At 51.1% G+C, this 286,765-nt stretch overlaps 3 protein-coding genes across 4 annotated transcripts in view; all 3 read left to right on the forward strand.

Annotated features, from left to right (window-relative positions):
* Positions 1–62,536: 62,536 nt before the first annotated feature.
* ITGA1 (integrin subunit alpha 1) lies at positions 62,537–233,796 on the forward strand. 2 transcript variants are annotated; one of them, XM_059695006.1, is made up of 29 exons: positions 107,115–107,249; positions 155,245–155,365; positions 164,726–164,838; positions 168,730–168,818; positions 169,175–169,286; positions 170,451–170,578; positions 182,055–182,203; positions 185,446–185,596; positions 188,306–188,471; positions 191,825–191,898; positions 192,581–192,725; positions 198,269–198,414; positions 199,759–199,902; positions 201,082–201,339; positions 202,792–202,922; positions 204,728–204,894; positions 206,490–206,626; positions 208,896–209,006; positions 210,785–210,994; positions 213,539–213,619; positions 216,091–216,167; positions 218,252–218,341; positions 219,832–219,934; positions 220,505–220,618; positions 221,862–221,966; positions 222,151–222,255; positions 223,571–223,663; positions 225,877–225,993; positions 227,761–233,796. In XM_059695006.1, the coding sequence occupies exons 1-29, from the start codon at positions 107,189–107,191 to the stop codon at positions 227,803–227,805; spliced, it is 3,543 nt and encodes a 1,180-aa protein (XP_059550989.1). In that variant the 5' UTR covers positions 107,115–107,188; the 3' UTR covers positions 227,806–233,796. The 2 variants fall into 2 exon arrangements, with proteins under 2 accessions (XP_059550990.1, XP_059550989.1); XM_059695007.1 differs by lacking the exons at positions 107,115–107,249; positions 155,245–155,365 and adding an exon at positions 62,537–62,613.
* PELO (pelota mRNA surveillance and ribosome rescue factor) lies at positions 117,430–122,125 on the forward strand. Its single transcript, XM_059695008.1, has 2 exons — positions 117,430–118,419; positions 119,174–122,125. Exons 1-2 carry the CDS (start codon positions 117,694–117,696, stop codon positions 119,600–119,602), a joined length of 1,155 nt encoding a protein of 384 aa, XP_059550991.1. The 5' UTR covers positions 117,430–117,693; the 3' UTR covers positions 119,603–122,125.
* A 17,824-nt stretch (positions 233,797–251,620) lies between the features above and the next one.
* ITGA2 (integrin subunit alpha 2) overlaps positions 251,621–286,765 on the forward strand; it is a 64,652-nt gene continuing 29,507 nt past the window's right edge. Inside the window, exons 1-11 of the mRNA XM_059695017.1 lie at positions 251,621–251,803; positions 268,271–268,391; positions 273,652–273,761; positions 276,165–276,256; positions 279,446–279,560; positions 279,703–279,830; positions 282,683–282,831; positions 283,163–283,313; positions 283,744–283,909; positions 284,607–284,683; positions 285,974–286,112. Of these exons, the coding sequence (XP_059551000.1) occupies positions 251,746–251,803; positions 268,271–268,391; positions 273,652–273,761; positions 276,165–276,256; positions 279,446–279,560; positions 279,703–279,830; positions 282,683–282,831; positions 283,163–283,313; positions 283,744–283,909; positions 284,607–284,683; positions 285,974–286,112 (1,306 nt within the window). The 5' untranslated portion in view covers positions 251,621–251,745. The remainder of the gene's footprint in view (positions 251,804–268,270; positions 268,392–273,651; positions 273,762–276,164; positions 276,257–279,445; positions 279,561–279,702; positions 279,831–282,682; positions 282,832–283,162; positions 283,314–283,743; positions 283,910–284,606; positions 284,684–285,973; positions 286,113–286,765) is intronic.

The raw sequence follows: 286,765 nt of genomic DNA on the forward strand, positions 1-286,765 counted from the left end.
AGAAAAATTCACTTGAGGTCATATGTGAAAATATCTACTAACCAAAACAATATGGGCACTGACCAATCAGAGCAAACGTTGGCAGTTTAAACCAGCAGGAACAGGCCAGCTATCGACATTGAATCACTCCGACTATCTGTTCCGAAATCTAGGAATTCTCGGGGATGCAAGAGGTGTCATTACAAGACGCCTGGCCCTGACCACCGAGAGCCAGCACTGCTATAGAGGATAAAGCTTTACATACAAACATGGTCACAAATAAAGGTGACACCACATGTGTGTATTAGTCAGAAAAACAGAATGAGTAGTATAGACACAGGGTGTCCCCCAAAAATGCATACACACTTTAACAGCTGACAGTTCAACTGATGTTTCTCTCTTTTCAGATGGAATGCATTGGAATTAATAACTATTGAAAGCATGTGCACATTTTGGGGACACCCTGTTTATAAGACATGTTTATAAGCAGCTGTTCATTTCAGGAACTGGCTCACCTGGTTACGGAGGCCAGGCAGTCCCACCGCCTGTGTCTGCAGGCTGGAGAGCCAGGCCGGCCAGCAGTGGGACCCAGTCTGAATCCAAAGGCCTGAAAATGGAGGGGCCCATAGTGGTGAGTCAGGTCTGAGTCCAGAAGCCAAGAGCTGAGAGCCCTCATGTCAAGGGCAGGAGAAGATGGTGCCCAGCTCAACTGAGAGGGCAGGTCCCCTGTCCCCACACCTCTGGGTTGCACTGGGGCCCCAGCCAATTGGATGACACCCGCCCACATAGGGGAGGGGGCCTTCCTGACTCAGTCCACTGGTTCAGGTGCTCATCTCTTCCAGAAACATCCCCCAGACTCACCCAGAAATCATATTTCACCAGCTGGCTGGGCACCCCTTCAACCAGGCAAGTTGGCACATGAGATTTGCTATCACAGTGAGAAGGTAAACTTCTCCTACTGTAGTCTTTCCTGCTGAGCCCCCAGTTATTGGTAGCGAAATAGAAACAACTTTGGCCAGGGTTTCAGCTTCACGGTGATCTGATGATTCAAATAGTTCCTTGGCTTGTACGCAGGGACCTGAAAGATCTCTGTCTGTGATGAGCAGACACGTAAAAAGCGTCGAGAGAAGGAAAGGGAGTCTTTACAGTGAAGGCAGGAAAGTTTGTAACAAGCCCAGCCCCTTGCTTCCCGGGCTCCCTCCTTCGTCAGAGAGGCGTGCTACCCACCACGAGGGGCTGGGTTCCGGGCGTGTATCTCCTACCCGATCCTCACATTCGAGGAGTCGGGCAGCACGGAGAAAAACGGGCCAATTTACACAGTGCGCAGCAAGATGCCATTCGCTCTCGTTTGTTATAATCGGGATTTAAAAGGATGCTCATGAGCCAGTTAGAACCTTTCAGTTAGTTGAGCAGAACGAGTGGTTTTGCATAAGATCTACCCTTCAATCATTTAGCGCCTGTGGCAGCATTAAAAGCAAATACACATACAGATGCACATGTATATGTTTACTTAGCTGCAAGAATTGTCACAATTAACTGCTCAGGAAAACAATCCTCCCGCCACTTCAAAGGCTCACAGGGGTCAGAGGACCACTTTGGTTCCAGGCCGCAGTCCCCGCGAGACACCTCCGGCATGCGCCCGGGCGAGGCGACGGGGAGATGGGACCTGCTCGCCGCCTCCTGCCTTCTTGCCACAGTCCCTGGTGGCAGTGTGCTCCCCGCGCTGGGCACGCTGTCTGGCAGGAGAGAGAAGCTGCCCACGACCACTTCTGAGCCAGGACCCTGAACACAGCATGAGCAACAGGGAAGGGGCAGCTTCGTGCAGGGAGCTGGTCTGCACGGCTGGGCACCTTCAGGCCAGCACCGGCCGGCTGCTCACAGGCACCGTCCCTTCCTGGGGGAAGCAACACTATAAAGGCACTCACGGCCCTGGCCAGTTTGGCTCAGTGGATAGAGCGTCGGCCTGCGGACTCAAAGGTCCCAGGTTCGATTCCGGTCAAGGGCATGTACCTTGTCTGCGGGCACATCCCCAGTAGGGGGTGTGCAGGAGGCAGCTGATCGATGTTTCTAACTCTCTATCCCTCTCCCTTCCTCTCTGTAAAATATCAATAAAATATATATTTTTTAAAAGCCACTCACGTCTCCCTCACAGGCCCCCAGGGGGCATCAGAACCACAGTCTGGGATCCCTTCGGGGCCCATGAAGCGATGACCTCCTGTGGACTACCTTGCCCCCCAAGCACAGTCAGCGGGCCTCTCCTGCGGGGCAGAGACCCTGCTGCTGGCGCTGCTCAGACCAGGAAGGACACTGCCCGCCCGGCTCCAGAACCCACGGGCTCACAGATGGACCGCGTGTGCAGAAGACATCGGTGGGGCATGAGAAGTCCCATGGGGCGACATCGCAGCTACCATAGCATCGCGTTTTATGATCACTAGTATAGCTTTTGTCGCAGTACATCAAAGCTGTCTTTAACTAACAGTTGCAGTCAGTGAGCCCTGACCAGTGTGGCTCAGTAAGTTGGGCATCGTCCCCATGCACTAAAATTGCCTGTTCAGTTCCCAGTCAGGGCAGATGCCTGGGTTGCGGGCTCGATTCCTAGTAGGGGGTGTGCCTGGGGCAGCCTGCGGATGTGTTGCTCTCACATAGCTTCTCACAATAATGTTTCCTTCCCTCCCTCACCCTTCCTCTCTTTCTAAAAACCAATAAAAAATTTTAATTAATAATTAGAATAAGTTAATCTTTATATATGTTTTGTCAACCGATCCATACAGTGATCTGAAGAAGTGGGCACCACGACTGTCCTGTTACAGGCGAGGACACTGAGCGGGGGTGAGGTTAGATCACCCCCCTGCCCCCCCCCCCCCCGGGATCACACAGCAGCTGCTCACCCAGGTCCAGCCCAGAGCCTCGCCCCGAATGATGTGCTAATAACATCTGCAGTGGCCCGGCTTCCCTGCAGGGCAGCAAACGCCCTGAGCACGTCGGCTACATGTCACTCACTCCACATCCCCAATGACTGACAGATAACAGCTGCTTAGAAGATGGTGAATACATGTCACATGAGTCGTCCCACATCTTGTCCAACCCACTCCACGGATCCTTCTGAGAAAACATGCTTTCTTAGGGTGATAGGCAAAGACTCGTTCACAGAGGAAACAGATTAAGAAGCCGGTACGTGGAGTCTGGTCACGTGCCTGGAACCCTCCTTGGACTGGTGGTAGTGCGCTGGTTACCTGCCCTCATCAAGCTCTTGGAGGCCAAGCTGACACACTCGTTTGGCAAACTCTCCTTGATTCCCAATTGTTCCATTAGGTAGAATATCAGAGTTATTAACCGGGCTGTAATTTATTTACTCTTACATTAAAACACATAGGCCTACATACTCATTGACCAACAAGATTGGCTGTTTATCACCCAAGTGGGAGATGAATGTTGGATGGAAATTCAAATACAGAAGCACACACAGGAGAGGGCAGACTTCCCCCCTCCCCACCCCACCCTGCCAACCCTCCCCGGACTACTTATTTATTTATTTATTTTCAGTTCCGAGGAGCAGAAATGCCCACTCCGACCAGCTTCACGCTGTACAAGGAAGGGATTGGCCCGTGTCCCTGCCAATCTGAAGGCTTTGCGGGACCAGGAGGTCCTGTTCTGGGTCAGGAGAAGCTGGGCCCAGCAGTCCCAGGGGGTCCCCCAAAACCCAGTTCTCTGCACTTTGCCTTCAATGGTCCTCACTTCCTCCTCGGACTCTCCAGAGAGCTGTGGGCTTGTCTCTGGGCACAGCGAGCGGCCAGGGCAGTCCTGACCGTGCGTCCTGGCACCGTATCAATCCTGAAGAGAGAAACCATCTGCATTCCATGGCTATCAGTCAGCACCTCCTGGCATCTCATGGGCGCCGGCCGGGCTGTGGCCCACCCGGGAACGGACTGGGAGACTGGGACTCACTGAGCGGGTTCAGCCACTCACGGGTCAAGGCTGTGTGTTGAGGGTGGAGGGGACACTTCTCAGAACACGTGGCTGTGACTAGAAGACATTCAGGACCCAGACCCAAACCCAACTGAGCCCTTCTCGCTTGAGAGGGGGGCTGTGTGCCCAGCAGTCACAGCGACCACAGTCCCACCAAAGCCGTGGCTCTGCTGCACAGAATGTGAGGGGAGGGAAGATGGGGGAGAGACGAAAGGTGATGACATCCTGGCAGTAACCAACACCCCAAGATTCGGAAGTGGGTGCAAGGTCCGTAAAACAGAACCAGTGCAAGAAAGAGTTGAGCCGGGCTCCCTCGCACATCAACAAACGCAGCCTCATGAAAGCACCCCAGCTCTCATCCCCCCAAAGGCAGCCTCATGAAAGCACCCCAACTCTCATCCCCCCAAACGCAGCCTCATGAAAGCACCCCAGCTCTCATCCCCCCAAAGGCAGCCTCATGAAAGCACCCCAGCTCTCATCCCCCCAAAGGCAGCCTCATGAAAGCACCCCAACTCTCATCCCCCCAAACGCAGCCTCATGAAAGCACCCCAGCTCTCATCCCCCCAAACGCAGCCTCATGAAAGCACCCCAGCTCTCATCCCCCCAAAGGCAGCCTCATGAAAGCACCCCAACTCTCATCCCCCCAAACGCATTCTCATGAAAGCACCCCAACTCTCATCCCCCCAAACGCATTCTCATGAAAGCACCCCAACTCTTATCCCCCCAAACGCATTCTCATGAAAGCACCCCAACTCTCATCCCCCCAAACGCAGCCTCATGAAAGCACCCCAACTCTTATCCCCCCAAACGCATTCTCATGAAAGCACCCCAACTCTTATCCCCCCCGCAGACACCTGTGAGAAACGCATCACGCCATTCTCCCCATCGTTACTGAAGTTCATCAATTTGGAAGGGCACTTATTAAAAGTTATAAAAATGGAAAGAAAAAACAGGATCCTCGGAAACCATCTCACGCACACAGGACTGGAACGGCCACGTTCTGAGCAGCGGCCGGCAGGAGGAGCGTGGCCGGCCTCTCCCGACAGCGCGGGCGGGACCGCTCCGGGCGGAGGGGGGCGCGGGCACGGCAGGCGGCGGCTCCGGTGTGCTCCCGGGCCTGCGGTCCTCGGTCACGTCAGCGCACACGGCATCTCTGCCCCGCACAGCCACTCGGAGCCGGGAAAGGCCCAGCCCGGAGGTGTGTGGACCCCGTGGCTGGCTGGCGGTGCAGGAGAAGAAAACATTTCAGATCAGAAAACCCAACAAAAGCCAGTGATTTCTGAAGCGGAGCGCGGTGCCCTCTGCGGGCAGCGGGAGGGAGGCTGGCATCACACCCATCACACCCGCTCCGGGGCCCCGGGGGCCCGCGCCACAGTGCCTGTCTGTCCGCGGCTGGGGTCCTCTGCTCGCCAGCCCCGGGCCTGCAGAGGCCGTGACCCCGGAGCGGAGGGCGCAGCCTGCCCCTCGGGGCGTATTGACACGGAAGTCATGGACTAACGCACAGGTGGCCCTGGCTGCAAAGACACCTCACCTCACGGTGGAGCAGGCAGTGACGGACGTGCCAGGCACCGCGGCAGGAACACAAGCCAGGTGACTCCCGTCCAGGTTTGTGACCCAGACGGCAGGTGCCGGCCAGGCCTGCGGGATCCCAGAGATTCCGGGAAAGTTTATGAATATGAGGAAAGCTGCCAAAACAGAGATGTTAGTGTCTCTATAGGGGATGTCACCCCAGAGTTCCTCCACTTGCATATCTTTGCTTGGATGAGAACCATTCCCTTTAATGCTGTCCAGGAATAAACTTCATGATAAAACCTGCGTTGTTCTCCCACCCAGATCGATTTATGCCAGCGGACACAGAGCTGAGCTCATTTTTCGTTGGCGCTGGCTTTCGCTAACCAGCACTGTCATGTCTGCAGGAAACATGTTTCACTGGCACACGTTTCCCCCAGAACCGAAGGGGCTCTTCCCATGCAGAGGCATCCACCACCCACATTGCAGCTACTTGGAGAAGGCAGTCACAAGCTCTGGCCGGTTTGGCTCGGTAGGTAGCGTGTCAGCCTGCGGACTGAAGGGTCCCGGGTTCGATTCCCGTCGAGGGCGCTTACCTTGGCTGTAGGCTCGTGTTTGAAGCATGAACCGATGTGTCTCTCTCACATTGATGTTTCTGTCTCTCCCCCTCCCTTTCACTCTCTCTAATAGAAAAATATCCTCGGTTGAGGAGTAACAAAATAAAAATAAATAATGCAGCGATGAATGTGTGAGTTCCAGCTCTTCTCCGCAGGAGCTCACACTCCATGTTCGTCGTCCTTGAACAACGATGTCCAACACGCACAGCCATGGGTTCGGGGCTCATCAGCCATGGGTTCGGGGCTCATCAGCCATGGGTTCGGGGCTCATCAGCCATGGGTTCAGGGCTCATGTGTAGATTTCCTTTCATCTTAAGCAGAGCTCCTCTCTCACGTGTCTTTAAACTAAGACTGTGTTTTATAGCTAGTTCTCTTTTATTTTACCCAAAAAAATGAAATTATTATTTAAAAACATAAACTGAAATCTTGGATTGTGTGATATATTATTCAAATTGTGCCCATTATTTCACCAGCCGAAGCGCATATTTTAAACCCTAATGTTTCTCCCTTTCATCCTCATAGAAGAGTGTGGAGCCTGAAGGAAAATCTGTTAGTTAGAGAACGTGCCCACAGAGAAAAGGGTCCAAACTGCTTCAGGATTTTTTCAGAAACAAAAAAAACAGACGATAAATTTGCCAGGATTTGTAACCTGTAGCAGCATTAAAAACTGGTGTCTGTTGACTCCTGTTTCAGGTTTAAAAAAATCACTTCTCCATTGTTCCACAAGGAAGTAGCTAAAGCAAAACACTCAATTCCTTCCACAGTGCAATTATAAAAGGAAAAAAAAAAAAAATGGGAAAATTTAAGTAGGACGTACAAAGGTAAATACTCCCACCTTGTGGCCGCTGCTGGAATGACATGCTTTAGAAATTGTAATCCCAGGCCTCATCACAAAGGCCACTCGCTGCTCTGGAGGGATCCGCCTCTGTGCCAGGCACCATGTTGGCCCTCGGTGTGAACTGCCTTCCTTAAAACTCAACGTGCCACCTACATTTTGAGGAAAATCGAAGTAATCCGGTGCTCCTGAAACCCCGCTTTTTAATTTCACTGATGAAAACAGCCGAGGTCCTCCTGGGACTCATTGTCTTCATTGGTGGTTTATTCTAACAGAGCTCGGACTTCTCGGTTTGGGGGCTTGTGCCCAAATATCCCATTTCCTCTTAAATTCTATTCATCTCAGTCAGATTGAACGGAAAATACCGAGTTCAATATTAAAACTACCATGCCGTATTTTTCCGTGTATAAGGCGCTCTTTTTTTCTAAAATCATTAGACTGAAAATTGAGGGGTGTCTTACACATGGAAGTCAGCCAAGGAGGGAGCGGTGTGGGTGCCTAGCTGCCCATACCTTGTCAAACAGGCTTCCTCCAATCACGAGCCTTATTGTTACTGATGTCAGCTGATGCTGTAATTGGAGGTGGAGGTGGAGAGTGTGCAGATGCAACAGGGACTGGAGCGTTCTGAGCCCATAAAGATGTCAAAAAATAAAAAGATAAATACCGGTAAGCGATTGTCCTACTCTGCAAAATTGAAACGGAATGTAACCAGCTGTGCAAAAGAGCATGGACATAGAGCTGCAGAGAGACCATTTAGACCTCCTCCCACGGAGCGTATGAGCAGACAGTGGAGAAAACAGGAAGAACAACTCCTTAAGATGCCAAAAAAGAAGAAGCCTGAAGAGGAAAACCAGCAAAATGGGCAAACTTGGAGCAGAGGCTTAAGGCTTGGATTGTGAAGCAGCGCCAGAGTGGCTTATGTGTGTCAACCAAGCTTATCCAATGTCAGGCAAGGATGTTTGCAAGCAAAATGAACATGGTTGATGTTACAGGAAAGGCAAAGTGGTGCTTCAATTTCATGAGGAGAGAAGGGTTGGCCATGAGAACACGAACAAAGTTAGCTCATGGTCTCCATATAGGATGGTCTCACATATATGGACAGTGACTCGGAAGACAGCAGTGACACAATTAGGAGTTGAAGAAATTGATATGCCGGGAACTAATAGTGATGAAGAAGAGAGCAGTGATGTGACAGAGGCTGGATAAAGTGATATGCTGCATAATATCATAGTACTGGTATGTAAACATTACCTGCAGTAATTACTAAATAAAAGTGTGTTCTGTTTTATGTTTAAACTAGAGGCCCGGTGCACAGATTTGTGCACCGGTGGGGTCCCTCAGCCTGGCCTGCAGGGATCAGTCTCGCCCAGTCCTGATTGGCCAGATCCCAGCAGCAAGCTAACCTACTGGTTGGAGCATCTGCCCTCTGGTGGTCAGTACATGTCATAGTGACTGGTCAAATGGTAGGACACTTAGCATATTAGGCTTTTATTATGTAGGATTTTTGATTTCTTAATTTGGGGTTGGAAAAGTGGGGGATGTCTTATACATGAGGCTGTCTTATACATGAAAAATCCGGTAATTCTCACGAACTTCAAGTTATTTTTTATCAAAGTGAAGAGTGTGGGTTTCTTTTCTTTGGCAATTGGATACAGAGTTACAATTGCTCTCCTGCAGAGGAAGGGCCGCTGGAGGGAAGGGTTTTACACTGAATGACCGAATGCCAGGTCAAGGAAAACACTATTTCTGATTGGCCAACGTCCACCAAATAAACTCCCAGAAAAAAAGAACAATTGGCCTTCAGACAAATGACAGAAGTTCAAAAGAAAAATGTCTTAAATTCCATAACTAGAAATATATGTTATCAACAAACCAATTTAGAAAGGAATTATCAACCTCCATGCCACCAGGACGCCCAATTTACCAGAAAAAACAGTGAGAGACAGACAGACAGAGAAAGACACAGAGAAAGACACTCGTTGCAGTCACATCTTTTAAAAAGGAAGTAACATTTTCTAGAACCTTCCTCAGTGAGTATTTGTTGGATTTACTCTAAAGGCTGCCCGGCAGTTGCGGGGACAGAGAGCAGCATTCCGAGGGAAGTTATCCTGACAGACACCCTACTCATTGGTCTCTACTTTGGAGGCCTCAGAGCACGGAGGCGAGTGCAGCGTAAGTAAGTATCGCCATCTTTGAAGCTCGCCTAAGCTTGGGAAAGATCAAATTGGCCAGATAAGGCCATCGATCCTAGTCCCTGTGGTGCGGTCCTTCCCACCTGCTGCATGGCGGTGTCTTGGGGGAGAGGTGGGTGGCAAACAGTTGCTCGCTCACCCCTGGCCCAACCCTCACGCGTTTAGCACAAATGGTCCATCCATGGAAGCGGAAGTGAACTTCCTTCCATGAGCGGAGCACTGGGGCGAAAGGATGGGGCTTGCGGATCTATGTCTATATTCTTATTGGGAACACAGACCTTTTCTTACTGTAATTCATTTGCATAAGGTAAACACTGACGTTCATTAGGAAGCTAATAAGAAAAAACTTATTCGTTCACGTATTATTACTAAAAAGAGAGCAAGGGTCCTACTAGTGTCACACACGAAGTCTTCTGCAACAAGATTTGTTGTTAAGTAAACTTAGTGTTCGAGAAGTGTAACTTGATAAAGGTTTTTTAACTATTTAGAAATCTTCTCTGCCGGGGTCCAACCCCAGCGGGTCCAGGGGTCCCCAAAGGCGTAGACGGAGTCGGCGAAGAAGGAATGACACGGAGACAGCGTTCAGTTGATCAGCAACCTAGCCAGGATCTCTAGCCTGGATCTCCAGAGAGGTTCTGCTTCGGATCTCCAGCGAGGGTCTGTAGCCATGTTCCCTTGCTAGGTTCTCCAGCCAGGTTCTGTCCAGGCTCTCCAGTCAGGTTCAGTGTCCAGGTTCCAGTCAGGTTCTCCTGCCAATCTCTGTAGTCAGGTTCAGTCCAGGATCCCTTGCCATGTTCTCCCACTAGGCTCTGTCTCTAGGCTCCGAGGCCAGTCCCTCTCCAGGATCCTCCGGCATGCTCTCTCCAGCGAAGTTCTTCTGTCTCTAGGCTCCGTGTAGGTTCTGTCTTCTTGATTCTGTTCTAAGTTCTGAGTGTTTCTGTCTTGTTACAACTGTATTTATACCAGTTGATTCAATCCTATCAATCTCTATTACAAAGGTTAGGGCGTTTCTTATCTCCATTCCAGGGAGAAAAGATTATGTAGTTTAAGCATGATTGTTCGTAGTTAAAGGGATTAATTACCCGCCTGGCACTTAGTTGATGGGTTTTATTCCCTCCCTAACTTCAGGGGAAAATCCCTACCTGGGGATTCAACCTTTCTCGGAGAGGTGACTTTGGTTAAAACACAGCGCCAAGAAGGTGAGCAAACATATTAAGAACCGTATGCCATATATGCCAGGTCCCTTGAAACAGCAAGGATGGACCGGCTCCCGGCACTTCTCAATACTGTTTGATATTTTCAGGCTAAAAACACTTTGACCATTGATTGGGGCAGGCTTTCCTGCTCAGCAATATGCGGTTTCGTTTTTCAACTGTAGGCACCCCTGAGCTTCATTCTTGCACATTTCAAATGTTGCTCACCTCAGGAGAGAGGCCGACCCCCGAAGTCCCCCAGCCCCCTGTCTCCGGGAGGAGGAGGAGGAGGAGAGGGGGGAGAGGGGGGAGCTCCCTGCAGGTACCCACAGGCCCTTCCTCTGAGGGAGCATTCTTCTTCCCAGCAGAGCATCAGCTGCACACCAGCCCCGCGATGCGAACGGTGCGGGGGCCGCTGCGGGCAGAGGCACATCGGGTCAGGATGGTCTGGGTGACAGGTGCGGCCACCGGGTGATGGGATGGGAGGAGCACCGGGTGTCCTCAGAGTGTATCCTTCCTCTTCGAAGGGACTGAAGTGCAGCCTCCTGGACTCACTGCATCCATTCCAAAGCCAGAGGGTCTGGCTTCCAGGGGTCCTTGTTAAAGGGCAAACATCCTCTACCGCGAACACCTAAGTGAGGGTTAGCTGGCCCTTTGCTGAAAGAAGTTGAAGAAGATGGTTGCTGGTTGCCTAGCAGCAGGGAGAGCGCAGGAAGCTGCAGGGATGTTACTAGAATGCACGTGGCCTATATGTCGTTTTTCCTGGGGCGGGTCCTCTGCTTCAGCTCTGCTTCTGGCGGCCCCTCCCAGAGTGAACAGCCAAGATCCGTGCCTCGCACATAAACACGGAGGCCGTGCGGAACTCTCACACCCTAACCCGCAGGCACAGGGTCGGTTGCGCATTGGAAAACTGGTATTCTGGTATCTGTCTCCGAGGGCTCGGCTAGGCTGGCTCTCAGAAGCACCCGAGAATGAGGTGTTTTATTTTCAAGGAGAGATGTGACTGACGGATCCAGACCTACTGCTTCTCACTGCACAGACCCACGCCTCCATCCTATTAACCATTACCTCTGGAACATTCCTATTCTCATTCCCTGGTAACCCATTGTCTTCTGGGACTCACCTGTCACAAGACGTAGCCTAACTGCTCCACTCTGGTTACCGCCCTCATGTCTTCTAGAAACAGGGCCGAGGTCCTTGGGAAAAATGGGAGGACATGCCAGGCTGAAGAGGGCACAGGAAAGGAGGAGCTAAGACACCCCTAGACTTCCTGTCCCAGGCGCACAGGCTCCAGGGTCACCCTCACTTCCCGTGACAGCCCAGCTCCACTGTCCTCAGCGCCTTACCCTCCAGGGACACACTGACACTCGCTGAGCTCGTTTCAGGAAACCTGCCCGCGTTGGTCGGGGCCTACAGATCTCTCTTTGGCCCCAAAGTAGGAACAGCTGTCGGTGAAGCCAACACTTGTTTTCCCAGGACACGGATGCCCTATGCCCTCTTCCACCTTCACCCCCCACTCCTCCCGAAACTAATGTGAAATAAAGCCAATACTTTTCTTAAATATACTTTTATTGATTTCAGAGAGGAAAGGAGAGAGAGATAGAAACATCAATGATGAGAGAATCATTGATCCTCTGCCTCCTGCAACACCCCTCACTGGGGATCGAGCCTGCAACCCCGGCATGTTTCCCAACCAGGAATCCAACTGTGACCTGCTGGCTCATAGTCAATGCTCAACCACTGAGCCACACCAGCCGGGCCAAGGAAGCCAATCATCTTACTATGAGGCAGAAAATCAGCTCTCATTTGATTGGATTTTAGCTCACCTTGCACCTTCCCAGCAGTCACTTTGCTATGTCACTGCTCCCGCTGGCTGGTGGGAGTCAGTGGACAAGTGTCTCTCTTCTCCTAAAACTCCTAAATTTGATTTTAACCATCAATGTCCTTCGTCTGATCCAAATAAGAAAAAAAAATAGATATCAAAACTCTTGAAATTTAGTTAACATTTCTTGCTTTTCCACTCCAGATTAAAATATGTCCACTCTATTTCGAGTCGACTGGCCCAGCGTTCTGCTGTCTATTTCAGTTGCAGATGAATCCTGGGTTGTAGTCTTTAGGTTCAAAACAAAGGCCATAACCCTCAGTGCACAATATGTTCAATTTCTGGAACTTTTTAATAGGAGGCCGTTCAGATTGAGGTGGGGGAAATGTTGGACACTTCAAAGTTTAGAGTGCTTTGTAGGTTCTTGTCTAAAGGTAAACCAGAAATAGGAAATGGATATTGAACAGTAGACTGAGCTGATAAATATTTCTTCAAAAAATGTATGTGTTTACTATATTCTTTCACCTTAGCCACGTGATGCAAAATTTGCATGCTGTTAACATAGAACCATTCAAACCTGTGAAGAGTTTTTGTGAGTTTACTTGAGCCAACTGTAGACAATTGCCCGGAAGCAGAATCTCAAACTATTGAGATACTGCTCTGGAGCAGTGGTCGGCAAACCGCGGCTCGCGAGCCACATGCGGCTCTTTGGCCCCTTCAGTGTGGCTCTTCCACACAATACCGACTTCTGTGCATGGGCCACGAAGTTTCGATCACACTGTACGTGCGCGCCCGCACGTGGTATTTTGTGGAAGAGCCACACTGAAGGGGCCAAAGAGCCGCATGTGGCTCACAAGCCGCGGTTTGCCGACCACGGCTCTGGAGAATAGCAGTTTTTTCCCTGGTTTTACATTTCAATCAGAGGAGGAGATATAAGTGGGTTATATGAACTCTGTTGGTGATAGATCAGGGAGGTGGGAGAAAGCAAAGGGAGGAAACCTCTGGGATTGGCTAAAAGGTAAAATGATAGACACATACTTCCTTTACTTAGTTAACAGTCAACAATTAGCTCAATGACAATGAGCAGTGCCTGTGCTTTGAGGGGTCCGGGGAAAAGGAAAATGACTTTGACATTCCAACGACTTGTTATCACAGAGGCAAAAAGACAATAGGCTCGTTAACGTAAAGATTGACCTTGTCAGGGAAGATACCAGCCGAGGGCGTGACTCCCCACCATAACTGCTTTTAGTTAGAGTTTTAATTTCAGACCGTCCTTTGTGGTTACTTTAGGTCTCTGAGTTTGCAAGGCTGCCACACGGGCCTTCCGCCAGCTAGCAGGTGGCCCCTTTCACCCACAATGCTAAGTGTGAACTTGTGGGTTCCCACTTGCAAGAGCAAACCCCCTTTGGTGCTCACTTTTGTTTATATTTGGCGAGCGGTGTCTTCCTGCTCTTAGGAAAGGAAGGCTTTGGGGGGCTTGTGATCCCCTACATATCAAATAGTGGCCACCCCCACCTTCCTTCTTAAATGCAAGCTAGATACATCCTATATAATAAAAGGATAATATGCAAATAGACCGAACGGCAGAATGACTGGAACGCCCTCGGCCCCTCGCCCTGGCTGCCCCAGCCCCTGATCAGCCACCAGCCCAACTGGCCCACCCCTGATGGCTCCCATCAGGCAGGGGAAGGGCTGGATGCCACCAGTGCACGAATTTGTGCACCAGGCCTCTAGTATTTGATAATTAGAACGTTGAACTGAAATGGTCAGAAAAAAATCCAGTAGACAATTCCAGTGAACTCTGACCCATGGGAAACCCTCTTGAAGCATGAACTTGAGACTCCTTCACCTTACACCACCGCAGCTATAAAAACTCGGCTTATCTCCAAAAGAGGGTGTGTAGTCAGCCAATCTCTGAAAAGCAGAGTGAGCAAGACCTGAACTTCACTCTCAAGGTTCTTGAGAACTAGAGCATGTGAGTGAGACTTCTAAAGCTCACCATCTATGCACATATGCATGACCCATGGGCACAGACAATCAGGTGGTGAAGGCCTGGGGCGGGGGTTGGGTGGGCTCGAAGGGGTCAGTGAGGGAAAAGTGGGACATCTGTAATACTGTCAACAATAAAGATTACAAAATAAACAAAAAAGCTCACAATGATTTTAGTTGCTAAAAATGTCTATAGATCCACATACATTTAAATCATAATTTTATACAAATGCAAGTATTCTGTGGGGGTAATTTCCTACAAAGGTTGCTAACAACCCTACGCTTCAGATAGGTTAAAGATGTGAATTAACCCTTTAATCTTCTGCTCTTTAGTTCAATTCGCTTTTTCAATATTTCAAAGCGGATAGATGGTTTCTGAAGAGATAACCGGGGCCCGTCACCTGCCTACTCGGGCCCACTGGGCTCTCCAAGGACCAGTGTCCTGTAAAAGGACCACAAGTAAAACCAGACACTGTCCCTGACCAGCCGCACCACTAGGTCCCCGGAGGCAGCTGCCCAGACCCTCCTCGCCATCACTCCCACCGGCACCGGGTGCTGCAAGCAGCAAACCAGGAAGGGCCACCTGTGGGAGCTACAATCCCATCAGCCCTGAGAGAGCAGCGGGAGTCAGAACCTCTGAATAAACGACAAAAGTCCCTCAAAGGCGAGTTCAGGAAGCTCTCCGCGTCCTGGGAGAGGAATTCTGGGACTGCGAGCAGCAAAACCTCCTCTCTCCATGCTCCGCAAGGATTCGTGATCCCTGCTCCACCGATTTAACGGCGTCCAAAACCTGCAGCCATTGGGACTCAGCCTTAAAAGGAAACACTAGCACGCCTCCCAGAAGGTGTTCCTTCCTTAACCTCCCAGCAGAACCTCAAACACAGCGATCCCGCTGGACCAGCTGCCAGCCTCCTGGACCCCTCGGGCCCTGGGAGGGTCTGCAGAGACACAGTGAGGATCAGACACGGAGCTGCATCCAAGGGGATCATCTTGCCCCTGAAACTAATACAAAATACTATGGAATGTGAACTGTCATTTAAAACAACGAGAGTCATGTCGCAGGAGAGAGGAAACCTCCTCCCTCCCCCCACCCCCCCATGCCTTATCCCTCGGCCACGGATCATCGCCACATCTCAGAGACGTTAGTTGAGTGGCTCACCTGAGCGCCACCTGTCCCAGGAACAGGAAGGTGGTCGGAGGCAGCCAAGGTCAGGGTTTTCAGGGAGGGTAAGGCTCATGGCAGTCACAGGATACTCCCTGGGAAACGCAGGGCTATGGACGGGGCTGCCGGAATGCTCACAGGCGGGGAGGATAGCGGGGGAGGAGGCGGTAAAGCCCAGGATCCCGACCACACCTGCCCCTCGTGAGGACAGCCTCAAGTAGTACATATGGGGGGGGGGTGAAGAGGATAAAGGAGGCCAAATATATGGGGGCAGGAGACTAGACTTTGGGTGGCAGCCACACAATGCAATGTACCTATGATGTATGATAGAATGGTACACCTGAAATTTATATCATGTTAACCAATGTCACTCCAATACATTTAATTTTTTTAAATCAAGCAATTTTGCCCAGCTGGCATGGCTCAGGGGTTAAGCATCGACCTAGGAACCAGGAGGTCACAGGTCAATTCTCGGTGAGGGCATACACCTGGCTTGCCGGCTCAGTCCCCAGTGTGGGGCGTGCAGGAGGCAGCCGATCAGTGACTCTCTCTCATCAGTGATGTTCCTCTCTCTCCCTCTCCCTTCCTCCCTGAAATCAATAAATATAAAAATAAAATCAAGTCATTTAGCCTTGATCAATGCTAATGAAAGAGAAGGTGCTAGACATTGTGAATAAATAGTTAATACCACCGTTGTGGGCATAAGTGTGAAACATACACAATCTGGCGGGAAATGATACAAGTATTTTCTCCGCCTGAGGATTTTTGAAAATTATTTGTGAGGATGGGAAAATCTCAACACCTTCAGGAGCAAAGCAGGGCCTCAGGAAATGCACGCTGCAAACGCTGTACCCACCTGAGTTTCATTTCTGTCTCTGAAAAGACTTGATTTCCTAACACAGCGGTTCTCAACCTTGGCTGCACATTAGAATCAGAGGGTGGGGCCCAGGAATCAGGATTTTAAAAAGATTCCCAGGTGATTCTAATGTGCAGCCAAGGTTGAGAACCACTGTCCTAACAGAACAAGAAGAGTCTGGGGCTGGAACCTACTTCACCAAGTCACACTTGGGAGTAAGGCACCAGAAGATCTCATTCTGCATTTATTAAAAACGTCCCAACATCATGATTCAGTTTTGAATACATTATTCCTCGGATATACACGGAGACAAATTCTCTCTAATGTTCAACCTGTAGTTAGGAAAGAATAGCAGACACTATCGTTATTCTAATAGATACTACAATCACTGCCTTCCTGCATCGCCCTCCCGCCCTTAGCCTAGAGCAGGAGAGGTGAGATTAGCTTTCTCTAAGCGTAAACCTTCTCTTCCCAACAGAAAGAAAGAAGACGAGTCGCTGAAAAGACTTCAGGCCCATCAGTCCTTACATCTTGTCCCAAAGCCATGCTTATATTTTCACAGAAAAGCTGATGAACCTCAAGTGATAGCTCCAGCTCAGACTGCTCTCCTGACACCCATGTTCCTGTGTTCAGCTACCTCGGGGTCAGCCTGGACGGTCTAGACACCCCCACAAGTTCAGAGAGTCAAACATGGAAGGAGGGGATGCGCCCACCCCTTTCCTGCCAACGCCTTCCCTCCTCAGCACGTTTTCCTCATTAACCCTCTCAGCACCCACCACCCGTCCACGGGGTCTTCTCGGCACCCTCTGCTCTGCCTTATGCAGGACTGGGTCTCTCTCGCCTGAAATACTGCAACAACCTTTTAAATTACCTCGCCGCCTCCAATATTGAATCCTTTCCTTTTCCCGCCAGAGATAACTCTCTAAAAACCAAATCTAATGAAGTTCCTCCCCCCCTCCCCCACACGTAAAAGTTTTCTATTGTTGACACTATGAGAGATGTCCCCATAGTCCTCCCCTTTGCCTCCCTCACCCAGCCCTGCCCTGCCCTGGGTGTTCAGCACATGTTGTCTGTGTCCGTGGGCTGCGCATCTACGTTGTTTAGCTAATCTCTTCTAGGCCCCTCCGCCCAGCTCCCCTCTGAGACCTGTCTGTTCCGTGTATCCAGGCTCTGGTCCTATATTATTCATCAGTTTATTGTGTTCATTAGATTCCACATAAGAGTGAGATACTTGTCTTTCTCTGACTGGCTTATTTCGCTTAGAATTATACTCTCCAGGTCCCTCCCTGCTGTCCCAAAGGATAAGCATTCCTTCTTTTTTACAGCTGCGGAGTATTCCATTGTGTAAATGTACCACCGTTTTTTTATCCACTCATCTACTGATGGGCCCTGGGGCTGCTTTCGGATGTTGGTTATTGTAATAGCGCTGCTATGAACATGAGGGGGCACACATTCTTTCTGATGGACAGACAACAGGTGCTGAGGAGGGAGTGGAGAAGAGGGAACCCCAGTGGCTGCTGGTGGGAATGCAGGTTGGTGCGGCCACTGTGGAGAACAGTAGGGAGTTTCCTACTTAAAGTCGTGAATGCTCCCCTCCCGGAAGCCGAGGTATGATGACAGCAAGGCCCTTCTTCCCTACGCTTGAGGCTCAGGCTTCATGTCCAACTGCTTCCCTCTCCGCTCCCCTGACTTCCCTCTGAGTTAGTAACCTGTGTGCCAGGCACCAGAAAGACATGCCGTTTTCCACTAAGTGCCATGCCATTTCACACCTGCAGTCCCTGCCGGAACGCACATGCCCCTGGGCACACAGCCATCTTCAGACCCTGAACCAACTCTTCGCTCGGGCAGTTTAACCACCAGATCACTCAACACTCTTTACGCGGCTCAATTTTCCTGAGTCGCCCACTCATGTTTGATCACGCTCTCCTTGGCGCCAGACTGTACGAAAGACATAAATCTAATAATGTAGCATAACACTTTATTTTTAAATGTTGTTTAGAATGTCTTCCCTATAGGGCTTTGAAATCCTTGTAACAGAAAAACATAACATTTCCCTCTTGTGCCCCCAAAGCCTTGGAGAGCTTGGTATGAAAGAAGCACTAAAAATTACACTTAAAAGTAGTTAAGGTCTGAATTGAAATGATGTAAGTTCCATGATTTGTAAGTTACCATTCCAGGTATTGTGGGTTATAAAGATAAATAAAACGATGTTCTCCATTTATGGAACTAGTGGCAGTCACGAGATCTGCATGTGAGTGAAAATTCAGCGAGATAGGAAGGGATAGCACTGTGGGAATTGGAGGAAGGTCTTTGTTTTTCTTATCAACAGGACTAGGAAGACTTCGTGCAGAAAGGAGAAATGGACATGGTAACTGAGAGAGTCCCGAAGCCAAAATCCAGACTAAAGTGCATGGGCTCTCCATGAAGTGAATCAGGAGGCCTCTAAATTTTGCAAACGTGAAAACCAGTGTTCAGAGCAAGGCTCATCAATAATCAATTGGGTGGCGGTAGGCAGGGGAAACTGAATACAGGGAGGCTGGGTGCAGCGTGGCCACTTAGAGAGCCATTACATTATTCCGACAAACCAACCTGTGGGACTCGATGTTTAAATCCCGGACATGGAGATGCAGGTGGAAAAGCCAAAACGTGGGAAGACACTTGGGACGTTTGCAAGACAGGACCAGTGAAGCTCAGCAAATAATGTCGAGCAGGAACAGACAAAATAGATACTCACCCAAGAAGAATCAGAAGTCCTAACCCTGAGGGATTGAAAGGGTGAGAACAGAGACAGGGAACACCCGGGAATGTGGGAAGCAGTTTGCCTCTGTTCTTGTCATGTACCTGGGCACAGTGGTACGCACAGCAGGGATGCGCACTAGGCAACTGGGAAGGTGTCTAGAAAATCAGAGAGAGTGTGTGCCTGAAAGTCAAGATTTGGCCATTCATCTAAAAGAGGTATCGAAGGACCCAGGAGTGAGTATTATTGCCAAGGGTTACAATACAGGGGAAGGCACGGTTTGAGAAAGAAACTTCGGAGCATCCTACATTGAGGAAACTAGCTCAGAAAACAAGAAAACTTTCCTCACATCATGCTCATTGAAACCAAAGAAGAGCAAAGTACAAACATGAAGAAGCTACTGACAAGATCTAATGGCATCAGGTACTGAAGTTGTGCTATAGCTGCATGTGTGGATCAAAATTTAATTTAAATTAATTAAATGAATATGTACCACCTCATTTGCATTAGTCATGTTTCCAGTGTTTGCCACCCCGTGTGGCAGGCAGGTCCATAAAAGAATATACAGAGGCAGGACCAACCCATCCCGGCAGAAGGTGATTTTGACGGTGTTGGACTGAGGAATATGAAGCCCAAAAGAAAAGCCAACATAGAAGGGGTTTTCAAGGCATTTAAGGGCCTTAGCTCCATCCCTCTGTCCACTTGCTCTAGGTGAGTCCTTCCACAAGCGACTAATCTCTTTATACCCAGTTGCTAGCGCTTACCCTAGAGTTCCTCTCTAAGTGCTTAAATGGTGATATGATAGCACCACGCAGGTTACTGTGGTAAAATACATGTAGATCACCATTTCGTCACTTAATAGGAGGGCAGCTTCAAGTCCCAGTTCTGGGAGAAGTTCTTTTAAAGTCAGTGCCCGAGCCCTGGCAGGTTTGGCTCAGTGGATAGAGCATCGGCCCTCAGACTAAAGGGTCTCGGGTTCAATTCCAGTCAAGGGCATGGACCTCGTTTGCAGGCTCCATCGCTGGTGCCGGGCGCATGCAGAAGGCAGCCAATGGCTGTCTCTCTCATACCCGATGTTTCTCTCTCTCTCTGTCTCTCCAACCCCCCTTCCACTCTCTCTAAAAATCAGTGGAAAAATATCCTCAGGTGAGGATTATCAACAACAACAAAAATAATAATGTTAGTGCCTAAAGGAGGCATGAGCCTAGGGGATGGCTTAGAGCAGTGGTTCTCAACCTTCCTAATGCCGTGACCCTTTAATACAGTGCCTCATGTTGTGGGGACCCCCAACCATAAAATTATTTTCGTTGCTACTTCATCACTGTAATGTTGCTACTGTTATGATCGTCATGTAAATATCTGATATGCAGGATGTATTTTCATTGTTACAAATTGAACATAATTAAGGCATAGTGAGGAATCAAAAAAACAATATGTAATTATAGATGTGTTTTCCGATGGTCTTAGGGGACCCCTGTGAAAGGGTCGTTCGACCCCCAAAGGGGTCGCGACCCACAGGTTGAGAACCGCTTTTAGAGAGCACAGGGGGAGGACGCAGAGAGGAGGAAGCTGGAAGGACATGTTAGAGTGATTTATATTGTCTCCTTGTTGAAGGGACAGTTGCATTGTCTGTCAAAGATGGTATCACACATCAGTGTGGGAGTGGCGGGGAACGTCTATGGGGAAGGCAAAGAGGAAATCTAAATTAGAGCCAGCTGCGTCTCCCGTGGCCCTGAAGTCACACTATTCCTAGGGCAGGGACTGGATTTATCTCTAGTGCCCAAGCCTGACTGTGTGGACAGTGGCTGCCTGACCAGGATTCTGAGGCTGCATTTGACCTTATTTGGAAAGAGGCATGAATAAACAGTGTAACAGCACAGAAAATCCGTTGTCTAAACATGACCCTTTCTCCTTTCTGCCCGTCCAAGCCCTTTCTTAATCATTAAACCCTTAGGACCTCAGATTCTGGTCAGCCTCAAACTGTGTCAAGAACATAGCCTCGGGTCTGTTGACCCCATAAGCAGGGGTGGGGGACGTCCGGCCGTCCGGCCCCATGAGGCCCGAGAACTCACTTGGTCTGGCCCTGCCGAGGCATTAGGGGTGAGCTCATTAAATGTTTGACCAACTGTGGCAGACTAATTCTTAAGCTGGTAATTTTGTATGGCCCGAGAATGATGTTATAAATACCCAAATGGCCGTTGGCAGAAAAATAGGGTTCCCACCGCGTCATAGACAGCTCAGTCAAGCTGAAGATGGTATCTTGACCTCAGTTGTGTTTCACCCCAGGCCCATGAAAGCAGAACAGCCTCACAGACCCACCCCCTCAGGAAACCAGACTCACATTAGGGCCTGATGTGACAATCACCCACTCCCTTCCCTGGCCCTCACCAATCAGGGAAGCCCAGGACCCCATCCTGTAGCCGCCATGACCAATGACTTTGCCCTATGTAACCACCCCCTGGAAGCCACCGGGGGCCGGGTCTAGCTGACCTGCGACTCCAGGCTTGGCCCCATTTCCTCCACCAGAAAAACCCTCACTTTCTCGGCAGCCAGCGCCTGTCCACGTTTGATTGGATTTGAGGTGCACAAGCAAACAGACGCCTTCAGCCCGGGAACAAGATAGAAATGTCGCCTGAAAGTCAACTCTGCACGTGACCCTGTTTGTTTGGTTTCAGGTGACTAAATGGTCAGAGAGAAGGAGCCATCCTTGTTTCTTCCCGGTGTCCTGCTCCTGTGGCCACGGAACAGAGGGGCTTAGATTTGGCCTCTGAAGTGCCAACAGGCCAGGTCCGTCCTTCACCCAAGGCCCAGGTTCGCATCCCACCCTTCCTAGGCGCCAAGCTTCCAGATGGCCTCAGCGCAAAGCCCATCCCGCTTCCTCCCCAAGACTCGCTGAGGCACCTCTGGCCCCCGCCCCGTGGATGGTCACGGTCTCTCCACATACCCACCTGCAGGCACTTGGATCTGAAGGGCAGGGTGTAACCTGAGCTCCTCAAGGACCCCTAGACGGTGAAAGGTAGAGGCTGGGATTGAAAACACACAAATGTTGCTTCACGGAGAATTTAACCAAGGTCCTTGTGGATTGAACTAATCTGAGGAAACGCATTCAGTAACCATGGTTACACAAACGGGAACCTCCGAAGGAAGTCATTTCAAGGTCTCTTATCACGGCCCCACACACTCTTCACTTTGGTATCAACTCTGAGTAGCTACCGATCATCAGCCAATAGATTGAGCAGTAGTGGTACAGAGAGATGTCATTCTGGACTTAAGGGCAATTAAGATCTAACATAGTCGGTGCACAACGATTTCTGGGCTTTTTAAGTGAATTAAGAAAGACAATGAGGGTTTTCTTTGACTATGTATCAGGGACATCGATTTCAGTTCCTACGTGTCCTTTTACATATAATGTGCCTAACACTCCCTAGAGCAATAGTGGTCAGTATCACCATTAAATGTGTCAAGAATAACTTAGTTGTGAGGTTTATTTGATTAAATGTATGAATTTCACAGAAGCCCTTCATAATTTTTAATCATAGTCCAGTATCCTTCATACTTGAAAAACAAAATGGAGGCTATTTTTCACGTCCCATTTCTCAGCAATTAAAATCCCAGCATGATTGTTTATGTCCTCCCCCTACTTACCCTCACCAACAAAAATACTCGATTTTGGAAGAGATGTAAATTCCTGGATTAGATCAAGTTTTGCCAAAAATATAGTGGCCAGACATTACCACATGTTTCGCTGTTCTGCTTTCATGTGATTTTTCTTCCTTAAATTAAATCCCTTGCGACAGGTTTATGGAGAACTTGGAGAAAAATGGAAGAATTGGTTTGAATGATCCTGTTCAGTAGGAGGGGAAAAACGTGGAATGAGTCCGTTTTCCCTTTTACCCAAAGTATGGTTAATCCTTAAGGTTTCATTCTCTGTGGTCAAAGGGATGAAAAAGTGGGGTTTGGGAAGTGAGACAGAAGTGTTTAGGCTAAAACAAGGACCTCTCACAAGTTCGTTGAGCGGTAGCAAAAAAAAAAAAAAACAGGCCACGTGGACTGGAGAGAAGTTGCTCTTTCAATCCCGGCGTGTTCACCGGGAGCTCTGGGGCTACGGGGCCCAATGGAGCCTTTCACCCTCCCCGGGCCCACGCTTCTCTGTGGACACAGGGCTCTGTAAGTCACCGTGCCTCCCAGCCAGCACCTCGGCCTCTCTGTTCATGTACATTAGGCATGTGCTCCCTGTGACCACTTCAAAAGAAATGTAACTTTCTTAAATATTATTTAAGTGCCGCTCGATGGCTGTGAAAGAGAGAACATGTCACTGCCTGTGAGTCCCTGACCGCACAGGTGGGGGAAGAAGGGCAAGTGGCTGCAATGCTACACTGACCAGGCTGGGAAACGGGCAATAACGTGTGATTAAATGCAGATGTGAACCTGAAAAATTCAGTTAATCACAGGTATTAAACATGCCTGGAAGCTATAAAAAACGCAGAGAGTCAACCAATGAATAACCAACCTTTCACTGAAGGAGTGTAGTGATCCCCAATTCACATCGGGGGGGGAAACAAGGGACCAAGTTTAAATTACTTCATCTTTTCCATCTTGTGTAAATGTTTATGTACAAATGAACAGACCATTAACTAGGCCAGGAACCAGGGAACATTGGCAAATGGAATAAATCAAACCGGAGCAGAGAGAGCCGTGAGTGACAGGTGTGTAAGTAGCACTTGGAAAGGAGCACGCTGAAGAATATTCCATCTGAGTCAGCATGAGCCACAGGAGGAACGCTATAAAAAGGTTTTGAAACCCAGAACGCCAGGCACACCCACAGACAGTGTGATGCTATGGCAAGCAGGTCATGATGTCCGCAAGTGGTGCTGGGAGATCAAAACTCATCCCTCCCCAGCGGATGCTCCCAGCCTCACCCGGGGCTGGCACAGAACTGACACTCATTCAATGCTGGTTCTGACATATTGTGAGTAGTGCTCCACGAAATAAGAAATTTTAAAAGTGCATCTATACTAAGAAGAAGGTTTCAAATAGAATTCAAACAGGTAAGCATAACGGCTACTGTATATCCTATCTAATAGTAGACAAACATGGTAATTGACCGTACCTTCACTACGCCTCCCATTGGCTAATCAGCACATATGCAAATTAACCGCCAACAAACATGGTGGCTAATTTGCATACTGCAGGCAGATCCCGCTGCGCCGCCCACCCCAGCGCGGGATCCGGGCCTGCTGTGTGTGGGGCGGGGTAGGCAGGGCAGACACCACAGGATTGGGCATGCCATCTGCCACCAGGGGAGCGGGCCTAAGCCAGCAGGTGGTTATCTCCCAAGGGGTCCCAGACTGTGAGAGGGCACAGGTTGGGCTGAGGGACCCCCCCCCCAGCCAGTGCACAAATTTTTGTGCACTGGGCTTCTAGTATATATATATTCATGCCCTTACCAGCAGTCACCACCCTTCCCCATCCCCAGCTGCCTACCTAACATTGTTGAAAAGCTCCTCTATTTCATCTGACTCCAGTGAGTCCCTCATTCATCATTTTCAGCTGCTGACTTATTGCTTTCAGCAGCTGGTTCTTCAAAGCCAAGTTGAAAATGCAGTCAGGAGTTTGGTAAAGGGATGGGATAGCCACAGGTTACAGAGTGGCCTTTCAGAAAACAAAGCTAAACTATTTCCTGGCATATTTGCTTTCCAGCGCAGCTCCCAAGATTTGTCCTTGTAAAATGTGCGGATGTCCCAGATCCACGCATCCAGAAAACGGAGCCCTGAGATCCACAATATCGATCAAATCACATGAGGAAGACTGGAGGAGAATTCCAACGTTTTTAATAGTGAACAAGCAGAAGGAAAGTTTGGTGTTGAAGAAACCCCTGAGACTACAGTCTTCATTGCTGGCGCCCTGGACGTCCATGTGTTTCTCCACCAGATTAAAGGGTTCCCGCGGTGTTGCTGCTCTTGAGGGAGTGTTTTTGTTGAAAGACAAAGGAAAAGGATGTTGACGGAATTGTTAACAAAAACAGAATAACCGAACAAGAAGTCCAGTGTGAAAAGAAAGGAAGCCGGTCCACGCAGAAGTTTGCAAACTGAAAAAAGTGAGAGAGCGGAGGGGAGAGTCTAGGGCCGGAACAGCCGTGGCCGTGCGTCAGAGGCGGCAGCTCAGACCCTTCCATGACACACGCTGAGCATGAACAAGGAGCCCACAGTCTTTCGGAGGCAGAAGGGAGAGGTGGAGGCAGGAAAGTTGGCAAGCCACCTCATCTCACACCTACAGTCCTTCACCGTAATCGCAGAGAGACATGCTAACGATGAGGCAGGAGGTGCCATCAAATGTCGTTTCTGCCCCCCCAAAATCCCGCTATTTTGTAAGAGAATATTTATTGGGTAAATCACAGAAGTGGAAGAAGTAATTCCTAGCAGGAACGGGCTTAGGAAACAAGTTTCAGAGGTGAAGGAAGGGCCCTGGGAGTGAGGAAGCTAAGGCATCAGGCGGTAGAGTGGGGGAGGGGAGGGAGAGGCAGGGGGTGCTCCCAGGAGGGAGGGCCTCTGGCTCCTCTGTCCTAAGGCTTTAAGGGTGGCGATCTCAGGGGAGGCCCCAGGGGAAGATCTCTACAGCAGAGTCAGTAGCTTCCCAGGTATGTCCTTTCAGGGCGCGGTCTCCACTGATTGGCTGGCCGGCACCAGGGCCGCGGGTCCTCCTCCGATGCACTTTGATGCGCCCATGTTTGCAAAGTTATTAATGTGTCTCCGCAGACCAGTTTTCCTCATCTTGGGAAAAATGCTCTACAAACAGAGGCTGGGGAAAAACACAAAACAAACCCCAGCTCATTTCCTGTGTCGAATTGGGAAAATAAGGCAAGTGTCCAATTAGAGAGAAACTATTTTGACATTTTTCTTCCTTTGTATTCCCCCATGCATACTCCTGAAGTAAAAATAGAATTAATCCTATCTCCCATGATCCAATTCAAGTTTAAAATAGGGTTGGGTATATCCAGGGATGAAATAATGAGTGTAGCAGTATTTGAGGCTAAGAATAGAGTCTATAACTTAAGAACCTTAAGAATTTAGTAAGTGGGTGGTGAACACATAATACAATATACAAATATTATAGGATTGTACAGCTGCAGCTTATATACTTTTATTAACCAATGTCACTCCAATAAATTTTTATAAAAGGAAAAAATAATAGCTTAATGAGAGTCCACAAAATAGCATCCAAACCTACAAAAAAAGTTTTATAAGAGTTTATTTGAGCCAAGTTTGTGAGAAAATGCTCCAGTGAACAGAAGATTTGCAGTTTCTTTTAGGCGTTTAGAATCAACAGAGAAAACGTAAGGAAGGCACGTGAAATCCACTGATGGTAAACTAAGGAGGTGGGAGAAAGCAAGGCGGGGAAACCCTAGGGTTGGATAAAAGGCCATGTGGAGAGATACATACTGCTTTCCCATTGGTGGGTGCTGGTTAAGTCATACTGAACATTTACAGCATGTGGGCAAGCAGGTAGCATGAGGGGTTCTGTGGTTGGAGCTCTGCTGGGCTTGCCCTCTGCAGCCTGCGGGTGTGGCTGGAAGGATCTAGAAAAAAATACTGACCTTTCCAAGGTATGTTATCCTAGATGCGCGAGAACAACGGACAGAGCGCACTGAGGAGGAAGGTGAGTCTTTGCTGAGCAACCTGTGGGCCTGGGCGTGCGGGCATGGCTACCCACCAGGACCGGCCCAGTTACGAACCTGAGATCCGACCACCCTTTGTGCTGACTGCCGGTCACTGCGCTGTCAGGCCTGCCATGGGTCGCCTTGACCTGGTCAGATGCATAGATGTCCCCATTTTTGCTCCCCATGAGTCTCATGTGAAGTGAAATAAGTCAGATGGAGAAAGACAGATACCATCTGTCTTATATGTGGAATCTTAATAACAAAAGCAACAAAAGGGAACAGAAACAAACTCAAAATCTCGAGAACAAGTGGATGGTCCCCAGAGTGGAGGTGGCTGAGAGGATGAACAGGAAGGGGGTCGAGAAGTACGTCGTCAGCTATAAAATGAGGAGGCGACGTCCAGCACGGGGAATAGCGCGAGAGCTAAGCCCGGCGACAGATGGTCACTGGGCTTATGGTGATGACTCTGCAGGACGTAAAAATGCTGAGTCACTACGTTGTACACCTGAAACTAATATGATACTGTAGGTCATCTATGATTAAAAATGAATTAAAGAGGCGTGGCCGGCGTGGCTCAGTGGTTGAGTGTCATCTATGAACCAGCAGGTCAGGGTTTGATTCCTGGTCAGGGCACAGGCCCGGGCTGCAGGCCTGATCCCCAGTGTGGGACATGCAGGCGGCGGCCAATCAATAATTCTCTCTCATCATTGATGTTTCCATCTCTCTCTCCCTTCCTCTCAGAAATCAATAAAAATATTTTTAAAAATAAATAAAACAATATATATTTTTTAAATGAATTAAAGAGGAAAAAGACGTTAGTGAGATTTCCTCTTGTCAGTGATGACTTATCCGAGCAGCTTCACCTGAAGACCCTCAGTCCCTTTAAGAAGGTGAGCGCTGCCAAACTGGTTTGGCTCAGTGGATAGAGCATTGGCCTGCGGACTGAAGGGTCCCAGGTTCGATTCCAGTCAAGGGCATCTACCTTGATTGCGGGCATATCCCCAGTAGGGGGTGTACAGGAGGCGGCTGATCGATGTTTCTCTCTCATCGATGTTTCTAACTCTCTATCCCTCTCCCTCCCTCTCTGTAAAAAATCAATAAAATATTTTTTTAAAAATTAAAGAAAAAAAAGAAAAGAAGGTGAGCGCTTTGTTTACCATGGGCCTTTGCAAAGGAAACACTTTTCCTGGTCCCTGGCTCCTGGGCTCCATCCCACAGTAGCTCGTGTGCTCCTCCATTTTCTGAAAACTTTGTGGGTTTTGATGTTTATTTTTAAGCTTGACAGCTCTCTGCCTGAAAACACGGATTCTGTCTAAAGCAATTGGAATCCACTTGGACATATCGCAACACAAAATAAGAAGATAGCGACGAAGCAGCCTGCACAGGTGAGTGAGCGGAAACACCGAGCCCAGGACAACAAGCTCCGGGAAAGCCCGGGAAATGCCCTGCCTGCAACTCCGGTGCCTACAGGGTAGTGGTTCATAGCACGTGTCTGGCCATAAAGATTTATTGACTGACGGAGTAAATGAATGAAAAATAGTTCAAGATTGACAGCAAATGTAGTTGAAGGACCCTAATGCATGTAGCATTTAATTTACTCACAACTGGGGAGCCGTGAAGGGGCTGCGTGATTATCTGTGGTCTTGTCCAAGATTACTACCTCAAGAGAAGACAAAGCGAACCCAGACTCTCAATTATGTTTACACTTCTACGTCTCTTTTTAACTTTTTATTTTGAAATAATTGTAGACTCACATGCAGGTGGAAGAAATAACAGATTCTGCCGGGGTCCAACCCCAGCGGGTCCAGGGGTCCCCAAAGGTGTGGACGGAGTCGGCGAAGAAGGAAGGACATGGAGACAGTGTTCAGTTGATCAGCAGCCTAGCCAGGATCTCTAGCCAAGTTCTGGTTTCGATCTCCAGAGAGGTTCTGCTTAGGCTCTCCAGAGAGGTTCTGTCCAGGTACTCCAGTCAGGTTCAGTCACCAGGTTCTAGTCAGGTTCTCTTGCCAATTTCTGTAGTCAGGTTCAGATGCTGGGGTCCATCTTCTGTCTCTAGGCTCCGTGTAGGTTCTGTCTTCTTGATTCTGTTCTAAGTTCTGAGTGTTTCTGTCTTGTTACAACTGTATTTATACCAGTTGATTCAATCCTATCAATCTCTATTACAAAGGTTAGGGCGTTTCTTATCTCCATTCCAGGGAGAAAAGATTATGTAGTTTAAGCATGATTGTTCGTAGTTAAAGGGATTAATTACCCGCCTGGCACTTAGTTGAGGGGTTTTATTCCCTCCCTAACTTCAGGGGAAAATCCCTACCTGGGGATTCAACCTTTCTCAGAGGTGACCTTGGTTAAAACACATAGTGCCAAGAAGATGAGCAAACATATTAAGAAAAGTATGCCATATATGCCAGGTCCCTTGAAACAGCAAGGTTGGACCGGCTCCCGGCAAGATTCTGTGAACACTTTCCTCTGTATTCTCCAACAATGACATCTCGTAGAACTAGAGTACAATATCCCAGTCAGGCGAGTTACACTGATACCATCCATAAGCCTTAAGATACACACACTTGTCATGAACACATTTATAAAAATATGCACTCATCTGTGTGTATGCGTATTCAGTTCTACACAATTTTATCACATGTGTAGATGCATGTGGTCCACTTAGATGTCTTTTATTTGTTTTAATTCCATTTTATTTCAAAGAGTTTCTGCCAGAGCGCAGGTGAAGTGGGCTGCAAGAGGAAGAACGGCTGGACTCAGGGGTTCTACTCCGGGATCTGGATACGGGAGCAACGTGAACGACACAGCCAGCCCGGATTGCCCACAGCACACACAGCGAGGGAGATACAAGCAGGAAGCATGAGGTGAGTCGTGCAAATAAATGAGGACCGAGTAAGGGGCACCTGAAGGAGCCAGGGAAATGGCAGAAGACACAAGGAGATACGCACTGAAGCCTGTTACTATGAAAAAGGCGGGAGCAATGGGAACAAAATACAATGTGGGATAAAATATCCTTATTTGTTTTCCAAGGTTATCTTCCTTGTCTCTAATAGCCCCTACTAATTTCACAGGACAGCCATTAGTAATGACTAGCCTAGCAAAACCATTGGGCATATTAAAGTAGGTAAGCCTAGTATTGCTTAACTATGCAAGATAGGAGGTTTTTTTAAAATTTTATTTTCTTTCACAGGCACACACATGCACACACACACTAGACACTGACATCTGCTCTTTCAGATAGAAAAACACATAAGCTCAATTTTTTAAAGTTATTGACAAGTCTTATGAATGTTTCTCCTTTATTTTCACACTAGAGGCCCAGTGCACGAAATGCTTGCACGGTACGGTCCCTAGTGACTACCGGCTGCCGGCCAGGGCCTCCCTTCCCCGGCTCCTGGCTGCCAGCTGCCGGCTGGGGCCTTCCTTCATTTGCACCACCCCCTGGTGGTCAGCGCACGTCAGAGTGAGCAATCAAACTCCTGAGGTGACACTTTGCATATTAGGCTTTTATATATACAGGTGCTTGGGAGGTTCCAAAGACAGCTGCTATCACCCATAAAGGGTACAAGAAACTAGAAAAGTGGTGTACTTCCAGAAAAACACTCTAAACTACACCTGTTCCCCAAACTCAACATGAAGCTAAATAGTAGTGATGCCTCTTGAAATCCTGGCAAAAACAACCACTGCCCTTTAGATCTACAGTTTTCTTCTTCACGAAACTGCGGATTTATCTCTAAGTTTTTGCTTACACTGTTGGTCACGTCAATTAGAACTCTGAAGCCGTGCCTTTCCCTGGAGTCTCTGCAATGTTTAGACATCTGACTTCCTTTTCAACCTTGCTTACTTGTGTGTGAGAACTTTCAAAATCCTTTCCCAGGAGATCTGTTGGTTTTTATGTCCATCCGTTATCTTCCATGGTAACCGAAATAAAGAATCTATTAAACATTTTATCAATGTCTTCATTTTTTCTTTAATAGTTTCCCTTTTTTATAGTAGCCATATCCCTTCCATACTTCTGATCCCCAATGATACTTATAATTATTCACATTCTGAAAGGATTAGGTCTACAAATTCTTTAGAAACTGGTAAACAGTGTTCTCTTTATATTCCTAATTGAGTTATTAATAAGAATTCTTATAAAAATAAGATTTGGCCTGGGCTTAGAAAAAACTAAGGTAGACAAGATGCCAGTCAAAGAGTAGGCCCCCTAGAAGAATAACCCACTATTGATAACTTTGGCTTTTATGATTCTACACACAAAGGAATTGTGCCCATGTATGTATAACCTTAAGCTTTCTATATATAAGAAAAAGAGATAAAAGTTGACACTAAAACAAGATGGCATTCAGATCATATTTGAAGTAAATGATAAAAATTTATTTGAACAATATATTGGGCTCCTGAAACAAGTAAGTGTCCTTGTGATTCAGGCAGCTGAGCCTAGAGGAGAGTGGCTGATAGCAGTTATCTCAGTACATTAAACACTAAAGCACGACTGAGCACGGAAAGAGGTGACGAGATTTTATATTATTTCCCAACTGCTGTTAAACCTGTGAAACAAAAATTGTAGAAAACTTTAAGTGCCACGCACTAACCTGGAGATGCAGTACAAACGCTTGTGGGAGCACAGGGCAGTGAAGAGGGGAAAGAGCTGAATAAAATAATAGCGGAACCCCAATCCTATTCTCTCTGTGCATTTAAAATCGAATTTCCTTTCCGGTCCAGAGTCAGAGAAACTCATGGAGACCTGAGTAAATTGCGGGTAAACTTACCTCCACCTTTAGAAATGTCCCCACAGCCTGGCACCAGAGCCGTGGAGTCTACGGTGCTGAAGAGGTAGCCGACCGCTCAGTGACTGTGTTCTAGACAAGCAGAGGCGAGAACCAGTAAGCTTAACCAGTGGAAATTTTTGCAGACAAAACACGAAAAAGTACATTTTACAAATCAGAAAGAAGCTTCAAGTAAGTTTAAAATGTTCTAAGAAATAACGGAATAGAAATAAAACATCTCCATCCTAATAGAAGATTGTGAACAATGTCTGCTTAGAAGATGACCATAATGGAATATGTAGGAGAGGGAAATATACGTTGTGTATCAGTGATTCGCTGGCAGGATTCACAGAGTTCAGAAAGGTGCGAAACTCCTGGTTACAGCAAGAGGCTGCAGATTAAAATCAGGAGGAAGAAGACACGTGCATGGATTCCAGGAGCGCCCAGGTTCACGCCTCCAGGTGTCCTCCACCAGTAGAGTTGCTCAAATGTAGGTAATTATACAAACAATGATGTGTAATGACACCTGTGAAGCGCTGTCCCCCCAGGGAAGTTCACCTGAGCCTCATGTCCAGGGTTTTTATTGGGGGTCAATCAAGTAGGCAGGCAGGACTCAGCCTCCTCAGATGCCAGCCACTGAGCAAAACAGGCTCACCATGCACCACACGTGTTGGCACAAACCATCTGGTCACGTTGGCACTGTGTGGCCCCAGAAGAAGGTTCCACAGTCTCAGAGCTCAACTTCCAGGGGTTTCCCTAGGGCAGTGATGGCAAACCTTTTGAGCTCGGCGTGTCAGCATTTTGAAAAACCCTAACTCAACTCTGGTGCCGTGTCACATGTAGAAATGTTTTGATATTTGCAACCATAGGAAAACAAAGACTTATATTTTTGATATTTATTTTATATATTTAAATGCCATTTAACAAAGAAAAATCAACCAAAAAAATGAGTTCCTATGTCACCTCTGACACGCGTGTCACAGGTTCGCCATCACTGCCCTAGGGCCAGGTCAGAAAACAGGCCCTCATTGGACAGGTAGAGGTTTGAGCAGCTCACCTCTGAAGAGTTAACTCGTTCCTGCAGCCATTTATAAAATTTTAAGAAATCAGTACATTCCACACAAGAATAAACACAAAGAAAACTTAAATAAATTTAAAGACATGATCCAAGGAAGTCTCCCAGAGTTCAATACAGATTGACCAAAAAGAGAGAGAGAGAGAGAGAGAGAGAGAGAGAGAGAGAGATAAAGGATGAGATGGGAAGGTGCAGTGTCCCGCTAGGAAGAGTTACTGAAAGAGAAGATAGAATTAACGAAAAGTTTCTGTTATTCCAAGGCGTGGATGCCTCACAGAACATGTAAAGTACATGCGTGGCCTTTTGCAGTTGGACATGCCTGCCCCGCTGTTGCAAAGAAGTCCAGCATTGCTGGCCCCAGGCACTAACGCAGCCGTGGGCAATCCGGCCCGTTTGAAATGAATAAAACTAAAAAAAAAAAAAAAAAAAAAAAAAAAGACCGTACCCTTTTATGTAATGATGTTTACTTTGAATTTATATTAGTTCACACAAACACTCCATCCATGCTTTTGTTCCGGCCCTCCAGTCCAGTTTAAGAACCCATTGTGGCCCTCGAGTCAAAAAGTTTGCCCACCCCTGCACTAACGCCAGGTGGTTGGCCGCCTCATGTGCTGGTCCAGGTTCCAAACACACGTGTCCAGGAGAGGACATGGCAGCTCTCAGTCCCCACACCCGGGCCAGGAACTGGCACTCGCATTGTTTGAGTCTGGAAAGCAGCCAGTACCCTGACTGTGTGAGAAATGGAATGTGAAATTCGTTTTACTTTTTTTTTTTTTTTTTTTGTAAAACAGCAGATTAATTTTTTAAAGCCAAACCCAGAGGAGGCATTTCCAGAGTCCCAGCCGGTAACTGTGGCCGCACAGCGCCTGGGATGGCCGCGGTGCCCGGCGGAGCGGGGAAGAGGTGGCAGGGGCAGCCGGGTGCCGTGCGGGTTGCGTTACACAGCTTCTCAGAGGCGCTCGGTCTCCAGGGTGTGCCGTACAGTAAGGGCGGCAGTGAGAAAGGGGGAGAAACGCTGAGCTGGTCAAATGTGATGTCCTCTTCCGAGGGGTCAGCCAACAGGGCTTGTAACAGCTCATATCCTAGACAGTGGGAATGCAAGCGAGGGATTTTTCCCTTCTCTCCCAGGAGAAAAAATAAATATCCAGGCAGGAGTTTTGAAATCCAGAAAATTCACAGCTGGAAACCCAAAATAACCTGGCCCGAATCCTCAGAGTCTGCCTTTGATCTATTATCTCCTTGAGAGGACGGCAAAGTAGGACATGAACTTCACTGGGGGGCACGTCCCGACTTCTACCAGGGGCCGTGAGGAGTAGAGGGAACTTGCTGCTTGGACTAAGGTTCATGGTACGCCTTGACATGTAATAGACTCATAACTACTTACCCTAAGAGATTCCTCCCACCTCACACTCTCTCAGCAGCTGACTTCCGTCCTGCTCTCCACCGGCTCCAAGAAGCCCGCGCGCAGTGACCTGGATGCCCCTGGAGCACAGACCTCCCTCCTCACACGTGCCCCACACATGCGCCAGTCCCCACTGCTCCTACTTGGAAAGGTTTCGCTCCAGCACTCGTCCTCTTGCCTAATGGGGGGCAGGGAGGGGGGATGAGACGTAGGATCCTTCAACATTATTTCGCAATCAGCCATCTTCTCTCCACAGCTGCATGGGCTGCCCGAGTTGTCTTATTCTTCTTTGGCAGCAAAAGAAAGCGAGGAGAACAAGGAACGGGAGGCCTGACATGCCCGGCCTTTTGCCTGGCTGCTGGCAGCGTAGCCACGACGCATCCCCCCCCCACATGGGTCGTGGCCAGCGAGGCCGGCCTCAGTGTGGATGAGGCAGGGAAAGGGCAAAGGGCAGGACCAAATCGTCTGCACTGCCCGGCTCACACCTGTCCTCAGACACCGGACAGCCCGCTCTGGCACGTTCCTGTGGATTCTTCCAGATGCATTAACTTCTTCAAAATCTGCTAAAGCGTTGCTAGAAGCCTATAGGCAGCGCTATAAACTCCTGTTAATAAAACGTTGTCCCCACAATGATAATACGCAATGACGTGGCACTTCCCCGTACCAGGCTCCGATCTAATGCTTCACAAACAGACCTATTTGTGCCTCGCCACGTCCCTAGGAGGCAGGCATGATCACACCCTCGCGTCATGGACTAGATGGGGAGACCGATACTCAGAGGCGAAAGCAGTCAACAGCCGGCCATGGGTTTGAACTCAGGACGTCTTGGTCCCAGACCCCTGACCTTAACTACCACGGCCTCCTGCCTATCTGGCCGCCAGCAGCAGCTGCGCCCGGGGATCGCGGTCATTGAGCTGCAATGCTTTGCCTAAGGATGCGAAGGCCTGGGGAATCCGGTAGTGTTTTCAGTGTCGGGGTTCTGCACCCAAAGAGGACACTGGCTGCAGGTGAGACCGCACAGGTACCCCGACTCAAAGACTCCCCGCTGCCCAGCTCTCGGAGGCTTGCCTGCGCTACACACAAGCATAACACATTCCTGGAAATAACACCCATTGAATGGCATTAGGGCTGACAAGGAGCATCGCTCTGCTGCTCATCAAGTTAATTTCCCAAACACTTCTCCAGCACCTGCTATTCATAAAACACTAGGCGAACTAGCAGGGGCACGCCTCGCTGTCAGACTCAACCGGCAGAGCACCAGGTCTTGGACTTGGCTACACCCTGTGGCCACCTGGGCGGTCCCGGTGAAGTAGCTCAGTGGGGAGAACGCCAATGACCCCAGTCGAGTACATGCAGACTCTCTGGGGTGGGACGAAGGCTGAGGGAGGTTGGAGGCTCCCAGCTACTCCCCTGTGCAGCCAGCGCTGAGAATGCGGAGCCGCGGATGAGGGTCCCGAGCGTCAGCCTGCTGCCCTCGGCAATAGCATCTTCCCTACCCCTGTGTTTCCCTTTTCCTTCCTGGCCAGGCGAGTGGAATTTTACTTGAGCAACTTCCAGTGCCTCCACCTGGAGCTCTTCTTAGCTTCTAACGCCAACTGGCCGAGGCGGAGCATTGTGGGTGGCAGCGGTCATGGTGTGAGGTTGCCCGCGGACCCGGGGGGATCCGAGGGCCGGTGATGCGGTGGCGAGGCCTGGGCCCCGCGGACCGACACGCATCGCTCGCATCTCAGCTCCCGGGTGAGTCACACTCTTTCCGTCTCGGTTTCCCTTTTTGTGGTCGTGATGCCCGTTTGTGAGAACTGCGCTTAGTGACTTACACAAAGGGCCTGGTCCAGGTAGATGGACAATGGACGGTATCTTCTACTTGACTGTTTTCTCCTGCTAATGAAAATGAATTCTGTTCCACCCTGGCCGCTGTGGCTCAGTTGACTGGGCGTCATCCCATCCACCGAGGGGTAGCTGGTTCGACTCCCAGCCAGGGCACAGGCCCAGGTTGCAGGCTCCATCCCTGAGTGGAGAAGCTCCCCAGCTGGGGGCTGTGCGGGAGGCAGCTGATCACTGATGTTTCACTGTCATGTCGATGTTTCTCTCACTCCCTCTCTCCTCCTCTCTCTCTCTCGAAAAAAAAAACCAATTAAAATATTTTAGAAATTAAAAATGAAATGAATCCTGTCCCCTTTGGAGGCCTTCCTTGCTGGGTCCCTTTAAGACTGCCTGCCGAGTGGGGGTCCTCTCTGACAAAAGCCTTGGAAGCTCCGTTCCTTTCACAGCGATTTCCCACACTGGACGCTGAAGTCACATCTTGGCTGGTCCTAACCGTTTCCAATTCCTCAGATTCTTTGGTCTCTTTCATTTTTTTCCCACATCCTCAGACTTCCACTCCAAAGTGATCTTTGCTCTCAAGGTCTTTCCATGCAGTTCCTTCCCGTCCGCTTTTCCTCTCCGCGGAACCCGCCCCGTCCTCCCACCGCCTTCAAATACACAAAACAGCTCACAGCGGCCCCCGTGCATCCCAGCTCTCTCCCGCAGCGGGTCCGGTGAGGAGTCAGGCTGTCGCCCCAACGGAGATGCATGTGGGCCACTGCTCAGCCTGCACCTGCTGAGGTTGCTGTGAGAACCAGCAAAAAACCTGTAAGAAAATAAACTCCATACGAGAACCAGACAGAACATATTAAGGGGCCCCAATCGGATGGCCTGAGAAGTCAAATGTTCTAGAAGGAGACTTGCAATCCCCTGTTGATCTCACCTGCCGTAGCCTCTCTGTGCAGTTGAGCATCATCCTTGCACGTAACCGCTCGGGCTTCCTTTTTTAAACCCATGAGCACTTGTTATTCCCTCTCTCAGTCCTTTGCTCGCACTGTTATCAGCTGTGGAATAGCCTCAAAGCAATGACTCAGGGTCCCCGTTATCTTATCTCTGCCTAGCACAGCCCTGGCTCCATTTGATGCATCAGAGCTGCTGCTTGTCATTTCTCAATTCCCACAGCGTTAGCCAAATGACAGACAGAAGATCCCCTAAGAGAGGACCTCCTTTCTGAGCGCAGAGCAGTCTTCTGTGGGAGCGTCACTCACCCCGGGGCCGTCTCTCTCCGCCAGCCCACCCGCTGACTCGGGAGAGGCCAGGCGTGGACCCGTGAGGTGTCCTGGGTGACAGAAAGCAGTGAGCTCATCTCCACGGTGTTCAGGGCGGCTCCATCATCCGGCTGCCTCTTGCTGGCTGGCTCATCAATCTTCTCATTTCTAACCGAGCCATCTGCTCCTGTTTTCCCAGCCTCTTAATGCGGTTCACAGCCTTCCTCTGATCACGTACACCTGTGCCTCTCCCCGCCGTGGTTTTTGCTGAATTTCTTTTCCCTCATAAGCTGTGAGGTGACGTCGTTGATTCCCGCTGTCATAAACAGAGTCCGTGGGGCTTTATCTTGCAGATTACTATTTTTAAAGACTCTTTCTGACTTAGCCGTATTATCGCTTAGGAATTCAAAATCTCCTGTTTTTTTCTCCAGGCTTTTTGGTCTTTTTCTCTTTTTTAAAGGGCTGGAGCATATATATATCTTATACTAATATAGTATATGTATATGTATATAATATAATATAATTAATATAATATAATATAATATAATATAATTAATATAATATAATATAATATAATATAATATAATATAATTAATATAATATATATCTCCTAAAAGCAGACTACCTTTAAGGGAATGACTATGGCCCAGCTGTTTTCAAGTAGTTACTAGCCTGTCAGTGTTCTTTAAGCGTTTGAAGATTATAAATCTTCACTATGTGAAATTTAAGTTAGTCTGGAAAAGGCTTGGATAAAAATATTGATAAAGTATAATCTTCAAGATCCAGAGATTAATTAATGTACCCAAGGCCACTTGTTCTCTCCAGAAGTTTTATAAAATTCACTGTTCCTACCGCACACCCACCACTAACCACATTCTTTGTATCAACGCGGCCCTCAGACCGAGAAGATCAGCACCAGGCCTCTTGGCCGCAAAGCCAATGTGCTCAGGAGGAACCCCCGTTGGGAAATCGTAGCCTCGACATGTTCTGTGACATTTGAAGTCATCAAGCTCAGTCACTGCAAACTTAAACAAACAAACCAGAGGTGCTCTTTCTCCTGGAAAGCATCTCAGGAGCTGAGCACAGAGTCCCCGACGGAAGATGGTGTGAAACCACAGAATCCCGCTCTCAGCCACCCCGTCCTCATCCCCGCTGAGACCGCTTGAAAACTTCTGATCTAGTTTGGCGTGATTACTGATAAGGGAGGACGCAGGTCTGAGCAGGCGGAATGCCTGACCCAAGGACCAGACCCTGTTAGTGACGCAGCAAATAAAAACGGAAGTCTCCCGATTTCTGGCCTGGGGGTCATGATGTCTCCCCTCGGAGAGGTCCATGATGAAAATCACACTCTGGCCAGGAAAGCGGTGGTGGAACGTCTTGAGATTCTGCTTGGACTGTGGAGTGTGCTTCTCAAGAAAAGAAAAGCAGACAAGGCTCGTCACTGCGTCTGCACGTGCCCTGTGCTTTCTGTGCTCTTGCACGGATATCTTTGACCTTGGCACTAACAAATGGGTTGAGAGCAGCTTCCAGCTGTGGTTTGCCATACATGGGAGCCTATGGCGACAGCTATGACAACAGGGATAGCATTCTGTAAACACGTGTCATGGGCCATTCAGCTGTGTTTAAGTTTAGGCAAGCTTGAATGAGTTTGAGTAAGCAACATTTTCAGGCGTGTTCTATACAGATCACTGTCCTATAGACCTGACTCAACTGGTGATATAAATCAGCTGACAAATAAACAAATTTCTGCAAACTGCATCTTTCTTGGAAGTGAGATGTTATCCCAAAGCCTCAGGAAGACATTAACAGGACAAACCGTGTTTATAGAAGACTGTGGAAACTTCTGTAGATCATTCATAATGATTAAGAGAATAAGCTGATAATCCGAGCCTCCGTGACCTTAGGACCTATGAAACTTATAATCAGTATACATTTTCTTACTCAGCTTGGGTCACCATAATATCATAGGCTGGGGGGTTTCAGCAACAGAAATTTAATTTCTCATAGTTCTAGAAGCTGAAAATCCAAGATCAGTATGGCAGCGTGGTTTGGTTTGCGTGAAAGCTCTCCTCCTAGTTTTGCTATGCTGCCTTTACTGCCTTTTCACTATGCCCTCAGGCATCACATGGCAGAGAGAGAGAGAGAGACTCTAGTTTCTCTTCTTAAAGGACACGAATGCTATTGGGTAAGGGCCCCATCCTTATGATCTGATTTAACCTTAATTTCTTCCATAAAGACCCTGTCTCCAAATATCATCGTGGTGAGCATCAGGACTTTGACTTCAACATATGAATTTGGGGGAGACACAATTCAGTTCATGGTATGCATGATCCTCATTTAATATAAAACTTGGAATGATGCTATAGTATAGGCCTTTGATATTTCTGGCACATATTATAAAATATTTTTATGTATTACACAATTTTTTTTCTTTTCTTTTTTTTAATTAAATCTTTATTGTTCAGATTATTACATTTGTTCCTCCTTTTCCCCCCCATAACTCCCCTCCTCCCAGTTCCCGCCCCACCCTCCGCCCTCACTCCCCACCCACTATCCTCATCCATAGGTGCACGATTTTTGTCCAGTCTCTTCCCACATCTCCCACACCCCTTTCCCCGCCAAGAATAGTCAGTCCATTCCCTTTCTATGTCCCTGATTCTATTATGATCACCAGATTATTTGTTCACTTGATTCTTAGATTCACTTGTTGATAGATGCATGTTTGTTGTTCATAATTTGTATCTTTACCTTTTTCTTCTTCTTCCTCTTCTTAAAGGATACCTTTCAGCATTTCATATAATACTGGTTTGGTGGTGATGAACTCCTTTAGCTTTTCCTTATCTGTGAAGCTCTTTATCTGACCTTCAGTTCTGAATGATAGCTTTGCTGGATAAAGTAATCTTGGTTGTAGGTTCTTGGTATTCATCACTTTGAATATTTCTTGCCATTCCCTTCTGGCCTGCAAAGTTTCTGTTGAGAAATCAGCTGACAGTCGTATGGGTATTCCCTTGTAGGTAACTGAGTTTCTTTCTCTTGCTGCTTTTAGGATTCTCTCTTTGTCTTTTGCTCTTGGCATTTTAATTATGATGTGTCTTGGTGTGGTCCTCTTTGGATTCCTTTCGTTTGGGGTTCCCTGCGCTTCCTGGACCTGTAAGTCTATTTCTTTCACCAGGTGGGGGAAGTTTTCTGTCATTATTTCTTCAAATAGGTTTTCAATATCTTGGTCTCTCTCATCTTCTGGCACCCCTATAATTCTGATGTTGGTATGCTTGAAGCTGTCCCAGAGGCTCCTTACACTATCTTCGTATTTTCGGATTCTTTTTTCATTTTGCTTTTCTGGTTGGGTGTTTTTTGCTTCTTCGCATTTCAAATCTTTGACTTGATTCTTGCGCTCCTCTGGTCTGCTGTTGGGAGTCTGTATAGTATTCTTTATTTCAGTCAGTGTATGCTTAATTTCTAGTTGGTTCTTTATCATAACATCGAGGGTCTCATTAGATTTCTTGTAGATCTCATTAAGTTTATCGGCAGCTTCTAGACAGTTCTTGAGAGACCTTAAAAGTATGGTTCTGAACTCTATATCTTCCATTGACAATTTTGTCCTGTTTCTTTGTCTCCGCATTTTTTTTATGCTTTCTTGGTGCACCCCCTAGTGGTCTTTGTGCGCAGTCTTGTTGTAGTTAAGCCTTGATTGTTGTAGTTAATACTGGGGGGATTTGACCTCCAGGCCAACTGGCTATGAGAGTCAGCTGTGTCTGCAGTGGGAAAACTTCTGTCCTCTGGGGAGGTGCTAATCTAGCCTTTGCCTGAGGCTATCTGGCAAATGGCTCTGTGCAGGGCTTGGGCGGGGCGGGTCGCACTGGATCAAACAGGGCAGGCGGGAGTGAGCAGTTATGGCTGCTCTCAGTTCCGTCCCTAGGTGCTCTGCCTCACAGAGTCCCAGCAACCGCTGCAAACCTCGGAGAGAAAGCTGCCTTTGAGTTCCGACCGAAGCCAGACAGTCCCGCTTCTCCCGTTTGAGTCTGGGTCCCTAGAGACTTGCCCGGATCTGGAGCTCAGAGTCTGAAACTCCCTCCCAATTGAAAACAACAACCACGCCCTCCGCTGCCAGCCCGCTCCGCGCGCACTCCGCACCTGAGTATTTCACTTCAGCACTGCGCCTCCTCTGAGTCTGGGTATGATATTCTTTTTCCTCCTAGTTGTAGAATTTCCACTCAGCCAGCCTTCCTGTGGTTCTGGATGATGTCCGTTCCGTCTTTTAGGTGTACCCTTGAATTGGTTGTTCGAGGCAGCAATCTCCGGCGTTAACCTATGCCGCCATCTTGGTTTCTATCGTATTACACAATTTTATTGAAATCTATATTATATCTATATTTAAAATATGTATAATACAGACAGCCACTTTTCAAGCATCATATGAGAATGAATTTTAGTACATGTAGATAAGTAAAAATTACCATTATAAACAATGCATCTTTGATATTACAACTATTTAACGGAGTTATTTGCAGCATTTTCACAAGTCTCCCTCTTTAAATATAGACATGCATATTTAAAAATAATTTGAAAGTATTTCCTTGACAATGCAAGGTCATCATTTGGAAGACCAAGTTTTATACGCTGACAGTGAAGGATACAGATGTGCAAAACTGTCTCCTTTAACTACGAGAGAGCCGGATTTACCATCTCCATGCTCAGAAATAAAACAGGTGCAGGAAAACACAATCCCAGACATGTCAGAGGCAGGCCTTCTAGTGTGCTATTTACACTGTTACTTATTGCATAATCTTCTATATTAAACTAGAGGCCCGATGCACGAAATTCATGCAAGGGGGCTTGGCCCCCCACCACCGTGGCTTCATCTGGAAGGTCGTCTGGAAGGACATCCAGAAGGACGTCCGGTCTAATTAGCATATTACGTTTTCATTTTTATAGACTAGAGGCCCAGCACGCAAAATCGCTCATGGTAGCTCGCCACCATCCGCCAGCCACCCCGCCGTGCTCACAGCCCCGCCCACCCACTACCCACCTTGCTGCGATCAGAGCCTGTGCGCCGCGGGGGAGGGACCAAGAGGTGCTCAATGCACCTCATGGTGACTGGTCGTTTGGTCGTCCTGGTCATCACGGACACTGGCTTTTTATAAATATAGATGGCAGCGTTTCCTTTCACCTTCCATTCTGAATCAGTAGAATGTGGGCTACGGGCCTAAAGTTTCACACCTGGGAAAAGTGTGCCAGCTCTGAAATGTTAAGTGTGTTATGAGATGTTTCTTATTTATTTGTGTATGTGTTTAGATATGTGTGTGTGTTTAGTTTGTCTTAAGAATTAAAGTTGCTAAAAGTCCAGTGATATATAAAGACATTATTTGAAAGTAACCAAACTGCATTTAATTGAAATATTCTACAATTTAGCTTTTCACTAAATGTGTTGTCTTTAGAAGCATAAATGGAAAGCATCATAGTGGCTCGATGATTATTAATGAAACATGCTCCTGTAAATATTTCTCAGTCCCACTGGGAGTAGCCTAAGTACTAAGTACTATTTTTTTATGTATGTACTTCCTTTCCTCAAAGGCTCTCCATCTTTAAGTAATTTAAACTAAATAAAAACAAATGTTTTGGTAGTCACAAGAATTTAACTCAGCTTTCTCATTACAATAATGCTGTTTTACATGTTTTTCAACTTTGTTTCATTTCTGCTGAAATGAACCATGATTCTCCCAACAATTTTGAAAGTTATCTTGATAGGTTTTTATTACTATTGGTGAAAACTAAGCCCTAAATTGTATTGTGCATATACAATATTCATTAATTTAAGTAACATTCAAGTATAAAACATAAAGCATGTCTATACGCATTTGGGAGTTTTAGAACATATTTGTTTTGTTTCAAAATTTAATACACACAGCTAACACCAGGGTACATAAAATAAACACTATTGGTTATTACTGTTAATGAAGAAATTAGTTCTAGATAAGAATTTATTTTTTATAAACGAGGTTTGGCAAATAGTCTATGTTTGAATCTGACTAAAACTCCTGATTTGTTTTCTCTTAAGATTATCCCAGTGCTTCACTAAAGTGTTATTCTTCTTGAACAGAATTTGACCTTTACTTTCCGTCTGCCCACCCCAGCCTGGGGGGCCGAGGCACTTACACGCCAAGCTCACAAAGTAAGCCGCCGCCCAAACTGCAGGGACAGCGGTTTAATAACAAGATGGTTCCTGTAGGACCCCTTTGTTGTCACAATCGCTGGCAGAAGCAATGTGGCTCAGTAGAAAGTTTTACATTTAGATTCAAAGTTTTGTTTCCAAGAAATTTGGGAATATGTATCAAGAAACCAAACTATTCATATCCATTGACTTCATACAGAGCATTTTTCTCTTGGGAACCTCGTATTAAATATTAAAACATTAATCAACAGAAAACTATGCACAAAGAGAGGCTCTGAGGCACTATTTGTTATAAACATGGAAAACATTTTAACTTATATGACAGAATATTACGATCTAAAAATGTGGACTGAGGTCTAAAATTAGGGCCCAATGTCATGTGCTGCCTGAGCACTGGTGACATCAGAACCCGGAATAGCCCAGCCGGAAGTTTCTCTCCCAATTCTGCTCGACACATAAGGTGTGAGCCCTGAAGGGCTCTTTCTGTTTTGTTTTCCTAATTCATCTTTTATTGTTGACAGTTTGACAGATGTCCCTCCTTTTTTCCTCATTGACCCCCTGCCCTGCTTCACCACACCATTGTCTGTGCTCTTGGGCTATGCATTCTTGCGTATAAGTTCTTGGGTCTGAACGGCCCTTTTCTAATGCTATCAGCAATAGTATTTCACTCATTACAATGCAAGTCCAACACATTACAATACAATACTGAGATTCAGGTGCTCACATTCTGCCATAATTATTACTTGACATTTGGAATGGGCTGCGGTTTGGGCTATTTTTTTTTTTTTTAAGCTACTGATCATCAAAAGACCACATCTCCGATAATTTTGAACATCTTAGGAGGCCTGTTTCCGTCTGACCATTTGATATGATGAGATTAGAGGCTAATGCTCTGTTTCAAAAAGCCTCAGCAGCTGTCGTTTGAAGCATCCCCAGATGTGTGTGATGCATCAGACAGAGCTTAGTTCTGGAAAAGCGAAATCACAATGATGGGAGGTGGAGTGATAAAAAGGTGCTGCATGAAACCGAGTGAGTCAGGGGAAGAAACAAACAAACAACTTCTGGGACCGATTCTGAAGTCAGCTACCACTGAATAGATTGTTCATTTCACTTGAAAATTAAAAAGAAATAAAATAAAAAGGAGTATCAGAACTGGGAGACACATACCATCAGCTATGATTCTTTCTGACTTTCTCTCCAGAATGGCATTTACTTTTGTCCAGAGCTTGCAAATTCTTTCCTTCCTGTCTGTCCGTCTGTCTGTCTGTCTGTTGGTCTTTATAGCTGTGGGTGGGAATAGAGTCCCTTTTCCACATGAACAACTCTAATTATAACGCACAAAGGCACAGAGTGCAGTGACTACTTTTAAGAATATTTTGGCTGATTTTCTTTTGTGAAATATTAGGGAATGTATCTAAAAATTTTGCAGAAGCCATTATACACACACACACACACACACACACACACACACACATGTTTTTATTGGTTTCAGAAAGGAAGGGAGGAGGAAAGAGAAAGAAACATCAATAATGAGAGAGAATCATTGATCGGCCGCCTCCTGCACTCCCCACACTGGGGATCAAGCCCACAATCCGGGCATGTGCCCTTGACCGGAATCAAACCTGGGACCCTTCAGTCTGCAAGCCGATGTTCTATCCACTGAGCAAACCAGCTAGGGCCACAGAAGCCATTCTGGAAGGCATGTGAACATGTAACTCTGACTTAGAGCGTCCTCTAGCTGCCCCATGTGATCTGAATAACAGGGACCAGGACACGTAATATTCGGGTTCAAAGCACCAAACCCAACACTTGGCTTTCCATGAAAGGCTTTCTAGAGCCATTTCCCTAATATTAATGACGTAAAGCTTTACCTGCTTAAGAGAAAGGTAAGGAAAAGGATTGGGGGCCTAGAAGTGAAAGATTTACTGTGTCATTTACTTTGCAAAGGCATCAGTATCTTTTATACAAGTGCAGGAATATACATTAAACCACACACACACACACACACACACGCACACGCACACATGCATACATGCAAACATCTTTGCCAATAATTAAACATATTTCCTTATCACTAAGACCATACCTATTGGATCACTTCACCCTCTAATTATAGACTCACTTTAGAATTCAGCTCTCAGCACAGTACTTATTAAATTAAGGCACAAAGACCTGTTACTCTTTCCTAGTCTCAGGAACTAGGACTAAGTTTAACACGTTTTCACAGGCAGAAATCAGGCAACATGGACTCATGAGATAAACAAATCAATAAAAAATCCGAACAACTGCTTTCTTGTTATTTTCTTTGACCCACAATAGCATTAAGACTTGATTTTGCTTCAGTGGGTATATGTAGGTACATCTAGTTGAGTATTTCTTGAGAAAAATACCAATAACACCCTTTTGCTACAATACCACTTGTTAAATATTCTCATAAAAATCGTCGGCACTGCCATATATTTTTTTAATTCTTTTTAAAATTTAAATTCTTTATTGTTGAAAGTATTACATATGACTGCCAGATATTTTTGAGATAAACAATCTCTAGGGAAACTTTAAACCTCTGTGTACATGAACTCACTAGTTTCAATTAAATTACTTAAATTTCCATGTATTTAGATGACCGCGCAACTAACCAAAGTCAAGAAGAGAAGCTCTCAGTGGGACCATGTGTAAAATTTGAGTATCAAAGACAAAGCCTGGAGTTTACACAAATCCCAAATCCTAACGCCTACTCACGCCCTGATTGAAATCCTGCATTTTCTCACACCTCTGCACGCCCAGTTATCTGGGAGCTGAGCATGGAAGTACTCAAATACCAAAGCCATGACTCTTATGTGTTTGTGGCCAGAGCCGCAGGAAGTAGCAGAAACCTCAGGAGGATTCCCTCCCTGGTGCTATTTCCAGCGCTGTGTTTCATGTGCGAGGTCTGCACAGTTCAAAGGCCTTTCTCAAAGGCAATGAACCTGAATCTTTTTCAAAAGCAAGTCCTACATAGCTGTATTCTTCGAGTTTTATGAGAGCAAGGAGAAACGTATCCCAGAAAGCTAGCTGTTTCCTGGCCTATACACTAGATTCAATAACAAGGAAGAGGCCCGAAGTATTTAAAAGGGTAAATCTAGCCCTAGCTGGTTTGGCTCAGTGGCTAGAATGTCAGCCTGCAGACTGAAGAGCCCCGGGTTCGATTCTGGTCAAGGGCACATGCCCGGGTTGCAGGCTCAATCCTCAGTAGGGGGCGTGCAGAAGGCAGTCAATCAATGATTCTCTCTCATCATTGATGTTTCTCTCTCTCTCTCTTTCTCTCTCTCTCTTTCTCCCCTCCTTCCTCTCTGAAATCAATAAAAATATATAAAATAAAATAAACGGTTTAAACTAAATCTTGCTCAAAATAGTTACACAACTCTTATGGTTATACATAAGCCCAAGGACCCAAGGACATAGCATACTCAATATACTTATCCCTGTTTCTATTTGGCTAATAGCAAGGTTCTTTGATTCTATTAAAAATGCCAAGTCATGAGGTTGTCAGTGAAAGAAGGTATGACGATCAACCAGGCTTCATCGTCAGACACCATAAAGGCTCAACAACAATAACTCAGCTGAAGGGTAACAGGTCTCTCTGCAAGGCCACAGCTGGTGCGGGCCACCCTCGTGGCGGGGAGGTCGTGGAAAGGGTGCCTCGACCAGGAGACATGTGTCCCAGAAGGAAGGCCCTTCCTGCAGAGAAGGCATTTGCACGATTGGGCACATGACCTAGGGGTGGAGCTCAGGCTCCACAATTCTGTCCCCACCTCCCCCACCCCCCCCACTCTCTGGCCCTTTGTACCCGAGTGCACAAGCCTACAGCAGGCTCCGCTCTCTGCACAGCTCTGGCCGCGGTCACGGTCCACACGCCCAGGCCCCCGCCAGCCAGCATGTGCTGGACCTGGCTGTTGCTCTCCTTCACGTCTGCTCTCCACGTGCGTGGGAGGCCAGGGACTCTCACGGTGTCTTCTCCGGGTGGGATCGCTGTATTCTCATTCTCACCGTGGGAAGCCACAGGAAGAAGAGACCAGGAAAGAAACAGGAAAGCATGTTTTATGGAGGGTTAGTGGGAACCACGTGAATTTTGTGGACCAAATACCACTTTTTCAGGCATGTGGACTTTCAGAAACTATTTGCAGACAGGGGCACCGGTCGGTGAAGAGAAAGCGTAAACCCAGATACGAGGGGGTTGCATGAAAGCAGCGAGCAGACTGTGACCTGGAGGGAAGGCGTGGAAGCGGGGGAGGAGATGCTGGGGGTGGGGGGCGAATAGGAGGTAAACGCACAGGAATTGAGAACTGACTGGGATCTAGGGGGTGAGGGCAGAACCCGGGAGGGAGGGAGGCCGTTTTCTGGCTTAGGCGAGTGAGTAGCTGGTGGCACAAGGATGGTGTCACTGTGGGCGTTTGAAGTCCTGGGGGATGCTCTCTCTCTCTCTCTCTCTCTCTCTCTCTCTCTCTCTCTCTCTCTCTCTCCCTCTCTCTCTCTCATTGGTTGGTAGGAAGTTGAACCTGTGCATCCCTCCCTCTAAGTGCAAATCACTGCGTCTGCGTCAGGATTGACTCCAACTGTTTGCATAAATGAGAAGCGGGAAAGGGAACAGGCCGCCTGGTGCCTGCACCCCATCCAATTCCCTCTTCTCTCACCCCGCCGGCCCGAGGGGGTGGGGGGGGGGCGCCTGGAACCCGGAGGCAGACTGGAGGGGCTGAGGGCACCAGCTCCAGAGCGACTTCTGCTAAAGCAGGAGCCTGGCGTCCTGTGGGGGAGACGGATGCCAACGGGCGCGCTCCCGACTGCCAGGTGCACATGCTGTCATCGCACACAGCGTGCACAGGGCATTCGCTTCCTCAGACGGCGGTGTCCGCTCACAGGACTCTCCCGAAGGCAGCTGCCTCCCGCTGTGAAGTCCGGAGCAGCCACAGGGGCACAGGGAGGGAGGGGTGCTGTGCCTGGCGGACAGAGGAGGGGCTCGTGCAGAATGTCCTGGCTCCTGCGGGAGCTCTGGGGCTTGGGAGATGCCGGTTTGCGTTGGGGTCTTGGCAAACCATCGATTTGTCCGTCTGACTAGATGTTGCCTGGACTCCCTTAGCCTCTGCCTCCCAGGCATCTCCTTGCTCCCGGTGGCATCTTATCTGCTGGTAACTCGGAGTCATCCTCCCCTGCTGAGCTCTCCACTGAACCTGAGGCCCAACGGCCTGGGAGCCACACTTCCCAGAACCCCTGCCTCCAATTCCCATTCTAGACTGGAGGCGCGGGTAACATTTAGAAGGAAAAGTGAAAAAGGACCGTGGAAAGAGGACCATGTTTGGGTCCTGGGGAGGCTGGAGCGGAGGCCGAGGGCGTCAGCAGGGGGTCCCAGCCGCCAGGGTATTTCCTGAAAGGCACCCTTTTTGGTTCTGGGAGCAGCTGGGGTCATTGTCAGCCACTTCCTGCCCTTCCCCGCCTTGGGCTTCCGGAGGCAGCAAACCTGAGGCCTGGAGGTGCCCTCTCTTCCTGCCCTTCAGACGTTGCAGGCACCTCGCTTCGGTCTTGAACTCTTTGATGGCTGACAGGCTCCTGCTTCCTGGACGGTTTCCCTCTCAAAGCCAGGGAGAGGCGTGTCCCTGCGAGGAATGGCCCCGGCTACTTTCTTTTCTCCTTTTAGACTTTTTCCATCAGAGACTTTATTTCAGTGCCTCAAGGAAAGCCATGCCTAATCTACCGTATTTCTGCCGTAGCCCTAGGGCTGGGAACACATCAGGCGTGGAAAAGGCAGTTAGGGCTGGGCAGGGGTGAATGAGAGCAGCTATTTATATGGGGGGCCAGGGGGATGTCACAGATTCATTTTATTAGCAGTGATGGTGAGGACATTCAGTCTTTCAAAGGCCGAACAAATATGACATTTCAGAAGTCGCTTTTTCTCAAAGCCTGGACACGTGTGACGCAGATGGAAGGGAACCCCGGCCATGTTCCGCTTAAAACGCCGAAGTCACCGGAGAACGGTGAGCTGGGTGGGCAGGCCTCCTGGGCGGCCAGCTTCTCCTCCACGTGTCAGGGTTGAGTTTCCACTTAGTTCCTGGGAAACGGAAATGCGGGGAGTGTCACCTGGCTTTCCAGTCTCAGGTTCCCACTTTAACAGGCAAAGCAGGGCGAGACCTGGTGTCCTGCTGCTCAACCCTTGTCAGCTTTTCCACAGAAAGAAAAGGAACGCTGCAAAGTACGAAGGCACAGGCTGCCGGAGAGAGGGGAGCGGAAGCGTTTAGTTGAGAAGCACGTGGTCTATTTTGTGGTTTGGGTTTTTGGTGTTAATTTCCGCCTGACATGCCATTTTCTACTAGTCGTCTTGCATGTTCTGTAAAGAATTTTAATTTTTTCTGAAGAGAACATGAATACTAAGAATGGAAAGCACCCAAGAAGGGAACTTTTATTTCTTGCAATTTGGTTATTTATTTTTATTCTAATTCAATGAAAGATAATCCAGCATATTAGATTTGCTTGATTATTTTACACCAAGAGTTACAGTTGTTGAATCTCATACTCATTTGGGCTAATGGATTTGATATTGATTTTGTGTGTCCATTGTTCTTAAAATAGTCAGGTACAAAAATTCCATTTATTCCTCTGGTAGCCGATACTTACTGCCTCCCTACAGGGTTCAGGTGGTTATATGTGGTTATATAAGTGGCTGTAGCTGTGGCACAAATATGAATAAGCTGTAATTCCTGCCTTTGAGGAGCTCAGTTTATAAATCCAGGCAATAGATCTTTCCTCCCCTGTTTTTTTTTTTTTTAATATATTGTATTGACTTTAGACAGGAAGGGAGAGGGAGATAGAAATGAGAGAGAATCATTGATTGGTTGCCTCCTGCATGCCCCAGCTTGGGATCAAGCCTGCAACCCAGGCATGTGCCCTTGGCCAGAATAGAACCTGGGACCCTTCAGTCCACAGGCCGACGCTCTATCCATTGAGCCAAGCCAGCTAGGGCTCCTCTCCTGGTTTTTATGCCTTTTCTTCAGCAGCCTGGAGTGAACATATACCTATGGACCAGACATAAGTTTTCTGGCCTAAAATCACATGTATGTAAAGAAAAGGTGGGGGAAAGCATTGGACTCTTTCTTTTATTTTTGTATATTTTTATTGATTTCAGAGAGGAAGGGAGAGGGAGAGAGATAGAAACATCAATGATGAGAGAGAAGCATGGATCAGCTGCCTCCTGCAGGCTCCCTACTGGGGATCGAGCCCTCAACCTGGGCACACGCCCTGACCGGGAATCAACCTGGTTTGTAGGTCAACGCTCAACCGGTCAGGCGACATTGGCCTCTTTAAAGCTCCAGAGACGTCCCACAGCGCACCCTGCTTGACCCAGCAGCAGCAGTGACTAATGGAGGGAGCCGGCAGGCCGCTGGACATCCCGTCAGCATTTCCTTTTTAGGAACGTTCACTGCAGACTGCACAGGAATGCAGCCTGTGTTCAAGATATGCTGGTGTTTCCCTGGGAGCCGCGAGAGGCCGAAAGAGCCGCTTTGTCCTGCCGCCCCAGCCAGGGCAGAGGGCTGTTCCCACCCTCCCTGCAGCCTAAAGGGTGCCACGGCGAGGCCCTTGGCCTTCAGTCCGATGAGCAGTTCCAGGACCAGGCACTGCACTTCCCCGTTGTACTTTCCACCTTCCATGCGATGTGTTACTTGCAGGCCCTGGTCAGCATGGACTGGGGATTAACGCAGCAACTTGCACTGCTCTGAGGGGCTTCTGCAAGATTCCCTGAGCATTCCCAGGCAGGGCTGGTGGGAAATTCAAGTTCACCTGATCAAAGAGCCGGTGACCTCAAACTCCCCCTGTCAATGGGACCTCCACGTCCCAATTTAAAGCTCTCCCCCAGCATTGCCTACCCCTCCTTCCTCCCGTACTCCATGTTTCCGAGGGCATTAATTGCTTTCTAACAGGCTATAGAAATGCCCTTCTTTTATTGGCTGTTTCTCTCCACTAGGGTGTAAGTGGGACGTGGACACTGTGTCTGTCCGTTCATGCTGCTTCCCCAACCGTGGACTAGTGCCTGGCCTATAGACGGCTCAGTCAGTACTTGTTAATGACTCCCATAAATAATCTTACTCTGAAAATCGCTACGGATGTGTGGCATACGGTCCATGAACCTCAGAAAGAGCAGATGACACTGGGTCCCTTTCCTGACCCAATCTGTCTGAGGCAGGGGTCCGGTCTAACTGCTAACCGCCTGGTGCAGGAACTGGGACTGTGTTCAGGTGGCAGTTACTCCTCTATCACTTCATGTGAATCTGTTTCTCTCTGAGAAGGAGGGCGCATCAGTGCCTCCTGTAGGGTTGTTGTGAAGGTTAAATACCATATCCGTTGCCTGTATGATGGTGTTGCTACTATTTCTGCTTATTTTAAAAGGGAGATTCAACACCAATATCACCCCCCTAATTTTAGAAAGGGCATATTTAAGCCCTGTAGGTGGCTTAAATTACTGAAGAAAATTACTGAAGGTCTCAGAGTCAACAGGTAATAGAGTCTGAACTCTGGTCTAAATCGTCGCATCCCAGCCTAAGCTTCCTATATTGCCACATGTAATTGCAGGAAAGCATTACTAAATAAAAGGAAAATATATACGCGTACGTACACTTATATACTAGACTAGAGGCCCGGTGACCGAAATTCATGCACGGGTAGGGTCCCTAGGCCTAGCCAACGATCAGGGCTGATCTGCAGGGCAACCAGCAGGGTGATCAGGGGGCGGGTCCCCCGCTGGCACCCGCCTTGGCTGGCCTGGGGCCTGTGGGCTGGGGCAGCTCCTGCATTGAGCGTCTGGGCCCTGGTGGTCAGTGCGTGTCATGGCGACCAGTCATTCTGCTGGTCGTTCTGCCGTTCGGTCAATTTGCATATTAGGCTTTTATTATATAGGATGTAAATGAATATGTAAATTTAGTACATGCATGTCTTACATGTCTTAAAACTTACATTGCTTTATTTTATATGAGTTTACCCAAAAGATCTTAGCCATTGCTAGTTGACCATGGACATAGCTAAAAACATGGCAACTGATACAGGGTCGGAAAGAAAGTCTCCCCGTCGATGCAGTGGAATAGCCCTCTTTGTGCTTTGCAACTGAGGGCTTGATCATTGTAAACTTCAAAGAAAAACCTGTGCTTAAAAAGATCAAAGGAGCTCAGACCAAAGGAGTCCCTCAAATAGCCAGCCTTGTTTACTTGTGCATAGGGTCCCCAGAGCTGGGAACTAAAGAACAGGTGTCTTGTGGTTTTAAGTCAAGGTAGCTGTCTTTCTGCTGGGAAGATGTGAACAGCAATCCTGTAGTATTTGCATCTTATTAATTTAACAAGTGCCGCTCAGCAAGAGGGTGAATTTTGTGTCTCTTCATTTTATTCTTATACTGGTTTGAGTTTTTAAGTCGTGTATTTCATTTTATTATAAATCTGATTTTTCTGCTACCCACTTTGAAAATCATAAGCACCAATAATAGTAGTTAATGGTAATGAGGTATTGTTGGGCTTCAAAATACTAAGTGACAATATCACTTAAGGAAAAAAATGGCTCAGAAATGACTCATAGAAATATACAAGATTTGATTTGGGAAGGGATGGATAGATACTGTACTGTGGCCCCTTCTTTCATAAATGAGACCGGTACCCAAAGAAATAATGTGACCCAACATCTTAGGTTACAATAAAAATTAACACCAACAATGAAATGGAAAACCAGGCTGAAGTCCAGAACTACAATAATTCTAACAATGGTAGCCTGTTCGATCTTTCAGGCTATACCTTAAGGGATAAAAATGATAATATTGACAGAAGCTGTGAGATATATATAACATGAAATACTACTCAGCCATAAAAAGATGAAATCTTGCCACAGCATGGATGGACCTTATGCTAAGTGAAATAAGTCAGATGGAAAAAAACCATATGATTTCACTCATTTGTGGAATATAAAATAAAAAGGAAACAAATGAACAAACACACACACACAAAAAAACAAACAAACAAACAAAAAATAACAATAGATACAGACAACAGATTGGTGGTAACAGAGAAAAAGGGGTTGGGCGAGGGCCAAATGGGTGAAGGGGTAAAATGTATAATGATGAATGGAAACTCAATATTTAGTAGTGACTGTGCTGTACTATAAACAGATATCTATACTAATAAAAAGGTAATATGCTAATTAGACCAAACAACTTCTGGATGACCTTCCGGACATCCTTTCAGACAAAGCCATGGTGGTGGGGCCAAGGCAGAGGCGGTTAGGGGCGATCAGGCCGGCAGGGGAGAGCAGTTAGGGGGATCAGGCTGGCAGGCAGGTGAGCAGTTAGGAGCCAGCAGTCCCAGATTGTGAGAGGGATGTCTGACTGCTGGTTTAGATCTGATCCTTGGAATCGGGCCTAAACCGGCAGTCAGACATCCCCCAAGGAGTCCCCGATTGGAGAGGGTGCAGGCTGGGCTGAGGGACTGCCCCCCCCCCCCCCGCATGAATTTTGTGCACCGGGCCACTAGTTGAATTATAATGTTGTACACCTGAAAATAAATAAATGAATAAATCATCGGTATTGATCTTATCTCAGTCCTTTATTATTTTAGTGAGATCTGAATGACCCAGGTCCTGAAAAAGGGCTTCGTTTTGAAAGGGATAATTACTGCAAACAGTAAATGTTTCATCCTTTTGATGTTGCCTCGCACATATGTGCTAAGTGTCTGAGCTGTGAGTAATCTGCGATCATATGGCGACTCCTACATTACCAGCAGTGGAAAGAATGCTCGCCATCGGTCATCCAAACCGAGGGTTTCCTTTTCCCAGATGTGGCAACTGCAGTGTCACCGCAGAAGTGACTGGGAGTCGCCGCAGGCGTGGCCCCGCTCACTGTCACTCCCAGAAATTCGTTTGGAGGATTTGTACTGCTTGACCCATCAATTGTGGCCTCTGCAGGAAGAGGCTCATCAAAATGAAAGCCCAAGCTCCGGTCACTCTGCCTCCAGGTTCCGAGACTCCGGGAAGCAGGAAGAGGAGCCACCTCCTGGGGCATGTGATCCCGATCTCCGATCTCCGATCTCCCATCTCCCATCTCCCATCTCCCATCTCCCATCTCCCATCTCCCATCTCCCATCTCCCATCTCCCATCTCCCATCTCCCATCTCCCATCTCTGGGGCGGCTGTTGCTCCAGGAGGGCAGGGAAGCATGTGCTTGTCACCAGCTGGTCCCGGCACTCCGCGCGCCCGTGAGCAATGCTGCTGATAAACAGACAGATGCGTCAGCAACGGCCTGCAAAGGGCATGGTGACCTGGGCTTACACCGTTCAGGGGACGAGGGTCTGGGTCACCCTACCAGTCAGACCACTTAGACAAGCAGAGACCCAGGTCAAAGGTGAGACAGATCCAGAGCGCTCAGGGCAGGAGGGAAGAGGGGAGGGCCGGGGGGGCGGGTCTGGAGGCCAGCTGCAGCAGCAGAAGCGTTAACCGGCACCCAAAGGAGTTCCCAGAGCTCATGGGGCCAGGAATCTGAGCAGCTGGGGGTAGACGGGCATGAACCGCACGGACAAGTCTTCAGGACTGAAGCGCTCCTTCCTCCAGCTTCTGGAACCGCAAGCTGAGGCCCTCTCCAGAGATGGACCTTACCGGAGGGCACCCACCTTGCCCAGCGTGATCCCCCTTCTCAAAGGCAGCACACACTCAATAAGGGCTCATGCAGGAGTGTAAAGGCCTGCGCCCGCTTTCCCAAGTCAGCGCTACTCTGCGGGGCCACCCCAGCTCTGGAGAGCCGCGTGGGGTTGACCGAGGCGCTGCTGCGACCTCATCGCAGTCAGTTTCTTCTGCCCCAGCCCCTCCCTTTATTCCCACCGACTGTGGCCCTGCTCCCCACGGAGCCTCCTTTCTGGGGACACTGACTTCCAACGCCCATCTGGTGAGTATGGAAAAGTACTAAACATTCAGGCAAGTCAGCACAAGGCCCTTTCCACTGTATCTCTCAAACTGAATCTGGAATGTTGTGCTCATGCGTACAGTGGACGGTTCCTCATCAGATAATTTTATCAGAGGCCTGAGTGGCCTGAATATCTCAGTGGATGTATGTTGAACACACCGCTGACCACTCCTGATGGGAGAGCAGGGGAGGGTCCTACGCCGAGGAGATGAGGTGCTGTTAGGGAGAAGCAGCGAGGAGATAAGAGCATCGCCAGGAGCACGCAGCCCTAACCAGGCCTAAACAATCCCCTTTTCCATGAGAGAAATCTGATTAAAATGGAAAGTTCAAGGACCAGCTTTTGAATAATTATCTAAAAACCTCAAAGTGCTCAATTGTCTAATGAACGTGTGTACTCCTCTGTCCAGTTAAAGAACACGCACCCCAACATGTCTTGAGCGTACATTGGTCATATTTTTTTCACTTATTCTGAACAACAACAAACAAAACGTACCTAAACCTTTACATATGCATATATAATGTATTAAATGTGTGAGGTTTTCATGTATATCCTATTGGCTCTGTTTCTCTGGAGAACCCTGACTGAGGAAACAGGATGAGAGATGAAGAGATGATTCAGGATAAAGGGTGTGAAATACAAGGGGGAGGGGACCTGCTGGAATAGAGGCCAGTCCCCAGCGTCAGATCACAGGCACCTCAGCGAACTGAGAGCAGGTGCACCAGAGCTCATAAGAGTATAACCCTGCCCCAACCAAAACCCACGGGAGAGAGATGATGTCTTCAACTAATGGGAATTCCGATCTCTATTTGCACCTCTTAAAACATCTACGGAAGTTCTAGTGAGCCGTCCACTCACAGCAGTTTCTACTCAATATCTGGTCCCCAGCTTTCTTGAGTCCCCACTGGCCCACACCCTGCCTTCCCAGACAACTGCTTTACTACCTGATTACCCAACACCGTCAACAGCATCTCCCCCATAAAATGTCCCCCAATTTGCTCAATAGTAGGAGTTATTTTTCTTAAGAGAATCTACGTATACTTGTCCTCTTGTCCTTTCTCTCCTCAAGGCCAGTTGCATAGGGGGTCGTGGGGGATTGTGACTCTCCTGATCATTAATACTGTTGTCTCCTCATATCAGATTGAGCAAGGCTATAGTCGGGGCTCTAAGAAGATAGGACCTTGTTCCTTTTGAGAGATTCTCATTGAGAAGGGTCAGTTAAACCCATTAGGGCCTAAGACTTCCATTGTATGTGATGAATGAACTCATCTCCTGTGCATCTGGAATTAAGCCAACTACTTCCATCTTTGCTTCCAAGTTAAGAATAGTCACTCACATTGTTGTCTGTACACTTAATTCTCTTATGTAACTGGTAGAGAAAGGCTGATTTAGAGAGAAGATTGAGGTTCAAAGCAATAGATTCTCTACTAAATCCGTATCATCAGGAATTATGACTATCAAGTTTTCAGTCCTGAGTCCTGTTATGCAATATTGAGTGCACAGCATCTAATAAACATTTGTTGAATGAATGAATTTGATGAATGCATGGCATAGCCCCGGTGGTTCTATCCAGAGAGGTCTAAGCCCTAACAGTCCCAAAGTGAGGGGGACAGCAGAGAGCACCTGTCGATGCTCTATTTGTGCTTTGACTTGTGCCTGGAAGTGTGTTAGTGACGCCTTTCTCGCATTAAGCAGCAACCGCATGGAATTCCGTCCTTCTCTCTCTGCAGAAAGGGTTAGCTGTGCGCCTGGAGGGCATGACTGAAACACGGCGCACCGTATCGGACCAGGCACACGCTGCAAAGACTATAGCACAGACCAGACCCAAACCAGGGCTTTGCTTTTAAAACACACCTGTCTTATTTTTCCCCTGGAACCTACCGCACAGTGGTGGAGGCAAGGTCAACGCTTCTCCCTCGCGCCTGCCCCCCTCCCACCCACCCACCCCCTGCCCCGCCAGCTATTAACAGCTTCCAGCAAAACTTCCTGTGGTGTCTTTTGTCAGATGCAGTTTGATAAGAGCAAGGTGGGGAGTCAGGGCAGGCCATGTTCTGCTTCTCATCCTTGATAGAGAAGGACCCATCGTCCCACAGGAGGCCATAGTCAGTACAACCAATCAGGAGGGCCCTAGCTGGTTTGGCTCAGTGGATAGAGCGCCGGCCTGCGAAGCAAAGGGTCCCGGGTTTGATTCCGGTCAAGGGAACGTACCTTGGTTGCAGGCTCCTCCCCAACCTGGGCCCTGGTCGGGGCTCGTGCAGGAGGCAACCAATCCATGTGTTTCTCTCACATCGATGTTTCTCTCTGTCTTTCCCTTTCTCTCCCACTCTCCCTAAAAATCAGTGGGAAAATATCCTCGGGTGAGGATTAACAAAAAAACAAAAACAAAAAATCATGACGAAACCGGCAAGGGCCTGCTGCCATGTTTCATCTTCTGTGTTTTGCAAAGTTCTCTCCCCCTATTTCGCAGTCAAGGCCATAAACATCCCCTCCTCCTTCCTCTACTGCTCTGTTCCAACTACCCTGTGGGCTCTCGAACCTTCGAGAGGACAGGGACCTGCAGGAAGGGGCACAACTGGGTTCTTGATCCAATTTAACAACATCTGGAAGGACAGACCCAGAACGTTCAATGAAAGGGGAGGTGTGAGCAGCGGGTCCCGGGAGGCAGCCAGTCCCTCAGCCTTGAATAGGTGCTCACCACAGCACCACTGTCACAGCTGGACCCAGCAGTGTTCCCACACAGCTGCTACCCTGGAAGTTTAAGGAGGGGGATGTATTTAGACTTTCCAGAAAGTTCCACTTCCCCGTGGAAAAAACAATCATTCTTTTCAAAAAGTGAAATAGACTACAGCTTCACACATGAGTCCCAGCTGTTTAAAATTAAAGTGCTAAAGGAAATTCCCCATAAGAATGTTCCCTAGAACTATTTTCATTTAATTAAGACCTAGACGATGCAATCTCCAAATTGAAGGCTCAGGTAGTTAAATAAGTGTTGATAAGGATGATGGTTGTGGCAATGCTGCCTCCGTGACTCCAATGGCCTACACCAGTGGTCGCCGACCTCTCGGACCTCATGGGCCACCATGGTCCTCGGACCACCGGTTGGCGACTGCTGGCCTCCATTGCTTTTGAAACACAAAAGGGCCTACGTGAGAGAAAACACGCATATCCATCTTCTTCAACAATGGAGCTGACTTGTCTTCTACTTTTACATCCGTGCATGCACGTTGACATCCTCAGAGATCCCTACACGCCAACCTTCTGCTGCTGCTCCTCCCTCGCTGGTACCTTCCCGCTGCACCACCCAGAGTCTCAGAAGGACACCCTGATCCCGGGAAAAGGGCGGATATTTCCGCCTCAATATTTGCCACCTCTGCCAGATCCCTCATCATTATTTTGTGGAAAATGCTACCCAGGTTTTGCCTGGCATGGTCAGCAATATCAATGACCGCTATTTACTAAAACGTATGGTTTACTTCTGCTTTCACTTTGTGGAAAAGGAGCTAGGCAAAGATTTCAAACATTTCTCTGGTTGAAACAATAAAAAGGAAAGTGATATAGCTCTTGCACGCGCGCGCACATACACACACACACACACACACACACTAATTCTTAAACTTAGAGAAGATCCCGAAGTAGCAATGGTTTCTGGAGAAAATGGAGTAGGAAGGTAATTTGGCCCGCCCTGTGTCGACCTTCTGTCATAAAGTATCAGGTTGCTCTCAAAAACCCTCTGTTCGCAGGCAGATGCTGGAGAAGGTCTGTCTTCCCCATCACTTGCCTCTCCCATGTCAGTAAAGCCTGGGCCACAGACTGCACGGCCCGCTCTGAGTCCGGAAGACGCCTCTGGCGCACTGGGTGTGAGAGGAGAGAGGAGGCCCGAGAACAGAGCCACAGTCCCGCTGAGTCACAGAGCGAAGAAAGGGCTGTGGGAAAAGGAGCCGGCCCCCAGGGCCTGGGCTCTGACCAGCTCTTCCCAGCCTGGCCTTTCTCCCACAGGAAGGAGGGGCGAGCCCTGCTGCCACCAGAGGAGATCAGTCAGGACCCCTTTGGGCAGGATGGCCAGCTCGCCAAAGACCAAGGATGCATTTCAAAGGGACTGATATGGCGAGGCACCAACCCACCCACCCACATGCTGTTTTCACAGGGAAAATAGCTTGATGTCATCACATTAAAAAACTACCACATGCTTATTATACAACATCGTAAAAGCACAAGGAAGAAAGAACGAGAAAATCACCTGAAATAGGCGGGGAATTTCTTGCTAATCTATCACGTGTAATCACGGCTAGCAGGAATGAAGACACAGATGCTCTCGGGGAGTTTATAATCTGGTGGAAATGGCGCAGAGGAGGCCGCCTCAGTGAGATGGCGAAGATCTCTGGCCGGACCCCTATAAGCCACATGGTGTTTGTCAAAGCAAAGGACGCTTGGCTGAGTGTCTATGAAACAAGAGCCCTCAGGGACCTTGCTCCTCTCAAAGAGAACAAGACTCACAGAGGCCATGCTGGGGGGGGGGGGGGGGGCAGGGCACCTGGCCCTCTCCTCCACCTAGTGTGCTGTTGTTTGATTGGTTGATTGTTTGTTTGTTTTAGAGAGAGAGAAGAAGGGGGGGGGCGGGGACATTGATTTGTCATTCCACTTACTTATGCTTCGTGCATGTGCCCTGGCCGGGGATTGTTTTCAATGACATTGAGAAACATTGAGGAGTCCTGACTCTGAGTTCAAAGAGTGGCTCTAGACAAACCTGTTGTCTTTAGACAAACTCGTTAAGTCATCTAAGCCTTGAGTATTTAAAACAAGCCAAATGATCTCCATGTCACGGAGCTGGGGCGACATGTATGAAACAATTCAATCCTCACAACAGCTCTGAGAGGTAGCTAGTTGATGCTGCCATTCTGTGTGAGGAACCCACAGCACAGGCTAAGAACCAGCAACCTGCCCTGGCTGGTTTGGCTCACTGGCTAGAGCGTCGGCCTGGGGACTGAAGAGTCCTGGGTTCGATTCTGGTCAGGGGCATGTACCTTGGTTACGGGCACATCCCCAGTAGGGGGTGTGCAGAAGGCAGCTGATCGATGCTTCTCTCTCATCGATGTTTCTGACTCTCTGTCCCTCTCCCTTCCTCTCTGTAAAAAATCAGTAAAATATATTTTTAAAAAAGAACCAGCTATTCCATTCTGCTCCTTTGATAGGTGGGGGATCCAGAGCACAGACACTGGTGATTGGTGGGCAACTTGGCATCAGCTCCCAGGCAGCAAGGGCCACCGCCAGTCACTGCCACACACTGTAGGCAAGAGGATCCGCAATTAGTCTTTTCTTTTCTGTACCGAGTCTCCTTCTTATAGAACCTGCGTACCATGCTGACTCCCCACATCCAGGCCAAGCGTTGAGAGGTTGGTCTCACAGACCCCAATCCTAATTTCAGCATCACAGCATTTGTTCCATCATGGGAAGTGTTAGGGTCGCTGAAGGAGGAACGCAGGAGGCCAAAAGGGGTAAAGGATTATGAATTTATTAGGTCATTGGAAAACCAGGTGGGCTGAGCCTCAAAATGGCACCAGCCCCCTGGGACAGGGAGTCTGCGATCTTAAAGGACGCTAGGCGGCTTTTTCTGGCGGAGAATCCTTTGGGCGGGTCCTGAGGGGAGAGAGAATGGTCTTAGCAGTCGGAATGAGGTCTAAGGGAAGGGACTGTTGGTTGTGAAGTGGCTTCAAGGTCAGTTCCTAGGGGAGAGGGTATCCATTTAATTATTTGGTCAGGCCTAGCAGGAAGCAAACCTGAACCTACTTCTAGAAAACGGACTTAGCAGCACACCGAGTACCTCTCCAAGACCGCGATGTCTGAACTCGGTGTTAGCACCGTCGAGGAAGCACCCAGACTTCAGGGTTCTCAGAGGGAATGAGCTAAACTGGAGGGGAAAGAGGACAGAAGGAAAGCAGATCTACTTGTAAACTACACATGTGAGACAAACAGTGGGAGAAACTTGAAACTATTGAGTACAATGAAGTTTCAGAATTCCTTATTAATTGTAATTATTTGTCAATAATGACCCCTTTCGTCACAGACAGGGTAGGTGTCTATACCCATGAAGGGTGAATGCAAGTGTTCTGCTCAGAATGTCACACTGTATTTCCCCAAGGAAATGCCTCGCATAGTGAGTGGAGTTCCGATTGTAAAATTATTAACTACTTTTATGGGCCTGTGCTACCAAGTGTTTAGAAAACCGGTGGCCCAGAATTCCTCCTAACCCCCACTCCCTCTTCTCTGATCTCCTTCAGTCATGGAAAATTCCAGGGAAATTCGATAAAATTATTTTCTTAAAAGGAAAAGTCGAAGATGAGATTGTTTTCCGTCCTGGGAAGAGCCGCAGGCACCATGAAGTTCTGTTCTGAATCCTGTGCGAGACGAGAGAAAGTGCGAGAAAACCCAGCGTCTGCAGAATCAGAAGCCAGAGCCACAGGCCACCTGGGGCAGGGATGCCCCTCATTATCTCACCTCCCTGCATGAAAGGGGGCAGGACAGTGCCAGGGCCCCGCGGTCAGAGCCAGGACACGCTGGGAAGGAGAAGAGGCAGTTTCCTGGAGGAAGATTAGAGCTGGTCCTGCCCTGAGGAAAAGCTTCCTACGCTTATGGTTTACGGTGGTTTTCGTTTTGTTTGTTTGTTTGTTTGAAGTCTCCAAACTACCAAAAAAAGCTTGGAGGAAGCGGAGAGGGTAAGACAGACCCCGGCAAAAAATTAAGCATACTTATTCCTCGGCCGGTAGTGACATTACAGAGGCTCTGAATGGAAGGGAAGCACAGAAATAAAACCATGAGAACGCCGCGCACCAGGAAGTCTCTCCCCCAGTCAAGTGGGAAAACCCACGAGGAGGAATCTCCTAAGCCAAGGACTCAAACAAGGAAACAGCAAAGCAATGTCCTCCTGAAACTGCAACGCCAGCAGCGCACCAGGCCGAGGCTGGGGACGCCGGCTGCGTGGTTCCGCTCAGATAAGATAAGAAGCCGAGGGAGCTCCATCTTCCCCCGGATCCTGATGGTCAAGGCAACAGGCCACGCCTTTGAACTTGTGGGAACAGTGAGCAAAAGCCCACAAATCCGATCCCTGACATATGGAGGCCGTGGCCACTGGGCAGCGGGGAGGGGCTCTGGTTCCGGGATCTCCCCAGGGATGCGATGTCAGTATCTGAGAATGAGGCCCAGGCCCCCCCTTTTTAAAATACATATCTTTTCATGGATGTCAGAGAGGAAGGGAGAGGGCGAGAGAGAGAAACATCAATGAGGAGAGAGAATCAGGGATCGGCTGCCTCCTGCACGCCCCACACTGGGGATCAAGCCCACGACCCAGGCATGTGCCCTGACCAGGAATGGAGCTCTGACCTCCTGTTTCCTCGGTCGGCGCTCACCCGCTGAGCCCGCCAGCCGGGCCCACAGACCTTTCTTGGATCCCTCGATCTTTGAGCCGTCGCTCTCGCTCATAAGGGCCCTTCCGTGACTCAAAAACAATGGGATCCCATTTACCCCCCGTGTCACCCGACTGTTTTCCCTCCGACAGTTGTTCTCTGCCTCTGCGTGACCTTCAACCTGGACGTGAAGAATTCGCTGACCTTCAGCGGCCATGGAGGACCTGTTCGGTTACCCTGGGCAGCAGTACGAAAACGAGGAAGGCAAATGGTAAGCCAGGCGCGGTGTGTTGTAGTCGTGGATGGAGCCCACAACCCGGGCATGTGCCCTGACTGGGAATCAAACCATGACCTGCTGGTTCATAGGTCAAGGCTCAACCACTGAGCCACGCCAGCTGGAAGCAGGGGCCCCCACATGTCACCCAGCATCTAGGGCAGGGGTGGGCAAACTTTTTGACTCGAGGACCACAGTGGGTTCTTAAACTGGACCGGAGGGCCGGAACAAAAGCATAGATGGAGTGTTTGTGTGAACTAATATAAATTCAAAGTAAACATCATTACATAAAAGGGTACGGTCTTTTTTTTCAATAGTTTTATTCATTTCAAACGGGCCGGATCCAGCCCGCGGGCCGTAGTTTGCCCTCGGCTGGTCTAGGGTGATTGAGACCAGCGGGCCCTTGCACCTCACCTGGAGAAGCACCGCATTCGAAATTGCTGTCAAACCCCTGCTCGCATACCGTTCTGTGACGGTTGTGTGGGTGAACTCGAGATCTTGTCTCCCTCAAGGTAAGGGGGACGCTGGTCTAGGTCCGACCTGTGGGTCAGAGATAAAATTCATGGTGTTTTCTGGCAATCGGTGCACCTAGCAGCTGGACTTCTTGCTGGTAAACCCAGAAATATTGCAAAATTCACAGACGCGAAGGAAAGCTCGGCTTTGACAGCCACGCTCAGGCTCCGTGAGATTCTGTAAGATCAGCCTCATGCGCAGACTGTAGTGCAGGGGCTCTCAAACAACGGCCCGCGGGCCACATGCAAATACAAATACTGTATTTGTTCCCGTTTTGTTTTTTTACTTCAAAATAAGATATGTGCAGTGTGCATAGGAATTTGTTCATAGTTTTTTTTTAAACTATAGTCCGGCCCTCCAACGGTCTGAGGGACAGTGAAATGGCCCCCTGTTTAAAAAGTTTGAGGACCCCTGCTTTAGTGCCTGTGTCAGAGGGAAGGCGTGTGCCGCTTGTTTGAGTCACCAGATGGGTGACGGCCAAATCACTGACTTGATTTGAATGGGGGTTTTTATCAATAGAATTTTTAAAAGTTATTCCCAAATAGTCAAGATCACAAAGAAAACAATGGGCAGCCCTGTACCTTGTTTCTGATAACATCCTTCTTTCTAAACTGTCCTCCTGCCCCGCCACCCCAGTCAGAGACTCCCCTGGGCACCGGCTGTTCACATGGATCCCATGTGTCTGTGTCTGTGAGAATCTGAGCACGTTACCGACGGTAGTTCAACCCCCAGAAACCATCCGGCATCACCGCCTGGAAAGGCGTTTGGGAAGGGCCCCTTTTTAAAGGGCCCACGAGTTACCTCGCTTCGCCAGCAGAGTTCAGGGGTATTATTTTGCCTCAGATTAATCTCCCTTTATAGCAGCGGTTCTCAAGCTGTGGGTCGCGACCCCTTTGGCGGTCGAACGACCCTTTCACAGGGATCGCCTAAGACCATCCTGCATATCAGATATTTACATGACGATTCATAACAGTAGCAGCATTACAGTGATGAAGTAGCAACGACAATAACTTTATGGTTGGGGCACAACATGAGGAACTGTATTTAAAGGGCCAGAAGGTTGAGAACCACTGCTTTATAAGGATCAAAAGTGACTTTCTCAGCCTTCTGTGTTTTTTCCATTGTGGAACCTTACATGATCCATCGAGCACTCGGTGACTGGTATCCTATCTAATAAAAGAGAAACATGGTAATTAGTGTACGACCGCTACCCTTCCCATTGGCTAATCAGGGAGATATGCAAATTAACCGCCAGCCAAGATGGTGGCCGGCAGCCAGGCAGCTGATGCGAACAGGGAGGCTTGCTTGCTTCAGTGATGGAGGAAGCCAAGCTTCCCCGCCTGCCTTGCCAGCCTCTCAGCTGCACTCTAAGCAACATTGTAACAAATATAGAAGCTAAACAAAACCCCCCGGCTTCAGCCAGCAGGACCGCAACATTGTTTCAAATACAGAAGGGTAAACAAAGGCCAGAAACCTGCTTTCAGCAGTGGAGGTCTCATAGCTGGAGCTGAGCCTCAGAGCTAAAGCTGGCCCAGAATTTAAAAAAAAGGAAAAAAGGACAGGTTGGGAGCTTCAGTCACCCGCCAGCCTGAAAATGGCCCTCAGCCCCTCACCCAGGCTGGCCAGGCACCCCAGTGGGGACCCCCACCCTAAAGGGTGTGTGACCAGCTGCAAACAGCCATCATCACCTCACCCAGGCTGGCCAGGCACCCCAGTGGGGACCCCCACCCTGAAGGGTGTGTGACCAGCTGCAAACAGTCATCATCCCCTCACCCAGGCTGGCCAGGCACCCAAGTGGGACCCCCACCCTGATCCAGGAAACCCTTCAGGGCAAACCAGCCAGCCCCACCCATGCACCAGGCCTCTATTCTATATAGTAAAAGGGTAATATGCCTCCCAGCACCGGGATCAGCGGAGCCGTGAGGCCTCTCAGCACTGGGATCAGCGTGACAGGGGGCAGCAACCAAACCCCCTGATCGCCCTGCGGCTCTGTGTGTGACAGGGGGCGTGGCCACAACCTCCCTATCCGCCCTGCTCTGTTCCTAACTGGGGGGAGCTCCCCAACCCCCTGATTGCCCTGCGGCTCTGTGTGTGACAAGGTGCAGCACCCCAACCGCCCCTCCCCCACGGGCCTTGCTGTGTGTGTGATGGGGTAGAGCCATAACCTCCCCATTGGCCCTGCCCTGAGTGTGACAGTGGCGACGCCCCAACCCCCTGATCGGCCCTGCTCTGTGCGTGACAGGTGGTGGCGTCGCAACCTCCCCATCGACCCTGCCTTGAGTGTGACAGGGGGCGGTGCCCCAACCCCCCAATCGGCCCTACCCTGAGCGTGACTGAGGGTGGTATCGCAACCTCCCAATCTGCCCTGCTCTATGCATGACCGGGGGGGGGGGGCGCCCCAACTCCCCAATCGGCCCTGCTCTGAGCCCGACCAGGGGCTGCACCTAGGGATTGGGCCTGCCCTCTGCCACCCGGGAGCAGGCCTAAGCCAGCAGGTCGTTATCTCCTGAGGGGTCCCAGACTGCAAGAGGGCACAGAATGGCTGAGGGACCCCCTCTCCCCCTGAGTGCACAAATTTTTGTGCACCGGGCCTCTAGTTTTCTATAAAATGATGTACGCAGGATCACTAGGCTGATAGTCTTCTCTTTGGGGGAGGGGAGTGATGTCCTATCCAAGCACCTCATCTTTGTTTAATGTAAGATGTGTTACCTTTCTGTGTTCTTGTTGGCGCCATGAATCATATCAGCCTCCTTTGTGGGAGACGGAGGCTTACGTTTGTGTGATCATCCTTTTATGCTGCGTAAAGTCACGCTTCTCCTCCTTGTTTCCAGTCTAGGCAACCTGCAGCAATCGTTTGGGAAGGGTATTCAGAGAGAGACCTGATATTAAAATCCGTTTCTCCCATTGTCAGACTCTATCACATAATGCCAACCCACCCATGACAAATTTTTCTTTGGAAATATAATTACAAAGTTAATACATGCCTTACCAATGGCTGGCTTCATTTGAGCCCCTTGGCAGGCTCTACCCACCCCTCTCCCCTTCTTAGGATCTGTTCAATGGGAATTCGTTGAGGGTGACATTGACCTAACCCTCAAGGCCACTTGCTCTATAAATTACATCATCTGTTTCCTGCTTCTGCAAAAATAGAGATTTCCTGCTGAGCAGACCCACCTTGGTGTTAGCGCTCTCTTATCTGTTGGGCGAGTGGCTGCTGCTGCTGCTGCTGCTGCTGCTGTTCTCCTGGTGACTTTGCTAACTGTGACCTGGTCTTGACCTCTGGTTTTCACCTATTCTCTGTTCCTCTTGCTCAGCGGCAGCCTCCTGTTTTTGAACACCAGTTCTATCCGCCCCCATCGCTCTGGCTCTGCTGGTCCAAGCTTTTGGGTTTAAATCCTGCAGCATCCCCCATCGCTCTGGCTCTGCTGGTCCAAGCTTTTGGGTTTAAATCCTGCAGCATCCTCCTCTGGACCGCAGCTTCACTCCCTCCGCCTGCTTTCAAATTCCCCATTATGGCTCCCTCCAGACTTTCTCCTGCCGTCTCTTCCCAGCCCACAACACCCGCTCCCTTCCCTAAGCTCCTGGCCTAAACTTTGGTTTTCTCTTCCCTGCCCCTTCCCCAACATTTCCCTGGTAAATTTCTGGCTATTGCAGCTCCTAGGAGCAAAAGCAGAGATCCACTAAGACGTGACTTCCAGGAGAAATGGATGTAAACTTGGGAGGAGTGTTTGCAATGGGACAGAAACGCCACTTCTGTAACTGACCCTTCCCCCGTCTGCCCGTCCACTGTCCACTCCCTTTCTTAATCATCAGACTCTGGTCAGCAGCAAACTGTTTTAGGAACAAAGCCTCAGGTCTGCTGACCTCAGAAACAGAGCTAACATCTTGACCTTGGTGTGTTTTGGCCCAAAGCCCATGAACGCTGAAGGACCTCAAAGAACCACACCCTCAGGGAACCCAACAGAACAAGACCACGGCTGACGTCAGGGCCTGATATAATGACCACCGACCCCCTCCCCTGGCCCCAGCCACCAGGAGAGCCCAAGACCCCAACTCCCTTAGTCACATGATTAATGACCTTCCCCTACGGAACCCGTCCCCTGGGAGCCATCGAGCACGCGCTCACCTCTGTCTCCTGTCTTGGTGTCATTTCCTCAGCTAGTGAACTCTTCCTTTCCTGGCTGCACACTCCTGTGTGTGCCTGACTGGGCTATGATCCACACGGGCAACTGGACCCCTTTGGTCCGGCAACATGTTGACAATGAAGAAATTGGAACTCAGTTTCCAAAAAGGGAGGCTATTCACGAATATAAATTGAGAGGTGTTCTCTTCACACACAAACCAGTTTAATGGCTTGATTTGTTTTTAGTGGAAAAAAAAATATCAAATTGGTAAAAAGACAGTAAAGTTAATTATTCAACTGACTTAAGAAGCTTTTTGAACTAAATTTCTGGAGGCAATTTTGATCAGAAGTCAAACTTGTGTGTACATGTGGTTCATTCTCAAGTATATATCTATCTGGCAACCAAGAGCCTGTATAAGGACGGCTTCAAACCATTAAACGTTAGACGGAAGTGCCAGCCAGCAGTCAGAGCCCGGGCACTTCACAGCCTTTCTAATTATGAAGACGTTCCTCTGTGCACGTCCTGCTCATTGTTACCGTTTCCTTCCCTCACAACTTCTAGCCTGACCTGTGCAGCCCGGCCCACCGATGCCAATCCCACGGCCACGTCACTCCGCCGTGGCTTCCGCTAGCCGTCGGCCAGAGCTCAGGGCTGCGTGAGCGAAGATGCACTTCCGACGGAGAAGACCTCGTGTAACACGGAGGGAGCGAAGTGCACTCGGAGTAAGTGAGGGGAAGAAACCCGTCGCCTGGCCCCACCGCGCCGGCTCCATTGGAAACGTGTTCGGGGCCGGACCTTGCCTAGGAGGCTGGGGATACTGAGCAGGGAGCCGCTGATATGCGGGTGGCAGCTGAAGTCCTGGGGTTCGATACTATCTCTAGGAGACACCCATTACATGGCATTGGAGAAAAATCCATGTCAGATTAGGAGGAGATAACTTTGGAACAAGCAGCACTTTCTATGGTCTCCTTAAGATCAGCCAGCTCTTCAAGTCCAAGAGTCTGTCTCTAGCACACACACACACACACACACGCACACACACAACTATACAACTGTGCTCTGAACTGCACATAGATATCTAATAGCCTCAACCCTTAGTAAAACGACAATATGGCTAAAACGTGTCCCTGGCAGTTCCGAAATATAAAGTTAAAACTACTTGGAAGTCACTTCATCTAAAATATTAACTTAGAGATGAGGACACTGCAAATAAAAAATGACACAATATCTGAAATCTCACACAGACTATGTCCTCCTCACTCCCCCCGACAATTCGTTATCCTGACGGGAAGCAGCTGTCGTAGGGATTTTCCTCAGATGAAGGTCCCATCTGCATGTGATTTGCGTATGTGCCTCTGGCCTGGAGCCCTGGCTCATGTGAAAGCCCGGACTCGGTCTCATCATGCCAGGGTACCGCAGGCTTACCTCCCCTCCTGGCTGCAGCGGCCCTCACTGAGCCGTCCATGCGCCGGGCATCGTGTGGGCACCTGACTCAAATCATCTCACTTCATCCTGGCAGCGGCCTTGTGTATGGGATGTCGCTTCCTCATTTCACACGTGAGGACAAGGAAGCTGAGAAAATAGATGTTATTCCCCACATAGTGAGTAGATAATAAAGCCAACTTTTAAGCCCAGGTCCATCTGATTACCAACCTGACTTCCATGCTTCTTCCATCGCTGAATTCTATTACCAGGCCCCAGTGAGGAGAGAGTAGGGGATAGAGGGCCAAGGGAAGTCAGCTACCCCAACGAGGTGGGGGGGGTAGGGGGCGAAGGGAAGTCAGAGCTACCCCCACGTGCTCGAGGAGGAAACTTCAAGAGAGCCAACCTGGCGCTCAGCTGGCTTACAGTTAGACCGATGGGCAATGCTGTTCCTGCTCTAGCAGCCCCGGGCCTGATGGGAAAGAGGGAAAGTTCTACGTCAAAGACGCTCCTCAGAGAGCCACCAGGTCGGTGTTGCTGGGCAGACTTCTGGGGCCTCCTCCATCCACTGGGTGGGCAGACCCCAATGCCCTGCCACCAAGTCCTGGTGATCCTGGAAGAGCAGCGATGTGAATGTGGGATCTTGCCTTCTTGAAACTATATTTTCCAATTTGGGTATTACATCTAGTCCAGCATGGATTTTTGTAAACAAATGCTCAAACCACAGAAGATTAGGAAATGATCCATAAGTCGTCGGGGAGACAGTTGGAGAGAAATAATGTCTGGGGCTTGAGCAACTCCTTCGACTTGCCCTGACTTCCGGCAGCCTTGAGACATGGATTCCACCTTAATAAATACCAGGTGTCCGTGTTACACAGAATCTGGGCAGTCATTAAGAAGAGGCACGATGCGATCCAAGACGTTATTTTGGTTTGTGTGGGAGTTATGACGTTCAGTTTGCCAAATATTCAAAAATATACCCTGGAATATGGCCAAGGAAAGGAATCCCGTTTGCCCTCAGCCTTTCCACTGAAGCTCAAGAATTCAAATCCTCCAGGGAGCATTGGTCCGGCTGACATGCCAGGCTCTGTCACTCGCTGGTAAAACTCCTCAATGGGCACTGAAATCCGTACTCTTCCAAGTACATTTTTATGGCTCTTCCTTCTTGCCTCATCTTCTTTATTTTTAGCCACCCCACTCACCCTACTGTGCAGTCACAGTCAAATTTTTTCCAAATTCTGTCACTTCTCCAAGCCTTGGTTCGTGCTCTTCCCTCTTTCTGGAACATTCCCTGCTGCAATGTTACCCTCCCCCGCCCCCAGTCCCACACAGCCACCTCTGCAGTTCTCCGCACATCACTTCCTCCAGGACCGCCTCTTTGACTCCCCACGTCTGGCTTCGGTGCCTCCCCGGAAAGCCCCCATGTCTCTCTGTACTCATGAGAGTTCATTAGAATTGCTTGTTATGTGGTTTCTTCCGCCAGCTGTAAGTTCTATAAAATGGCAAAGGCATGTTGCCAATTAGCAAATATTTGTTGTGTGTCCATGCTATGCTAGACATTTTGGGATACTGTGTTATTAAACTAGACATATAAGATCCTATGTCTGCCTTGCCCAACATGGCATCCTAATTTGAAATATATGCTTTTGTTCTCGGATAAAATGTATTTATGACAGAAGATGCCTATAGGGACATCATGGATGTTTTCAGTCCTTGCAACTCCATGAGGCAGGGCAACTTCTAGTAGGTGAAAGCTGCTCTCCTGGAAGGTGGAATCGGAGTGGCCCGGAGGGCAGCCACTAGAGGCTGCCTCCGGCCTGGGCTGGATCAGGTGGAGTCAGCGGTGTACTCTGGTGGCTCTTTGGAATGAAACATGCCAAGCCCTGTGCTAGGAACAGAAAGGTATGGTCCTGGTCCCCTTGGAGGCAAGATGTCTCAAAATAGCCTTAGCATGAATCCTGCTGTCTTGCTGGGCACTTCTTCTCTCATGGATAATTAAACGATTAGCTAGCACTAGCCCATTATAAGATTACTTTTCTGTGTGACAGCTGACTCACTTAACAGAGTTCACAGCAGGTGATAGACATGCCAAGTGACCAATGAGATTAGAAATGAAGCCATCTGGGAATACCAACTACCGAAGGCTGTCATTCCTACTCAATACGTTTGCATTTGGCTGAAGATTCCCAATTTAGTTAGACTCCGTCTCTCTGATCTTGTAACACCTGGACTAGAGTAGGCATCTCATTCAATTATTCAGATACTAGAGGCCCAGTGCACGAAATTCATGCATGGGTAGGGTCCCTAGGCCTGGCCAGGGGCCAATCGGGGCCTTCCAGCTGCTTGACGGGGCCTTCCTTCCGGCTGCCAGCCACCAGCTGGGGCCTTCCTTCATTCCACGCCACCCCCCAGTGGTCAGCGGACGTCATAGCAAGCAATGGGTCTCCTGGTCGAACTCCCTCGGGGACAATTTGCATATTAGGCTTTTGTATATGTAGATGTTGATATGTAAGTTCAGGACCTCGGGAAGAAGGAAGTGAGATGATAAATTAACCCCTCCGCACCCTGAACTTTGAAAGCCCTTCCTCTCCCTCGTATAAATAGTGCAGCTCCATCAATTCACAGAAGGTTTCATTGGCCATACATGTCCTGGCGTCAGGGGAGTTATTACTACCTGGATGATTGAGTCTCTAATTTTCTGCTATAGTCACTGCAACTCATATATGTGAGCATCTTTATCCATGAAGCTGATTGTAGCATTTACATCTTTCCCTCCATTTAAGGGCCACTGGTAACGTGGAAGGTTGGGAGGCAGGAAGGTGAAGAAAGAAAATAGAATATTATGTCAGATGCTTGAGATGAGAAGGAATGAGCCTGCCTCTGGGGTGGTTTGGGGAGAAAGAGAGGCCTGTTAGTCTTGAGTCCACACAGATAAATATATGATTCATTAAGAGAAGAATTTTGGACTTCTGAACATTCATGTTAATATCCTTTTCTCCTCAAATCTCTTCTAACGTCAGGGAAGCAGCATTGGTGCTACTACGTAGATGCAGAGGTGACGGACTGAACAGAGCAGAGGAAGTGACTAAGTACCTGCCGGGAGAAGCCCCCAGGAGAGTGAGTCATTTCACTTCGCAGAACACTCTGCAAGGCACCTGGGATTAGGGCCACCAGCCCTCGGGGCAGGCTAGGGCCTCAGCAAGGCTCACGCTGAAAATGAAGGTCATTCGAAGTGGATACACGAGGCAATTATTAATCATAGGAAAAACCAACAGTTATCTGAGAAAGGAACTTAGAGCAGCAATGGTTATTATTTACATAACCATAACCATATTAGCATGCCTGTTTAACCGAAATGTGTGGGAGAACTCCAGTGGGAGGTTGGCGACAAGGAACTGGGATGTAGTGACTGCAAGGGAGGAGGAAATTTTCAACAACTGCAAGAGGAAGTCCATAAATAAAACTTGAAATTGATACTTCAAGAAATATCAGTTAGGAGTAGTATTTCTAAATATGGAGAAAACAGCAGGGAGTGAAGCTATAAGAGTTGAAAGTTGTTGCCTCTGACTTGTATGTATGCATATAAAGCTAGACAATGGACACAGACAACAGGGGGTGAGGGCATGAGTGGAGGGGGTTGGGGAGCAATGGGGAGATAAGGACACATATGTAATGCCTTAATAAATAAAATAATAAAATAAAATGAAATATAAAAAAAAGAAAGTTGTTGCCTCTGGAACATGGGGTAGAGTAGGCTAGGAAAAGGAACAGCTTTTCAACAACACACTTTTACTAGTAGCTTTATATGATTACTTAAATTATGTGCATTTGTTACTTGGATTAAAAACTAAAACAAAAAAAATTTAACAAAAAAGAGAAGTGGCCTTTACGTTTCTGTAGTATTGGGGCTATTGGACTGGGAGAGATCTTGATTCCATAATCCCATGTACCCAGGATGTCAGCTGTGCACTAGGAGATGCCTAATCATGCCTGGATGGGTGTGTCATTAAAGCCACGCTTCTGTCTTGTTCACTGCTGTGTTCCAGGGCCCAGCACAGGGCCTGGCTAACATGGGCGCCTCAGAAGTGGTTGTTGAGAAGAACATGGATGGAGATTACAGAAATGGCAGCTAATGAACTATTGCTGATTTAAACGGAGGGGCGGGAGGAAGGAAGTAAAGAAGCTCGAAGGAAGACTCAACTTGCAAACGACCAAACATAACTGGGAGCCATGCCAATCTTTACCCTTATAAGGAATCGAAATCAGGGTGAAGTCATGGTCAAACAACTAGTAAAGGGAAATGAGAATAACACAGTCAGGGTGGTATATCTGTGGATTTAATTTGCACTTTCTATACGGACAGGGTGGAGCTTATGAAACAAGAGGGCAATCTTATCCCTTATGTGTTGAACTGGTTGATATTTTAAAATATAGAAAAATAAGAAAGGATTCAGCACCCACTTTGGATGGTCAAGAAAATGTACAAAAGTCTATATCATCTATGACACAGTCAATCCAATTCAAGGACAATTTTGAAAAACAATCTTCCATCTAAGTAGGAATGCCATTTTGGCTCTTTATATGAGTCCTAGCCGGTTTGGCTCAGTGGCTAGAGCGTCGACCTGTGGACCAAAGTGTCCCAGGCTTGATTCCAGTCAAGGGCACCTGAGTTGCAGGCTCCTCCCTAGCCCCGGGCAAATGCAGGAGGCAACCAATCGATGTGTTTCTCTCACATCGATATTTTCAATATTTCTCTCTGTCTTTCCCTCTCCCTTCCACTCTTTCTAAAAAAAAAAAGAAAAAATATCCTTGGGTGAGAATTAAAGAAACAAGTCAATAAACATATCTTTAAAAAAACAAAAGGAATACCAATTTTATGTTCAAGAGCATGTAGGGCTGCCATGACAATGGATCACAAGATGCATTAAACGACAGAGACGCACTATCTCAGTGTTTGGAGGCTGAAAGTCTGGGATAAAGATGTCCTCAGGGCTAGTTCCTTCTGCGCTCAGCAAGGAAGACCGCTCCAGGCTGCTCCCCCAGCATCCGGGGACCGCTGGCATCACTGGCATTCCTTGCCTTACAGATGCATCACCCCAGTCCCTGCCGTCGTGGTCACATGACACTCTCCCTACATGAGTGTCCATGTCCAAATGTCCCCTTTTTGTAAGGACGCCGGTTATATCGGGTTAGGGGACCCGTTCTCCCCCAGAATGACTCACCTTAATGCATTACATCTGTGAGAGCCTATTTCCAAATAAGATCACATTCTGAGGTAATGGGGGACATAGGAATTTGGGGGACACGAGTCAATCTCTAGTCTATGGTTTCTAGAACCATATTCCTCCCTTTCTGTCCCTAGTAGTAGATTCTATGGCTTTTGTACATTTTATTATAAATTCCCCAATTTTCCTTGGAAATAAGCAGGCAATACAGTAGGGTGGGCGATTGGGTAAATGAATCTGTCTGGTTGTGATTGTCAGGCTGGGGTCAGCCCTGACTGTGGTGTCAGAACTGGGGACCAAAACTAGTAGCGTGGGTGTCTGTAAACTGGACGGAAGCGCTCCCAGCTGGGAAAATGCAAAATTCTGCACCAGGTCCATTTGGAAAGGAAGAGAGTCCAGCAGCACAGAATCCAGCTCACACAGCGGAGAGCACAACATCAGAGGGGGCTCAGAGCGGATGCCCGGAACCAAACGGAAAAGCGAAGGCACTTGCAGCACCATGGATGGACCCAGAGGATACTGTGCTCAGTGAAGTGAGTCAGACAGAGACAGACAAGGACCATAGGGCTCCACTTATATGTGAAACCTGAAGAACAACATAAATGAACAAACAAAACAGAAACGGGCTCAAAGATACAGAGAACAGACGGATGGCTGCCAGAGGGAAGGGAGTTGGAGAACTGGGTGAAAAGGTGAAGGGATTGAGACATACAAATTAGCGGTTACAGATGGTCCCGGGGACGCAAAGTACAGCGTAGGGAATAGAGTCACTAATAGTGCAATAGCTGTGTATGCTGCCAGGTGGGTACAGGAAATACCAGGGGGGACAATTGGTAAAAGTATATGATTGTCTAACCACTACACCCTACAAAATCTCACCCGTAATCAGAAAGAAGAAAAATAAAGAAGCCCAAGGCACTGAAGAGTCCGTGAGAAGATAACAGAACTCAACAGGTTGAGCAGGCAAGTCCGGAGCCTGTGAGGAAGTGCGGGGTCTTGCTATGACCTGCCGCTGTCCTCTGTGGGCGCTCTGTGGGATGAGGTGTGAACAGATGAGGTAGATTTCCAAGGCCAGAATAATAAAAAGAATTATCAGAGAGAACTTAGCCCATTTCCTGTGTCACTTTCAGGGAGCAGATCATGGGTCCTACATCCTCCTTGCCCCCCCCCCCGAAAAAAACCTGAAGATTTTCACTCATTCCCAAGTCTGGGGTCAATTGTTATTTTGAGTCCTTCCAGTTTTCTTTCTGCCTCTCCACTGCCAGTGACCTTTAATATCATTAAGATATAAACATACCAATGCTAGGAAGAGAGTCTGCCTACAGGAAAGCTTGTTCAATGAAGCAACAAAAGGTTTCCCTAAGAAAAAAGAAGAGACTATCTACTCTCTAGGAACTTGGAAGGAAAATATACCACTAAAACTAAACATTAATTAACATTTCAGTAAATTGTCACTACACCAATTTCCAACTTCCATAAAGTACCTTTATTACATTATAATTGCATCTCCCTTCTTTTTCAATCTTTAATTTCTTTATTGATTAAGGCATTACATATGTGACCTCACCCCCCCCCCCCATAAATCCCCCTCCCCACTCATGCTCTCATCCCCCTGGTGTCTGTGTCCATTGGTTGGGCTTATATGCATACATACAAGTCCTTTGGTTGATCTCTCCTCCTTACCCCCATCCTCCCCTGCCTTCCCTCTGAGGTTGACAGTCTGATCGATGCTTCTCTGTCTCTGAATCTGCATCTCCCTTCTTTTAATTGTGTAACAATGACCTTCAAAAGACACCAGCACCACGAGAACATTCTTAGGACTCTACTTCGGTCCTGGATGCGACAAGTTTATCAATTATTTGAGAAATGGTGGGGGTCATCATTGACTTTCATTCTCAAGAATGATTTTGTAAAAAAAAAAAAAAAAAAAAAAAAGTGGTTATTGTTCAAAATCAGGGTACTTTCAAGTGCTTGACTTTGTCGTGTGTTATTGGTTCATGAACTACTTCAGTCCTATTCACCATAAGTGGAATTTCTTTTCCTATCTCTTGGTTTTTACCTGAAATTATTTTTTCTTTTCTTTCTTTTTTTTTTTTTTAACATTTCTCCGATCAACCCCGCAATGCCTGCACTGCTTCCACCTCTACTTCTAGACCCCAAGACTCATAACCACACCCAACCCCAGGACAACAGCGGCAGGCTTTAAAGTTGGCCATCTGGACTGTGGTAATGAAGGATTAAGAGAGAGAAACCACAAAACATTGTTGAAAGTAATTAAAGAAATCTAAAAATATGGAAAGACATTCTGTGTTGATGAATTGGAAGGCTTTCTATTGTTCAAATGGCAATATTTTTCAAATTGACCTACAAATGCAATAATTTATACCTAAATTACAACTGCTTTTTTTTGCATAAATGAGCAGGCTGATCCTAAAATTAATGTGAAAAGACAAGCGATTCTGGGTAGCCAAACTAATCTTGCAAAAGAACACAAGTGGAGGACTTGTGAGAAATTTCCTGATTTTTGAACTTACTATAAAACTACAGTAATCAAGGTGGAATAAGACAGACATATAGACCAATGAAACGGAATCGAAAGTTCAAAAACAACAAACAGACAACCCATACATCTACGGACAGTTGATTTTCAACCAAAGTGCAAGTTGAATGGGGAAAGAATAGTCTGTTCAACGAACAGTGCTGGGAGAATTGGGTTTCCATATTTGAAAGAATGAACTTGAGCGCCGACTCACACCAGATACACAAATTCACTCAAAATAGATCAGACATTCAATGTAAGAGTTAACACAATAAAACTCTTAGAATAAAGCATAGTTGTAAATTTACATGACCTTGGTTAGCATTTTCTTAAAAATGCCAACAACCAAAGGAAAATAAAATTAAAAAACTGCTCATCAAAACTGCAAACGTTTGTGCTTCAAAGGACATTATCAAGAAATTGAAAAGACAACTCATCAAATGGGAAAAAATAATATATATCCTATCCAGAATTCCTACAACTCAACAATAATAAGATTTTTTTAAAAAATTTAAAGATGAGCAAAGGATTTAAAGAGACATTTCTCTAAACTAGGTATACCAGTGGCCATTGAGCACGCAATACGATATTCACCATCTTTCATCATCAGGAAACTCCAAATCAGAACCACAGTGAGATGCGACTTTACACCCACCCAGATGGCTATAATCCAGAGAGAATAACAACAATTAACCTCAGTTGGGAGCTTATTGAGCCCGTAAGCTGTCCAGGTACAAGCAGATACTAAGAGGGTGGGAGATCTGTCTCACCCTTAGTTTTATGGACCATTCTTGGGACAGCCCTGGGCCAGGCCTTTGTGCCCAGCGTGTCAGCATGAAGCATGCACCCCGTCAGGCTGCCTGCTCTCGGCTCTGGGTGTGCAGCCCGGGAAGCAGCTGCCTGGGGAAGCACTTGGCACAAGAACACCAGGGAAGGGAGCAGGAAGCAAGGCCCAAAGTGCAACTTCTCTCTCTGACCTAGTTTTAGAAGAGGAAGAGGGTGGGGTGAGGAGCATGAAAATAGCCCTGGGTCCTTTCGGGCTCTGCTCAATGGGCTTCATTTTATGGAAAGAAATGGACTCGTTTCTATGCAGAGTCCCTTCTCTGATCATTTCTGTCAAAATATATTTTTAATCTTTTTTTCTATCACAATATTTTTAAATATACAAGATCAGAAAATCATAGGAACGTATTTCCCATTGCCCTATCATTTCCTGTTTATTCCAGAAATGTTTGATATACTAGTAAAGGTTATTTTTGCTCTCCTCGTTACAATATTTATTTCATCAAACACATGTTCCATGTTCATTGCTTTCCAGCCTCTGAAAGGCACCAGTGTAGTTTGAGCTCTCATACGCTGACCTTTGAAATAATTCATAATTGAACTAGTGAATGCTGCTCCCTCATTTTCCAACCTCAGAGCTAGCAAGTAACTGCTGGAATAGTCTGTGACATATAAGAAAGAATTCTAAGAAGCTTATAATCATTAGAGAATAGTACTGTTTGGGCAAAGACCTAGACACTGAACATCTTGTTCTAGAGGAAGTAAATAATAGGAATAAAATAATTTCTCTATAAGTTTCCCTTTGATCCACAACTGAAATGAAACTTTAACTCAAACCGAAAATAGTCCTTTTTGTTATTGACTAAAGTTTCACATAAGTCTCCTTTTTCCCCAATTGACCCTCCCCCGCCAGCCATTCCCAGCCCGGGCAAGCCCCCACCGCCCCAGTGTCTGTGTCCATTGGTTATGCTGATATGCATGCATACAAGTCCTTTGGTTGCTCTCTAACCCTCCCCTCCCCTACCATTTGTCTCTAGATCAATCTATTCTTGTTCATCAGTTTATGTTGATCATTATATCCCATGTATGAGTGAGATCATGTGATATTTATCTTTCTCCGACTGGCTTATTTCATTTCGCATAATGTTCTCCAGTTCCATCCATGTGGTAGCAAATGGTAAACGTTCCTTCTTTTTTATAGCGGCGTAGTATTCCATTGTGTAGATGTACCACAGTTTTTTAATGCACTCATCTGCTGATGGGCACTTAGGTTGTTTCCAAATCTTAGCTGTTGTAAATTGTGCTGCTATGAACATAGGGGTGCATATATCCTTTCTGATTGGTGTTTCTGGCTTCTTGGGATATATTCCTAGAGGTGGGATCACTGTGTCAAATGGGAGTTCCATTTTTAACTTTCTGAGGAAACTCCATACTGTTCTCCACAGCGACTGCACCAGTCTGCATTCCCACCAGCAGTGAAGGAGGGTTCCTTTTTCTCCACATCCTCTCCAGCACTTGTCATTTGTTGATTTTCATTATTTTTTATATTTAAAATATTCCCACTATCTGCCAGATAATCTGCTCAACACTGAGATTCAGAAAGCACCTCACAGCTTCATGATGGAGATCTGTAATAATAAAAGCATAATATGCTAATTAGACCAGACAGCTGAAAGTCCTTCCGGATGACCTTCCAGACAAAGCCGGGGCTTTGAGGGCTGAGGCAAGCTGCTGCCGCTATGAGGGCCAAGCCCATTGCACAAATTTCATGCACCGGGCCTCTAGGAGACATATAAACATAGAAATTTATATTCATTCCGATCATTGTAATAACAGAACCACGTACAACACTAAAGAAGAAAATATTTAATTCTATGAAAATGTCAAGGAAATCTCCTCCCCAAGGTTAATGTCCTAACTGCAGGCTCACACAGCACTGCGACCATGTCTTCAATAGAAGTTACATCACAGATGCACGTTCCTATTTATCCAGTGGTCATTTGTTTAATATCTGTCTCCTCCATGAACATGTAAGTTCCATTCGGGGTGCAGAGCATGTCTGTTTTGCCCATTAAATTCTCAATCATCAGGATAGTAGTTCTCCATGAGCATCTTCTACGGACAGTTGAATGTAGGGATGAAAAGTCCCTAGAGGAGCACGTCAGGAGAGTGGACGCGACTGCTGGGAGCCGGCTAGGCGTTTGCAGGAGGACTGGGTGAGAACGGGAGGCCGTTGCAGGCCACACATGGATCGGCAGGTGCTGAGGCAGGCCCACGTGCTGGGTGCAGGGGAGAACCTGAGCCAAAGTTTGCGGGAGCGGGTGGTGGAGGAGGGAGGAGCGGGCAGGCAGGAGAGATGGCCTCCTGAGCAGCTACCGCTTTTATCTCAGCGGGTCTGAGGGAGCGAGGCACCCGAGCGTCCAGGCAGTGCGACCCCCGCCTGCACTTCCCTTAAACCTCAGGAACCTGTTCTTTAGTTTCGTGTCCGCAAGGGTTCTTAGGTCGCAAGGAACAGAGTCCACTTGGGTTAGAAAAGAGAATTTATTGCAAGAATAAGCGTGAAGGTAAGGGAATGCTCTGTCAACAAACATGGAGAAATGCAATGCGATCTACAGATGACGGACGGATCGTAGAATTGCACACTCCAAATCTAGGTTATTTTATTATCCAATGCCACCCCCAATAAATTTAATTAAAAAGAAAAGAAAGAAATGCTGGACGTCTTCCAGGTTTACTGGGCATCGTAACTTCAGCCAGAGCAAGTTTATTGAGGTCCTGGGAGCCACGCTTGATTGCGGGTGGATGGTTTAAGTCTGAGGAAGACACTGAGAACGGGCACTTTTATAAGAAGCTTGAAGAGAAGGAGGCTTCCAGGCCAACAGGCTGCTGAGAATTTATGCTTCAAAAGCCTTTCTAACACATAGCAGTGAGGGTAAGGTGTTCCACACACAAACACACACACACACAAACACATACACACAGACACACAGACACACACACACACACACACACACACACGACTCAAAGACACTAGAAATACCTCTGTGGCTGACAGAGCAGTGAGTGGAGGCTGGAGCCTGGGTGTCTGGGCTTTGCGGTTGTGGCAAATCACCGAGCAGTGCCAGGCCAGAGGTCACCGAGAGCAGGCCTCTCAGAACGGGCTGGGGCCTGAGCTGCCACCACTGCTCTGAGCTGTGCATTTGGTGAGCGCCCCCCCCTCCCCCGCTCACTTGCAGAAAGAAGCAGGGGCTGTGAGAGCTCCCAGCTCGCTGAGCAGAGCCGAGGGTGTGGAGGAATGGTGGGCCGAGGAGGCACTGGGAAAGGGGGAACCAGGTTTGTTCTCTAAAGCTCAGCCATGCTGCCTCCCAGCTTCAGCTGGACATGTCCTGCTCCCAACTGGCCCACGAGGCAGGAGCTTCAAACTGATTATAAACTGTAGCCCGTCCTGGAGATTCAAAGTGTGCAGAGGCCACTGCAACCCAGGACAAGAGGGTGAGCAGTGGAGAGTGGGGGAGGCCTACTGTATGTCTATGATGTGTGTGTGTGTGTGTGTGTGTGTGTGTGTGTGTGTGTGTGTGTGTGAGAGAGAGAGAGAGAGAGAGAGAGAGAGAGAAACAGAGAGAAAGAGAGAGGTCTTCTTATCAAGATTAACCAGCCTACAAAAATTACAAACATATGAAAAAATCTAATGCTAAGAAAAGATCAACAAAAGAAACAATCAGCTAGTGGGGCTCCTTCATATGATATTTATCTTATAGACACTCTAACAAGGACAAGTTTTTAAATGTTGAGAATGTCAAAGAGATAACTGAAGATGGGATTTCTATTTAAATAGAATAGAAATATTATTGTGCAAAAACAAACATAGTAAGATCAGAGATAGATAGATAGATAGATAGATAGATAGATAGATAGATAGATGATAGATAGATAGAAATAGGCGTTTCAATTATAAATCTTGGAAGTGAAAAATACAGTAATGAATTTGAAAATGCATTAGCAAATTTCAGACAAAACAACCCAAAATTGAATGAGCAAACCAGAGAACTAAAGAATTCTAGTATGATGAGACAAAGATGGATCAGAAAACACGGCAAAGAAGCTAGACTGAGAGATTCCAAATTTACAAAACAGGAGTTCTTAAAGAAGAAGAAAAAGAGAGTGGTGGAAATGCAATATTTAAAGAACTAATTATTGAGACATTTCCAGAATCACAGGAGGATTAGGTTTAAGGGACTCTAAGAAGCAAGGGGATTAAATGAAAATAAGTGTATACTTGAAAACATTATAATAATCGAGGCAGATGATCTTTAAAGCTAGCAGAGGGAAAGGTGTGCTTACCTAGAGATAAGACAGTAAATCTCACAGTAGACTGTTTATCAGCATAACAGAGGCCGAAGGAAGGAGGTAAACCCCCCAGCAGGCCAGGAGCTGGCTAGCCTCGGTGGAGCCAGGCCGCACCATGTCCTGCCTGTGCTTTGGCCGAGGGTCACACCGAGCGAAGCATAGTCACATCCCTGCTCCAGCGCAGGGACCCCTCCCTAATGCACTGCCGGCCCCAGCTGGGCCCAGGCCCTCTAGGGACCTAGAACATGCACTGTCGCATGGGAGCTGCTCCCAGGACAGGGCCCTGCTCTCCTGGGGCCAAGGGCGGTGCTCTGCGATGGGCACAATGCTACACGTTATGTGAATGATCTGATCCAAGCTCCCCGTTCAGTGGGGCTGAGTTCCCAGGCCTCAGGTCGGCGGGGGCAGTAGGAGATTGCTCCTCCTGGAGCCCCAGAAGATACGAGCTGATGGTCAAGACTGAGTGTTGGCCCTAGAGAAAGGATCTTCCTCCATCACACCCATTGCCCTGACTTTGCACTGTCACAGGATGTTGATGATTGCAGCGCTCATGTCCAAGACTCCCAGGAATATAAAATAATTCTTATCACGTCAATTCTTATCACGTCAATATCAGCAGCTACTTAGCTGCTTTGCCTTCAAGAAGTTTACAGGAAGATGTAATTAAGTGAGAAGGCTTGACAAGGCAATACATTTCTGAGAAGTTTTAGCATTCTGCAATGGCGACAAGAGGTCAAAGGCCAATGGTTTTATCCTCAAATGAACTGCAATAACTTCCCTGAAATGCACGCCCTGGAATTTGCAATTCTTATGAAAGAGAATTTATAATTAAAGGAAAAAACTAGCACAGCGTGTGGGCTCGCATGCAAATCGGAAAGCCCCCACTCATTTTTAATACCAATAAGCAAAAGGGAAAGAGGAGAGAACCGGCGCTGTCGGGAAGTCTGTTGACACCTTACAGGAGATCGGCCAGTGAGTGAGACAGTTTTAGTTTTTTGGTTGAAGTTGGATGCACAATGGCACCGTGAGGAACGTTCATCAGCAACCAGGAGGTTCCCGTTTTTATGCAAGAGCAGTGCTCCCCAGTGAGAGGATTTACCAAAAAGGGATGGAGATGAAAACAGCAAATACTTTCACCAGCCTACTGCCGGGCTCATGGAAAACGTAGCTAAGACACAGCTGCCTGCTAACAGGCAGGTCCCGGGTGGCTAAGACACAGCTGCCTGCTAGCGTGCCCACCACACAGCCATCCTCTGGGTTTTCCCAGGATGGTGACTCAGGTAGACCTCGTCTCTGTTCTGTGTCTCATTCTCTATAATCCAAGTAACATTTACTATAGTTTTCAATTCACACTCAAGGGAAAAGTAGGCAACAGTATAATCTATTAAGAAGAGATCTGGCATAGGAGTCAATTGCACCTGATCCTACATCTAGGTATTATTTCTGATAAACTGAACATCCATTTACTCACCTAAAAAAATGGGTCTATTTATATGTTTCATGAAAAGTTTTGTAATTTAGGCATAATTTCGTTAATGTTTTTGCATTGTACCTGGTCTAAGACAAGATTGCAATGTATAGGATCACTTTTTTTTTCTTTTTTAAATTCTTTATTGTTTAAAGTATTACATATGAATCCTTTTCCCCCATTGACCTCTCCCCACTCGTTCCCCACCCACCACCCCCCGCACACACACACACATGCCCTCACCCCCCTACTGACTGTGTCCAAGGGTTATGCTTATATGCATACATACAAGTCCTTTGGTTGATCTCTCCCTCTCACTCTTCCCCTGAAGTTGATGGTCTGTTCGATGCTTCTATGTCTCTGAATCTATTTTAGTTCATCAGTTTATGTTGTTCATTGTATACACTGAGTGACCAGATTATTATGACCACCTGACGTTTGTAGGCAAATTAGCTATAATTTCGAGCTGAAGTTGTTAGAGGGCCAGACCATTATAAATAGGGAAGCAGGTTGTTTACCACGACAGTAGAAGTGATTTTTTTCTGAAGATATGGGTAAACAACACGATTTAACAGCCTTTGAACGTGGGATATATTTGAATGTGAGTGGCCAGATTATTATGACCACCCCATCAGTACTTTGTTGGGCCACCTTTTGCCTTCAATACTGTGGTCATTCTTCTTGGCATTGACTCCACAAGATGTTGAAAGGTGATGAGAGGAATCTGACACCATGTCTGATGAATAGCACTGTCCAGTTCTGTGAGATTTGATGTTTGTGGAACCAGCTGCCTGATGGCTCTTTTAACTTCGTCCCACAAATGCTCCATTGGATTGAGATCTGGTGATGGTGGGGACCACCTAAGCGATGTAAAGTTTCCCTCATGTTCTTGAAACCATTCTTGCACAATACGAGCACCGTGGCATGGCGCATTGTCTTGTTGGAAGAAGCCATCTCCATTGGGATATGCCATCAACATGATAGGATGAACTTGATCAGCAATGATACTTAGGTATGTTGTGCTATTCAGATGTTGTTCCACATGAATTAAAGGGCCCAAATCATGCCAAGAAAACATGCCCCAAACCATAACACTGACCCCACCAACTTGAAGGGTTGTACTCATGCATGTGGGGTGCATGCTTTCATGCTGTTTCCGCCAAATTCTCACTCTGCCATCTGCATGATGCAACTGGAAACGTGATTCATCGGACCACATGACTTTTTTCCAATGCTCGACTGTCCAATCCTTGTGTTCCTGTGCGAACTGGAGATGTTTCATCTTGGTAACTGCAGACAGCAAAGGTGTTCGAACAGGCCTTCAGCTTCCATATCCCATATGATGCAGTGTACGGCTAATGAGCCTACAAACGTCAGGTGGCCATAATAATCTGGCCACTCCGTGTGTTTTTATTGCTATTATTTGAATCAGGTATTGGCCAAGTATCATCTAGCACAAGGTTGAGAGCTCCATACCTGGATATCTCAGATTATTGGCCAAGTTTTAAGCAAGTGGAGGCCTTCAATGGTGGTCAGAGTAGGAAGGTCATGGGAAATGATGCACTAGCAGTGACTATGTAGTTGTGCCGCTTTACAAAGTTCTGGAAGGTTTCAGACGGTGCCCTGAAGTGGGCTGGCATCAGCCTGTAGTCTCACCAGCTCACCGCAGCACCTCCCAAGGACAACCGGTGGCCCACTTGCCCAGCTTCAGCGATTCCCTGGCAGACACTCGGCTTGCATAATAACTCACAGTTAAATGCTTTTACTGTAAATCACCCAACACTTTTCTTTCTCTTTGAAAAGAACTCATTAATGGACGAGGTCCATGAATGAAACATCCCTTGCCAAGTCTGACACCCACGCTCGCTTGACGACTGTGAGCTTTGAAGGCAACCTAAAACATTTGGGATTTTGTGACCATTTGCTTATGACCTAAACCCAACTTCCCATGGCAGACGGGAAAATTCATATTAACCCTCATTTGAAAAGCCCCAAAGAGTTTTCAGATACCACAGTCCTCTTCAAACCAAAAGCTGGAAGAACAAGCATAAATAAACCAAAAAATGTGTTTCCTTTAAAATGTGCATTTGTTTTTTTAAGTTCAGGCAAAGGTCATTTGAAAACTTCTGAGTTGTGCCAGCCAAACACATGTATCTCCCATGCGATTGTGCCGAGGGGATCTTGATCCCCAGGGTGCACATGTACACACCATGTCACAGTTGTGCGCATTGCCTTTGACCAACGTATTAAGGAACAAAGGTAATATGGCAGCCCTTGAAGACCTAGAGTTGGCTATTAGTATAAGAATCCCAAATATTCCCAAGCCCGTTAGGAGAGACAACTCACCTACATAATAATTCAGTTAAATGCCTTTACTGTAAATCACCCAACACTTTATAATTATTATGAAACCAAGGTCAACTGGTGCTTCTCACTACTTCTCTCTCCTGAAACCAGGAATGAGACAGAGGCACTCCCTCCAGCGGTACTCCCCAAGGGAACGTCTGCAAAGATGTAAAATGTCCCCCATTCTCCGGTGCCCAGCACAGTAGCCACTAGCCACATGCAGCTGGGGAGTAATAAAAAGCGCCTGGCATTGAAGAACTGAATTTCTATTTAAATTAATTTTACTTTCATTTCAATTTAGATAGTTTCGTGTGGCCAGTAGCTATTGTAATGAACAGTAAGCTCTACAGAGCAGGAATAGACTTCTCCTTAAATAAGTATCTATAATAATAGTAACTAGCAATAATTACAGTAAACACCTACCATTAGTGAAGTGTCTGGGGCTTTACCTGTTTATTTCTCAAGAGCCAATTTCCAACATCCCCCATGCCCTGGGTGCTGGTAGAATTACTCTTGATGAGATCGTATCCTAATGCAATGAGGAGTGACTACGGAAAGTGACAAGCACTAGACCCAGGAGAACAGAGCACAGGAGTTGGTGGGACTGTGGATGAGCTCAGGGGACCAGATGGGATTCCCCTGCAAGGGTAACTCAAAGCAGAGAGGATTTTATGGACCAAGAGTCAGTGGTCCGCCTTGCAAGACAACCGGTTGTGGGCGATCTGGATGCGGGTACAGGCCTAGCTCTAACAATGGTGGAGTCCCCCGAAAGGGAGGGAAGACAATACACAATTGACAATAAGCCCCAAGGAGTGTGCTATAATCATGGGGTTTAACAAGCTGTTGGGGCTGGGATAGGGAGTATTTGCAAGTGAGGAAGAGCTTGCCTGTGGTGACTTTGTGGTCACACTTGACTCCTCTCTTTCTCTCACACTGCTCATTCGACCTCTTCAGGACATGCTATTGGCCCTAGCCGGTTTGGCTCAGTGGATAGAGCATCAGCCTGCGGACTGAAGGGTCCTGGTTGCAGGCTCCTCCCCAGCCTGGGCCTTTGGGCAGGGCTCATGCAGGAGGCAACCAATCGATGTGTTTCTCTCACATTGATGTTTCTCTCTGTCTTTCACTCTCTCTTCCACTCTCCCTAAAAATCAATGAAAAAATATCCTCGGGTGAGGACTAACAAATAATAACAATAATAATAATAATAAATAATAATAATAATAATAATAATATAAAGTAAAATAAAATCTATCCGGAGTCTAACCACCTCTCATCACCTCCCTTGGTCTGAGCACTGCTTCCTCACACCTGGATTATTGCAGTTGTCATCTCTTTACTCATGTCCCCACTACAATTTTATCTCCAGAGAGCGCACAGAGTGATTCTCTACAAAGATAAGTCAGATGACGCCACTCTTTGCTCAAAATCCGTCACTGGCTTCCATCTCTGGATAAAAGCCAAGTCCTCTGACTGGTCGATATAATCTGACCTCGCCTTCCTCCACTCCCACCCTAGTCACTCCCCCCTGAGCCTCCCAGACTGCCCTGCCTCAGAGCCTCTACAGTCTACACCAACGCCCTTACCCTGGACTCCAGCGCAGACCTGCCTCCTGGCTTCGCTCTCAAGTCAGCCCTCCCTCAAATTCACAACCCAAACTCCTACCACCCACTTCTTCCTCCTCTTCAGCTTTATTTTTCCCATAAAACTTACATAATCTAAAATATTATTTTACATATTTTTTAGATTTCCTATACCTCTCCATTAATATCAGCTTCAGTAATATGCTTCTTCTAACTTGTTCATTGTTGTATTTGAAATGCGTGGAGAATTTCCCAGCAGGCAGTAGCCACTGACATAAATTAATACAATGAACTATTGAAACTTTTGAGATAGAGATGTGATTAAAGAGAAGTTGATAAACCTCTAAAGTTTTATTGTTGGGACAAAGTTTGCAGGCATTTAAGCTAATTTACTTGTCTTCAAATGTGATTTCCCAATTTTGATTCCTAAGTTGGCCCACAGCTAAATATTGTTTTAAGAGCATTTCTCCCAACTAAGAGGCATGGATCTGGCTTGGCCACACTTGAGAAATGTAGATGCAAGGAATGCTACAGCTGGAAGGGGCTCGGGGACCCCACGCCAGGGGTCTAAACTATGTTCCCACAATAGTGAGACCAAGTTTTCCCACCAAAAAATTGAAAAATGCAATATTTTTTCCAATTTGCAGAAACAGAAAGTTAATAAAAAGAATTTTCTCAAATTTTTTTCTCTAACAAATTTCTCTTAAGATCTTGGTACTGTGGTCATTTGCCAACTAATGAATACTAACAGACATCAAAAATCAATAAGTCAGAAGCAAACAGATGAAAGTAGAACAACCCAGAAAAGTTTTTTGCAACAGCTTGGTTTACCATGGTGCATACAGATGGTGCTGATTATATTCTGCCTCTACGTAACCGTATTTTCTACTAGTGCCATTTCCCCTCGTCTGTCAGTTAAACTGAAGATTGTATTTCCATGGTTCCCCTAGAAATGTGTGGCATCTGGAAACCAGAATTTGAACTATAGGGGCTCCCTGTCCTACAAGTTTGACAACTTCTAGTCTAGTCCCTTCATTCCACAGATTCGGCAATTTTCACCCAAAAGACTCGCCCAGGCTCACATAGTTAGTGACAAAGCTAGATAACTTGATAAATATATTCTGCTTACCTCTTTCTTCCTTATTTCATGTCTCAAGGATCAGTCCACCTTGGTAAAGCTCCCAGTATTTATTTTGTGATGTGGGAATGAGCTACTCAAGCATCTGTCGGCTGAGTAGGGTGGAAGTTCCCTGGCACCCAGCTCCCTCTCTATCCCCCAAACAAGCTCATTTTTCTAATCACTGTGTAAGTCACAATGTCTTAAAAAGAAAGTTACAAAACTACTCAGAAATACTCAGAGAAAGGGAAGGTTTTACCTCCTTGTCTTTCAGACGTGGTCACACGTCAGAGACCGGTGTGTTGTTTCCAACCTCCACGCGGGTTTTCCTTCAGGAATTTGGGAGGGGGGAGGGGAAGGTCAACATATAAAAATTCGATGATTTCCAGTTTTAAAATATTGCAAGTTTCTGACTTCCTTTAAAACACAGGAAGATGCTGCTGCACTAGGCCCACCCCTTGAGTGACAGCCCATCGGGATCAGGTAGTGACTGTTCCCTGTGCACAAGACCTGGAGTCTCCTGTTCACCCTGTTCTCTCCACCCTTTTCACCAGCAACGGCCGTGTCCACCTACTGTCCGGTTTTACACGCGTTTTTATTTTATTGGAGTAAAATCTTTCTCTGTCCCCCCGTCACCATCAAATTGAGAAAATAAATAAACTGAGATGGTGAGGAACTGTTTTCAATGAGAAGAGTCACATTCATTTCGTGGAAAGGAAGCATGCTCCCATATGTGTTTTAACGTGCACATGGCGTGTGTGGAAACAACTCAAGATGGCTTTCTGTCAGACTCCAGCCCACGGCTATATTTCAGTTTTGTTGTCTGTTGTATAGTCATGGTTACCAGCTCACTGCAGAGAGAGTCGCTGAAAGCCACCGCTTCCTGTTTGCGTTTGCTCCTGAAGAATATTTAGTGCTCAGGCTGCGAACCAGTAGTGGGCCTTATGCATCATGCCTCGTGTCTCGGAAACCCCCTTGCTCACACGTCCCCACCTCGCAGGCACACAGATCCGTGTACACTTCATGCTCACGGAAAGAGCCTCAAACCCTTCTTGGCAGAGGAGTCGGCCTTTGCGACATTCCGGGCACTTGTCCACAGGCCCTGCGACCCGAGACCCCGGGCCCTGAGGCGGCCTGGCTTCTCACTAAGACAACCAGACTTCGGATTTGGGTTGTAGAAGATGCTCATTTCTCTATTTGTAACATTTCTATTTTTGATGTTATGAGAGTGGCCAGGTAATAACGAGAATGGAAGTCAGCCAGAGAGGAGCAGGGAAGACAAATGAGAGCGTGTGGGCCATGAGAAAAGGGACTGTTCCCTTTCAGAAGATCTGTATCAGCCTAAGTAAATTACGTTATAATCCAAAGAGATCTATTGACTGTTTTTCACATTTCAGGGCACTGCCTTCTGCTCAGCAGCTCCCTCACCCCACATGTCCTCCCCTGATTGTTCATGAAACCAGTCCCCATGGGTGGCTGCACGCGTCTCTCATTGATAATATTGGTAAAGGATAGGCCAATGAATGAGGAAAAAATGCCCAAGAACCCAAACACGGTTTAATCAATCTTTTAAATATAAGATATTGATCAGTGGTGAACAAATAATGAGACTGCAGTGCTGGCATTTAAAGAAAAGTCACAGAACATTTTCCAGGGCTCATCCCAAATCGGAATCCAGGTCACCACCATCAATGGTGGCTTCAGGTGTATTTGGTAGTTTCTGCTGGTATCTGCCCAGTTTCCTCACAGCCTCATATTTCATTGATTTCAGACCCTGAGGCAAGTCCAGAATTCCCAGGGGCGGGGCCGCTGTGGAGAGATGCTCCCTCCCGCCTCACCCGTTCCTGGGAGACAGGCACGCGGGTGGCCCGGCCTGAGATGACCCAGGAGGATCGGGGGCTGATCTCCCACAGGCTGCTGCCGGGACCTTAGGGTGTTCCGTGTTTTCTGGACCTTGAGCACTTCCTGTAAACCTGGACCTGCATGTATACCAACAGGCCGACGAGTATGGACGATCCAGGGTGTCCCCGGCCTCGGAGCAGGTGGGACACAGGAACTGAGTCTCCATTCGCTCAGCTCCCAAGCTCCATCCGAATCAGAATATCTCGCTTCCTCAGAGACAGCGGAGCTCGCCTTGTCTAGTTGGTTTTTCCTTATGATTGGCTACGAGCCACGATCCAAGGGTCTAACCAATTGGTTCCACAGCTTCTCCTTAACCCAACGTTGTTACATCAGCACGTAGTTCAATCTCTTCAACATGCGCTCACCTCTTCTCCAGCTGACAGGAGAGAAATGAGCAGATTGTTCGTGTCCTGCTTGGAATTCCTACCGGCGCTGGCGAGGTGTGGTCATGCAGGTACAACCATTTCTGCTGTCAGTCACTCCCTTTGTCCCGTCATGGGCTGAACCCGCCTGGCAAGCTCCTGGCAAGCCTTGTCTGAAAACTTGGATACGGGGCGCTCACATTTTGGGGGAACATGTGAATGCACCGTTGAAATCTTGTTTGGTCTCATTTTCATGCTCCATCTCAAGGAAGTAAAATCAATGTTCCAAAGTTTGATCGAACCTCTTAGCTTTTTGCTGGCAAATACTTACTTCATGATCTTATTCTTAAAACATTGCTAAAACTTTCAGACAGTCTGCACTGGGAGGCAGGCGGCCACAGCTGATCTAACTGCGAATATTTCTTTACAGCCCGGCCAGGGTGGCTCAGTGGTTGAGCATCAACATATGAACCAGGAGGTCACGGTTTGAGTCTTGATCAGGGCACATGCCTGGGTTGTGGGCTTGATTCCCAGTAGGGGCTGTGCAGGGGGAAGCTGATCAATGATTCTCTCTCATCATTGATGTTTCTATCTCTCTCTCCTTCTCCCTCTCTGAAATCAATAAAAAATAAATAAATAAATTAAGAATATTTCTTTACAACCTCTGCTCCTCTTGTTTCCCCCAAGCGTGTGGACCAGTTTCTTGCAGGCTGTGTCCTTGTTCACCCAAAATAGAAGCAACAGACAAGAGTGCTGCCTCATACGCCAATCGTTTCCTATTGCCTACTCAAAGCCCGCTCATAAATCCGAGGGACCCTAACATACTAGTAGACAAATATTACTGCGACGTTGCCCACAATCCCTATTTGATTCATGACGGAAGTGACACTTGGCAGAAACACTGTTTTTAAACCAGCTCAGCTGGTATGTTGCTCTGTGTGATCTAGGAATTCTAATCTCTCTTTTAGTATTTTCTCTGGCTCATGACGTGGGCCCTATCCACAGCCGTGTCACCGTGGAGACATTCCCCTTCCAAACTGGATTCTGTCTCGCTCTTTACGTTTCTTCCTGCCATGAGCTTAAATCACAATGTTTAATTCTCATCTCATGAACTTCCTTACTCTTTTGTCTCGTGGTGTTTACTATTCCGTGGTTCTCCTGACTCCTCGGCCCAGCTCCCGGGGCCTGATCTAAAACTCCTGTCACCCACGGTCACGTCTTGAGAATCTATGGAGAAGATGACGCTGGAAATGGACTTGGGGAGGGTTAAGACTCCAGTGAGCAAAGAGGGGCAAATGTGCATTGACTTTTCTGTTTTCAAGATTCACCCAAATACGCAGGGCCCCGGGGCTGGCAGGAAGCGGCCGCGCTTCTCACTTGCCACGCTCGCCTGTGCGCCAGGAACCGAGAGCCGCCCCCTTTCCTGAAAGGGCTTTGTGGGCACTGACGGCACATTGGAGGGGCAGCCCTTCCCCACGAACGAGGAGCTGGGCCTGCCTGGCCAAGAGGAACTCTTGTCATAGACGCAGCCCAGCAAATGCCAGCAACCTGGCTGAATAGTCAGGTGGCTCAGTCATCTCCTGGAAAAAGGAGGACAATGTTGATTGTACCGACAAATCCCTACACTGTTATTCGTTTGGCAGAGACTGGAGAAAAGGAAGACAAGAGTAAAACCATTGTTTTCTGAATCCTGAGGATCAGCGAGAAGAAGAAAGCATTTCAAGAATGTTCTGTTAAATTAATGATTAAAGAAAGATTAAGAATAAAGGGCAAGGGCGTTCAACTTAGGTCTTATCTCTCGCCATCATGTGCAGCTGGGTTTCGCAGGTCTCAGCTTGTAGGTGTCAGCTTAGAGGTTTCAGCTTCTGACAAGCCTTCCCTGACCTCCTGACTCATCCATGTGTCCGTAGCATGTGCTTCTATTGCCTGGCTTACCCTCAGCTGGGTCTTAAAAACATTGTTTATAATAACAAAGATTGGAAGTGACTTCAGGGACCAATGGAAGAGGGTAGGGTAAGTCTATGCAATGAAATGTAGTCATTAAAAGTCATGGATATGCCATTTTCAACAGCATAAGAATATGTTCATAACAAAACACAGATTTCAGCCCTGGCCAGTTTGGCTCAGTGTATAGAAAAATTGGCCTGAGAACTGAAGGGTCGCAGGTTCGATTCCGGTCAAGGGCATGTACCTTGGTTGCGGGCACATCCCCAGTGGGAGGTGTGCAGGAGGCAGGTGATCGATGTTTCTCTCTCATCAATGTTTCTGACTCTATCCCTCTCCTTTCCTCTCTGTAAAAAATCAATAAAATATATTTAAAAACAAACAAAAAAACAACACAGATTTCATAGTGAAATTACATAATGAAAAAATAGATTATGAGAACATAGTATGCATAGCATAATCACAATGTGATCAATACCCATGTGGACATACATACATCATACGTTTTAAAGGCTGTAAATGCTATGAACAGGTTATCCCTTGGTGGCGAGGCTGTGTATTACTTATTTTTATTTAACGTCTAATTTGTATACTTTGTTTACTTATTCTATAATTTGAATACTACTTATTTATTGTCTGATTTGTATTTTTATAGATTTCTTTTGTCACGAGGGGAACAAGAAGGGTTATTGCAATGAACATTTCCTGAGCAAAGAGGTGGTAATTTAAACAAAAAAAAAAGTGATTCATTCCATCCAAGCACACGAAGGTCCTTTACTATCCATCACGCCAGGTGGAGCGCAGTTTTAAATCAAGTACAAGTCCTGCTTCCTTCCTGTTCAAGATAATAACATGCCTTTCCCTTCCCCCTCCTCTCTGGGGAAGGCTAGACCAGAGGGAACCCGGGAACAGACCTGACAACTGAGCCCGCGGGGTCTCAACATCTGAATGAACTCAACACTCCGTCCCCAAAGGCCAGACCTGCGTCTTCTGGCCGCTTCCCACGAGTGTTCTGGTCCCGTCGGGCACGGAGCCGAACTCTGAGCACAACCCAGCTCCACTGCCTGGTCCTCTCGTCAATGCAGTTTATGGGGCACAAAGGAAACGTCGGGAACCAGCCGGCTCACAGCTTTTCTTACGTGAGTCTTGGGTGTTCCGTTTAGTAACCAGCTTCGTTCGCGTGATTCTGTTTTCTCCAATCATAAGGAGCCACCAGACGCAGCTCTGGGGTGCAAATGCGTCGTAGCAAGCCGAGGGCTCTGCAGTGAGACTTCTGCAAAGATAGGGAAGCCGCGCTTTGACAGAAAAGCTGGTGTTTTCGTCCAAGTACACTGTTCCTTAAAACGGTCTGTTGTGAAGGGGGATTCAGAAGGTATATGGCTAAACTGCTGTCGATTCTTGTGGTTTGAAGAATGCTTACCTCTCGGATACACGTACCTAATTGGATATTTTAAAGTTGCTTTTTGTAGTGCAGGAGATAGTGTGAGACTTGGAACAAAATGACGCTTCTACCAGTGAATGAAAGCGACTGGCGTCTCTTAGCGCCTCCTCCCCTACAGTCAGCCTCCGATCACCGGTCACCGACTGTATGTCTAGGCCCGCTGGGTGGAGAGATGAGAAGTAGCAGGGGGGCTGATTTTCTCATCGTTCCCCTGTTCTCCTTCGTCTACAGCGTCCGGGTGTTCAGCCCATGGCTCGTTTCTGTTTTATATTCACCTGTGCAAATAGCTCGCCTCCAACACAACTGTCTCCTGGGTTTCTATGTCCGTCTCCCTGGGTCCCACGCGTCACCCGTCTTCTTGGCTAACGGTGTCCGCACTCCCGTAAAGTTTCCTGGGCCTTTTCATACAAATGTGTGTCGCCTCTGTGACCTTCACAGGCTGGCTCTTATCAGTCAAAAAATGCACTCAGTGTCCTTTCCTCAGAGAGATCTTTTCTGGCTCTCCAGATGAAAGCAGCCGCCAGCCACAAGCCCCTGTATTATAATGATCTGTGTCATATGTATTCCTACGTGACATGTTTGCTCGTTTATTTGTTCATTGTTTATTATTTAATCTCTTTCCAGCAAATAATCATCTACGTGAGGGCAGGGATTGGGTCTGCCTTATTTGCTACCTGAGTGTGGCTTGGGATAATAAAGCTGAATCATCTTAACACATTGTTTGCGGGTAGTTTTTATCGCGCGCTAACAGGTGGCGTGGGCCATTTTTGCAGTTGAATAGATTGATTACCGTTATACCTGGAAGTACATACATAATTCACCATTGTATGTGTTAGAGACCCAAATTTTATCCTTTGGAATTCGTATATCTGCATGTTAGCATCCCTTTAGAGCAATAAAAAAGTATAAAAATAAACGTATTTATACCTTACCCACATTCTACCACTAGTCTATAAAAAACGTATTAATACGTGTCCCACGCTCTACTACCAGTCAACGTAAAACGTATAAATACGTTTCCCGCATACAATGTGTTAAGTCTGTACCTACTCCTGCCTTACAATTGGGCACTCAGGCAAGGCTAGCAGAATGGAAGAATTAATCGCTTTTATTAACTTACTAGAGGCGCAGTGCATGAAATTTATGCACAGGTGCAATCCCTAGGCCTGGCTGGTGAGCGAAACGTGAGCGTCTGGCACGGAAAGGCAGGTCCCAGCTGACCTCTGGGCCCCGGGCAGCACCTGGGCCCACTGACCCCCACGTGCCCCCTCAGCCTGAGTCATAGAGCCCCTGCCCTGCTCCCTCAGCACCTGGCAGCTGGGAGGCAGCTCTGCCCCTGCCACCACCACTGGTCATCATCTAAGGGGCAATCAGCGGGGCTATTGGGCCCCACTCCCACCGGCTTGGTCTGGCGCTGCCTGCTCACCTGCTCCACCATCCCACCATGGTCCTGCCCTCGTCGGGGCCCATTGGGGCCGGCAGCACCTCCATTGCCACCCGCTGCCAGCACTGCATCGCTGATGCCCTCCAAGGTCCGTGCCGCCCCCTGGTGGTCAGCGCAAGCAGTCGAACTCCCAGTCAGACTCCCAATTGAGGGGACAATTTGCATATTAGGCTTTCATTATATAGGATGACTCAAAGGGCCAAACCCTATTTTAACAGAGACTAAGGCAGATATATTCATGAACAGCATGTAGCACTGTAGTTCCAGAGAAACATTCAATAAAGTAACACCACAGTGTGACTCAGGGAGGCTATTGGTTAACATGTAGCACTGCACCCCATTAGGTAACCAACAGCCCAAGCAGCTCTGCTGGTAAGAGGCAGCTCCTTCTCCCAGAAATGACATTAGGAGGCCACGAACGAGGCAGCAGGCCCACAGCCTGGACTCTGGTTCAGAGAAAGCAGTTAACCGTGCACCTACCCTATGAATACGATTTTTTTTCAATAAAGCTGTTCCTGGCACGTATGAAATATTCACCTCTATGCCTGGATATGTTCCTAACGAAACCGAAAATGTTCTCCTTTGACATCAACAGGTCCTATCTACGACCGGTCACTGGATTTCCTGTCAATGGAGCGCCATGGCGCGACCGCACCTCCAGCCGCAGTCAGTGACTGCCAGTCCCTCATTGTCACTCCGCGTTTCAACAAAAGCCGTGGCATCCTGTGTGACAGGAAAGTGGGTGGAGGGCCTTGGATAGCGGACTTCCAGGACCTTGTTTACGGCCGCCTCCTGCCTTGTTGGGTGGCCGCCCCACGCTGCTTTCCCAGGTCACGGCCTCTTTCTGGGGGCGTTATCTTTACGGAGCACATTGATCATGCTTTCCTTTTATGTAACAAAATACCTAACACGCACACATGCACCCTCCTCAGCCCCTTCACTGGATTCTATTCAAACTCCAGGCTGCTGGTAACTTCTATCATATTCTGGATCGTGGCTGACAAATCAGGAGACAAATGCATGCATACTTGCAAACATACATACACACATATGTTTCTGCATGTGACTCGAGAGGTCTCATTCCTAGTGAGGGAACTTTGGCTTCTACAGAAAAAGTGAACTACAGCCTGCAGACACTTTCCCTTGAAGGAAGTGAGGAGAGAAGGGAGGGGAGGAAACGAGATAGAGTCAGTGTGTTTTTTGCCTGAGTACAACTGTTTACTCATGCTTGATGTTATACAATAGATTCTAGATCCGAGAAAATAAAGTTAGGCATGCTTTCTTCACCAAAGGAATTCTAACTCTCAAATCCTCCATTTTGATTTTTTAAGATTTAAACAAAGATTTCTTAATCTATCAAATTAAGAACAAAGGGCAAACTTCAGTAAAATTTTTCTAGTCAAAAGTTAGTAACCTGACCACAATATACAGTCACTGAAAAGCTCTGCACCTGGGTAGGTAGAGAGTGTGCTGTGGTCTTCAAGCACAGGTGTTGCCCGAAATGCAGAACCCTGTGTCCTGCACCCACGCCACCATCAGCTCTGAGAGCATCATGGCATGAACCACTACTGCTGGGTGAGGCCTTAAGAACTGCTAGTATTTAAGTCACTGCGTTCTTTGTTGAAACTCTTATTTATTTCCATTGGAAATCGTATCATTTCCAGGTTGACTTCCTCCCTGACTATATTCCAAGGCTTGCTTTATTTTGCGAGAGCTTTTGAGATTAATAATCAGTTCCCCCATCACCAGTGACGCTGGCAAGCATCCTCGCTGCTGCTATTGTCATTTCTTGAGGTTTTCAAATGCCAATTTCATTCCCAAAGCTGCTAACCTGACGTGCACAATGAACAGGAAACAGATGTGTCCTAGAGATTTTTTTCTAATATTTTGTGTATATTTACTACAAACAGACAAAAATTAAAATACAAGCCGAACATAACATAACTTCTCTTGAAAATGTTCCCAGATTGAGGGTACACAGAACTTTAAAACAGACGCCACACCCTCCAGAGTTCGGTTCCGGTTCCAGTCTTTGCAGCGTTTAGTGGTGGCTCCGAATTCCTGCAAACCAAGGAAATTAGAGGTACCTGCCCAGCCTCCCTGATGGAGAAAATGTGAAATTAAATATAATGATAATGAAACAATCCTCAATGACTATAAAATGTCATACAAATAATACTTACTACAGTGTTCTTCTGTGAATAGTTACGAAGTGACATGAATGTTTAACTCCTCTTAAATTTGGAAAAGCATTAAATCTTTGCAAACAATGGAGAAAGATAAGGTCACTGTGAAGCTGTAATGTAAGGGCGATAGAGGAAGCGAAAGGGTGGAATGCTGCAAAGGGCCACCTACACAGCTACCTGGGTGAGCAGTCCTCGCCCTGGCCATGTCTCTGTGTAGACCAGTGTCATAGTGTGAATGATGTTCTAGGATCTGTATGTACGTGTGTATGCGTGCATGCATGCGTGTGTGCCCAACCAGACTCAATTTTCTGACTTTATTAGTTTTTGACTGAAGAACAGTCAAGTCTTCTATTTTTTTTTAAGCTATTGTAATAAAGTCGTAAGACTGCACTGGAATGCAGAGTCATTTCAAGTCTCTGTTTTGTCAACTTTGAATTCTATTTCAAACCAGGTGAGTGGTGGGGTGGAATAAAGGTTTTTAAAACAAAACAAAACAAAAAAACCACGTCTCTGAGACTCTGTGTGCTTTTGCTGTTTGCTACTGTTCTGTTCCTCAGACTGGACAACCTCTTCAAGTTCACGGACTCTTTCTTCTGCCAGTTCAAATCTGCTATTGAGCCCCTTGCGGTGAATTTTTATTTCAACTGTTGTATTTTCAGCATTATAATTTCTGTTTTTACTGAAAAATATCCTATATTGACATTCTGTACTTGGGTAGGCACCCTCATCATACTTTTTTCTTTTTTTTTAGTTCTTTGGACATAATTTTAGTTCTTTGAATATATTTATTATTGATTTAAAGTTTTCTCTAGTAAGCCCACCATTTCAGATTCCCAAGGGATTGTTTTCATTGCTGCTGTTTTCTTGTATTTAGGCTATACTTTCCTATTTCTCTGCGTGTCTTTTTCACGTTGACACTGGATGTTTGAAATATTACAAGATGACAATTCTGCAAATCAGATTACACACTCCCTGGGGTTTGTAGGCACCGCTGTCTGTTTTCTGTTGCTTCTGCTGCTGCTGGTTTAGTAAGTGACTTCCCTGGCCTAACGCTGTGAAGTCTTTGTTTTGTTTGTTATGGCTGCTGAAGTCTCTGAATGATTAGCTTAATGGCCACTTAATGATTAAACAGAGAGTTTTTTTAATGCCTGGAAACATCGAGTCTCCCAGCCTTTGCTGTGGGCTCTCTCTGCCTGGGAGGGCACCTCTGCAGGCCAGCAGGCAGCTTAAACTCTGCCTTCGCCTTGGCTTCCCGATCTCGCTTCAAGGTCAGCCAGAGGTGAGAGATGGGGGTCTCCTCGGGCTTTTCAGAGAATGCACACAGCCCTGCACACGCACGCGTCCTGCTAGATTCTCTTGAATGTGTGGAACCTTTTCAAGTCCCCTACCACATCTGACTGTCCAGTTTGTTCCTGTGGCGCTGTTCTGGTCAGCCTCTGGTTAGCCTCACTGGCATTGCTGCCTCAGGCTGTTGTGGTGCTAAACAGTGATTTTTCGTTTCTTTACAAATGTTCTCGAAGTAGGGCTGCTTGCACAGGCTACTAGCTCTGACTCAGCCCAAATAAAGAAAAACCTCAAGAAGGAGCATTTTAGGGAGCTGCCGGTCAGGGCAAGTAGCGATGAGCCCCAGGGTGAGGACCTGGGGGTCTGAGGCTGTTGTGCCGCCCACAGTGCCGCCCACAGTTGGTCACGGCCCTCCAGTGTGAGGCACGTGGTTTCCAGGTAGCACAGAGTTAAGGGGAAGGGGTGGAAATAGAGCAAATTTAAAGGCCAGTTTGTTGAGATTCAACTGTGGTTTTGTGTTGTTTTGTTTTTTTAACTTAAAAAAAATGTTTACAACTCCTTGTTTCATCCCAGCGTTGGGAAAGAGTTGATTTTGGCAAACATTTGCCAATGTTCTCGTGGCTTTTTCGGAGGAGCAGAGTCTTCAGGTACTTCCTTTGTAATTCCAGGAATACTTTGCCCTGCTCATGTATGTTAATAACACACAAACACGCCTATTGCTGTCATCCACGCAAAATGAGTCTTTCTTTCTTTTTTTTTTTTTTTTAATCCTCACCCTAGAATGTTTTTCCGTTGATTTTTAGGGAGAGTGGGAGAGAGAGGGAGAGACAGAGAGAAGCATCCATGTGAGCGAAACACATCGATTGGTTGCCTCCTGCAAGAGCCCTGACCAGGGCCCAGGACGGGGAGGAGCCTGCAACCAAGGTACAGGCCCTTGACCAGAATCTAACCCGGGACCCTTTGGTCCACAGGCCGTCGCTCTATCCACTGAGCCAAACCAGCTAAGGCCAAAATGAGTCTTTCATTAACACATTTCATAAAATAAAAAAATGCCACATTTACTCAGAAGAGTTAACTTTGATCACCACAAAGTAGAAAATTCTAATTCACTTCCCCGACTCTTTATAATATAAAATATGAAACAATCTCAACACTAAGTATTGTGGAGATAATAAAACCTAAATATTTGTACTCTAGCTAGATTGAATTTATGTCAAAAAACTTAAATCCTGTGTTTTGGCAGGATGGTCATTATAAAAATGAGTTATAAGATTTTATAAGATAGGATCATAAATATCCAGTTATGATATAGCCAGGTGACAGATATATAGAGTTTGTAACTTCCCAGGCCTGTTTCTGAGCAGTTTTTTATTGGGTTTATTAGGGTGACACATTGGCTAATAAAATTATATGGGTTTCAGGTGTCCAGTTCTACACGACATCATCTGTGTATTGTATTGTGTGTTCACCACCCCCAGCCAAGTCTCCCTCCACCACCATGCATTCCCTCTGCCCTCTTTCCTCCTCCACACACCCCTTCCTGTTGAGTGTGTTTCCTTCCACGACTCGCGTGGAGTAGGGTTCGGTATCTGAAAGAGGAGCCGCACAACAAATGAGAGAAAAAGACACGAGATAATTTTGCAATATTGGGGGACCAGGCGGCAAGTCCCGAAGGACTTCCTCCCTGTGCTCAGGCCTCACCAAGCTTTTATTGATCTGGGATGCACCCATAGCATAGCCCTAGGCAGGTGACCCCCTGCAACAGGCAGACTAGCCCATCAGCAAGGATTTACATAATAATAAATGGGGGAGTAGTTTCAGCTACCACTGTCTGGACAAACAGAGGTGGCGCCTAGCTCAGACCTTTGGGAGGGCTTCAAAGGCACCCAGCCTTGGGGGCGGGGGGGGGGGGGGTTCTCTGTCTATGCTTATCAGATAGTGAAGGCAATAAACAGTTTCCCACACCTTCCCTCTGGCAATCACCTCGATTTTTTTTTTTCTGCTTAATCCCTTCATCACCTTCTAAGCACTTTAATGTCTCACTTTGCTAAGCACTGATAATGATTCCTAGACTAACTTCATATAATGTAGTTTTTATAAATATATAAGGGATGCATTTTTTATGTCCCAACTCAAATAAAAATGTAACCTCGTTCCAGTCCGCCCCCCATAAGGCCAGGTGTGGTGGATGGGGAGGCTGTTTTCCTCCCGACGTGACCACCTCACCTCCAGGCCCGCAGCGCCCACCTCAGGATGGTGTAAGGGCCTCGATTCTTGGCAGTTATGTTGTCTTCATGGGCGGAGTGACTCGGGCCACACCCAGGACAGCACAGCAGCTGGCCAGGCTGATGGGGGACTTGATGTCACTGCGTCCTGCCACGGTGAGACGCTCTGCTTACTCGAAGCATCTGGTCGGCCTGTGAATGAGGCAGGCGCCGAACAGGCTCTGGCCCAACTGTGGGTGCCCCCCCCCCCCATGCTGGTGTCTGGATGCTCCCCACCTCCGTCCTGCAGTCTCTCTGGGTCCAGACCACCCCAGCTTAGGATCCCCAATGTCTCTCCATTTTTATCACTTTTATGATTCTTTTTCATCCAAGGAGTTTGACAACTTTCTGTAGCTCTTTGAAAAGGAACACTCATTCTCTTGGTCATATTTTCTTCCCGGCATGACTTAAGTTAGGGGGTGAGGGGGAGACAAAAATAAAGTCAAGCTCAGAAAAGGGAAAAGGAAAGGGGACACTAAATGAACCCTCAGTACAGTATCCCGGCGGCTCAAGAGAGCAATGCGTTCTCAGAAAAATGGCCTCCTTTCTCATACTCCTCATCTTTGTGGCTGTGAAATTTTTCCGCGCAATATAAACATGATTATTTAATATTTCCATTTTATTAGCCTTACTAATACACTTAATATTATAATTACTTGTCCTATTACTTTTTACAGCTGGGATAAATTTAGCCAGGACGCCATAGAGGGTCCATAAAATTCTCCTCTCATTCCTTCGCAGCACACCTGGGCCGCCTGAAACAAAACCCCAGTCAGAGCCTGGGATTTAGAGCCGTCGTTTTGAATTTCCCCGGCTTCGAGCTCACATCTTGCTCCACCATGCCTCCACCGCCATTGCCCGCTCACACGTGGCTTCGCCTTCTGGCTTTACCTGGCACCTAGGGTGGCTTTCATCTCACCATCTCTGGCTCTCCTCTCAGCTGCCGCACATCCCTGTCCAGGAGAGGGAGCAACCACCATGGCTTGTTTCACGAAAAGTCCAAGCTCCCCTCTGTCACAGCGGACTTGAGGGACTGTGAGCTCGTGGCTTCCTTCGCACTAGGAATCAATTTTGGGGTCAAAATGCTTACAGTGTCCAATATTGATCATGTATCTTTACTAATTTTTAATATGTTTTTACTGATTTGGAAGAGAGAGGAAGGGAGAGGGAGAAAGAGAGAAACACTGGTGAGAAAGAGAAGCATCAATGGCCGACCCCCTACACACCCCTTACTGGGGATTGAGCCCGGGCATGTGCCCTGACTGGGAATCAAACCAGAGACCTCTCGGTGCATGGGGCGATGCTCAACCAACTGAGCCACCATGGCCAGGCCTTTACTAGTTTTTAAATACCTATTGTATGGTGTCCAGCTGGAGTATCTAAACTTTCTGTAGGCATCACAGTAAGGGCCTTTATTTTCATCTTCTGTAAATTTAAAAGAACCACCAAAGATGATTCTTCCAGACCAGTGGTTCTCAACTGTGGCTGCACATTAGAACCACCTGGGAATCTTTTTAAAATCCTGATTTCCAGGCCTCATCCTCTGGAAATTCTGTTTATTTGTTACTAATGTTGTGGCCTCACCCCATAACAAAGAAACAGAATTTCCGGAGGCTGAGGCCCAGAAATCAGGATTTTAAAAAGATTCCCCGGTGATTCTAATGTGCAGTCAAGGTTGAGAACCACTGCTCTAGACTATTTACCCTCTTTCGTCAGAGACAATGTCCAATCTTCCACCTTCATTCTGGTAGTGCATGTATTGTAATTATTGATAATAAATAATAGTAATAAGCTTCCTTACAGAAGGCATTCCTGGAAATTCAGGGGATGGAGGTTTACTGTGTGCTTCACAGATTTCATGAATTTTATGTCCTCAACTACAAAAACTAGACGAAATCAAGCCACTTCAGGAAACAAGGGAGAGGGGAAAAATAAACAAAGGGTGAAAACTGTTTTGAATATATCACTCAGAACTATGACTGTATTCTATGCTTGTGAGGTGTCCACATTCCTTGGCCTCCTTCTAGGAGCCTTTCAAATCTGGCCCCACTCCACTTGCCTGCCCTCCCTTCCATCCCATCCTACTCATCCACACCCTCTGCTCGGCCTACAGTGCCCACACCCTGTCCTCTGCCAGTGCAGTCCGTGCCCACTTCCTGCGAAGCTGAATTCCAGCGCCACCCTCTCTATGGACCGTGTTGCTTTCCTCCTGTTGACCTTGTCTTCTTGTCTAGGGATCGTCAGTCCGATTAGAAAGGCCATTCTTGCACGTCTCTGGGGAGCCCGCCATGTCCTTGTGGACAGGGTCCAGCACGTTAACATCTGTGGATCCCTAGGATATAGACGACTTCCTCTGGACAGAAGAAACTCCACAGCCTATGAGTGAGTGAATGACCTGCGGCAGAGGCTGTGGCATAAAAAGGAGGACCTGACTATCTTGGTATCTATTAGGTTAGGGTCTGGTAGAGCAGATGAAACGTAGACACATCATTATAAAATGAGCTATTGCGTGTAACTGCCTTAGAGCCCAATTATACACATGCTTTCTCTCTATGTATTTGCTTTGTATTAAATACTAAGGAGTATTTCCCACATACCTATGTCGTCTTATTATTACAAGAAATGCCAGTCTTTTTCGTTCGATTACTGATTTATTTGTTGCACTCCTGTGATTTTAGAGCCCGCCTCCTTGATTTCATGTTTTAGAAACAGGTTAAAGGAAAAGGACTAAACCAGCCTGCTCAGCAGTCCCAGAGCTGCCTCACGGCGACCGTAGAATTAATTCTCCTTTGAAACGAGCGCTGGCTCCTGTGCGTCAGACGGTGCCACGCATGGGGCGGCCTTGCCAGGGGCCGCCTCCTCACGGAGCCCGAGTGTGTCACCCACGCTGGAGGCTACCCAGGAGCTTTGGGGAAGTTTCCCACACCAGTAACAACTGCGCCTCGCCAGGATTCGAAAGTTCATATTTTTCATCAGTACCCGTTGCCCAAATGTCTTTGGACCGGGTTTCTGGCACAGACTTGTTCAGGAAATAGGACGGGAGGAACTCCTATTTTACATTTTAAGTGAAAAAACACTCACAAGAACATTACGCAATAATAATTTTTAAACAGTTGGTTGGTGGTGAAGTTCAGGCTCCACATCTCATGACAATATTTTGGTTATGGGAGCTGCCATCTCAGGTCCCTGCAGTGCAACCAGCACGTAATTTCCCTAATTAACCTGCTGAATCTAACAGGTTAGACTGTAACGTCACTGTTAGAAGTGAGCACAAGGCCACTTGTCTTCTGTTCCTAATTACAAGTGGAAGAAATTAATGACAGCAGATTTCCAGGAGAAAATCAACTGTCCTACTCATTTGGGCCCTGAAGTCCTGTACCTGTGCCTTGATTTGACATGAAGATCAATAAGTGTTGCCGTAAGATTCATACCCATCTGAAAATTAACTTTAGCAGGGGTCGTGGTGATCAGCATTAGTTTGTAAGTTGCAGAGGAGATAAAATATTTATTACCTCCCCCAAAAAAGAAAGGGAAAGTTCCCCGTAATTAAAGCCTTGATCATAGTGTAAGTGTGTTTTAACCCTCCTTTATTTCAGTAAGATATAACTTTATCATTTCTATTATTTTTTCCTTCAATATATTGCAATTTTCTAGAAGCCCATGTAGGTATATCCATAAGTAATAAAAAAACAATAGTTTAGAATCAAGTATTTATTATAGTTTTAAATGTCTAAGCATTAATCAATTAATCAACATTTTTTAAAAATATCTTTATTGTTGAAAGTATTACATATGTTCCCTTTTTCCCCCCATTGACCCCTTCTAGCCTGCCCCCACCCCACTACCTCTACCCCTACCCAGGCCTTCACCACGCTATTGTCCATGTCCATGGGTTATGCATATAGAAGTTCTTTGGTTGATCTCTTCCCACCCACCCTCCCACCCCCGCCTTCCCTCTGAGATTCCTTAGTCTGTTCCGTGCTTCTGTGTCTCTGGATCTATTTGGCTTATCAGTTTATTTTGTGCATTAGATTCCACATATGAGTGAGACCATGTGACACTTGTCTTTCTCTGACTAGCTTATTTCACTTAGCATCATACTCTCCAGGCACCTCCATACTGTCTCAAAGGGTGAGCAGTTATTAACAACTAGAGGCCCAGTGCACGGGTTTGTGCACCGGTGGGTCCCTCAGCCTGGCCTGTGCCCTCTCGCAATCCGGGACCCCCTGGGGGGGGTGGGATGTAGTAGTGCGCGAAGTGGCAGGTGGCCAGGGAGGAGCCCGAGGCCGGGCCTGGCACTGCTCCCGCTCATCTCGGCCCCGCTGCGCCTGCTGCTGCCACCGGTCGAGCCTGTGGGCTGGGGGCAGCTCCTGTGTTGAGCGTCTGCCCCCTGGTGGTCAGTGTGCATCATAGCAACCGGTCATTCTGCAGGTCGGTCATTTTGCATATTAGGCTTTTGCTATGTCGGGTGTGCAGAGCCCCGAGGGTCTCACTGAGAGACATGAAACATGTGAGACTGCAGATGAGGAGATGGGATGTGCCCAAGAAAGGCCTTCCCAACGGGAACAGCAGGAGGCAGGTGGGTGACATCGAGGTAGAGAGGATGCGAGACTGGAAAGCCACGCTGGGGTCGGAGCGTGAATGCAGACAAAGACGCCCAGGGAATGAGCTGAACAGGAGAAGCTGATGGAAGGAACTGTGAGCCACACGTGGGGTTTTCCAGGAGGCTTCTCTGCCGCTCTGAAGGCGGTGCCAAGAAAGGAGAAAGACATGACAGCTGGGAACAAGGAAAGGGGCTCCCAATGTACTTGGGGGGGGGGTCGCTTCCACAGGGAAATGGGAAGAGGGCTTCCTTGGCTGACGGGTGTTACTGTGAGGTGATGGCCTGCAACCTCTCACCTCAGTACCCCGCCCACCCCGCCCCCCACTTCTGGTTGTCATGAACCCCCCCACCCACTTCTGGCAGTGTATTCCGTCTTCCCTGTGGGCCTCCCCTCCCTGCCCTCGCCTTACCTGCACCTCCTCCTTCGGGTGGCGCCCTCGCCCTGCCCAGCCCTTCCTGCTGGAGAGACCCGGTTACTTGGGGGATTGAATGGAACGGAGCTGAATCCAGCCTTTACCTCCACCACCTGTGCGCACCCACCTCTCACCCACTCCTCTCCTTTCGTTGAAATTCTCCAAAACACGGACAGGTGACGCCCGCACCTGCGTGTGGCTCTTGGCTCCGGGAGGTTGTACCACCCACCAGACCAGGTGCCCGGTCTCCCGCCCTCGTCGTCCCGAGAGCAGCGGGAGCGGGAGGGAGGCGCAGGAGGGTGGGTGGCTGCGTGCACCCTCACTCGGCGCAGGCGGCAGCAAGGACGACCAACCACCAGCAGCAGCAGCAGCCCGGCGCCCATGTCCAGCGCGCACCGCCCGATCGGCTCAGACACGGAGCCCACGCACATTCCATCTCCGCGGAGCTGTGCCCACCCGCCTCCCTCCGCACGCCTCTCCTCCCCGCCCCCCCCCCACCGGCCCCGTCTCCTTTCTCCCCCAGCCCCCCTGCTGGCCACACAGTCTCCCCCGAGGAAAGCGAGCCCCCTTTACCCCGAACCTCCAGGAGCGCAGCAAACCCTGCAGAAGTGGACGCGGAGCCCCGGGTGGGCGTGTCGGGGGGGGGGTTGCGCCCCCGCCCCGCCCAGCCCCGCCCCGCCCCGTGCGCGGCCGCGGCCAAATTCAAGTGCGCGCAGGACGCGGCGGGTCCGAACCCGCTCTGCTCGCTCCGCACACGGTCCGCCGCCTTCCCCGCGCCGGACCCAGGAACGCAGCCCCCCCCCGAGGGCCCCGGCGCCCCCCCGCCCCGCCCCGAGGAGCCGGTGTGAAGGCGGAGCCACAGGGCGGCCACGTCCCCCCCAGGTCCCGCCCTCGCCGTCTCCCGGCACCTGGGAGCCGCTCCCGAGGCAGATGTCCCTTTAAGGTCCGCGGCCGGACCGGGCGGACTTGGCCCCACGCGCCGCGCGGCTGTATTTGTCCATGTCCCCGCGCTGGGCGGCCGCCAGGCTCCGCGAGCGGCAGCGCGAAGGGGCGGGCGGCGCGGCGTCTGCGATGTGACCCGCGTGGAGCGGACTGAGAAGCCTTCGTGGGAAGCACCAGGGAGCACTCGGCGGCTCCCGGGCGCCCCGGCGGCGCGACAGGCAGCGACCCCGACCCGCAGCGGAGGGCGGCGGCGGAGGGGCCCCGCGCGCGGCTCCCGCCCCCGGTCCGGCGGCTCCACCCGGCGACCCGCGGCCGCTCCGGCCATGGCCCCCCGGCGCCCCGCCCGCCCCGGGCTCGCCGTCACCGGCTGCTGGCTCCTCACCGGTGAGCATCTCCTGCGCGGGCCGGGCTCGGGGAGGGGCGCACGGCGCGGGGGACTCGCGGGCGCTCGGGCGTCTGGGCGGGTGGGAGGCCGGAGCCGAGCCCTGGCGTCCGGCCTCGGGTGGGAATCGGGATGGCAGTCGGGTCGCCGCCCTCCGCCCCGGCGGCGGGAGGGAGGGAGGCAGCGCGGAGACCGGGGCGGCGGAGCCGACTCTCGGCTCCAGTGTTTTGCCGAGGCGCGCGGAGTGGCCGGGCTCTCCGCCGGCGCCCCCCTCCCGGGAGCGAGGTAACTAGAGGGCGCCGGGCGCCGGCCCTCGGGCTGCTCCGGGCGGGCACGGCCGCCTCTTCCCGCCGCCAAGTTTGCGAAGTTTTCTGCTGCGCAAGGACGCGGGCAGGAGGGACGCGGGCAGAACGGCCGCTGGGCCGGACGTGCGCCTGCCCGGGCCCCGGAGCGGACGGGGCACCGAGGGGGAGGAGGGCAGCGAGCGCTCGCCCTGCAAAGGCGACGGGGCGACGCGCACGGAACGCAGCGCGCAGTGAGCGCTGTCAGTTGTGCAGAAGTAGGTGCTTTTGAGGAGGGACCTAAACACAGGGTGACGATGCAAAGTGCCATCAATTTAGAGAACGGTGACTCCTAGGATTTTCCAAGATTGTTCCCAATGATTAACCCGTGATCACAACCTTTTTTTTTTTTTTTTTTTTTTTTTTACTGGTTACTAATTGGGGAGGAAAGGTTGAATGGCCCAAGAGAGAAGGCAGATGGGTGCAGTTTTGTGTTTTTTAAAAATGACCAGGTGAAGGGTTTAAGGAATGGCTGGCTTTGGCGAATATCCTCAGAATTGGGTTGTTCAGTGTCCTCACAGCGGGGTGCTAATTGGTGCTGTTAATCTAGTGTTTTACCACCAAAAACGGGGAGCCAGCCGGTGTAGCCCGGCTCAGAGGGCCCAGGGTTAACTTCCAAGCAGATCACTTGGAAAGGGGTGATTCGCAGCAGAGGTCCTCTTTTCCGCACAGCCGGCTGGTGTAGGGAGCTCATGATGGGCCCCTGGCAGTTCATCCCAACAGTTCCCACTCCTCGGGAAATGTCCAGCCACCCACACTTCGGGGAGCTTCGGAGCCAGTGAATGGTTTAATTTCTCAGCTTCTGTCAGGACCCTTTACACCAGCGGTTCTCCACCTGGGGGTCGAACAACCCTTTCACAGGGGTCGCCTAAGACCATGGGAAAACACATATATAATTACATACTGTTTTTGTGATTCATCACTATGCTTTAATTATGTTCAATTTGTAACAATGAAAATACATCCTGCATATCAGATATTTGCATGATGATTCATAACAGTAGCAACATGACAGTTATGAAATAGCCACGAAAATAATTTTATGGTTGGGGGTCCCCACAACATGAGGAACTGTATTAAAGGGTCGCAGCATTAGGAAGGTTGGGAACCATTGCTTTACACGTTTCACCTCTGATGCTTTTCCTGGCTCAAATTGTTTGGAGGTGACTGGCCTGTTTTTGTTGTGCAAAATCTGAATCGCTTACTAACTATTCAAGTGGTGCCTTTTCACTTTGCCAAATAAGCAGTCACTAAGGCAGAAATGGTCAAATGATCCTCGCATGGCCTCCAAAAAGACAAGAACAAGGCTTGAGAAAATGTTGTTTCAGAAGTTACAGTCTCACCTGTGTATGATTTTTCATTTATATATGACTTTATCACTGACACATATAATTATTTCTATATCTGCCTGTACATAGAGAAGCATTTTTCGGTTCCGCTGCTTCTCTTTCTCCAGGCCTAAAACCGTCGCAGGTTGCGTACTGTGGGTTTTCTGCAATTGTTGGGATAAGGCGCCTTGCTAATTCCAGGAAGGGACTTAAAGGGAAATGGTGCATAGATGTTTCAAAATCACATTTACTTCCCTTTTGTGTGTGTCTATGGGTATACATCTATATGTTACTCAATCGTATTGAAGTGTAGAACGTAAAAAGTTACTGTGTCCGAGTTAACAGCTTCCTCACGTGCTATATTTACCAGTTTCACAATGCAAGGATCTGAAATTGGACTTTTCTTCCTTTTCTTTGCTGGTTTCCTGTCAGTCGTCGCGTTGTCAGGTTGCTTGGAAACTTCTCATAGAGGCATCGAGTCCACACCCAACCTGGGTCCCAGCCCCAGCCCCTCCCCCCCACCCCCTAACCCCCAGCGCATACTCCTGCAGGGCGCACTTCCTGTCTTGTCTGAACCCAAACTCTACCCTAGGCTGCTCACAAGTAATTCTCATTATATCTGAGTGTTTAGCCAGAACACTCTGGTGGTTCCTGGTCATCTTCAGATAAAATAAAACATTCTCGACTGGCCATGCAGGTGTGGCCTGTCCAACTCCCGGTACCTCCTTCCAGCCTCCTGTCAGGCTCCTGCTGCTGTGGGAACAGATTGCCACGGACTTGATGGTTTAAAAGAAGACATGTGTCCTACCTTCCAGTTCCCGGGTCGGAAGTCTCCGGGCCGGGACCAGGGGGCCCCACAGTGGTCTGTGGTCAGCAGGCTCCAGGGGCCGCCTGCAGCCCGGGCTTGGGGCTCCCCCGCCACCTCCCACGCCAGCAGAGTGGCCCGTCAGATCTTTCCTCGCCTCTGACTCTCTGGCCTGCTTCCTACAGGCCCCTTCTCATCCCCTTGGCCCCCTGAACTGCCCAGGGTCCTCTCCCATCTCAAGGTCCTCAATGTAGTCACATCTTCTGAGTCCCTTTTGCCATATAAGGTAACGTATTCACAGGCTCCAAGGATGGGGACATGGACCTCTGTGGGGGCGTTATTTTGCGCATTAAAATCTCTCAACGTGGCCCTCCAGGTGGGGCTCAGCTGGTGGGGCGCCGTCCTGTAGGCACAGGTGGCAGGTTCTTCTCCCGGTCAGGGCACATACACGGGTTGGGAGTGCAGTGCCCTGGTTGATCCCCAATAGGGCACATGCGGGAGGAAACCAATGATACTTCGCTCTGGCACTGGCTCTCTCCCTCCCTCCTTTTCACGCTCTAAAAGTCAATTCTTTAAAAAACAAACAAACCCTGAACATAACTTCCCATGGCAGCTGTCACCTTTCCTTCCTTTGCCCATGATCCACTTGCTCACTTTGCTCCCGTGGCCATGACCTCGTTGCTTTCTGCATCTAGAAGAGAACCCCACCCTTCCTTCCCACCACCACAGCCCTCTAGACTAGGGGTGGGCAAACTTTTTGACTCGAGGGCCACAATGGGTTCTTAAACTGGACCGGAGGGCCGGAACAAAAGCATGGATGGAGTGTTTGTGTGAACTAATATAAATTCAAAGTAAACATCATTACATAAAAGGGTACGGTCTTTTATTTCAATAGTTTTATTCATTTCAAACGGGCCGGGTCCGGCCTGCGGGCCGTAGTTTGCCCACGGCTGCTCTAGACACACATTCCCCAGCCTTCCAACCTGTTTCCCTCACAGCGAACCGCCACCATCGCAGTGCGTCTCCATTAGGGTTAGAACTGTCTTGGATTGGCAGTTTCCAATATTTAAAAACTAGAGGCCTGTTGCATGAAAAGATTCGTGCAATAGGCCTTCCCTTCCCCTGGCTGCCGGCACTGGTTTTCCTCCGGCACCCGGGAACCAGGCCTTTGCTCCGGCCAGAGCCGCCTTCAAAGCCTTCGCTGCGTCTTCGCTCCGCCTTCAAAGCCTTCGCTGTGTCTTCGCTCAGCCTCTCGCCTACGTATGCAAATTAACCGCCATCTTTGTTGGCGGCTAATTTGCATATCTTGCGGATTAGCCCATGGGAGGCGTAGCGAAGGTATGGTCAATGACCATGTTTGTCTATTATTAGATAGGATGATTCATTTGGAAAGATGTCCTCCCTTATGTCCAAATAAAGTCTTCATGGTTATGTTATGTCTGTCAGAGTCCTAGTCACAAACTAGTGGCACATATAAAAGGTTTAGCGGAAGGGAGTTTAATGAAGGGACTGTTTACAGAGGAACTGAGGAGATGGGGGAGCCCCTAACAGTGGGAAGACAACAGTGGGAAGAAAAGCCAGTACCTTCCTGGCCTGAGGAGGGCGCCCCGTCCGCTGCACCTAGAACTCTGGCTCTGGGAGGGGGTCCCCTGGACAGGAGCTGTGGCCCCGGGAGGAGGAACACAGCTGGTGCCAGAGCTGAAGCCCACTCCCTCACTTTGTGCCCACCCCTCCCACCGGCCATGTCCAGATAGATGGCAACCTCCCAGAGGTCAGAGGTCAAACATACAACGGAGAATAACATGACCTCATGATGCGAGACACATATTGACAGCATGTTATGCGTGAGCCCCTGCACCCAGAACTCTACATGTATTATTTCATTTCCATCTTACTAAAAGGGGAAATGTGGAACTGTTACCCATATTTCAGAGATGAAGGAACCAAAAGAGGTTAAAGTCATTTATCCAAGTCCCACAAGGAGTAAATGGCAGCTCCTGCACTCAGCTCCGGCTTCTGCCTCACGTCTTCTGCTCTGAAACCTGCCACCCGCGCGCCTTCTGAATGTCAGTCCGCTTCCTTCTTGCTCAACCTCCAAAGTGTATCCAGGAGTCGCCTGAAGGGCTCTGATAGGATCTGAGTGATGACGTCAGTGAGTCTGTTCTTTGCACGACTTTCAGGTTTAGAGTGCAATCAGATGATGTCTTTGTCTTACCCGACAGGAAGTGTAACCTAATGACAGCGCCCTCCCTGGTTGTTAAGAATACAACTATAGGGTGGCCCTCGTGAAGGTACAGGTCCCTCCTTCCTACAAACAGTTCCGTTGGCCTAGAACTGTGGTTGGCAAACTGCGGCTCGCGAGCCACATGCGGCTCTTTGGCCCCTTCAGTGTGGCTCTTCCACACAATACCGACTTCTGCGCATGGGCCACGAAGTTTCAATCGCACTGTCCGTGTGCGCCCGCACGTGGTATTTTGTGGAAGAGCCACACTCAAGGGGCCAAAGAGCCGCACGTGGCTCGCGAGCCACAGTTTGCCGACCACTGGCCTAGAAGGAAGGGTCTTCTCTTGTGACTTTCTTCCCTGGGTGAGATCTCCTCTTCACCATGAGGTCCAGTGGGGCGATGGCTGTCATGGGAGGAAGTCAGCCACTCGGGAATCACAAGATGGAGAGACGTTCCGGTCATTATAGTATCTGTAAAGACAGCGGTAAACTCACAGGATTTGTGTTGCTAGTTTCCATAGGGACAACTGTAAACCTGCTTTTGCCCCACCCTGTATATTCAGAAAATTAAGGATCAAAATGCCTTTTTTTTTTTTTTTTACCTACACTGTTCTTCTGTTGTATGAAACACAAAATAGGGTATTTGAATTCATGTTAAAAACTTGAGAAGGAAAGCGAGTTGGCATTGTTGCCACAATGCTACTGTCAGAATGCACTGCCCATTCAGAGCGTCTGTGACTGGAGAATTGTATTCGTTCTCAAAGCAAGTGCAGTATCGAGACATGGAAATGAGCCGAATAGCCCGCCCAGCGGCTCAGTGTTTGAGCATCGACCTGTGAACCAGGAGGTCACGGTTTGATTCCTGGTCAGGGCACATGCCCGGGTTGCGGGCTCCATCCCCATTAGAGGGGGGCCATGCAAGAGGCAGCAGATCAGTGATTCTCTCTCTCCCACTTCCCTCTTCTCTGAAATCAATAAAAAGAAATGAGCCGAATATATTCCTGTCCGCGAGATACTGAGCTTCTTTCAGCTCCTGGGTTGTGCCAGCTCCTCCGAAGCCACTGGGCCTTTGCATAGAGTTACTCACACTGCAGTGACCCTCAGGTCCCCGTGGGAATGTCATTTCCAAGAAACCCACTGGACTAAATTGCACCCCCTCCCCCAGAGACCCAAGGACCTTTGCTTCTGTGACATATCACATGATATTATAATTAAACATCTGGTTGTCTTCCCAGCTCATGGTATTCTGTGAGGGTAGGATCTTTGTTAATTATCCTTCGCATCTAAGAATAACTTATTGAGTGATTCATGAAAGAATATAGACAAACTCATAAAATACTTAAGGGATCACACTGTCTCCTTTAGTTATATCCCCACCATATTTATACCTAATTGAATGGAAACTGTCATCAATTGAATAATGCACCATAACTTAACCACCACTAAGCAAGGAAAGTGCCGCCAATCCGATTATAACTGCACGACTATCAGCTGTCTCCCAGTTCCAGGGGCGAAGTAAGTGCCTCTGATCATCACAGTCAATAACATGCAGTAGACTCCGTGGCCGTTTTCTGCCACATCTCTTTGTATTTGCAGAAAGGGCATCGCTAAAGCTGGACCACACTCTGTCTGTGATACAAACGGCATTGCTTCTGGATACGAAGATGTGAACACTGTCCCTCTCAGTTCTCCTCCCGCGTCAGGCTCGTATCTGACTCAGGGCTAATTGCTCTTCTGGCACCAGCAGCCTCACCAGATCCTAAAACAAAGCTTCCTCTCAACCCCTTTAAAAGGAAGCCTCGGGGGAAAGGTGGTGATAAAATAACCAAACCCTAACTTTCTGTCCTCGCGGTGGGTCAGAGGGCGGTGTGAAGGGATCTAATTCTCATCTAACGTCTTCTGTCATTACAAGGACGACTGGAAGTCAGCTAAGTCTTAGAAGGAGGTAAAAGTGTATGCTGGTTGGTGTTAAGAATTCACTTTAGCCCAGCTGGCATGGCTCAGTGGTTGAGCATCAGCCTATGAACCAGGAAATCACAGTTCGATTCTGGTCAAGGGCACATGCCCGGGTTGCTGGCTCCATTCCCAGTAGGGGGCGTGCAGGAGGCAGCCAATCCATGATTTTCTCTCATCATTGATGTTTCTATCTTTCTCTCCTCTCCTTCCTCTCTGAAATCAAGAAAATAATTTATTTTAAAAAATTCACTTTAGTGCTAAAACATTAATATTGCTTTACCTAAAGAGTAGATCTCCATTAACTGAACAAGTGAGAAATATGAACTGAAAAATCACTGTAATGCAGCTATTCAAGGGAATGGAGCTACATGCTTTTTTTGTTTGATTTTATTTATTTGGTAGGAGGCTTCGTATTGTTTAGGAACAACTGCAAGTACGTATTTTTAATCGCAGGAAATTTAGGTAGTGAGTACACGTTCCTTAGACAAAAGAAACTTTCCCTTTTCCTTTTCTCCTTTGACTGGATTTGCCAAATAATGCTTCCATCGTCCCTTAGCCTGGCTTGTGGGGGCCACACGGGCATCTTTTTACAGTCTGAGGTTAAACAATTGCATTTACTGCTGGATTTTCATACCCGGAGCTCTGGCTGCGTATTCTGTAAACATCATTTTCCAAATCGTGTACAATAAAAGCAACTGTTGTTATACATTATTTTAAGAGGTTTTAAGGTCTTTCCTTCAATAAGATGTTTAAAATAATCCTTTTACTTATCTGACCATGGATAGCTCAAAAATTGAAATAGGTTGATAGAAGCTTACCTGGAGAGTAATCTTCTTCAAAATGTTAGTAACATTGCAGAGCAGCATGTGACTTCCTACTTGTAAGATGCCTGTGACAGACAGGTTAACAGCTCTGAACCAGAGGAGAGCTCACACCCACTCATTCCTTCATGTGATAACTGTGGCGAGGCCGCTGCTGCGCTGGGTTCCAGGAACACAAAGACAAAGAGAAGGCGCTCTCTGCCCTTAAAAGGCCCCCAGCCTGAGAGAAGCCACGGAGGAGCAAAGAAGCTCTGGGGGGAAGAGCCCCCAAGGCGCTCTGAGGAGGGAACAGATGCGTGTAGTTGTAGCAGCGTAAGCGGCGCAATGAAAGACGAGGGAGAGCCCAGAAAACGTGTACGGCCCCTCGTGTGCTCAGCCCAAGGGGTTCAGACAGGAGTTCCACCTTTCGGGAGCCCATCATGCCTGCTGCTGCCATGCCAACCATTTGGAACCTGTTGTAATAGGAAGGAGGAATGTCGCCCGCTGCACCCATGAGAGGCACGAACTGCTTTATGCAGCAGGACTGGCCTAAGGCTTCCCTGGAGAAGAGGTGCTAGAATGAATGACCGCGCCCAGCAGACTGTCCACCCGCCAGCTTTGCTGAGCCACGTGTTTTTCCAAGGCTGCGTTTGCCCCTTGCTGTGTCTGATCCAGGTATCCAGCTTCAAGCCGGGCACTCGGCCTAGCACCTTCCGTGTTTACAGAGCACGGCCGTTCACCAAGGAGCATACTCTCATCAGGACCCCATAAAGACGTCAAGTGAGGAAGGCAGGACCAATAACCTTATTTACAATTCCGAATGAGAAACTTCGGTTGGTAGAGGTTAGGAGAATTTATCTCAAGCTGCTAGAATCTAACTCGAAAAGACCAGAACTCAGGTCTGCTGACTCTTGGTGTGCGAGTATTAAACTCAGCACCAATGTTTTACAGCTAACGTGAGCCATAGCAGGAATCCAACTAAAAAGGTCATATGCAGAACTGAAAGTAAATCTGTCAGGGTGAGATCATGGGTATTGTTTTAATTTTTCAAATACTGTTGCAGCTACTGGTTACAATTAAAACAGTTGTTAGGTATTGAATTCAGTTCCCTCAACTTTTAAGGAAAAGAAACAGTTTCAAAGAGACTGAGTACTGCCCTAGAGTTACAGGGAAACAACTGACAGGGTAAGAATTTCAACCCAGGAAGCTTCACTTCTAGCTCAAGACTTTTTTTTTTTTTTTTTTTTTGGAGACACTAGAAGTATGTCAACAGCAACAAATTGAAAACTGTTGGCGGTAATAACACCACTAACTTTTTTTCTTCTGGAGAGATTAACAGAAATAAAATATTATAGAAAAAAATAGATGTAAAGTTACTGATGTAAAGGTTTCTATTTTCAAAGAACCAATAAATTACCAAAAATTAGAATTTAAAGCAACAGAGCTAAATCATGGTCTTTCCCTCGTGTCCTCACGATGTTGCTGACTTCAGTAAAGAATGAAAGTACCATAGACTGCTGCAGGATCACAGCAGTTTTAAAGTAAGAGGAATTACCTTTTAGACTAAATTGTGAAATTAAATGAACTATAGCTGAGAAAATACCAGGGCCTGATCGCATTACCCGTGATAATGTTCATAGAGCTGCCTCTGGTGAATCTGATCCCCTCAGCTTGCCATTCTGGCATCCAGATACGAGTGCCTACTGTGTGCGAGGGACTCTTGCAGGGTCACTGAGTAAGAACGAAAAGCTCTGAGGAAGGTCACTGAGACTCCTGTATTAAGACTTGTGCCCAAGGCAATCCCTCCTTTTCATCCCCGTCTCCCAGGCTCAGGGGGCAAGCTTCCCCTCAATGCCACTCGCAGTAGCCAGGAAAGGAGATGGTGTCTGTTCGCCGGGTTTGAAGAGGCAACCCCACTCAAGCCGCCCCAGCCCCGCGAAGGTTGAGTGCCTTAGGGTTTACTTTATCATCAGTCCTGCGGCTGTCAGACCCGGGTCCTAGTCACTGGGTCCCGGTGGGTCCGTCTCCCCACTTCCCACACCTGGGCTCACCGGTGACAGAGACGTCCCGCCTGAGTCCCAGTGACCCAACCCCCACCCTAGAGCCCTCACCGCGCAGAGCAGCCGGGCTGAGGCCGCCCACCCGGGTCTCTGGGACCCTGGGTGGTGGGGCCCTGAGTGCTGGGTGCTGGGACCCTGGGTGCTGGGCTCTGGGATCCTGGGTCCTGGGGTCCCGCCCTCCCAGGACCTGCACTGACCTCGGGCCCCGGCGGCGTGCAGTGCAGCGTCCAAGGCATGGCCAGGCGAGAGCAAAGCCTACTTTGCAGCTTCGGGGCCAGGTCAGCACTTTTGAGAATTCCTTTTCGTTTTAGGTGAGTTTTGAAACTGGATTTACGCGAAGGGAGAAGGTGGAGCGTGGCGGCTGCACGCAGCTTTAGAAAGTGCACACGTTCCCTCTCCTGCCCCATCTCCCTCGCCCCCAGGAAGGGAAGGGAAAGGAAGGGGAGGCGTGGAAAGTGCAATTTGAGCATTAAAATCCGAGGCTCGCTGGGAAGATCGCAGTCCGCCTTCCCCAGAGGCTCAGCGCGTCCGGAGCCGCTCCCCGCGCACTGCGCCTGCGCGCCCGCAAGCTGGGGCCCCGCCCCCCGCCGGACGTCAAACGTGCGCGGGGCGGGGCGGCGGCGGGGGACGCGGCTGCGCATGCGCCCTCATTGCATCAGCCCCTGGGTCGGCACGGGCGGCCGGAACGCGGACAGGACGGGGTTCCGTAAAGGGTTCCTCGTGCCGGTGGGTCGCGGCGCCCGAGACTGAGAATGGCGGGACTGGAGTGAGTGTCCCTGCTCCCCGTCCGGCCGGAGCCGGTCCTTCCTTCCGCCACCGGCGCTGGTGGGAACCTGTAGGCGGACCCCGCCCCCTTCCCGGCGGGACGGCCGGTCCCCTCTACCCCCGGGGACCCCGCGGCCCCTCCATCGGCGCCGCGCCCCCGCCCGCGCCATGAAGCTCCTGAGGAAGGACATCGAGAAGGACAACGCGGGCCAGGTGACCCTGGTGCCCGAGGAGCCCGAGGACATGTGGCACACGTACAACCTGGTGCAGGTGGGCGACAGCCTGCGCGCCTCCACCATCCGCAAGGTGCAGACCGAGTCGTCCACGGGCAGCGTGGGCAGCAGCCGCGTGCGCACCACGCTCACCCTGTGCGTGGAGGCCATCGACTTCGACTCGCAGGCCTGCCAGCTGCGGGTGCGGGGCACCAACCTCCAGGAGAACGAGTACGTGAAGATGGGCGCCTACCACACCATCGAGCTGGAGCCCAACCGCCAGTTCACGCTGGCCAAGAAGCAGTGGGACAGCGTGGTGCTGGCGCGCATCGAGCAGGCCTGCGACCCCGCCTGGAGCGCCGACGTGGCGGCCGTGGTCATGCAGGAGGGCCTGGCACACGTCTGCCTGGTCACGCCCAGCATGACCCTGACCCGCGCCAAGGTGGAGGTGAGCATCCCCCGCAAGCGCCGCGGCAACTGCAGCCAGCACGACCGCGCGCTGGAGCGCTTCTACGAGCAGGTGGTGCAGGCCGTGCAGCGCCACATCCACTTCGACGTGGTCAAGTGCGTCCTGGTGGCCAGCCCGGGCTTCGTGCGGGAGCAGTTCTGCGACTACATGTTCCAGCAGGCGGTGAAGACGGACAACAAGGTGCTGCTGGAGAACCGGTCCAAGTTCCTGCAGGTGAGCCCTGGGTCCTGGGGGGCTGAGCATGCACAGCCTGGGGGGGAGGGCGGGGGAGGAGAAACTATCCCTGCTCCGGCCGGTGTTGCTCAGTGGGTAGAGCGTCGGCCTATGGACTGAAGGGTCCCAGGTTCTATTCCCGTCAAGGGCAGGTACCTGGAGAGGCAACCAATCGATGTCTCTCTCACATCGGTGTTTCTCTCTGTCTCTCCCTCTCCCTCCCACTCTCAAAAAAAAAAAAATGGAAAAAATACCTTCTGGTGAGGATTAAAATAAATAATAACAACAAAGAAATGATTCCTGAAGCTTTAGACCTGGGAACAGTGTCAGGGAAGAAAGTCTTTTTTTAAAAAAATATATTTTTATTGACTTCAAAGAGGAAGGGAGAGGGGGAGAGAGATGGAAACATCAATGATGAGAGAATCATTGATCGGCTGCCTCCTGCACGCCCCCTACTGGGGATTGAGCTCACAACCTGGGCATGTGCTCTTGAGCGGCATCAAACCCTGGACCTTTCAGTCCACATGCCGGCACGCTATCCACTGAGCCATATTGGCTAGGGCAGGGAAGAAAGTCTTCATTTGACGGGGATTGTAAGTGCGATGTGAAAAGAGCCGGGAACTAGCTGGCCAGTGTGTGCAGTAAACCGCGGCCCGAGTCCTGAGCATATGAAGCCTGCACTGCTTTTGGTCGTTGCGGGCTGGGTAACGGAGCGCTAAGAGATCCCGTGTCTGACCTGCCCCTGCCACCCCAGGTCCACGCCTCCTCCGGACACAAGTACTCCCTGAAGGAGGTGCTGTGTGACCCCACGGTGGCCAGCCGCCTGTCGGACACGAAAGCTGCGGGGGAGGTGAAGGCCCTGGACGACTTCTACAAGATGCTGCAGCACGAGCCGGACCGCGCCTGCTACGGACTCAAGCATGTGGAGAAGGCCAACGAGGCCACGGCCATCGACACGCTGCTCATCAGCGACGAGCTCTTCCGGCACCAGGAGGTGGCCGCCCGGAGCCGGTACGTGCGGCTGGTGGACAGCGTGAGGGAGAACGCGGGCACCGTGCGGATCTTCTCCAGCCTGCACGTGTCCGGGGAGCAGCTCGGCCAGCTGACGGGGGTCGCCGCCATCCTCCGCTTCCCCGTCCCCGAGCTCTCCGACCAGGAGGATTCCAGCTCGGAAGAAGATTGAGGAGGGGACTTGCCCTCGGACAGGACAGCCGGGTGCCCCCTGCCCACCGCCGCCTCTTCTCAGCAGCCTCGTGACGGAAGCTGCCGGAGCAGCGGGTGTGATGCTCGCTCGGGTCACACCAGGGGTTTTGTGGCTGGCGGGACATGTATTTAAAACTGAACAATAAATTAAAAGGGAATGCTCTCCATGCACTACCACTTTCATTAATGAGGGTCATTTTACCTCGGAATCATGAGTTGTGGGCTGTACTCAGAAACACTGTGTGTATTTAATAAGAATCCCTGTGTATTCTTCGGGAGAGATCAAGTCGGTATTCACGCTTTGAAACAGTTTTCCTTAGGAAAAGCTCTTCACATTTCATTTTCCTCATTGGCGTTGTTCGTTTGGTTTCTGCCTGGTGGTCTTGCTCTGTGTGCTTAGTGATCCGTTTCTCCCCATTTGCCCTACAGGCCTTTTTTTTAAAAAAAGTCACTTGCTATTTTCAGTGATAGCCAAATAGGAGACTTTTTTGAAGGCAAATTTAACATGTTTTTTCCCTTAAGAGACTTGTTAAGCCAATCATGTTGAAACAACTCTGGGATTTTCTTTAATTAGAATTAATCATAGTTGCTTGGAGGACCGCTTAGCTAGTTCTTTTTGGATCATAGAGCTTTGGTCTGCTAGGGACTCAAGGTCATCTCTTTGAGGTGCCCTTCTTTTTCAGATGAGACTGTGGGTCGGATTTGCTGTTAGATGGCTAATCAGTGGCAAAGTAGGAAGGTAACCCCCAAGTCCGGACCCATTTGTTTGCACTGCCGCACTATGTATGTATTTTTTGGCTGGTCTTAGTTACACTTAATGCTATTTCTGTGTGTTTTCACATTATTACCGGACTTTCTCTACATCCTATTACTTTTTTTGATGTGCATTTCTAATCATTAAGGAGGGAGCCTTGTTGGAATTGCAGCTTGACCCTTTACAATCCTCAGCTTATCAATAATTAGGAACAGCCTTATGAAGAAAGAGTGACAATTCACTTGTAACCCAGGATCAATGTTCCTGCCTCAAGTAGGGATGGGTACTAAGTAAACTTTTTGATCCTCCTTTCTGGTCTGGGTCTTTCTGCTGGTGTGAGTACCAGGCTTGGGAATTATTTTTTATAAACTTCCCAGCTCATCTGAGCTTTTTATTTGTAAAGAGGAACAGATACCTCCATAGGCATTAAATTCACTTTTTTACACATCTACATCCTCATCTAAAAATAAGTCAGATTGTCGTTTCATTAAAACACCATGAATATTTAACTTTAAAATATATTAGAAGTATGTTATTAAATCATGTAGTAGAGGTATGTAAATGAAGGCACCAAGATTATGAACTTTAGAACCCGATTGACAATGAATTGTTCTCTCAGGATGTGGAGATTTGGGGCACCTGTTACTCTCATAATCTATGCAGTACTGGCCATTCTGGGCTGTTCTCCCCAGTAACAGAAACCAGGGGAAAGAAAGCCTGATAATCTAACCGATCCGTCTGAGGCCACAGCCTCTCGAATGTGGCTGCTTGGGAGTTCTGGAAACTCAGTACCAGACCGGACCTTTCACCAGGGGAAATGCTGTTTGTTTTTTTAAAGCTTTCCAGGTGATTCCAATAGACCTCAACACTGAGAGCCACTGACTCAGGCCTTGCCATTCAAGTGTGTCCATGGGCCAGTGGCATCTCCTGAGAAAGTTCCAGAAATGAGAATCCAGGTCTCTGCCCAACACCTACCTCTACTGAGTTGCAATCCACTTTAAGGATATCTCCAGTTGATTGCCGTGCATAACTATAAAACTTCTTTAACAGGAAGCAGGTTTTTATGTCTATAAAGTTCTTAAAATATCCATAAGAATTCCTATTTTTTTAAAGTTACATTTTATACCATTATCAAGAATATGAATTTTCCTAGAGGCATAGGTAGAAATGTCAAAATAGTGATCGGAGCATATAAAATAAAAAGTCTAATCATTTTTAAATCGTATTCTCTGAAGAGCAGAATGAACCAAATTCTCTGGGAACTGCTCAGTAGTCTAATTCCCACTGCTGTTCCTGAGTGAGGGAAGACCGCGTGGTGACGATGGAAGCACTGCAGTGACGCCTCCAGCACAGTGCGTGTTCCGTCGATTCCCACTCACCACCCGGTACTTGTAAACAAGGATTGGGTGCCCCCACTCGGCACAGCGAATGAGACGCTTGCAAATTTGTTTCGTCGTCCTCTGGATCTGATACACATCGAGGGACATTTTGCTGTTCCTGGTCGGCTATGTATATGTTACACGTTTTTCTAATTTCATGTCTGGGTTCTAGACTGGGTTTCCCTTGCGTTGCTCCTTTAGAGACCCGGCGACCTCCCGCCCCTCCAGTGTCGTTTCCTTTCCTAAGCCTTTGGCCCAGTTCTGTCAACCTCAGGTTCTCTTTACCAGAAGTGAGTCGTCATTTCTGCCATTCAGGCATTCTGGAACTGAAATTCTCTTTGTTGCTGACAATAAAAGTCCACAGATGAAATGGTGTGTACAGTCATGGGGATGAAGAGTGTGGGTCTGACCATCGGGAAACCAGGGGGAAACGGGTGCAGGAGAAGGCACGGTAAACTTTGCATGTCACAGTCTCACTGCCTGGCAGCATCGGGGTGGGCTGGGGGCAGTAAGTCTGGATCCTAGAAGGCCTGCTAGAGAAATCCAGGGGGATGTGGTGAAGCCCTAAACAAAGGCAGCGACTACCGTCCTCAGGGTAGGAACGAATAGGGCATTGGGGGGGTAGGGTCAGAGGGGCCTGGCCTGCAGATAGTCACCAGTTACTGAAAAAGTCGAGTCTACTTATTTATTTATTTGAATGCTGGGATAGACGACGGCACAGTTCAGAGACAGGAAACAGGAGGAAAGGCTGGCTTGCCAGGAAAACTGCGTTCATGTAGCATCTTCGGTTGGAGGTACCTTCCAGCAGACTTCCGTGTCCTCACTGCCTCCTTCCCTCCAGGCTGGTGCTCACCTGTCTTCTCCTTGCCGTCTCCCCAAACCAGCTTTAAAAATGTCCCTTCTCCAAGGTGCCTTTCCCACCGCCTCATTTTAATCTGTAATCTTAGTAGCTCTGCTTTGCGTCTCTCTGTAACATAAGCTCTGTGAGGGTGGAGACTGTGGCCTGTTAGGTTGGTTGCTACATCTCCAACACTAAGAATTAATTCCTGGCACAGAATAGATGCTCAAAAAATGTTTGACAGGATGAATAAACCTACTGTATATAAGAAGATCCCTTAGGCACTTGAGCTTGCAGATCTGAAGTTCAGAAACAACGTTGGGGATAATGATACAAGAGATGTCAGTCCCGGAGGGAAAAAATGATCTAATAAGAATTAGAACTAGAAAAGAAGGGCCAAGCACAGCAGAGGGAAAGAGTATGTGATCCCTGTAAATACAGCGTGACTCCATTATCTTATTGCCGGGGTCCTGCCCCAGCGGGTCCAGGGGTCCCCAAAGGTGAGGACGGAGTCGGCGAAGAAGGAATGATACAGGGGCAGTGTTCAGTTGATCATCATAGCTGGGTTCTCTTGTCAGGGTCTGGTCAGGATCTCTAGCCCGGATCTCCAGAGAGGCTCTGCTTCGGATCTCCAGCGAGGTTCTGTAGCCATGTTCCCTCGCTAGGTTCTCCAGCCAGGTTCCGTCCAGGCTCTCCAGTCAGGTTCAGTGTCCAGGTTCCAGTCAGGTTCTCCTGCCAATCTCTGTAGTCAGGTTCAGTCCAGGATCCCTTGCCATGTTCTCCCGCTAGGCTCTGTCTCTAGGCTCCGAGGCCAGTCCCTCTCCAGGATCCTCCGGCATGTTCTCTCCAGCAAAGTTCTTCTGTCTCTAGAGAACGTTCTGTGTAGGTTCTGTGTTCTGAATTCTGTCTCCTGAGTTCTGTCTTCCAAGCCCTGTGTTCTCAGTTCTGTCTTCTGAGTTCTGTGTCATGAGTTCTGAGTTCTGTCTGTTTCTGTCTTGTTACAACTGTATTTATACCAGTTGATTCAATCCTATCAATCTCTATTACAAAGGTTAGGGTGTTTCTTATCTCCATTCCAGGGAGAAAAGATTATGTAGTTTAAGCATGATTGTTCGTAGTTAAAGGGATTAATTACCCGCCTGGCACTTAGTTGAGGGGTTTTATTCCCTCCCTAACTTCAGGGGAAAATCCCTACCTGGGGATTCAACCTTTCTCGGAGAGGTGACCTTGGTTAAAACACAGCGCCAAAAAGGTGAGCAAACATATTAAGAACAGTATGCCATATATGCCAGGTCCCTTGAAACAGCAAGCATGGACCGGCTCCCGGCATCTTATAATCATTCAATGCAGAAGTGTTTCTATAGCTCAACAATTAACACAGCTGGATACTTATTTATTCTACAGATCTCTACAGTGTGCCAGAGGTATACACGTAAAATAGCGAAAGTAGCCATTGCATAGAAGTTGAGTTTTTAAAAGTGGTTAGGATAAACAAACTTCTAACTTTTGGAGCAAAAGCCAAATTACTTTTGTATGTGGTTTTTAATGTGGGTCTTAATATACGTGTACATTTACCAATTTAGTGTGTGAAGAGTTCCAGTTTTAAAAAAAATAGGCACATTTGGGGTGATGGCTGAATTTATTAGGCAACGTCCTCAGGGTTCCCATAGCTCAGGAATCTCACTCAGGCCCCAGGGTTCCTGGCTCTGGACCCTCAGCCTCCTGCTCCCTGCTCCCTGCTCCCTGCTCCCAGGCCTCCCACATGGCCCTCACCACTTCCTCTTTCACTCCTTGCAGGACCACAAGTCTCAGAATCCTGGCATAAGTTCTGCAAAGCTTTATTTATATTCGTGTGAAAAATGGATTTTGATGAGCCTGTAGTTTTGTTGATGCACATTCTTCAGTAAATGAGTTCCCAAGTAGGGAAGGGCAGCTAAAATAAAAGGCATCGCGACTGCAGATCGAGTGTTTCAAACCCTAGATAAAGTGCTTTTCTCCACGTTGATGCGAGTCTCCTTCAGCTCTGCGCTGGGATTCAGCTTGTGTGTCCCAGGAGACTTCGTGTTTGGGAAAGTGCTGATCTGGATGTTCTTAGTGCACGGTGTGGATTGCTGACAGATTGACCGTTTAGAAGTCTGAACGTGTTACTGAACAGCCCACATGACTTCTGCAGGAGTTGAGATCAAGTCCACTGTTTTGTGTATGAAGGATGCCTCACTTAGGAAAGACTCAGAAGTCAGCAATGCGGCTAATGAAGAGTTTGGCAGATAAGATCTATACAATGGTCCTGGAATTTATCAAGGAAAACAGTCTGAGGAGTTACCTAACATAGTCAGCAAGTAGCTGGCAAACTCAGCTAGACCTTAAAAAGGCATTGTCCAAGTTCACTAAGGAGATCTTTAGATTAGAGAGACCATGAAAACACATTGGCCAAAGGTATTTGTTAAGCTGACGTGGAGGTGATAACATCGCAGTCAGCATTCTTCTTTACCTAGCGAGCCGTCTCCCTCGTCAGGGCATGTTTGTAGTCTCTCCTCATCCTCATCCATATTCTAGAGTGTTCTTTATAGACTTCCAAGTATAATGACTTGTAAGACAGCCCATTGATTGAGCAGCATTTATTTATTTTTAATATGTTTTTATTTACTTCAGAGAGGAAAGGAGAGAGAGAGAAACATCAATGATGAGAGAGGACCACTGATTGGCTGCCTCCTGCACGCCCCCCACTGGGGATGGAGCCCGCAACCCGGGCATGTGCCCCGACCGGGAATCGAACCCTGGCCTCCTGGGCTATTGTGCAGTATTTAATGTCCCCACATTAAGAAACATGTTAGTAGCTTCTGTTGAGATCACACCGAGAAAGAAACTGGGGGATTGTGAATTTGTACATTTAAATCGAGGAGAAACTAATGTGTTTCTTCAAGTGGGACCCACTTTTGTGTGGGATACTTCGGCATACAGATTTGAGGCTCTCATTTTTTTTTTTTTTTTTTGACAGCGAATGTTTTAGTTCTGTAATCATTGGCGTTGACGTGGGAAGGTCTTATATTTCCAGCTGCCACTTCCTGAGGATCGTGAGGTTTCTGAGGGACTGAGGCCCTGGATCCCCGTCTCCTTTAAGTCCCCTCTCCTTCCTCCCCTAGCACGGCCCACCTTGGAGCCCAGGCTTCAGGACGCTGGGGTAATGGAAATGCCCGGCGCCTATAATGCAGGGACAGAGGGACTTAGACCTTCTTTCCATGGAGGCCACCACAGTGGGTTCCAGGGGGCCCAGCCCTGAGGCCGGGCGGCATCTGCCAGGAAGCAAGTACCAGAGAGAAAGGTCGGTGCAGCCACACGGCCTGGCCATGCACGGGGTGGGCACCAGGGTGGGCACCGGGGCCCCAACTCCAGGAACAGACATGTGTTACAGGAACAGTAGCTGCATGTCTGTTAAGGTCAGGCCTAGGTGAGTGCTTTGAAAAGGAATTATTTCATTCTTGGAGGAGCCCTGTCGTTACTGTTTTCGGATAGGAAAGCTGAAATTAAAAGAGGGTAAATAATTCCCCCAGGATCCTTAGGAGGTGGGTGTGGTGATGTGCCCCATCAGGCCACTCCCTGAAAAATAGAAGGATGCCAGTCCCTCCCTCCATTTCCAGTCGAGTAGCCCCACCGCGCCTAGAAATAGAAATATAACGCGATGAGTTTCCTGTAACGGGCCAGCGTTCGTGGAGTCCTTCCGTGTGGTGTTACTCACCTGCCTCTGTCCGTTTCCACCTCCCGTGAAAGCTCAGGACTCCTCCGATGGCTCAGCCCTGTCTGGGAGGGAGGTGAGGGCTAGACCCCTGTATTCACCAGCCCTCCTGCCCTCCCAGCGTCTGTGTCACCATTTCACACCTGGCTGTAGAGGACTTGTCTGCCATGGTAACTCATGCACGATTTCCACAAACGTGTTTGCTGAGCCCGGTAAGGGCAGGGACTGTGCTCCCTTGGGTGCGCGGTGACGCATTAAGAACATTTTCCATCACAGAGAAACGGCCACAGCTGACAGGGGTGACCAGGATCCTGAACGCCATCGGAGGAGAAGTCAGGGCCTGGAGCACTTCCTTGGGGCCTAGGACTGTGCTATAGTAAACAGGGATTGGTGTCTTCTGTTGAAGTCAGGGAAGTATGATGTCTTTCAGGATGATTTCCTCCAAAATTATTAAAAAACAGTGCTGCTAAGCCCGGCCGGCATGGCTCAGTGGCTGAGCACCGACCTATGAACCAGGAGGTCACAGTTTGATTCCCCGTCAGGGCACAGGCCCGGGTTGTGGGCTCGATCCCCAGTGTGGGGCGTGCAAGAGGCAGCCGATCCATGATTCTCTCTCCTCGTTGATGTTTCTAGCTCTCTCTCCCTCTCCCTTACTCTCTGAAATCAATAAACAATATACTTAAAAACAAAACAAAACAAAAACAGGGCTGCTCAGTAAATCTTTAGCTGTCATGCCTAGAAGGACCGGCCCAGACAGCCCAGTTTCCTGTGCCGTAGCGCCCCCAATGAGAGAACTCCAATCACCGCTGAAATAGGAATTCTTGTTAAGGAAAAAAATTCCGTTGTAAAATTTTTTTCAGAGGTGGGAGGTCCTCTGAGTTCAAGTCTGAGTTCCAGAAGCTTCGTGTCTGGAATTTTTCGTCAAGTCCTCGTGTAAACATCCACTAGAACTTTTTGTCTGACATCGTTGTGATAAATTGCTCTGCGGATATAAAACATCTTAATCTTGGGTTTCGGCTCATTGATCTTGTGACCATAACTGGTACTTTTTCTTCCTCTCCAAGTGCGCTGCTGGCCGTGGAGAAATCCCTGTTGTGTGGATGAGGGAGAGGAAGTTTGAAAACTCATGGCCCCACGCGGCTCGGGGTCATCGAGAATCAGAACGGGGCGAAGCTGGGGGCCTTACAGAGTGTGTGACCATCGCTTGGGGGGGGGATGTTCACAGGGGCCCAGAGGGGAGGGCCACTCCCTCTAAGTCACACGCGTGGGGGGGTTTCAGACCCACATTCCTACTTGACCCACCCCTTCGGGTTTCTTACCCGTTTTCTTACCCAAGTGCACACGCGGAGGGGCTGGGAGAGGGAATCAGGATCAGGACGGAATCTGAAAGGCCGTCACCCTCTTGGACCCGCCACTGCTGCTTCCTCTGGCGCAGACCGGGTCTCCGCAGATCCTGACACCCGAGCCCAGGTTACAGGCCGCCCGTTCCTCGGAGGAGAATTCTCCTCCGCCCCGAAAGCCTCCGCCTCCAGCCTTCATTCTCCCCACAGCCACCCACTGAGGACAGCCACCCACTAAGGAAGGACAGCCACCCACTGAGGACAGCCACCCACTAAGGAAGGACAGCCACCCACTGAGGACAGCCACCCACTGAGGACAGCCACCCACTAAGGAAGGACAGCCACCCACTGAGGACAGCCACTCACTGAGGACAGCCACCCACTGAGGACAGCCACCCACTAAGGACAGCCACCCACTGAGGAAGGACAGCCACCCACTAAGGACAGCCACCCACTAAGGAAGGACAGCCACCCACTGAGGAAGGACAGCCACCCACTGAGGACAGCCACCCACTAAGGAAGGACAGCCACCCACTGAGGACAGCCACTCACTGAGGACAGCCACCCACTGAGGACAGCCACCCACTAAGGACAGCCACCCACTAAGGAAGGACAGCCACCCACTGAGGAAGGACAGCCACCCACTAAGGACAGCCACCCACTAAGGAAGGACAGCCACCCACTGAGGAAGGACAGCCACCCACTGAGGACAGCCACCCACTAAGGAAGGACAGCCACCCACTGAGGAAGGACAGCCACTCACTGAGGAAGGACAGCCACCCACTGAGGACAGCCACCCACTAAGGACAGCCACCCACTGAGGACAGCCACCCACTAAGGACAGCCACCCACTAAGGAAGGACAGCCACCCACTAAGGAAGGACAGCCACTCACTGAGGAAGGACAGCCACCCACTGAGGAAGGACAGCCACCCACTAAGGACAGCCACCCACTAAGGAAGGACAGCCACCCACTGAGGAAGGACAGCCACTCACTGAGGAAGGACAGCCACCCACTGAGGACAGCCACCCACTAAGGACAGCCACCCACTGAGGACAGCCACCCACTAAGGACAGCCACCCACTGAGGACAGCCACCCACTAAGGACAGCCACCCACTGAGGACAGCCACCCACTAAGGACAGCCACCCACTGAGGACAGCCACTCACTGAGGACAGCCACCCACTAAGGAAGGACAGCCACCCACTAAGGACAGCCACCCACTAAGGAAGGACAGCCACCCACTAAGGAAGGACAGCCACCCACTGAGGACAGCCACCCACTGAGGACAGCCACCCACTAAGGAAGGACAGCCACCCACTGAGGACAGCCACCCACTAAGGGCAGCCACCCACTGAGGACAGCCACCCACTAAGGAAGGACAGCCACCCACTGAGGACAGCCACCCACTAAGGACAGCCACCCACTGAGGAAGGACAGCCACCCACTGAGGACAGCCACCCACTAAGGAAGGACAGCCACCCACTGAGGACAGCCACTCACTGAGGACAGCCACCCACTGAGGACAGCCACCCACTAAGGACAGCCACCCACTAAGGAAGGACAGCCACCCACTGAGGAAGGACAGCCACCCACTAAGGACAGCCACCCACTAAGGAAGGACAGCCACCCACTGAGGAAGGACAGCCACCCACTGAGGACAGCCACCCACTAAGGAAGGACAGCCACCCACTGAGGAAGGACAGCCACTCACTGAGGAAGGACAGCCACCCACTGAGGACAGCCACCCACTAAGGACAGCCACCCACTGAGGACAGCCACCCACTAAGGACAGCCACCCACTAAGGAAGGACAGCCACCCACTAAGGAAGGACAGCCACTCACTGAGGAAGGACAGCCACCCACTGAGGAAGGACAGCCACCCACTAAGGACAGCCACCCACTAAGGAAGGACAGCCACCCACTGAGGAAGGACAGCCACTCACTGAGGAAGGACAGCCACCCACTGAGGACAGCCACCCACTAAGGACAGCCACCCACTGAGGACAGCCACCCACTAAGGACAGCCACCCACTGAGGACAGCCACCCACTAAGGACAGCCACCCACTGAGGACAGCCACCCACTAAGGACAGCCACCCACTGAGGACAGCCACTCACTGAGGACAGCCACCCACTAAGGAAGGACAGCCACCCACTAAGGACAGCCACCCACTAAGGAAGGACAGCCACCCACTAAGGAAGGACAGCCACCCACTGAGGACAGCCACCCACTGAGGACAGCCACCCACTAAGGAAGGACAGCCACCCACTGAGGACAGCCACCCACTAAGGGCAGCCACCCACTGAGGACAGCCACCCACTAAGGAAGGACAGCCACCCACTGAGGACAGCCACCCACTAAGGACAGCCACCCACTGAGGACAGCCACTCACTGAGGAAGGACAGCCACCCACTAAGGACAGCCACCCACTGAGGACAGCCACCCACTGAGGACAGCCACTCACTAAGGAAGGACAGCCACCCACTGAGGACAGCCACCCACTAAGGGCCTGCGATGTGCCGGGCACTGCCAGCCCCCATGGGGCCAGGTGACTAGAGAAGGTCACAGACGCCCCTCCAGGCCACCAGCCCAGAGTGGGCAGCAGAGGGCCACTGGGACCCGCTCAGCCACAGATGCTGCGGGAAGAGGCCGTGCGGGGAGGTGGGAGCAGAGGCGCTTGCTGACCAGGCCAGGCTTCCGGGGGCCGGGGCGGGGGGGGGGGGGGGGGGGGGCGGGAGCTGAAGGCAGTGGGAGAGTCCTGCCGCGCCCCATCTCTCAGCCTCTCCAGAGCAGGGGCCCAGGGGGCTGAGCAGTCCCTTTACAGCCCCCACAGCGACCTGGTAGCCACTTCCTTCTGCGCCAGGGTCCCTGCAACCCCTAAGCTACATGCTCCTGTTTACCGTGAAGAGTCCGCACCCCGAGAAGAACCGGCCTCGGGGAGAAGGGAGATCACGTCGCCTCCCACCCTCTGACGTGATGAAAAGCTTAAGCGGAATCAGAAATGTGGACCAGGGACCAGGACTGACATGGCTGGAAGGTTCTGGAACCTTCCTGTTTTTCACATTTTTGGTATCTCGGGTTTCTCTCTCATGACAAACAGCAAAACAGTTAAATGAGAAACGAGAGCAAGGAAGCCACAGTGAGAGTGAGGGTTAGGGACGTGGTGCCCTCCTCCGTAGCACCCTGGAAGCGAGGATGCCAGGGTAGAGGGGGTGGGAGCACCTCAGGGTGAGGGAGCACCCACTGGGCCAGCCACTGAGTAGAAGGAGGTGAGAGCAGCCTGACCTGGGCCTGCTGAGTTGGGAGGGGAAGTGCCCACTGGGGAGGGGGAGGGCCTACTGGGAGGGGGAGCGCCCACTGGGAGGGGGAGCACCCACTGGGGAGGATGAGCGCCCCCTGAGGAGGGGAGCGCCCACTGGGCCCGCCAGGGAGTAGAAGGAGGTGAGAGCAGCCTGAGCTGGGCCTGCTGGGCTCCCTGCGGGTCTCCTGTCTCCCCGGCCACCCTCCCTCCTGGGTGAGGGACAGGCTCACCAGGCATGACCGCTCCCTTGGGTGCTGCAGGGCCGCCAGTGTGGGGCTGGGCAGGAAGGCCCTTTCCCGCAGAGGGGAGAAGGCAATGTCTTTTCTGGGAGGACGACCTGGGAATAGGCTGGGACTCTGTGTGGGCGCATCCTGTCTCCGCAGCCTGAGTGACAGGAGGGGGGGCATGTGGAATGTGGGGCCCGGGAGGAGCCGGGGCCACATCTGTTGTCATTCAATGAGTTAGATGTTCCTTTGGCTTTTCACAGTGAGTCTGTGAGCACCTGGTCCCTTCCCCACTGGGAGCCTCACAGGCTCCGGGTTAGGTCCTGTCTCACCTTCCCTCTGCTCCTGCCTCTCCCTCCTGGCAGCCAATAGTGGGAGAGGGAGCCGGGAGATGGGAAACGCAGACCACAGTGGTCTGTGTGGATGGAAAGCTCGATCACTTATGTTCTTCTAGACCAGCGGTTCTCAACCTTCCTAACGCCGCGACCCTTTAATACAGTTCCTCATGTTGTGGGGACCCCCAACCATAAAATTATTTCCGTTACTACTGCATAACTGTATGTTGCTACTGTTATGAATCGTCATGTAAATATCTGATATGCAGGATGTATTTTCATTGTTACAAATTGAACATAATTAAAGCATAGTGATTAATCACAAAAACAGTATGTAATGATAGATGTGTTTTCCCATGGTCTTAGGCGACCCCTGTGAAAGGGTCGTTCGATCCCCAAAGGGTCGCGACCCACAGGTTGAGAACCGCTGTGCTAGACGCATCAGCAGCTTTCATTGTGGGATCAGGAGGATAAGGCACGGAGTTTGTGTCTGAGACTGTGGCACGGGCGGTGCACACCCACAGTTAAATGTGCTGTCCTGCCATTCGCTGCCGTCACTGAAGGCCGTGTACGTGTAAGCGCGGCAGGAACATGCATGTGAGTGACGAGTGGGCATCAGGGAGGAACCGTCCAGGCCACTCGGAGGCCGCTGTGGCCGAGGCAGGCAGACTGAGGCCTGGGTGTCAGGAGAGCAGGGGTGCCCGCCCCCCCCCCTCGAGGCTGGGGAGCCGTGTCAGCCTCGAGCCTTCCTTCCTTCCTGGGGAGACTGCGGACGGACGGGCGCGTGGCCTCGACCCCACAGTCACCCTGCAGCTCCCCTCCTCCGTGGGTAGCAACAATGGCCTGTTATTTTTGAAAGCCGTGTCTTTCCTGCAGCATAAATCACCAGTGACGCTGGGCTCTAAGGAATCTGTTTTGCACCGTCTTCCACGGCTGCCAGGCCTGGGGTTTGGCTGAGCTGCTGCAGGGCGGCCTGGGGGGAGGCCGCATTCCAGGCCGCGGGTCATTGTTTGGAATGCGGGGCCAAGTCCTGCCCTGTGTGCAAAGCTGTTGGCGACCTTCAAACCTGGGTATTAGGGAGAGGCGTCCTTAAAACGGCTCCGGCCTGGGAGCCCACACTCCGAGGCCCGCACATACCCGTGAAGGCTGCCACCTCCCAGCGACATGCCAAGGCCGTGGGCCTGCCACCTCCCTCCCTGCTGTCTCCTCCCCTAGCCACCTTGCTTGCATCCCAAAGAACCAGCAAGGGGAAGCACAGGCCTTTATTTTTCTAGAATGTTCTTTCAGCTTAGGCAGTGGTTCTCAACCCAGGCAACGCATTAAGGTCAACCCCGGAGTTTTTTCTAGCAGCTCACCGATGCCCGGGCCCCTCCAAGCCGGTGAGCGCCCTGGGGGAGGGGCCAGGCACCCAGGTGAGACCAGGGGGCAGCGTCACCACCCAGGAGGCCGGGGCCTCAGGACCAGCCAGCTGTCTGGCGAGGAGAAGGAAATGGGCTGAGGGTGACTACAGGCAGTGGGTCCACTTTCCCTGTTTTAACACCATCTTGGCCGGACGGACGGTAGGAGTGGATGATGGGACGAGGCAGAAGGCATCTCTTGGCACCAGGCCTCTGCAGGGGATCCGGTGCCCGGTGGTCCCTCCGGTAAGAAGGTGCATTAGGAGAAAAGGGATAAAACTGCGTTTAACACAATTCTTAGCGGTTCCCAGGGATTCAGCAAAAATCTTATCCTGTAGCCCTTGCACCTCTATGAGAAACGTCTCATCATTTCAGACTGAAGCTCAGACATCTAAAGGTCACATGATTTGCCCAAAGTCAGGGTGCTCCTGTGTGGTGGAGCGAGGACTCTTCTAGTTCAGATCCGTGTTCTTCCCACGCTGCCCCTGAGTGGGAAATGCCCACACAGGAGGTGCCCATGCGCCAGGGCCGTCTTCACGGTGGCTCAGCCCGCGGACGGCTTCCCATCGCAGCAGCCTCAGCGCTCCCTCTGCACCGCACGCCAGGCTGCTCTCCCTCCGCCCTCACTCCTGCGCCCCTGGCCGGAAGCCCCATCCCTCCTGGGAGCAGCCACTGCTGGGCCCAGCCAGGCCCATCACCAGTGCCTTCCCTCCACGGGGACCGGTTTAACTCACATTCTCCTGGGAGCCGGGATGCCAGTCCGTCAGGAAAACCTACCCCGCTTCCTTTCCAGGCTTCATGTCGGCTGTGGAAGCCAGGGCCTCATCCTATCAGTTACATAATTGACACAAATGTTTTCTCCTTGTACTTGACTTTGTTTTTCTCTGAATACTTAACCTCAAACATGAACTCCGCTTGCTCGTGGGTCCCTGATATTGGGATGGGTGTCGGATTCGCCACCCAGACCTTCAGGGCAGCCCCGCTGTTAGGTGGTCAATGGCGGCTCATTGAAATGCTCCGAAGGTCAGCCTGGGACGCTCCTGGAGCAGCCCGGGGTCACCGGAACTGGAGGAAGGGCGGGGGACTCGGTCTTCCTGAGGTCACCTGGCCCCGGCGCCTCTTATCTCAGCCTGTCCCCAGCTGACATTCGCCTCTGGAAGGAAGGAGAAGCCGGGAGAGAGGAAGGTGATATGCACCTCCCCATTCCCAGGACACACCTGGCCTTGGCGTAAACATTGTTGCGGGGTTTTTAAAAAAAATATATGTTTATTGATTTCAGAGAGAAAGAGAGAGAGAGAGAGAAACATCAATGATGAGAGAAAATCATGGATCAGCTGCTTCCTGCACGCCCCCTATTGGGGATGAGCCTGCAACCTAGGCATGTGCCCTTGACCAGAATGGAATCCGGGGCCCTTCAATCCACAGGCTGATGCTCTATCCAATGAGCCACACCAGCCAGGGCTCAACCTTGTTCTTCAATGCAGCCATCAGCTTGCAGCCCGGAAGAGGAGAGCTGGGGACACATGCAGATTTCCCGTTGGGCAGGCTGAGCAAGGAGGCCATGGGCACTTAGAAGGACAAGCCCACTGGGGTTGAAATCTAAATTTCAACATAAGCCGCGGCTCACACTCTAGAACATAGAGCACGCTTCTCTCCCCACTTCCTCAGGCTGCCTTTCTAAGCTTTAGCGCGGGGTGGGCAGTGAATGGGACTTACTTCTTCTGAAGAAATGTTTTATTGTCTATCAGATTCACGTTTAATTGGCTTCTAGCAACCCCACACCCTCACGTCCATCTCTTGCGGCCGTGGCCGTGATTGGCTTCAGGAGAGACCTCTGCTCGGTGGGGGTTGGGAGCATCGCCGGTGAATGGGTTCCCACCTTCCCCCCCCCGCCCCCCCCCCCCCCGGGACTGGCCTTGCCCCTGGCTTTGGCCTTTTCCAGCTGTAGCCTCCTGAGGTTGCTAGGGGTCTCCGGGGTGCAGGAGCCGTGCAAGGAGCTGTAGGTGGGGGGCGGGGGACTCTCAGGGGTGCCCTGAGGCCCTCCTGCGGCTGAGACAAGCCCCAGGGCTAGACTGAGTCTGAAGGATCAAAGTGGAAGCGCCAATTTCTGTGAAGCATTTAGCACTTTGAAGGATCATGCATTTTTAAAAACAGTGTAAGGTACAGAGATATTAATGAAGAACATGAATGTGTTTGAGACCAGTTCTAATTATTCTTGATGAATGAAATATTGGAGAAGATCATCATTTTCAAAGTTAGTGAGAAAGTCTATACTGTTCATATTACTGTCAAGTTCAGTGCTGGATTGACGATATTTCATCACAACATTTGAATGCATGTGTTCCTGGTGAGTGCCACTGAAGGCTCTCTGATTCTTTCGGCTTTTGGGTGCCTTAGGGAAACGGAGGCCCCTGCCTCCTGAGATCTCTCCTCCTTGTAGGTTTGATCCATGATCCTGCTGTAGGCAGAACCCACGACCAGTTAGATGTTTATTCATTTGGTCAATGTTTAGCCTGCGGTTGGGCATTTACATGTCCCGGTGGAGACAGGACGGCAAGGAGTGGTGAAACACAGGCAAAGGACAAGAGGTCTTTGGCAACGAGGAGCAAACAAAGAAAAAGGAAGGGGAAAGGGATGAGTGGCGCTTTTAACCTTTCTTTTTAATGTTTCTCACACATTTGGGAAGTAGAGTAAGTTTTTATATGCCTGACGTAGCCTTTCAAAGGAACGAAACATATCATCAGCACTTGCCGGTTTGTTTCACATGTAAAAAAATATCGTTAGCATGCTCTACACCCCCGGAGAGACGGTAGGTCAGATATTTGAAGAGCTACAGCTTGAAGGACATGTCCCCTCACTTACTAGTAAGAGTGCTGTGTTTGTTTTATGGTCTCATAGTTAATGGTCTGTGACTTAATTTCTTTCAGCCCTGACCATGCCTTGTTCTACAGGTTAAAATAAATAAATGTGTATATATATATATATATATATATAGCCTTCAGCATCATTCACTAGAAACACATACATTTATTTATTTTAATATATTTTATTGATTTTTTACAGAGAGGAAGAGAGAGGGATAGAGAGTTAGAAACATCGATGAGAGAGAACCATCGATCAGCTGCCTCCTGCACAACTCCCACTGGGGATGTACCCACAACCAAGGTACATGCCCTTGACTGGAATTGAACCTGGGAACTTTCAGTCCGCAGGCCGATGCTCTATTCATTGAGCCAAACCGGTTAGGACGAAACACATACATTTAAATGTTGTGATTAAATATCTGTAATCAAGCACTGAACTTGATAGTAATATGAATATTATAGACTTTATCACTAATTTTGAATATTATTATTTTCTCCAGCATTTAATTCATGAAAAATTATTAGAACTGGTCTCAAACATATTTATGTTCTTTATTTATTTTTTCATTTTTAAATATATATTTATTGATTTCAGAGAGGAAGGGAGAGGGAGAGAGAGATAGAAACATCAATGATGAGAGAGAACCATTGATTGGCTGCCTCCTGCATACTGGGATCAAGCCCACAACCTGGGCATATGCCCTTGACTGGAATCAAACCCGGGACCCTTCAGTCCACAGGCTGATGCTCTAACCACTGAGAAAACCAGCTAGGGCTATATTCTTTAGTAATTCATATATATCACTTATCAAAATTAATTTGAGTATGTACATGAATCATCCAAATTTCAGTGTCTATCCTTATGTGTGTTTCCTTTTGTCTCCCATCTATAATAATAAAAGTGTAATATGCTAATTAGACCAGACAGCTGAACGACCTTCTGGACAAAGTTGCCATGGTGAGGTCCGAGGTAGAGGTGGTTAGGGGCAATCAGGCAGGCAGGCAGAGTTGTTAGGGGCAATCAGGCAGGCAGGTGAGCAGTTAGGGGCAATCAGGCAGGCAGAGAGGTTAGGGGCAATCAGTCAGGCAGAGGGATTAGGGGCAATCAGGCAGGCAGGCAGGCAGGCAGGCGAGCAGTTAGGAGCCAGTGGTCCCGGATTGTGAGAGGGATGTCCGACTGCCGGTTTAGGCCCAATCCGATGGGCCTAAACCGGCAGTCAGACATCCCCCAAGGGGTCCTGGATTGCCAGAGGGTGCAGGCTGAGCTGTGGGCCTCCCCTCCCCATGCATGAATTTTGTGCACTGGGCCTCTAGTTAAAGATAAAATACCTGGGAAGGTTGCTCTCTCAATGGGCTGATAAGTAACCGAGTAAAACATACTGTCCTGTTACCAGTGTTAGTGGCAGGAAGCCCCGTGTGCGAGATGCCCAGTTACACAGTCCTGTACTAGCCACCAGGAGAAGGTGTTTTTACATTTTTTATTTTACTGTTTTAAGTAGGAAAAATAAGGACTATATGTTTCTACAAGTGCCTCAGAATAAAAAGTTTAATTTTTTAAAAGCATATTGTTGAATGATTAGAGTGAGTAATTAATGCTTTGTATTTTTCATTGTGGCAAAATATACATTAACATTTTACCATTTGTCTGGCCAGTGTGGCTCAGTGGTTGAGCATTGACCTATGAACCAGGAGATCATGCTTCAAATCCTAGTCAGGGCACATAACCGTGTTGTGGGCTCAATCCTCCGTGGGGGACATACAGGAGGCAGCTGATCGATGACTCTCTCCCATCATTGATGTTTCTGTCTCTCCCTCTCCCTTCCTCTTTGAAATATATTTAAACATATTTTTTTTTTAACCAGTTAACCATTTTAAAGATGCAGTTCAGTGTCACTAAGTACATTTGCAGTGTTGTGCAACCATCTAGTTTGGAATTAATTTTTCACCACCCGAAATAGAAACCCCACATCCATGAAGCAATCACTTCCACTCCTCTTACCCACAGGCCCTGGAAACCACAAGTCTGCTTTCCATTTCTATAAATACGCAATTTTTCCTGTACAGGAGAAGTTCCTAATTCGTTTCTTAAAAAAAGACTTCACTAATTACAATATAGTTCATGTCAGTGGAATCCTGCAATAGGTCACTTTTGTGTCACTTAGCACAATACTTCGAGGTTCACTCATGGTGTAGCAGGTAGCAGTACTTCATTCCTTTTTATCACTGCATAATATTCCACTGTTTGGATAGGTCCCTTTTTTTTAAATCCATTCATCAATTGATGGATATTTGGGTTGTTTCCCCTTCGGGGCTAAGGTGGACAGTGCTATGAACAATCAAGTATACATTTTTATGTGAACTTATGTTTTTAAATCGTTGGGGTATTATATATGTAAGTGGAATTACTGGGTCATGCATTAGCTCTGTGTTTAACTTGTTGTTGTTGTTGTTGTTGTTAATCTTCATCTGAGGATATTTTTTCCATTGAACTTGAGAGTGGCAGGGAGGGAGGGAGGAGGGCAGACAGAGAGAGAAACACGGAGATGAGAGAGACACATCGATTGGTTGCCTCCACCCTTGCCCCAGCCGGGACCAGTGTTCATCCTGCAACCCAGGTATATGCCCTTGACCAGTAATTAAACTCAAGACCCTTTGGTTCGCAGCTCAATGCTCTAACCACTGAGCACATGGGCTAGAGCTGGGTCTAACTTTTGAGGAACCGCCAACCTGTTTCCCACGGTGGTTATGCCATTTGACGTGCCCATCAGCCAGGTGTGAGGGTTCCAGTTACCACAAATCCTTGCCAAAGTTTAGTTTCTTTTTCTTTTCTTCTTATATCCATCCCACTGGGTGTGAAGTGGTATCTCATTGTGGTTTGGATTTACTTTTTCCTAATAATTATTGATGCTGAGCATCTTTTTATGTGTTTACTAGAGGCCCGGTGCACGAAATTCATGCAAGAGTAGGCCTTCGCAGCTGTGACCTCAATCCCTCCCTCACAGCCACGGCGGCTGCAGCCCAGGCTTTACCCCGGAAGGACGTCCAGTCTAATTAGCATATCACACTTTTATTATTATAGATTGGCCACTAGTGTAACTTATTTGGAGAAATGTCTATTGAAATCCTTTGCCCACTTTTTATTTGGGTTGTTGGCCTCTTTGTTGTTGAGTTTCTTCTTATTTTAAAAGGAGATGTGCCCAAGGGAGCCTCCGTTTGCTGGAAATGTTCTTTTTCTAGATGTGGATGGGTGGTCATGACGGTGGTGCGTTCACTTGGGGCCCCCGTGCGCCTTTGTCAGAAAGGAGGCTGGGTGCCTCTTCTGAACATGTTAGCTCCCTGGGGCTGCTGTGTTAAATTACCACAAACGTGGTGGCTTACAACAGCAGGAAGGTTGGCTAGCGTCTATAGGCAAGAGATAAGGAGTGCTGGCGAGAATGTGGAGAAAAGGGAACCCTCATTCACTGCTCGGGGGGAGGGTAAATTGGTGCAGCCACTGTGGGAAACAGTGAGGAGATTCCTCAAGAAATTAAACATAGAACAATCATCCAGCAATTCCACCTCTGGCAATACTATTATATCCGAAGAAAATGAAAACATGATGTCGAAAAGGTGTCTGCAATGCCCTGTTCACTGCAGCATTAGTCACAATTCCCAAGACATGGCAACAACCTAAGTGCCCATCAGCAGGTGAATGTTACTCGGCCATAAAAAATAAAAAAGAGGAAATCTTGCCATTTGTGACCACATGGATGGATCTAGAGGGTATTGTGCTCAGTGAAATAAGCCAGACAGAGAAAGACAAACCCTGTATGATCTCACTTATATGTAGAATCTTTAAAAAACAAACAAAAAACCCTAACTCATAGAAGAAGAGATCAGATTTGTGATTACCGGAGGTGAGGGTGGGCGGAGGGGGGATTGGAGAGGGGTGATCAAAAGGTACAAACTTCCAGTTATATGATAAATAAGAACTAGGGATGTAGTGTACAGCATGATGACTATAGCTAGCACTGCTGTGTGATGTAGGAATGTTGTTGAGACTAAATCCTAACAGTTCTCATTACAGGGAAAATTTTTTTCCTTTTTTTTGCATATATATATATATATATATATATATATATATATATATATATATATATAATGTTAACTAAACTTATTGACGTATTCATTTCATGATATATATGTCAAATCATTATGCTGTATACATTAAACATGTACCGCGTGGAATATCAATTAATCTCAATGAAACTGGAAAATATAAAATAAAAGCATACATTTACTCTTTCCTGGCCTGAAAGCCAGAAGCCCAGATTCCAGATGCTGACAGCTGGACTCCCTCTGAAGGCCGGGGGGAGAATGTGTGCTTTCCCCGTTTCTGGAGGCTCCTGGGATTCCTGGCAGGCCAGGGCGTGTGGCCACCTCTCCACCTCTGCCTCTCCCGTGCCAGGGCCTTCTCCTTCGTGTGTCTGGCTCCAGCTGTCTTGCCCCCTCTCCTTTATCGCATAAGGAGAGCAGTCTTTGAATTGTTGGCCTTCACTATCTACAGGACAATCTCACCTTGAGATCCGATTTTCAAATGAGGTCACCCTCACCGACTATGGACAACTTTTTAGGAGACACAGTTCAGCCCACTACACTGAACACGGTGTCTGGGCTGCTCTGTTTCTTAAATAAAAGTTTTAGAAGAAATGTGGTGATCTGAGTTTGTGAGTCTAAGGATCTGTAGGTGATGAGCAAATTTTTTCCTGTACAGGAGAAGTTCCTAATTCGTTTTTTTAAAAAAGACTTCACTAATTACAATAATGAAAGGAACGTTTCATATAAGATTTTCAAAGCACACTGATGTGTCTTTCTCTCTCTTGAGAGGGAGTTAATGGGAACCATGTCTGCGTAGAGAGAGAACACCTTTTAAGATAGTAAAGTGTTTGGTGGTGTTTTTTTTTTTCATTGTTTGTTTGTTTGTTTTTATTGCCCAAAAGAGGACTCTATTAAAATGTCCAGAAAGCACTTTTTTTTTCCTCACACAATTCCCCATGGTGAACTCTTGTTTCTGCGATTCCCATCGTTTGACCTTTGTGACCCTCAGTTTGGCCCTGGTTTAGCCTTGGCTCAGAATTCAGGTCCTAAAAGGACGGTTATACCTGACACTGAGCCCCGCACCGCTGGGCGTTAGTGTGACGCGGAGCTCACAACCCATTTTGCTGGGATGTCATTTCATGCATCAGTTGGATAAACGTGCCAATGAAGTGACCCTTTCTTCTCTAGAGTGACATTTAATTCAACATATTAAAAGTTCTCTGAGAGCCTAAACATAAAAAGGCAGCAGGGTGTAGCTGTTCTGTGAAAAGCCGTCTCCGTATGAGAACATACAAACTTAGTCCCCACAGTGGCCTCATTCAGACCGAAAGCTTGGAAGCCAGTTTCCTAGACACTAGCGCTATTCTGGAACCTTCTTTCTGCTCCTTCTTGGACAGCGCTGTTAAGAAACAGATGACAAGGCTTTGATTCACCACCTCCTCAGTCTGTCCCCACGGCCGGCCACACACGTCCTTAAAGATCACGTCTGGAAGCTTTCCCATGCAAGATGGTACGAAGGTTTAAAATAAGTCCCGATTATTCACCAGGGAGCACATCTTTAAGAATTTTGTTTTTCCGTATTTGACGCATGAGGATGCGGAGGAGCCAGGCCCGGGGCAGGCTGTGGAGTCAGGGGCAGGGTGTCGTAAGTGTTTCCCTCCACGTCCTGCGTGGTTCAGGGTTCGGGTCTGGAGGAGGAGCCGCATAACAAATGAAAAAGAAAAGACAGGAGATAATTTGGGAATATTGGGGGACCAGGCGGCAAGTCCAACTCAAGAGGGAGGACTTCCACCGTGCTCAGGCCTCACCAAGCTTTCTATAGTGAGAGGTAAACAGGGTAGTGGTTACCACAGTTACACTTTTCTTGTGAGTTTCACTTGTTTTTGTTCTTGTGAGTTTTACTTGTTTACACCATGGTTATACTTCCTGCACTTCCTCAGCCCATTAGATTCCCAGATAAGATCTAGGGAGTGTTATAAGGTCAAGCCTAATTATGCTAAGAAGACTGTGCCCTCTAAGCTGGACTTGTTTGTGACTTTGCCAGCAGGTCAGTCCGAGGCTTAACCCTATATCAGTTTCCCACAGCAGGGGTCACGGTGGCCCGTGGGCCGCCAGCCGGGGGTCAGCCCCGCTGTCCTCACAGGCCAGCCGGACACAGAGTTGCCCTGTTCCCTGCTGACCTCACCACCTGCCCTCGGCTTGGCAGGACATGGCCGAGTGTCACCTTGTGCCACGGGAGAGGTCAGCGTCTGACCCGCGAGGACAGTGGCTGTCATTCCTGTGCCTGCTCCTCCTCGCCCCCTGGCCGGCTTCCAAGGGACATCGATTGGGAAAAAGGTTCCCAATTTGCAACGCAGAGTCCTCTCAGGAGGGTTTTAAACAGGATTTACTCACCGCCGTCAGCGAAAAGCAGTGCCACCCTTTTCCTGGTGCGTAAAGGTCGCCCCCGTCAAGTCCCAAGGCCGCTCTCCCACTTTCCTGTCAGCACAGCGTTCAGGGGTACACAGGAAAGGGGGGGGCGTCTAGGACTGTGTGCATTCGTGAGGTGGGCGTCCGATGACAACAATCACAAGTGCAGGCATCGGTCATGTCCTTGAGCGTTCTGTTTGTTTGTTAACCTCGCAGAGTAGTTCTGTGACTGCGCTTGCGTCTCACATGTGACCGAGCTCTTTGAGGGCGGGCTGTGCTGATTCCACCTGTCAGTCCGCATGGCTCTTCCGACGGCGGACTTCTGGGAGTCTGTGCTGCGCCAGCACCACGCAGTCACAATGTTGTCACCTGTGGACACTCATGTACGAACTGGGAATCTACACACACAGCAGGCCCGGCCCATTTTTCTTTCTTACTTACTGTCTTTCTCCACGTTGTGGGGGGACATTGAGCCAAGTCAGCACAGCCATCTGTTTGCTCAGCTCGCCCGCCTCGGTGGCAGGGTCACTAAAATCACGGGCACCTTCTGAGAAGTAAGTGAGGCAGGTGCCGAGAGGGAGTGGCTGGCCCGACTACACCCCCGGTGAGCGGTCCTAGACCTTCCAGCTCCGAGATCCCATGATTTATTCTTAAACCAGTGAAATACTGGGAAGTCATAATTAATTAAATGCGGGCTCTTTCAATATATGTTTATTGATTTCAGAGAGGAAGGAAGAGAGAGAGAGAAACAGCAATGATGAGAAAGAATCATTGATCAACTGCCTACTGGGGACTGAGCCCACAACCCAGGCATGTGCCCTGATTGGGAATCGAACCGTGACCTCCTGGTTCATAGGTCGACGCTCAACCACTGAGCCACCCAGCCGGGCTCCCTCTTTCTTAATGTACCTCTGCATTCCATGCTGTGGTTGTCTGCTCTTCTTCAGAGAGGTGCTGATCCACCCATGTACACAGCACAGCCTGAGATAGGAAATACGAAGTTAGAATGTGATTTGGCTTGGTTTTGGCAGAGGAAATTATGGGGAGGAACTAGTGGAAATTCTAGCAGGCAGTACATTTTCAGGCCAGTGTATTTGTTTAAGCAAATTGTGAACCTTGGCTAATCGTGGTGTTCATCTTATTTCCAAAATCTTTGACATTCTTGCCCTTTAAGTTCACCCTTGGTGACGCTTACCAGAGTGCAAGCCTGAGACTGCAGCCCCCGTAGCAAATCGCCCTCGGCCAGGTCTCCCCCAGGCTGTTCACCTGCCCTGCCCCTGGAATCCTCAGACCGCCCCCTTGTCCAAGTCCTGCTTCCTTCTATCCCCTGCTGACCCCACCCCTTGCTCTCAGTGTCAGTGGAAGTCAGGGGACTGTCGTAAATAGGAAATGGGCAAGGATCATCCCAGGTCTTCGTGCACGTTCTTTTATTCTGTGCCTCCCAGCACGGTGCGTGCTCGAGTGTGTCAGTGGAAGATTATGAAAACAGTGCAAGCAATTTAATGAAATTAAAAGGAATTCTGGAAGTTATAGCATGTCCATACATTTCCAAACATACAGTAATAATTAAATAAGAACCCAGATAAGCTTTTTCATCATGAAAAACTTCAGGCTAACAAGAAAAGAAAGGAATTACAGAGCAAACACGAATGTGCCCAAGACTCAGTCTTCTGAAGTCTAAACATTTCCCCATAATTGTTTCCTTTTCATAAGAAATAAAACACCATGAGGGTTCTTGAGAAAGCCAAATAAGGGAGCAAATCCCCCTGTCTCTTGTGGTCAGAACCAACTGGGAAATGACAGCAATCACCATGGGGCACAGGTGACCGAGGACACCCCACTGTTGACCCGGGATGGGGCTGACGTGCCCTCCAGCACCTGCTCAGAGCCCACCAGGAGGAAGCGCATGAGAGAGAAGATGGGCCTCCTCCACAGCCTCTCCGTCCAGCCCGGCCAATCGGGCCAGTGTGAAGTCTGGGCAGAGAGAGGAAAGGGCAAGGTGTTGCAGCATGACGCTCCCGCCCCCTGCCCCGGAGCAGCAGGACCGGGAAGTAGCTTCGCCCTCCAAAAGCATATAAAGTTAAAGCCACATTTTTTAAATCTCCTTCTGGAACCTGTCACCTTCCTTCCCTCGCCCACGGTCCCCAGGTAACCTTGGCCTGAATCTTCAGATCCTTGTCCATGACAAGCACTTTGTCACTAGGGCACTCGTTCAGGACAAGAATGCGTCCATTTAAGAAGAAGATCGGCTGCCGGTTTGGGGGGATATTAACTGTAACATCTGCATTTACTTCAGTTTCAAGATACCCTCGTGGACGAAGGGAAAGAATGCAAAAGATGCTGCTACCGGAGAGCAAGGGCATGTGCGGCCGAGGACGCCACTGCCCAGCGTCTGTCCTAAGAACGAGGAGGTCAGCATGGTCTTCGCAGCAGCTGTAGCTAAGGAACCAAGGTTCAGAGCTCCATCCAGACAGAAAAGAGCATCAGAAATTCTCTCCTTACCCGGAAAGGAAGACGAGCCTTCCATGACCCCTGCCTCTGAGATCGTTCAGCATTCCAGGCCGCTGAGACTTTTCTTCCTCTCTTATAAACAAACCCCGATGTCCTTTAAAATACTTTCTGATTTATTTCCCAATGTTGTTCCTTGTGAATAACAAATCATATTCATTTAGCGGACACTGCTCCCTCTTGGTAAACTGGACAAGTTTTAAATTGGGCAGAGGCACCAAAGGGCTTTTGAATGAGGAGAATGCTTGGTAGTGAATGATAGAATGGAAAATTCCTTTCATCAGTAGCTAGGAAAGGAGAAGTAGTTATAAAAAGTCATTCTCAAGTGGTGGTGTATTATTAGGGGCAGTACTAAGCCATCCAGAAAAATTAGCCTGACGAATGGTATAGGGCAGTGGTCGGCAAACTCATTCGTCAACAGAGCCAAATATCAACAGGACAACGATTGAAATTTCTTTTGAGAGCCAGATTTTTTAAACTTAAACTATATAGGTAGGTACATTGTTATTAACTTAATTAGGGGACTCCTAAGGCTTAGGAAGAGCCACACTCGAGGGGCCAAAGAGCCGCATGTGGCTTGCGAGCCGCAGTTTGCCGACCACGGGTCTAGGGGAATCAATAATGGCATCTCTTAGTGTCTGGAATTTGAAATGGCCAGTTAAAGCCAGGGGGTAGCTCTAGGGTGAGCAGATTTGTTATAGGTTTTGTTTGTGGTTGGGGTTTGCACAGTATTTAACTTTGTAAGCTTTGTGAAGCCCTTAGGGTTCTAATGTTAATGATGGACCACTTGTATGTTAAACCGGAAAGTGTTTAGATAGCCGTATCCCATCAGAAAGGAATGTTATACGTCTGTATACTTTGCCTCCAGCTTCTGAGCAATCTGGCAAATGAAAATAAAAAAAGGGAGAGGCCAAGGCCCAGTGACTCAAATATCTCTTTAGGGCCCACGGCAAAATAAAATGTAGGTGGCCTTCATCTTACGGGTTGACTAGAGGCCTGGTGCACTCAGGGTGGCGGGGGTCCCTCAGCCCGGCCTGTGCCCTCTCGCAGTCCGGGAACCCTCGGCGGATGTCCGAATGACGGCATAGGCCCGCTCCCCATACAGGCCTAAGCCATCAGTCGGACATTCCGTAGTGCTGCCGTGAAGGCAGGGGAGGCTCCCGCCACTGCTGCTGCGCTCGCCAGCCATGAGTCCAGCTTCTGGCTGAGCGGTGTTCCCCCTGTGGGAACGCACTGAGCACCAGGGGCCAGCTCCTGTGTTGAGCGTCTGCCCCCTGGTGGTCAGTGTGCAACATAGCAACTGGTCGTTCTGCCGTTCTGTCGATATGCATATTAGCCTTTTATTATATAGGATTGTCTTTCTAAGCCCTTGCCTACAGATCATAACATTAACAAATGCCTAGGCATATCCCTCTTTGAAAAAAATACTGTAGCTAACTCAAAATGACAGAAACCATTTCAATCTGAGTAATCACAACCTAATTTAACAGATATTTTTTTCACTTTTTGGAATTCCACTAAGTGAGGAATGTCTAATATATTTTACTAGAGGCATGGTGCATGAAATTCATGCACTCAGGGGGGTCCCTCAGCCCGGCCTGTGCCCTCTTGTAGTCCGGGAGGGGGCCTAAGCCATCATTTGGACATCCTTAGCACTGCCGCAGAGGCAGGAGAGGCTCCCACCAAGGCCGCTGCGTTTGCCAGCCGTGAGCCCAGCTTCTGACTGAGCAGCGCTCCCCCTGTGAGAGTGCACTAACCACCAGGAGGCAGCTCCTGCATTGAGCATCTGCCCCCTGGTGGTCAGTGCACGTCATAGTGACCGGTCATTCCACCATTCAGTTTATTAGGATATTAGCCTTCTACAGTGGGGCCTTGACTTACGAGTGTCCCGACTAACGAGGTTTTTGAGATACCAGCTGTCTCTCGGCCGATTTTTTGCATTGAATTGATAGAGTTATTTGAGTTAACGAGCTCCTTAATGAGCTCAGTCTCGGAACGAATTAAACTCGTAAGTCAAGGCCCCACTGTATTATATAGGATAGGTGATATAGTGCAGTACACAGGACCACATTTTTAAAAGGCTTTAAACTTTTACTCCTCAAATTTCAATAATTAAATGGTCCTATGTAATAAAAGCCTAATGTTCTAAGTGTCTGGTCATCCAGTTGTCCGTTCAACCAATCAAAGCGTAATATGCTAATGATATGCTAAGGCCGCTCAACCGCTCGCTACGACGTGCACTGACCACCAAGGGGGCAGACTTTCCAACTGGTAGGTTAGCTTGCTGCTGGGGTCTGGTCAATCAGAACTGAGCGAGATGGGCCAGACATGCCCTGGAGCCCTCCTGCAGTCCCTCCCCAGCTGGCCAACCTCCCACATCCCTCCCCAGCCCTGATCATACACCAGTGGGGTCCCTGGCCTGGCCTGCACCCTCTTGCAATCCAGGCTGAGAGACCCCCCTCCGAATGCACAAATTTCATGCACTGGGCCTCTAGTTTCAAATAAAATACATATTTGGAATTTTCATGATTTTTTTAAATTTCCATTTTATTTTTTGTTACACCTAAGTGTGATTTCACGTAAACAATTTTAACTCTAACTTTTACAATGAGAATGGCTAAGGACTCCTTTTGTACTATTTGCACAGTAGGTACTAGACCAGCGGTTCTCAACCTGTGGGTCGTGACCCCTTTGGCGGTCGAATGACCTTTTCACAGGGGTCGTCTAAGACCATCCTGCATATCAGATATTTACATGACGATTCATCACAGTAGCAACATGACAGTTATGAAGTAGCAACGAAAATAATGTTATGGTTGGGTCACCACAGGAGGAACTGTATTGAAAGGGCCAGAAGGTTGAGAACCACTGGACCGTCCCTTTCCTCCTGTTCTTGAGATGTCAGTGGTTCCATCTCAGAGGGAAATCCCAGCCAGCTGCCACGTGCACTCTGTCTGTTGATGTCTTACCGTAAAGGACCTGAATAAAAAGTTGTACCTTTAGTAACAGTCTTGTCAGTTAACTTGCACATTTACATATAATTTCTTCTCAGTGACATAATAGGAGTCAGTAGCAGGTGCCCATCCTGAGGTTATTTCTTCCGTGAGCACAGCAGGTCATTCCGTGAGCACAGCAGGTCATTTCTCGGAGAGCAAAGGCACACACAGCGATAGGAAAGCTCTCCAACTCCCTCACCCTCATCGGATGCACTCAACATGGACGCCAACCAACAAACCGAAAGGAGGCAGGGAAAGTGACCGTCCCCACAGGGCCATGGGAGCGTCAGGTAGCAGCTGTGCCTCCTGCACGTGGACACGTGTGTGGCCTTCACACGCTGACGCTCCAGCCACACAGGAACATTGTATACTGAATGGTGTGAGAGAGTCAATAGTGGGATCTCCTAGTGCGCGGAATGGGAACTTACCAGTGAACCCAATGGGTAGATTGGAATCACCTATTGCCAATGCCTGCCGGCTCTCTCTTTGATCTCCTGGCCTCCGAGGTCCCTGCGTGCGTGCTAACAGAATAACCCTAACACGGTCGGTGTCTTCTTGTCTCGCTGAGCAGAAATTACATGTAAATTAATAAACCTCCTGGAAAAATTTTTATTAACAACAATACAGCTTTTGCCCGGCCAGCATGGCTCAGTGGTTGAGCGTCGAGCTATGAACCAGCAGGTCGTGGTTCGATTCCTGGTCAGGGCACATGTCTGGGTTGTGGGCTCCATCCCCAGTAGGGGGCGTGCTGGAGGCAGCTGGTCAATGATTCTCTCATCATCGATGTTTCCATCTCTCCCTCCCTCTGCCTTCCTCTCTGAAATCAATAAAAATATTTTTTTAAAGAAATAAAATTAAAACAAACAAAACAACAATACAGCTTTCATGAGATCCGTACCCACCACAGACCATGCGTCCGTGTGTCCGGGAAACCCTGGGGTCGGCTGCAAGCCAGCTCCGGGGGAGGTGCCGCTCGCCTTCAGACGCCGCCCCACCAGCGGCCTGGGATGCCAGCGGCTGGGAGCCGCTCTGCGCTCCTGTTGCTGCACAAACACACAGGCATGTGTCCTGCGGTGGGATCCCGGGGCCCCCGCGGTTCTCAGCTGTCTCATCCTGTAAAACACGGAGCGGGGGGCGGGGGGGCCGAGGGGGAGCAGCACTGGGCTCTGAGACCAGGGACCTCAGGAGAAGGGGTCTGAGAGAGCAGCAGGGCCTGCAGAGACCCCTGGGGGCGGGGGGCGATGTGGGAAAGAGCGGTGTCTGTAGACACCACAAAGGAAGAGAAACGCCGGCAGGACCCGCTGATGCAGAAGCGCTCACGGGGTGTTCAGGAAGGATGTTTGGGGAACGCTCCTTCGGCGTTCGTATCCTGGGCAGCTCCAGCCGCGGGGGCCGTTCTTACAGCCAGAGTGGCCTTCAGCCTGGAGACCTTCATTCCCCTGCTCACTCCATCCGGCCCATGAGCAGCCTTGTATTCAACACCTACTGTGTGCCAAGAATGAGGCTCCTCGCCCCTCCCGGCAGCCGGCGCCAGGCACACACATGGGCACACTCGCTGGGAACTTCAGTCGCCCCTTGTGAGAGCTGCGCCCCGGGACCTTCGCACCAACAGTCAGAATGGGGCTCCCTGGCTCCTCTGGCTGGGGTGGCGGCTCCGGGCCGCGGGCCGGGGCTGGGACGCTGGCACCCCGGGGTGTTTATTTGGGTTGGCCGCTCCGGACCTGCTGGTGGAGGCAGATAGCTTGCTGACACATGACGTCATCCCAGATGAAAGGGCTCCGCATGGCGAGGTGGATGGAGCCAGACTTTTCCTGACGTAACCGTGCCTGGAAGCGCCAATTGTTTCAGGGAGACACTGCCCTGGACGGGGTGCTTTTCCCAGAAAATGTCAATTCCTGCATTGGAGATGATGATGTCATTTCCCAACACGGGTGCTGCCCTGCGCTCTCTGCTCCAGGCCCTCGACGGCCTCCCCTTCCTTCTGTGTTTATTTCCTGGGTCTCCCCCTCGCAGTTCTTGGGCTCCTCCGTCTCCAGCTCGCACTTCTGGAAAAATAATCATCCCAGAACTCGAGTCAACAGGAATGCTGCCGTGCTGCAGTGTTTCTGGACAAATTCCGTTACACTTTTGATCAGATTTTATCTTTCAAGGCAAACATTGAGATCCGACTCAGCTAATTAAGATTTCAGGTGCACAGCACTGCCACTCTGAAGAGGTTTCCTTGCTATTACAAGGTGAGAGGAAGAGCTTCCAGCGTGCACCAACTTTCATCCTCAAAATGCGTTTCTTCCAACTCCCCCGAGTGCCTCCGAGTTAAATATATTTCATCTAAATTCTGGGGGAAAACATATAATAAATTTGGAGTTACTGTTGGCTTTCCTGGACTTGCTGGTGGAGGCAGGAACATTGAATGGTGAGAGGGGCGGAGCCAGGCTTTTTCTTACATGAAGTCTGGAGTAGCTGATGCATCCCAACAGCATGATAGTGCACACGTGTGACGTTAGGCGTTCATCTCCCTCCGAGCTGCAGGGGGTGGACTCCCCCCAGGTCTGGGGACACGGGCCCCTGCTGCTCCCCACCTCGGGCTCACTGCCCAGGTGCGCTCTCTGATTCTCAGGGGGCTGAGGACGGTGGCCCAGTTAGTGTGGCCTGGATATAGAAGAGTCTAGAAGAGCCACTAAAGGAGGGCATCCTGTCCTCGGACCAGACGTTAGATCTTTAGATTCTCCCTGGAGGGGGAGAAGCCTGACTCGCTGTGACCCGAGGACTGAGGTCAGAGGTGGGCAACCTTTTTGTGAGTGCGTGCCAAAACCAGCAAAATCTCTGACTCAAAATCCTTCTGTGTGCCAATCCTAATTTTTTGAGAACATGTTACGCCTACTTGGTATCTCTTAAAGTGTATGTATGTGAAGAACCTTGAAGAAATAATAAAATTCATTCGAGCGACAACAACACAGTCTATGATGATGAAAAATACATTTATATTTTAATGTATACATGTACACTGATAGTCTGACAGAAAACTTTATGACTCCGTTTGATATTATCAGTGGGACTTTTGCTGCTGCATCACTGATGACAGAGATTTTACATCAGGTTTCTATTTCGTGACCTTCAGAGGTATGCACGAGCTACTACTTTCATCCGTCAGGCTACTCCTATTATGAGACTTAAGAAAATTCATCACTGAGAACAAAGACTCACAAGTGTATGTGGATGAAACCAAAACACTGGTCGGATCTAGGAAGGCAGGGAGAGTTAAGGCAGAGGCATAGAAATTGCTCTTCCCCTCTCTCGTCAATCCATGGCTATGGTCTTTAAGATAACTTGTTATGTAAAATTGCTTATTTATCTAAGATGCACCTACACTGAATTTATCTGAAAAATAAAAAAGTCGATATTAAGAAAAAGATTGTAAATGGAAGGTTATAAGAGAGGGTTTCACGTGCCAGCAAAAGTTACTGGCGTGCCCTGTTTGGCACGCGTGCCAGGGGTTGCCCACCCCTGACTGAGATGGTATCGTACACACGCATCACTCTCGAGGCATGAGGTGGGGCTCCAGGGCATGTGGCTGAAGACCTGGCCCCCACCTCACGCCTTCTTCATGCACCTGGACCTTCGTCACGTCGCCGCGGCTGCTGCAGGAGCAGGGCGTGTGCTGTGGAAATGAGTCACAAACCTGCGGGGTCACACTTCTGTGTCACTTGTTGAGATCCGAATGGTCTTCAGGTGGAGGAATCCTCTTCCACAATAAAGCTCACGGCCGCCTCGTACGTGGGCTCCTTGGATTTGCCTCTGGAACCTGTTAGCGCGTGTGCTGGGCATGCTCTGTGGGCGATGCAGCATTTGTGCTGCTCACGGCAGCCAGGACCCAGAAGGCATCTGTAAGCTCGTGGCAAATAGGATGAGCAGAGGCTCCCGGCGGCTCAGTCATTTGCGGGGTTTCCCGGGGGAGGCTGCAGGAGCTCCGCAAACAGGAGTATCGCCTGTTGTAACGTTTCATCTGTAGGGTCTGGCAGGTCTTCAGCCCACGGTACAGGCCTGATGAAAGAAGCAGTTGAGTAAATATAACTGAATAAATAAACGCGAGGGCGAGGTTTAAGCGCAGGTTCACGTACCTCTAAAGATCACCCTCTTTCTACACTACCAAGGAGTTTGCTCTAAAACCATTAATTAACAATAACACAATTACTACTTCTAATCTTAGTATCGTAGCATCACTTCACTCTATACAAAATAATAAATATGTTAATTTCATGACTTACCTTTTTATTTCTGGACTAGAGGCGCAGTGCACAAAGTTCGTGCACTGGCAGGGTCCCTAGTGGCTGCCAGTTTGACCTTTCTGCCCCAGGTCAAACTCCTGGACGAACTCCCGGTGGAGGGAACAATTTGCATACTACCCTTTTTTATATAGGATAGGATAAACATGTGCAGGAAGTTGTTGAAATAAAGCAATCCCATTTTAATGTGTATCCCTCATCATCATTTAATTGACACCCTCTTGCCTCGGGCTTTGGGTTTCACCTCTTCGAGATTCATTGGCTATTCGGCGCGCCAATCTGGATGTCACTAGGTCAGAATTGGGGACCACCCTGGGAGAGACGGGCTTCGTCACCGAGAACGGAGCCATCAGACAGGCGCAGTGACTTTTCTGGCGACTCGGAGGATGGGGCGGAGGGAGGCGCTCCTTGCACCAGCGAGTCGCTGCCCCCTGGCGATGCCCAGGCTTTGCCCCCTCATTCAGCTCTTCCTGCTGGTCCCAGCCTCCCGCACTGCAAGGCCACAGATGACTCCAGCCTCCTGGCTCCGTGGAGGCTTCCGTTGACCTGGGTTGTGTTATGTTGATTAATCTGAGCAACTCCACAGCACTGAGTCGCAGGAAGTCTGTGATGGGGCTCAGATGCCCACTGCTGACGTCCTGTCTGCCACCAGCACAGCTGGGCCTGGACACACCCCGCCCTCCGTGTCCAGTTTGCTACAGAGAGTATGACCGCCGTCCGGCCCCACCCACACTGAGTGGCCAGCTCAGTGCCGTTATTTACATGAAGTTCGCAGGCAGAAAACCCCGCACGGCTGCTGGCCATCCCGTGGGAAAGGGGCAGGAAATGTACATACCTGGGCCTGTCTCCCGCCCACCCGTCTGCACCCACCCCCCTCCCCCCCAGCCAGCGCCCCGAGGCCTCGCTACCACACTTGTCTTGTGCTCCGTCTTCTTACTTGCAGAGACCCTCCCAGACCCTGGGGACCTGCTTTCTCTTCGCTGCCAAGTCCCATCTCCCCTCAAAGACCCAACTTGAGAGTGTCCGTCTCCGTCACACCTTCCGAAGCAAGATGAGGCGGCTCCCAGGTCCCCCGCGGTTCCCTGGCCCCGTCCCCCTTCGGGGCACCAGCGTTCACGCCCCGAGGGTGTCCCCGTGCCTCTGTGTGCCAGGAGCTGGGCTATTGTGAGAGGGAAGCAGAAAGATGAGTCAGCGAACCCCTGCCTGTAAGACTTTTCCCGTCGTAGCTGCAGAGAACACATGGATGGTCACCAGATGGGAGGGTGGGTGGGAGCGGGTGAGAACAGTTACTGGATTAGAAAGTGCAGACTGTCAGTTCTAAGAATAGCCACGGGGTGTGTAGACGGGCAGCCGGAGCACAGTCACTAATGGGGTGGTAATTAGGTGTGGTGCCAGGTGGGTACTGGATGTGTGGGGTGACCACTTCGTAAGTTAGAGCGATGTCTAATCCTATGGCGTCCACCTGAAGCGGATATAGTAGTGTACGTCAAAAAATAAATGTAAAAATTTAAAATAAATTAAAGACTTTTCCAATCTAGGAAACAAAATGTAAATAGTGTTTGATAATTATCTCTGTGAGAGGCTTTTTAAAATCAAAGAGGAGGGGTTAGTCGTTGAAAGATGATTTTCGGGTGGGGAGACCAGGGAAGACTATAAGCCGGGAAACATTCTTATTTATCGTCTCACAAATAGATACACATCATTTTCTTCCTTAAAGAACAAAATCCTACGCACCAAAGAAACCCCTGGTATCTTTACCAGGATTTAAAGATGATGAATTAGATCATAGAATGAACTAGGGCAGTGATGGCGAACCTGTGACTCGCGTGTCAGAGGTGACACGCGAACTCATTTTTTTTTGGTTGATGTTTCTTTGTTAAATGGCATTTAAATATATAAAATAAATATCAAAAATAGAAGTCTTTGTTTTGCTATGGTTGCAAAGATCAAAAATTTCTACATGTGACACGGCACCAGAGTGAAGTTAGGGTTTTTCAGAATGCTGACACGCCGAGCTCAGAAGGTTCCCATCACTGGGCTAGAGCCTGGACTTGGACTTCCTTTGTGGAGGGTTTGCAGTGGGTGGGGGCGGGGGGGAGCATTGTTCAGGACGCCTGTAGCTATTTTGTGCTTTTAGCAGAGGCGTGTGGGTGTAGCGGCCTCTGACTACCATGTGCTGCTCTGATTCTGTGTGGAGGGTCTCGGAGAAGAATTCCGAGCTACACCCAGAGGAATCCTCGGCCATTTCACAGGCACTGTGAAGGCAGCACCACGCAGACCCTTGTGGAGAGAATCTCACGCATAAAGGGTTTCCATGACCTGAACTACAACGGCCTGGGCGAGGCTCCCCCTCGGTGAACGCCGAGTGCGCTCAGGCGTCGCCTAAACTCTAGATGTGCCCCCCGATGTCTCCACAGCGGCCGTGGGGCACCCAGCCCCACTGTGAGGAGCCCCGTGCACCAGCTGCACGTCCACCCACGGCGTCCCCTGGAGAAGGGAGCAGCGAGCCGCAGGCCTGCGCAGGAGGCCGCCTCCGGGTGGACCTTCTGGCCTTCCCTGGGAGAACGCTTCCTCTCCTGACGGTTTAGCTGGATGCGAGCCTCCTGTGTGGTCAGACAAGCGTGGAGCTGTGCGCATCTCCCTGGCGCCCTGGGCTGCTGGGGGCTCGCTCTGTGGAAACCCCGTGTCCCCGCAGTAGCCCACTGTGAGCCGTGTTTCTGCTCGTTGTGAAATCCCAGCCTCTGGGAGTGATCAGATGCTAAATTACTGTGGGGTTTTGCTTGAATGTCAGTGTGCGTACTCTTCAAAGCCATTGTGTTGATTTCTGGTCAGTAGTACAGTTCATATCAGAGACCTTTGATATATGTATATTTGCCCTTGAAAATATGTATATATTTTTTTAATTAATTTCAGAGAGGAAGGGAGAGGGAGAGAGAGAAACATCAATGAGGAGAGGGAATCATGGATCGGCTGCCTCCTGCACGCCCCCCACTGGGGACCAAGCCCACAACCCAGGCCTGTGCCCTGACCGGGAATGGAACCCTGACCTCCTGGCTCCTCGGTCGGCGCTCATCCGCTGAGCCCCCCGGCCGGGCCCACAGACCTTCTGGGATCCCTCGATCTCTGAGCCGTCGCTCTCGCTCGTAGAGCCCTGTGTCACCGACTGTTTTCCCTCCCACAGTTGTGCTCCCCCTCTGCGTGGCCTTCAACGTGGACGTGAAGAATTCGCTGACCTTCAGCGGCCCCGTGGAGGACCTGTTCGGCTACACCGTGCAGCAGTACGAAAACGAGGAGGGCAAATGGTAAGCCAGGCGCGGTGGGGTGGAGGCGTGGAGTTTCCCACAAGGTCATGAAAGCTCTCACCGGGCTCCGGCTGGGTGGCGGAGATTCCGCAGGATGACCCGCTGACCGCCGAGATGCCGTCGGTCACCTGGTGATGGACACTGACAGAGTGAAACCGGAAAACGGTCTTGGCGACATGAAAGGAAGTGAGGTGATCGTTTTTGTTCCTCTTAGAAAGAGAGAGGGAGAGAAAGAGGTCCACAAGCACCTCCCTCCGCTGGGCTGACGTCCGGGAAGGTCCTTGTCCAAACAGTCTTCGTCCTGTAGCGATGTGGTCACGGCGAGAGCCCTTTCATTGTCCCTGGAGAGGCGCTGGCACGCAGGGGAGAGGCTGGGGGGCAGGTGAGGTGCTGCCCTTGAAGCGTGAACGTTGCTGCCACGGTGGAATATCGATTGGGCTTACGTTTGGGCGCTTTCCGGAAGCGCTGAGTTTGGTCTACGGGTTGAATTCCCATCACAGGCTTTAAACACGGGAATATGGTGGCGCTCACCTCAGGTAGGATTTGAGGCCCTTCCGGGTGTGCAGCGTCATCATGCGGCGTCTGTAAACACCACCGCATGGTCGCCTCCCCCGGCCGGGGTGCTCAGGGCGTTGGGCGTTGGCCCTGAACCCTGAGGTGGCCGGTTCGATTCCCAGTCGGGGCCCAGGCCCAGGGTGCGGGCTGGATCCCCAGTCGGGGAGCCTGCTGGAGGCAGCCAATCGATGTTACACTCTCCCAACGACGTTTCTCTCTCTCCCTCTCTCTCTAAAAAGAAAAAAATGATCACCTGCAAAAGTCTAGTTACCGTCCATGGCCATGCAGCTGACCCCACACCCCTTTGCCCACCCCAATCCTCTTCCCCTCTGGTAACCACAGGTATGTTCTCCTTGTTCTGCTCTTATCACATAATAATAATGAAGAATCCTATATAATAAAAGCCTAATATGCTAAGTGTCCGGTAGCCTGGTCAGCCATCCAACCAATCAAAGCATAATATGCTAATGATATGCTAAGGCCACTCAGCCACTCACTATAATGTGCACTGACCACCAGGGGGGAGACAGTTGACCAGTTGACCAGTTGCTTTGATGGGCACTGACTACCAGGGGGCAGATGCTCCGATCGGTAGGTTAGCTTGCTGCTGGGGTCTGTCCCATCAGGACTGAGTGAGACGGGCCGGACATACACTGGAGCCCTCCCACGAGCCCTCCCTGGCTGGCCAACCTCCCATGTCCCTCCCTAGCCCCAGTCATGCACCTTCTTGCAAGCTGGGCTGAGGGACTCCCCCACCCAAGTACACAAATTTCATGCACTAGGCCTCTAATAATAATAATAATAATAATAATAATAATAATAACAACTAAAAAGGGCAGGAGGAAACCGTTAGAGGTGATGGACATGTTTATGGCATAGACTGTGATGGCTTTATCTCCAAACTCAGCCAGTTGTATACATTAAAATTATACAGCTTTGTATATTTATTATTATTTCAGTAAAGTGTTTCAAAATAAAATAAAATAAAATAAAATAAATAAAATAAAATAAAATAAAATAAAATAAAATAAAATAAAATAAAATAAAATAAAATAAAATAAAATAAAATAAAATGTTGCTCCCCCAGGGAAATGTAATCACTTAGGGCCAGAGCTGAAAATACAACTCCAGTCTCTCCACACCAGCCTGGTTGCTTTTTCTCCAGTAAAACTACATTGAAAAGTGACTGTTGACAGTACTGTCTTTGCAGCACCACACACTCCTTATTAATGTGTGTGAGGCTTTGTGAGCACTTGACTGTATATGGGTGTCAGATACTTTTTTAAAAAATATATATATTTTATTGATTTTTTACAGAGAGGAAGGGAGAGAGATAGAGAGTTAGAAACATCGATGAGAGAGAAACATCGATCAGCTGCCTCCTGCACACTCCCTACTGGAGATGTGCCCACAACTAAGGTACATGCCCTTGACCAGAATCGAACCCGGGACCCTTCAGTCTGCAGGCCGACGCTCTATCCACTGAGCCAAACCGGTTACGGCAGGTGTCAGATACTTTAATTCCACTTAGACATTCCATGTTTATAATGATTTTATGGGGAAAAGGTGTGAAAAGTCAGGGCAACAAAAACAATGTGGGCAACTGAGCTTAAAAGTGAGCAAACGACACACTTCTCAGTGCCCAGGCCTCCATGGTGCCGTGGTGGCCCCATATTGTTCCGAAGAGACCCGGGCACGGGTGGTAACACAAAATCCATGTCAGAAACATGTTTGCGTGTTCTGTGTCTATAGAACCTAGGGGACGTACTTGAAGAAACGGGCTGTAGGACAACGGACAGATTTGGGAGAACACAGATTCTGTTATTTTTCTCCAGAGGTGGGCGCCTTCGTAAATCATATTTACTGCTCCTGTTCTGGGCGTTCATCAAGCTCGGATTTTTTTTAAATCACCCTGCCCCATCTTCCATCTTGGCCGAATTGTCCTAGAGAAGGAGCCCTCGCTGCCCAGGACTTGTCTGTGTGTGAGCGAGGCTTTGCTTTACTTATTTAGAAAGAACTGGAAGTGAACAGAACAGGCTGGTGCCATTCCCGGTAGGAGTTTATGGGGAGTGTGACTGCCCTCCCCCTTTGGCCCGGGACCCGCGCTTCTCGGCACAGAACGCGCTGGCGCTGCGTCTCTGAGTCTCTGATGGAGGCCAGCTGCGCTCCTTAGGGGGGCGAGAGCCGAACCCGCGAGGAATCGCACTGCGGTGCGGAGGAAAGTCCCAAAGCGCAGGCTTGGTGAACAGCTGTGCTTTGACCAGAAAAAACTGACATGAGCTGAGCAGTGGAAGCCTCCAGATTCTGGAAGAATCACAGGTCCGCCCGCTGGGCAGCCACGGGTGCTGGTGTGGGCCCTCCCTCCTCTGACTTCCAGCCCCCAGCAGGTGCACCCCCCTTCTCATTGCCGCTCCCACCGCCTCCCTGAGGGCGCCAGTGACCTCACGGCCCGGATTCTCGCAGTAGGTTTTTATGACGCGAATGCAATCCTCGGCCCCACGTCCATCTCAGACCCCGCTGACCTCGTGCCTTCTGCACAGGACGCTGCTGTCGGCCAGGTAAGGGCACCAGAGGGCTCAGGTGACTGAGTCCTGTGTCCCAGGCACCGATGTTTTAAATAAAGCCCAATCCAGCTTGGGGTACACAGACTTTTATTTTTATTTTTTTCTAATCCTCACCTAAGGATATGTTTTATTGACTTTTAGAGAGAGAGGAAGGGAGAGGGGGGAGAAAGAAACATAAATGTGAGAGAGAAACAGCAATTGGCTGCCTCCCGTACGCACCCCGACCGGGGATTGAACCCGCAACCTGGGCCTTGCCCTGGCTGGGAATCGAACCTGAGACCTTTCAGTGCACAGGGCGACATGCAGCTTGGACACTCCGGCCCCAGCTAAAAAGACTCTTCAGAGGTTCTAGCAAATGCGCTCCTCCATGTGTGAGCACATGCTTCTTTCACGTGGCTTACAGCACCTTCTGAAGGTGACGTTTTCTCTTTGCCAAGCTTGTCACTTGTTCGGCTCACCTCCTCCCCACTCCACCTGTCCTGACCGCCAGCACAGCAGCTAACGGGCACTGCCCGGCTCCCCCTGGAGGACCAAACACTTCATTTACTCGCTAACACCTGGCAGGCAGCGTGCTGGGCATCGGGCAGTGACTTGGCTTGGACATCGGAGAGGGTTAGGGGAAAAGAGTGTTCACGAAATGATGTGAACACGAGATAACGATCTCCAGGATCTATTTTTTACAGAGAAAATGACCATAAACATGACATGCGGGAGTCAGAGACCAGCTACTCTGCAAATAAACAGAACGGTCACTATGACAATTATGATCAGCCAGCATGTCTCAGTTTACCACCTTTTATTGGAGCTCCTTGGGTGTTTCTCTAGAGATTAGATCTAGAACGTTCTGTAATCTTAATCTGCTGACAAACCATTGTAATAAATCAGAGTTGATCATGTCGAATCCCTCTTTGAGAGCGTCAGCGGTAACCACCCCGCCTCCGTGAGGAAACCTCAAGCTCTTAGACTACAGAGCACTCAGCATCAGAGCACTCAGCACTGAACACCCAGCATCTGAACACTCAGCACTGAACACTCAGCATCTGAACACCCAGCACCTGAACACTCAGCACTGAACACTCAGCACTGAACACCCAGCACCTGAACACTCAGCACTGAACACCCAGCACCTGAACACTCAGCACTGAACACTCAGCATCTGAACACTCAGCACCTGAACACTCAGCACTGAACACTCAGCATCTGAACACTCAGCACTGAACACTCAGCACTGAACACCCAGCACCTGAACACTCAGCACTGAACACTCAGCATCTGAACACTCAGCACTGAACACCCAGCACCTGAACACTCAGCATCTGAACACTCAGCACTGAACACCCAGCATCTGAACACTCAGCACTGAACACTCAGCATCAGAACACCCAGCATCTGAACACTCAGCATCAGAGCACCCAGTATCTGAAAACCCAGCATCTGAACACTCAGCACTGAACACCCAGCATCTGAACACCCAGCATCTGAACACTCAGCACTGAACACTCAGCATCTGAACACTCAGCATCTGAACACTCAGCACTGAGCACCCAGCATCTGAACACTCAGCATCACAACACTCAGCACTGAACACTCAGCACTGAACACTCAGCACTGAACACTCAGCATCACAACACTCAGCACTGAACACTCAGCATCTGAACACTCAGCATCTGAACTCGCTCGCCTTTCCAAACCAGCGTCGGCTGCAGCTACAGGAGCTCCTTGAACTTGTCAAAAGAGCCGTGTTCTTTCTCACTTCTGAGACTTCGCTGAAGGTCAGGCCTAGTCAGGGTTGTGCAGTACCTGTATAGTTCTGCTTCCCCTCTAAGTTTAAACAACCTGAAAATTGAGTTTTATCCAAGATGCCGAGCCTGTCAAATGTTCTTCATAAACATTAATCATCTCTGTAGCCTCAACTTAGAGACTTTTTAACTGTAAAAGTAATGTAATCAATCACATTATAATGGGCTTTGAAAGTATTGAGGGGATAAAACCTAACCATAACCTTCTTGATATCATTTATGTTTTTAGTGAGCTCCCTTTTAATCTATGTTTTACATAGACATAGCTGTTCCATCATCTGAAAAAAAGATTATAATAATAATAAAAACTAACATGTAGATAGCACATCCTATGGGCAAAATACCTTTCTAGGCATTTTACATACATTAGCATTTTATTTTCATGGTGAGCCTGTGAGGTAGCTACTCTTATTGTTCCCATTTTACAGATGAAGAAAACAAGGCACCAAAGGTAATTGACTTGTCCTAAACCGTACAGCTGAGTAAATGGTATAGCCATTGTTGGAACTCATGAAGTCCGACATCGAAGCTCCTGCTATATTTCATATATATATATATGTGTGTGTGTGTGTGTGTGTATATATATATATATATATATATATATATATATATATACATACTAGGGGCCCAGTGCACGAAATTCGTGCACTGGGTGTGTGTGTTGGGGAGTGTCCCTCAGCCCAGCCTGCCCCCTCTCACATACTGGGAGCCCTCAGGCGTTGACCCCCATCACCCTATAATCGCAGGATTGGCCCCTTGCCCAGGCCTGATGCCTCTGACAGAGGTGTCAGGCCTGGGCAGGGGACCCTCATTTCCCCCCATCACTGGTTCTGCCCCCAGCCCAGGCCTGATGCCTCGGCCAGAGGCATAGACCCCCATCACCCTCGGATCGCCTGATCAGCCCCTTGCCCAGGCCTGACGCCTCCCCCAGAGGTGTCAAGCTTGGACAGGGGACCCCCATCTCCCCCCGATCACTGGCTCTGGCCCCCGCCCAGGCCTGAGGCCTCTGGCTCAGGAATCATGCCTGGGCAGGGGACCCCCATCTCCCTCTGATCGCTTGCTCCACCCCCCGCCCAAGCCTGACGCCTCTGACCCAGGCTTCAGGCCTGGGCAAGGGGACCGTCATATCCCCCAATCCCCGACTCAGCCCCCCGCCCAGGCCTGATGCCTCGGCCAGAGGAGTTGACCCTCATCACCCTCCAATCACCAATTACCGGATCGGCCCCTTGACCGGGCCTGAGGCCTCCGGCAGAGGTGTCAGGCCTGGGCAGGGGACCCCCAGCTCCCCGTGGTTGCAGGCTCCGCCCCTGCCCAGGCCTGACGCCTCTGGCTGAGGCGTCCGGCCCGGGCAGCGGGGACCTGCAGCTGCAGCGGCCCCGCGATCGTGGGCTCCACTTTAGGCCCAGGCAAGGGACCTCAGCTCCCGGGACTGCCAGCTTCAATCATGTCCAGCTCCCATCGCTGGCTCCACCCCTACTTCCTGCTATCACTGGCCCTGAGGCCGCCTTTGCCCTGCCCCCCAGCTCTTAGCTCCCCCCTGGGTTTCCGATCACTGTCAGTGGCAGGGGGCTTCTTCCTGCTTTCCCTTTCGCCTCCCTGCATTGTTCCTACATATGCAAATTAGCCGCCATCTTGTTGGCAGTTAACTGCCAATCTTAGTTGGCAGTTAATTTGCATATAGCCCTGATTAGCCAATGAAAAGGGTATCGTCGTACGCCAATTACCATTTTTCTCTTTTATTAGATAGGATACACACACACACACAGACACAGACACACACATATATATATTATCTTTATATACAAAAGGCTAATATGCAAAGTGTCCCCTCAGGAGTTCAACCGGGAGACCAGGAGTTTGATCGCTCACTCTGACGTGCGCTGACCACCAGGGGGCAGTGCAGAGCGAAGGAAGGCCCCGGCTGGCAACTGGAAGGCCCCGATCAGCCCTGATCACCAGCCAGGCCTAGGGACCCTCCCCGTGCACAAATTTTGTGCACCGGGCCTCTAGTATGCTATATATAATGTAATATGTTACATTACATACTACATGGAAAGTACTTAAACCAGTGTCTGGACCGTGGCATGAAGTCATTAAATGCTAGCGATGATCAACATGGCTATTATAAGGACTGCATTGAATGTAATTTGTTACACTTCACTTTAAGTCTTATGTTATCACTAAATGAGGTAGGTTTACCTTACATTAGGTCAAAAGTAATTTTTGAGCCCATCAAGCTATCTTATTACCCATTATTATTATTTTTTTAAATCCTCACCTGAGGATATTTTTCCATTGATTTTCAGAGAGAATGGAAGAGAGAAAGATAGAGAGAAATATCGATGTGAGAGAAACACATCGATTGGTTGCCTCCTGCATGCACCCAGTCCAGGACTTAGGCCAGGGGAGAGCCTGCAACCAGATATATGCCCTTGACCAGAATCGAGCATGGGACCCTTTGGCCCTGCAGGCCAACACTCTATCCACTGAGCAACACCAGCTAGGGCTTATTACCCATTATTTTTTATGACTGCACAATATCCTATAGAATGACCCTACAATAATTAATTCATTGTGGCTGTTGGTTATTTTAGTCTTTTTTATTATTATTATAGGTAACACTTTGAGCATTATCTTTATGCATTACACTTTCCCCCTTAATTTAGGTCATTCTTTTAAAGGACAAATCCCGAGAAGTAAGAATTATGTACTAAAGGGCTTGAGCATTATTATGCTTATTTATTCTTATCAGAAATGCCTTTGCAAAGGCCTTGTATCATAACTATGTTTTAGGGAGTCTGTTCAACAGTTCAATATTTACAGTGTGAACTTCTTTCCATTAATACTAGCTTCTCCCAAAGGGCCTGTGCAGAATAAATCCCATCCCTTTTCAATATGACAGACTTTCAAATTGAATTTTTAAAAATGTTTGCCTTATCCACCCACACCCCGTTGTGCCCTCTCAGCTCCCCTTCAGACAGATTATACCCTGATCACCCCCCCCACTCCTGCAAGCCTCTCTGGTCTGACCCAGTCCCCAGCCTGCAGCCTGAGTCACAGTCTCCCAGGACATTCCATGGTCCTCGTCCCTGTGAACTTGGAGATTCCCGACAGGGCCAGGCAGCAGAGCAGGCGGGTTATCACTTCCTCCACCCACCCCGACCGGGGCATCTATTTCCAGCGACACAGCCTCGGGTCACATTCACATTTTTGGCACGAAAAGCCGCTGCTGGCTCGTGGGTTCTTTCTGACACTGAAACCCCCTCTGGTGTTCCCACGAGGACTGTTCAGTCAGGTTTCCCACATCCTGTGTGGATGGCGCTGAGTGACGTTACTGACATAGGTTCTCACATAAACTTTAACTAGTTTGTTTAAGTTTCCTTTCCCAGGATGTTGCGATACTCCCAAATCGATGTACTCGACGGGGGCCTTTATGCTCTCTGAGTCTTCGTTCAGACAGGAACAAAGATACAGGCTGAGACCCCCGAGCGCAGCCGTTGGCACTGGACAGGAGTCCCCTGGCTACCAGCGGTCAGCGTCTGTGGACAGTGCTTCACCAGCAAAGAATCTGCAGCTGCGCAGTCCCCCCAGTGCTGTAACAATCAGCCACATTCACCCGCCCCGCTTCTGAAGACATCTCGGAGACCCGTGTAACGGCTCGCTGGGACTCAAATACATCATGATTATATTGTGTCCATTAATTTTTATCTGAGTGATTTTTTAATCATCTAAAAAGACATAAATGATTTTTACCCGGGTCTCATAGCTGTCCTTGTTTTCTAAGTACTCACAGACCAGCACAGACTACTGTTAAATCTATGCTGGGCAAATGTCTGCGGTTCCTAACGTCTCTATTAGATTCTCAGTCCTGGTGAGAAAAGCTCATCTGTGCGTCCATGTGTTTTTTTATAAACTGACACAGCAGCAGGCTGAACCAATACTTATCATTTCAGCCGCCAAATAACAAATATGATAAGTCATCTATATAATAAAAGCCTAAGCAACCATTACAGCAGAGTGATGAGAATGACCGGTCGCTATGATGCGCACTGACCACCAGGGGGCAGACGCTCAATGCAGGAGCAGGCCTAAGCCAGCAGGCAGACATCCCCCAAGGGGTCCTGGGCTGCAAAAGGGTGCAGGCTGGGCTGAGGGACACCCCTCCAGTGCACAAATTCGTGCACCGTGCCTCTAGGATCAAATAAAATGAGATATTCTGAGCCCTCTCGCCTGGGAACTTTCTGGGTCCTGTGATTCAGATCCGCCTGCAGGGTGGAGAAGACGCTCTGCTCCCGTCGGATGACATGGAATTGACCCTGGAGGAGGGCTCTCTGGTGGTGTCGATGGGAACTGCTCTCAGTTGTCTTAGAAGAGTCACAGGACAACTAACGGAAAGTGTTTCTTGTTGTTCAGAAGGGTTCATCGAGTTGCTTGCCTTCCAGGGTGCTCATCGGCTCCCCGCTGGTTGGCCAGCCCAAGAACAGGACGGGCGACGTCTACAAGTGTCCCGTGGGGAGGGGAGAGGCACTGCCCTGCATAAAGTTGGATCTTCCAGGTACGTAAAGTCCGAGCGGTCAAGTCCGGTCCTAAAGGCTGCCCCGTGTTCTAACTGCAAATAAATGTCAACCAACCCAAGAAAATATTCAAAGTGCCCTATACACTTCCTTCCGTTCTTATCAGGCAACGTCGGGTAAGATGGCATCTTGAGCCCCTCGGCCCTCCATTTGCTGTAGAAATTCACTAGAGGCTAACCGCAGATCTAGACGGTCTTACTAGTGCTGTTGCATGTAACTGCCTCCATTGTTCGGCATCCTTTGTGAACCAGTGGTGACATGAACAACTGTCCAGATAAACCCACCCATCCCCTTTCCTCCAAAAAACCCAACTTAGCGTTTGTGTTTTACAAGAAACTAGCACAAGAGGAATTGCAATAGGTGAGTCAAACTTGTAAAAGAGAAGAGCACGAGGTATGTTTCCATCGAAGTAGAGGTTTTTGGTAGAAACATCACTGTCGCTAGAACGTGACTAGAAAGGTCCTGGGAGAACTCTCCAGGAATTGGAAACATCGGTGTGCTATGCAACATGAGGTGCCATGGGAGTGACTCATAACCCGCAGGGTCACTTCAGATACTGTCCTTCCAGCTCTCCCTTTAAACATGTCCTAGTCGTTTGCTTATTGCAGACATGTTTTCCTGTACAGTCATGAGCGTAGTTGTAATCGCTGCTTTCATACCCGTTTCTGGCCGTTCCAACGTCTGGAATATCTCAACTTTTTCCCCATTGATTCTCTCTCTCTTGAGGCCAGGTCACCCTTTTCTGTTTCTTCCTGTGCTTGGGCTTGTGTCCTGGGCTGTCCTTGGAGTTGCAGGTGTGGGGATCGGGGTGTTACATGCCCTTGAATAGTCCCAGCAGGCGGTTTCCTTGGCTGGACTCAGTTTCCAGGCCGGGCTGCACGCACACAGCTCAAGTCATTGAGCTACTTGGACGGAATGCATGTGTCCATGTCAGCACGCTCCTCATGGCTCTGCTCTCCAAGAGATCCCCTCGCTTCACAGGTGCGGTCATTGCCGCAATGTCTGTCCTTTTTCAAGACGGAAAGACGGAAAGACGAGTTCTCTTTGAGGTTTAGCCACTGACTAGGCCTTCCCTGAGGGGAAAACAAACCAACACAAAGGCAGGAAACTCCACTGCTCGGTCTTCTGACACGGATGGGTCCCTCCGGGTCTGCCCGCTCTCCGTCTCTCCTCTCCCCACAGACACGGTCTCCGCACCGTGTCCCCTTGTCCTAGAGGCTCCCGGTCTCTCCTCTCCCCACAGAGCCGGTCTCCGCACCGTGTCCTTGTCCTAGAGGCTCCCGGTCTCTCCTCTCCCCACAGAGGACGGTCTCCGCACCGTGTCCTTGTCCTAGAGGCTCCCGGTCTCTCCTCTCCCCACAGAGCCGGTCTCCGCACCGTGTCCTTGTCCTAGAGGCTCCCGGTCTCTCCTCCCCCCACAGAGGACGGTCTCCGCACCGTGTCCCCTGTCCTAGAGGCTCCCGGTCTCTCCTCTCCCCACAGAGCCGGTCTCCGCACCGTGTCCCCCTGTCCTAGAGGCTCCCGGTCTCTCCTCTCCCCACAGAGCCGGTCTCCGCACCGTGTCCCCCTGTCCTAGAGGCTCCCGGTCTCTCCTCCCCCCACAGAGGACGGTCTCCGCACCGTGTCCCCTGTCCTAGAGGCTCCCGGTCTCTCCTCTCCCCACAGAGCCGGTCTCCGCACCGTGTCCCCCTGTCCTAGAGGCTCCCGGTCTCTCCTCTCCCCACAGAGGACGGTCTCCGCACCGTGTCCCCTGTCCTAGAGGCTCCCGGTCTCTCCTCTCCCCACAGAGCCGGTCTCCGCACCGTGTCCCCTGTCCTAGAGGCTCCCGGTCTCTCCTCTCCCCACAGAGGACGGTCTCCGCACCGTGTCCCCTTGTCCTAGAGGCTCCCGGTCTCTCCTCTCCCCACAGAGCCGGTCTCCGCACCGTGTCCCCTGTCCTAGAGGCTCCCGGTCTCTCCTCTCCCCACAGAGCCGGTCTCCGCACCGTGTCCCCTGTCCTAGAGGCGGCAGCTGTGATGTGTGGACGTTACTCCGACAGGAGCGGCTCCTCCATCACCGCCCCCGGGAGCGGAGTTTCAGTGTTGCCTGGAGACTCCAGCTGCGTCCAGTGGGGAGGGGTGGGACTGGGTGAAAGGAGCTGAAGGGATTAGTCAAAGAACATATATGTGTGGTCCATGGACACGGACGACAGTGTGGTGAAGGCGGGGGGGGGTGGATAAAGGGGGGAGGTGGGGGGCATGTGTAATAGTGTCACCGATTGCAAGAAAATGCTTACAATAAACATTTTTAAAAGAGAACAGTAGGGCCCTGACCAGTTTGGCTCAGTGGATAGAGCATCGGCCTGTGGACTGAAGGGTCCCAGGTTCGATTCCAGCCAAGGGCATGTACCTTGGTTGCGGGCACGTCCCCAGTAGGAGGTGTGCAGGAGGCAGCTGATCAATGTTTCTCTCTCATCGATGTTTCTAACTCTCTATCCCTCTCCCTTTCTCTCTGTAAAAAATCAATAAAAATATATATTTTAAAAAAAAAAGAGAGAACAGTAGGAGCGCTTCTGCTGTAGCCCCATCCCAGGGAGGCTCGCCCTGGGCCCACCCCAGCGTCACACCTCGAACCCAGATCGTTCGAGTCCAAGGGAGATTACGCCCACTTCCAGGTGCTTCCAGAGCCAGTCAGACTGAGCTCTGCCACGGAGGCCTTGTCCGATGCCGACAGGGCGTGGCCACTCAGGCATCCGCTCCCCTGGCCTCCCTCAGTCCATTATAGCCGGGCCTGCGGGAGGGAAGATTCCAGCGGGAGCGGGAGCAACCCTGCAAGGACGTCCGTGCACTTGGGGCAGGGGGGACCCGTTGGCGTTTCCTGTCCGATCTTTTTGGTTTTTCAAGGTGAAGAAGTAGAAATGCTTGCCAATTTTTTTAATTTTATTATTTTTTAATTTTTTTTTAAATTTTGTTTTATTGCTTAAAGTATTACAAAGAGTATTACACATGTCTCCTTTTTTCCCCTTCTTGACAATCCCCTGGCCTCCCCTACCCCCCAGTGTCTTATGTCCATTGGTTATGCTTATACACATGCATACAAGTCCTTCGGTTGATCTCTTACCCCCTCCCCCCCCCCGCCCGCCCCAACCCTCCCCGGCCTTCCCGCTGCAGTCTGACAGTCTGTTCCATGCTGCTCTGCCTCTGTATCTATTTTTGTTCATCGGTTTATAATGGTCTTTATTATCCATAAATGAGTGAGATCATGTGGTGTTTTTCTTTCATTGTCTTGCCAATTTTTCTGCCAGTCGGCATGTTTTAGGACCCAACCTTCCTACGTGCAATGCCAAAAGCAGTTCCTTCGTTGTGTCCTTTTTTTAAATCCAAACTTCCCGACCCCGGCTCTGATCCTGCTAGTTTCCTCGGAAACCTCAGGATGTCCCCGGAGGCTGAGACGAATGGTCAGAAAGTTTGTGTTTGAGTTTTCTTTCCTGGCCTGCTCGCCTGTGTCCTTCTTCTTGCCAGAAACGCCATGTCCCATCACTAGTCACGTGTCACATGCGGACATAACATGTCAGAAAACGGTGAGAGTTCACATCGTGTCCGCAGTGTCAGGAGGCCGACATTTTCCTGTCTGAATTGGCCACACTCTGTGAGAGGCAGTCCCACGGCTGTGGCCCTCGGTGCTCTGCATCCCTTCACAGTTCTGCAGAACTATTCGGGACGATGGTCCAGTACAGCTTCTGGGACAGGAGCCGTGTCCGGAGCCTTCGCGCGCTCCCTGGGTTCCTGATCGCGCTGTGGAGACTGGTCAGCTGGACGAGGAGCAGCGTGTGCTGCGATGAGCGCACGGCACAGAGAATGTTTTAACGAGACAAACGTCTGTTCTGTTTCCAGTCAACACATCGATTCCCAACGTCACGGAGGTGAAGGAGAACATGACCTTCGGAGCCACGTTAGTCACCAACCCGAAGGGGGGCTTCCTGGTAAGAGAGCCCGGCGTGATGCTCGCCCAGCGGTGGCGAACCTATGACACGCGTGTCAGAGGTGACACGCGAACTCATTTTTTTGGTTGATTTTCCTTTGTTAAATGGCATTTAAATATATAAAATAAGTATCAAAAATAGAAGTCTTTGTTTTACTATGGTTGCAAAGATCAAAAAATTTCTACATGTGGCACGGCACCAGAGTTCAGTTAGGGTTTTTCAAAATGCTGACACGCCGAGCTCAGAAGGTTCGCCAGCACTGTAGCCAGTCCCTGGCCTGGGAAGGCTGCCGCGGTCCAGTCACGTCGATGCGGCCGTGTGTGACCTTATGCTTTCTCACTGTTTAACGTTCCCAGGCATGCGGGCCCCTCTACGCCTACCGATGTGGCCACCTGCACTACACGACCGGCATCTGCTCTGACGTCAGCCCCGCGTTCCAGGTGGTGAACTCCATCGCCCCCGTGCAAGGTACAGGCGTCCCCGCCTGCTCTCTCGTGTCTGACAGCACGGGCTGAACGAGACCGTGTGCGCGCAGGAGCGGGCCTCAGAGCCTGAGCTGTCTGCTCTGCTACCAGCATGACCAAGTTAGGGAAAGGCTGGCTCTGCCCATAGACAGCCAAACCTCACGGCTATTTTGGGAACTGATATTAGGGTAAACAACCCTCCGCAGAATGGTGTTTAAACACCCCGGCGGGAGCTGTCAGGTTGGTTTATGTAAAAGGGCGAGCCTGTTGGAGGCTGGTGGCCTCGTGTGAAACATGCCCAGAATGAGAGCTGTCCTGAAGGGTGTCCCAAAATTCACGCAAGGTTTGAATTTTGCATGAGCATTAACAACAACAACAAAAAATAAAAGCCTAATTTTATTTGGTTTATTGAGTCAGATTCTAATATCTGTTGCCCTTTGATTTCAATCCTTTCAATTTGATAAGCATGACCAAGTACCAGTTATGGCCCAGGAGCAGGGACAATGAAGACTACGGCTTTGCGTCTGTGCCAGCAAAGCCGTGGAGGCCATTTACCCAATGTGCTATTCCATACATAACCCTAGACTGTATACTTTATGAATCAATAAAAAATGTACAATTTTTGCCAAAACCAGTTTGGCTCAGCGGATAGAGTGTCGGCCTGTGGACTGAAGGGTCCCAGGTTCGGTTCCAGTCAAGGGCATGTGCCTGGGTTGCGGGCACATCCCCGGTGGGAGATGTGCATGAGGCAGCTGATCGATGTTTCTCGCTCATGGATGTTTCTAACTCTCTATCTCTCTCCCTTCCTCTCTGTAAAAAAATCAATAAAATATATTTTTTAAAAAAACGTACAATTTTTAATTATAAACCTGTGTTTTCTATCAGAATTACTTCTTGCGTGAATTTTGGGACGCCCTTTATAAAGCTCACACTGGGGCAGGCTCAGCCCTGCCCGCGCGGTGTAAGAAGGTTAGGGGGAGAGGAGCTTTGCCTGGTCAGACCTCCGACCCCGTGGTTAAGGAATGCAATGGACGCCACTTCTGCTTTTTCTAACTGTTGTTTCTGGTCTGAGAGCCACGCGTGCGCCCTGTAAAACGTCAGTGAGGCCTGGGCGCCCCCGGGGCCAGGAGCCCTCCTGCCCGAGGCGCATGCGCTGCCTGTCTTGCAGAGTGCGGCACGCAGCTGGACATCGTCATCGTGCTGGACGGCTCCAACAGCATCTACCCCTGGGACAGCGTCACCGCCTTCCTCAACAACCTGCTGGAGCGCATGGACATCGGCCCCAAGCAGACGCAGGTGCGGCGGGGCGTGCGCACCCACACACGTGTCAGCACACATGAAACACAGATGTCCCCAGAGAGACGAGGCGGAAGGTGGCGAGCTAGCCTCAGCCCTCCCGGGGGACGCCACATGGCTGTCCCCAGCGAGCAGGCGCCTGGGGCTGGGGAGGGAGAGCCTGTGTGTGCCCTTCAGGAGAACGGAGAACTCCAATCGGTGAAATCACTCAAAGAAAATGGCATTTTGGTTGGTGGGCGTGGCTCATGGGTTGAGTGTTGACCTAGGAACCAGGAGGTCAGGGTTTGATTCCCGGTCAGGGCACAGGCCCGGGTTGCGGGCTCCGTCCCCAGTGTGGGGTGTGCAGGAGGCAGCCGATCCATGATTCCCTCTCATCATGGATGTTTCTCTCTCTCTCTCTCTCTCTTTCTCTCTCTCTCTCCCTCTCCCTTCCTTTCTGACATCAACTTTTTTAAAAAAAGAAGAAAATGGCATTTTCACATCAAAAAGTGTTCCTTCTCCTAGACCAGTGGTTCCCAACCTTGGCTGCACATTAGAATCACCTGAGAATCTTTTAAAAATCCTGATTTCTGGGCCTCATCCTCCGGAAATTCTGTTTCTCTGTGACTAATGTTGTGGCCTCACCCCATCACAAAAAAACAGAATTTCCGGAGGAGGAGGCCCAGAAATCAGGATTTTTAAAAGATTCCCAGGCGATTCGAATGTGCAGCCAAGGTTGAGAACCACTGCACTAGATGCAGGTGTCTGCTCTGCGTTGAGCTTCCCCGTCAGCCGCCCGGGGTTGGCGAGGCTGGTGAGCCTCTCCGTGGGGGTGGCAGGCTGCTCTGAGCCCCTTCGGATCTGCGACCCGCTCCTCCCCCTGGTCCGCACAGGCCTTATTTTGGCTTCCGAGGACTCAATTCCCTGGGCCTCTCCCTGCTGGGTCAGTGGCTATCCCGGAGCCGTGACCGTAGAGAAGAAACGTTAGCGCTTGTGTAGCCAGGACTCTCGGGTCATGGAGGGGCTGCGAGAGCCTGCTGCCTGGTGCGGGTTCAGCTTGCTGACCGCGGACCATCAGCCCTGACGGCAGCCCAGCACTCTCCTTCCCGAGGCCCCGCTTCTGCCGAGCGCACAGCACCCCGCCGCCTGGAACCCTGGACCGCGGGTCTCCCGTCCATCCCTTCCGGGGTCCTCACCCTCCCTGAGCCAGTGGCTGCCCCCTCCGGGAGACCCGGAGCTCCCTCCCTGTAAGGTGGTCCTGAGATCAGCGGCTGGACCCCGCTCTTCCCTCTCTCCCCTCCCCACACCCCTCTCCTCCCTCCCCTGCTTCACCCACCCGTTTACCTTCCTAGCCAGTCCTTTCTTCCCAAATCTGATCATAGCCTTGAGACATTTGTAGATTTCTAGTATTGTTGGTCATTGGAACATTTGATTTTACGTTTAAGTCCCTTTATCTGTTTTGCCGTAAAACATGAATTGTGGGCAGCTCTGTGCAGAAGCCAGTGCAGCCGAGCCCCCTTTGTGGGAGGGACACATCACCCATCACCCCCTGCCTCCGTGCTCGGCCCTGCGCGGTCTCCTGTTCCTAGCGGTCAGGGCCGCAGGGAGGGCTGCATGTCTGCAGGAGACGCACAGAGCAGCCATTCTCCCCCCCACGGAGGAATCCCAGCCGCCGGGGTGGGCTCCGGGGTCCGCCTTTCCTGGCAGGAACAAAGCCTTCATTCAGAGGGATCCGGAGCCCGGGGCCAGGGCCACCCGCGAGGCCAGGGCTGGGCTGACCCCCAGGCAGACAGTCAATCCCAGTCCCGGGCTCCCGACCCCTGTCCACAGTGAGGGAGACCCCGGGTGCCACTCGCACCCCCAGTTCGCCCAGGGCACCTTCTTCCTAAAGAGCAGGGCGCTGGGTGGATCGCTGGGTCTGTGCCTCCTGGGAGCTCAGCTGCTCGTGGGGCATTCATTCCGTTTTCCCCTCCCCGAGGGCTTCCCCTGCAGCCGCGCTGGGGGCCTCAGATGATCATGGAGAATGGGATGCGCCTGTGGGATGCCGTGTTTATCCCGCCATGGCTCCTGGCACTCCTTCCTCAGAACCCCGGGGTGCTGGGGCTGTCCCCGACCTCCAGCACTGGGAGCTCGGAGGGTGGGCGTGGGGCCTGCATTTTAAGTAAAGAATCCACATAGTTCTCACACAGGCCAACGTGGGAGAAACACTGGGCTAGTGCAGTATTATTACACTAGAGGCCCGGTACATGAAATCCGTGCAAGAGTAGGCCTTCCTTCACCAGGCTGCCGGCACCGGCTTCCCTCTGGCACCCAGGACCCAGGCTTCCCTCGCAGCCCCAGCTTCATCCGGAAGGTCATCTGGAAGGATGTCTGGTCTAATTAGCATATTACTCTTTTATTATTATAGATTGTGTTTTCGGGCAGGTGTGTGTGTGTGTGTGTGTGTGTGTGTGTGTGTGGTTTTCAATTGAAGGGCCCAATCCTGCCCTGAGATGGGCAGTAGCTTCTGGAATTTCTCCTCCACTCTACCCTCCCTCCTCCATGTCCGACGGGAGCAGGCACAGAGCTGTGCGGGGCCCAGAGGGGAGGGGAGAGCTGGGTGAGGCCTCCTGGATTCTCGCTCATGTCAGGGGTGGGAAGGCCTTGCTCATGTCAGGGGTGGGAAGGCTTGGAAGGGAGTGACAGGCTTTGGGAAGAGGGTTTCCCTGCAGAAGGAGCCTGTGGGAGGTTCGCTGGGAGGTTCGCTGGGAGGTGCCGTGAGCTTGGATGTGTGTCGGGAGTTGGGGCGAATGGGACTGCGGCTGCCTCCTGCGTCGGAGCAGAGGAGCCACACTGGGGCCGGGTCATCGGTGTGAGGAATGCATGTTGCCGGGGTCAGCATGGAGTTCTGCCAGCCCCTGTCCACAGGCCCCCGCAGGGAGGACAGCTGCTGGTGGGAAACGGGCACCGGGAAAGGATGCAGGCGAGGGCAGAGCCCACAGACCTCACAGGACGGGGAAAGGCCTGTTCGCTCCGTCCGTCCTAGGAGGGGCCAGCAGTGGGGAGGCCTCTAGCCTTTCTGTACCTCCCACCTCTGTGCCCCCCCTCCCCCCGCTGCGCCCCACTGGCCAGGAGCTGTAGCAGTGCAGGGAGAGGAGCGGACAGGACACAGCCAGCGGGCCCCTCCCCCCGTGGGCTCCCCTCCTGCATGGCAGGCAGTTAAGGAGCAGTGCCAAGGGTCCGGTTAGTTTTAATTCAGGTTGGACCAGATGACGGTGCTGCTATCTGGTCATTTGACCTGAAACACAGCAGTTTCATGTGGTAAAACCTACGTTAAAATACAGGACTTTTAAAGGGCCAGGTGTTTCAACACGGAGGATAAGGAAAGCCATGAGCCGTGTACCTACACACCCAGGCATTGCAGAACAACTTTGTGCTAAACTAGTTGTAAAGGGACAACGGGCCAAAGAATTGTGTTCTGATTAGAATCGTACCCCTTATCCATGGGGTACGTTCCAAGACCACCCCCCCAGTGGATGCCTGAGGCCACATAGTACCGAGCCCCGTTATATACTGCTTTCCCTGTACGTACATATCCGTGATAAAGCTCAGTTTACAAATGAGGCATAATAAGAAATTGACAACAACAACGTGTCTGAGTCCCAGCATCTCTACTCTGGCTCTTTGGGGCCGCATTATTCTGCAGGATAAGGGGACTGGGCACCAGCACTGCGATGCCTGGAGTGCCACCTGGTACCCCAGACGGACACGGAGTGACTGACGGGCGGGGAGCGTGTGCGGTGTGGAGGCTCCGGACTCAGGCACGCCCCCCGTCCTGGGTGGGGTGGAGCAGGGTGTGTGTGTGTGTGGGGGGGGGTGAGGCAGGGATTTCATCACGCCGCTCAGCACAGCATGCAGTTTAAAGCTATGGATTGTTTATTTCTGGAATTTCCCTTCTAATATCTCAGACCCCAGTTGACCACAGGTAACTGGGACACTGACAGCGAAACCAGGGGTGAGGGGGCTGCATCTTCCCGGGTTCCTGCTTGTCACGTTGACTACGTTTACAGTACATACCGGGTACAGTGCGGGGGGGCCCTGGGAGGGGGGGCCCTGGGAGAGGGGGCTCTGCGGCCTCTGCTCTGCCATCAGGATGTCCTTAGTGACTGCAGTACCGACAGGCGTCTCCCAGGTGTGGAGCACCCCTGGAAGTGACTGCCCCTCCAGGAGGAGCAGGAAGGAGGGAAGGGAGGAGGGAGGGAGGGAGGGAGGCGGCAGCAAGGGAGTACACAGGCTTCCGCAGGCCAGTCTGCACATCGCGGGGTGCAGCGTTGGGACAGGAACAGCCATGCTGAATGCAGTACACCCCCCCCATCTGCATTTTCGCTTTCTGTGGTTTCAGTAACCGTGGTCAGCCGCGGTCTGAAAATATTCAATGGAAAATCGCAGAAATAAACGGTCCGTAAACTGTAAAGGGCGAGCTGCTCTGGGGGGAGTGATAAAACCTGCCCGTCCGCTCTGCCCCCGGGACGTGAGTCACCCCTTTGTCCAGCGTCTCGCACGAAGGGATTGAGAGAGAGGCCGCGTTCATGCAGCTCTTCGGACGGTCAGTTGTTCTAATCGTTCTGTTGTGTTAGTGATTGCTAATCCCCTGCCGTGCCTGATGCATTAAACTTTCCCAGCGGCGTGTGTGTAAAGGAGCAGCAGGGTGCACACAGGGTTCAGGACCCTCCGGGCACCCGCTGGTCAGCGTCCACGGGGGTCTGGACGCACCCCCATGGAGAAGGAGGCAGCTGCAGTGACTCAGCGTTTCTTCCCTGTCTGTGTGGTCCCAGGAAAACTTTACAAACGAGTCCCGGGATTTTGTGAACCAGTTTTACCCCAAGACAGAGCGAAGGCGATCAAACGCCTTTCGCAAAACCTCTTCCAAACGCGAACCCTGGGCGCCGAGAGACATGGTGGTGGCGGCGTGGAGGTCGCACTGATCCCTGACACCTACACACGACGTGGCTTTCCGTAATAACGAGAGTGCCACGCGTGTGCCACGCCGGGCGCACCTACACACGACGTGGCTTTCCGTAATAACGAGAGTGCCACGCGTGTGCCCCGCCGGGCGCACCTACACATGACGTGGCTTTCCGTAATAACGAGAGTGGCACGCATGTGCAACGCCGGGTGCACCTACACACGACGTGGCTTTCCGTAATAACGAGAGTGACATGCGTGTGCCACGCCGGGCGTGTTGCCCTAAACAATTGGCAGTGACTCCGGAGGCCGATGCAAGAGGGAAACTACCGATGGGACAGTGTGTGGCCGCTCTCCCCACGAGGTGGCATGGAACCAGGTGAAGTGGGGAGAGAGGTTCATTCCGCTTTAGGGCTGTCACTCATCTGTCTTTCACTGCGCACTTTATGGCCGCTTCCCAGAAGCCTCCAGTACGAGGCCTGGGTCATTGTTGGAGTCGGAGAGGCCTGGCCCTGCCCTGGGCCACATCCCTGTCCATCACGGTCCTCCCCAAAAGGGATGCCGGCAGGTGCGTCATCTCCCTCCCGGCTTACCGGCCTCCATTCTCCCCACCCCATGGCCACTCCCCTGAGTTACCTGTCCAGGGTAAAGTCCGCATCCCGGCCTTGCCCTGGATAAAGACCCACTGTGGCTGCCTGCTGAATAGTGTCCGCTCTCCCCAGGGGGCCCGAAGGCACTTGTCACCGCCATCCCGCTGCCTCCCTGTGCCCACCTGCCTTCCCGCGGCTTCCTGCCCGTTCTCCGAGCGCACAGCTCGGTGCCCACTGGGCTCTGCCTCAGCCCTTCTCCCGCCCAGGCCCGGGTGCCGGGGGACTCCTTAGATGCAGTTCAGGTGCCATTCCTGCCACAAGGCAGTCTGAGCACCATCTTCCTTACACCCCCTGTCACTCTGTGTGCCTGCCCATCCCTGGAGAGGAAGACAGGAGGGCATTCCCCGCTGACTTCCCATGGGCCCGCCTCCCCCAGTCCCTGCTGTCACTGCCCTCCTCCTGCATCTCTGCCCCCAAAATGGGCCACTGAGGTCCCTCATTCACGTTAATTCAGCAGATGCTCCTGAAGCCTTTTATGATGTACTAGTAGCCTAGTGCACAAAATTGGTGCACTCGGAAGGGTCCCCCAGCCTGACCTGTGCCCTGTCACAGTGCGGGAGCCCCATGATCCATCACCCCAAAGAGGTAGGCCTCCACAAGCCTCATGTCCCTGGGCCCAGCGCCAGGGGTGTGGACACGAGCCTCACACAAGTCCCCGCCCACCCATGCCTGCTGCACATGCAGCCTCCTGCTGATTGGTCATTAGGTGTGAGGGTGTCATGACCGTTTGCATATTAGCTCTTTATTATTTAGATTATGCTACGTGTCCGGACAGCATTAAAGCAAACACTGAAACTGTGTTCCCGATGCCCCGGACCTTGCAGCTCAGAAACGAGGTGCAATCTTCCCCTTGGGTCCCGCAGGGCATGGCCGTGGGTGAGAAGGACAACGAATGACTCTTTCTGAGGGGGACTCTCACTGTGGCCAGGCAGCGTTCGGCAAACTCTGTTGTTCGAGGTGCTATGTCCCTCACCAGAGAAGAGCCCCTTAAGTGAGAGTAGCAGGTGTTTTCCAATTCGTTTTCAGTGAAGGCGGAGAACCCAGCCGGAAGATGTGTTTGTGATCGGAGTAGAGCAGCTGGGACAAGCACGAGGGAGAGGCGTCTCTTTTGCGCCGTTTCAAATGAGTGGGATTTCTGTGCTTCATGTAGATATCGGGGAGAGAGAGGCAGACGAGACAGGGCAGGCCGGCTCCTGCGTAGACACGTGCTGACCTCCCTCCCGCCTTTCCCACGGCTACTTGGCGATGGAGCCCTTTTTGTAGACCGTTCCTGGTAGCGTCAGAAGGCTGCTTGCGCTGCCTGGGAGGGCGGGGTGTCAGCTGGGGGCTTAGCTGAAGGAGGGCTGTGACTCTCGTGTTTCCGTGGAAGGTTCCGTAGGGAGACAGACCCCTTGTTCATACAGCAGCCCCACAGCCAGGGGTGCGCCGGGGTCACACTGCAGCCCGAACCCTCCGGTCTCTTTGGCCTGAAGTTGGAATTGCACACCTGACCATTTCCTCCCTGAAAAGTCACTGTTCCTCCTCGAGACGCCCACCCCGTAGGAGTCTATTGGCACTATAGTCCCCCACTTCTCACTGATGCCAGAAGCTCTCCCCTTCCCACTCTCCCTTTTAGGAAAGTCCACATCTGCCCTAGCGGGTTTGGCTCTGTGGACAGAGCGTAGGCCTCGGCCTGCGGACTGAAGGGTCCTGGGTTCGATTCCAGTCAAGGGCACATGCCCTGGTTGTGGACTCCATCCCCAATAGGGGGCGTGCAGGAGGCAGCCTATCAATGATTCTCTCTCATCATTGATGTTTCTCTCTCTACCTCTCCCTTCCTCTCTAAAATTAATAACAATAGATTTTTTTAAATAATACAAATAAATAAATAGTCCACCTCTAATGCAGGCCCTTCCTTCAGCGGCCGCCTTTGCTCACTTCTGTCCCTTCAGCAGAAGCGCCCAGACTCCTCCCAGCTCCGTCCTCCTCCCACGCTCCTGGCCCGCCCTCTGCTTCCAGTCGCTTCCTGTGGATGGTGGTTGTGGGCTGTTTCTCAGTGTCCAGAGCAGCTTAAAGCCCTGTCCTCCTGATGCATTGTTTAGGCCCCAGGTTCCAGGCAGTGATGTGGGCCTGGCAGAAGGAGAAATACAGAAACCGGTGACAGCTGCCCCAGATCTGGTTCCCGGGAGCCAACCCTGAGCGAGGCAGTCACATGGGGGATCTAACAAGGAAGCGCTTCCACAGGAAAGGGCGAGGGATTTGGGGAGCAAAACAGGGCGGCCACAGCGGACAAAGCAGGTTCCTTTATGATGAAGTCTGGGCCTGGCCCCATGTGGAAGGGGTGCCCCGGGCCCGCCCAGGGAGCAGGGCGGGGGGAGGGGCGGCAGGGAGGACTGCCAGGCACTCAGTCTCTTCCATCCTCTGGGGAAAGTGGCCCTGGCAGTGCAGGGCCTTCACCTGAAAACGGTGGCAGTGGGTCCTTAGAAGCAACGTCTATAGCAACGGTGAGGACCTAGGCCTTGTGAGTTCTCTTACATCTTAATATTTACAAAGAAGCTTGTAGAGGTGAGATAGCTGTTAAGGTAGACAGATGATAGATGATAGATAAATAGATAGGATGGATGGATAGAGAGATAGATAGATAGATAGATAGATAGATAGATAGATAGATAGATAGATAGGATGGATGGAGATGGATGGATAGGATGGATAGATAGATAGATAGATAGATAGATGGGTAGATGGATGGGTGGATGGATGTGGATGGATAGATAGATAGATAGATAGAAAAACAGATGTGATGTGAAGCTCTGGCCTCTGACTTCCCAAGTATTAAACGTTTTTGCTCTTCCTGGTGTGAAGAGAACTTGCCCAGATAAACCCCTAGTTCACAGCAGGTTCTGTGAGACATAGAAGAGTGTCCTGACTATAAAATATGAGGGCATATGCAGCCCTGTTTAGTTGGCATGACGTCCACCTCTTCTCACAGGAACTCCTCACTGTGAGTCTCTCCTTCCAGAGGAGTTCACAGCTCACGGCTAGAGTCTGACTGAACTCAATCCATGCGAGTGAGGTGCGCTCACTGGTAAGAAGTAGCGGGCTGTTGGGCGGGGCCAGGCTCAAGGTGCTGGTCCTGACTTTGAAGAGAGACCGGTCCACAGGTGACGGATTCTTGTTGGGCAGCATTGAGGGTCACAGGAGCAAACCCAGCGAAGGAGATGTATAGTTGGAAGTTAGCCAGGTGAGTTAATGGGGGGAAAAAAGGCTAAAGGAGTTCAATGTTTGTGAGTAAATGATTATGCTGCCAGACCACGGAATCTGGGGTAGGTGGAGAAAGAAAAATAAAGGTAGGATCTGTGAATTGGAAGTCAAGGAGTGAATCAGACACACTAAGTAAATAAGCGGAAGTTAGGGGTCAGGGAGAAGAACTGGAAACTGAGGCACAGCAGTGTTTCCTGATGACAAGGTCATTGATACGACCTTGGGAGTAGATAATGCAGGTGAGCAAGAGGAAAAGATTGCTGAGCTGAGGACATCGAAGAAATGAGAGACTTGGGCATTAGATCCATCCAGGGAGTAACACATCCAACAATAAAGAGAAGAGTTGACAGTTTTCAAGTTTCTTTAACCTCCTGCCCAAATGAAAACAAAGGGAAATAAAAACAAGGCCGGCTCTGCGAGATGTGCCGAATGGGTGAGCAATTAACTTCCCTGCAGCGTTTATTTCCCTGGGTGCCCAGGACCAGGCATAGTGATTGTCTAAATAACAAAATCATCGCACGTTTATTTATACTGAATATTGACAAGGACAATGTCAAGCCTACAAGGCTTCCCTTAATAATAACTCCGTGGCTCCCTGGATCACCCATGGATAGCTGTGTCACTGGGAAGAGAATTTAATTCTCTGTAGAGGATAGTGGGTGGCATTTCATTCTAAGTCAAGAAGAGAGCCTGCACGGAGGCATGGGTGTGTCCTCATCACTTCATTGGTGTGTGTCATTGGCCGGCGGTACAGAGGGACGTCCGGTCATCTTTATCCCGCCCGTCCTGCCCTCTCACAGCGGGAGTGAGCGTTTTAAACCCAGTTTCCTTATGTAGACAATGCGGAGGTAATTCCGTCGCCCTGATTTAAATAAATTAGGACGGAGCGTTCTTTAAGAAACAGTAACAGTACAGGAGAGGACTTTTCTGTGGGCGTGGCAACACAGTCGCCCGAGACGCCCAGCACGCTCCACGAAGCAGCCCAAGGACAATGAGGTTCTTTCAAATTGGAGAGTCTCTCACTTGCTCCTGCAAATGCCAGCGTCCGCTTTTGGTTTCCAGAAAGACGCAGCTATGGAATTATAACTGTAAATCAGACTAACGATGGAGGCGCCTACAGGTTTCTGAGGACCGTGGTGTCAGCAGGGGGCGCCGGAGAGGCGATGCTCACCCTCTGGGCCGCTTGGAGGTAGGACTGGCTCTCAGGCAAGCGCCACGGGCGACACTACCAGTGGGCACACCGGGCGCTGCCTCGCAAAGAAGGCAGCCCGGCCTCCGCGCCATCCCCGGCCCGGCCTCCGCGCCCATCCCCTGCCCGGCCTTCGCGCCATCCCCTGCCCGGCCTCCGCATCCATCCCCGGCCCGGGAGATTCAGTGCCAGGATTCCTGCATGAAAAAGACATCCGTTTGGGGAGAGAATTTTCCGAGTCCCTGATTTGGGGTAGAAAGTTAAAGAAGAGGTATCTTCAGGCACAGTTCTTGTTGTGGATTAGCTTATTGGTTCACATCCACCTTGAAAGGAGGGTGTGAAAATGGAACAGGGGAAATGGGCATCTCTGGGTGGGGAGAGGATCACGGATTGTCAGGGACACTGACTCCGGGGCATGTCACCTTTCTTGTCTTCTCACGTGGCTCTGCCTGCAGCACCCAATCTGTGATTAAGAGGGAAAGGAAGGGGGAAGTGCCCAGCCGGTGTGGATCAGTGGTTGAGCATTGACCTATGAACTAGGAGGTCAGGGTTTGATTCTGGTCAAGGGCACATGCCCAGGTTGCGGGCTCGATCTCCAATTGGAGGCGTGCAGGAGGCAGCTGATCAATGATTCCCTCTCATCAATGATGCTTCTATCTCTCTCTCCCTCTTCCTTCCTCTCTGAAATCAATAAAAATATATTTCTTTAAATTATTTAAAACATAATGAAGGAGGAAGGCAGGGAGAGTGGGAAGACAGGAGCAAAAGGGGGTGGGAGAAGGGCTGAGCCAGGTGCACCCCTCACACAGTGACCCCTGCTTGCGCGTCAAGCCTTCTCCAGCTCCCCTCTGCCCGCAGTCCTGGTCCAGGGTCACCGACTGTCTTCCTGCTCTTGGGACAGTACCTCCCTCTTCCCCATCTCAGCTCCTCGCGTCCACAGTTCCCTCCTTGGACTCCATCCTCCCTCCCAGCCTCCACCCCGGACAGGCCTCTGTCCTCATAGCACCCAGTAAGGTCTCTTCCCTGAGCCCCCATTTTAAATCAGGGCCCGAGGTTGAACTTGCTAATGACAGCTTTTCCGTTACAGACCTTGTCATGGTTTGCAGTTGGGCGTGTGTTTGAGCGATCGTGTGTTGGGTCTCTGTCTTGTAGCCTATAAGCTCCGTGGGAGCGAAGGCAAACCCTGGCGGGGAGGGGTCCCAGTGTAGCCCCCGTGGCCCACTCGCGTCTGCAGTGAAAACTGCCAGAGGGACAGACCGACCATTTGAGGAGTTGACTAACAGCGCCTTCATTGTTCTCTGGGCTCTGGCTGCCCGTAGAGTAACGTTACTGCTGTCGAAGTAGGAGGAGGTGTGTCCTCGAGATTCTCACACTCGCTGAGACGCAGATGGGTCACCCCTCACATACATGTTGAACCTGCACGAAGTTGGGCCTCAGCCACTGCTGGACCACTGACTCACGTCTGGTCTTTCAGGTCGGGATCGTGCAGTACGGAGAGAACGTGACCCACGAGTTCAACCTCAACACCTACTCCTCCACGGAGGACGTGCTCCTCGCTGCCAACAAAATCGTCCAGAGAGGCGGCCGCCAGACTATGACCGCCCTCGGGATCGACACAGCCAGGTACGCGGCCACCAAACCCGCCACAGCCAGTGTCTCCGGCCTGGCCGTTCGCAGCGCGCAGCGAACACTCACCGTGGCGATGCTTAGAGCCATCTTGTTTAAAGCCGGATTTGGCCAGTGAGCTTGCAGTTCCAGAATCAGGTTTTTCTATTATACAGTCTCTCTTCTTCTCTTTCCGTTTATTCCAAGGGTTAAATCGATGGAAAATCCATCAAAAACCCAGTAGTGTACAGCTTTGTGCTCTTGGGCAATACAACATAACAGGAGGGACTGTCTTTCCCTCTCGTCTTTATTCCCAGCTTCTAGGATTTTCTATTTAAAAAACATGGTCTGTGCACTTTTACTTGGTACATATTTACATTCTCGTATGCCTGTCATTTTCCAGCACCGACTGGGTGTATGGGAGCTCTCAAACAGGAGTTTAAGAGGCCACGTCCAGTATTGCCTTACTTGAAACCATGCTCACTGCACACATTGCAAGAAGTGGATGTGATGCTGGCTCTTTCTTCTTTCTTACTTTCTACAAATCCCTCCGATTTCCACCCCTGCCTCCCTCCTGCTGACTCTGTGGCTGGACCTCCTTCTACAAGAGCCCACCGGCCCGCCCTCCGCAGCGCAGACCTGCTCTTTCTGGATTTCCCACCTCCTCCAGCTCTATCTCCCCCTGCTCCTCCGCGTGTCACCGTGAGAACGCGTAAGCTTCTGCGCAAACACGGAGCAAACACTGGACAGTTCCCAAATCTGACAGGTGTTTGTCTGGTGTTAAGAGCCTTCGGCCGCGGCTTCCGCCCCGGGGCCCCCTGACCCTGAAGAGCCGCTGCCCGTGCCCCTCGCCTGCCTGCCGATCAGGGCTTCACAAACTCCAAAGAAGGGGCTGGATAGTCAGAAATGTTAGTTCCATGTGCAGCTTCAGCCTCGTCGGCGTTAGAAAAGCTTGTGGTTCCAGTTACATGGGCTCAAGAGAAGCTAACCCCGCTCAGCGGGGGCCACTGTGCAGGTCCCTGCCCACGGGCCGCCAGCACGGAGCGCGGCTGGGCACACTGAGGCCTCCCCGGGTCTCGGCCCAGTGTGGCCGCCCACGGTCAGCCACAGCGGCCAGCCACAGCGCCCAGCCACAGCGCTCCCCCACCGCTCCGAGCCCCGGGGCCTCGCTGTGCGCCCCAAGGCGACCGCTGCATCATGAATACGCGGCTTTGAACACTCCCTGGAGGGCGGTTCCGGCCCCCTCGCCCGGCACAGTCCCACTCGGATACCACGCCCTGCGTGGCGGCCGCCCGTGCGGTGGGCGCACAGAGGTCACTGAGTTCTGTGTATAAATGAGCCCCTGTGACAGGGCTCAGCAGTCCTCTTGTCCACCGTTTTTCGCGGTTGAGGATATTTTTAATCGCTGCTTACTGCTTTCGGGCAGCGCCAGTCTCAAACACTACTTTTGGTTTCTTAAGAATCCTTGACTTCCACGTCCCGTGTCCCCCAGTTCAAAATGCGCGTGCGTCCCCCTATCCCTGCCCCAAGTTTCCTTTCTTTGCAGTAGGTTCACACGTTTAATCGTAAGGCCCGGACCCTCCTATCCCAAGAAGAGGCTCCCCTGGGATGTTTCCATGTTTACAGGCCTGCAGGGGGGCGGGGTTTACGTTACAGACAGAACTTGGGGGCCCAGGGCGATTTGCTGAAGGCACTTGAGAGAAGGGTGCGCTCAGGCGTCAGCCAGTGGCCACTCCTCCGTCACCTGGAGCCAGCGCTGGTCTCAGGGCTGCCACATGTGCCTCACGGAAGGTCTGCCCACCACCCTCAGCTGATGTCTGTCTTCTGGACAGTTGGGGAGTGCAGGGGACCCTCCCAGGCACAGGACTGGAAGGACTGACTCCATGAGACGTACATGAGCTTCGCTTACATACCCGCCTCTCGCGTCTGTTTTCACCTCTGCTTGTGCGTGGAGAGAAGTCAGGGAACCTACTGCCTGGTGTAGACGGCAGACACACAGGTCCCCGATGGCCAGTATTTTTTAATTGGTTTTCTATTGAAAATTTTAAGAAATATTTAAATGTAAAAATTTCAGTGCAGCAAAACGCTCTGTGTGCACTGAGCAGGATGAAGGTGGAAGGTGGCAGCTTGTCGAGCTTGCTTCAAGCCCTTTTCCCGGAAAAACAGTCACACATCAGACCCCTCTGTGCACATCCCCGAGGTCCGCTCTCCCTGCCCTGAGAGCACCCCTCCCGCGCGGCTACTGCACGCCTGGCCTGCGGGAAATGGAGGCAGCTGGTGCCAACGGCTTGGGAGGCGGTTTCAGGGATGTTGGCATAACCCAAGCTGCAGCTGGTCCTCCCAGGACCAGAGTAAAATGTTTAAGAGGACCACTCAGTGCAACGATTGCTGCATTTTATACCAAAACATGAAAAATAGTACATACAGCCCTTTTATTATTTCGGGCCTAAGTAGAATGTACTCTTCTCTACCAAGACCCCCGCAAGGAACGTGAGTTGAGTGAAAGGAAAAAATAGAGGGGAAGTGTGTGTACAAAACACACAAGACAGACAGACCGTCCATGTCTCCTCTCTCCAGCTCACTCCAGAGATGCTGCTGGAGTTAAACCCCAGTCCCTGTCTTGGCCACTTGGTTACAGCCTTTTCCCTTCCCTCGTGCCCCCTTTTCCCACCCCACCCCCAGCAGCCTGTGTCCTAAACCTGGTTCCCAACTCTTTCATGGCTGCCCCAGGCCTCCTGGGCCCGTCACCCTGTCGTCCCTACTCCGACCAAAGCTCATTCCATCCTCCCAGCCCCCAAGGCCCCTCAGGCACTCACAGCCCACAAATGGTCTCTTGCCCATCGCCCCTCCCACTCAGCGCACCTGCAGGCTGCTCTGCAGGTCAGGGTGCAGGGAGAGAGGTGTGGGGGGAGGCGGCAGCTAAAGCAAGAGCTGTGCCAGGGCAGAAGGAAGAGGCTGCGGGGCAGAGAAGGGAGCCTGTGGAGCAGGGCGTGGCGGGAGGGCGTTCAGATCTGGCCTCAGTGCGGTGACCGCTCCGTCACACCTGCCCCTCTGAGTGTCCCCGGAAGGAAAGGCTGCGGCCTCTGTGCCGGGATGTGTGTCAGCAGGACGGTGCTCCGCATCCAGATGAACCTAAGCCCGTGCGAGTCCTGGCCTCGCGGTGACCTGACCGGGAGGGAGAGCAGCTCCCTGGGGCCCTGTCCGGGGCTCCCCCGCCCCGGGTGGCGGTTCACCAGCTTCTCTCCTCTGGACCCTTTCAGGAAGGAGGCTTTCATGGAGGCCCGGGGCGCCCGCAGGGGCGTCAAGAAAGTCATGGTGATCGTGACGGACGGGGAGTCCCACGACAACCACCGGCTGCCCCAGGTCATCCAGGACTGCGAGGGGGACGGCATCCAGCGGTTCTCCATCGCGGTGGGTACCGGGCGCTGCGGTGACGGGCCTCTCTCGGGCCCATAGCATTGGGGGGGCGGGGGCCGGGGGAGTAGGGGGGGCTTCTCCGCACGCCACCCCTCGGCGTGATGGAGGGTGGGGAGGCGGGAGATGCGTGTCGCGGCCTGTGCCCTGGGTGCAGAGCCCGGGCCACTCACACCCCCGCTGCGCGAGCCAAGTGGCGCCACAGCAGCTACGAAAATGTTCCCCGTAAACGCATGCCAGCCGGACAGGAGGCGAAGGGACCGGAGCAGGAGACATTCCCTCGGTTCCGAGGGCACCAGGCGGCTGTGATGATGGGTGCTGCCCGGAAAGCCCGCAGCCTGTGACACACCTGTGCCCAGGCAGAGACACCGCGGCTCACACCCAGCACTGCCTCCCACGTGCAGCACTGACCCCTCCTTTAGCGCCTTGTTCTAACCCCTCGGGCAGCGCCGTGCAATCAGCCGGCTTCTCATGGCGCCGCCCCTGGGGAGGGACATCAGAACACAGGCTTCGCAAACACGGACAGTCATTTAAGGGACCCTTACCCGCACGCTGTCGCGTACAGTGGCGTTTTCTGTCTGCGTCCACCTGCCTTCCCTGTCCTCAGGCTCCCCAAGGGGAGGGTAGCTTTCCTTTCCCCGGCTGTGAATCGGGGAGCCCAGGGCAGCAGGCCCATGGCTGTGGGCGGCCTGGCCCGGTCTCCGAGTCTCCAGAATCTGCGGCCCCCTCACCCCTGACTCATCCTATGACCCTCTGTCCCTGGCTTCCTTCCCAGGCCCCAGTTTCCCACCCGTCTCCACTCACGTCGCAGCTTCCCAAAGGGCACCGCAGTCCCCCCCCCCCCCACCCCACACCTTGTACAGAGGCACAGAGACCCCGGCCTAGAAACTCGAAGCTGCACCAGCCGCGTCACAATCTGAACAGCAGGGACTCCGGGCACTTCCCCGAAGCGATGAGTAGGAGGGTGGGGTGGGGAAGGGCAGAGGACACTGTATTTGAGTCAGAAAGGCCTGTGTTCAAATTCCGCCTATGACAGTGGTCAGTGACTTAACCCAAAGCGCTTCAGCTTCTTTTAAAAACTATATGTTTATATGGATTTTAGAGAGGGAGGGAGAGGGAGAGATGGAAACATCAATGATGGGAGAGAATCATGGATCGGCTGCCTCCCGCACGCCCCACACTGGGGATCGAGCCTGCAGCCCGGGCCTGGGCCCTGACCAGGAATCGAACCCTGACCTCCTGGGTCATAGGGCTGAGCCACACCGGCCAGGCTCGCGGTCTCTTGTGACACTGAACACGGACTTGCTGTGGGACCAGCGCTGTCGCTTTCAGGTCTGCACTCGGGAGCGAGGAAAACGTCCACGCAGAGACCCCGGCAGGGCTGCTTCTAGCAGCTTCCCTCTTAATCACCCGAAACTGGAAGCAGCCCAGACGTCCCCCACAAATGCATCGGGTGCCCCTACGTGGTGGGAGGGATCCCAGCGAGAGGGACTGGGCTTCCCACACGGCGGCGGCGGCAGCGGCAGGGGCATGGCTGTCAGAGCACCAGGCACAGTGACAGAAGCCAGGCGCACGGCCGCATGCCGCTGATGCCTTGCGTCTGACGTCCTGGAAAAGCAGGCTGTCAGGGCAGAGCACAGACCGGGTCCCTGAGGGGCTGGGGAGGGAGGGGCTACAAGGGAGCCAGAGGGAGCCTGGGGCAACGGGAACATTCCTGTCTCTGCGCGGTGGTGACACAGGGCACAGCTTTCTCAAAACCCAATTGTCTCCCTAAAAAGAGTGGCTTTCACTGCAGAGAAACGATATCCCCATAAACCTTTCTCTGAAAAGTAAACCAAATGTTCAAGAGAACCTTCTAGAACATGTAAATAATTATAGCTCACACAAACAGACAGCCCCGCCTCCTTCTCTGTGAAAAGGAATGTCCCTGCTGGGCCTTTGGTTTCAAACAGGAAGTCTTAATTGTTTATTTCCCAGACTTCCAAGCGAGCTCGCTCCTAGTCCAATCGCTGTTTAAAATGTACATGCAGCCCGGCCGCTTTGGCTCAGTGGGTAGAGCATGGGCCCACGGACTGAAGGGTCCCGGGTTCGATTCCAGTCAAGGGCATGTACCTTGGTTGCGGGCACATCCCCAGTAGAGGGTGTGCAGGAGGCAGCTGATGGATGTTTTTCTCTCAATGGATGTTTCTAACTCTCTATCCTTCTCTTTTCCTCTCTGTAAAAAATCAATAAAATATATTTAATAAAGAAATGAATGAATAAAATGTAGGTAGGTTAGCCTGCCCCTTGGTAGGGTTTTCAGGAAGAACCAAGAATTCAAGGTCAAGCAACCCTCTGGCTTCTCGCTTCGCCAGCAGACGGCAGTCTCACCGGCCAGCATCACATCAGGGACCGTCAGAAAGTGTAGCGTTACTTTTGAGCCATCGTATCTTTAAGAGACGGTGGTTAATAAACAGGTCCACGGAATGCAGCACAGGAGCCGTCCACGAACATGCAGGACTGCCCTTCACATCCCCCGCCCCCATGGCGGCGTGGAACAGTTACTGTCAGGGAGCCTCCACCTTCTGGTAATCACTCCCGAGAAGGTGTGAGCACGTGAAACCACGTGAGGCCAGGACCCTGCACACTCTCCTTCACCCACAAGGTGCCTGAGCCCCTGTCGTGCACAGGGTGTAAGGCACCTTCCCGCCATTTCTGTTGCCTCAGATCCTCGGCAGCTACAACCGCGGGAACCTGAGCACCGAGAAGTTCGTGGAGGAGATCAGGTCCATTGCCAGCGCGCCCACCGAGAAGCACTTCTTCAACGTGTCGGACGAGCTGGCCCTGGTCACCATCGTGGAGGCGCTGGGAGAGAGGATCTTCGCCCTGGAAGGTGGGCGTGGCTGGGGGGTGGGGTGGGCGTCACTGTACAGTGGCCGGCGTGGGACAGTGACCCTTCCTGTGCGTCTGACCTTGGGTCTGACCTTGCCTGGGTGGCAGTGTCACATGGCCCAGGGGCTGGGCGCTGGCTGGGTGAGGACACGTGGGCGGGCGTGAGAGCCATGGGGACGGGGGCCCGTGGGGACGTTCAGGAGCAAATACGTGCCCGCGCGGCCTGTTTCTTTCCTGTGGGCCGGGTTCAGGGAGGGCGACGCGGGCCGGGTGTCGTTTTTCGGGTTTGTTTCCTGTTGGGGGCGAGGGGCCTGTCCTCAGGCGGCGGCTTCCAGGTTCATTCCCTCCCTCCTGTCCTGCCCGCCCGCGGTGAGGTCTCCATGGCGCCCCGGTCCCAGGGCAGCGAGGCGGCGGTTCACGCGCGTGTCGAAGTCACGTCACTTCTTCCCAGATTCTTTCTTTGCTTTTTCACGGTGACCGGCGACCGGGGACACTGAGCCTCGCCTTAGGTAGAAGAGGTGGAAGAACAGCTTACGTAGCAGCTAGGTCTTCCCTGACGAAAGGACGCCTTCGGGTGGTGGGCAGGCACCCCTTTTCCTCCTCGCTCTCGGGGATCGCAGGGCAGAGGGCAGCCCTTCTCACTGAGGACGAGAAACCCAGCGCCCCTCCCTCGGGCTCCCGCTGTATCTGTGCTGCGGGGACACATGGAGGACTGTTGTCTTTGTACCTTAAACGTGAACGTGGACGTGTGAAAGCACAGTCCTGCTCGGGGCTGGTGATGGGAGCGTCAGATACACTGGGAAGGGGCCTGGCTGTGAAAGGGGCCACTTTGAGCGTCAGGTGACAAGGAAAATGCAGGGGAGGGGCGACAGGGGATGTGAGAATGAATAGGAAGGCGGGAGAGTGAGGTGGAGTAAAGGCTCTCGAGCGCTTCTTGACAGTGACCCCGACGATAAGCCCAGCTTGCTCTGTGACCGGGGCACGCACATCTACGCACCTAAAATAAAACCAGTCTCACCAAGTGGCCCTTACCGCAGGCACCGCGCTCTGGCATGTGCCCATCTCTGCCGCCCACTCTCTCCTCTTTCAGTTAAAAATAAACAAATGCAGGTGACGACTCACCTGTTGATTTCACGCCTGCACACAGCCAGTCAGTGGCAGGTTCGCTGTGGAGACGGTGGCGCTCCACAGACCGGCCATCGGGACTGGACTTCTCTGTCCCCTGTCACCCCGCTCCTTGTGCCTTGAGGAAATCGAACACTGGAACTGCTTTTCAGCCGCAGTCACAGCGGCTTCCGCAGCACGTGGCGGCCCCCCGTCCTGTGGACAGATCACCTCTCAGGGCTCTGCGCTTGCGGCAGCCACCCCTGTCCCCGGCGCCCGGGCCAGGCCATGCGCTGGCGCTCCTCATGGAAACGATGAGGTTTTCCAAGTCCTGTGCGATTTTAATGGTTCACTGACATGCGTCAAGATGTGATAGAAGCAAACCGCAAAGGCCATTTAGAAGACACGTGGCTGAGCTATGTGAGACCGCTAAGCACCATGCAGTCCCATGTGTCCCCTGAAGTCAGGAACCGTCACCGAAGACGCAGAGAAATGGAGCCTGTGTCAGGGACCAGGTGGAGGAGGGCCCACTTTCCTGATGTGACATTTCAGGTCGTTTCTGACCTGGGGACACCATGCCCCCAGGGTGCTCAGACACCCCAAGAGGCCTCTATAGTAAGAGAGGAATTACTTGACGAGGGACTCCTCAGGTCAAAAATGCCTTCCCGTGTAGGCCAGCCAACGAGGTTTGGGGCAGCCTGTCCCTGATTCTCTTTCATCGTGAGACCAGCTTGCTCACGTGGGGAGTCTGCATTCTCTATAAACATCCACCTTCTGCTAGTAAACAGCCATTCTGAGGTCCCTGCCGGCCCCGGGCAGCGCCACCTGTGGGGGGCGGGTGCCAGCAACTCGCCCAATAACATCAGAACGTGGTCTCAGGTCTCCCTTTCCCATCAGACCTTGGGAGAAACGCGGACTTCCCCAACCAGAGGCTGCACAGTGGTTAGAGAGGCTACCTGGGCACCTGGCAGCCAGGGAGGCGCTGACAGCACGAAGTTCGGGGAGGTACCGCGGCCGCTCCCACGATGCCCATCCGGCCGCAGCATGCCCGAGCTTCCTGCTGTCTGTCCTCAGATCCAAGCAGAGCAGCAGCCGGGAAGGGGCTGGGAGCAGGCAGGCCTTTACGGCTGTCCCTGTCACTGACCTGGCAGATACAGAGAAAGCACCTCCATGTCCCGGGGGCCTGAGTGAAGGCGGCGATCCATTAAGTCACAGTGCATCTCGGTCATGGAGGTGAGAGGGTATGTGTGAGATTAAAATGATCGATTTGAGTTCTTGGTTGATTTTCCCACCGAATCCAGTCCTATAAAAAGGCAATTGCGGGTGTACTTGTTAACAAATTTATGCCAGGAAGTAACGAGGAAATGAGTTTGATTCCACAAATGTGATTATTCTCATGGCTCAATGAAAGGGCAGACTGACATTCTTAAAATATGCTCTATTTTTAACGTCTCCGCAAGGCCGAATAAATCAGTAACTCCCACGGAGAGCCAGTAAGTCAACACTCCCTCAGTCCCCTCGCGGCTGTGGCTGAGGGCTGGTGGGTGTTTTGCGGGTAGCACATTCCCGTGGGGTGCTTGGGACCACCTCTGCGCTGTAGTGAAGAGCTTCAACGTGGGCACAGGATCGTGTGTGTGTGTGTGTGTGTGTGTGTGTGAGAGAGAGAGAGAGAGAGAGAGAGAGAGAGAGAGAGAGAGATTGAATGGCACGTGGCCCAGAGCCCTGTCAAAAAGTCCCCTCCTGGTCTGTGAGTGATACTCACAGCCGGAAATTAGAACAAAGACAAACCTAGAATCCCTACCACTTTATCAAACAATGGAATTCTGAGGGGATCTCCAGCCGGACATATGGGTGAGGATGTGAGTGCCATTTCCTCAGCCCTGTAAGGCAGCCGGTGAGTTTGGTCCGATATCTCAGCAGAAATCCCCGGACGAGAGGCCTGGACAGAGCTTCCCGCTGCAGGGCTCTGGGCTTTAGCCTGTGGACAGAAAGCACCATGAGGCCTGTCCGCAGCTGGTGTGTGAGGACACGGCAGGAGTGGAGATGCCGCCACACCCCGCAAGGGTGCGGAGACCACGTGCAATGGTGGGAGGCACGCCCTCTGCCGATGTGCCCTGCCCCGGCCCTGCCTGGGGATTCTAGATGGAGAAATGGGGCTGGAGGTGCCTTGAAGGTTGAAGTTCGGTTGGGAAAGACCGAGACGGGGCTCCCTGCAGCTCCGCGGTGCTAAGGGCGTCTCTCTCCCTCCAGCCACCGCCGACCAGGCCGCGGCCTCCTTTGAGATGGAAATGTCGCAGACCGGCTTCAGCGCGCACTACTCCCAGGTACGTCTCCCCTGTTCATAGCTCTCTTCTTCCAAGAAAATAAAAGCTAGTTCAAGGATATATTTCAAGAATGTGAATTTTTTTTGAGGTTTCCTCCCCAAACCAACACCCAGGCATCAGCACGACAAGCACAGCGTGTGGTTGGTGGCTGAGCGGTTCGCCATGTCCTGGTGACATTTCTGACCAACAGGAGACTGGCATTCCTAGCTCCTCCTGGAAAAACGTGTTCTCTCGCACAGCTCACTGCGCGGCGCTAACCGCCGTGAATCCGTTACGCCAGGTCCCCGTTACGTAGTCATGCATCCGGCTGTGTGAAATGCTTGATGTACAACATTTGCTGATGCTATGGGGTGGATCTTTTTCTCAAGGGTTCTGCTAGAATTCCACGTTCAAGACCTAGGGTTCTTGGCACCTAGAACAAAGTTTTAGAAATTACGTCATTTGTGGTTGATGGAGGAAAAGGCAGCGCGGTCCCTGGAAAGGCCGGCTGACACTCAATGTGCAGTTGTGCCATCGAACCAGCCGGGCCCGTCACTGACCCCGAGGATGGAGAAGGCGCTCCCGGCGGCCGGCCGCACGGCCATTGTGAGGGTGACAGGGCTGATGTGTGGGAAGGCGCCCATCGCACTGTTGACCTGCGTGTCTGCTCTTATTAACTGTCGTTTTCTCTTCTGGATGTCAGGACTGGGTCATGCTCGGAGCCGTCGGCGCCTACGACTGGAACGGGACGGTCGTCATGCAGAAGGGGAATCAGATCATCATCCCCCAAAACACCACCTTCAATGTGAAGTCTTCCAAAAAGAATGAGCCCCTGGCCTCCTACTTAGGTAAGTTGGGGTGTCATGAGTAGAATGTGATGGCTTGTAGTCGTGTTTGTGTGTTTCATCTTTAGCATCGTTTGCTGGTGTTTCTGTTGGCTCACTGACAACTATGCAGAGGTCACTTCCAAGGGTCACTGTGTTACGGGACCTGTGGGAGTTCCCGGCCCCGAGCGCCTTCGCCAGAACGCAGACGCGGAAGGCGTGCCTCCTCGGAGGCTGGCGGTGCAGGGGCTGGTTTAGGCGGATGCGCATCTTCCGAGGTCTCCGGTCTGGTACTCTCTTTAACCTCAGGAGGGGCCTTGGGACCTGGTGGAGCGGAAGCGAGGCAAGAAAAAGAAACCTTGACCCCGCTGACATCCCAGAGATCAGGTCCTGGTTTATTTCATTGTGAGAAGACCACTTACTGTTTACTCTTTTAGCCAATTTTTTTTAAATGTTCTTAAAGCTTTTTAAATAGAAAGAGGAAGAGAGAGAGAGAGGGAGAGGGAGAGGGAGAGGGAGAGAGAGAGAGAGAGAGAGAGAGAGAGAGAGAGAGAGAGAGGAGAGAGAAACATTGATGAGAGAGAATCATCGATCAGCTGCCTCCTGCACGACCCCTACTGGGGACTCAGCCCGCAACCTGGCACGTGCCCTCTTTGGAGATCAAACCAGTGGCCTCTTGGTTCATGGGTCGATACTCAACCACTGAGCCACACGGACTGGGCTAGCCAATTTTTAAGTGTTTATTGTTGTTGACTGTTCATAGTCTCTTAAATATCCTCTATCATTAGGTTTTTTTTATGGGTCCTAATTTTGGAAAAGAAACGTTTAGTTTGTCTTGTCAGACAGCGTCTTCTTTAACAGCTCTGTTCCCTAAGAGGAATATGGAACTTAAACCCAGCGATGCAGCATCTGCTCGTTTTCCAAAGGCTTGTCTGGAGTGAGGAGGAGTGTGTCTGGTATGACCTTACTCTGATCGGTACCAGGCAGGGCTGTCCAGGGGGCACCTGGGAACTCTTCTATCATCTAACTGATCTCAGTCAATGGCTGGGAGGGCCTAGGATGAGAAAGGCCTCCAAGGCATGGTTTCCCAGCTCCTATGCACTCAACAAATATTTTGGAAGTCATCTCTCGCCCGAGGTGTGGTTCCGAGGGCTGGGCTGCTGGGTGAAGAACACAGATGCCTCACACGGCTCATGGGTTAGCACGTTAGCATTCCTCTCCGGTCCTTCTGTCCTGGAGGCCGGTCTGTCCCTGTCCTAGTTTCCTCCTGTTTGCAGAAGAGGGTAGCAAGGTATTCACTGGTAGGTCCAAGCATCTCCTTTCAGGCACGTAGGAAAGCTGTAGAGGCAAGGAAACTTAAAAAGAAAAAAGGCTTGAGGCTGTTAGATAAATAAAAATATATAATGGTAATGTTCACGTAAGAAACAGTCAAGCCTGTAAAGAATTTTTGTGAGTTTATTTGAGCCAAACTGTCGACAATTGCCGGGAAGCAGAATCTCAACATATTGAGATACTGCTCTGGAGAATGGTGATTTTTCACCTATTTTTATACATTACCATCCAAGGAGTAGACGGAGGTGGGTTACATGAAACCGCTGGTGATAGATTAGGGCGGTGGGAGAAAGCAAAGGGGTTGGGAGGGACCTCTGAGATTGGATAAAAAGTAAGATGATAGACACACACTTCCTTTGCTTGGGTGGGTACAGGATAGCTCACAGTCAACAATGAACAGGATCACAATAACAATGAGGGAGTTTGTGGTCTCTGCCCTGTGCCCTGACACATTGGTTGTACCCTGGGGGGTCCGGGAAAAAGGGAAGTTACCCTGACATTCCAAAGGCATGTTATCATAGATGCAGAAAGACAATAGGCTCAGTTAAGATCCAAGTTGATCTTTGTCAGGGAAGATACTGGCCTAGGACATGACTACCCACCACAGGCTGCTTTTTAATTTAAAAAGTTTAATTTCAAACCCTCCCCTGTGGTCACTTGAGGTCTCTGAGTTTGCAAGGCCGCCACGCAGGCCTCCCCTGAGTTAGTCAGGCTAGCAGGTGGCCCCTGTTGGTCCACCGTAAGCAGCAGGTAAAATGTGAGTGTTCAAACCCCTTGAGACCGTTGACATGCACGAATAAAGGTCTAGTCTATTTCTGCTCTCTCAAAAGAAGGAGAAAAACAGTCATGCATTGCTCTAAGCCTCACGCATTAGAAAAGAAAATGCCAAACTAAGAGGTGTCGCTAGGAGATGATCCAGAGGATCCAGATCTGGAAACAACCCCCTTCTACCTGCCCTCCCCCCAAGATCGTGAAGAAAGGACGGTTAGGAAAGAAAGTCCTCTCTGGAGGACTGGGGTGTAAGAGGAGGGAGTTGGGCTTAAAACGCCTGCTGAGCTTTAGCATTAAAGGCGGTCTCAGAGTGCTGACTTTCCAAATTAGGAAACTGAGGAATAGGAGAATCAGGTCACAGCTGCCTGTGGCCGCCGGGAGCTAGGACGGAGGTCTCTGGATTCCTGCTCTGGTGCTCACCTGCCCCTCCCACTGTGCCTGACTGCTGACTGGGTTGGTCCAGGGGTATGAACAAGCAGCGAGTGCCCGAGAGGTGCCAAACCCTGACTCACACACCGGAAACCGGGTAAATAAGGTGGATCCATCCCTCGGGGAGGAAGCTCCGTGTCTGGATGAGATGACAGATACCGAGGCGGGCGGTCATGGCTGGTATGAGACGTCCTGTGCCGTAGGACGGCCGGGGTTGATTAGGTGGCCTCTGCAGGTTCCCCATCTCTCAGGTCCTATGGGACTCGGGACTCCTTTATAACCAATTCATCCATATACGATTTCCTTCAAACTAGAGAAGCACCCAGAACGGGAGCAGAGGGGAAAATAGCTTTTTTTTTTTCCTCTGAAATGTTATTCTAAATCTGAAAGGTGGCTTTCAAAACGTTTCCTTGCCTGGGTTACAAATTAGGACGAGTTTGAGCTCATGGCTAGACTCCGTGTGGATGGCGAGCCGTTAGACCATGGAAACCCTTTCTCAGGAAGCAAGAGGTAAAGACTCTGTAAACATCCATCCTGCGCAGCAGCGAGGAGAACGCGGGGCCCTGGAGCTGCTAAATGTCGCTCAGGGTGTGGCCAGGGCCCGACCGGCTGTGGCCCAGGAACTCACCGCCTTAGGCCAGTAGAGTTTAGCAGGTGGGTCTGACGGTGAGAATATCGTCGTCAAGAGCCTCGCCCCTCTCCCGCCTCCTCCGGCTCCTCCGCCCAGCTTGTTGGTTGCTGATCATGGCAGACAGAGTCCCAGCAAAGGGAGGATGGGAGGCAAATGCATGAGATCCAGACAGATCCCGCCGGCTGCCATTCCCCCACCTGGTTCCCGAGGGGTTAGAGGAGCTGAGGGCGGGACTTGGTCTTTATAAACCACACACAGGGCCTGGCCGTCCACGTCCCTTCCTCTTCAAGCCTGTGCTCTTCTTCTTAAAGCAATGCCAGGCGTCCGTGTTTATCATCACCTTCCTTTCATGAAGTCGGGCCTCCCTTGGCCCCCGTCCCCTCCCTCTGCCTTGTCATTGGCACCCCAGGAGCACCCACAGTCACTGCCCGCTGGTCTCGGTGCCATGGGGGGCCCAGCTGGTGGTTCCGGTTGCCAAGTGCGCATCTCAGAGCCGATGAACTGAGTAATCGCTCGCTCTGAGCCTCATTGTTGCCAGCCCACTTTTTAAAGTTTCTTTTATTAGTCTGCATTTCGCACTCTGAAAATTACAAAAAAAAAAATCAGTGTATCCTCGAGGCCCTCCTGGCCCCCTCCCTGGCGTCTCCTAGCAGAGCAGCGCGGCACAAAACAGCCTGTTCCCACATCCTTCTTTGCGGTTTATTTATGCATGAACGTGACCCCTAAGTTTTGTTTTTAAGCAATCCCCTGGTTAGCAACACAGAAATATGACACATGACATGTTTGCAAAAGAATTGTCTGCTGTGTGTCATAATTTTTAAGAGCTCAAAGGCAGATGAAGAAATGAGAATGTGAGAAAAATGTCCATGAGGAAAACAGGCCTGAGAAATGGTGTTTCTGTAGGGCTTGTAAGAATAAAACATGGTTTAGTACAATGATGGCGAACCTTTTGAGCTCAGCGTGTCAGCATTTTGAAAAACCCTAACTTAACTCTGGTGCCGTGTCACATATAGAAATTTTTTGATCTTTGCAACCATAGTAAAACAAAGACTTATATTTTTGATATTTATTTTATATATTTAAATGCCATTTAACAAAGAAAAATCAACCAAAAAAATGAGTTCGCGTGTCACCTCTGACACGCGTGTCATAGGTTCGCCATCACTGGTTTAGTACAAGAATCTCCGCCTCTTTAGAGAGTGGAACGATCGCCCTGTAGTTAAATACTCGGTAAGTACGTTGTCAGTGTAATTCTCTCATGAAGTGCTGTTCTGTGGTGTTTTCACAGGTCACCCGCTGTCCGGCCCAGTGCGGGGCAGCTCTGGTCATCAGAACATTTCTTCCTTCCATAGAGTTGAAGTCTGACTGGTCATTTTTCCCGATTGGTTTAACTCTGTTTTCTAGAGACACAAAGAACAAATCTCATTCTTTGCTCGAAAATTAATAATAATCTGCCTTAAACATCCAATTTAAAATTCTAAAGGACATACAAGTCCAATTATAAAGAGGAAAATAATTAAACATGAAAAACTGTCCACATTCACTTTTAATCAAACAAATGCAAATTACAATCCCAGCAAGTTACTATGATTAGATTATGTTTAGCATCTATTCATTCGCCCACAATTGAAGTAATACCAGTGACACATAGTGTTTGGGAGAGTTTGATGAAACTTCTCTCCTTTGATTGTTCATGGAGTTAATTAGTACAGATTTTCTGGAAATAATTTGCCAAACACTGTAAGAACCATTAAAAATTTGATCCAGGAATCTATTCCTTGAAATTTATCATTAAAAATGTTAATGAAGAAAGAAATTAAGGTTTAAAAGACGTCTTTCCAGGTTTAAGTATAATACCAAAAAATTAAACCCACCTAACACCCACTATTCCATCGGGGAAGAAACCTGTGTAATAATGCAAGTCTTTTATGCTTTAACTCAGAGAAACCGGCTTCAAGCATTTAAAGTTACAATTTAAAACATAGGCCACAGCACAGAAAAGTCTTGCATTTGCTATGATTCCAACTCCGTGAAACTATTACTTTCTCCAGCTCAGAGACGCATGTCCAGATGAACTAGCATTGACGCATTACAAAGTGGCACATTGCAATTTTGAGGCTCTTTTGTGAATGTTTTTCTCTTTTCCTGTCACCGTTGTTATGTTATTTGTGCCTTTAAACGGTGGGAAATGGAGGTGGGGGGGGCACCCTTGGAGGACAAAGGTGCTTCAAGCATCAGAGAGCCCTCCAAGCTTCTACCCACAAGGCGTGTCTGCGTGTCCGTGCACATACTGACCGTCAAGTCCGTGTGAAAATGTGAGATGATGCTGCCCCCACTGAGACGGGTCTCGGTGCACTGGGTGCAGACCCGGGGGGCGAGCATGCATCTGGCCTCTCTCTGCCAGGCTATGCGGTGAACTCGGCCACCGTCCCTGGGGGAGACGTGCTGTACATCGCGGGCCAGCCCCGCTACAACCACACCGGGCAGGTCATCGTCTACAGGATGGAGGGCGGGGACGTCAGGATCCTGCAGGCGCTCCGGGGAGAGCAGGTGAGCGGGAAGTTATGGCTGTAAGTCCCCGTCCACACTCTGGGCAGACTCCACTTAGCTGCCTGCTGTCCGCAGCTTCAGGAACACGGGAGCCTCATTCCACCTCAGCTGAGACCGGCCTGGGCTGGGCTCTCGGAGGCATGGAAAGAGGCTGTGAGTTTGGCCTCGGGGCTATGTCCCTGGGATGGAGGCGGAGCGGGGTGAGCAGGTGATAGATGCGGATGTACAAATACCCGTACAGAGAGAGAGCAGGCAGCTTAGGGTGAAGGCGGCAGGGCACAGACAGGACGTGCGGGAGGTGGAAGGATGGCTCTGAGCGCGGACTGGTGCGGAAGGTCTCCGTGAGAGACAGCGCCTGGGCAGGTGAGGATGTAGATGGTGGCAGGCGCCCTGGGAGGCCAGGCAGGGAGAGCAGCCCCGTGGTGGGAGGTGCTGAGTGACAAGCACCCCCCTCAAAGTCCTGGGGGGCCGCTCAGCGCCTCTCCCCCAGGGGCCTCCCCGCGGCCAGCGCACAGTGCGGCTCAGGTGTCGCCAGCAGACCCGCCAGCGAGGAGCCAGCGTCCGCCACAGGCCAGGGCCATGGCTGGCGGGTCCCTGCTGGGGCGCAGGCTCCACTGCCGCCAGCCCAGGCGCACGCAGGAGGCACCAATCCATGTGTTTCTCTCACATCCATGTTTCTCTCTGTCTCTCCCTCTCTCTTCCACTCTCTCTAAAAAAGAAAAAACAATAAATAAATAAATAAATAAATAAATAAATAAATAAATAAGAGAGAGAACATACTGCTGCAAGGGGCGGGGGGGTGGGGGGGGGTGGTCCCCGCACCCTGTCCCCCGCAGCGGCTGGGACTAGACCACGCCCTGAGCTGGGGGACAGTGCCTGAGACTCACCTGTGAAATCGCTGCCCCGGATCCCGCCCCGTCCAGCCCCTCGTGCGGACTCGGGGCGTGTGTGCACACCGCGGCCTCTCAGCATGCGCTGGGCCTGTCCGAACGCCTTCCGTTGTTTACCTCATGGCGTTTGTTTTTTAAAAAAGAATCTTTGCAGTGTCACTGGTCTTGTCCGACCTGGAGAAGCACGAGGTTGGGGAGAAAGCCAAAGGAAGCCCTTTCTTGGAAGCTACGGAATCTGTAGCAGCCGCCCCCTCCCCCTCCCTCTCCCCTCCGGGGGGCCTGCTAGGCAGTGGCCTGGGCCGAGAGGAGCCCCCAGTCGCCCCGTTCCTGCGGCTCATCCCCTGCGCCCTCCGACCTCACGCACGGTCAGATGGTGTGAGCCGGAAAGGCAGGCTCTCGCTTCCCCAGTGCCCGGTGCGTCTCACAGCGGCTGCTCTGTGCTGTGTGTGCCCAGATCGGCTCCTACTTCGGCAGCGTGTTGACCACCGTGGACGTCGACAAAGATTCCCACACGGACCTGCTCCTGGTCGGGGCGCCCATGTTCATGGGGGCCGAGAAGGAGGAGCAGGGGAAGGTGTACGTGTACGCCCTGAACCAGGTACCGGGAACGGGGTCTGGGGAGACCGGGACAACCTCTGCCTTTCTTTCCATTTCAAACAGATCATGTGGCGCTACTTTTGCACTCACGTCGGAAAAAGGAGCAAAAACAGTGTCAGGGCCCACTACTCCCTCTTCTCTAAAGGAAGGTTTACAGTCCTAATGAAGGTGTTCAAACCGCTAGGCATTTTCTGCTTCGAAAATGTGAACTATTCTTTTCAAACAGAATATATAGGATGGAGATAAATATATGGCTCACAGGCAGCCATTCATGAGCTCTGGCCTGGAGGTGTGGGGGGCCTGGGGGTGTGGGTCGCTTGGGGGTGTGGGTGGCCTGGAGGTGTGAGTGGTCTGGGGGTGTGGGTCGCTTGTGGGGCAGGGGGAGGGGGGGGAAGTGTCAGGAATTTCAGGCAATGACATCAAATCTTTGTAGCGAACAAACTGAATTTGTGGTCTTAGGAAAATCTCGCTGGGCTGGAGTGAGATTCTGACTTTAGACACTATTTGTAGGTGAAATAACTATTGATTGATTTATTAGAAGAGTTATTTTTGTTGTTGTTTTGTTTGTTTTGCTGCTTACAGCAAGTCAGTATTTATTTATTTGGTTTTTTAAATTTTCAGAGTCTCTCCATATTAATTATTTAACTCACAAATTGTTTATTTTCCTTTCTATCATTTTTTCTTTCTTTCTTCTGCCAACGTTTTGGGATCCTATCCTGTTTTTCCCCAGAAAGCATGTTCCTTTCTGCCCGTTGTTGCTCGTTCGCGGGGCCGTTACCGAGTTTTTGGCTTTTTCACTCTGGGGAGGTTTGGGGAGAGCTTGCTTTTGAACAGCGGGGGTCCTCTATGAGGGGGATCTATGGAGACTTGTCAAAGGAGCTCAATATTGGGAGGAGGAAGGGTGGTGACATGGATGGAGGATTCCAAAAGTCAGTTCTCGGCTTTAAGAACGCACCCTGGGCGGTCCCCTCACCCTTTTGCATTAAGAGGACCCACTAAAACCCTCAGCCGGCTTCTTCCCACCGTCTACACTCGGCTCTCAGGCTGGGTTTTAAGAAGTTTTACAGCCGGCACGGTGGATGCTCACATGGTGTTTCCTGGCGGCGCTTTCCTGTGCACTCCCCCCCCCCCCCCCCCCCGTGGCCCTGCAGAAACCGTCCTGTCCCTGTGTCCCCTCCAGACGAGGTTTGAGTATCAGATGAGCCTGGAGCCCGTGGCGCAGACCTGCTGCTCGTCCCTGAAGCACGCCGCGTGCACCAAGAAGAACAAGAATGAGCCGTGCGGGGCCCGCTTCGGCACGGCCATCGCGGCCGTGAGGGACCTCAACCTGGACGGCTTCAACGACGTGGTGATCGGGGCGCCCCTGGAGGACGACCACGGGGGCGCCGTGTACATCTTCCACGGGCGCGGCCGGTCGCTGCGGAAGCAGCACGCGCAGGTGGGTCCCCCGGCGCTCCGCGCGGTGCCCGGTCGTGCCAGGCCCCGCCTGTCCTGCTTCAGGACTTGCTGGGTTTCTTTCTTCTGACTCTCCTGGGCGATGAGATTTCTCACTCTCTTCGGAGTTATCTTTTTTTATTGTTGTTACTGATGTCAGAGAGGAAGGGAGAGGGAGAGAAACATCGATGATGAGAGAGGACCATGGATGGGCTGCCTCCTGCCCACCCCGCACTGGGGAGCGAGCCCGAAACCGGGGCACGTGCCCTGACCGGGAATCGAAGCGGGACCTCCTGGTTCCTAGGCCGACGCTCAACCACTGAGCCATGCCGGCCGGGTTCCTAAGTTATCTTTATAGAAGGATTACTTTGTATTTCATCCTTTTATCTAGTTTTTTTTTGTGTGTGTTATTTGCCAGTTTCCATAATCTGATCTTTTAAATGGTACAAAACAAAAAAAGCACAAACCAAAAAAAGAGCACTTTTAAAAAGTATATGTTTTTGTTGATTTTAGAGAGAGAGGAAGGGAGTAGGATAGAGAGCTAGAACATTGATGAAAGAGATCAATCAGCTGCCTCCTGCATGCACACCACCGGGGACCGAACCCGCAACCCTGATATGTGCTCTGACCGGGAATCGAACCAATGTCCTCTTGGTTCACGGGTTGATGCTCACCCACTGAGCCACACCAGCCGGGCAAAAGAGTGCGTTTGAGCACTGCTACTTACCACCCGCAGTGTGCCTGGTCCCCAGAGGGCACCGCTTTCCGAAGGAGAGATGGCAATTCTGGGACTTTTCAATAGGAAATGGGAGGATGAGGGGTCCCCAAGTTTAGGGAGGGTCCGTCTGTCCTGTCTCCTTACCATCGGGTTCTATCAGAGCTGAGTCAGGAGGTGCAGGTGGCAAATGTTACGGGTGGGGACGCGCACAAGACAGCCTTAGAGGACGCTCGGCCTTCGCCTGTGGCCCCCCCAGGCGGTGGGCACGTGTGAGGGGAGCGTCTATGGTGAAGGAGGCGGCAGACGGAGAGTGTGTTTGGAGGAATGGCCCTTGGTCCCCGGCCCCAAGTTTAGTGAACACACCGACCCTGACACGGGTCTCTCTCCGGCTGCTCGAGTGATGCGTTTTCAAGGTTCCCGCGCCTTCCAGCTCCCCGGGCGGCGGGATTGGAAGCAGCTACAGCCGACCCCATCGCAGTGTTCCCTTGGGGTCAGACAGGACGAGGTTCTGTCACGCCCCCTCGCTCTGGGGTCAGGACCCGAGGTGACCGCGAAGTGACCGCGCTGTAGGAAGCCCATCCTCGGGGAGCACCTGAGAGAGGTCTCCTCTCCCCACCAGGGCGCTGGGGCAGGTGTCGCAGCTCCTGCAGGGGATGTGGGTTAACCCGCCCCGTCCTCAGATTTCTTCTTTTCGAAGAGGCTCTTCTGACGTAACGCCTCTCGGCGGGGTTTCCGCAGCGCATCCCGTCCGGTGGAGACGGCCAGACCCTGAAGTTCTTCGGCCAGTCCATCCACGGGGAGATGGACCTGAACGGCGACGGCCTCACCGACGTGACCATCGGCGGCCTGGGCGGCGCCGCCCTCTTCTGGTGCGTATCCGAACCCGCCCACCGAGTCCGCTACTTCACAGGGTTCCAGCGCTGAGGGGATCGGGCGTACCTCAGACCAAGTGTTCATTTCCCTCTGCGCGCCATCACTCAGATAAAAATACGCAGTTTCTTAGGCTGCAGACGTCAATAATCATATTAAAGGAACAAGTAGAATCAACCCTTCATTTTCTCAGCCTTTAAAATGCCCGCATCCCCAAAGCAATTTCAGTTAACTGTAGAATCTAGTTTATGGTCAGATATACAGATTAGTGTCATTGTATTTGTTTATTACTAAAATAACGTATTAATCAATAGCATTAAGAACCCTAGGTTTAATTAGTTAAAAACAATTTCATAAAGGATTCTATTTGAAAAAAACTGGTTAAAATATATGAAGAATACATTAATGAGAATTTTGTATGAAACATTTTAAAAAGACTTTTTTAAGAAATACAAAGAAAAGATTTAATGAATAAAATTATACTTAGGATATGAGCCTTGATGGAAAGTTCATAGGTTGGTTCTTCCGCAGTGACCACTGGCTTAATGCAGGTGGAAGCAAACCGCAATGGCATTTCCCCACAATGTACTAGAAGAGCCGTAAAGAAAACTGAGAAAGACCCAGTGAAGATGGAGACCTGAAAGTCATGGCTTTGTCGTAATTTAAGATACAACTAATGGTCAAATGAAAAGCGTATACTAAACCACACACAGATAATAACCATTACGTTAAGAAATGTTTTAGCCATACATGTCACTACATATACAGTTACTATGCATATAACTGTATACAGGTGCTAGCCATAGAACTGTGTATAGTTGTTATACATAGAACTATATACAGCAGCTAGGCATATAACCGTGTACAGTTGTATGTAGAACTATGTGCAGTTGTTACACATAGAACTATGCACAGGTGCTAGGCATATAACCGTGTACAGTTGTATGTAGAACTATGTGCAGTTGTTACACATAGAACTATGCACAGGTGCGATGCACATCACTATAGTCTAAGGTGACAGTGATGTATAACCAGAGAGGAGAGTAACCTGAAAGGCGGTGCCTGGGGTGGGGCTGGGGGTGGGGGGCGCAGGCTGGGCCGCCAGAGGCTGTGCCCTTGGGCAGGCTCCCTAAAGCCAGTCACTCGTGTGGGAGCAGAGAGGACATACATTTCGTTTTCATTTGAACCGTTGGCGCTGAATGAAGTGAGCATATCGCCCTCATGGAGAGGGGGAGACACGGGGAAAGTGAGGCGCTCCCGGGGCTCAGAGTCCAGGCGAAATGCCCGGCAGCAGGGAGAGGTTGGCCCCTTCGGGAGGAAGTGGGAGAGCAGCTGGAGTGGGTGTTTGTGGCGAGGCTCCCTGGTCGTGCTGGGCCCTGTCCCCTCTCCCGGGCGAGTCCCTGCTCCTGCTCTGTGAGCTCCAGGAGGGGTTATGACGGTGGTGCCCAGGCAGGTGAGGGTGAGGGAAAGCCCGCCCTGCCTGTGCTGCTTCCCACGGGCCTGCAGCTCAAAGAATCAGCCAGTCACGGGGCATGTGTGGGTGGCGCGCCCTGAGCTCCCCAGGTCAGATTTCGGGCCGGCATCTCCTGCCCTTGACAGACAAAGCCCGGAACGGTGCCCAAGCCACCCGCGTGTCCTCGGAGCATCAGCCGCCGTCTGGTCTGAACCGGGTTCTGCAGGGAAGCAGAGCTGTGGGGCCGTGGGGTCCACAGAGAACCACCCCGATGCTCTCTGAATCCCCGCGTGGTGGCGTCCGTCACCCGTGAGGACGTGGGAGTGATCCCTGTGGTCTGTGTCTCTCCAGGGCCCGAGATGTGGCTGTGGTTAAAGTGACCATGAACTTTGAACCGAATAAAGTGAATATTCAGAAGAAGAACTGCCGCATGGAGGGGAAGGAAACCGTGTGCATCAACGCGACCGTGTGCTTCCATGTGAAACTGAAGTCCAAGGAAGACGCGGTCTACGAGGCTGGTGAGCCCGTGCACACGGCAGGTGCTGGGGGGCGGGGGCGGCAGTGCTGGGTCCGGCATAAAGGCTTCAGCCAGGTGCGGGGTTCCCCTGGGCAGGGATCTGCACAGCCTGGGTGGCCCTGGGAACATGTGGGCCCTGAAAAAAACTGCCGAAGGAACCCCCAAAATCTGGAGCAGGCACTCTACATGATGGCCTCACCATCCCAGGGTTCCCCAGTAGCTCTGCACTTCCTGTAGACAATCAGGTGTTTAAAAAATAAAGCAAATAAACAGGAGAGAGGGAGAGAGGGAGGGAGGGAGAGAGGGAGAGAGGGGGGGAGGGAGGGGGGAGGGAGGAAGGGAGAGAGAGAGAGAGAGAGAGAGAGAGAGAGAGAGAGATTAGCCCAGTCCTTTGGGATTGCCCTAAAAGGCCTCCCTTCCACTCCTGCCCTCTGCCCTCTGCCGGTGGGCCTGGGGTTGCAGAGGATGGAGAGCTGTGCCATCTGCTCCCCAGAGCCCTTGGCTCCACTGGGGTGACCCTGGCTGCTGAGAGTCAGACATTCGGGGACACCCCTGCAGCCTGGTCTCCGCCTCCCCACACACAGTACTCTCCGAGGCTTTTAAAAATGACACTGAAATGCGTTCAGTCATTTGGTTGTCTCTCACTAACCCCACTGCCGGCCTGGTCGCCCCACGCAGCCTGCTTGTTCAGTCATTTGGTCGTCCCTCACTAACCCCCCTGCCAACCTGGTCATAGGCAGCCATCTTGTGAGGGCGTGAGGGTTAATTTGCATATTACCTCTTTATTTATATAGGATAACATAATCAATATTCTAAGCAAGTAAATCCAATAAGCACAGACATGGTCAGCAAGTTAGGTGACATGGAAGTGAGTGTGTGTGTGTACATAAATATCCTATATAATAAATAGGTAATATGCAAATTGACCATCACACCCTCACAAATGGTTGCCTACAACCAGGCCAGCAGGGGGGTTAGTGAGGGACAGCCTAACGACTGAACAGCAGGCTGCGTGGAGTGACCAGGGGGGCAGTTGGGGGTGACCAGGCCAGCAGGGGGGGTAGTTGGGGGCAGTTAGGCTGGTAGGGGGGGCATTGAGGGGTGACTAGGCTGGTGGGGGGGCAGTTGGGGGCGACCAGGCCAGCAGGGAGTGTTTAGGGGTGATCAGGCACACAGGCAGAAGTGGTTAGGGTCAATCAGGCAGGCAGACAGGCGAACGGTTGGGAGCCAGCAGTCCCGGATTGTGAGAGGGATGTCCCACAGGGATCAGGCCTAAATTGGCAGTCAGACATCCCCTGAGTGGTCCCAGATTGGAGAGGGTGCAGGCTGGGCTGAGGGGACCCTCCTCCCTCCATGCACAAATTTCATGCACCGGGCCTCTAGTTACAGAATAAGTGTGATTAAAAACATTAAAGTATAGTGAACACACAGATCAATTCTATGAGTTCCTCAAGTAATCTTCGTTGTGCTAGGTAGTGGGATATACTGGGTGACAGGGGCTTTCTGGTGACTGATTGCCCTGAGGGCTTCCTGTCATGCTCACTGGATGAGCCGGGTCCTGTGGAAGTCAGCCCCACCTCTGTCCCCTGCGCACAGACCTGCAGTACCGCGTCACCCTGGACTCGCTGAGGCAGATCTCACGCAGTTTCTTCTCCGGGACCCAGGAGAGGAGGGCCCAGAGGAATATCACCGTGCGCGAGTCAAAGTGCGCCCAGCACTTCTTCTACATGTTGGCAAGTAACTCATAGCGTGCGCGGCCCATTCCGCGTCCGGGATAAAGCACAGGTGTCTGACTCGGGGCCAGCCACATCCTCCCGTTTCCCTTCAGAGGGCACATCAGCAATAAGCTCTGTTCTGTTTGCTCACTTACGTCAGAAAGTCCCAGGTACAATCTGCTAATGTCCAAGTGCAATTGATAAAGCCGTCTTTCATCTCCCCTGAGCGTGGGACAGGCTGCCATGTCGTATGGAAATATTTCTCTCTTTACCGCGTCCAGCGCGGCTAGAGAGTGGTCTGGTTCCTGAGCAGGGGCTACTGGGGATTGAGAAAATGAAAGAAAGAGACAGACACAGAGATAGAAGGAAAAAGCTGGGGCCGGGTGGGACAGCCGTCCTCTGATGGAGAGACAGTGACCCAGAGCCGATACAGAGCGTTTATTTTATACGGCAAAATACCAGGGAGTTTTACTAAAGCCCAAGACTAAGGAGATGATGTGCATTCTTGTGGCTTCTTTGTCATCGTCACTTCTGGGTGGGCCTGGATCATCGTGTTTGTTCCTGGTGCTTGGCTGGGTTTAGATAATGAAACCCACCCGCCGGTGCCTGAGCTGAAGGTCAGGCTGACAACTCACCTGCCTCTGGCAAGGTATGTTTCCAGGGCATGGCTCTGCCAACACTACTGAATTCAGCTGACAATAATTAAAGAAATGCTCATGTGCCTTCCCAGGTGCTCTCCTCAGTCGTATGGAGCAGTAATAGGCACAGTACATGGGTCAGTAGGAGGCCTGTCTCTTCATTCCTTCATTCCTCCCTCCCTCCCTCCCTCCCTCCCTCCCTCCCTTCTTTCCTTCCTTCCTTCCTTCCTTCCTTCCTTCCTTCCTTCCTTCCTTCCTTCCTTCCTTCCAACTTGCAAACACATACCTTCTATTGGCCTTGTCTGTCGAATGTGGATGGCAAGTAATGAATGCGCTGAGGGGACCGCTGGGCCACTGCTTTCTGAGGTCACTGCTTGTCCCGAACTATGACTTTCATCCTTTGACGTGAACTGGAAGGGGAAATACCTGGTGTCTTCTGTCCTCTGTAGGCTTTGTGCTGCCTAAGTCTCTTTCTACTGTAGCGGAGGGGGAGGCCGTGGAAAGCACGTTATTAATCTCTAGAAACAGCTGGCCAGCTAGTGTGAACCGTTTCAAATGTGTTTTCTTGGGTCGTCATTTGTGCAGGGAGCATTCCCAACAAAGGGCAAGAGTTTTTGAAATATTTTTTTTTAAAAAAAACACAGTGCAGAATGGATGCAATGAGAAAGCACTGTTTTTAGTAACCGATATTGAAACATAGAGACTTTTCCTCCGTGATTTTCATGTCAGTACTCCCCAGGACATATATCAAGTCAGCGTATTCCGTCAATACTAGGATCCATCCATGACTGGGAGGCCACGCCTGACCCTTGCATGGCTCCACCAGGACAAACACTTGGAGCTGGGGCTTAGATGCGATGGGGAGGCGTGAGGCCAGGCGAGGAGCCACCTCCAACCCACTGAGAGTGGCAGTCGTGTGTGTTTCTCCAAAATGCAGTGTCTAGCAGTGGCGCTAAAAGGCATGAACTAGTTCCCTGATTTCCGAAATTCTTGAGGATCTCAGTGGATGCTCGGACATTTGTTCTGGACTCAGCCAGGACGGAATTTGTATCTGTGTAATTCGGGCAAAGTTGTTTAGTGCCTAAGAGGCTCCGTTTTTCATCTGTAACATAGTGGCCAATGTGTATAAAGCTCATCATTGTGGACATGCCGTAAATGATGTTGCTACTGATGGGAGTCTAAACAGCATTGACCGTGTGAGCACTATTTCCTTGTCAGTCACATCGCACAATTCCTACAATTCGAGGTACATAGGATACCAATGAAATGCAACCCAATTTAAAAGGAGTTTGCTGTTCTGTTTTGGGGAGACTTCCCTAGAAGTGGTACATAGTGGCTTCTAGCTCAAGGTCGCAAGAGGAACGGCATTGTTATGGAAGTAGCTCCGCGGGTAGGTCCCACATGGTGAGGTTCAACCCGCCCGCAGGCCCCTCTGAGGTGGGGGAGCAGCTGGTCACCACCGAGGCCTCTGCCTGCCAGCTGTGGCCCCGTCCAGGCTGAGGGCGCCCGTCTCCAGCAAAGCAGCCTGAGGAGGACAGGGGCAGAGGACGTCCCGTGAGGCTGGTCCCGGGCAGGAGAAGCCGCCATAACAAGGTCAGGACACCCAGGAGATTCGATACCAATGATCCGTCTTATGTTTCGACCTCCAGGACAAGCATGACTTTCGGGACTCTGTGAGAATAACCCTGGACTTCAATCTTTCCGATCCGGAAAACGGGCCCATTCTTGATGATTCTCTGCCAAACTCAGTACATGAATCTGTAAGTCGTTTTTTAAAAATTTGGAATACCTACTTGTGAATATATTAAGGAAAAACTTGAAATACATAAACACACACACACACACACACACACACAATTGATTTTAGGGTTATATGTATGTGTGTCCGGCAAGGTACACTGTATTCCATCGTTCTAGCACAAGCATGTCAAACTCGCGGCCCACGGGCTGCATGCCTCGTTTATTTGGCCCGTGTTAGCCTTTGAGTTTGACATGCTTGTTCTAGCAGGTGCCTACACACACACCGAAAAAACAACAATGCCTAAATCAATTATGTTTTTTAAAAAATCTAGACCTCTGTAGACTATTCCCAACTTTTTAGAACTTTCTCTTGTTGGAGATTAAGGGAATTATATGACACCTGTTTTTACCTCCTGAGTTCAGGACAAATTGAAAGAAAGACATGGGTTGGCCGGTTGGAGCTCCCTTTTATGACGAATGAACATTAAAACACTTGACGTTGGGCCTTTGAAACTATTCTGGTCTGATGGGTGTTCTCCTACTAAATGGACTTAGGCCACAGGTAACCAGAGGGTCACCCCCCGCTCAGCAATGGCGGCCGTCTTCCTGGGCCCCTCGTATAACGTGCAAGATGGAGGCTGGAGCTGAGAGCGTGCTTCCCACGGGCGCGCCACGCCCCAGACAGGAGGTGGGGAGGCGCTGACCTGTGTCCACCCAGGTCCCGGCCCCCAGGCTCACAGTCCCCGGCCCCACCCTGAGAAAGAGCAAGTGCAGGAGGGGTTCCCAGGGGGGCCGAGCAGAGAACACTGGGGACAGGGCCTTGGTTCCCCCCTCCCCCCCTTGGGTCCCTGTCTTCACTCTCCTCCCTCCAAATCTATTGACTGAGTGTCGCACACGCACCAGGCTCAGAAACAAGAGGGAGGGGTCAACAGAGTGTGTGCCGTGGAGGGACTTCTGCCTGGTTTGGGGGGTCAGCGCACTCCGTGGAGTTGAGAGCTGTGGGACAGGATATCCGTCCTGTCCAGGCGAGTGAGGGAGCGGCGTTCTGGGCAGAGGGACATGTGCAGAGGTCCTGGGGCCACGAGAGAACTACGCTGACCTCGGCCCTGACCTGCAGCTGCAGATGAAGGGCAGGGGAGGGCCATGTGGGCGGGGGCAGGAGGCCCAGGTAGAGCCAGGTCATCACGCCTGTGTCCCCTCGGGGTGCCAGAGCCCAGCTGGGAAGTTGTTCGTTTTAGTTCAGGGAGGAAATGAGGCTGGACCCGAGGGGGCCGAGGAGGGCGGGAATGGAGGGCGAGGACAGACTCCGGAGGTTGGGGAGGGCAGAAAGGACCATCCTGGTGATGCACTGGACAGAGAGGAAGGGCTGTGTGAAGGGGGTCAGGAAAGCTCCCAGTTATATGGTGTGACCATTGCCCAGCCCCGACTGGACTCTGTTATCCTCCTAAGGACTTGGTTCTTTCTAACAGAGAATCTCAGGTCACAGTTGAGTGTGAAACTGTGCTCTCCTAGATTTAGACCTCGGTGTACGTGGCTTGGTTTTATAAAACCATTCTACTCCAGCAGACGGAAGCCGGTGAAACTGTCGGCAAACGCTGCTTGTTTAAAGGTCGGGGAGAATTTATATCCAAAAGCAGAAACTTCCCCCTTTCCCCTCACATTCTAGGGACCAACAGAACATGCCTGTGGTTCTGCAGGAGCCTGCCCCCTGCAGGAGGGGGGACGCCTGTGTCAGTATGTCATGCCCCTTAGTCGGGGGTGGTCCCTGATTCTGAAGGACACCCCGTGACCGTTTCAGATCCCCTTCGCCAAGGACTGTGGGAACAAGGACAAGTGCATCTCGGACGTCGCCCTGGACGTGTCCACGCTGGAGAAGGACCTGCTGATTGTCCGGTCCCACAACGACAAGTTCAACATCAGCCTCACCGTCAGAAACAAAGGGGACAGTGCCTACAACACCAGGACCATGGTGCACTACTCCCCAAACCTGGTTTTCTCGGGGATCGAGGTAACTTTCCGGTTCTTGTTCATTGATTCTCGGAACAATGATTTATTGAACCCCCTTTTCATACCGCTGAGCTGATTTTGTTTTTATCCTCACCCGAGGGCATGTTTATTGATTTGAGAGCAAGAGAGAGAGAGAGAGAGCAGCGATGTGAGAAACATTGATCAGTTGCCTCCTGTAAGCGCCCTGACCAGGATCGCACCTGCAGCCTTTTGGTGTATAAGACACACTCCAACCAACTGAGCCGCCTGGCCAGGGCTGAACTAATTCTCTCCATATATAAAAGGCTAATATGAAAGTGTCCCCTGCAGAGTTCTACCGGGAACTGGGAGTTCGATCGCTCACTATGACATGCGCTGACCACCAGGGGGTGGCAGGGAACATGGTGGGTGACAGCGGTAGCAGCGGGGTGCTGAGAGAGCAAGGGAAGGGTGACATGGGGAGGCAGGACAGAGGGGGAACCACATGGTGGTGGTGCACAGGTGGGCGGGAGGGTGGTGAGGGAAGGAGGAGGTGGGGAGGTGGGGAGGTGGGGAACCTGATCGGCCTTGCTCATCAGCCAGGCCTAGGGACCCTACCCTGCATGAATTTCGTGCACTGGGCCTCTAGTTTTTATTATATTGATTTTATAAGGCGAGAAAGCATTTTGTATAAAATTAGTAGTCTCTACTGATAACAATGCCCACATTTTCTTTAGAGTTTTAGTTTAGATTGATTTTTTAGAGATGGGCGCCCCCTCTGGGGCGCAGTATGAGGAAGGGATCTCCGATGGATCAAAATTCTGTCTCACCGCATCCTCCACGCGCTGAGTCAAGGAAAAAGTAAACATGACAATCAAAGTCAAAACAGCTCACCAGATGCCCGGGAGGGGGTAATGCAGGGCTTGAGCGAAGGAACATTCACCTGCAGAGAATAAGGCCGCATTCCCACTGTCTGTGTAAAGTCCTTCCTGGGTGAGAGAGCTGTGTGAATGCCTGTGCCTCCTCATCATGCCAGAAGTTTTCCAATTATTTTGGCCACGACATATAGCTGCATAGGATGCTGCATCATGAGTCCTCAGCACATCCTTCCAAATGCAAACTTAGCTTTAATTCCCATCTCCGAATGAACCCTCCTGAGTTTAAATGCTGTATGTATTTATGTAAATTCGTCATGAAATGAAATAATAATTTTAGTATTACTCATCTTAAAGCCAGTATAGTTATCTATATATATAAAAGGCTAATATGCAAAGTGTTCCCTCGGGAGTTTGACCGGGAGAACGGGAGTTCGATCACTCGCTATGACATGTGCTAACCACCAGGGGGCAGTATGGAACATGGCAGACCACCAGCGGCAGCAGGGCGCTGAGGGAGTGAGGGAAGGAGGAGGCGGGGAGGCAGGGGAACCTGATGGCAGGCCAGGCCTAGGGACACTACCCGTGCATGAATTTCATGCACCGGGCCTCTAGTTATATATAATACTAAATTCTATCGTCGCCCGGCTGGCACAGCTCAGTGGTTGAGCATCATCCTATGAACCAGGAGGTCACAGTTTGATTCTTGGTCAGGGCACATGCCCTGGTTGTGGGCTCGATCCCCAATAGGGGTTGTGCAGGAGGCACAGCCAATCAATAATTCTCTCTCATCATTGATGTTTCTATCTCTTTCTCCCTCTCCCTTCCTCTCTGAAATCAATAAAAATATATTTTAAAAATTCTAATGTCTAGTTCCTATAAATTATATTTTCACAGATATTTTTCTCCATTTCTTAAGACATCACTTAGTCACATGACTAAGACTGGCTTGAAAACGCGTCCTACATTATAGCCACATATTTTCGGTTAGGAATGTTAGTTATAAATCCAGATGTGCAAAGTTGTGATGGGAAATATTGCTGTGTAGCCCTTGCCTCATTCGTGGCCTCGGTGGAGAGCAGACAGCAATGCACAAAGTCAGTACTTTGTTCACAACACCCGCAATGTGGCAGCTCCTCTTCGGCCACTCCATCCCGGCTCCCTTATTTCATCCTCATTCACCCTTTTGTGCGGAGGAATCACTATAGAGCAGCGATCCTAAAGTAGACAGACCCTTCTCCTCCACATGTTAGCATTTCTGAAGTTGCATTTCACAGTTGATGGTGTGTGGATTAGTCTGTCAGCATATTTTATTCTTATTCTTGGTGTATAAAATAATGATGTCTCATACTTTTTAAAATATATTTTTATTGATTTTAGAGAGGAAGGGAGAGGAAGGGAGAGAGATAGAAACATCAATGCTGAGAGAGAATCATTGATTGGCTGCCTCCTGCATGCCCCCTACTCAGGATGGAGCCTGCAACCCAAGCTTGTGCCCTGACCGGGAATGAAACCATGACCTCCTGGTTCATAGGTCGAAGCTCAACCGCTGAGCCTCGCCGGCCGGGCTGATGTCTCGTATTAAATGGCATTTTATATTTAATGGGATAGAGTATAACTAACCCCACCTGACAGCTGGGAAAATTCTAGAAGACCCAGCCCAAGGATTCCACCTGTGTGTCTGCTCTCATTCTGTTCCCTTCTCTTCCCAGGCGATCCAAAAAGACAGCTGTGAGTCCAACCATAACCTCACGTGTAAGGTGGGCTACCCTTTCCTGCGGAGAGGAGAGATGGTGAGCAGATTGTACCAGTGCATGTGGCAACGGGATGTGAAGAACACGCTCAAAGCCAGATAGATCGTTCCTTCTCATGGTGCCCAGGGTGCTGGCGATGAGGGTCGAGTTCAAATGCTGAGCCCTGGGAATCAAAGGCAATTATGGCACGAGTCAAGCTCAGACACCAAGACAAAATCAGATGTAAGGGGGGACGTGCCTGGTACCACGGAGCTAGAAAGCCGTCATGTTGCAGTGCCGTGTAGCAGGCTTTCCTGACCTGTGGGGGCAGTAATCTTTCCAATGGGGGGTTTAGAACTTTGTACAGAAACGCTGCTGATCTCTCTCCTTTTAATAAAGGCCTCATTGAGATATAATTCATATGCCATACAATTCATACCGTTAAAGTGGACAATTCAATGGATTTTGTATATTCCCAAATTGCAATTGTGCAACCATCACCACAATCCATCTTAGAACATTTTCACACACACACACACACACACACACACACACACCCAAAAAAACCCTGTACACATTACCAGTTGCCACTCTTTTATCCTCAACAGTCCCTCTCCAAACCCTGGACACCCACTAATTTACTTTCCTTCTCTATGAATTTGCCTATTCTGACATCCTATATAATAAAGAGCTAATATGCAAATGGTCATCACACCCTCACACCATCACGCCCTAACAGCTCAGACACTCAGCACTGGGGAGAGAGGAATGGGGACAAGCCAGGCACAAATGAGCTCACGAGAGAGGAATGGGGATCAGCCAGGCTGAGGCCCGGGAGAGGGACAAGCTGCCCCCCTCCCGCCCGCCACGTTCCCTGGCACCAGCGGCTGTGCCTGTGCCTGCAGCCCAGGAGAGGGACAAGCCACCCACCCCGTGGTCCCGGGCACCAGCACCTGCAGCCCAGGAGAGGGACAAGCCGCCTGCTCCGCAGTCCCATGCACCTGCGGCTGTGGCCTGGGTGAAGCTGCCCGCCCACGGTCTCCTGCGGCTGCAGCTGGCCTGGGCAAAGCTGGCCCAGCTCCTGGGTGTCTGCGGCTGGCCAGAGGGAGGGAAGCCCAGGTCCCAGTGCCTGCAACCGGCCAGAGGAGGGAATCCTGGGTTTCGGGTGTGGGCCTGAGACAGAGGCGATTAGGGGCGATCAGGCCAGCAGGGGAGCAGTCAGGGACGATCAGGCTGGTAGGGCAGCAGTTAGAGACGATCAGGCAGGCAGGCAGGCAGAGATGGTTAGGGGCAATTAGGCAGGCAGGCAAGCCAGCGGTTAGGAGCCAGCGGTCCCGGATTGCGAGAGGCAGTCAGACATTCCCCAAGGGTTCTCAGATTGAAGAGGGTGCAGGCTGGGCTGAGGGACCTCCTCCCCCACCCCCTACCGGCTGCGCACGAATTTTGTGCACCGGGCCTCTAGTTTTATATAAATGAAGTCATACAATATGTGGTCTTTTGTGACTGGCTTCTTTCACTTACATAATGTTTTCAAGGTTCATTGATGTATTAGCAGTTCATTCCTTTTTATTTACGAATAATATTCCATTGTTGATGGGCATCGAGGTTGTTGCTACCTTTTGGCCGCTATGAATAATGCTGCTGGGAATAGCTGCGTACAGGTTTTGGTGTGGGCACATGTTTTCGATTCTCTTTGGTGTAAGTCTAGGGATGGAATTGCTGGGTTATATGGCCACTATGTGTAACATTTTGGGGAACTCTGCTGTTGGCATATGTCTTCAAAAAACCTAGCTTTTGGTCTGCCTTTTGGTGTTTATGAAGAATCACGCATTACATAATTCATATGTATGTGCAGGCACGATTTCTAACAGTAAGTTACCTCTATCCGAGTGTCAGCATAACAGCACATTTTCCATTTTTCCTGAGGTGATATTTTAACTATGCAAACTTTTGTAAGCAAAACTCACTGGTTTTTAATAGTTTATTCTAAATTGCCACGTCTTTTATTTGGTTTTCCTTTGTTGTTATTCCTTAAAGATTCAAAACCTTTTTACACTATGAAATTAATGGGACCAAGTATCTTTCCCTCTATTTTACAATACATATGTATAGATAGTTGCTGATATTTGAAGATTTATATCAAAGAGACTTTAATTGTGATCATTTCATAATTACATTGTTTGATTGTGATCTTGTAGACTATGGTAATATAATAAAATAAATAGGCTGTACCTTCATGGTAATGCTTTATGGGTAGTATAAATTATATTTATTAATATCATTATAATAAAGTGTTTAAATTCAATATTGACATGCAAAGCATATTACATTTCATGTTGAAAAGTACATGTACATCATATCTTATTCCATTTTTTGAGATGTGATGAGTTTTTATTTTGAAAGATAATATGTCTTAAGTAACTTCATGATTTGTGTTTAGGTAATATCATTTATGTAACTGGATATTTTAATCAAAGCAAATGCTTTCTTTATCTGGCCCTAAACTAACGTTGTATCTTTTTATTTTATAGGTAACTTTCAAAATATTGTTTCAATTTAACACGACCTATCTCATGGAGAATGTGACCATCCACTTAAGTGCAACAAGGTTGGTGTATGTGTGCGTGTGTGCATGCAGAATAAGGACACTTTTTTTGGTAGAAACAATTTAATCCTCTAACTGGGTCAAAGCATTTGTTTAGCAGAACATGTTGTAATCACATCGCTTATCTCTGCCAACCTGCAGTACATTCATTTACAAGTCCACAGGCTCTGCTAACTTAAACTTTCACTGGCTGCCCATCACGGTCAACTGAGCCCCTGGGCAGGTCTAGTTTCATGGCCCCTTTCGGTAGTTTAATAAATCTCATCCACATCAGTCAGCGCTTCCGAAAGACAGCACGGAAACATAGACTTAAAAAGGGAAAGGGTTACTACGGAAAGGGAAATAGTGGCTTACCTTCCCCCAAGTGTAATCACCCCTTGGACCCGAAGCCCCTGAGATACAATTCTGCCTCTTACTGCTTTATTCCCAAGGAACCACCATGCTGCCTGGCCTCTCATAATCACCACACACATGTAGAGTGAACGAATAAACGACAGAATAAATTAATAGATTAATTCTGGGTGCACGACTCACTTGAACGAAACTAGTATTTATTTGAAATCCACAATGGACAGGATGTTGAATTAGTCCTTGTAGGGATCGCAAAAGTCACTAAGGGCATGAACCTCTCCTCGTGCGCAGATCAGCACAGGAGGCTGAGCCTGGAGTGTGCATTCTGTCACGCAGGGCAGAATGGGACAGACCGTGAGAGAAACAGAAGCCGGTGTGGGAGACTGTTCGGAGGGGGCAGGCGTACCTCCTGGGCAAGGAGAGTCCGGGCTGCCGGGCCAGGGAGCTTGTCCTGGAGAAGGTCCTTAAGGGAAGGGTAGCAGTTCGCAAGCACAGGGGTCCGTGGCGTTTGCTGGGGGGGCGTTTCCGGCCAGATGTGCAGCCCGCGCCCAAGCGCGGAGGGAGGGAGAGCGCCGGGCCCGCGTGGAGGGACAGTGGGAAATCAGTTTAGCACAGATGTACGCCCACATGCGAGCGTGCGCCTGCCATGGGATGGCGAGGGCTGCGTGTCGGCGTGGAGAGGGAGGTGGAGGCGCGGAGCTGCCTCTCAGGGGTGTGTGTGTCTGTCTGCTGTGGGACACGGTGGGCGATGGGGGATTCAGAGCAAAAGCCCTGTCGCACAAGCATGTCTACCCAAGTGGGGGCCGTCACTGCGCCATCACTGGTTCCAACCATTCAGTGCGCTGGGAGCAAGGCAGAGGCAGGGAGGCCCTCAGCGACCATCCGGAGGCCAACGCTAGGCTCCTGTCCGCTGGGGAGGCGTGTGTGACAGTAGTAACAGTGATGAAAGCGGACACTTACATTTCCTGTGTCGAGCACTTCACACTTGTCACTCCTCAGTCATCCGTTACTTAAATACAACCCCCGTTGTGTAGGTGAGCAAACCCAGACGCAGGGAGTCCGTGACTTGCCCACGGTGTGTCCATGCGCAAGAACAGTCCCAGGAAGCCTGGCCCAGAGCCAGCGATGGGAACTGTTCAATCGCTCGCCCGTGCTTTCGTAATATAGGGGATTGTGAGGTGCAGGGATGTGTACGTGTGTGTATGCACCTGTCTGCATGTGTTTACAGAGCATGTCATTGAAATGATAACTAAATCCAAGGGATGAGTAAGCGTTTAACAGAAACTGTGAGCATCGAGGGCTTGCTGTGGAAAGACTGTGAAGTGAAGACCAGAGATTTTAGATTCGCTCTCAGTCGGGTGACACCGGTGGTGTCTCTGTAAGGCCCTCATCTCTGATAAATAAGAATCGTCTGCGAAAAACATAGCAGTTCTGCACCCCAGCTCGGACCTAGGAAGCCCGTATCCCTGGGAGAGAAGCCCAAGACCTTGAATCTAAGAATGGATCCAAGGGCTCCAGTCATTACCCTCCCTGGAGTCTGAGAAGCGGGACGGACCCGTTGTGGCTGTCACCCCGGCTGCTCCGCCGTCACCTCTGCCCCCTCCTCGCCCCACTGAAAACTCGGGGGTTGAGCTCCTCTGTTCTTTTACTCGGGTACCAGCCTGCGCCTCTCTGCCGCACGCTCGGCAGTGCGGGGAAGGGCGTGGGTGCGTGTCTGACGTGCGTGTGTTTTCCAGTGACAGCGAGGAGCCTCCGGAAACCCTCTCCGACAACGAGGCCAGCGTCGCTATCCCCGTCAAGTATGAAGCTGGGCTCCAGTTCTCCAGGTGGGAGTGCGCTGCCTTTTTAACATGCATGTATATTGATTTCAGAGAGGAAGGGAGAGGGAGAGAGAGAGAAACATCAACGATGAGAGAGAATCATGGATCGGCTGCCTCCTGCACGCCCCACACGGGGATCAAGCCCGCAACCCGGGCCTGTGCCCTGACCGGGAATCGAACCGTGACCTCCTGGTTCATAGGTCAGTGCTCACCCACTGAACCACGCCGGCTGGATGCAAACTGCCTTTTTATGTTGATGCCTTTCTACCTACCCAGGGCTTCTGAAAGTGTGGCCATGGCCGCTGGCCAAGGGCATCGGAACGCCTAGTAAGTTACAGAGAGGCAAATGTGCAACCCCCCAACCCCACCCCAGACCTTCTGACTCAGAAACCCTGGGGTGGCCCCAGAAATCTGCTCCAGGGAAGCCTCGTGCGCTCTGAGGTCTGAGAGCCGGCACCTAAACAACCTAAAGCACGAGGTGCCAATGCCACGGGCGGCACGGGAGACCAGTCTCCGGTCTAGCGCAAGGAAGACAGGCCCCTCGCAAAGGCCGGTCCAGAGTCACAGCACAGCTCCTGGCTGCCCTTTTATACTTCTACTAGAGTCCGGTACATGAAATTCATGCACTGGGGAGGGTGTCCCTCAGCCCAGCCTGCACTCTCTCCAATCTGGGACCCCTTGGGGGATGTCCGACTGCCGATTTAGGCCCGATAGGGATTGGGCCTAAACCGGCAGTCAGACATCCCTCTCACAATCCAGGACTGCTGGCTCCCAACTGCTCACCTGCCTTCCTGCCTGATCGCCCCCTAACCCAGCAATTCTCAACCTGTGGGTCACGACCCCTTTGTCGGTTGAACGACCCTGTCACAGGGGTCGCCTAAGACCATCCTGCATATCAGATATTTACATTATGACTCATAACAGTAGCAACATTACAGTTATGAAGTAGCAATGAAAATAATTTTATGGCTCTAAACAGAAGTGCTCCTTAAAATCTGTATTATACTTTATCCTAAGTTCACCAGAGATCATAGAGAAGTTGCATGGAAAAGACTACATTTTTAAGTTTAGCAATAAATGTAGAATTTGAAACAGGGAAAAGGTAACAACTTTTTTCAACCTCCTTAAAAGTCATAAAATACCCAAAATACTGTGTTTTAGCCTCGCTATTCACTAAATGCGAGATCAATGAATTCATGAACAATTTTCATTTGGTAACAATGAGATTTTTATTGGAAACACTATACATTTTTTAGCATTTTAAGGCCATTTAAGTATCAGTGAGTATTGAACTAAAAGTACGTATAATCCTTCTGACGCCCCTCTAAGACTTAATTTTCGGCTTTGGGATAAAAGAGCTTGCCTCTGACTTGAAATCTCTATTAATAAATATTTTTTGTGAGGTTCCCTGATATGAAGAAAGAGAAAGAATGCGGTCAAATAAAAGTTAAACTTTGTGATGTCTTATTTCTCTTCTTCCTATTAACTCCCTCCAGCTCTGCCAGTGAATACCACATTTCAATCACGGCCAACGAGACTGTCCCTGAAGTGATCAATTCCACTGAGGACATTGGGAATGAAATTAATATCTTCTACTTGGTAAGAACTCGCCTTCACATTCGTATTGTAAGGAGTTATTTGCACATTTATAAGTTAAATGGAAGTGTTAACAGACACGCAGAAACATTTTGGTTCACCAGTTTCTATATATCAACATATTTTTATTTATAATTCAGTACTTTAAAATAATTTTCTTCAAATTGATCATTATCTCTGAAGCAGTTTTAAAGACCTACCTCTCCAATTTTCTGATAATAAGACACAATAAATTAGAACGACTTTCTAGAAAAACAAACTATGAAATCAAATAGATACTACCTCCAATATTTACTTTTTTAAAAAGTATGACTGAGTAAAGCACTTTCTAAAAAATAACTGTAACTATTTCAGAAAGCGATTATTTGAAATTATCTTGGTAACATTTCTCTGTACTCAACAAATAAATGTTCATCTCAGTGTGCTCTTTGCTACTCTTCCTATGTATTAGACCATAACTTATGTTCTCACTGACACCTCTTAAAGCAGTGGTCGGCAAACTGCGGCTCGCGAGCCACACGCGGCTCTTTGGCCCCGTGAGTGGGAGAAGGTCACGCTCTGCTTCTCCCGCAGGTCAGGAAAAGCGGGCACTTCCCGATGCCAGAGCTCAGGCTGTCCGTGTCCTTCCCCAACCTGACGGCGGACGGCTTTCCTGTGCTGTACCCACGCCGGTGGGCCTCGTCCGACGTGAGTCCCGGCCCGCGGGTCGTGCCACGCTGCTCCCTTCTCCGTCGTGTTTACAGCTTCCTGTTCTGCGGGCCCCTGTGACGGAGAGCTTTACCAGAGGAGCGTGGGGAGGCACTTGGAACCATTTTAAATACCAGTAACTTCCCCCGTGAGCAGGCGTATTCCTTCCCGGCAGCTGCTGGGGTGACCGATCGCCCTGAACCGGGTGGCTCAGGACAGCAGAAAGGTGTCCCCTCACCACTGGAGGCCTGCCGGGAGCCGGTCCATCCTTGCTGTTTCAAGGGACCTGGCATATATGGCATACTGTGCCTGGGTCTGCCATTGGGGTGTGGGCAGCGCTGGTTCTCTCCGGAGGCCAGAGGGGGGGTACGGCGGGGAGAGGGGGTCCCTCCCTGACTCCTAGATTCTGGCCGCTGCTGCCGACCCTGGCGTCCCTCACCTGTGGCGGCATAACCCAGGCTCTGCCTCGTCTTCCCTTTCCTGTCTCCGCACAAGCACGCTCACCAGTGGGTTGGGAGCCCCCCTGAATCCAGGGCGATCCAGCTGAGATCATTATTCACCCCCTCAGCCATGGACCTATTTCCCAGTGGGTCGCCATCCCAGCGCCCAGGTCTGGGGCTCGGGCGTGTCATCTGGGGTCACTAGCCAATCAGAGAGGGTTTCAGATAACCCATCTTCGACTTGTGCCTGAAATGTTTGTTCCACCTTTAATTTGTTGGAGGTGCTCAAACTAAAAGAGACTTCTTTTTAAATAATATATGTATTTTATTGAGTTCAGAGAGGAAGGGACAGGGAGAGAGAGAGAAACATCAATGATGAGAGAGAACCATTGATCGGGTGCCTCCTGCCCGCCCCCCACTTGGGGATCGAGCCCGAAACCCGGGCACGTGTCCTGGTTCATAGGTCCACACTCACCTGCCAAGTCATACCTGCCGGGCCGGTATCGCATGTTTAAAAATTCTCGCAGCACCCAGCGTGCCGTGGCACCCCGGCTGAGAACCGCTGGCTTATGGGATAGTGAGTTCTACCAGCAGCCAACCGTCCTTTCCTGTTCCATCCTCGCCGCGATCTGTTACAATTCAAAAGTGGCTCAGAAACAGGGGTGCTGCCTGGAGGTGGGTGGAGCATCGCACACGCGCGCGGGTGATAACTGACTGTCGCTCACGGCCCCTTCGTGTCATCGCACGGATGCGTGTCCCTCCGCCAGCTCGCGCCGCCTGTTAAAGCCTGTCTTCCCTCCTAGAACGCGAACTGCCGGCCCAGGGACCTCCAGGACCCTCTCGGCATCAGCGCAGGGAAGAAGACGGTCACGCTCACGTCGGAAGATTTCAAGCGAGGCGCGATGCTGGTAAAGTCGGGAAACCAGACAAGCGCTTCTCCCCCCACCAGCCTCCGCCACCACCGTCCCACTCCCCACGCACGGGCTTGCCCAGAGAGAGAGTCCGTGTGCACTGAAATCATCTGCCACAGACGACTGTCACCCCCGTCTTGCAATGCCGCGAGCACTAATGCTCACGTCTGCCCTCCCGCAGGACTGCAGCACCTGCAGACTCGCCACCATCTCCTGCAGCCTGGCTCCCTCTGACGTGACCCAGGTCAACGTGTCGCTGGTCCTGTGGAAGCCCACATTCCTAAAGGTGAGTGGCCGCGTTGCTCCGTGAAGTGGCCGTGCTGACAGGCGTCCGGGCCCTCCTTAGCGTGTGCAGCGCGGCGGCTTCGTGGAAAGCCCACCAGACGGGCCTTTGAAAGGATGTGGTCCGAGCCCAGCTCTGCTGACCAGCCACTGGGCCTCGCTTTCCTTGCCTCACCTTCCAGGCCTCTTCCAGTGTCTGCGTCTCCCAGCCTCCTCATCCTCGTCCTTTGCCTCTCAGAAGATAAACGCCTTGTAACACCATTTCTTAATAGTGTAGAACTCACTCAGAGTCAAAGGCTTATAGAGAGACAGTGCTTGACATGTTAACAGAGAATAGCGCTAACATGTATGACGCATTCACTGTATTAAATCAGACCATCTCTCTGTCTATAGTGATAGCTAAATAAATAGATAGACACATTTTTTATCATATGTTTATATTTGAAGAACTTTTAAAAAATCTTTATTGTTGAAAGTATTACATATTTTCTCCCCCCCTCCATTGGCCTCCGCTAGCCCACCCCTGTCCCCCACCCTAGGCCTTCACCCCCTTATTGCCTGTGTCCATGGCATATGCATATGAAGTCAAATACATCTGACAGCAAACTGCTTTAGAACTTAGTCCACTGTCTTTTGTAGTATTTGTTTCTCTCTTGGAAGTATTTGGCTCATTATATGAAATTCCCATTTTTGCATTTGGTCATACTAAGTTGCTATTTTTGCAAGTCACAAATTGTCCAGTGTTGGCAATTTGATGTTTAATCCTGAACACACCCCTCTCTGCACCTTGTCATTGGAGCGTAGCTGTCTCACGCCTCGATACGCAAAGGGTGGGCGGGGTTTGGGGCTTGTTTTGCTAAGGGTGCACCTGAACAGAGGTGATGCAGACCACGCTCCCGCTCTCTGACAAGGCTCTGAGTGACGACGTGAGCGCAGGGAGGAAGGGTGGGGACACAGCCATCGCTCGTTACCACCTGTCCCACTGGGATGTTAGCAAAAGCCGTGTCTTTCATCTCTCAGGAGCGGGCTGGGCGGCGAAGGGGGCACCTGGACGGTGGCAGGAGAAGGGTTGCCTCTTGGTGGGGGGGGGGGCCACCGTGCGACATGCAGACGGTGTAGCGTAGAAACGCACGCGCGAAACCGTCACAATCCTTCTAACCAATGTCACCCCCACAAATTTCATTTAAAAATCTGTCATTTGGAAATAAGATCAAACTGACCGAAAGTTGCACCAAAAAAGTGCAGCACCCACACAGGCCCAGCTCTCGGTGCGATGAGCATCACACACATATTGCAAGTGAGTCCTGTTTGCTTTGCAGATGAGTTTTTCCAGCTTGAATCTCACCGTCAGGGCGGAGCTTCGGAGTGAAAATGCGTCGCTGGTGCTCAGCCCCAGCAACCAGCAGAGAGAGGTGAGTGGGCCCCGGGCCTGAAACATCGTCTTCCTGCCCGAGGGGTGACCTGGTGTGTGGCCCTTGCTCAGAGCCCAGCAGTGACTAGTCCCGCCCCAGGGGGCGACAGACACTTTTCCTCCAAACTGTACTTGATCCACCTCACGTGTGAGTCCAGCCTCATTCTTCTTAGTGAGAAGCGGGGGGGGGGGGGGGCCATGGCGTGTGCCGTTAACGCGCCACCTCTGACTCCCCTGCTTCCAACTCTCCCAGCCAGTCGATGTGTTTATTTTCACCGCGGTGACGGATAACGCACCTGTAGCTCCCGCCGGACACTGACATGGAGACCGCACGGCGTCGGAAAGCGGTTCCTGTACAGAGAGGGTCTTCCCCTCTCCGGGAGCACCTGCCATTTCCCAGTTTCCCTCTAGCCACCGGGCACTTGGAGCAGGAAGGGAGCCTTATTCCCGCGCACACACGCGGGCCTGAGCCCTTGGCGACAACGACAGGCCTGAGATGTCCCTCTTGCCCCGTCGCTAAGTGAGGCTGAAGCATTGGCGACAGACGTGGGTCCTTCGGCATCACTCCCTCCCGTCACGGACGGCTGGGCTGTGCCGTGGGGCTATTGCTATCAAGTCGCTTCGGAAGCTGCCTCGTGTTCAGATGTTTTAACATTTCGTGTTTCGAAGTATTCTCTTAAATAACTTAAATGTCAATGACCTCATAAATGTTCGCCTTCCAAGAATGTTTGGGTACAACACATAGAACATATGCATAGAACGTGTGCCTACTGTATACGCAAGTGCTGAGCGGATAGATGCGGGCTTGTCCCCCACACAGGGGAGTCCAGATTTCACAGTGAGCGCCCGCCAAAAAGTGTATTGTGTGCGTTCTATTGGAAAAGTGCACGTTTGATTTCTAAATGTGTTTCGTTAACATTTTTAGGATTAGCTTTCTTTCCCCTCGGCGTTACTTTAAAATCCCCCGTGGCGCTCTTTATTGCACATCTTTCCCTAAAGAAAAACGTCCCTGAATTGTTAGCGTTACAAAGTGGCCATCTTGCAGTCCTGTGACCTGGGAGCAGGCCGGGTCCCGCCCAGGCTTTGATTCGTGTCTGAATCTCGGGGAGTTCTTTGAGCCGCGGTGCCTGTCCCCGCGCCCAGCAGTGACCGGCCGGGCGCCTGAGGTCTGATGGCCGGCCAGTGTGCGGACCCCTCTCCTGCGGGCTTCCCCTCCCCCTCCCTCCTCTCTCTGAGGGAAGCACTAGAGATGGTCCCTGGGAAAGACACATGCAGAAGCTTGAGCTGTTGTTAGTCGCCCATATCCACCCTCGATGTTTTTCTCAGAAACCTAGGGGGTGGGACGGGGCAGAGCAGGGTCGTGGAGGTGGGAGCCACAGGGGGACCTGAGGAGCCGGACCTCGAGCAGCCGCCCTCCCCCAGGTTCACTTCGGTTCAGACCTAACTCACGGGCTCTGACTCGGTCACAGGGAGACACGGTCACAGGGAGACAGGGTCACGGGGAGACACAGTCACTGGGAGACATGGTCACAGGGATGCACGGTCACGGGGAGACAGGGTCACGGGGAGACACGGTGACGGGGAGACACGGTCACAGGGAGACACGGTCACAGGGAGACACAGGCAGGACAATAAAAAGCCCGTTGGAGTGATGGCGTGCTGAGGTCTGTGACCATCTAGAACAGTGATGGCGAACCTATGACACGCATGTCAGAGGTGACATGCAAACTCATTTTTTGGTTGATATTTCTTTGTTAAATGGCATTTAAATATATAAAACAAATATCAAAAATAGAAGTCTTTGTTTTACTATGGTTGCAAAGATCAAAAAATTTCCATATGTGACACGGCACCAGAGTTAAGTGAGGGTCTTTCAAAATGCTGACACGCCGAGCTCAGAAGGTTCGCCATCGCTGGGCCAGAGCGTGCTTCCGTTCTCCCCGAGGTACAGTGCCCTCTGCCTCTGGGCCTGCGGCGTCGCCGACAGTCCAGTCCGCTCTCCGTGCGGCTCTGAAGGACGGGCTTGTCGTTGGGCGACAGTGAATGCGACGCGGTGGAGCTGTGGCGAGATGAGGGCGCTTCCCGTGTGAGCCCAGCGCCTCCCGGGGCGGCCAGGAGCTGAGTACCCTGTGTGGCAGGAAGTGCAGCCGGGGACGCAGGGTGCGGAGACCTGAAAGCTGTCCCCGCGTCCACAACCTGTGCCCCCCCTTCCAGCTCGCGATCCAGGTGTCCAAGGACGGGCTGCCGGGCCGCGTGCCGCTGTGGGTCATCCTGCTGAGCGCCTTCGCCGGCCTGCTGCTGCTGCTGCTGCTCATCCTGGGCCTGTGGAAGGTGAGCCGCCCCCCCCCCGCCCCCCGCCCCTCCCCCCGCCCCCGCCTCCCCGTCCCCGGTGTCCGCACGGCGCCATGCGGTGCCACTGGGCAGTGGAAAACCCTGGAAGCAGGACCGAGGCAAACGAGAAAGAAAAGTGTCTCTCAAACATCCCATTTTTGTAAAAGAAAAAAAAAAAGATCCGAAAATGAAGGATGGTCCCTTTAGAGCAGGCGGGACCTTCTCTCTGCCATGGGCTGGTGGGATGTTCATGACACCCTCCGAGGGCCGTTCAGAATGATCGACTTAAAAATTAGCCTGTCCCACACTTAATGCACTCACCCCGATGCCTTGGCAGGGCCAGGCCAAGCGATTTCTCAGGCGTTATATGGCCAGCGGGCCCGACATTCCCCACCCCTGCTCTAGCGGTTGGGACTATAGGGAACACGTGTGTGTGTGTGTGTGTGTGTGTGTGTGTGTGTGTGTGTGTGACACTGGGCATTTTGCTGAACGTGTACACGTCTTTCATAAGCAGAGAAGAAGGTACACTCTCTTGCAGAGGGAAAGGAAAGGGTGGGCCGCCATGTCCATTTAAGGATATGTATGCAGCGGAATCACGGTTAAGATACGCCTTATCCTAATCACACCCTTCTATGTATCCTAAAAATCAAATGCTCATTTAACGTATAAACAGACATGTTACATGTTATGCCACGGTTTCGTGCCTGCCTGAGAGGTGAGGATTTTAGTAATTAGTGGACAGAAGGGAAATCTTAGAGATTCACAGACTCCTATTTCAAATCCTCTTGTAAAACTGGTAACACCTGTTTTCTGCGGGCAGAGCCCTGTGTTTACCCAGATGTTGTGCTTAAACGGCGGTAGGCAGATTTTTAAAACTCTTAATGTTTCATTTTTAAAGAAGCAGAACTGAGATGATAGCTTTTAAGATAAATTTAATAGAGAATAAAATTCCATAGAAAATTGAATTTAATATTTTCCAAATTTAACATCAACTTGGCATTTACCCGATATTCAACCAATCACATTGTTAAATAGATAAACTATATTAAAAATACGATTGTGGATACATATTCATTTTTCTCCCTCCCCTCCCCCCCCCCCCCCACTATTATTCTGTATTGGGCTCAGGGTACCGCATGGTGGTCAGACCATCCTATTCTTTACAAAGTGCTCCCGGCTCTTCCCTGTCAGAGAGCCGCGCTCTGCGTGTAATACCTGGCGTGGCCACCCGGTGGCGCCCGAGGCCCGGCTCAGCAGTGTCCAGGTGCCACTGGGCACAGAACGCGGCTGCCCGCTCACATGCTCCTGGCAGAGAGCGCCTGCTACCCCCGGCTTCCTCCTCTGGTCCTGTGCGCTCCGCACCGCACGTGCCCGCCCGCATCGCTGTAGGAGGAACTTCTCTGCCCTGTCCCTGGGGAAAGACGATGGCAGCGTGGAGGCAGCGCCAGCTCACTGCGGGGTGCATGTGTCCCAAAATGTTTCCCCGAGCCCTGGAGGTTACTCCTCTGCCTGCACCAGTGATCACAGGGAGGCGCTGTACTAACCCGCGGACAGGTTAACAATGACTTAGTAATAGGATAGCATTTCTTGACATTCCGTATTTCTCCGTAGGTCAATGGGAAAAATGGCCCTCTCAGTTATGTTTAATTATCCGACTGCCCAGAATTGTTAACGTCATAGGAAATCAATTTCTATTCAAGGAGACTGGTATTTATTACTTAAACTCAAGTTATTAATTGTGTTATGTTATGGGTATTCTCTCAACAGATTGGATTCTTCAAAAGACCGCTAAAGAAGAAAATGGAGAAATGAAATATTTTACAAGAGAAAAAATAATTATTCAATGATCTTTCCTCAGGTTTGCCTCAAATATGTGACAAGAAATTTATAAATATAATTAAAGACAGTCACATAAATTTATATAATCCATCAGGGTTAATCACTTGGAAAATGAAGAGATCAAGCAAGATCCAAAAGCAATACCATATATATATATATATTTTATAAAATGATAAAAATATTTTTAAATAATTACTCATTTTTGTTGAGTATTTAAGCAGACAGTGTTTTGAAGATGAAGAGTAACCTGTAGAAATATGTTTATATATGAAATCACCAAAGTATTTAAGAAATGCATAGAAAGATTTTTATGATCATTGAAACATTTACGTTCAGAACATTATAAGTTAAGCTCTTTTTTATTGATGCCTCCTCAATATGCATCAGCATGAAAGCCAGCCTTTGTAAATGCTGAGGAAGAAATTAACCGAAGAAGGTGACGCCCCCGATCCAAGTGGTGGACATTTCCCGGGTGGAGGCGATCGTGGACCGAACGGAATTAAACTGCCGAGAATCGTGCGTTCCGCAGCTTTGTCTTGACTCAGTCCTCGGGAGGCTCCCTTCCCGAAGTGTTTGGACACTCGTGCGATTGCACTGGGACTCCGTCCGTGGATGGGAAATCGAGGAAGGCTTGTTTAACAGCCAGCGCACTGACGGCTCCGTAAGCTTTGACACAACATGCCTCATCCTGACCTTGAGCTCGAAGCTCACATCCTGTCCTACTGAGACCAACAAACAAAATCCCCGAGAGCAGCTTCGTGTCCCGGCAGCGACTCCTCGTGACAGGCCGCGTCGTGCGTGGGACCCGCTGACGTGGACTCTGAGTGGGACGTCGCAGCGGGAACGGCCCCTGAGGACGGGAGAGCCCCCAGGGGAGCCGACAGAGCAGCAGCTCCCCGGCCCGGTCCGGCCGCCCAGCCCCCGGCATGGGTGGGGTGGGGTGGGGTGGGGGGCGCTGGCCTTCGTTTCTGGAGGCGATTTGCCGTCCAAGCCTCGGACCCCGCGGAAGGGGCCTCCCTCCGCCTTGCATGTCACCAGGAGGCCAGGCTTCTGAGCGCGGCCCGAGCAGCACCCACGACTCCAGAAACGCCTTTCGAGGGACCTCGGGTTTGACCCCTCACCCACGGAAAGATGCCACCCGCGGGGGGTGTGGTGGCTCCGGAGGCAGCGTCACGGCGGGGCTCACGCGGCCTGAGCTCCGGCTGCTGCGTGTCCGGGCAACTGGCGACGCGGGCACAGCGGCCCAGGGGGACCCCGCACTGGAGCTGTGCTGGGGCCTCTGCAGCGACCCCCTCTTCCCTCCGACCGGCCGGCACCAGGCCGCACCTGCCGCCATCAGAAGGCCCTGGCTCCGCTTCGCTCCAAATCAGGGAAGGCGTGACAGGCCCTGGGTTCATTTTTTATTTTTAAATATGTTCTTACTGATTTCAGAGAGGAAGGCAGCGGGAGAGAGAGAGAGACATCAGTGATGAGAGAATCACTGACCGGCCGCCTCCTGCACGCCCTGCACCGGGGTCCAGCCCGCACCCCGGGCCTGTGCCCTGCCCGGGAATCAAACCCCGACCTCCGGGTCCATAGGTTGACCCTCAACCACGGAGCCACGCTGGCTGGGCCCTGGCTTTCATTTTTTAAAACTGATTTCTGTGGAATTACCTGAGGACTCGGGGTCAGCGGCCCCATGGACCTCTGCGATCCTGTGGTCAAGGTCAAAGCCAGGCCTCCAGGGAGAGGCAAGGTCATCACAGCCGGGAGAAAGGCTAGGTCTCTCCTGAGCTGGCCTCCACCCGCCGCCTGTGGCTGCAGAGCTGTCCACTTAGGAGTTTCCTCCACCCCCACCCCCACCTCCAGGTATCAAAACCCTTCTCCCTCCCAACACGACTTCCTTTGCTGAGCCAAGCTCGGCCTCTGACTCAGAGTCACCGGCGCACAGTCCTGCGCGCAGCGCCGCCCTGGGCTCAGGCATCCTCAGATAAGCCGGCGGGGAAGGTGGCATTCACACGGCCCCTGAGCCGGGGGTGCGCACTTAGACCACACGCTCTGCACGCAAAGGGAGTGGAGAGGATGGCCTGGGACTCCTGAGAGAGAGAGGAAGGGCTGCTGGCCCGTCACTCACATGTCACTTCTGGGTTTTAAGTAGAATATTTAATGAACCTGATGCCCCATTTCCCAAATATAATCCTTTGTTGAGGTTTATGTGTGTCTCTGTGTGTACGCGTGTTTGTGTGTATGAATACACACGCACAGGCACAGAGTCCATACAAGATACCTCACTAGCAAGCACCAAGTGGCAGTTTACAGAAAAGAAACACAGAAAAGCCACACCAAAAAGAAAGGCTTGCTTCATTTTCGTTAGCGTGTAACGTGAGCATCCAGTTCTGCAACTAAAAATAAGGCCACGGGTCTCCCTCCCAAGTACCTCCTAAAAACATCCTAGCACAGCCCGTGATTCAGAAATAGACTCAACTTTATCATTTAATTTTAAGCTATTTACTAGGAAAAGTAGGTGGAACTTATGCCTGTTTATTAAGTTATTAGCTACGTTCAATTGCGGGATACTTCCTTTTTGAGTTGATTCTTGCTTACCCTGTGAAATGAACTGTGACGTCCCTTTCTTGGCCCAGCCATGGTGTGTTGGTAAATTCTTTAACTCTCTCTCCAAAGGGAAAAACTTTTGCATTTTTGTCCCATTTCCGTGCTCTGAATAGTCCCGCCGTGGCCACTTTCCACTCCCAACAGGACCCTCACCGGCTTGCAAAATCCCCGGAAATGTCTGCCGGCCCCTTCTTGAGGCGAATGACCATGATGGACAGACAGGCAGATAGATATGGAGATTTAACACGTTGTACATACCCACATAGGCAAACACAGTAATTATAGCTCAAACGATGCTTAACCTACTGATCTCAAGCCCAGCAGACACAGTGCTCAGTTCCCCACGCTTCCATGTCAGGGTCTGAACATTAACCAAATGCCCTGGCCTTGCGGGGGAGAGGGGGCGGCTGGAAGCCAGGCGGCGTGAGTGGACGTGAGGCCAGCTCCACGCCCTCAGCGCAGCTCTCCTGCCTCCGCCGAGCGGGGGCGGCAGGGATGGTCCTCCTTCGTCAACATCGACCTTCTCTCCCTCAGCGTGAGCTCCAGGGAGCTGCCGGCCCTCTGTGCTCAGTTGTCTTCCCTGAGCAGGGGCTCCTGGACGATGTAATCTCTGAATGTTTTCTGCTGTCATTGTTCTTGAAATGAAGTTGCGGACGGAGATCTATTTTACAAAATGTGCTGCTCGCTCCACCCTGAGAATTGTGCCTGTAATGACATTGATGTCGACCCTCTCTCTCTCTTATGAAACCAGCGTGTGTCAGGCTCCTTTGTAAAGCATAGATTCGCACCCAGAGCCAGGCCGCTGCCCAGGGCCTGGGAGACACAGGGTGGCGTCGAGGCCGTGAGCAGCGCTGCCCCTTCTCTCAGCATCCTCGCCCCCACCCACGGGCCACCGCCTGCAGCATGAGGAGGCCCCCAGGTCCCACTCTGCTTCACACAGGTCCTCCGTGGGAAGGTCCGCCTCGCCTGCCATCGGCCGCCCCACAGACACGGGTGAGCGGGCAGGGCAGCCGGCGCGGAGCGCGGGGCGCCAGGGGCTGTCACGTTCTTGGTCAAATCAGGAGGCTTCTGGCAGATCCATGTGGAAGACTTCATACCCCAGGCACCTTCCTTCACCTTGAGGTTCCGAGGCCCCGCCCTTGGTCTCCCCCCAGGGAGGTTCCAGGCCGCGGGGAGAGAGTGTCTCCATGGGCTCTGCCGGGAAGCCCACTCCGCGAGGTGATGGCCGAGGGGGTGGCGGACGCGGCTTCAGGCCTCGCCCCTCTGGGCGTCTCAGGACCACAAGCACCGAGCAGAGAGGGAGAGGCAGTGCGCCTTGGAGAGGGGCCGTCCTAGGGGACAGGCCACTGTGGGCTCCCGGCAGCTCTACCGTGCGGGGCTCCCTCAGCACCCAGTCCCCCCCTCACCCAGGAAATAGCCCAGATAACCCGGGACATGCAGAAGGCTCTGCAATGGCCTCACAGCGACGCTGCTTTTACTAAGAGCAGGGCTGGGAGCGGCAGACTCCCCAAGCAAACCCGCCGCAGGGGGGAGCTGGGCACCCCTTCCAGGAGGCGCTGCTCACAGTCGCTCCCAGAGAACCGAGGCCGCCCCACCTGAGCTCCTCAGGGCGGGCCCAGGGCCAGGCCACCTCGGCAGCCGGAGGAGAGAGACGGGGGCCGCTGTCCAAACTGGGAACCTGACGAACAGGTCGGCCTCGCTGAGCCGCCTGTCAACATGGGCCTTGAGCTTAGAAATTGCAAAGAAGAGCCTTTCAGGTCAGCCGTGAGGAAGGCAGAGGAGCTGGCGTAGGCCCTCCGGGCAGCCCTCTGTGCCCCCACACCTGGCCCGGGGGCACGGGGCCTACTGAAGAGAAGGGACCCTCTGCCCCTACAGGGGCCCCGGCTTCCCTCCTGAACCCGCTGGGTGCCTGGACCAGTCCGCACATCACACACGCACGCACACATCACACATGCACATCACACACATACAGACATCACACACATCTCACATGCACATCACACACAGACATCACATACACACGCGCACATCACACACATACAGACATCACACGTGTACATCACACACACACATCACACATGCACATCACACACATCACACACATGCGCACATCACACATACAGACATCACACACACACGCGCGTGCACACGCCCACCTGGCTGAACCCTGGACATTCCGCAGATGTGCACGTGCCTTGGCCTTTCCCCGTCACCACTGAGCTTGGAGTCTCACTCGAGGCTCCCCTGCCTTTTCCTCCCGCGTGGGCTGGAGAATTTCAGTCCCTGAGCCCCAGGCACGGGACCTCTGTGCTGCCCGTGGCCTCTCTCCCCGCTGCCTCCTGTCCGTGGCCCCTCTCCCCGCTGCACCCTGGAGGTGCAGAGGCCAGCCAGCCCTGTGCCCCTGCAGGCCTTGAGGGGTGACGAGCCCCTGCTGAGCCCCAGAATCCCTCCATTACCTGAGACGGTGGAAATCGAGACAGTAACCGAGGGACCAGTGACACTCAGCCCATGGATACGTTTGACTCCAGCCTCGTCCGGGTCACACCTGCGTGAAAGCAGACTCGCGGGAACTGTCGGGGCCCAGGTGGCCGAGGCTGTACTGTGTCCCTTCAGCGGGACCTCACTCACCCTGGGGACGGACGTGAAAGGCCAGCAGCAAAGGCAGGTGTCCTCCCCAGCAGTCCTGCTGACGTCACCAGTCCTCACCCCTCTTTCAGGGCGGAGGGAGGTGGGAGGGGAGGAGGGTGACAGCTCTTCCCTCCCTCCTCGGCCAGCCAAGCAGAGGGGAGCCCCCCCCCCCCGGGAGGGAACGGGGCTCTCAGAGGGAGGGGGCAGAGCCAGGTGCCGGGCGCTGTCCCACCCCAGCACCTTGCCTCCGGGAGAGAGGATAAAGGAGGCGGGAGGAGAGGGCGCTCTGTGACATCCTCCTCCTCCTACAAAGACTAAACTCCCTGAGACCGCCCGTCCCTGCCCCGTCCCTGCCCCAGCGGCACAGGCGCTTCCACCCGAACGGCTGAGTCGGTCCCGCACCAGGCGCTCTGCCCGCCGCGGGGAGCTGCACACACGGGGCTCCAGTGAAACCAGCGCGGGCAGCAGCCTTAGCTCAGCCCCCTTCCCGCTGGGGCCGGTTCCCACGCTTGTCCCAACTCCCGGTGTGTTTCTGAGACGCCGCCCTGGTCAGGACGCGACACCCCGCGCCCCGTCAGCAGGCGAAGGCCGCAGGAGACGCTGTCCGTGTGCCCCTACTGTGCGCTTGTGCAGTCGCTCAGTGTGAAGAACTGAGCCCACTGTGTCAAAGGAGAAGCATTGCATGGAGTAACTACTGCCCCACACGTCGCGTGCACAGCAATAAACTCTGCATGGTCTACCACCGAGAGCTCGCGCTGCTGGTCTTTTAACTATGTTTATATTCATGTTCAGAGCGAGAGGAAGGGAAGGGGATAGAGAGAAGTGAAAGTGGGACATCACCCATGGGCCGCCGCCTGCATGCCCCCTACGGGGGATCGAGCCGGCAACCCGGACATGTGCCCTGACCGGGAATGGAACCAGTGGCTTCTTGGTTCCTGGGTCGGTGCTCAAAGGCTGAGCCCCGGCCGGGCACGATGCGTAGTGTTTTATGTGCCTCAGAGTAAACTGCGCGTTTCTATGAGCCTTTTTATGGGGCAAAGTGACTAGAAGGTGTTTCGATCGCATTCAAGAACAAAGAAGGGCGACCTCTGTAGACTCTAGTCCTTTATTAGGGACCTAATTTAAGCCCGTGTTTTAAAGGAAGTCGGTTAGGGGGTAGCAGTGAGTTAAACGGGTAAAATTAGAACAAGCTGAGCGAGCAGGCGCTTTGCGAATATCCTGCGTGCAACATCCTGTGCGCGGGTTCGAGGCCAGAGGCCCGGTGCTTCTGTGTGATTCTCTCTGACCTTGCGCATCGGCTGTGTGTTTTACGGCAAGTGCACGGGCATCCTGTCTTCTACGTTAAGTAAACAGTGACTCAGAGGAGGATGTGGTCACTGACTCCAAGTTCGCGAATTTTACCCGGGATGAATATTTCCTTCAAGCTGCGGCTTTTTATTTATTAATTTGTTAATTTATTTTAGCTCCTTAGGTGCTCCAGGGGGGCGGCGGTGCATTTAGTCCGTCTCCGGTGTTTCCTGGGCACAGCACATGGCGCTGCGGTCAGCCTTTTGCAAACTCGAGACAAAAACCACAGGGTCCATCTTACCGCACATCTTCTCCTAAAGAGAGCTTTCAGTAATAAATTCTCTGCGGCGGAGTGACCCACAGGACCACACAGTGCGGAACAAAGAAGTACTGAGAAGTCAGAGGAGTTAGGTGCTTTGTCCAAGCTGTAGTCTGAAGAAATAAAGTCATTTCCTAGAGAAGGGCTGGCAGGAGATCTAGGAGATCTGTGCAGTGGGAATAGCACGGGTTCGCCTTGCAGAAGATTCATTCTCAAACTCCGCAGCCGCTGCGTGTGAGCTGTTCTTCCAGCAGAAGCGACGGCGCTCTGAGAGGGGATTTGTGTTTTTGTTGTTGTTTTAGGAGGGGAAAGTATTTTTATTTTTTAATCCTTATTGCTGAAAGTATTGCACAGGCCCCTTACCCTGTTTGCCTGCGCCCAGCCTCCCGGCCCCGCCCGGTGCCTGGGAAGTCCTGCGGCTGCTGTGGTAGGACATCCCAGCGTCTCTTCTTTCTCCGTGAGACATGGAGGTTGCTTCCTGCTTCGCCCTTTGCCCAGGCAGAGAGAGGGGGGCTGGCGGGGGGGCGGGAGGAGAGAGAACCAGGAGGGCCCTGGACCTATTTGCTGTGAAGTAAGCAGCACACGTGGGAGGGCTGAGTCTAGAGCAGCGGTTCCCAACCTTTTCTTGGCCACGCCCCCCTGAGCACCTCTAACATCCGGATGCCCCCCCCCCCGTGACATATGATTCTTATTATTCAAAAAGTGACTCCTATGCACATGGAGGAAACCTAAAAGGCCATGAACTTGGTCTAAACAAGCTGCCAAAGAACATGGCATCCATGAAAGAGAAAATAAAAGAACGAAAGGAAAGTGGGAGTCCTGAGGAAGAAATCACTAAGAAATTGTTAAAATAATAATAATATGAAGTGATAGGAAAAATAGCAAATGAAGTTACAAAACATCATAGAGAACTGAAATGCATGAATATATCACTATATATATATTTTTTCTGTATATGCGGCCCCTGGAACCATGAGAAATGCAAGAACTTCACTGTGAATACTCATTCTCGAATTGCCCCCTTAACCATCAAACTGCCCCCTGTGGGTGTGGGCCCCGCTGGGAACCACTGGGCTAGAGCACAGACAGCGGCAGCCTGGGAGGCGCCTGGAGCTGAGCGCCATGCGGATGGGAGCCAACGACCCTGAGAGGGAAGAGGCGCCTGGAGCCCACCCTCCCCCACTCCGAGCACGTAGAGACCCAGGTGTACACTGAGCTGCCCGGGTGCCCGCCGCCTCCCAAGGACTCCCAGGTCCTGAGATTGGACTTCTGTGTGGACACAGCAGAGCCAGGGCCGTCCTCGCTGAGATGTGCATCTTAAATCAGCGTCGAGGGGGCCTGACCACACACGTTCCGGGAACAAGAGCCCGGGCCTCCCGGCAGCCGGGAGGATGGGGCGGGCATCAGGTCCGGATGGAGGCATCCTGGCCCTGGCCAGAGCCCCAGCAGGTGCTGCCGGGAGTCCTGGCCGGAGTGGATGAGAGCGGCCTTGAGACGCCTCCGGCCGGCCCCGGCCCCCCTCGCTAGCTGCTGTTTGTATCTCTCACCAGCATGTGTGTGACAGGTGTTCATTCAGACGCCTCTCCCAAGTGGTATCCCAAGGGCAGGACTGGGGTGCTGCCCCTGGTGAATAGAGAGGCCACCCGGACTCCCGACCCCGCAGCCAGACTGCGTTCGCGGAGCTGGGGGTGAGCCAGCGGCCCCTCGCCTCTGGGACGCAGTGCCCGGGGCTCTCCCGGTTCACCGCTGGGCCCCGATTTCTTTTCTAGTTTCGTTTCCCTTCACTCTCAGACGTCCCTGCTCCAGGGGCAGCCGAGGGCGCCCTGCTCTCCCTTTCCACCCACTTTCCAGCCTCATTCCCTCCCCGCCCTGGGCGTGCCTGGCTCCGAGGCGGGCCGTTCTGCCAGGACCCCGATGCGTGAGTTTTGGGTGGCGCCTCGGGTCTCGCTTTCTGAGCGGGACACGTCCTCAGGAGTGAAGGCTGTGCGTTCAAAAGAGGGGTTTGTGTTCCACAAGAGCTACCGCCCGGCCGGGGGCCACACGCGTGCCCTGCGCTGGGAGGAGACGGTGGAGGGCCAGCGCCCCTTAAAACCATCAGAAGCAGAGGACTCCCGCGCCCTCCTCCAGGCAGCCCCCACCGGCCGGTTGGCGGTGACGGGTCTGGTGACCACCCCTCATTGCCAGGGAAAGAGGCGGCCTGACTTTCAGCTTCTGCGGGAGAAGGAAGAGGCACGTGGGGGGTGGGGTTGGGCACTGGTCCGTGGTGATGCCACTCCCAGAGCAGCCTGTCAGACGCGCAGCGTGGCCGCTCCCTCCATGAGAGGGTCTCACTGTCCGCACGGGGCTTCCGCCACAGGATCTCTCCGCGCATCGCCAACTCCAACATTCCATGGAAAATGAAGCCTATTTTCCAAGAGGCTGTGGCACATGGTCCGCCTGATGGGCGGTAACGTGACTCTGAGCAGAGCCTCCTGAGACTGGGCTAACATCTAAAGCCCATCACCGCCCATCAGCTTAAACACGCCGGACACTGCTCACCTCTCGGCACCCTGACGGGACGGGCGTTCCTCGGGCATCTGCCGTCCAGCAGCCTCCCTCGGGGCCGAGGCGCAGCCCCACGCCCACAGGGATGCTCTCTGCCAGGCAGCTGGTCTCGGGCGGCCTTTGGAAAACGTGTTCTCAGAGCCGTGAGTTCACCGTGCTGCCTCGCAGGCTCCAGTCTCCCTCTCGTCCTCCCGTTGACACACGACGATGTCACCCTCCTCTGGGCCTACAGCGTCCTCTGTCTCCTCTGCTCCTTCAGGAAGCGCCCCAATCCTGACCGCAGGTGACCCAGCAAATCCCGCCTCCCCAGCCCTCCTCACCCAGGGGAGCGCCCCCTGCTTCCTGAGCTGCAGGTGCCACCGGGGGCGGGGCGGGGCCTGCTGAGGTGAGGGCCACCTTCCTCCTGCACCTTCCTCGCAGCAGAAGCTGGCTGGAGGCATGGGTGGGAATGGACACAGGGTCTCCCCAGAAATGCTGGTGAGGTGCCTGGACCTGGCGGAGGCCACAGGGCAGGGAGAGCCGCCAGGTGCCCGGCGCCTCGCTCCCCAGGGCGCCTGGCCTGCGGGTCAGGTCGGCCTCATCTCCACCTGCGGTCACAGCAGACGTCCCTTCTCTTCACTCCGTTTCGAGTCAGGCAGCCAAGTGCTCACCGGGAAAGTGGCTTTTAGAGACGCGATGAATGAATCATCAGTCTCGCTCCTTTCCTCCCAGGGACCTGGTGGAATCCGGACCAGCATTTGGTTTCCGAAGTGGCGTCCCCAGGCCCCTCCCCACCCCCTCCCTGTCTCCAGTTCTATTTTATTTTAAGTTTATATTTAACTTTATTTGTTTATTTATTTATTTATTTATTTATTTATTTATATGTTTTTATTGATTTCAGACAAGAAGGGAGAGGGAGAGATGGAAACATCAATGATGAGAGAGAATCATGGATCGGCTGCCTCCTGCACGCCCCACACTGGGGATCGAGCCTGAAACCCGGGCATGTGCCCTGCCCAGGAATTGAACCGTGACCTCCTGGCTCATAGGTCGACGTTCAACCACACGGCCGGGCTGTATTTAATATTGTTTAAGGTCACGGTTACTGAGGCACAGTTTACACACAGACAAGTGTATCCTTTTCAAATCCAGGTACGTGGGTCCTGAGAAGTACGCAGAGTCATAGGACCCCCAGGGTCACGGTCTAACGTATTCCTCACCCTCAGTGTCCGCTCCCGCCCTGTGGGTCCACGCCCTCCCTCCCCCCAGCCTTCGCCTGAGCTGCTTTCGGTCCCTCCCGTTTGGCTTTTTCCGGAATACCACGTCAGAGGACTCACAAAGCGTGTGGCCTTTTGTGTCTGCTTTTCCTCATCGAGCTCCGGCGCCTGCAGTGGATTCACCCGCCGCTGCCTGGATCGCTGCTCACTCCTTTTCGCAGCCGCGTGGGACGCCAGGGCCTGGGTGGGGGTTTTGACCTGAATCCTTATTACCGTGTCTCTCCTCCCTTTGGAATGGGTGTTAGGGGCGAGCTGGAGGGAACTGTGTTTATATTTCCTATCGGATGATACAAGAGAGAATCATGCCAAGAATTGAACATGTTTACATGCTTTGGTGTTCTTTTTTTATGAGAAGAAATATTTTAATTAACAAAATGTCAAGCCCTGAGTGAGCGTGGGAGCCTCGCGTGAACAGCTGGCCCCTGGGCGAGAACATGATCATCCGAACGTCTGGCACGGCGTTCATTGCAAAACAATGTCGGATGACGACTTAAAGCTGGTACGCTGCTCTCTGACCGAGGTCCTTGGGGCTGAAGGAAAAATAAAAGCATGTTTCTAAACAGAGGTTTCACCTTAGGAGGGAATTCTGTCTTTCTAAGCCACACCTTGAAGATGCGTTTGTCTCCTGAACTATTCTAATAATTTATGAGCTGCAGCCCTTCACATCCCAAAGAGTATTCCATGAAAACAGCATACGAGGCTCCACATTCCCTGCCTCTGGAGAGTCTGAGGCTGTTTCACATTTCGTATCTTCAAGGTACCATCTTTCAAGAGTCCACACAAAACACGGACACGTCCTCATCCGATCAGGGAGCCGCCACGCGGGCGCTGGTCAGCTCATGGAATTTCCACGCAAGGTCAACAGACCTTTACCTGGTGGGAAGGGAAAGGCCACACCATCACAGCCAGTGACTTCCCATTGCCTAGCTCCTCTGCAAAGTCATTGACTTTTTCTCCAGTGAAGTTCTTACAGCTTTTTCTTCTTTCTGTAATTAATGAATGTGGAATATGCTAGTGCTTGCTGAAAAAAAAAAAAAAAGGAATCTTCTTGAGATCTAAACACGTGCTTAACTTATTCAAAGACAAGAACTAAATCATGAGAAACGTTCATTCCTGGGCCCCTTGGCCATGGAAATCCATCTCAATGTTAAAACGCGGAGTGCCTTCTGTTCAGCTAGAGATGATCACTCTGACGTCTTCAGTCATTGTGACCTGATCGTATTGTAATAATATGGCAACATCTTTCAATCAAGACACACAGGCGTTTACAAACAGGTGACTGTTAATTCTCTGGACACTCCTGTGAGGACAGTTAGGAAACAGCCCATCTGTCACACAGACACGGTCCTCCCAGAGGGCTCCGTGACGGCAGCATAAATGAGAATGTCAACAGGCGTTACTCTAATGAGCAGTCTCCATCAATATTTTCGAAGAACATGGGCCTTTGGAAAGCCGTGTTAACAAGACTTCACTGCCTCTCTGGAAGCTCCGCTTGGTATGGCTAAAAGAGAAGGCTGCAGAGGGGGTCTAGGGGGTTCCAACCACCTGGTGTTGAGGGGTGCTGCCTACAACTGAAAGAACGCTCAGCTGGCCTCTGTAAGCACAGACACCTTTTGATTCCCGGGAAATAGTTCCTTTAAGCTTTTTCCTTCGTGGTTAATTCATGGTGTCTTTGAAGGTTGATGCTGATGAGGAAGATTCTTTGAATATTCACGCACGGCTGCTGTTTATGTAAACAGGGCCTGGAGACCCTTAGGGAAGCTCACCCCGCATTCACACGCCTTGTATGGACCAGGCTGAAATGTACGCAGACCTACATTCTGCAGCAACCGCCTCGTAAACGTACGTGATTCCTTTCCCTATAAAACAGTCGGAAGAGTGTGATTGGGGATTTTGTATCTCAGAGCGTAACCTGGCCCTAAAACCCAGTGGAAAGGGACTGGACTCGGGTTTGAGAGACGCGGGTCCATGCGGCAGACAGTGGAGCATGCTCTCTCCACCCCATGAGGCTCCCCATCCCAGCAGCCTCTCAGGGGTACACGGATTTTCATTTCTCCAAGAGTGTAGGACACGAAGAGAGTTGTTTTTCCTTTAGATTCCAAGTAACGTATCTGAACGATTTTATTTTCTTATATGTTGACATTTATCTTTATTGTTGAGAATGCAACTCCCACTGCAATGAACCTTAACGAGTCGGATAAAGGTTAAAGTGAAAAATAGGCACAAGCTTTTGCCGCGCTTCATAGCACACGCGTGTATGTTTCCACCCTGTGGGGGCGGAGCGGTGAGCTGCGGAGATCTGCGTGTGGAAAGTGACTCAGCGCTGCCGGACTCTCCCTTGCTGGTCAGCACGGATGCCGGCCACCTATCTGTCTCTCCATCTCCATGTCCATCTCTGTGGCCTGCAGCCCAAGATGACACACAGGGAGTCCTGCTGCTTCACCAACACTGAGAGGCAAAGAGATGGGCATCGAAGGAAACCCTAATTGGCGGGGGTCGGGGTGGGGGTGGAAATAGACTCCACCCCCAAATAAATGGCAGCTCACGTGCAATGACATAGCCCAGTGGCCGGCAAACTCATTAGTCCACAGAGCCAAATATCAACAGTGCAACGATTGAAATTTCTTTCGAGAGCCACATTTTTTAAACTTAAACTATATAGGTAGGTACATTGTTATTAACTTAATTAGGGTCCTCCTAAGGCTTAGGAAGAGCCGCACTCAAGGGGCCGAAGAGCCGCATGTGGCTTGAGAGCCGCAGTTTGCCGACCACTGACATAGCCCATCCCACGCAGCTGTGGTGAGCCTGGGCTCCCAGGCTGGCAGCAGTCCACAGCGACCTGCAGGGTTGCACGAACGCTACAGTGAGGCCTCCCTGACCCACAGACGCCAGAGCCCCACCCGCCCCTTCCTCCTGCCCGTCTGTGGGTCCTGGGATGCGTTCCTCCCAGAGACCAGTGGGCAGCACTCCTGCCTCCATCTCCCTTGCCGTCCGTCCTCTCTGCCCCGATGCTCCCAGCCAGACACACATTGCATAAGCCATGGACACAGACCATGGGGTGGAAGAGGGGTTGGGGGGATCGGGGGCAGGCTAGAAGAGCGGCATCTGTAATACTTTCAACAAGAAAGGTTTCTATTTTTTCATTAAATGTATTTTTACTAGAGGCCCGATGCACAAAATTCATGCAAGAGTGGGCCTTCTTCCCCCAGCTGCTGGCACCAGCTTCCCTCTGGCACCCCAAACCCGGGCTTCCCTCACAGCCCCGGCTTCATCCGGAAGGTCATCCAGAAGGATGTTCAGTCTAATTAGCATATTATGCTTTTATTATTATATAATTGGTTTCAGAGAGGAAGGGGGAGAGAGAGATAGAAACATCAAAGATGAGAGAGAATCACTGATCAGCTGCCTCTTGCACGCCCCATCCTGGGGATCGAGTCCATAGCCTGGGCATGTGCCCTTGACTGGGAATCAAACCGTGACCTCCCGGTTCATAGGTCGACACTCAATCACTGAGCCACATCAGCCGAGCAACAATAAAGATTTTTAAAAAAATCTTTTCATATTATTTTAAAGTTTTTCAAAGTATAAATATGAAATGTCAAGACACCAAATTGGACAACTTCTATATGTGCACTTTATTGTATGTCAGTTGCACCTTGAAGCAGCTCCTGAGACAAAACACATGAACCATTAAAATCTCACACTTCAGAGGCGGTGACTCTGTGGCAGGCTGGAGCTGGGCCGAGCCGAGAGTCAGCCACGCATGTCAGGTGGAACCAGGCAGCTGGGGAAGGAGGAGGCGGAGAATGGAAAAAACCAGAAGCCAAATCCAGACAAAATGTGGGGAAACTCTGAGCCAGACTTGGACACAGAGCCCGGGGTCAGGAGGAGACAGGGTTCCTGGGTGTCAGGGGGTGGCTCCGGTGAATGCTCCGTGGCCTCCAGCTTCCCTGGAGACAGGAATTCACCCTCGGGGAGGGGGTAGCTGCAGGCAAATCTCATGGCTCATAGAACACCTTGGGTGCCAGCAAGCCTCCAGCGCCATCCCTCCAAGAATGTCACTCTGAGGGGAGGGCAGCCTCATGGGGGGGTACGGGGTAGACTCCCAGGGCCCAGCAGCCAGAAGTCTGAGTCCTCGAGCTGTGGGGTGGCAGGGATCCCCCCGACCTGGTGATGCCGGGAGCCGGGCCTCCAGCAGCCGGGGCTGATCTCTGAGCTCCTGTGTGCACGCCGCCGCCCAGGGACGCAGAAGCCGTTCAGGTGGAGGCCCGGCGTGCCCAGTGGGCGCAGGGGAGGAGCGCCCGGGGCATTGGCTTGTGGGGGGGGGGGGCGCTCCCCTGGGCCGGACACTGCGAGGCTGGCGAGCTTCTGTTCACAAATGCCTGAGGGCCACTGCCCTGGGCCATGCTCCGAGAGGAAAGTGGGCGGAAGGCCGCCGCCTCTCTTGTGGAAATGTACGGTTTTAAAATCGTTCGGTCCCCTCAGACTTAAGCCTGGAGACATCTGGTTCACCTTCAGATCTCGAGGTTTCTGATCGTATAAGCTGCCTTCCCTGCGGCTGCAGTTGTATAAAGGTTTGCTCTGAATCTGAAGATAACGTGTCCCACCCTGGCCAGTTTGGCTCAGTTGTTAGAGCGTCGGTCTGCAGACTGGAAGGTCCAGGTTCAATTCTGGTCAAGGGCACATGCCCAGGTTGCAGGCTTGATCCCCAGTGTGGGGCATGCAGGAGGCAGCCAGGCAATGGTTCTCTCTCATCATTGGTGTTTCTATCTCTCTCTCCCTCTCCCTTCCTCTCTGAAATCAATAAAAAAAATATATATATTTTAAAAGAAAATGGCCTAAACAACCTTTCATTCACTGAATGCATACTTTAGCCCAGTGGTTCTCAACCTTGGCTGCACATTAGAATCACCTGGGAATCTTTAAAATCCTGATTTCTGGGCCTCATCCTCCGGAAGTTCTGTTTCTTTGTTATGGGGTGGGGCCACATTAATAACAAAGAAACAGAATTGCTGGAGGATGAGGCCTAGAAATCAGGATTTTTAAAAGATTCCCAGGTGGTTCTAATGTGCAGCTGAGGTTGAGAACCACTGCTCTAGACTGACCTCTGTATTCTCGGCTCCAGCGCCTCCTGCTGTCCGCGCAGGCGCCCAAGGCAGCGTGTGGTGCTGACTGCACGCTCGTGAGCACAGCCAGTGAGGCTGCCGGTCTCACCCAGCGCTTAGCCCGCTTTGCACACAGTAGGTGCTAAATGACATGTGCCAGTGAGTGGATGACAAGAGTGAAGTTGCTGCGAGGCTCTCAGCTGAGCCCCACGGGAGGGTCGTGCTCCACACGATCAGATCAGTAGGCAGCCTGGGAGGGGGTATGCAGGAAACTTGGAGAGGAAACTGGGAGACGCGAACTGGACTGACGCTGGCGGGCCAGGAGCAGCGCTGCTTTCCCGGGAGCATGATGGGAGGTGGCCACGCAGGCGAGACCCAGAGCAGGCAGACGGGGCCCCTGGCCAAGCTCAAGCAGGATCTTGGGCGGCTCTGCTGTCTTCCCTGCTCACTCTTTGATGTGTCCACCAAGCTCCCGGGCCTGCCAGTCAAATAGCCCTGATGGCGAACTTGGCTCCGTTCGGCTTTTCGACGTTAAACACGAGAAGGCATTTCCATCCACTCGGACAGGCTCCCCTGGAAACGGGGCCGTGGAAGTGACTTCACATCAAGCAGGAGCCCGTGTCCCTCGCAGGAAGCGTGGAAGTCAGACTGCAAAGTGGTTGAGAAGGGAGGAGGGGCGGGGGGAGGGGGGAGGGCCTTGGCTGCAGAAAGGAATCGACGCCCTGGAAGGACCCAGGCCTCTACATGCTCGGCAGGAACTTAAAGAATAAGCTGTACCGTGAGCCGGCTCCTGAGCGTGTCCATCGGAAGAGGATGGTGCCCTGAGTTAAACTCCGTCTCAGAAAAGCAGGACTCCGGTGCCGGCGGCGAGAATGGCACCAGGGGTCAGGCCTGGGTCAGCAGCCTCGGTGCCTGAGTTCTGGCTAAGAAAGAGCTGTAAGAGGCAGTTTGTTGAGAAGGTCGCAGAGGCAGACGTGAGCAGCAGGAGAAATGGGCTCGAGAGACCAGTGTCAGGGGGAAAGAGGGCCCTGGGGCTCAGGAGAAAGAGGGTGGAGGTGAAGGAAGGGGCCTGGGGGAGACGGCGCCTGGGCCTGCGCTGTCCCCTGTCCTCAGGACCTGTGAGGACGGGCTCTTCGGGGCGGTCCCTGGGCCGGACCTCCATAGACGCTGCATCAGCTCCCAGGTGTGTCCTCTCAGGATGCGGTCTCTGCTGATTGGTCGGTGCCAGGGGCTCATCAGTCAGTGCAGCTGGTCCCCAGGCAGCCATGGCGTCGGTAGCCTGGTTTGGCTGCCTTTCTGGGCCTGGAGCTGAGACACACTGAGGATGTATTTGATGCCGGTGGGAACCTCCTTGCTCTGGGGGCTTCATGCTTAGGGGCTATTCTCCGGCCCCCTGTTCGCTGCCCTCTGAGGGGGTCTCACCCACACGACTAGCAACATGCCAGGGAGGAAAGGTCAGGGGAGGCCCAAACCCCATGACCGAGGCAGGAAGGGGGCGGTTCTAAGAAGCATGACCCAGGAGATGCTGGGGGAGGAACAGCCATCCTGGGGGAAGTCCCAGTTCTGCCCATTGCTCAGCACTTGGGGCTTTCCGCCCTGGCGACCTGTGCCTGGCCCATCGCCCCTGCTCTGCTCATGCCGTCTCCCTGCCACCACAGCCGGCCCTGGAACCAATGGCACCTGCGAGGTGAGTTCTAGGGCAGTGGGGTGGTGAGGGTCAGAGAGGAGGCCGGTCTGCAGCGAGGAGATGGAGCAGGTGCACCAGGGAGCAAAGCCAAGCTCCCGCCTCCTCTCCAAGCCGCAGAGGGGCCCGGCTCCTGTCTTCCTGCCTCTGCTCCAGGTCCCGGGCTGTCTCGCATGCCCGTGGGTTCTCTGACATGCCCTCGTAGCCTTCCAGTGAGCTGTCCGTGGCTTCAGCTAGTGAAAGGACGGATACGCACAGCTGATGTCTAGCAGAACCATAAACGCTCTCCCCAGAAGGAAAGCAGCAGAGCGCCTCACGCTGGCTGACCCATCGCGTGACACGTTGCTGACAGAAACAACATCTGAACTCCCTGTGAACAAGGGAGCTCTCCCTGCTGGAAGAGGCAAACTTCTCGCTGGCTCATCCTACGAAGCTGAGGCGTCCGCCATGAGCTGAATAACGGGCTCATCAGTGCAGCCGACACACTGAGCATGGGCTCTGCGTCAGGCCCTGTTTCAGGGACTGTGAGTAAAACCTTAATGAGATGAGTTCCCTGTCCCCAGGGATTTCCCGTGGGAGAAACAGACGTGTCTTAAAGGTAAGCGAGTGCAAGGAATGAAACCCTACTTTAGAAGAAAAGAAAAAGAGAAAATGTTAGAAGGATACGGGCCTCTCGTGTCTGGGAGGACAGGTGGGAACAGTAGCAGATCCACAAATGGCTGGAAACCGCCCTCTCCCTTCCCCTCTCCCCTCTCCCTCCTCCCACACGCCTGCCTCCGTTTCTTGGTCTCTGTTTAGTACGAATGGCTGCAAATTGGCATTTTCTAAGCTTGTTAAAGAAAGTGAACGTGGATTCCTAGTCCCTGTGGTCAGCAAGGACTCTACCCTCTCTATGCCTTGAATGCAAATCCCTGGCAGAAAACCCGAGAGTCCAGCTTGGGTGTGTATCCCCGTGAGTGCGGGGAGCAGGAGCCCAGCGTGGCCTGGGAGCAGCCGGGCAGCTGGTCTGCGTGTCTGCCACACACACACCAAGGACAACAGCACCCATAGAGCAGTCACCCCTGTTGGTGCCGGCAAGTGTGAGTGACATGCGGGGTGCATGGGTAAGTCCAGGGACCTGGGGGACAGATCTTAAATTTATTCGTTTTGTTTGTTTTTAAGTTGAGAGTTCCTCTCTTGTTCTGGGACATTATGCAACTCCGCCCAAGACCTGTGGGTGAGTCAGGCACAGTGGGTTCTGAGCGCCACTCAGCCTGTCTGTCGGTGATTTACGGGGTAATAATGGAGGAGTCACCGGTTACTTCATGTCCACATTCCCAGGACTTATATGGAAGTTCATGTTCACTACCTTTCGAGGTCCCGGCAGAAGGCGACGGACCCAGGACACAGTTCATTGCAGCTTAGTAACGATTGTTAGGGGCTCGTTTGCCAGGTGCAGGATGAACTCTTGTGGTACAAACAGCTAAGATTTCAGATCTGGCATTTGAGCGAGGAGCGAAGTTTATACATATAATTATGCGCAAGCCACACCCTGATGCAGACAAAAGAACGGTTTTTATTGAACGTGGGGAGCCGGAGCTAAGGAAGGAGAAGGCTGGTTCTGATGAAGGGGATAGGGAAGGCGGGCAGCTGATGTAACATTCCATGGGCGCCTGGAGGTAGCCGTCCGAGAGATGGAGAGAAGGGCACAGAACTAAGTAAGGAATCAGCAAAGAGCAGGAGATGTAGCAGGAGGAGGAGGATTTGACCTGAGTGTAGGACAGGCAGGATGAGGGGGAGAGAGACTGCGGAGTCAGATGAGGCCTCATTGGGGAGTGTGAGCCTCAGGCACGTGGGCTGCATTCTGTAGCCGTGGACAGATTTGCAGCCCATCAGCTCTGCGTTCTAGACAGAGAACTGTGATGCATTTGACAGGCATTTCTCAAAAACACACAGCGGGATTCTCATTTAAAGCAAAACCTCTGATCCCATGCGGTGCGCTGCCAACGCTAACGTTCAAGGTTTCTAAGGAAGACTAGAATTCTGGAAAATGTGTGTCCAGGGGCATGAGCTTGACCGTTTCCCCTGGTGACACAGGTCGTGATACGGTGTTTTAGCATTGTGTCATGAGATGCGTCGCCAATCGGAAGATCCGTGTCACTCAGTACACCAGTATTTTCCAGGTGACCACCACGCGAAGGGACAGTCTTGTGTGGGCCAGGGAGCCAGTCCCAGTGCTCACTAGGCCAATGGGTTTGCATGCACCAGAGGCTGGAGGCCATCCGGGACACTGAACCCCTGGGCCACCCAGGCAGCCAGCCGGGGGGTCGCCTGTCTGTGACATGTCCCTCTGCCCACGTCCCCACACTCACAGCCACTTCAAGGACTCCGCCTTCAGTGAGGAATGCGTTATGGAGACCACAGGGCGGTATTCGTGACTGACCCCCATTGAGGACTCCATGCAAATTCTGAAGACGCTGGCGGGTGGGTGCAGGGATCCACAGTTATGTCCTGTTTCTCCAACTGCAAGTCTGTGTCATACCAGATTAACTCGTGTAATTTCACCAGAACTACATATCACAACAGACTGAGTGCAGAAGCAGACGTGAAAGTCTGAGTATTTCCATTACACAGATTGCCCTGGCCGGGTAGCTCCGTTGGTTACAGTGTCATCCAGATATGTTAAGGTTTTGGGTTCAATCTCCAGCCAGGGTACGTACAAGAAGCAACCGGTGAGTGCATAAATAACTGGTTCAACAAATGAATGTGTTTGTTTGTTTTTCCCCTTTCTCTCTCTCTCTCTCTAAAATAAATAATTTTTAAAAAGATTGGCAAAAATCTAAAACAATGCAATTCCTCCCATGAATAATTTTATTTTGGGAAATAAATTATTTTACATAAAATATGTGTTTATGTTACCATCTAATATCCTTATTGTTATTTTATGGAATTAATACATTTTTATCTGTTTCCATTTTTTATTTGGTAAACATCGGCAGAAATGACCCACATGCACAAAGGTTCTTTGGGACCCTCAATATCTTTTCACAGCTGAACTGAGGTGTAATTGAGAACTTAGAAGTTTATATATTTAAAATGTATAAAGTTATGGTATGACATCCATATATATGTGAAATGACTACCACAAACAAGCTCATTAACATATCCCCCATCTCACATCGTTACTCTGTGTGTGTGTGTGTGTGTGTGTATGTGGTGAGAAGATTTAAGAATTATTCTGTTAACAGACTTTTTAAAATATGTTTTTATTGATTTTTAGAGAGAGAGGGAGAGAGATAGAAACATCGATGAGAGATGAGAGAGAAACATTATCGATCAGCTGCCTCCTCTATGCCCCCTATTGAGGATTGAACCCAAAACCCAGGCATGTGGCCTGACCAGGAATCGAACCATGACCTCTTGGTCCACAGGTAGACACTCAACCACTGAGCCACACCAGCGGGGCCGCTGTTAGCGAAGTTTAAGTATACAGCACAGCATCACTACAGTCACCATGCTGCACATTAGATGCCCAGAAAGAACTTACGTATCTTAGAACTGAGAGTTTGTACCCTAAGACCAACATCTCCCTACTTCCCCCACCCCAGTCCCTGGTAGCCACCATTCCATTACCTGTACCATGAGTAGACTTTTTAAGATTCCACATGTGAGATCATACAGTACTTGTCTTTTTCTATCTGGCTTATTTCACTAGGCATAATGTCCTCTGAGTTCATTCATGTCATCACAAATGTCAGAATTTTCTTCATTTTATGGCTGAATAATATTCCATCACACACACACACACACACACACACACACACACACACACACGAGGCCTGGTGCACAAATTTGTGCACCAGTGGGGTCCCTTGGCCTGGCCTGCAGGATCAGGCCAAAACTGGCTCTTTGACATCCCCCAAGGGGGTCCCGGATTGCCAGAGAGTGCAGGCCAGGACAAGGGACCCCATTGGTGCATGACTGGGGCCGGGGAGGGATGCAGGAGGTTGGCCAGCTGGGGAGGGACCACGGGAGAGCTCCAGGGCGTGTCTAGCCCTTCTCGCTCAGTCCTGATGGACTGGACCCCAACTGCAAGCTAACCTACCAGTCAGAGCATCTGCCCCCTGGAGGTCAGTGCACGTCATAGTGAGCAGTTGAGCGGCCTCAGCACATCTTTAGCATATTACGCTTTGCTTGGTTAAACAGGCAACTGGACAACCGGACACTTAGCATATTAGGCTTTTATTATATAGGATATATAAAGACTTTGGGAATCCCTCTTAATCTTGCTATTTCCTGCTCAGAACGTGGAGGACAGCACAATTAGGCAGAGGCAGGGCAGTTCCTAAGAATTTTAGAGCAGGTGTTCTTAAACTGTTGTCTCAGGAACCCTTCACTCTTAAAATTAATGTGGAGCAGGAGTTGGCTCTTTCTTTCTTGAAATTTTTGCCTGTTCTTGAAAAATATAACTTTGGATTTCTTTTGTACTGCATGCCGGCCTGTTAATTTGTCCAATTCTGAGCACAAAAGCAAAAAAAGGGGGACATTTTCCTGTCCGGCACCCCAATACAGAGCAGAAATTCCTGTCCCACAAGGAGGAACTCTCCTGCCTCCCAAACACTTACTCACATTTCAGTGAGTCAAAAGGAAACAGACAAATACTCATTCCCCCACGCCTGGCTGACTTCCTGAGGAGTCTGGGGGTGGGGGGTGCTAGGGTGAGTGAGTGGCCACCTAGGAGCTCACAGGTCATACCTGGGGTCTTAGTAAGCAGGTGAGCACCACACACAGGGCGGGGAAAGGCCTGGGGTGCTTGTCAGGATCAGCAAGTGAAGTTAGTCAGTGGCAGATAAGAAAGCAGGAAAGAGCTGGGGGCTGTGTATTTTGGGTCCAAAGGTATCGCGTTTATGGCTATGATTACACTCACTACATTTGATGAACAGCAGAGCAATACTGTAAAACCCACGCCTCCTGCCCTGGCTACCGGGAAAGGGAGCATTGAATTTCAAGTTCTTTCGACCTTGAATGACTTTGCTCTCCAGTGACAGATCCTCAGCACCCCCGTCCTGCTCCTAGCACCGCTGCACGCCGGCTCCCCGGAGATCTGGGATGGCGACAGTGATCATGGGGTCAGACTCGTAACCCCTTACGTCTATTCATTAAAACGGGGTTGCTTCACAAAAGTAGTCACTGGACGAACTCTAGTTTCAGCAACGTGCTGGGAATTGGCGGTGAGCCTTTGGAGGAAAACGCAGACTTAAGGAAAAGGGAATACTGCCCTGTTTTTTAGGTTGGCAGGTGACAATGTGACATCTGGTTATAGAATGTTCTCTTTCCAGATGCGAGACTGGCATGATGGGAGAAAATGGTCAGGGTGTTACCCAGACAGGAGAGGGGTGCCAGTTCACACCCAGCTCTCCTCTTGGCTTCAACTTAGTGATAACATCAGCTCCTTATTACCTTGGAGGCGTGAATGAATACGCACCCATACACACACTCACGCACTCATGCACACACAGAGTGAATGAACACACACTCACGCACACATACACACACTCATGCACACACACACACTCATGCACTCACACACACACACTCAGTGAATGAAGACATGCACACACATGCACACACACACTCACACATATGGACAGGAGTGAATGAAGATACACATACTCTCTCTCTCTCTCTCTCACACACACACACACACACACACATACACACACTCATGCACACATACAGACACTCAGTGAATGAAGACACGCACACACACATGCACACACACACTCATACGGAGAGGAGTGAAGATACACATTCTCTCTCTCTCTCTCTCTCTCTCTCTCTCTCTCTCACACACACACACACACACACACACACACACACACATACACACACTCATGCACACATACAGACACTCAGTGAATGAAGACACGCACACACACATGCACACACACACTCATACGGAGAGGAGTGAAGATACACATTCTCTCTCTCTCTCTCTCTCTCTCTCTCTCTCTCTCTCTCTCTCTCTCACACACACACACACACACACACACACACACACACACACACACACACACGCTCCGGCAGCAGCCAGGCCTTGCTTAACTGTCACCTGGATAATCATAGCTCCGGGCGCATTTTCTTTCCGATGAGTTAGTTGCTAACCTGGTCCTTGGGGCTTATTTTAGTCCGTCTCCCCGCCCCCTGGGAAAGGCAGGGGCAGCCGGCCGGGCGGGACCTCCAGGCGGAGCGAAGGTGCGGTTTCCGGGGGCGCGGGCCCAGGTGCGGCCGCGGGGGGCGGGGCGGGGCGGGGCGGGGCGCGCACATCCGTGTTCCCCCGGGCGAGGGGCGGAGGGGCGCGGAGGGGCGGGGAGGGGCGGGCCCTGGCGCCCGGAGAGCCCGCCGCACACTTTCCTTGCTCTCGCCCGGGCAGGAGACCAGCAGTCCACTCGGTCCCTGGCGAAGATCGGGGTTCCGGGTCCCCACAGTCCCGAGCAGCTCAGCCCCCGGAGGCGCAGGATGCGGGCGGGGCGCGCGGAGCCGGGGCCGCTGCGGCCGGTGCTGCTGCTCCTTCCAGGTGAGCGGGGCGTGGGGTCTCGGGCGGGGGCGGGGCGGGGGGACCCGGGCAGGCAGCGCGCGTCCCCGCTCCCACCCCACGGGGACCCGGCTCCCCGGGTCGGGCGGATGGAGAGACCCCCCCTTCGCGCGCTGCCCGCCGGGGGCCCCGGGAAGGCGGGCTCGCCCTCTGCGAAGCGCCCTGCAGTCCAGGCAGCGCAGGCTCTGGTGTTGGCCCGCGCAGGGCGCACCTGCGCACAGACCTGGACACGCGTGGGGGACCGGAGGGCGGGACCGCAGCCCGGCTGGGACAGGTGCCTGCCGCGCCGACCCGGGCCGGGGGAGGGAGGAGGTGGGGTAGGGTCTGAGGGTCCCGGATATGCGGACCGGGCCGGGGGGCGTAGGAGTGTGGGGTAGGGGGGGTGGGAGTCTGTGGGTCCCGGGAATGCGTCCTCCTCAGCGCCGAGCTGGTGGTTTTGCAGGACCTGGGTCCCCAAATGCTGTTTGCATCCGAGGGTGTGCCAGCCTGTGTCCCCCGCGCGCCCTGGCGCCTCTGGCCGGTGGGGCGGGAGACAAGCCAGCGCCCGGAGCGCAGGCCCGCGGAGCGGATCCTTCCTCCCATTGTTCACCCGCTGCGAGCGCCGCCAGGAAACTTCTTTCCACTTTCTTGGTCCTGGCGCCGCAGCCAGAGAACTGACGGGGCGGCAGCTCCAGCTGCGGGGGTGAGGGGCACCCCGCGCCCCACTTCTCTGGCCCCAAGTGGGCACCTGAGGCTGGGACGGTCGACCGCCTGCACCCGGACCGCCTGCTGGGCCGGTCGGACTGGCTGCGGGACGTTCCCCTCCTGGGGGGCGGGGCCCGTCACTTTTGTATTTTGTGGTGCGTTTGGCCATCAACACCCAAACTCGGCCTCTGCTTTTCCAAGGTTTCCACCAAGTAGATGAGTGTTTCCTAAACTGCCCCCCCCCCCCCGCCCCGGAGGCACTTCGCCAGTCGCTATGCTTCACTGAGGGAGAAGCTAACCCGGGGGCCCTGCGCCTCCTCCGGGTGGGAGAGGAGTAGGTAGTGCCCATGCCAGCAGCAGGAAGGGGCACTGGTGTGCGGTGCTCACAGGTACTCTCTCCTGCCCCCCTCCCCCCAGGGGCTTTCAGATAAGGTTGGACTCAGGTGGAAAACGCGGCCCTGGAACCACAGCCGACCGGAGAGCTGGTAGACATGGAGCTCCAGGCTTTTCATCTCGTTAATTGCCCATTATTAGCAGACGCTGTGGAAACATCGCAGCGTTTCCCTGCTGCGAGGTGTGCCTCCCTGCTGCGAGGTGTGTCGGGGCTTGTCTGGCAGCGCAGGGAGAGCTGCTGTGAGGAATGCGTGGCCGCCGGGCGGGGCGTGCAGCGGTCGCGGGGACTCACCTGGCGTGTGCAGGGCACAGCTCCGTGCAGGCGGGCAGGGCCGGGGGTGCAATGCCAGGGGATGTGTCCGTGTGGTTATTTCTTCCTCCTGCCCCCGCATGTGCATACTCAGGGGACAGGTTCCCCCGATTCAGGGGGATCATAATGGAGCTTTGCCCTCCGGGATATCACCGGTTTCCGAGGGGAGCAGCCTCCTTTCGTGGTTCCAGGAGTATCTGAGATGAGCATGAATAAGTGCCACCTGTAGGGCAGTGGCAGGTGACATTCCAGATGGCTTGGCCCTGGTTGTATAAAATGGTCGAGGACTCGTCATTGCTATGCGCACACACATAGTTGTTTATAAATTATAGACGTGTACAATCGTGTCATGTAAAATGGCAGAGAGATGCATGTGTGTGTATGTGTTCATACATCTTGCATTCTCTCCAGCATACATGCCAACCAACCACTGCGGAAACACGCGGCCCTCCAATCTCATTTTAACACCTAGACCCAAACTCCGCAGACCCCTTCGCACAGGTGTGAGAAAAAGCGGTGCTCGCAGTTCCGGTCCCCCTCCAGCACCTCTCAGTGGTCGCGCCTCCATTTAAGTGAGTGGTTCTCAACCTGTGGGTCGCGACCCTTTGGGGGTCGAACGACCCTTTCACAGGGGTCGCCTAAGACCATCGGAAAACACATCTATAATTACATATTGTTTTTGTGATTCATCACTATGCCCTAATTATGTTCAATTTGTAACAATGAAAATACATCCTGCATATCAGATATTTATATTACGATTCATAACAGTAGCAAAATTACAGTTATGAAGTAGCAACGAAAATAATTTTATGGTTGGGGGTCGCCACAACATGAGGCACTGTATTAAAGGGTGGCGGCATTAGGAAGGTTGAGAACCACTGGTTTAAGTGCTGGCAATCCGGATGGTCAGCAGGTTTGAGGGTGGGAAAGAAAGACCATAAGAGGCCCAGGTCGTCCCTAATAACTACAGGTCCAAAGCCGCCAGGGACGTGCCATTGCCAGTGCCTGACGACACTACACTCTCCTGTCCCCAGGCCAGGCCAGGCAGTCCTTCCCCGGCCTCCAGCCGCCTCCTCTCTCTGCCTCTGGTGCCCAGTCTCCCCCGCTCAGTGGATAGGACAGGCCCTCTCCCTGCAGCCTGTGCATATTGTGACCTCTCTCTTAGTCAGCAAGTCCTTTCATTGTGTGGTTTGGCAGCTCTTTCCTCCTGAAACACCCTCCACCTCTGGCTTCTGTTCTCCCTGCCTTTCTCCTGCCTCCCTGGCTGTTCCGTCCGCGGTCCTCCGCTCCCTTCCCCAGTCCCCGGTACAGTCCCCGCTCCTGCCAGCATCCCCCGGCCTCCTCCTGGCTTCCGGAGCGAGCAGGGTGCCCACCTCGATGGCGGGCCAGCACGGCACATGCCACCCAGATGTCCTCTGCCTCCTGCTCTCCTGGCCTCTGCAGTGGTTTGAGGGCAGCGTTCCCTGCAAGCTCTACACCGGCCACCTCTTCCTTGTCCTCAGCCTCACGGCCAGCCTCCGCCTCCGCCTCCAAGTCCTGTCCCTACCCCACCCCCCTACCCCCCACCCGCCTGTGCGGCCATCCGCACTGGGCCCTGGGTTTCTTTGTGTCTGGGCTCCTGTCATGTTTACACTGTTTCCTGGTTTTGCCTCTTCTCCCTCCCGTCCAGTCCCTTCGTCGTCACCAAGGCTGTCTTTCCAGGCTCTGACCTGGGTCGAGTCCTCCCCGGTTCAGACAATCGGAGGCTCCCATCTGTGTCGGGTAAAGTACGCATTTCTTGGCCGGTCAGGAAGGCCCTGTGCCATCTGGCCCAGCCACGTGTTCAGCCCTTTCTCTGCCCCACCCGTCCTGCTCACACACACGGGCACTCACACCGCTCTGTGTACACAGCACACGCCCCGGAAAGCCATATATACACCCCCACACGCACCTCTGCGTCCTGACTGCACCTGATTCCAGCGTCTTTAGTGTTAGCACCTTTTCTACACCATTCTCCCTGCATTAACCATCTGGATGCTTTCCCCTCTTTCTCTCATTCCTTTGTAACTCACCAGTGTCCTGAGCGAGAAGAGACAACGCCAAGCGAGACTACACAGTAGGAGCCCTGGGCATCGTCCTGTGCACCAAAAGGCTGCAGGTTCGAGTCCCACAGATTGTGGGCTTGATCCCTGGTAGGGGGTGTGCAGGAGGCATTTCACTCTCACATCAACATTTCTCTCCCTCCCTCTCCCTTCTTCTCGCTCTAACAATCAATAAAAATCCCCCTAGCCGGTTTGGCTCAGGGGATGGAACTTCGGCCAGCCTGCGATTGAAGGGTCCCTGGTTCAATTCTGGTCCAGGGCACATGCCTGGGTTGCAGGCTCAATCCCCAGTGGGGGTCTGCAGGAGGCAGTTGATTAATGATTCTCTCTCATCATTGATGTTTCTGTCTCTTTCACTTCCTCTCAGAAATCAATAAAAATATGTTTTCTTAATAAAAGATATTTTTATTAATTAAAAAGCAAATAAAAATCAATAAAGTGGGGAAGTTTTTCTTTTATAACAAAAAGGAAAGTTTGAGGCAATCTCTGATTTCTGGGACCCACCAAACCCCAGCCCACCCTCTGAGAAAGTAACTCCCTCTGCCAGGGCTCCCCGCTGCCACTGCCCAACCCCCGCTAGGCTGTGCTCCCAAATACTGGCTCGGGAGCCTCTGTGTGATGTAAATGAGTGGATTGGGGCTCAGGATTTAGTATTTAAAAACAATTACTCATCCGTTTCTGATGTTCAGCCAGGTTGGGAGTAACTGCTGAAAAGCTAGCACCGAGCCTCCTCTCTCCCAACAAATTAAAATTCCAGTGTGGCCCAGATCACCTTGTTGGGAGGTGACCACCAAGACAGGTAGATTTCAACACCCTGCGGCGGGGAAGGCGTCAGGTGGGGAGAATTCCCGGCAGAGCGGGTGCTGAAGGCTCCTGCCTCCCTGTGCTAAGGGCCTGGGGCGGATCAAAGGGCCAAGTTGGTTACTGCAAAGACATGAGCTGCTGGTGGGATTGCAGACATTCCGCAGAGTGAAGACACACAGTCAGCGCGTCAAAGACAAGGAATTTCAGGGAAAAGGGGGACCAAAGGATCATCCTGACATCATGTAGACGCTGCGCCTGGGCTGTGGGCCCTGCCTGAGACGCTCATGTCACTGAGAGATTCCCCCTCAGAGAGGAAGACGCTCTCTTATCATCACAGCAAAGACCTGGGGGGTTGTGGCTGGTTTGTTGATTTCATTTGTTATGGTGACTAATGATTTACCGGACAGTAGCTCAGAAGAAGGGCTGTTGGAGAGAAGAATCTAGAAGAAGGGCTGTTGGAGAGGAGAATCTAGAAGAAGGGCTGTTGGGAGCGAAGAATCTAGAAGAAGGGCTGTGTAGAGAGAAGAATCTTGAAGAAGGGCTGTTGGAGAGAAGAATCTAGAAAAAGGGCTGTTGGAGAGAAGAATCTAGAAGAAGGGCTGTGTAGAGAAGAATCTTGAAGAAGGGCTGTTGGAGAGAAGAATCTAGAAGAAGGGCTGTTGGAGAGGAGAATCTAGAAGAAGGGCTGTGTAGAGGAGAATCTAGAAGAAGGGCTGTGTAGAGGAGAATCTAGAAGAAGGGCTGTTGGAGAGAAGAATCTAGAAGAAGGGTTGTTGGGAGAGAAGAATCTAGAAAAAGGGCTGTTGGAGAGAAGAATCTAGAAGAAGGGCTGTGTAGAGGAGAATCTAGAAGAAGGGATGTGTAGAGAAGAATCTAGAAGAAGGGCTGTGTAGAGAAGAATCTAGAAGAAGGGCTGTTGGAGAGAAGAATCTAGAAGAAGGGCTGTGTAGAGAGAAGAATCTAGAAGAAGGGCTGTTGGAGAGGAGAATGTGATGCCCCGGATCCAGCCCCTGGGCGCCGGGTGCCTTTGAAGCGCTTCCTCCAGGGGACCAGGTGTCGCTGATCTGGCTGCAGCCAGTTCCACAGAACGAGGCTTCCATCAGGCTTCGAGGCAGCCACTGCCCCATCCCAGGCAACCAGCGAGGCCCAGGTGTACATGGAAGCTGGAAACACCGTCCGAGAGGTCCCAGTTCCCGGGGAACAAGGCCACACAGGAGGGGGACGTCGTCCCAGCCCCGAAGGCTCCTGACCAGCATGGGCGCCTGCCTCCTCCTGACAGATCAGCTCCTGGGGAAGCCCCCCCTGTGAGGGGCGTTGACCGGTGACTGGACTGAGCGGGTCCTCGTGGTCCCGTCCCTCTCGCGGGGTCTGGTGTTGACCTGGGGCGTGGGGTGCAGGTTTGGCCGGTGAGATGGGAGGGCGTCTGCTCAGAGGCTCTGGGGACGGCAGCGTTCATTCCTGAGAGACGCCGGTTAGGAAGCGCATCGCCGGGTCTAGATGGGAGGTGGGGACGGCTGCCGCCCTATTGCAACCAGGACGATGTGGCATCAAGAGGATGTGACATCAGGAGGACGAAGGCAGACCCTGCCCTCGGGCAAGGACGGGAAGAGTGGGGCCTGGAGAGTGTCCTTGAGCTTTGGAATTCGGATCTCTGGGTGCCTTAACAACCTTCCATCTAATTTAAAATGTACTCATGTTTTCGTTACGTGGCTGTATGGCCTACACCAGTGGTCGGCAAAGTCATTAGTCAACAGAGCCAAACATCAACAGGACAACGATTGAAATTTCTTTTGGGAGCCAAATTTTTTAAACTTAAACTATATAGGTAGGTACATTGTTATTAACTTAATTAGGGGACTCCTAAGGCTTAGGAAGAGCCACACTCAAGGGGCCAAAGAGCCGCATGTGGCTAGCGAGCCCCAGTTTGCCGACCACGGACCTACACTTATAACCTGCAGAGGCAACGTAAGTTTCTGTAACATAATAGATGTCATAAGGTCGCGTAGAATTAATTGCTGAACAAATGGTACAAAACGAAGTGTTGACCTCAGGGGATGGAGACAACCACCGGGACACACTGGGGTAGGCAGCGGGGAGGGAGGAGCCATCAGGGTTCCCATCTCCTGTGAGGGCTCAGGCCACCGGGCCAGCCCTCCCTGCACCAGGGAGGTGAGTGATGATGTGATGCCCTAAGAGCTCCGCGACCACGGGTAGGACCTACGTGTCCTGCTCCGGGGCCAGATGTTCCAGATGCTCGCCTAGGAAGGAGCAGGTCCTTGCGCCCAGGACACGGAGAGCGAGGGCTGAGCGGTCAGCGGGCGCCCGGCCATGGGCCTTGTGAACCATGGTGAGGACCTGGGTTTCACCCTGAGGACGGTGGGGAGGTGGTGAGGGGCCTTCTGCAGGCGAGTGACATGAGCAGATGGCTCCTTGGCAGGGAGGTTGGTGGGTGGAATGGAGGGCCGGGTGGTGGGCACAGAAATACTTAGAGAAGAATTGGCTCCGGGTTTAGTGTTGGCTTAGTGCACCCACTGAGAGAGATGGTGGTCAACGCGGGTGGTAGCCATGGAAAGGCAGCCGCGGGCAGAGAGGAAAGACATTAAGGAGGAACGGGCAGGATTTGGTGATGGAGTTACCAGGGTGGCAGCGAGCGAGGGAGGAGTGTGACTGAGTGCAGCCCAGGTTTCCCACGTGGACCACTCCGTGGGCTGCGGGTTACTGAGACAGGAGTGCTGAGGAGGGCAGGGGAGGGGAAGAGATGGCCAGGTGAGCTTGACAGGTGAATGGGAGACATCCGGGGACGCCTCTAGTTAGTGGGCAGTTACATATTCAGAGGAGAGGGGCCGACGCGGCCGGAGTGTAGGCGTCTAGGGAGGAACTGAAGAATGGAGCTGATGAGTCCAGCACAGAGAGACCAGAAGAGGCCATGACCAGAACCCAGGAAACAGCTCAGGGGGCTGGGTTGGGGAGCAGGTGCTGTGAGAACAGATACTGGGGGAGACAGATGCTGGGGAGCAGGTGCAGGGGGAGAGCAGGTGCAGGGGGAGAGCTGGTGCAGGGGCAGCAGGTGCAGGGGCAGCAGGTGCAGGGAGAGAGGAAGGCAGAGCTATGGGACTAGGCACCTTGCACTCTCCAGGGTAGCTGCCTGGTTGATGGGGAAGCTGCGGTACACGTTGTTTGGGAACATACGTCGCTGAGGTAGTTGTGATGAATGAGTCGGTGCAGTTTTGCGGCTGCATATCTCTAACACAGCTCAGTGCTGGTAGTAAGTTAATGTCACTGCTTCCGTCACATTTTCCTGAAACAGGAAGCTCTCCCAGCTGTAGATATGTCCTCAGGTTCTGCTTTTAGCTCCTTATTTCTATCCAGTGTAATGAGGACCCGTAGTCCCGGTGGCACGGAGAGTTGGTGTTGGCTTTGCGAGGTTCTGGCTGTCAAACAGGAAAGCCTTTATTCTGTGTAACTCTGGTGTTTCGAGGCGTTTTAAAACACTCTCATTCATCTTATAAATCAGAAAACAAACTAATGTCTCTTCCTAAGTTTGTTAAAGTTCTGATCAGTTCAAAGTGCTTCTATTCCGGCGTTGTACCCAGCCTCCGCCTGCGGCTCTGGTGCGTCAAATGTTGACTAACCTGGGCAAACTCGAGCTGCACAGCTGACGAATACCATACGTCCTCAGACTCTTGGGGCTGCTAACACTTTTCAAATATATTTCTCTTCCTTTCTTCTTTTGAGAGAGGTGTCCAGAAGGTCTGTGGCCCAACTGCTCACAGGAACTGCGGTTTTGTCGGGACGATTCCCATGCCGTTAGTGACGAGGGAGTTTTCACGCAGAGGCTGCCATGCCTCCTGGTCCCTGGGAGGCTCTGTGGATAGGCAGCCTCCTGTTCACTGGAGTCGAGAGAGAGAGAGAGAGAGAGAGAGAGAGAGAGAGAGAGAGAGAGAGAGAGAGATGGGTGCTGTGCCGTCCGGGAGGAGATTATTTCACTGCGTTATAAAAGCACGAGAGAAGCGACTGGCCCGGGATGCCTTGACCATTGGTGGTTGTCATTCCCCCATGCACTGGGCGGTGGCTTCTGTCTGCCTTTGTGGGGCCTGAGCCCGTTTCCCTGGGAACCAGGGGGACATGCTGACTGGCACAGGCTGGCGTAGGCGGTCCACTGGGGTAACTCTATTCCAAACTGTCCCCAGTCCCTGCAGGCCCTCCAGCCACATAGCTTCTTGGATGCCTCTTGGAATAGGACACTGAGCCTCTGGACTGTGTAACCTTTGCAAAGCCATATTCCGAGAGCCAGTACATCTATATATACAAAAGCCTAAGCGACCGAACTACCGTCAACCGGTTGCTATGACAAGCACTGACCACCAGGGGGTATACGCTCAATGCAGGAGCTGTCCCCTGACGGTCAGTGCGCTCCCACAGCCAACCTCCCGCGGTCCCTCCCCCCAGCTAGCTGGCCCTGGGAGAGATGGCCCCTATTGGCCCTGATTGCCAGCCAGGCAGAGGGACCCCCCCCACTCCCGTGCACAAATTCGTGCACTGGGCCTCTAGTAGAATAATAATTGGCATCGTTGTCTGTGTACGTGACACTGTCCCCTGGGAGGAAAAGAAAGGCAAACTGAGCCCTGAGCCCTGGAAATTGGGAAACTGTATGTGATCTTTATGGGTTTCCTTTTAATGCAAAAACATAATCAATAGTTTGAATAAAAAGTCTTAGTGCAAATTGAAAGGTGATTAAACAAGCCATTTATGTAAATGCTGTAGTGTTTAGTCCGTTGGGGCTGCTGTGACAGACAGCATAGTTTGGGTGGCGTAGACTCACAGACCTTTACTCACAGTGCTGGGCCTGGGAGGGCCGAGGTCGGTGCCGGCGATGTCCCTTGGGTGACAGCGTGGTCCTTTCCGGTGAGAGCCTCCTCCCAGGCCACGTGCCTGCTGCTGTGTCCTCCTCTGTGGGACGAGTTGGGGTCCCTTTGGACCCTCCGCTCTAAGGCACTGGTCCCTTTCATGGGCGAAGGCTGAGCCCGAAGGCCCCGTCCTAATGTCCCTGTCCGCTGGGTGAGCTTCTCAGCACAGGAAGCCGGGGGACACGCATTCAGACCGTAGCGCAGTGATTCTCAACCTTCCTAACGCCGCGGCCCTTTAATACAGTTCCTCATGTTGTGGTGACCCCCAACCATAAAATTATTTTCGTTGCTACTTCATAACTGTCATGTTGCTACTGTGATGAATCGTCATGTAAATATCTGATATGCAGGATGTATTTTCATTGTTACAAATTGAACATAGTTAAAGCATAGTGATTAATCACAAAAACAATATGTCATTATATATGTGTTTTCCGATGGTCTTAGGCAACCCCTGTGAAAGGGTCGTTCGACTCCCAAAGGGATCGCGACCCACAGGTTGAGAACCAGTACTATAGCGCATCAGAATGCAGACTTCCTGTGTTATGACAGTATTTACTTTTTGCCCAAATAATCAGGCTTTCCTGTATGCGTGTCCTTTTGCCATTCTTGTTTTGTTGTGGTTCAGGAGATCTAGCCTTCGCCCTGTTAAGAGCACAGTGCAGCCCGGCCAGCGTGGCTCAGTGGTTGAGCGTCGACCTATGAACCAGGAGGTCACTGTTTGATTCCCATCAGGGCACATGCCCAATTGCGGGCTCCATCCCAGTAGGGGGCGTGCAGGAGGCAGCTGGTCAATGATTCTCTCTCATCATTGATGTTTCTATCTCTCTCTCCCTCTCCCTTCCTCTCTGAAATACATTTTTTAAAACGAGCACAGGGCCTGGTCTCTCCCCTGGGTCCAGGTTCCGTCTTTGTGAGGTGCAGGTGAGCCCCCAGCCCCCAGTCTGCACGTCACTCAAGCCTCAGTTTCCCCACTTGTGCATCCTGGAAGCCTTCCCACCCCTGGCCCCACTGAGGTGACCTGCTCACGAGGACCCTTGTGTGGCGATGGTCCCCTCCGTCACGTGGACTGTGATGCAGAGGAGGCAGGGCCGCGCCTTTTTTGCTTGTCCGTGGGGCATGGGGACAGCTGCAGGGACACAGTCAGAGGCCCACTTGCTGCGGGAATGCCAAGCCCAGAACGCGTGCTCCTCTCCAAATAGCACGTGCAGAAGCCCTCTACGGCAAGGCTGTGTGCAGGCGCTAAAATATCCTCCAGCTGATTCCCCCACTTAGAGGGTGTGTGTGCTCTTGCCAAGTTCCTCCTTTGTCCAGAAGGGCCTAGCCAGGGCAGCTCTGTAGACAGGTGACAAGGTGACCAGAAGGATCGGGACAGTGCAGAGGTGTTTTCCCGTCCTCTTCGGACCCCTCTTCTGTCCTCATCATGTAGTGTTGTAACGTACCCCGCGAATCACAGAAGGGCGCCTCAAGAAGTCGAATTAAAGAGTCACGTTTATTGCAATCCGGGACTATGAGGGGTCATGCCCAAATCTCATAGCGATAAGATGGTGGCAAAACCAGACTTATATAGGCAAAGATCACAAAGGTATTGATTACATCTCAAGGTTTGGAATGAGGAACCTGGTTTGCAAAACAGCAGTTTACAGAAGCAGAATTAAGCATGTTAATTATAGTTTTGGGTCTCGGGGTCACTGAGTTGACAGAAACACATTATCTAGAGCCCTCGGGTCTTGAGACCACTGAGTTGCCAGGAACTCATTATCTAGAGCCATCGAGGTAATTTAGAGTAATTGCCCTGTCCTGGTCTTGGTACCACTGAGTCAACTGGAACGCATTATCTGTGGCCACTAAGACAATTTAGGATAATTGTGCTGTCCTGTTTCCCAGGTACAGAAGAATGTGCTTCGACAACCAGTAAGATCACAATCAGTGGGATATTCACATCATAGTCAATAAGGCATTCAATCGAATGGGATGATTTATACAATTCAGAAAATCAAAATAACCCGTCCATTGTTAAACAAAGCAGATAGGTCCCATACTTCATTAGCCCCATCATTTTTCTTCAGTGTGACCCCCACTGAGTGCTGTCTGCGATCACCTCCCCCGCCTGCCCTCGCATGCCCCGCCTGCCCCCGCCTGCCCCCGCCTGCCCCCGCATGCCCCTGCATGCCCAGGACCCAGGACAGAGTGGGCGCCCAGAAAATAATCGGTGTAAAAAAAAGTTAACATAAAAATAAACTAGAATTCAGTTAACTGGGGGGGGGGGGGGTGTGTGTCACTGAAACACTAAACTTGATTAATGATTTCAGTTTATAATAATTTCACTTTTCTTTATAAAGCTGGAAGTTTTAATATTTTTCTAGAAAAGAATGACACACGCTACATAGTCATCTTAATAGGAAACATTTACATATCTTTCCTTTGCTATTTTTAAGTGTAAATGTGCTTTTTCATGGACAGACTCACCATTTACATGAAAAGAAGTGGTGAATGCGCCCTCACTTGCTATCTTTCGCAGTGAGTTTCCTGCGGCCTCAGGCTCAGGCTTGGACTTTACGTTGCCGAGTCCTGTGGGGTTAGCTATTGTCTCCTGGCGGATGTGTAGGCTGCTTCCTGTGGGTTTTGTCCCTGCTGTGCATACGAGCTATAAATATAGCCCAGGAGCCTTTCCCCTCTTCCCTTTGGCCACTTCCTGGAGGGCACCCCTGGTCCCAGACACAGCACCTCCAGCCCTGGTTGCAGCACCTCCAGCCCTGGTTGCAGCACCTCCAGCCCTGGTTGCAGGGTGCTCCGTGTCTCATCAGCGGTGTGTGTACCTCGCTCACCAATGCGAGATTTTAATTCACTTTTTGTAGTTATTTTATTTTTTTACTTCGTGGTTTGAGGGATGTAAAATGGTACTTCGTGTTTAATTTAATTCTTATTCTTTCTATTGCTCAGCATACATTTTTTTATGTTACCATTTAAAAATGTCTACCTTTTGCCCGACCAGCGCGGCTCAGTGGTTGAGTGTCGACCTATGAACCAAGAGGTCATGGTTCAGATCCCAGTCAGGGCACATGCCTGGGTTGCAGGCTTGGTCTCCATGTGGGGTGTGCAGGAGGCAGCTGATCTCTCTCATTATTGATGTTTCTATCTCTCCCTCTTCCTACCTCTCAGAAATCAATAAACATATCTTTTTAAAAAATCAGAAAATATATATTTTTAAAAATAAAAATTTTAAAAAAATTGACACGCAAAACAAAGACTTTTAAAGGAGAATCATGTTGTTCTTTATTTCTTAACTAGAGGCCCAGTGCACGAATTCATGCACAGATGGGGTCCGGCCGCCACGATCGGGCCAGTTGTGGGGAGGGGCTGTGGTCTCCGTTGGCCGGCCGGCCCCGCCCCCTGGTCGAACTCCCGGTTGAGGGGACAAGTTGCATATTAGCCTTGTGTTACATAGGCTAGGACGGAACACGGGAATGCCCCCCGCTGGTCCTGAGGGGCTGTGAGGCCTGTTCTGTCTGAGTGGCTCTGCCCTTCCTTAAAGCCCTGAAGCCGTAACGCAGGCCTCGGGCCCAGGTCCCTCTCATCCCGGTCCTTCCCCAGTAGCCTGCACTTTCTAAGTGGTTGCCTTATTTTGAGAGGAGGGGGCGTTCCACACGACTTCTGCTTTATTATCTTTATCATTCTCTCGTGGAGACCGCGCACTGACGATGGGTTCCTGCGGTCTGTGTGCGAGTGATCTAACGGACCGTGGCTGCGTCCTGCTGCCCCCCGCCCCCCTCCCCGCTCCCCGTTCTGGGGGAGGATGAGCTGCCTGCAGAGTCTGCAGGCAGTTTTCTCAGTTTCAGGGCCTGAGTAACCCCACTTCCTGCTGCTGTGGCTTCCTGGGGGTCCGGGCTGATACTGCTCCCTGGCTCTTGTGGTGCGCGCTGGGGATGACTCAGCAAAGGGCCGCGAGGCCGCGTCCTCTCCTCCGTCCCACGGTCATGGGAGCTTCCGGGGAAACTGCCCCGGGTGGTGGGGCGTTGGCGGGGACGGGGCTGCGCCTTTAGCATTTCTCAGGGAGACGTCTGCAGCCTCAGGAGCGCGCAGTGATGCTGGGAGTAAAACACAAAGTGGAGAGGTCTTCCTCGCGCCCATCCCTGGGGCACCGAGCGGAGAGCCCATCCCTGGGGCACCGGGCGGAGAGGGTCTGTGCGTGGTCCCAGCGCAGGGAGGTGGGCGCCTGGGCAGGCTCCCGCAGAGAGAGCAGTGGCTCCTGCAGGGGGACGGGCCGGGGCAGGCGGTTCTTCGCACTGCGATCCACTTTGGTCTTGCCCAGTAGGAGGGTTTTTTTCAGTTTAAAGGAACGCTGCCCTCGCCAGTGTGGCCCAGTGGACAGTGTCGGCCTGTGGACGGTAGGGTCCCAGATTTGGTTCTGGTCAAGGGCACGTACCTGGGTTGCAGGCTCTTGCCCTGGTCAGGGCTCGGGCAACCAATGGATGTGTCTCTCACATCGATGTTTCCCTCTCTGTCCCTCCCGCCCGCTTCCACTCTCTCTGAGAACCAGTGGGAAATGCCCTGGGGGAGGATGGACAAAAGGAAAGAAATGCTTGTGCTTGGAGCTCTGCCAGCTCCTGCCCCCCCATCGCCCCAAATACAGTCCGGCTTCCTCCCAGAGCCCTTCTGCGCCGGATGAAAACAAGCTCCATGTCCGCTAGAGTTCTAAACGGGCAGTCAAGTGCGCATGTTTGCGTACACGTATGTGTGTACATGCAGCACACAGACCTGTCCCTTTGCTCCTTTAATTTCTCCCTTTCGCCAGAAATGGCTGCGCCGGCCTATCGCACCGTCACATTTGTGTTTGGGAAACAGGTAACTTGTTTCCTAGGTTCCCAGACCCGTGGGGGAGGGGGCGGGGGAAACTTTCCCCAGGACAGGTCCCAGCGGGGCGCTCCAGGACCTGGTTAGGTGACAGCCTGTCTCCTGGGGACCTCCCTGACCCCTGAGAGCGGCCCCCTGTGTCGTGGTGACCGGCTCGCTGTCCTAGGTCCCCGCACCTGCCAGCGCCCTGCAGCGTCCAAGGCCCAGTTCCCACGGGGCCCCAGGGACTGGGCTCCTCCTCCCTCAGCAGTGACCCCTGTGTCCGCGCTGACCTGGGGATTCTGCCTCAGAGTGTGCATGCACACTCACACACATCACACATCACACACTCACACACTCACAATCACACACTCACACACTCACTCACGCACACACTCACACATCACACACACACTCACACACACACTCACACACACTCACACACCACGCACGCACATACATGCATGCACACACATGCACACACATGCACACAGCACACACATGCACACACACTATGTACACACAGATAAAATGAAATGTGGCTGCTGGATGATAAAATGAGCTCCATCGTGATTCCATGTCACCACCCACTCTGCCAGGGTCGAGCAGGGAGGATGAGGTCATTACACGCGCAGTCCTGTGTGGTCCTTCCAGCATCAGATGTTTTCCTGGTAAAAGTGGGGGAGCGGTTCACCATCGCCCCGCGCTTTCACGTCAGAGGATGGGTGACACATCCCAACAGCGTTTCTGAGCGTGCACAACGGGTGATGGTGAGCGGGCTATTGGAAAGGCCAGGTTTCTGGATGTCCGTTCCCGGTTCTTTGATTAATTCGCGACTTCGTTTTCTTTTGCAATTTATTTCCTCAAAAGTACAGATGAGCGGCGGTGCCTCTGAGCAGCAGGGCTGCGGAGCAGGTGGCGAGGGGAGGCCTGTGTGGGCTGCTGCAGGGCATTTCTGGAGTCTTATCTGCTCTTCCTCCCTGGAAGCACGCATGTCTGCAAACCCATGAGCTGCACTGCAGAGCGAACAGGTCCCTGGGACCGGGAGAGTAGCTGCTGTCCGTCCCCGGGCAGCACGGCGATGCCTTACTCCTTCGGAGCGGCTGCTCCCAGAAGTGCCCAGGCGCAGTGGAGGGCAAGCTTCCCTCCGTGATGCCTGTACCTGATGTACTAGACATGAATTACCACGCTCCTCAGTGCGCCCGGACAGTGGGACATTCCTTGGTGACAACACATGTTAATGGAACTTTGATGTCGGTTTTAAGGAGTTCAGTCTGCCTTCAGTGGAGGACAGGGTGGAGGACAGGGTTAAGGGTGAGGGTGAAGGACAGGGTGGAGGACAGGGTTAAGGGTGAGGGTGAAGGACAGGGTGGAGGACAGGGTTAAGGGTGAGGGTGAAGGACAGGGTGGAGGACAGGGTTAAGGGTGAGGGTGAAGGACAGGGTGGAGGACAGGGTTAAGGGTGAGGGTGAAGGACAGGGTGGAGGACAGGGTTAAGGGTGAGGGTGAAGGACAGGGTGGAGGACAGGGTTAAGGGTGAGGGTGATGGACAGGGTGAAGGACAGGGTGGAAGACAGGGTGGAGGACAGGGTGGAGGACAGGGTGGAGGGCAGCTCACATTCATGCTGCTGGTGCAGAATCTGCCTCTCTCCCCCCTCGTCCCCTCCCCACTGGAAACCAGGTGTTTGCACATCTCTCGACCGAGGCTTCATCCTCTGGCCTTTCTTGTTTTTGAAAGCGATGATCGTTCCTTGAGTGTCAGGAAGAAGTCTCCCAAAGCAAAACCCCCTGACGGTTCCCTCTGCATTTTCCTCCTCAGTAAGGACCTCCTCCGGGAAGGAATGACACGGTTTTCCGGGAGCTGTGGTTTTTTCTGCTTCTTCGATGTGTCAGCCGCGCGTTTTCAGTAGACATTGCGTAGACGCCGTGTCAGGATCTGCAGGGAGATTCAGCAGAAATAGGAGACGCCTCAGCCCTGCCGGCGGGAGGCTTCGTCTCTGACTGGAGTCACTCAGAAATCCCTGCAGGGGACCTGCGGGTAGAGGCCACGCTCCTGTGCAGGGAGTCCTGTGCTCGAACCCGCTCCTCGCTCTCACCACCTCCGCCTGTGCGACTCCTTATCTCCGGGAGCATCCGAGGTCCCTGGAAAACAGTGGTGCTACCAGCAGCCGTCTCCCAGGGTTGCTTGTGACGATGTATGAGATAATGAATCACGAATATAAAGTGCTAAGCCTGGTGCCAGGGCTTTCTATTCTTTGAGAACTGATAACTCTCAGGTCCCCAAGTCAGTGCCTAAAAGCAGGAGCTACTATTTCTGGGCCAACGGAGGAGGCGGAGAATGATGTGAAGCGAGCTGTTTCTGAAGTGGCCGTGGAGAGTGAGCGTGTGGCTGTATTCACAGGGTGCACATGGCTGTCCTTGTTTTCTTTGCTAGGCGTCCTTCGTTGCTGTGTGGCATACAACGTGGGCCTCCTGGACGCGAGGGTCTTCCCCGGGCCTGCCGACGCCCAGTTTGGCTACGCAGTGCAGCAGTTCATCAACCCAAAAGGCAGCTGGTAAGAGCGCTCTCTTCTTCGTTGTTTCAATCAAGACACGAAGTACATTTAATATCGGATGGCAACTGCTTGCTCCGGTGGGGTCATGACTATTTACTGATGAGGAGGCCTCAAGCATCTTTAAATGGAGGATTTTTCTTTGCGAGTTGATAACTCTCAGATTGCTAATTGATGGAATTGATAGTGCTATTTTCTGAAAATCTGGAGAGAACATTTTCTCTACATATGCCATAGCAAATTCGTAATACCAGTTTTGGCACTTAATAGAAGATGACAGATAGATAGATAGAGAGATAGATAGATTGATAGATGATAGCTAGATGATAGATATAGATAGATTGATGATAGATGATAGATAGATAGTAGGTAGATTTATCTCCATTTCTTTGTCTGTAAGTTGGTCTCTGTTGAGTTTTAACCTTTCAGTAGCCGATGCTGCCTGGGGCATTTCTAGCGGATGGATGAGTTCCCGAAATTGTCTCTTTCGTCAAGGCTTTGTCTACTGGTTTCATTCTAAATCAGCCTTCCCTGCTGGTGTGAGAAGAGTCCTCACGCATCCACCCACAGTTACAAAGGCACTTTCTCTAGTGCATCTGGCATCTTTTATTTTCCCCCCAGTGTGCCCTGAGTGCTGTGTAATGATCACATTTACAAACCATGGACCCGTTTATACACAGCCACCTTCATGGATCTGGAAATATATGTCCCACTGCAGGGCCCGTTTTCCCTGGTAACTATGAAAATAAACTCAGATGATTCTGAAGGTTGTCTTTAGGCAGAAGAGCCCTGGGTCCACTCCGCCGGAGTTGCTGCCCCCAGGTGGACAGGAGTCCTGAGGGACCCTCCCCCGCTGGGGCCGCAGAGGACTCCCCGCGAGCTTCCCAGCCAGGGTCTTCGCCGTGATGAACGGCTGCCGTGGGCCTGTCGCCCGAGAGCTGCCATTCATGGCCTTCTTCCTGCGTGAGCGTCTGTCGGATGCTCTAGGAAAGCAGCCAAAGGGTCACAGCGTCCAGGGAGTTCACGCTGTGGAGCATGGCTGCCTGCGACAGGGCGAGAGGAAGTGGCCACCGGAGAGGGCAGCGGGTCTCTGGAGGGGCCGTGGCCGAGGCGAATCCTGAGCCAGGTCTCGGGGGTGGAGGTGAAGAGGCTGCGGAAGAGCAGTCCCCGATGCCAGAGCCTCGGGAAGGAATGCGGTGCCAGAGAGTCTCTCAGACGCCTGAAGAGTCAGAGCAGTCTGGGTGGACACCAGGGCCCACGAGAGCAATCACTGTCATCATTTGGGGTTCGGGAGGTGGGGGGAGAGGGAGAGAGAAGACAAGAGATGAGATGAGAGAGAGAGAGAGAGAGAGAGAAAGAGAGAGAGAGAGAGAGAATATCTCTAACAAGTATCTCCTTATCCTTTGAGAACCATAGACCCTAGGAGGCTAAAGACACAAAGGCGTGTGGTTGTGTAGTTTGGCCTTGGAATGCAGGGACACACTTGCTGATGCCGATGTGGCGGCTCCATCCCTGCTCTGTCCTGAGCTGCAGACGCCTGTCACATCTGCTCTAGGGCCTGATAGAGGCGCATGGCGCACTGGGCTGTGGAGGAGCAGCTGTCTGATTCCCGCACCAGCCGCAGAGGCCCCAAGTCCCCAACTCCTCTTCCTCTCCCCTTCCCCATGTGGCATCCAGGGCCAGTCCTGTCGGCCCTCCCCCCAGACACCTGAGCCCACGGCCCGCAGCTTCTCAGCACCTCCTCCCTCTCCTCCCTGAAGCCAGGGGGAACTTTTCAAACAGGAGTCGGCACTGCCGGACCAACGCCCCCTGAGGCTGCCCACGGCAGTCGGAATAAGTCAAAGTCCTCGAAGCCTGCGGCACGGCCTGGTCTCCAGCCGCTCCATCTCCTGTTTCCCCTTCCCGGTCACGGGCTCCAGTGCCCTGGCTGCTTCTGCCCTCAGCACACCAGTCCTTCCCGCCTCCAAGCTGTTGTCAAGGGCACACACCCAAGTCCAGGCCCCGGTGCTCCCCCTGCAGGGCCGGTGGCCGCGGCGAGAATGAGCACCGTCAGCCGCCCAGGCGCCGGGACCTGCATGAGACCGGGCGTCCGGAACTGTCCGTGTGTGTGTGTGTGTGTGTGTGTGTGTGTGTGTGTGTGGACAGTGGCACTGATCCCTCCCACTCCTGAGGATGACAGTTCCGTGGACCTCAGGGGCGGAGCAGGTGTGGGCGGGGCTGCTTGGGCATCAGCTTTCCCTCTGTAGCGGTCAAGTTCACTCAGGCTCAGAAAGCGAATTCCTGTAGTAACTGTAAGTCCTTGTCTTTAGACCTTGTATCCATAACACACACACATGCACACACACAAACAGGCACACATGCATGCACACGTGCGCGGACGCACACTCACATGCACGCACACATGTGCACTCACATGCACATGTGCTCAGACACACTTGCTTGCATGCATATTCATTCTGCACTCATTTTCCTCCTGGGTGTCCCCTGGGATGGAAGCACCCCTTTATCTGGTTCCACCTCTCGAAGCCTGCCATTGGCCACATATGCTCAGACACACTCACATGCATGCACACACGCACACGTGCGTGTGCACACACATGCACAGCTTGATTTGATCCCCCCCGGACTGTTGGTAAGCTGCTGCTTGGGGTTGCTCTGCTCACTCACTCTTTGCTGAGCCCCAACTGCCCCTCTCAGCCCTTCATTCCTCCCGGCTCCTCGCTCAGGGCTCTGGTCATTCTGAGATCCCTGTGAAGTCCAAGTCCAGCTGTGCACAGCCCAGGTGAATGTGAATGTATAGGCACGTTTTTACCTTGGCATCTATGAGGCTTTAGCACAACCTGGTCCTGGTTTTATCCATTACCCTTTTACTACGCTGAGGAATTTACTCTGGAAGTAGTGGTGACCCAGCTTCGAGAGTTCCAGAGCCTTCTGAGCCGTCTCAGGGGAGCCGGCTGGTTCCCAGGGCAGGTGACCCTGAGCACAGCCCCTGAGCGCCCCGTCCCCTGTGAACCTGTGGCTTGTGCACTCTCCTGGGTCGTCCCCGTGGAAGTTCAAGTGCAGTGACATGATCCTTATCGCACACAATGCGCGGGGGCGGAGGGGGGGGGGTGTCAGGTCGCTTCCTGGGCGTGCCGGGGAGACACACTGGGCTGTTTGTCTCCGTGAGGCCTCCCCCAGCACAAGCTGAGCTCATTCTATGACAGCGCTGTGAGCTCGTGCAGCCGCTGAGGCCGGGCCTGGCTGATAAGCCGGGTATTTCCAGCTGCAGGAACAGTTCCTTTGTTCCCGAGACGTTCCTGCAGAAAAGGGGACGAGAATGAACCTGTGTCACGGCCCCAAAACACCCATCTCTGTGTGAGCTCACATCACGGTTAGAATTAAGGAGACACGTAACTAAGCTCCGTGTGTTGTAAATGTAATGGACTGTCTGCAGCAGAATGTTAGATAAACACTAACAAGGAAGCATTCAGCTCTAGCGCAGACCGCAGACTGGCATATATATGGGATGTTGGCATAACAGTGCCCGGTATTCATTGGGTGTTCTTTCTTCTCCAGACGCAGAATACTCGTAATGCTCCTGAGAGCTTTGCAAAATCATTGCCCCCTTTGCAAATGAGGGGACGCAGACACAGTTTCCATAGTTTCCCGAAACGGACAGGGGTAATAAAGAACAAACCTGGGTAGATGAGTGAAAATAGAGATAAAATGTTTTAAATGCACGTATATTTTTAAAAATATTTTTTTATTGATTTCAGAGAGGAAGGGGGAGGGAGAGAGAGAGAAACATCAATGATGAGAGAGAATCATCGATTGGCTGCCTCCCGCAGGCCCCACACTGGGGACCATGCTCAACCACTGAGCACACCAGCCGGGCGTGGCCAGGACGTGTTGACTGGCGTATTCACCGAGGTATCCCAGTGGCTGAATCAAGTCTGGCCACAGCAGGGTTGGCCCCACGTGCACCCTCCCGGGGTGGACAGGGCCAGGGCACCCCGTTCATGTGGGAACAGTACCCCGGAGCTGTGAACTGTGTCAGCCCCCGGGACCGCAATCAGCATTTGCTGGATCTAAGAGGACCATGTTAAGCACCTGCTGTAAACCCTGGGACCTTGCTAGTACTGAAGGGACAGTGGGGAGTTTAGAGACTCAAAGACCAAGGGAGGCATTTACAACAGCCTGGGACTGTGGGTGCAAAACAACCCAGACCGCCTTAAACACTGTTTACCCACCTGACAAAGAATTTCAGGGGGTGGGCGAACCGCTCTGTTTTGGAATTCTTCATAATCACTGGCCGCAAGGTAAGTGGCCGGTGAGCGCTATTCTGGGCAGCCCTGGAGGGCAGCCAGCTCCCTGCAGAGCACTCCCAGGCAGGGATCAGCTGCTGTTGGTCTGCCTGTCTGTCTGCATGGGTGCAGTCCACGCCTGCAGAGGCTGGCCACGCCCCGCAGGGCCCTCCCCCCTGCCCCCATTCGCTTATCCTGTCCCGACCCGTCCCACTCTCTCCTCGCCTGCCTCCTCCTCTCCAGTTGTCACATGAAATCCTCTGGGTAAATACACCAGCCTCTCTCCTCTTCCTGTCGGGCAGATTTAGGAAAGTCGAGATTCCCTCCAGAATAATTCAGCCGAATAAGGGGGACTTACTATGGACCCAGGGACAGTCTCTCACATGCTCCGTGTTTTCCTGCTCCCAGGATTGTCCTGGTCCCCTCTGCTAAGAATGCTGACGGCCACCTCCATGCTTCAACCAGCCTCGTCTTTGTTCCAGAGGGGAACTTACCCATATCTTGTCATTCATCTGTATTATTGGTTTAGTTGTCACGTATTTTAAACAGTTTTATCAGATTAAGTAAACAGAAGTGTGCCTTGGGCTCTTTTTAATCCACTGCAACGCAGCCTGGGGCACATGCTGTTTAATGGGTAAAATATTTATACCAATGGCTTATGGAAGGATTTAAGTTTCATAGACAGATAACCAAATCCTTTCCGTGCGGCTGCCATTGGGGCTGGTGTTATGTGCCCATTGCTCAGCTCTGCTCAGAGAGGCTCCCAGGGCGCCGGGCCAGACAGCCGCATTGCAGGCCCCGCCCAGCCCCCTGAGGAGCAGAGAGGAAGGAAGGAGACCGATTTATAGCTGAACAAATAGGACGAGTCGTGAGAAGTGGACATCGAAGGTGGTTCTCCGCGGCTCTGCGGTCAGCGTTCTCTGTGGGAAGCACTCGCTAACATCTCATATCTCATGAGGACGCACTCCCGTCCGCAGGTTGCTGGTCGGCTCGCCGTGGAGTGGCTCCCCGGACAACCGCATGGGCGACGTGTACAGATGCCCGCTCCACCTGCCCACGGCCGCGTGCGAGAAGCTCAATTTGCAAGGTGAGCTGCGGGCGGCAGCGCGGTTTCCCACAGCTAGTGGAACCTGCTGTGTTACACACGATGGAAAAGTAGCAGGACCCGTCGTGGTTCGTCTGAAAGAACTGCAGGCAGCTTTCCTGGCCTTCCTGTCCTCGGTTGTATTGGCCCAACTGTAGCCAGATCTCCCTCCGAGTGGGAAGGCTGGTTCACTGAGACGCGTGGGAACGGGCTGCCCCCTGCACCGGCCGCCCCCAGGCGGGAGCCGGTTCCCACCCGCGTTCAGGAGCGTTTTTCTGATAATTTACAGAAATCGAAGGCTGCCCAAACCCCCCACTCCCTCTCCCCAAAAGACACCCCATGAAGCGTAGAGATGTCAGTCCTGAGGCTGACGTCGGGGCGCTGTGTCTGAATGACTCCATTCTGATAAGAACATTCGCACCCGGGAATGATGTGAAATGCTTGGGATGCTGTTTTCATTCCCTCATCGCAGACGCTTTCTATTAATGCGAAGCTACTAAAAGTTACTGGAAGCCTGAGTGAGTCACGCTTCCACACAGCACGTCCCGGGGCAGGTCACATGTTGCTCAATTCCTTCCTCGTCATCAGTCGAAAGAGCCAGTGCCGAGGGGTCACGGAGCCCTGAGGACCCAAGGCGTGGCGCGGCCGCGGGGCTCAGGACTTGAGCACCTACCCACGACCCAGGAGGCCAGAGTTTGCTTCCCGGTCAGGGCCCAGGCCCAGGTTGCCGGCTCGATGCCCAGTGTGGGGCGTGCAGGAGGCAGCCGATCCGTGATTCTCTCATCATGGATGTTTCTGTCTCTCACTCCCTCTCCCTTCCTCTCTGACATCAATAAAAACACATTAAAAAAAAAGAAGGCATGGGTTAGGGAAACAGTGCTGTGGAAATCGAGGGAAGGAGAGATTCAAACCAGTGGCAAAGGCTTAGAGACCAGGGCGGGTGTTTCTGACCCATCCCTGTCTCCCTGGCTGCCAGCACCATTTCTGGGTCTAGCAGGCGCTCAGTAACGCCAGTTTCAGTGCAGTGGGGTGAGTGCCAATAGGGCCCGTGGCTGGGGTGGGGGGTCATCTAGATCCGTGCTCTCCAGACGTCTGCAACCCTCCCCCTCGCTGCAGGCACGTGTAAATGTACAGTTTCTAAAAATAAAAACATATCTCGGGGTGAGTGCTCAAAAGTTTTATTCTACCAGCCCCAACGTTCCATAACACCTCTAGCTTTTAAACACTCACCCCAGAGGCATACATTCTATTTTTTAAAAATTATAAATAACAAATTTAAAAAGTAAAACCATACGCACAGAAGTTCTCCTGTTTTTCTCTGCGGAAGCCATGTCGCCCTGTTTTGACACTGTCTTGGCTGGGGCATCACCCCGACAGGGCTGACGGGAGAGCGAGGCTTAGGAGCACGTGTGAGGTGACCAGGGTCAAGGAGGGAAAGGGGACTCCATTTCCAGAGGAGAGTGGTGAGCAGAGTTAGGAAAACAGAGCTTTTCTGACCCAAAGGAGCCGGTCCTATTCATAGGGAGGCGGTCAGAGGCAGGGACTGTCAGTCAAGAGCGGAGCGAAGTGGGTGGAGTTCTCCCTGGTCCCTGGGAAGTGGCTCCCTCCTCTCAGAAACAGGGAAAGGGAATTCCTCTAGGGCCTCCCCTCCAGGTAACCGCAAGAGGCCGAGCTGGCACTTCCGGGCAACGGGCTGGAGAGATTTATCATGTGACGGGCTAGTCTCGGGCTCTCCTTCCAAAGTCGGCTCATTATTGCTTTGAGCCAGATTTGACTATATGGCTTTCTTTTTAAAAAATATATATTTTTAATGATTTCAGAGAGGAAGTGGGGTGGGGGAAGAGAGAGAGACATCATTGAGGAGAGAGAATCATGGATCAGCTGCCTCCTGCACGCCCCCCACTGGGGATGGAGCCTGCAATCCGGCATGTGCCCTGACCGGGAATCGAACCCTGACCTCCTGGTTCCTAGGTCGATGCTCAGCCCCTGAGCCCCGCCAGCCGGGCCATATGGTCCTTCCTCATAGTGCTCTACGGGTATTTATTTTGGGTGCAGAACGGAGCATTAGGTAGAGTATTCGGGCCTTGGAAAGAACAGGGAAGGCAAACTGGAAGCCAGAGCTGCGCTCCGATGTGTTTGGCTTGGCCGGCGCTGTGACATTGTTCAATGGCAAGGCCTCCGGGTACTGCCTCCTCCAGACCCACCCCCACAGCTCACTGCCCAGCCTCGCAGGTGAGTGAGCTGCCGGTCACCGAGGTCGCTCACGCCCCTGCGCTGGTCACGTGCAGATGGCACTCGACGGGCGGCACGGAGCTCAGCGCTACACAGAAGCGGGCGTGCGCCTGGGCTTTCCAGCAGCTGCAATGAAGGCAGGAAACGTAACGCGCTTTCGCTTTTCCCTTGAAGCTTCCGTGAGCATCCCCAACGTGACGGAGATAAAAGCCAACATGAGCCTCGGCCTGACACTCGCCAGGAACACGGGCACCGGAGGGTTTCTCGTGAGTGTCCCCTTCTCAGGCCCCATCCTTAACCCCGTCCTTCTCCGGGACGCGTGCGCTCAGCATCTCCCCAACCCCCCTCCCCCGGGAGGCAGACCTGGGGGTGCACTGTCACGCGTCTCCCCAGCCCCCCGGGAGGCAGACCTGGGGGTGCACTGTCACGCTGTGTGGCTGTCCCCGCCAGGAGCCTCCTGCTGATGGGCAAACCTCTTCAGATCCTCGGCACAACCACTGCCCAGAATGTTCTGGAAAGGGGAGTGAGAGGAGCGGAGCCTGTGGCCCTGGGAAGGGCGCCTGGTCTCCGTTGAGAAGGGCTCCTCCCCGCGGGGACCAGCGGGGCAGGTGCTGCTGATTCCGAAAGGAGGTCTGAGAGCTGGAACGCACGTCTGTGTTTCGTTTCCTCTGGTGTCTGCTAATCTGGTGCTAGCGGAGGTGTGGCTCAGTCTCCCTTCTTCTTTCACGTCGGTGTTTCCTCGAATTTACTTCCTGGGGTGCTGGGAGACATCACAGCGAGGGAGAAGGCCTTGCTTAACAAGGCCCTGGGCCAGTCGACTGTTCATAACGTCACATCCAAACACACTGTGAGTGACGTGAAGAGTTGCCATAGACACATAGACAGTGGGGTCTTTCTGAGAGAGGGAAGGATTTCTGAGCTTAGAACTAACCCAAGAAATACTGTGGGAAATTGTTGAAAAGATGGGGCTATATAAAAGGTGAAAACCATTGCACCACACAGGAAGAGATTAAAGGCAAATAAAAACCTAGTTTTATTTCACATTCCCACCAGCTCTTACAGGTGTATCCGAGTTGTATTGTCATGTTAGAAGAGTCTTAGAAGCTTAACTTTACGTTAGTTTCACCTAGGACATGCTAACCTAAAAGCCTCAGTGTATAGCTGGCTTCTTCTGAAAATAGAATCGATTTTGAGCCATGTCCTTCTACTTTCACCAATAGATGTTAGGATTCAGACAGACTTTGTACCCCTAAGGGAATCCGGTTTTGCTTATGATACGTGTTGCATCAACGCGTGGATGGATGTTGCCATGGATCGCCATGCTTTCTGATACCTCTAAGTCCTTATAATGGATCGCCTTCACCTTTTTTTTTTTTTGCTTCTTTGTTTTTAAAGTTGAATAAATTCAGAAAGAGAAATATATTGAGACACGGGGATTATGGAATGTGCTTCAAAAGTTTTTAACCTGTAACTTCAGACGGAGTAAAATGAAGTTGCAAGAGAATTTGAGAGATTAATTTAGCCATGTGCCAAGAGAGGAAGGGAGGGAGGGAAGAAGAGAGAGGTGTGTGAGAGGGAGAAAAAAAGAAGAAGAAAGAAAAAAGCCAGTTTCCTTTACATACGTAAGAGATCAAAATTTTAAGATCCTCTCAGGACTTCTGTGGAAAAGACAGACAATCATCACATTTTTTTTGAGCCTTCTTGAATTCTGGGCTTAAAGCAGGAATGGTTCTGGCAGTGGCAACTGGCACATTTGAATTTCAACTTCTTGGTGCTGTTTTCCTTTGCTTAAAAAGTTTTTTTGAATACTTCATGAGTTATTATTTTTCAAGATGATCAGGAAAATCCAATGAGGGGGGTGGGGGTGGGGATCTAGGAATCAGTGATTGGTGTCTGTTATCTAGTAAATTGCCAAAGGTATCAATTACGATTTTTCCCATAATTGGAAAAATGAACCCTTTTATAGGGAAAACCAACCTTGAAAAATGACCAGCATGAAAAATTACCACAGCAGCTGCCCGCTCCCAAAGGTTAAACCAGGTCCAATAAATTTCCTTTTATTCTTCCAGCGGCTTTTTGCAAGACCGCACTTTTCGGTTCCGTTTTAGTGATTGGTCCACAGCTTCACGGTGAGCTCTGTAGCCTCCTGTTTAAGCTCTTGACTGGACGGCTCTTCCCCACGGTCTCCCTTTTCCATCTAACGATTCCCATGCTGTCTGAGCCGCATTTCCCGTGTGACTGACTCGGGGGGTCCTGGCTCTCAGGGCCGGCGGGTGGGAGGTTGGGGGTTGGGCTGATGGGGGGACTCAGGGTGGAGTACCGGGTGTGGGCACGCAGGCCCGGCCAGCCTAGTGACCGCAGGTTTGGGGGAGTGGACATGGACCCCGATGTCCTCAGGGAACTGCTCCCCAGCAAAGCTAAACACGGGCAGCCCGTGAGCCTCGCCTGCAGTGGGTTAGCAGAGTGGTTTTTTTGAAACTGTGGATTTTCACACGAAATTTGTCTTCTCCGACTCTCCTTGAGAATGTGGGTGGCCTGGCTGTCCCTGGGCGGAGCCAGGGTGCCCTGCCCCTGCGTGTGCGGGGTGACCTCCTCATGCACCTTGGCCTCTATCCCTGGCCCGAGCTCTCCTCTGGGTTCCCTGCCTGGCCCTGGGGGATGTGGGTTTGTGGTTTCTGCTGATACTCCACATGGAGGGGACAGGAGGGGCCCGCGTTCCGGAAAGACCACGTAGGATGCTGCCGACAGTCCCACCGCCTTGCTGTTGGCCCAGCGCTGTTCTGGGTGTTTCATACCTAGAGACCCATGTAACCTTCACAACAGCCTTCAAGACAGGCAGCGTGGTCGTCTTCACTTTGCACATAAAGCTCTGCACTCATTTTCCTCCTGGGTGTCCCCTGGGATGGGAGCACCCCTTTATCTGGTTTGGTGGGTGACCCGGTGGGTCCCCCTGCACTGACACCTGCCCCGGGGGTGCCAGAGTCCCGCCTCCCGAAGCCTGCCATTGGCCACAGCTCCTCCCCACCACTCCCTCCCTCCTGTCTGCCCTTCGCCCTGTCACACAAAGGCATTTTTTAAAATATGTTTTTTATTGTTGATAGTATTACAGATGTCTCCCATTTTTCTCCCTCCTTCCAGTCCCTACCCCCAGCCGAGGTCTTCACCCCTTATTGCCTGTGTCTATGGGCTGTGCCTATAAGTAGATACGTTCTTCGGTGTGTCTCTTCTCATCCCCGCAACTCCACGTCGGGGCGGGTCAGTCTGTTCTCTGCTTCGGGTCTTATTTTGTTGGTCAGTTCCTTTGAGTTCACAAATAATCAAAGGCATTTTGACTTGTTAATCCCAGGCCTTGGCAATGCCTGGTGCTTGCAGGGGATAGGGATGGGCGTGAGTCTCAGATGGGGAAGTGGGGTCTAATGGTTTCCACGTCCTGTCACTGTTCTCGTTTTCTTCAGACATGCGGGCCCCTGTGGGCACAGCAGTGCGGAAGCCAGTACTACACCACTGGGGTTTGTTCCGACGTCAGCCCCGACTTCCAGCTCTTGGGCAGCTTCTCGCCGGCGGTGCAGAGTGAGTGAAGCGTGCGCGGCGGGCCCGGGCGGTGCCGCCATTCAAGGCAGGGAAACGTGTGGGCACCCCCGACCCCTCAGCTCTCGGTTACCGCTTCATTTTTAGTGACTTCAGAAATCTGTTTCTCCTCTTCCCTGTGCAGCCTGCACTTCCTTCATCGACGTGGTGGTTGTGTGCGATGAATCCAACAGTATCTACCCCTGGGTGGCAGTAAAGAACTTTCTGGAAAAATTTGTGCAAGGCCTGGATATAGGCCCCTCGAAGACACAGGTACGGACGTCAATAGCACATGCATTCACCCGCGGCTTTCTTCTCGAGAAGTAGTGTTGGGTGTGAAGTCTTCGCCTTTGCGTTTGCCAGGTCCCCAGTTGACTGCACTCAGTGCCGACCTGGAGAGTGAAATGCGCTTGTACTGCTTGCGCTATTCTGCGCGTCACTTCGCCCACGGCTGGTCTTTGAGCTGGGATCCTGTTTCTGACAGCGTCAGACATGGGGATACCATTTTCACCCTCGTTAGTTGCTTACTGTTTTCATCCTCTAACTCATAAATTTATTGATGTATTTTAAACTCAGATATGTATCTTTCCTTTGCACCTACTTGGACCGATAATGACTCTTTTTTACGCCTTGCTGCTACAGTTATGCTGGAACTCTGGGATTTTTATAAATAAGTCTGTAGACAGCATAACTCCACTTTATGTTACGTTATGGTCTCTTATTATGTTTCATCTAGTCTGTTATCCAGTCTCCCCTCCTTCCTACACAGGACAGGCCTCTTCACTAACTTTGCGTAGTTCTCTGTGCTTTAAGGCAGCGGTCGCCACCGGTGGTCTGCGGACACTGGTGGCCCGTGGGTTCCGAAAGGCTGGCGACCGCTGCTGGAAGGAGTCTTGAATTTGCTTTTCTGTCTTCTGGGGACGGGCACCAGGAACTCAGGAGCAACACTTTCTGCTTCTGGAAAAGGGAATAGCCCTTATTTTGAAAGTTCTGGGGATTTTTCTTCCTTTCCTATTGGCTCTGCCACTCCAGGCTCATTCTGGCTGTAGCAGCCCAGGGACTGCTGTCAGCGGGGTCCGGGACACCCCATTAGACCTCATCTCAAACCTCCTGCTCAGCTCTCCCCTTCCTCACCCCAAAGCTCAGGGCTGGGTCCTGTCTTCTCATGTTAGACTCCCCATTTTTGGGGGTCCTTCTCTCGCTCTCAGGTCTTACAAAACCTAAAACCAGCGGTCGGTGCTGTATTTTCTCCACCTCGAGAAAGTGCTGATGGAACTGAGCCCTCCAGGCCCCGCCCCTTCACCTTTCTGACACAGGATAGGGTGTCAGAGCCCCTGGGCCAGCGGCCTCTCACCCCACTTCCGGCTCCGGGAGCCCCAGGCATCCAGGGTGATTTCGGTGCTGGGAGCAAGGACAGTAAAAGAAGTGAAAAGAAGTGTTTGAGCCTCTTGATCTAAAGCAAGAGTGGGGAACCTTTTCTCAGCCAAGGGCCGTTTGGATGTTTATAACTCATTCTGGGGCCAATTATCAACCTAAAAATTCGCTGCTCTATTCGGTCATTTCATTAACTCACCCTGAAGGCCTTGGCTGGGCCAGGCCGGACATTCCCCACCCCTGAGCTGAAGGATTAGGGTGACATGCCCAACATTTGTTGAGAAGTTCTTCTGTCTCAGCTCTCAGATCAGACTCTGAAGCGTTTCTCTGAAGCCCAGAGGCTCCAGGCCGCCCGCACAGGTGGCGTCTCAGACCTGAAGTGCGATGAGAGGAAATCCCGCACAGTAAACACAACCGAAGTGACTGCATCGATTATGAGCAGTAATCACTTGTCTTGAACGCTTATTATTATTATTAAATATATTTTTTATTGATTTCAGAGAGGAAGGGAAAGGGAGGGAGAGATAGAAACATCAATTATGAGAGAGAAACATTGATTGGCTGCCTCCTGCATCCCCTCATTGGGGATTGAGCCCCCAATCCAGGCTCAATGTGCCCTTGACTGGAATCAAACCTGGGACCCTTTAGTCCGCAGCCTGACGCTCTATCCACCCAGCAAAACCAGCCAGGGCTTGAACCTTATTCTTTGCTCATTATATAATTTTCCTGGATTGGTGAGATGTTCTCTCCCATCCACAGCTGCTCACCGTTGTTTACATGTTTGCATCCGTCATTAATTAAAATGTTTTTATCACTTTTATCTTTTTGGTATGAACTTTATTGTAGTATTTACCCACATTAAAATACTATAGGGCAGTGCTTAACATTTACAGCTATTACTCCTGAGGGCCAAATCGTATCTGATAGCACTTAGTCCTGCTTGTCGCTCAGTGCTGTTGCTATACATGTACAGCAAGCGCGTCAGACTCCGAGGCTGCCACGGGCCAGATGAACAAGGTGTAAGTGCATGTGGCACAAAAAAACAAAAGCTTCCATTTTCATAGAAACGTAGGTTTATTGTGATAGAGACATGCTGAGTACATGCTGAAATAAATGAGTGATAGTTATAAAATAATAGAACATTTTAATAAAAATTAATATTTTTTCTTGAACATTAACTTAACCAGACACTGAATAACTGCACAAATTAACAAGCGTAACGCAAATAAACCTATTTTTCTTGTTCTCTGAAAGTGAAGTATTTCCTGTTGCGCACATCAAACAAGTCAGTCCAAGACTAATGACGTGGCCACCGGCTGCTAAAATATTCGCTGCTAGTGTTCGTGGAGGGAAATGGTGCACCCGCGCGTAAGGGAAATGAATACAAATGAATAGTCATCAGTCATTAGCAAATGCTGTAGTTCATTACTAATAATTGTGTATAACAGGATACTGTAAAAATGAAGTTATGAAATTTTCATGACAATATTTCTTACCGTTATATTGGCTGGGCTGCAGAAATATTTGTGGTGGGCCGCATGCGGCTGCGAGTGTGACGTGCTTGACGTACAGCCTCCAACAGAGGAGTCATTTCGCTGGAAGAAAAAAACTGGCCTTACAAACAAAGTGGAAAATGGCTCCCTTAAGCTCTCAGCCTACATCTAAACGCACTTTTGGTTTTCACTCTATTGGCCAAATAGCATGGCTTCTAACTTACTGACCAGCGTCTGGGAACGTCTGCTCTCCCGCAGGTGGGCCTCATTCAGTACGCCAACAAGCCCCGAGTGGTGTTCAACCTGAACACCTTTCAAACCAAAGCTGCGATGACAGCAGCCATGTCCAGGACGGTCCAGAAGGGCGGGGACCTCACCAACACGTTCAAGGCCATTCAGTTCGCAAGGTGAGCCCCACGCGATCGCGCCTATAAGTGAGGGAAGGCAGAGAGAAGCGGTAACCTGCGCTCACACTTAGCTCAGGGATAGCAAAGAAGGAGAGGTCACGCATCCCGCAGTGTACACGTGGGGAAGGCCGTAGGCCATGCCTGCCAGTGCCCGGCCAGAGCTCCGCGTTCCTGTTTCCCTCCAGCTGCAGGCAGGGCGCCCTTACCCGCTTCTCTGCGGACGGGAGAGACAGGCTGCGTCCCCAGGTTATGCTCAGCGTAGTCGCAAGGCTGAGGACAGGCCCATTGGAACGTCCTCGCTGTAGTGAGCCTGTCATTTGATCGGCCACAGAGACTCCGCTTACACGGCAGCTGCCGGCGGCCGGCCGGGTGCCACCAAGGTCATGGTGGTTGTCACCGACGGCGAGTCGCACGACGGCTCCATGCTGAAGGACGTGATCGCGCAGTGCAACGAGGACAGCATCCTGCGGTTCGGCATCGCGGTGAGGCGTTCCTCCCGTCGGTGGGGGTGGGGGTGGGGTGGGGTAAACGCTCCTCTGTGTCCTCACCTCCCAAGGCCGCCTCCTCATGGCTCCCGACGCTTTACACAAAAAGAGATGTTTACTGTTTTTGCTTCTTAAAAATGTATTTTTTTTTATTGATTTCAGAGAGAGAGAAGGAGAGAGAGAGAGAGCAACATCAATGATGAGAGAGACTCATGGATGGGCTGCCTCCTGCAAATCCCCCACTGGGGATCGAACCTGCAACCCGGGCCTGTGCCCTGACCGGGAATGGGGCTGGGGCCTCCTGTTCACAGGTCCTGTGGGTGTGGGGTGTGGATTACCTCTCCAGGGGGCCTGGTCCTGGGGGTGCGAATAGGGAGGCAGAAGCACCACAGTTCTGACCTTTTCTCCCTCTCCCTCTGCTTCCAAGGTCCTCGGGTACTTAAACAGAAATGCCCTCGATACGAAAAACCTAATAAAAGAAATCAAAGCGATCGCCAGTGTCCCCACCGCGAGGTACTTCTTCAACGTGTCCGACGAAGCCGCGCTGCTGGAGAAGGCGGGCACCATCGGCGAGCACATCTTCAGCATCGAAGGTAGCGCCCTCCCTCCCGCAGCCCCGCCCGGCCCTTCCCGGGACCCACCATCCTGTCCCCGCGTCCTGCGTCCTGCGCTGCGAGTGCCTCCTGGGAAAAGAGCTCTGAGGAGTCAGTGAGAAGAGGAGGCGAAGGACACGACTAAGTCGTTTTTAAAAGATAAAACACAAATAGCCAGTAAACAGAAGAAAGTAGTCCCAGTGTCAGTAATTATTCAAAAATCTGAATGGCAGCCCTGCTACTTGGTGTTTAAGAGATAACAAAGACCAGTCGCGTTTCATTCTGGAGCGATTATGGAGAAGCGGAGCAGCTCACTTACTGCTCACATTGATCACATGTGTAACACTTCCGGGCGGTTCAGTGACAGCTACTAAAATTCTAAATAGTTTTTTACCTTTTTGCTCTGCAAATAGTTTTCATAACTGTAAACGTTTTACTTTTTTACACTGTTATATAGTTTCTGAAATTCTTGAATTTGTTTCCTAAAACATGTATACTTTTAAAATTGGAAAAACACAGTGTGGATTCCCACGTCTGTTGGAATACTTGCAGTGATTTGGCCACTCTGCCAGCCCGATATTTTTGATTGAACATCGGAGCATTGTGTGTGTGTGTGTGTGTATGTGTGTGTATATGATTGAAAATTTCCTTTAAAATGATTGGCGGTGATGGAATTCTGGAAACTGTCACTTCCCAGGCACCGTGCAAGGAGGCGATAACTTCCAGATGCAGATGGCCCAAGTGGGATTCAGCGCGGATTACTCTCCCGAAAAGGTGTGTATATCAGGTGCCCGCCCGCCACCTGCCCTGGGCTGACCTCCGAGGGCGTGGCCGCCCGTGTGTCAACAGTTCCCACTCCCAGTCACAGTCCTGAGTTTCTTTCTTTCTTTTTTTTTTTTTAATATGGTTTTATTGATTTCAGAGAGGAAGGGAGAGGGAGAGAGAGAGAGACACATCAATGATGAGAGAGTATCATGGATCAGCTGCCTTCTGCACGCCCCCACACTGGGGATGTGCAACCTGGGCATGTGCCCTGACTGGGAATCAAACTGTGACCTCCTGGTTCATAGGTCAATGCTCACCACTGAGCAACACCGGCTGGGCAGTCCTTGAGTTTCTTGGCATCGCTGACTTGCCACCTAAAACACGAAGGTTCATCATGCCTCCCTTCCCTGTTTCACAGGGTTTTTTGTTGTTAATCCTCACCTGAGGATATTTTCCCATTGATTTTTAGGGAGAGCAGAAGAAAGAGGGAAAGACAGAGAGAGACATCGATGTGAGAGAAACACATTGATTGGTTGCCTCCTGCATGAGCCCCTACCAGGGCCCGGGTTGGGGAGGAGCCTGCAACCGAGGTACGTGCCCTTGACCGGAATCGAACCCAGGACCCTTCAGTCGGCAGAGTCACTTGTCTCCTCTGCCCTCCCCACACCGGTGCTGACCTGTGGGAACTCCCTTACGTTGGGTCCACTGTCTCAGCTATGGCACCGTTTGCACCTGTGCTATTTTCAAGTAGGTGGGACAGGAGAGAAATGATGGAGGAACATTTGAGAAGGAGCCAAGAGGAAAGCTGAAAATAGAAGGGTCTGGATAGGGCCTCCCACCATGGGGGCTGGGGGGGGCGTGTTCGCAGCCAGTGGCCCCACCTCCTTCCTCTGTCAGCATCATTCCCCACCTCTCAGCTGCCGCATACCCAACCGTGAGCTTCTCTCACGAATCCCTGAGGCGAGGGGCTCCCTCTAGCTGTTCAGCGTTTGCAATGTGGGCCTTTGAATGGAAATTGGAATATGGTTACGCGCTCCCCTGATTATAGCTCCTTAGAAAGGTTTATCCATGTAATGTCGTACTCAGTAGAGCCCGAGCTAGCGTAGCCCATGAGGAGGCTGCCCTCCAGCACAAACATGTTCAAACAACTCTGAGATACGTCAACACCTGTGTCTAATCTCACTTCACGTGCTGAGTTCCCCCCTTAAGCCTGGACAGTGTGTCCCCACGCTGTGCCTACGCTGAACTCTCACGCTTTAGAGGTGACGCGCTCTAACCCCCCCTTTCCCGTGGTTTTAGGACGTCCTCACGCTGGGTGCAGTAGGGGCTTATGACTGGAGCGGGACCGTGGTTCAGCAGACGTCCAGCGGACACCTGATCTTCTCGAAACAAGCCTTTGACCAAATCCTGCAAGACAGGAACCACAGCTCCTACTTAGGTGAGGCAGGCACGCCCGCGTGGGCTGCACATGAAGGACCTCCCACTACACTAGCCCGCGTGGAATCAGGACCGGTTCAGTCCTGGGCCTGTCACCTACTCATGTTTATTACCCAATGTTCATGTTCCCTTTCTGCCAATCAGGCCTTCGCCGTAACTGCTAAGGAAACCTGTATTGTACCCGCCAATCCCTTGCGGCTGTCCAAGTGGTTGTTATTCCTGTGACAGTTATTTCTCCAAAATGGAAATAGTTCCTAAGAGCCAGTGCACAAGAGACAATCTGATAAAAATGAGAGCTCTTGGTCTGTCTTTCCTGGAATAAGCAGCCATGGATTTTGAACACTTACTAGATCAGTGATGGCGAACCTTTTGAGCTCGGCATGTCAGCATTTTGAAAAACCCTAACTTAACTCTGGTGCCGTGTCACATATAGAAATTTTTTGATATTTGCAACCATAGTAAAACAAAGATTTACATTTTTGATCTTTATTTTATATATTTAAATGCCATTTAACAAAGAAAAATCAACCCAAAAAATGAGTTCACATCTCACCTCTAACACGCGTGTCATAGGTTCGCCATCACTGTCCTAGGGGACAGTTCCTGAGCTGCTGACTCTATCGACGCGAACATTAAAGTCCTTCCAACACCCCC

The sequence above is a fragment of the Myotis daubentonii genome, chromosome 4 (assembly GCF_963259705.1).
Source record: "Myotis daubentonii chromosome 4, mMyoDau2.1, whole genome shotgun sequence".
Classification (NCBI taxonomy): Eukaryota; Metazoa; Chordata; class Mammalia; order Chiroptera; family Vespertilionidae; genus Myotis; species Myotis daubentonii.

Bases quoted from the DNA above. Each gene is read 5' to 3' on its own strand.
- ITGA1 (XM_059695006.1), top strand. From the start codon at position 107,189: ATGGCCCCCCGGCGCCCCGCCCGCCCCGGGCTCGCCGTCACCGGCTGC. The intron at 182,204-185,445 runs GTACGCGGCCAC...GGACCCTTTCAG, and splicing joins CTCGGGATCGACACAGCCAG to GAAGGAGGCTTTCATGGAGG. The intron at 209,007-210,784 runs GTAAGTCGTTTT...TGACCGTTTCAG, and splicing joins CAAACTCAGTACATGAATCT to ATCCCCTTCGCCAAGGACTG.
- PELO (XM_059695008.1), top strand. From the start codon at position 117,694: ATGAAGCTCCTGAGGAAGGACATCGAGAAGGACAACGCGGGCCAGGTG. The intron at 118,420-119,173 runs GTGAGCCCTGGG...CTGCCACCCCAG, and splicing joins ACCGGTCCAAGTTCCTGCAG to GTCCACGCCTCCTCCGGACA.